Source organism: Prionailurus bengalensis, chromosome C1 (genome assembly GCF_016509475.1).
Source record: "Prionailurus bengalensis isolate Pbe53 chromosome C1, Fcat_Pben_1.1_paternal_pri, whole genome shotgun sequence".
NCBI classification, from domain to species: Eukaryota; Metazoa; Chordata; class Mammalia; order Carnivora; family Felidae; genus Prionailurus; species Prionailurus bengalensis.
The window spans coordinates 7650023-7926808 of record NC_057345.1 but is presented as its reverse complement, the minus strand read 5'-3'; the positions used below and the strand labels follow the sequence as shown (position 1 = coordinate 7926808).

At 56.7% G+C, this 276786-nt stretch overlaps 1 protein-coding gene across 4 annotated transcripts; it reads left to right on the top strand.

Annotated features, from left to right (window-relative positions):
• The first annotated feature begins 121517 nt into the window (after window positions 1–121517).
• On the top strand, window positions 121518–269712 carry CASZ1 (castor zinc finger 1). Of its 4 annotated transcripts, XM_043578558.1 has the most exons (21): window positions 121518–121674; window positions 154454–154607; window positions 204452–204503; window positions 216345–216383; window positions 244015–244491; window positions 247562–248396; window positions 249381–249449; window positions 251102–251192; window positions 251954–252118; window positions 253052–253224; window positions 253464–254314; window positions 256671–256806; window positions 257051–257114; window positions 258396–258550; window positions 258655–258777; window positions 259730–260059; window positions 261582–261780; window positions 262555–262726; window positions 264554–264705; window positions 264796–264937; window positions 267571–269712. In XM_043578558.1, the coding sequence occupies exons 4-21, from the start codon at window positions 216368–216370 to the stop codon at window positions 268695–268697; spliced, it is 5277 nt and encodes a 1758-aa protein (XP_043434493.1). In that variant the 5' UTR covers window positions 121518–121674; window positions 154454–154607; window positions 204452–204503; window positions 216345–216367; the 3' UTR covers window positions 268698–269712. The 4 variants fall into 4 exon arrangements, with proteins under 4 accessions (XP_043434493.1, XP_043434494.1, XP_043434492.1 ...); XM_043578559.1 differs by lacking the exons at window positions 121518–121674; window positions 154454–154607; window positions 204452–204503 and adding an exon at window positions 208192–210865; XM_043578557.1 differs by lacking the exons at window positions 121518–121674; window positions 154454–154607; window positions 204452–204503 and adding an exon at window positions 215743–215904.
• The last annotated feature ends 7074 nt before the right edge of the window (window positions 269713–276786 follow it).

The following is a 276786-nucleotide window of genomic DNA, read 5'->3' as shown; positions in this document are numbered from 1 at the left end:
CTCCAGGACGACTTCTCCCCGCTGCCCGCCCCCCCCTCCTTCCTCCTTCTCCGGGCAGATCCATCCCAGGCAAAAGCTTAATAGCCCCATTTAAGGCTTTTCCTTTTCACCACGGACTTGAGCTGCTCCTGCCATTACGAGGTTTTCAGCTTCTCTCTGAAATCAAATTACTGACTCCATTTAATTTTTTAAAAGCTCGGATGATTTCCCTTCTTGAATCGGAGCCGTGACTCCAAGGCCAACCCCCCACCCCCACCCGCCCTGCCAGGCGGTTCCCCTGTGGGCAGCCGCTGCCCAGGGACGGCAGCCCCCAGGCCAGGGCGAGCCTGACACCTACAGGGGAAGCCAGCGAGAGGAGCCCCAGGCTGTGGCGGCCGCCCCCCCCCCCCACCTGTCTGGGTGGTCTGGCCTGGGGGGGTTGGGGTGGGGGGGGGAGAAAGAAGCCTGAATTCCCCTAGGCTGGGATCACCTCACTGGAGCCCGTGGGGCTTCCGGGCTAGAAGACTTCAGAGGCTGGTGGGAAAGGGGGTTAGAGCCCAGCGCTGATGTTGTGGGCTCCCTGTCACCTGGTTCCCCAGACCCCCACCTGCCTTCTCATGGTGCATATCACGGACCCCATCGCTGGGCAAATGTTGATGGAGTGCATTCTCTGTTCCAGAGCTGGGAAGGGAACGGTGAATTGGACAGAGAAGGTCCCTCGTGTGGGAACGAAAGTTCTAGCGGACTCGCGTGTGTGGGAGAGCGTGGGCTTATGTGTGAAGGGGGGGTGGTGGATGGAGACTGACCGTAAATCCACGCGTGGCCGATTTCAGATGACACCATGTGCTCGGAAGAGACGCAAATACGCCACTTGGATGGAGGGTAGGTTGGGGCGGGGTGGTCAGGACGGCCCCTCTGAGGGGGCATCCAGACAGAGGGACAGCAAATGCAAGGGCTCTGAGGAGGGTTGGAGAGACGGAAAGAAGGCCACAGGAGCTGGCTTTAAAAAAAAAGCTGGAAAGTGAACATCAGAGGGCAGGGGCGGCCGAAAGGAACGGAGGAGGGGGGCCCTGGCTGACAGAGGCCAACCCACCCCGCTGGAAGGAAGGGTGACTCAAAGGGCCCCTCTAGGGGGGGCGTCCAGATGACTCCGTGAAGGTGGCTGCAGGTGATGTCTGAGATGCCCGCAGTCTCTGTTTCCTGGCCCCCCCATCTCCCTCCTCCCCTTCCCCACCTCTGCTGAACCACCCAGCTTCAGGGCCTCAAAGACCAGGGCCCCGCCCCCGCAAGACAGTCCTATAAACCGGGGCTGACCCTTTACCAAGTCCTCCACATGTTTAACCACCCGGCGCCCTTGGAGACGAGACAAAGGGAACGGAGTTAATGAAATCGCCAGCCTTTACCTGGCATAAATGGCTCTCCCCGCAGCGGGCAGCGAGCTGCGAGGCTGAGAGGATCTGGGCACTTGGCCCAGCTCAGCGGGCTGCGCAGCTGGAACCAAGCACTTCGCTTCTCTTCTTTCCCCTCGCTCCGCTCCGCACCGACTCAGAACCCGGACAGTCGTGTTTAGTTAGAAAGCGCTCGCTCAAGCTTCTGGGGAGTCTCCCGTTCTCCCACAATCCGGGACAGCCCCAGAACCACGCCTGCCCAGGGTTCCGGATCCGCCAGGGCCTGGATGGCACCTGTGCCCAATCCCAGTGCCGCGTGTGCATGCGCACGAGGGTTTTCCCAGCCACGGGGGACCTCCAGCTGTCCCGTGGAGACCTTCCAGGTCTACAGCAGTCATCTCTTTACTGCTGATCTCTCTGTGGCCACTGAGATCCTGGCAAGGAGTGGTTCTTCCCCTCCAGCTCAGCCTCCTGCTGGGCAGGATCTCAGATAGTCGGGGATTCGGGGTGGTCAGACACCGTGTGACTCCCTGCCCTCAGTAGCTTGGGTCCCCGTCTTTTTCACCCCACGGCTGTGTGTAAATTTCAGGGGCTGGGACGATTTATTGCCCTTCTGTCCTGTTACACGGGGCGGCCACGATCCAGTTTCCTTTTTGGGGTTTCCTCCCCGAGCACAAAGCCTGTTTTCATGCCCTGTAACATCCAGGCTCGTTGTTGTTTTCCTCGTTGAAGGTCTTGAATTCCCAGATTTTAGGCGCTCCCACGGCAGACTTCTTCAACCGCTGCATGCTTTTCTAGCCTTAGCTACAAGTCTCTGTTGGGTATTTGAATATTACTTAAACTGGAATTAGAGTCATCAACTTAGTAATCCTTCAAATTACTGCATTGCCGGAGAGGCAGTGTGGTGGTAAGGGCTCTTTCTGAGTGTCCTGCCCAAGCCGTGTGACCTTGAGCAAGTCAGTTCATTTCTCTGAGCAACAGGCGGAAATAGGGAACAGGAGTGGGTGGCAGGGAGGTTCAGCCCAGGGGGACGATAAATCAAGAGTCCCCAGTGTGGCTCTGTAGAACCCCTCACCCCTTAGGGTCTATCCTCCTAGGCACAGCCTAGCCCTGGGCCACCGCCCACATCTCTGCTGCTCCCGGGTCTGGTTTCTGGTGGTGGAGGCCACCAGCGACATGAGGCCAAGCCAGTAGGGGGGGGGGGGGGACAGGATGGGACAATATGGACAGACACTCTCTTCCGCGTAGCTGGCCAGACCCCACCCCTACCTTGGTCCACAGGTGTGACCTCCCACCAGCTCCTTACTCCTCTCCCAATGCCCGGGCCGAGCTGTCCTACACCCCAGATCTCAAAGCCCTCAGAACAACGGTTCTCCAAGTGGGGTCGCCAGACCAGCAGCATCAGCGTCACCTAAGGAATAGTTAGGAAAGCCAATTCTTGGTCTCCATTCCGGACCTGCAGATCCTGAAACACAGGGTGGGTGGGGCCCGGCAGTCTGTTTTAACAAGCCCTCCAGGTGAATCTGATGCACACGGAAGCTGAGACCACTCACTGCTTGGCAGAACCTGTGCCAGGGACAGCAACCCTCCATCCAAATAAGAGAATTCCTCTGCTTCCATAATAATAGCAACACTGGACATTTCTACAGCTTCCAGGTATTTTCCATCTTCCTCTGCCCAAAGCATCGAGCTCCAACCCTCTGAGGAAGAGAGGAAGTGCTCTTCCCATTTTAGAGATGAGTAAACTGAGGCTCGGGACCTTGCCCAAGGCCACACAGCTAACAGCTGGTGAACCAGGGCTCGAACCCTGGCCTCCTCCTCCCTCCAAGGCAAGGGCTCTCTCCTGGACGCCTTGGGTTTCCGGGGCTCCTTAGACCAATGAAACAAGCACAAGTCCATCAACCAGAGAGGAAATTCCCCCTTCCAGCCCCCTCTCCCCAATTTCCAGTTGCAAACCCCGGAGAGAGCATCCGGGAAACATAAATTTTGCCTGGCGGCTGAGAGCTCTGAAAGGAGTCACACGTCAGGGAGATGGGACTTTATTTCTCAATGAAATAGACTTTTTATGGTTGGAATAAAAGTGCCAGCGGGAGCCTAATGCCAGGAAGTAGCAAGCACATTTGATAAACTCCTTCAGCCAGGGGTGGGGCGGTCCCGGAGGGGGCGGCCGGAGAACTGTCCCCACGTTTCCAGATGCACGGTTCTTTTCAGGTCGGAGCCTGGAAGATGCGGGGTCCCTCTGGTCAACCCCCCGCGACGGGGAGAAGGGTTGACCCTGGACTGTGCGAGCTCCTTCGCTGCGCCGCCCGGTCCTGGGAGCCGGGCTGCAGTGTGGAGAGCTGGCGGCAGGGGGCAGCATAACCCACCGTTCCAGCTAGGGCGGGAGTGGGGTGGGGGGCGCGGCGGGCGCCTTGGGCAGGGGGTCTCCGAGGCTGGGGGGGGGGTTCAGCTGTAACCCGCAAGCTGGGACCTCTCCCTCCTCCCTTTAGCCCTCCCCACCCCAGCCCCTCTGAAGCAACGACAGTTTGTCGTCCTTCCTCTGGCTGCAGCCTCTGCTGATCCAAATCATAATGGGGGTGGGCGTCATGGGGTGGGGTCTTCTCCATCCCGTTGCCTGCCACCTGGCCGGTTACTCCAAACTTCTCCGGGCTTGACTTTGGGTCTGATTAACCCTTTAGCTTCCTTCTGAGGGGACCCTTGAAGGGGCTCAGAATGTATGTTTGTGGCTAGGGACGCTTTTGTGGGTGGAGGACTCCAGCCTTCATGGTGGGGGCCGGGGGTTGGGGGGGGGGGGGGCGCGGCGCAGGAGAAGACCCTGAAGGACAAAGAGAAAGCGAGGAAACCTCTTCCTTTGAGCATGAGTGTGATTGGCAGGTTTACGGCCTCGGGAAGGTGCGTGGTATTCCGCACAATCAAGTCATTTTTAAAAATAATCTTCCTGCTTAAGTCGTACACGCCGCTAATTGCATTTTAATAAGTCTCTTAAAATCTTGCCATATTTTTTAATATCCTAATATTAGGTAAGTGATTGCGGGGGACACTGGAGGGCACGGGGAGTTTACATAATGGAGGGAGGGTGGCGATGAAGATTGAGGTGGCAGTGGCCACCAAGTGGCCTGTGATGTGTCTGTGTGTGCATCTGGGTGCGCGTGTGTGTGATGTGCGTGTGTGTGATGAGCGGCATGCGAGGGTGTGAGTCCACAGCCCAGGCTTCCCCTCTGACCCAGCCCACCCTATCTTCTTTTCCAAGGACGAGGGCCCCGAGCCCACCCAGGGGATGGGACTTGGCCACCGCCATTGTAGCAAGAGGGAGACCAGTGGGGACACTTCGGCCTCAGCCTTGTGAGAGCAGAGAACCCCTTCGTACCGTCCTGAGCGCAGTGTCCTTGCACACACATTGCTCATTCTATTTGCACGCTGCTTGGTGACAGGGGGAGGGGAAAGATGGGAAGTTCCCAGCAGTGGCTCTTTGGATGTCCCATGGCGACTAAACGGCAGAGCTGAGATTCGAACTCCCAGTCAGCTCCGGTGCCTGGGGGAGGCACTTAGCCAGGAAGGGATGGGAGGCTGCTATGGGGTCCAAGGGTCCAGGGCCGGGGACACCATGTTGGAGGAGCAGGGGAGACTGGCAGAGACGGGGCACCGGGATGGTAGAGAGCTGTGGCCTGTTTGATTCCCAACCCCTCTGTGATGCGGGGTGGAGTCCCAAGGTCAAGGGCAACATGGTACCTTCTCCTCGGAGCCCCTGGAGGTCAGAGGCCTGGGAGGGCCGCGACAAGGTCGTCGGGCCTTGGACCTTGTAAGTCCTGGACTTCTGGAGGCCCCCTAAAGCCCCACTGGCCCTGGCCTTCCTCCTCCTCCTCGTCCTCGTCTTCGTCATCCTCCTCCTCCTCCTCCTCGATACCCGCCACTGGCCGGGTGGGAGGCACATGTTGAGCGAACTTCTGAACAGGAAGTCAGCATCCAGGTCGTCCCAAGTCCCTTTTCATGTGGTTTCTTTAATCCCCCGGGCTGGGTTTCAGAAGCGTTTTCCAGTTTCAGTTTTACAAAGCTACGCTCCCTTTAATGTTGGCGTTTTTCAGGAGGTGGGGGGAGAGCAGCTTCAGTCAAAACATGTGTGTTTTACATCAGCCAGCTGCGGACTGTGCGGCCCGGGAAGGGGAGGCGGCAATGTGGCCTCCAGGAGGCTCGGCGGCACCGGGTGGGTGCAGACGGCCGGCGGGGTGAGCCCTTGAGCCCCCCTTGCCTCTGTCCGTCTGCTCCACCTCCCTAGCTGCCTCCTTCCCTCTCTCTTTCCCAGGACTTCGTGGGATTCACCACACCCATTGGGGCCAGGGCACCCCCCCCCCTTCCAGGCTCCTAACCGCCTGGGGTCCCCCTCTCGGTGACACCGGTCATCACAGCCGCTCGTGCCTCCCAGACGTGGTCACACTGATGAGCGGTGCCCTCCCACCACCTATGTTTTCACGCAGTATTGTCCCCGAAGTCAGCGGTCTGTCCATCACATTACAGAGAGACACTACCTAAGCAAAAGCATCCATGAACTTGTGCGTTCGATGTGCCAGTTATATCTATCTGATCCAACACCCAATAAATGCATCTACAACCACCGAAATAAAGAGAAAAGGCTATGAACCACCACCTAAAATCATCCTGTCCCTTGTGCCTGCTTCAGGAATTCCTGCATTCTCGGGGCCCTTTCCCTGGGAGAGAAGAGGCAGGTCTTGGAGGCAGGGCACCTGCCCCAGGTCACACGGGTTGATGAGAGTCCCAGCAGGTATCTGTCTCTGAGGCGAGTTTTCTTCCCGCTCCATCGCATCTGTCCTTAGGGCAGGCTTCTTGGCTTTAGAGTTTCAGGCTTTGGAGGAGTTGCCTGGGGCCACCCTGAGGTCCCCGTGATGGGGGCTGAGTTTGTGGCCGAATGGAAGGCACACAGCCTTTGGAATCAGTCAGACGTGGATCCGAATCCTGGCTGCCCTCCCTCCCAAGTGTGTGGCTGTGGGCGAGTGACTGCGTCGCTGTCAGCCTCCATTTCCCCATCCTACGGATGGGGACGACCTCACCTGCCCGGAAACACCCGGTGGCCGTGACGTGAGCGCTCCGGCCCTGGCTCTTCCCCACTTTGCTCCTGTCTCCAGCCCTGGCTTCACCACCTCGCCTCCCTGACTCATGAGAGGCAGCGAGACGCCCACGAAGAGAGGCTCAGGAGAGAGGGGCACGCCCTCGAGGGGCTCACCGGCCCTCCGATGTGTGCGCAAGGATGCTGTGACAGGGACGGTGAGGCCAGCGCCCTCGTCAGGAGAAGGAGGAGGACGAGGCGGTTCTTCCTCAGAGGTGGGCTGGCCGGGAGCCGCCCGGTCAGAGGGTAGGGCCTAGGACGCCCGGACCGTGCCGCCTGGTCCCATATGTGGCTTTGCCTCCATTATGGCCACGAGGCCCTCTGAGCATCCCTCCGGTCTGAGCTGCCGTTCTTGGGCCCCAGAGGTCACCGGTCAAGGTCAGTGGTGCTGTCTCCCCTCCGGGCCAGGGGCTGCCCCCAGGGGACCTAGGAGAGAGGAGAAAACAGCGCAGGCCAGAGTTTGAGGGATTAGCCCTGGCGATGGGTACCCTTCTGGCAGCTGGTTCCCTTCCCTCAGTGCCTGGGAGCGGTTAGAAGACCCTGCAGATCGTCGTCGTCGTGGTGATGATGCTGTTGATGATGATGACGATGCGGGTTGACAACTACTGAGCAATTTCTACGTGCCAGACGCCGTGCTAAGCACTTGGCACGCGCCATTTCACTCCATCTGCTCTGTGATATACGCCAGCGGGGCACCTAGAACAGTGCCTGGCGCACAGTAGGCCCTCAGCGAACATTTGTTGAGTTGAAGAGGCTTACGGAGGTGAAGAGGTTCACCCAACTCTCCTTCGCTGTTTCTTCACGAGGACCGACCGCTGATGGTGGACGGTCAGGCGCTGGCTGCAGAGAGATTTGGGGTGGCCGGCTCCCCCAGGTTCTACACATCACACCTGGTCCCGCCTCTCCAGGGAGTCTGTCACTGTCGCTTCCGGGTGGGTCCGTCTATGGCAGAACGGAGCCCCCAGGATGGAGGGTGTTTCCTCCGCTTACCCCACAAGCCACCCAGGGGAGAAAGACCCTTGTCCTGGGGCCTCTTCTGCTCCCCCTGGGGTAGCAAAGAACTGGGCCAGGCCGGGCTGCAGCTGCGAGGGGCCCAGGGAGGAGGGAATCAAAGCAGCCATGTGGGCCCCGCTTTCATCTCTGGCTTCAAAGAGGTGCAAACAAACTCTCGCTGTGCCAGGCTGCAGCAGCTCCCTCCTGGGGGCCCCGGCCTGTGCTCCCGCTCCCTCCCGCTCCTTCCTGGAATGCCAGCAGCGCGTCAGTCCCAGGGGCGCCCCGGAGGGACCCCGACTCGTGGCCATGCCGGAGGAAGGGGACTCCACCAAGGTGACGGAAGAAACGGGTGGGGGTCCTCACGCTTATGGTGGTTCCCACCGCGGGCCAGGCGGGGAGCTGGAGGCTCGCACACCCTTCACCATCTCACCTCTCTAGAACCTTTCTAGAGCCACGCCGTCCAGGATGATGGCCACACGTGGCTACTGAGCACCAGATTACGTGGCTCGTCTGAAAGGAGATGTGTGGGGAGGATAAAATACACCCGGGACGTCTTGGACATGATGTGAATAAAGGCACGTCAGATCTCTCGTTTATCATTTTTCATGGATTACGTGCCAAAGTGATAATATTATGGAGTATTGGGTTGACACGGGATTTAAAAAGAAATGTTTTAATGTTTATTTGTTTTTGAGAGAGACGAAGAGAGTGTGAGTGGCAGAGGGGTGGAGAGAGACAGGGAGACCCAGAATCCGAAGCAGGTTCCAGGCTCTGAGCTGTCAGCGCAGGGCCCGACGCGCGGCTTAAGACTCATGAACGGGAGCACCTGGGTGGCTCAGCCGGTTAAGCGTCCGACTTCGGCTCAGGTCATGATCTCGCGGTCCGTGGGTTAGAACCCCGCGTCGGGCTCTGTGCTGACAGCTCGGAGCCTGGAGCCTGTTTCAGATTCTGTGTCTCCCTCTCTCTCCCCCTCCCCCGTTCATGCTCTGTCTCTGTCTCAAAAAGAAAATAAACATTAAAAAAAAAAATTAAAAAAAAAAAAGACTCATGAATGGAGAGATCATGACCCGAGTCAAAGTCGGACACCCAACCGACGGAGCCACCCAGGCGCTCCTCGCAAGGGATGTTTTTAAAATTAAGTTCACCTGTTACTTTTTACACCTTTAAGTGTGACCACAAGGAGATTTAAAATTACCTACGTGGCCCACTTTATCTTATTGGGGCCTCTCGGCTCCAGACGACATTCTCATCTTACAGATGTAGGGGCTGAAGCTTGTAAGGGTTTTGGCACACGACTCCCCGGTGGTAGTAAAAACCCACAGGATGAATGAAGGAATGAATGAATGGATGTTTGGTGTTGGCTGCAGGGGAGACACAGATGAACCCTGTCCTCATTCCTGCCCTCAAATCCTCGTCCAGAGTCTAGTCCAGTTTGGGGGTGGGTGGGTGGAATTAGAGATCCCACCTCTGCGAGATTGGGTTGGGCGGGGGGCGGGGGGGGGGTGCCCTGGGCCTCTGAACAGCAGGGTGATTAAGAGGCTCCTGGGCCCAGATCCTGGCTTCATTGCTTACCAGTGTGTGACCTCGGGTGAGTTACTTGGCCTCATCAGGCCTTAGCTTTCTCATCTGTTAAATGGGGCTGCTACTGATAATCATAACAGCAGCTCCTTCACGGGGAGGGGGGTTCCTGTGAGGAGTAAAGCTAGCCTACTTCTTGGTGCTTGGCTAATGGCAAGCAATAATGAGCAATTAGCAACAGTGCAGGACCACTCTGGAGAACGGTGTGGAGGTTCCTCAACAAATTGAAAACAGAGCTACCCTATGACCCAGCCATTGCACCACTAGGCATTTATCCACGGGATACAGGGGTGCTGTTTCGAAGGGACACGTGCACCCCCATGTTTCTAGCAACACTATCGACAGTAGCCAAAGTATGGAAGGAGCCCAAATGTCCGTCGACGGATGAATGGATAAAGATGTGGTGTAGATGTACAATGGAGTATCACTCGGCAATCAAAAAGAATGACACCTTGCCATTTGCCACGACGTGGATGGAACTGGCGGCTATTATGCTAAGCGAAATGAGTCAGTCAGAGAAAGACAAATATCATATGATTTCACTCATATGTGGAATTTAAGAGACAAAACAGATGAACGCAGGGGAAGGGAAGCAAAAAGGATATAAAAGCAGGGAGGGGGGCAAGCCGTCAGAGACTCTTAAATACGGAGAACAAAGTGAGGGTTGCTGGAGGGGTGGGGGGGTGGGGGGATGGGCTAAGCGGATAAGGGGCATTACGGAGGACACTTGTTGGGATGGGCATAGGGTGTTGTATGTAGGGGGTGAGTCACCGGATCCCACTCCTGAAACCATTATGGCGCTATATGTTAACTAACTTGGATGTAAATTTAAAAAATTAATTAATTAGTTAATTAATTAAAAAAGATATTGTAGGACGAATGCTATAGATTATCCCCAGGACACAGCCCTGCCCTGGGGATGGCCACACTCCCAGCGGATACTTTCCCTCCAAGTCACTTCTCTGGGTCCACCAGGGTGCCGGGGGGGGGGGGGCGTTCGCTGAGATAAGCAACTCTCCATTCCCCCCACCCCCACCCTGCTTCCTGTCCCCTCATCCCTTTGGTCCCTGTCACCTCCACCACCCCCCTCTCCCAGCTCTGTCCCTGAGGTCCAGTGGCCCCTGGAGGTGGCTGCAGGGCTCTCTTTTTTGGAGAGAACCACCCTCCAGTAAGCACACCTTCTCTTGCTCGCTCTTACCAAGAACCTCCCAGGGAGGGCTGGGCTTGGGGGAGCCCACACAGTGGAGGCGAGGGGGGACCAGGCAGAGGACAGCGGTGTTCCTAGGGGTCTGGCCTGGACCGGAAGGATGTGAATGGGTGGGTGCTATCAGGGCCCAGGACACCCCAGGCGGAGGGGAGAGTCAGAGTAACGGTCCGGGGGCACATCTGGGGGCAGTGAGATGACCCATCTGGTTCCTGGTGGGGGCTCAAGGGGAGCTCCCCAAGGCTATTGGGGATCCCAGTGTGCAGGACTTCCTGAATGCCGAGGGAAGGGGGGCTGTTCCCACAGCCGGGCGTGGGGGCTGGGGGTGCCCAGAGACGGTAGCGGGAAGTGGCACGATTGGAACCAAACAGGGCCAATGTGGACCAGATGTGATTAGGGTTGGGGGCTCTTGGAGGAAAGCGGGGTAGGAGCAGGGGGCGAGGCAATCTGTCCCACCCCCCAAACCGCCTCCAGGCCAGTGTGGTTCTGCAGCTGCCAGTCACTGGAAGGTAATGAGAGCCACACTGGGAGGTGATTTGCATAACTGCTCCCACACTGCCCTGCAGCCAGTCTGGGGGAGGGTGGTGGTGGCTGGACAGAAACCACGTGGGCCCAGCTCAGCCTCCAGCCCAGGGGACGCTTGAGGGTCCAGGCTCTGGCCTCCAGAGGATGCTTCCTCCTAATCTCTTGCAACTGCTGTCTGGTTTCATTACTCCCACTCCGAATTCCTGCTTCAGCCACTTCTCCCAGGAAGCCCTCCCTGATTTTCGGAGGGGGTCAAGCACATTTGCCGGGTTCCCAGAGCGCCCGGTGTTTATTTTGGTGGATTATAACTGCCCCTTCCAGGGAGCTAATTAGCCCCGGGTCTAATAGGGTAACTAACTTCCTTGCCCACATCTACCCGTACCCCTAGGCCTCTCCAGATCCCAACCTCTCCCCCATGCCTACCCTCTATCGCTCTCTGCTCCTAGATCCACTTGAACTTCTATACACACACACACACACACACACACACATATATGACTGGTTTTTAAAAAATCATGTGAGTCATTCAGAATAAGTGCTCACTGCAAGGGTTACAAACACACGGAAGCATGGAGGGTGCAGTATAAAAGAACCCCTTTGCCTGCTCTAGTTTCCAGCCCCCTCCCCTCCCCATGGCAACCATTGTTAGGTTTGGTGTAGGGACTCCTAGGTTTTGTTTGTGGTAAAACATATATAACAAAATTTACCTTTTTTTGCAAGTTTATTTATGTATTTTGATAGAGAGAGAGTGCACAGGAGAGGCAGAGAGAGAGACAGAATCCGCACTGGCAGCACAGAGCCCGACACGGGGGCTCGATCTCATGAACCGTGTGCGATCACGACCTGAGCCGAAACCAAGAGTTGGACGCTAAACCGACTGAGCCACCCAGGCGTCCCTAAAATTTACCATTTTAACCATTTTTTAAAATTTATTTTTGAGAGAGAGAGAGCGCAAGCAGGGGAGGGGCAGAGAGAGAGGGGAACAGAGGATCTGAATGAAGCAGGCTCCACCCTGATAGCAGGGAGTGAGAGCATGACCAGGGCCGAAGTTGGACACTCAACCGACTAAGCCACCCAGACGCCCCCCCCCCCCCCCCCATTTTAACCGTTGTTAAGTGTGCCTTTCAGTGGCATTGATTACATTCACTTTGTGCCATCATCTCCACCGCCGGCCTCTGGAGCTTCTTCGTCTTCCTAAACTGAAACTCTGTCCCCATTAAACACTACTCCCCACTGCCCCCCGACACCCCCAGCCCCTGGCAACCCCTGTTCCGCTCTCTGTCTCCATGAGGGTGACTACTCTAGGTATTTTCGTAGCGGTGGAATCACACACGATTTGTTCTTTCGCGACTGGCTTATTCTACCTAGAGTAAATCTTTAAGCTTCGCACATGTGTTCGAGTTTCCTTCTCAGCCTTTTTGGGGGGGGCGCCTGGGTGGCTCAGTCGGTTAAGCGTCCGATTCTTCATTTCGGCTCAGGTCGTGATCTCACGGTCCTTGAGTTCGAGCCCCGCATCAGGCTCTGCGCTGTCAGCGAGGAGCCTGTTGGGGATTCTGTTACTCTCTCTCTCTCTCTCTCTCTCTCTCTCAAAATAAATAAACTTAAAAAACAATAAAAAATAAGCCTTTTTGAGAGACACCCGCACATGTAAATGCACACACACGTATACGGGTGTGGTTGATCCGAAACTGAGAGCAAAGGGCACGTTTGGCTCTGTGATTTGACTTTGTCTCCCCTCCCCAGCGTCCTGGGGATCTCTCCCCTACAGAGAGTGACCTCATTCTTTGGAAGGTCTGCAGAGCACTCCACATTTAGCTGCTTCCAACTTTCCTAGCGCTGCAGCAAACATCCTTGCTTGTGCTTCTCCGAGCTCCTCCTGCATTCCTTGAAATGCAATTGCTAGGTCAAAAGTTATGTGCATTTTAAATATTGATAAATGGTATATATGGATCATTTCCAATCACCCTGCCGCCCACGACCTCTGGTCTCAAGAGTCTACAGGGCAGAGTCCAAATGTTGCGGTTTGGGTGTTCGAAGCCTTCCAGAGCCCTGCTGCTGCTTCTGTCCCCAGCTCGGTGGCCCTTGCGCCACCAATGCGTCATGAAGTCGATTTCATGAGTGGCGACTAGCGTTTGAAAAACAATAATGACACAGGATAGGTTGGGAGAGAAAACATCAGAGTGCACGGCGTGTGGTAGCGTGGGAAGCGTGTGGGAACCGCTGTGTGAAACTTGTATCTGGTTTATGTACCTATGTGTGCGCTACAATGTAAACTATATTCCCCACTTCGAAGTTGCCCGTCAAGAATTTTGAGAAACGCTGCCTCCGTTTCTGCACCAGCCAAGGCCCCTAGCATGACAAGCTAGTTCTTTTCCCAAGCCTTTGCCCACATGGGTCCTCCGATTTGAGGTTTTGTCCCACCCTCAAAGCTCAGCTCACATGCCCCCTTCTCCAGGAAGCCCTCTGTCTCCCCTCCCCCGCCCCCGCAGTGCACTGACACCTCCCCCTCTGGCTCCTGTAGCGCTCAAGTCCTCGCACAGCAGCTGGGCACAGGCTGCCTGCAGGCGGGTCACCAGCCCTTCCCACCAGACAGCAAACTCCTCTAGGTAGGGGCCCGTCGGACACCTGTCCCCACGTGGGCCCTCGGAGCGCGCCCGCTCACAGAAGGGCCGGGCCAGGCTTTTGACAATAACTGGGATGATACTGTTCCTGGTGTCTGTGATCGTGCGCTGGTGACAGTAACCGGTGGTCACCGTAGGGGACAATTTTTGTGCTCCTGTGCCGGCTCCGCACGCTTCGAACCCTCTTCCTAGATGCGAAGCATCTCTTCCGTTATGAGTCCTGCTCTCCCAAGGCAGAACTCAGAAATTCGTTTTCCTAGCCTCCCTTGCCGCTACAGTGTGGTCATGTGACCTTGCCTCCACCAATCACGTGCAGACCCAGGGTTTAGCTTTGGAAGAGGCGGTGGCAGGCTCAGTGCCGAGGAACGCTCTAGAGCCTGCGGGAGAGACAACCAGCTTGCAGAAGCAGCAGGGGCCTGGCAGGGGCGTCCCAGCCACCCTCCGTGGTGTGAGCACCCACGCTCTAGGCGAACATGGAGCTTGAACTCATGACCCTGAGATCAAGAGTCACGCGCTCCACTGACTGAGCCAGCCAGGTGCCCCCTCCACGCGCCCCCCCCCCCCCCCGCCCCCCGCCCTGAGGGCCACTTCATAGTCCCAGGGCCGTGCTAGAGCTGGCTGGCACCAGTTTGTGAGAGGCAATTGTTGAATTTGCAAGAACTTTGCAAGCTGGTTGTTAAACGTAGCCATTATTAAGTATTAAATTAACAAATAACTTATATCGAACACAAAGGCAATAAACTCATCAAGTCCTAATTAGTTTGCTAAGTTTCACTATTTATGCCCTTGAGATGGTGTTTATTATCCCTGAATGGTAGAAAGACTAGCCCATGACGTGCTGCTGTGAGGGTCCCCCCAGCTGGGTTTGGTGACTTCGCGTGGGTGGCGTGAAATTGGCGGTGGTGGGAGTATTTGCGCCAGAGAAATTGGCAAAGGCTACATATCAGGGTTTGATTTTTTGGATCGTCTGGACGTGAGGGAGTGATGGAGAAATGTGAATAATGCAGATGGAACTTCAAGGTGTGTTGTGGGCGCCCGGGGGGCGCAGTCAGTGAAGCATCCGACTTCGGCTCAGGTCACGATCTCACAGCGCGTGAGTTCGAACCCCGCATCCGGCTCTGTTCTGACAGCTCAGAGGAGCCTGGAGACTGCTTCGGATTCTGTGTCCCTCTCTCGATCTGCCCCTCCCCCGCTCGTGCTCTGTCCCTCTGTCTCTCTCTCTCTCAAGAATAAATAAACGTTAAAAATTAAAAAAATAAAATAAAAAGGTGTTTTGTTAAAAACAAACAGATAAATAAATAGGCCATCCTGGTTTGCCTGGCTGGTTCAGGTGGTGGAGAACGTGACTCTTGATCTCAGGGCGGTGGGATGGAGCCCCACATTGGGTGTAGAGATTATAAATAAATCAACTTTAAAAAAAAGTGTTTTGTGTCTGGGGGCATTACTCTGTGAATTGCATGGCAAAAAAAAAAGGGGGGGGGGATACTCTTGCAGTATTTAACAACTAGCATCTGATTCAGCCATGGAGCCACCTGACCACTGATGAAGGAAGGAAGTTCTGACATGTGTTTCAGTTGGTTTGGTTTTGTCTTGCGATCATCAAATGATGGCTCCCCTAATCCTACTCCAATACAGCCTGTTGGTAAGGCAGAGGTGAGTTTAGGAAGAAGACCACACCAGAGCTTTGTCAGTAGTATCTCAAAGTGGGCAGACACAATTAGCATTTATTGAGAATTGTGAGTTTGGTTTAAGGAGAGTCTTTCAATGCAAGGCTTCGTTTAGGAATAGGTTAGGGCCACTATAAGACAGTCCAGAATTGGCAGAGACAGCAAGCTAAGGATTTTTTTTTTTTAAGTTTATTTATTTATTTTGAGAGAGAGAGACCGTGTGCAGGGGAGGGGCAGAAAGAGGGAGAGAGAGAATCCCAAACAGGCTCTGCACTGTCAGCACAGAGCCGGACGAGGGGCTCCATCTCATGAATCGTGAGATCATGACCTGAGCCGAAACCGAGAGTTAGATGCTTCAAAGACTGAGCCACCCGGGCGCCCCAAGCTAAAGATTTTTGAGTCAAGGGAGCCAAGGAATCTAAGGGTGAAAGTCGTCTTGTTGATGTTTTCCACTGAAGACTCGATGAGTCTTTGGGGAAGTTTATATAATAAATAGTCAAGCCATTTACCTGAACAAGTCTCCTGGAAAAGTGAAGACAACGGAATAGAAAAGTCTTATTAATGTCACTTGTGTCGGGGGAGATAGTGTCAGTCTTCAGAGCTGAAGCTGTGGGACGGTTGGTAGTTTTAGTTCTTGTTCTCTAATGTTAAGGAAGCTATCGGCCAATATTCATGTTGGAACACATTTGTTAATTGCACCCGCATGGGTTTCGTCAAAGTAACTAAAGTGTTCTATGAGCATCAGTTGGCTGTACGAAATTTGTAATTTTATTATTTGTAAAGTAGGAGCTACAAATTCAGCAAAGTTGCAGAGCGAAAGAGCAGCACACGAAAGTCAGTTGTGTTTCTCTACAAGCAATGAACAATCTGCAAAAAAAAAAAAAATAATAAAGAAAACAATTCCATTTACAATAGCATCCAAAGGATTAAAACACCGAGGAAAAACTCAGCTCGGAAAATACCCAAGGAGGTAAAAGACTTGCACTCTGAAAACTACAAAATATTGCTGAAAGAAATTAAAGACTTAAATAAATGGAAAGACGCCCCATGGTCATAGATCGGAGCACTTGATATTGTTAAGATGGCAATATGCCCCCAAGAGATGAACAGCTCCAACAATCCCTATCAAAATTCAAATTGCCTTCTCTGCAACAATGGGAACACCAATCCTCAGAATCATACGGAGTTGAAAGGGGCCCCGAATGGCCAAAAGAATTATTGGCAAAGGAGAGGAGAGTGGAGGGATGTGTCGGTCTGCTGGGGCTGCCGAAGCAAAGGACTGAAGAAAGGGTGGCTTGAGCAGAATCGTATTTTCTCACAATTTCGGAGGCTGGAAGTGTGAGATCAAAGTGTCCGGCAGGTTCTGCTTCCCCTGCAGCGTCTCTCCTTGGCTTGTCAGTGGCCATCTTCACTTCCTGTGCTTTCACATGGTCTTCTCTACGTGAGCGTCTACGTCCAAATTTCCTCTTGATGTTTGAACGCTGGTCGTATTGGATTAGGGTCTACCCTAGTGACTGTATTTTATTTTAATCACCTCTCCAAAGACTCTCTCTCCTCAGGAGGTCACATTCTGAGTTCCGGGAGGTTAGGACTTCCACATAAGAATTTCAGGGGTGGGGAGGACACAGTTCAGCCCATAACAAGGGTCACACTTCCCAATTTCAAAAGTCACCACAAAGTGACAGTAATTAAAACAATGTGGTATTGGCATAAGTATAGACATCGAAACCAATGGAATAGAATTGGGAGTCCAGAAATAAACCCAAACATCTATGAGTAATTGATTTTTCTACAAAGGTGCCCAGACCATCCAATGGGGCAAGACTAGCTCTTCAAGTGGTGCTGGGATACTGGCTATCCAAACATAAAAGGATGAAGTTGGACCCCAACCTCACTACTTGTACAGAAATTAACTCAAAATGGGTCAGTGACCTAAATATAAGAGCAAAAACTATAAAACTATTATTAGGAACATAGGAGTAAATCTTCATGATCTTGGATTTGGCGATGGATTCGTAAACTTGACAGCAAAAGCACAAGCAATAAATGAAAAAAATCAGTAAATGTGGGGGCGTCTGGGTGGCTCAGTCCGTTAAGCGTCCGACTTCAGCTCAGGTCATGATCTCATGGTTCGTGAGGTCGAGCCCTGTGTAGGGTTCTGTGCTGACGGCTCAGAGCCTGGAGCCTGCTTCGGATTCTGTGTCTCCTTCTCTCTCTGCTTCTCCCCCACTTATGCGCTCTCTCTCTCTCTCTCTCTCTCTCTCAAAAGAATGAATAAAAAAAAATTGAAGTATTGGGAAAAAAAATAAACAACCCGTCTCATTAAGGACAAAATTACTTTCTTTTCCCTTAAAAAAATGTATTCTCATTCCTCATACCTTGCTTACCAAAAACATATATCTTTCCTTGCATACGGAATTGTTCCCATTATTATTTTCAGTAGCCTTAATTATATTCTTAATGCTTCGAGTCCTTAATGTCTAGCGGAAACTAAGTGGTAAGCAATTGTGAATTGTTATACCAGAATCTTATTTAGAAAAGACTTAGATACCCATTGAACCGAACCCAATTTACTATTTGACCTAGAAAAACTTCAAAGTTTGAAATAATCAAAGATTTTTGGAAGCTCTTTAAAAGCGTACCTACAGGGGCACCTGGCTGGTTTGGTCAGTAGAGTGAGGGACTCCTGATCTCAGGGTTGTGAGTTTAAGCCCCACGTTGGATGTAGAGATTACTTTAAAAAATAAAATCTTTTTTTTTCTTAATGTTTATTTATTTTTCAGAGACAGAGAGACAGAGCATGAGTGGGAGAGGGACAGACACGGAATCTGAAGCAGGCTCCAGGCTCTGAGGTGTCAGCACGGAGCCCGACACGGGGCTCGAACCCATAGGCCGTACGATCGTGACCTGAGCCGAAGTCGGATGCTTAACTGACTGAGCCACCCAGGTGCCCCTAAAAAAATATTTTTTGATGGTTAATTGTATGTTATGTGAATGTAAAATGTAAAAAATAATGTGCTAGGGGCGCCCGGTGGCTCAGTCGGTTAAGTGTCCGACTTCAGCTCAGGTCATGATCTCACGGTTCGTGGGTTCGAGCCCCGTGTCAGGCTCCGTGTTGACAGCTCGGAGCCTGGATCCTGCTTCGGATTCTGTGTCTCCCTCGCTCTCTTCCCCTCCCCCGCTCACGCTTGGCCTCTGTCTCTCTCTCAAAAAATAAATAAACATGAAAAAAATTTTCTTTTAAATAATGTGCTACCCTCCTTCTATATCGGTAAGATTTATAACAAACTTATGTGTGTATACACATGCTGTGCACATAGCTACATATCTACATATATATACACACATATACATGAATATAAATATTTACATTAATGTGTGTATATATCTTCCATATTGTAAGTTTTTAAGATTTGAACCATTCTTTTTTTTCAACGTGTTTTTTTTTTTTTATTTATTTTTGGGACAGAGAGAGACAGAGCATGAACGGGGGAGGGGCAGAGAGAGAGGGAGACACAGAATCGGAATCAGGCTCCAGGCTCTGAGCCATCAGCCCAGAGCCTGACGCGGGGCTCGAACTCACGGAGCACGAGATTGTGACCTGGCTGAAGTCGGACGCCTAACCGACTGCGCCACCCAGGCGCCCCAAGATTTGAACCATTCTAATAGCTGTATAGTGGTATTCCACTGCAGTTCTAATTTTCATTTTCCTAACGACTAATGATGTTACGTATCTTTTCATGTGTGTATCTTCCATTCGTGTACCTTCTGTGGCGACATATCTATTCAAATCTTCAGCCCATATAGATATATGGGCTAGTTTTTTTCTTTAGCCCATATTTTTACTGAGTTGTCTCTTTTCTCATTTTTGAGTTTTCAGAGTTCTTTGTATATCTGGTCACCAATCTTTTATCACATATGTGTTTTGCAAATATTTTCTCCCACTCTGTGGCTCGTCTTTTTATTTTCTTCACAGTGTTTTCCAAAAGCAGACATTTTTTTTTTCAATGTTTATTTATTTTTGGGACAGAGAGAGACAGAGCATGAACGGGGGAGGGGCAGAGAGAGAGGGAGACACAGAATCAGAAACAGGCTCCAGGCTCCGAGCCATCAGCCCAGAGCCCGACGCGGGGCTCGAGCTCACGGACTGCGAGATCGTGACCTGGCTGAAGTCGGACGCTTAACCGACTGCGCCACCCAGGCGCCCCAAAAGCAGACATTTTTAATTTTGATGAAGCTAAATCTCTCTCTTTTTTTTTCTCTTGTTTATGGTCTGTGCTTTTGTCCTGAGAAATCTTTGCTTTTTTTCTTTTTTTTTTTAAGATTTCGTTTTTAAGTAATCTTTACACCCAATGTGGGGCTTGAACTCCTAACCCTGAGATCAAGATTTGCATGCTCTACTCACTGGGCCAGCCAGGCACCCCTAAGAAATCTTTGCTTAACTCAAGGTCTTGAAGAATTTCTTTTATTTTTTTTCTGGGAATTTTATAGTTTTAAGATTTTACGTTTGAGGGGGGCGCCTGGGTGGCTCAGTCGGTTGAGTGCCTGACCCTTGATTTCGGTTCAGGTCGTCATCTCGTGGTTTGTGAGTTCGAGCCTTGCATTGGGCTCTGTACTGATAGAGCAGAGCCTGCTTGGGATTGTCTCTCTCCCTCTCTCTCTGTCCCTCCACCCCCAAATATATAAATATTTTTAAAAAAAGATTTTACGTTTAGGCATCTGCCTAATACAACTTTATAACGCCTTTCTACTTAAAATGTTTGTTGATTTTTGAGAGAGAGAGAGAGAGGCAAGTGTGGGAGGGACAGAGAGAGGGGAACAGAAGATCTCAAGTGGGATCTATGCTGACTCCAGCCTGACAACAATTTCTCATAAAACGAGAGAGATGGAAAGTTAGGTGAACTTCGATGCCATTCTCAAACACGTGCTGTGGACATGCTCGTAGAAGTATCCAGAAGCACTCACATCATGGCGTCTGCTGCATCGTTGTCTATCGTAGGAAAAAAACAAAAGCAGCCTCAATGTCTGCCAATAGGAGAATGGCGAAATTAACGATGATAGACCCATACTGTGGAATATCACACGGGCTGCAAACAGAATCGGATAGATCCTTATGGGCTCCCATGGAAGGAGACCCATGGCATGTGGCCAAGTCCACAAAACCAAATTGCGGCATATAGGATCCCCGTTTTTAAAATAAGCGTCTACAGACGTATGTTTGTACATGCAAAGAAAATGGCTGGAACCACACTCAAGAAACTATTAACGGTGGTACCTCCAAAAGAGACTTTTCACTTAACACGCTTCTGATCTGTTTGAATACATTGCCTTGAGCAGTTACGACTTTAATCTAAAAATATAACACACACAATCACACATACAAGGTGAGGTGGGGTGAGATTATTCCCTTTATTTTAGAAAATACAAGAATGGAGGCATGGGTGAGGGGTTGTCCCGACTTGCCCAGGTGGGTGGCTCAGGGAGCCAGAGGGAGAGGAACTGGCTAGACAGGAGTCCTCCTGTCTGGTTTTCCAGCCGCTGCCCCACCTCGCTTTCTTCAGAAGCCAGGAGTCCTGCCCCCTTGCCTGTTCCAGGGCAGAGCTGACCTCTAAGGGGTGGGCAGCCACAGAGGTGGGGACAGAAGCCTACAGCCTGGGCCAGCCCCTCGTCAGCTTGGCCTCTGGTCTCCTTCCGTGGCCTTTCTCATTTCCCCATGTCCTGGATCCCCAGGGAATGGGGCCCCATCAGCCCCGTGACTGCTGCCTGCTGGTTGAGGTGGGCGATGCTGTTTAGAGGGGTTAGCTGAGGGGCACCTGGGGGCTCAGTCGGGTGAGAGTCCGACTTCGGCTCAGGTCATGATCTCACGGTTTGTGAGTTCGAGCCCCGCGTCGGGCTCTGTGCTGACAGCTCGGAGCCTGGAGCCTGCTTCGGATTCTGTGTCTCCCTCTCTCACTGACCCTCCCCCGTTCATGCTCTGTCTCTCTCTGTCTTAAAAATAAATAAACGTTGAAAAAAAATAAATAAAACATTAAAAAAATTTTAAAAAATTGTTCTAACGGAGGGGTGCCTGGGTGGCTTAGTTGGTTGGGCGACCGACTTCGGCTCAGGTCATGATCTCACGGTTCATGAGTTCAAGCCCCGCGTCGGGCTCTGTGCTGACAGCTCAGAGCCTGGAGCCTGTTTCAGATTCTGCATCTTCCTTTTTCTCTGACCCTCCCCTGTTCATGCTCTCTCTCTGTCTCAAAAATAAATAAATGTTAAAAAAAAAAATTAAAAAAAAAAAAGAAATACAGAACCCCCAAGCTCCAATCCACTGAGACCTACTGGGTCAGAACTTGCGTTTTACCAGGGCTCGTGTGCATGTTACAGCCAGAGAAGCTTAAGAAGACTTAGCTACAGCACAGCTAGGGCAGTGGGTCCCGACATCAGGATAGCCTGGCAGTTAAAAAAAAAAATCCTTTTGCCCAGGTAGCACCCGGGCCATTTAAAACCTGGGCATCAGGGCGCCTGGGTGGCTCAGTCGGTTGGGCCTCCGACTCTGGATTTCCACTCAGGTCATGATCTCGTGGTTTGTGGGCTCGTGCCCCGTGTCAGGCTCCACGCTGACAGCACGGACCTTGCTTGGGATTCCCTCTCTCTGCTCCTCCCCCGCTCTAGTGTGCTCTCTCTCTCTCTCTCTCAAAATAAACAAAGAAACTTAAAAAATATTTTAAAAATCTGGGCATCCGTGGGTTTAAAGGTCTCCAGATGATTCCGGTGTGCAAGACTGAGAACCTCTCTGCAGGGCTTAGCTGCGCGGATCAGGGCGGTGTTCCAGGCTGTGGTCTCTTCACTGTCAAGGGCTCCTCCGGGGTCGCCCGGATTTCATTCCACCTCCCACGTCGTGTGATCCGGGGCAGGTGAGTTAAGCCCTCTGTGCTGGAACTTCCTCCACGAGATGGAGATACTAATATTGCTTCCCCCCCACACCCCACCCCAACGCCTCCAGGATCATTGGAGCAGAATGGGGTACACCAGGACATCTGGCTCTGGGAAGCGCTTCCTTTCGGCTCTGGCTTTTCTCACTATTCTGCAGAATCTCCAGGTACGTTCAGGGGAGCACGGGGGGTCGAGAGCAGAGCGTTCGAAGGGAAACTCAACCAAGCCAAAGTGCGAAGTGTGAGCCCCTCACTTCACCTGGGCAAGCCTTGCTTTCTCATCAACAACATGTTAGTAATAATAATAATAATGTCCACCTCTGGGTGTGCCCGAGCTCACAGCCTTGCCCGCCTGGAGGCCATGTATCCCCGCAGACACAACTCCATACACATTCCACGAGACTGAGGCTATTCTGTTGCAGGTTCCTCAGGCAATCCAGGAAGAAGGTATTTTCGTCATGTCCCCAACAGCAGAAATGTTTCCAAAGTGCCCACTGGAAATCTGGCTCTCTGCTCCAAGTCCCTCCATCCTGTTGGCCGCCCCTTGTCTCCTCGCCCTGGTCCAGTCTTTGGAAACCCCTTCTAGAGAGAAGTTCTACAAAGCCACACCCCACCCACGTCCCTTAGCAAAACGAGCCACCTGTCAGGTACTGTCCAGACCGCTTTCCGCGGAGGAGCGCCTGGGTGGCTCAGTCAGTTAAGCGTGCGATTCTTGGTTTCACTTCAGGTCAGGATCTCACGGTTTGCGAGTTTGAGCCTCTCATCAGGCTCTGTGCTGTCACTGCAGAGCCTGCTGGGGATTCACGCGCGCGCGCTCTCTCTCTCTCTCTCTGCCCCTCCCTTGCACACCCTCTCTGTCTTTCTGTCTCCAAATAAGTCAACTTAAAAAAAAAATTAGAGTGGAGAATCTCGTTCGGAATTCACAGTCATTCTAGGAGATAGATCTATTATTATGCCTATTTTACAGACGAGGAAACTGAGGCAGAGTTTGAGTAATCGTCCCAAGGTCACAGGGCTCATAAGTGTGGAATCGTGTGATTCTACTCCAGGCTTTGTGCCTGTCCCCTTAACCTCCGAGATGTCTTATGTACTTGCCTCAGGGCCGGCAGGTACACACACAGGGTTAGAGCGAGGAATAATTAAAACTTGTTTCGTTCATTTGACAAATATTTATTGAACACCTACTATGTGCCAGATGCCAGGGACACAGGGGTGAGCAAACAAGATGTGGTCCCTGCCCTCATAAACACAGCCCATTACGCTATTTTAAAAGAAAGAAAAAAAGCCCCACTTAAACCAAGAGGGGCACAGGCATTGTTTCGGGAGCCTTGCTGGGCTGCTTGGCCCGTAGCCAAACCTCCCCGTTTTTCCCCACAATCCACCCACGGAGCCTGGGGGACACGATCCCCTCCTGCCGCTGACCGTGGACTCATCGGGGTTGGTCTCTGGAGACGGGTGAGCCGAGCGGGGTCACCCAGCAGCAGGACCTTGGCCCCCAGGTGAGCCCCAGCCCCAGCCCAAGCCTCGGCAACTTCTCAGCCAGGATCTGGGTGCCCCCCTGCGACTTCCTCTCTGCCTCTCCCCCCAAATGGTGGTAATTGGTAGACAAAGGAGTTTCAGACAGCTGGGGACCTGCGTCCTTTGAGTCTCTGAAAACATGCTATTATTAATTAAAGACTTTGGCTTCGGTGGGGCCCAGGCCTGCCTTTTTCTGGCTGGGCCTCAGACTTATGTCTCTCTCTCCAGTAGTGTCTTCTTGCTAAATTTTTCAGTGTTTTTAACATCAGACTGATGTTACGTATAATTACCAACTTTGCACCCAAATTATATTTGACATGGCTTGTGTGGGAAATTAGACCATTTCAGCGCCTACAAATTCACCTGGGGAAGCCAAGGCAGGCATGAGGGCGTGCTGAGGGGAAGTAATTTAAATATTATATGTGCCCTCGTGAAAATGCCAAAACTTTTAAAACTGTCAGGAAGAATTCCTTCTCCCCCTTGGCTTGCCTCCCCCTCCCCAACTCACTGAGTGCACCGGAGGGTCGGGAAGCCAGGCTCTGTGAGTGGGGGGCTGCGGGGAGCCCTTTCCACGGCGGGGGGGTCTGATGTCCCTTGTAGGGACCGTGTAGGTCATCACGCACGTCTGATGACCACTCACATGATGGCCTGGTTGGCAGGGGAGGGGCCTCCAGAGATGCCCCGGGGGTGGGGGGCCCTGGTGTCCCTTGTAGTGCTGTCAGTCGGTCTGATTGTCTGCCTCTCCCCTGTCTCCCTCCTGCCTCTGACCCATCTGTCCTGGGCTAACGGCCAGGAAGGCTCCCCCTCCTCACCCCTGCCCTGCACAGGGTGGAGGGTGGGGGCAGGAAGATCATGGTCACAGTACCCAGGCCCCAGGCTGGGGCTCCGTGGGCCTCTCTAAACAACAGTCCATCACAGAAGCCCCTTCACACCAGACAGGCCCTCGGGGGCTCTTGCTGTGTTATTTCAATTCAGCAAGTCCAGAATATCTACCACGTGCTGCAAAATAGGGATCGGGAGAAAAATAAACCTCATTCATTCACTCATTCACTCATCCAACAAGTGTCTGATGAGCAGCCACGTGTGCCAGCACAGGGCTACGCGCTGGGAATCCAGGTATCAGAAAGGTTCACGAATTCATTCATTCGTCCATTTAGCAGGTCCCGAGAACCTCCCGGGTGCCAGGTTCTGGGCTGGGCCACAGAGACGGAGCAGGCTGGGTCAACCCTCGGTTGCTCCCTGTGAAGTTGGGGAGACAGACTTCCCGGCAAAGAATGAGTCCCTGAGCTGATCAGGCTGGAAGGCCAAACCCTGCCTCAGTTATCCCCTGGCCGACGGAGGCTGCCCAGTTGAGGGAGGGAGATCCTGGTGACTTGTGAGCCCTGTCACCTGGACCTGTGAGTGTGATGACAGGCTAGGGCTCGGCAGCTGCTAGGTCATCCCTGTGCTGGCCCCGAGGTCCACAGGGCGGGGGTGGGAGCGGGGATGGGGCAGGGAGATGCGAGGCTCAGCCCGGCAGGATCTAGGAAACACGCCTCCTTTTTCTTCCCTTCCCTAAGATGGCGGAGAGGACAACTGGTCTACCACCTGCGGGGCAGCGTCCTGGGCCTACTTCAGAGGCAGTGGTGTGAGAGCAGAGAGCCCCCTTCTGCTGCCCCTCTTACCTGTGTCTGGGAAGGTCGGTCGCCCGAGAGGAGACCACTAGAAGCAAGGGCCCTCCGCCCAGCATAAGGGGCTCCAGGGAGATACCGGGGCTCACAGCCTTCCAAGGTCTTGGAAGGGCCCCGGAACCCCAATGTTGTTTGGGTACAAGGCTCTAGAGTTGGAGCCTGGCGGCATCCTCGGTGGACCATCCGGGAAATCCTAAACCGAGACATCAGCTTCTGTCCCTGACTGGTGACTGGCCCCCCAAAGCTTTCTGTCTTCTTTGCTCTCTATTCCTTGATAGGCTCTTCTTCTCTCTTGTCCCGGGGGTAGTCAGTACTACTAGCCCACCATTCATGATGTTCATGACCTCTGTAGCGATTGCTTTCCAAACACACGACCACCCTGTCTTTCTTTCATCCCACAAGGGCTTAGCGTGGCCTTCACCGTCCTGCCTTCCAGTGGTGGGGTCTGTGTCCCTCCCCTTGAATGGGGACAGGTCTTCGTGAATGCCTTGACCGGTGGACACGATGGCAGTGACACTATATGATTCCCAAAGCTGGATCATTAAAATTCCACACACTTCTGCCTTGTTCTCTGGGGACACTGGCCTTTGGAACCCAGTCACCATGCTGTGAAGAAGCCTTAGGTACCCCACATGGAGAGACTGCATAGGGAGAAGGGATGCATGCAGTTCTGGCCAAGAGCCCAGCTGACGTCCCAGCCAAAGCCAGATGTGTGAACGGCAAGCCTTCCATGATTCCAGCTTTCGGGTCTTCCGGACGTAGAATCACGGAGCAGATTCCTCCCGGGCCCTGTTCAAATTCCTGCCCCACGCAGTCTGTGGTTGTTTCGTGCCACTAAGTTTTGAGGGCGTTGTGTTCTGCAGCCATGGTTTCTAGAACAATCTCACCTGGGTCTCTCCATTTTCCCACACGTATTTCCCTCCCTCGAGGGAACAGCCCTTCCTTCCTCCCTGTGCTGGCGAATATCTGACTCTTCCTCTAAGAAGTAGCCCAAACTCTGGCTGAGAGCCTCGGGAGGCTTCACCTCCTCCTCCAGGAAGACTTCCCTCTTCCCTGACATCCTACAGCAGGTGGGGTGCTCTTCTGTTCCCTGCAAGGCTCATCACACCGATGTCTACTATTTTCGTGGTCAGGTTTCCCCACCGGGCTGTGAGCTTCTAGTGAGCGGGCTTGAGGTCCCGTTCCTCCCAGGCACCCTGGCCCCCTGCCCCAGCCAGCGCCAGCTGCGTCTGGCAAAGGCACCAGCTCGTTGGACTGATTGGAAGGCACAGAGAATGCACGCTGTTCCGGGGAGATTGGTGGTCTTTGCCTCAAGTCTGGACGCCACCCCTGCCTGTATCCCCCGAGATCCCCCCTGCAGGGAACACTTTCGGACACGAGGGCCTGCTTTGGACTCTGAGTGACCCGGGGTTGGGTTTTTTTCCGTTTCCAGGCCTCCGTATCCCCACTGTGAAAGGAAAATGTTGGATGGAGAGGAGTCTGGGGATCATTTGCTCATTTGCTCTGGGATCCTCCGAAAGGGGTGAGGCAGCTTCCCGTGGACAGACCCTGAGTGGATAGTAATGGGACAGGGAACGGGCGGGAATGGGTAATGGGAAGGAAGTTCTGTCTGGCCATCTTGGCTCATTTCCATGGACTTTGTTTGAAGTCTGGCGACACGGAGCGAAATGTAGTCCTGGGGACTGAACTGGGACGCGACGGAGGGTCTGCTAGGAGCAGGTGCCCCTTGAGGGCAGAGCCAGGACCCCTGGCCCGCCAGGGACTCCCTTGTGTCTTGATGTAAATGTTTTGCTAGAGGGAAAAACCACTGTAGCTTGACAATAGCTAGGCCTCCAGAAGCTGCTTCTCTTCCTGACTCAGGCAAACCACTCAGCAAGCCTCAGTGTCCTCATCTGGAGAACAGGGGGAGCGATAAAGCCACCGCTGTGGGGAACTGCTCGGGGGATTTGAAGAGTGAGGCTGTGTATACCAAGGGCTGGCCATCAATGGATTAGAAGCTACCATTGATGAGCACTTGCCAAGTACCGTGGGCTAAATGTTACCCGTTCTCGTGACATCCGTTCCCACCAGAACCCTGCAGGGGTGAGTATCTTTATTGCTGTTTCATACGAGAGGGAATGAGGCTCAGAGAGGTTGCGTGACTTGTCCAAGACCACACAGCCATGGAGAGGTGGGGCTGGAAATTGGAACCCAAGTCCACCTGACCCCAGAGACCTTGTGGCCTCCTGTTCCCTGGGAACTTTGATGCAGGGCAGGGCCCAGAGCTGTGACACCAAGAGCTAACCTCAGCACTGCCCATGACTATAGTGGCAGAAGAGGAAGTACAGCCTCCCTGAGTTCTGCTCCCCACCCCAGGTTAGGGGAGATGCCCCAACCCCAGGGGCTGAACCCTGCAGGTGAGGGGATCCCAGAGTGGGCACCAGGGTGGGGCCGTGACACGCCTGCCCTGGGGGTGGGCTCGAAGGTCTCCTCACCTGCAGCTCTGACAGGCAGAGGCCTGGGGTCACCCCGCCAGGCTGGGGACGGGCTGAGAGGAGTAGCGTGTGACGTCTCTCCCCCAGTGACTGGTAGTCGGAGGTCATTACGGCCCCTGCCAGGGCCCCACTCGCCCATGAGCACGGTCCTGCCTGGCGCAACCCTGACCTCACCCGAGGACAGACTCCCAGGCCTGTAGACACGCAGGTACACACACAGTCGTGTTCACAGGCTCATGCGTGCATGCTTACCACATACTCCCTGGGCTGGGCATCCATAGATGTGCCTGGCCTCGCACGCTCAGGGCCTTGCACACCTGTCCAGGCTTAGCGCTGATTCCCGAGACCGCGTGGGCATGTCTACACGGATATGCAGCAGGTCCATGGCCTCTGGTGTTCCTCTGCCCCGTGTATATGTGTGTGTGTGTGTGTGTGTGTGTGTGTGTAATGAAGAAGGTGGGGCGGGGTCTGGAGAAGCAGAGGGTCCCAGAGTTGAGGCTGCCATAAAAGCCACAGACCATCCTGTGTTCTGAGCCTCAGTCAGTCCTGGTGACAAAACCACCCGTCAGGTAGTGAGATAATGCAGTAGCGATGAAACTCAGAGGGCTCAGAGGAGTTAAGTAGCTCCCCCAAAGTCACACAGCGGGGTTAGAGTCAGGCAGCTTGGCAGCTGCCCCAGGCCTCACTCACTAGGTGATGCTGAGGTCATGGTGTGGCCCTTGGTGTTGTCCCAGGGGGCAGGGGTGGGAGGCAGGGGGCTGTGGCCACTTGCGGGCTGGAGATGACATTCTTAGCTCCTTCCTGCCCCTCTCTGGGCATCTCTGGGTGGGAGCGCAGACATCTGAGCTGTGGCTGGACGGTGACTCCCGAGCTGGGGACTGGGTGCCCCGGAGATGGCCCCTCCCTGTTCTTTCTCTCAGGATGGCCACCAGGCCCGGAGCGGGGAGGCCTCTTGGGTGCACACTGGTCCCAGGCAGTGCCCAGAGAGGTGGTGGACCCCTGCCTCTGGCTGCTTCTCTGGTCTCCATCCTGCCCCACAGCCCCATCTGCCCCGGCCAGGCCCCCGGTGCCCCTGCCCACCACTAGGTGGCACCAAGTGCTCTGACACAGTGGGGAGCTGCCCCCCCCACCCCCGAAAGGGCTCAGGGGTGGGAACGGTGGAGGTTGGTCCCAGAATCATCCATTCCGGCGCTGGCTCGGCGTCCTGCCACCAGGAGCCTTCCGTTGAATGGCAGAGCAGCCCCTAAATGCCGGGCTCTGTGCTGATGGGTTTTCATACATTACCCGGCGTTGCCCCACAAGCCTCACAAAGGCCTGAGGAGGTAGACACCATCCTTGCCCCATTTTACAGATGAGGAAACCGAGGTGCAGGGAGGCTAAAGCGATGGGTCCAAGTCACATAGCTAAAAAGAAGCTGAGCCTGGCTCTATTCCTAACCGTTGCTTCCTTAAAGCTGTCTCACGAGGGTCAGTGTCCCCCTGCGTGAACCATGGGATCACAGAGCGGGCCTGAGCCTCTGAGGAAGCCTTCAGAGCGGGGAGGTTGGCTTGGGGGGCGGGGCTGTGTGTGGAGGGAGAATCGAGGGCCTCACAGCCGGCTGGAGGGGGGGGGGTGCTCCTCCCCGATCCCCCAGCAGCTGTCCCGCCGAAGTGCGAGGAGGGGGTCAGGGCCTGGAAGGGAAATCGAGGTGGGGAGGCTGAACCAGCTCCCCTAGGGTGCCAAGAACAGCTGGGAGGAACTTGAGGGGTGGGCACAGGATGGGGGAGGAGTCGTTCCAGATGTGACAGGCAGTGCTGGGCCCATATGGTGCTGAAACTGGGAGGCCCTGTCACTAACTGTGCGGGCTGCGATGGGTCAGGCCCAGATTGGGGGCCCTGGCTCTGGTGGGGTGATGGAGCCCCCAAACAGGGGAAGCTGGGCCCGCCCGGGGAGTGGGAGGGGGGGGCTTTGGGGGAACAGAGCAGGAGGGGCCACAGGCCAGATGTAACTGGGGCTCCAATGTGCTCCAGCCTTGGCCCACAAAGGCACCCAAGTGGCAGTGTCCATCCATCCATCCTTCCGTCTGCACATGGATTGTTCCAGATGCTGAGGACACTGCAGTGAACAAGACCAATAAGATCCTGGCCTCCTCGGGGCTTATGCTCTAGTTTGAGGCAATAAACAAGTAAATGTAAAACAGAGAGATAAGACAAAAAGTAACGGAGTTTCGATTGGGCGATCCCGGAGGACTTCTTGGAGGAGGCAGTATTTGACGGAAACGGCCAGAAAAGACTTCAGGCAGGGGGAATAGCCAGCACCCAGACTCTAAGGCAGGAGTGAGCTTAGTGGCTGGAGGAAAAGAGCGAAGGCAATGGCTCTGCCCCAGAGTGAGCAAGGGGCAGGGGGTGGGAGAGGCAGGTCCTCCTGGGGCTCCGAATGTTCCTCGGGTGGGATGGAATGTGTTTGGAGAGTGTCAGACGAGATGTGGTTTGCATTTTGGAAGATCACACTGGTTGATGTTGGAGAATGGAGTATGGGGCAAGGATGGGGCAGAGAGACCAGCCCAGGGGCCCAGGGGCCCAGTCTGGAGACTACCCAGCTGGGGACAGTGGAAAGGACACTGAGCTGGAACTCTGGTACTCTGCCCTGGATTCTGATCCTGGCCACGTCTCTCACTAGTTGGGTGACCAGAGTCAGTAACTGTCCCCCTTGAAGCCTCAGTGTCTTGTATCAGCAAGATGTAGACAAGAACTGCCCAACCTTCTTCCCCGGGGGATGCGGTGAGGGTCAGGGCCAGGGTTGGGGCAGGATAAAGGGCCAGAGCTCCATGAACCATAAGGTGCTGAGCGTGAAGCTAGGAGGGAGGAGGTCCCTGAGCCTGGGGCTACTTTGGGAGACAGATGTTTTTCCTGGGAGGAGCCGATGAGAAGATGACAGTGTGGTTGAAATCATCACTGGGGGTCAGCCCCCACCCCAGTTCTCAGAGCCTGGGGTCCCAGCGTGACTGGCTGATCCCCAGAGACTGCCGGCACCCCTCCCCCACCCTATGTCCCTCAATCTTTTTTTCCCCCCTTGCATTTTCTTTTTAAAATAAAAACGCCGGCCGCTCGCAGCTCACTGATGTTTATGCCTCAGTAATACATTATGTATTATTTTGTTTTAAGCACAGCTTTTGCATCCTGACAGTAACAATAAAATGTGACTATGGGATTGCTAATACAGACAGACTAATGTTTCCATCGCCCGCCTCTTTTTTTTGCGTCCTAAGCACTTTTGAAAAGGCTCCTTTTATACTCCTAATAAAATTATAGCAAAATACATCGATTTACTGGAAAAGAGTTTAGGGTCGGGGTTGAGTTTTTTTCTCCCCTCCCCTTGTGTGGGCTTCTTCCCCCCCCCCCAAAGGCTGATGAATATTCTGAATCAAAGCTTCTAAGTGCTTTTTGACCCGGGCCCCAGGTTGTGTCCCCCGCTGTTGGACAGCTGCTCCGCTCACCTGGCCCCCAGCCAGCTTCAGGGCACAGGGTGCTGGGCAGTGGGGTGTCTCTGTGTCGGGGAGGCCGGGTGCTTGGGGGGGGGTCTGTGTGTTACAGTGTTAGGGGTGCCCTGAGGGCGGGATATGGTGAGCGCAGGGTCCTGGGGTGTCTGCAGGTTTAGAGTTGGGGGGCAGGAGCCCATTTGGAGGACACCGGGGTCACCGAGTGTCAGGGTCAGGTATGTGGTGACGGTGCCAGCTGAAGTCAGAGACGGTAACTGTATTTGGTTCTTTCCCTGTGGGGAACGGGCGTTGCCTGTTTCCACCCAGGAGTCATTCTCCATCTGAAAAATGGGGTCTCACCCGAGCTGGCCCCTCATTCCTTCTCACGTAGGGTGTGCGTGTGTGTGCGTGTGTGTGTGTCTAAGGCTCTGTGGGGTCTGGGGGTTTAGGAACGAGGCACAGCCAAGCGGTTCCATGCACACAGGGGCCACCACCGGCTGGCGTGGCCGTGCCAGGCTCGGGGGCTAAGCCAGCAGGTAGACATCAACCCTCTGCAGTTGGGAGGGGCCCCTCCCCTCCCCCCACCCCCCCACCCCCTGCCAGCTGCAGGTGGCCTCTTGGTCGGCAGTGGCATAGGGACAGCAGGAAGGGTCCCAGGCCACTCAAAGGAGAAACTGTGGACGGCGGGGAGGAACGGGGACCCCGGAGGGTGACAACCCATGCACTCAGCATCTTCACCAGCATCACTGCCAAAGCACGGGCAGCAGGTTATCCCGGGCTGAACAAGAGGTGGTGGCCGAAACTGCCCCGGGGATGCATCTGGGGGCAAGACCCAGAACGTTGGGGCAAAGCCCCTCTGGCTCCTTATGTGCTGGTTTCCTACCGGTTTTCCCCCTGCCCCCCCAAATCAAAAGTCTGGGAAATAGACCCTCAGACCCTCCCCACCCCGGGCCCCCTAGGACACCCCACCCCACCCCACCCCCAGCCCGGGGTGCTGCTTCCCACGTGTCAAGCTCAGGGAGGACCTGGCAGAGAACCACGGATCTCTGACACCCCAGCTGAGGCTGAGCCGAGTGCCCGCGCCCTCCCCGCTCGCCCTCCCCCCGGAGTATATGTGGATTTGCACGATTCAGGAACAGGGAAGAAAAAAAAAAAAAAGAATTGGGTTTTGTGTACTAAGCACTTTTGAGGGCAATCTGGGGCCCCCTAATCCTGAGGTTTATAACCTCCCCAGCTAATGCTCTCTGACACTGTGTTTTGATATCATTACTACATTATACTCACAATTTTTGAGTGAAAAAATACAGTACTTAGAAAGTCGAAATTCATAAATAAATTCATGTCAAACCGCACTTAATATTGATTTTGTTAGTGTTCAGATTCAATAATAAGGTACTGCGTGCATGAATATTTAAATATAATCATCATTTCTGCATCTCCTAATGGCCTCTGCTCCTCTACACTCAATTTAAACACAATTTAAAAACTATAATGTATTGAAAAATACGAGGATTTAGCAATAAATCATCATCGGGAGATTCCAGGCCTCTTATAGGGTGGCTCGATATGGGTTTCTCCGGGGACCGTACAATTAGATTCATGTTTTTAAACTTCTCAATTATCCATATACCATAATTTTATGTGAAAGTTTGTTTCGCTTCCCCCCCCCACCCGCCGCCCCCCACCCCTCCCCGGCCCTTCCCCCCCCCCCCCCCCAGCCTCTCTCTGTAGGAAGCGGTGGAATAACTCTTAAGTGTTCTCTTAGCCAGAGTGGAGTGGGGTCAAAGGTGACCGTCCTCAAACTGAATTAGAGGCCAGGCCTGCCAGAGGCAGCCGGCGCTGAGTCACTTAATCACATTATTTGGGAAAAATATAGGGGGGAAAGAGATAAAATGACTTAAAATGAACTTGCCAAGGAGGAAGTGGAGTTTTTTAGATTTATTTAAAAAGCAATCCTTGGCTTGATGAAATAGACTCAGGGCTGCGGCAGGATGTGGTAAGAGCCTGGCGGAGGGGCGGGAGGCGGGGGCTGCGCTGTGGGAGCAGAGGGGCTCCCATCCTGGTCCCTGGGCCCCGGGCCTTCGTGAGGAGCCCCTGGGGGTGTGGAAGGCCCCAGGGTGAGGATAAAGGGGTGCCCTTGGGAGCCGGGGGAGCTGCCGGAGTCCCCTCCTCTGGGGACCCGAAGGCCGGCTGGAGCAGTCAGCTGGGAGGACAGGGTGTGGCAGGGCCCCCGGGGCATCTGGGACCTTGCTTGGTGCCCCGCTGGCGACAGGCGGCAGCTGGTGCTGACAGATGGTGGCACGGCAGCACTGATGGATGACAGGAATGGAGAGGACCCAGAGACCTGGCGGGACGATGCCCACGGGCTCAGAGCACTGCACCGCCCGCCAGGTCTACAGAATGGGCCGCGTCGTTTACCCACTTGTCAAAGCGCCTACTGTGTGCTGCGTGCTTACACACAGCTCCCGTGAGCCCCGCTGTCGCTGTTCGATGTGAGGCACGGTCATGCCCATTTTATAGATGAGACGGCTGGCCTCCATGGTGATAAAGCAATTTATCCAAGGTCACGCAGCTGGGATAATGGCGGGATCGGAACCCCGAGCCAGCTCACCCTAGAACCAACGTTCTTCTTGCAGTGGCCTCATGCTTCTCTTGCAAGGTGCGGCTGGAGGGTGGTATGGCCTTGACGCTGGGCTTCGGCCTCTGGCACGCTCCAGAATTGTGTAGCAGCCCGGGGAGGCAGGACCAACACCTGCCCATATGGGGAAGGCGTGCGGACTTGGCATCTGGCTTCCGGAAACCTACCCGATCCCTGGACTCTGGGGCCAGGGGAGGGTCGCTCGGGTGGACCCAGAGCTGGACCTCTGGCCTTGTTGCCAAGGAAACCCCAAGTATCGGACCGATAGTGAGGGAAGCCCTAGGACAGTGATGTCCCGGAGGCGCCCTCGGACAGGGCAGGCAGCTGGCGGGAGTGGACAAAAATACTAGGACAGGAGGGGGAGGACCTGGGGAGGGGAGGGCACTAGAGCGGGTGATACTTTGCTGTTTCGTGAGCCCAGAAAGGATGGACAGTCAGGAGGGTCCATATCACCACCGGGGGTGTCGTCAGGTACACAGACTCTGGTCCCAACACACCCCTCAGTCTCTGAGTCCTTTTCTACATCTCTGAAATGGGGAGAAAGATAACACCTACCTGGGCAGCTTGTCACAGGAAGTGCCCATTACCAACGTACATGGCTACGTAGCCCCTATTATAATGGCATTATCTGGGGTCAGACTTGGGCTCCAGGGCTCCGCTGGAGAAAGTAAATGTTTTTCTTTTGGTCTGCACTGCCCCGGTCCCTTTGGGGGGGGGTGGCTATGGGGCCTGGGTGCCAAAGAACCAGGCCTCTGATTGGGTGAGAGCCAGCTTCCACCCCATCAGCTGGCTTTTGCCATGGGGGAAACCCCATAAGGCTGTGTCGGCAGGTGGCCCATCCCCAGACCTAGAGCAAAGGGGAGGCGGGAGGGGGGGTTGGGGGGTGGGGGATGCTCAGGAGAGGGGGCATCAGGACCTGACTGCCTGGCCCTGTGGTTCAGCCTGTCTAGCAGCCCACAGCTTCCACACACTCCTGTTGAGGGCATTCATTCATTCATTCACTTTAGGCAAACACCTACAATAATCCAGGCACGATGCCAGGGACAGGGACACACGGGTGAACAAGCAACACTCACAGCCCAAGAAGGAGCCTCTGCCTCTTGCCAGGAACATGCTGCTCCGGTTTTGTCATCTGTGACAGGGGGATTAGTATGGCCTCTTTCAACTACTTCTGGCTAAATTGTGTGAAATCACAGAAGTGAACAGGCACATGGTAAGCGCTGCCCTCGAGTGAGCGACTGTTCTTTTCTTCCAATGAACAGACCTGACAAAACACTCGTGGATGGAATTATTTTTTCTGTCTGTGTCCTTGCCAGGCTGAGGGTGGTGAGGGCAGGAGCAGAGGGGAAACAATTAGATATGGGATGTTGGGAAAGGGGGAGCCATGGTGGGCTCTGGAGCCAGAACAAGTCACCAAGGAGGCCTATCCAGGCTTCTCTGCTCCAGAAGGCCTGGGGAATGCCGGCTCTCTGAGAAGCCAAGGGGCAGAGACATGTGGGAGGGGCCCCGGATGAGACCTCCAGCTAACTCCCGCACCCCAGATCCCTGCTCCCCATAACTTGGCTGAGGATCTGGGATTGGGTCGATGGGAAGGAACGAATTCTCTTTGCCCCCATCAAAGTTAGCATCTAGGAGGAGGCACTGCCCAGAGCCCCCAACCTTGGGACTCCTCCCTTTTGGACAGGAAGGGAGTTGCCAGGGAGAGAGAAGGCAGAACACAGGCAGACGGGGGGGGGGGGGGGGGGGGGCAGGTAGCGGCTCTGGGTCCCAGGGCTGGCCCCTCATCTCTGCCCTAGGATGGGGTAGGGAGGACTGAGTCTACAGGGGATTCGTATCTCCCCCTCCACGGGCTTCCCCCACAAAGCACCCAAACATTCCCCCTCGGGAAGGTCCCTGAGCCTGCAAACCTCTGGCCACTCTCCAACTCACCTCCAGCCAACGCACATTCAGGGACCTTCCCTCTTCCTGAAAACCTCAGTCTGCTCATCTGTCAAATGGAACTGCTCAAGTGGAGTGTCTCTAGCAAGGCTATCAGGAGAACCCTGTGGGGCAGGGAACAGGAAGGGCTTGCTGAACAGGCGAGCCTGTGCGGAGCCCCTGAGAGACCCAAGGAGGAGTCAAGTTCCAAGGCCACTGACAGGCCGCCGACGATGTCAGTGGACGTGGACTCCGGCCATGCCCTGGTGATCAGGCCAGGGAAGGGCCGGGTGCCTCCCTCGGCTCTGTCACTCTGCATCCAGGGTCCGTTTTTTTCTGGAAAACAAGCGACATTCATCACGAGTGACAGCCGGGCCCTAATGCAATCTGGGCTGGAGCCATGAATTGCAAATGCGCCACAGTGAGGAGGCTGCTCCATTAGGCCCCCCCGGAGAGGTCACACGCCCCGCGCCCCAGGGCCCTGGGCAGTGGTGGGGACACCTAGAAGACCCAGCGGGGGTCTGGGGCTCCCTGCAGTCACCCCGGGCCAGGCCGCAGCTGCCACAGGGTCGTCGGGTCCTCAGGTAGGGTGGGGGAGAGGACAGGGCCCCCGGGTGGGTGGAAGTGGGGGCCGGTTCCTGGTGACTCAGAACCTGCTTTTGTCCGTCTGTGAGAGTCACAGGGAAAAAATAAAACACCCCAACAATTAACTGGATCAAGTCAGGTGAGTGGGACAGGGCGGGTGGGGCAGCTGCTTGGCAATCGGGAGGACCTCGCTCAGGCCAGAAGCATTCACTGGGGGAGCCCTGCCCGCTGCCACCCTGGGGGGACCCTGGGCTCTGCCTCTTGCCACAGAGGGACCCTTGCCCTCCCCACCTCCATCTGGCCTCCGTCCAGGCGCCCACACTCGAATGCCCTCATCCTCCACCGGCAAGCTGGGCTCTGCTCCATTCCTGGGCTGCTGTCCCCTCCCTCTGCCCTCCTTCCCCCTCCTCCCCACACGTGTGTGCCCAGGACTTCCGGCTCCGTTCACGCATCTTGCTGGAGCTCTCCACTCACACGCGTGCGCTCGGGCCTCACCTGTGTGCCCAGCTCACTGCCAGTCCGGCACGGAGTCAGGGCGCGCCAGCCTGCCTCTGGCACCCAGGGTAGACGGGTGGGTTTGTTTTTCCCCTGGATGTTTTGGGTTCAGGGGGAAAAAAAAATCCCCAAATGAGCTCTCCCTGGGGCACTTTTCCCTTCATTTTTCTGCCCAGGTGTCTCTAAAGGGAACTTCATTGTCTGTTTCAAATTCATTTGCACTTAACTCATCTAGAAGTTTTGCAAGAGCTGTTTGATGTCCAAGAAGCCTCTGAGCACCCCCCCTACACACACCTCTCCCCACCCCTGTAATGAGCCCTTTAACCCTTGGAGACCCAGAGCTGCCTTAGGGCCTGAGTCCAAGGGGCAGGGAAGGAAGAGCTCAGGAAGGAGTGGGCTGAAGGAGGGGCATGGGGTACAGAAGATCTGCCCAGCGTGCCCCCCACCCCCGCCGCGTACCCCCCACCCCCGCCGCCCACCCATCCGGGCATCTCCCAGCAGCCCCTATCCAGTGAGTGGCTCCAGCCCCTGCTGGGTGCAGGGCCCAGCTGTTGGGGTTTTGAGCTCCCCCCACTAATTAATGGGTGCCTGTGAGGGCTGACCCAATCAGGCACCCAAATTAATCTCAATTACAGCGATTTGGTAACTGTAGCGCTGGCCAGCCCAACTCAGCCAGGATTTCATCACCCGAGAATGGGGAGCCGGGACAGCTCAGCCTCGATGTTATCTGGGAGGGCGGAGGGGGGTGTTGGGTGGGGCTCAGGGGCCCCAGGCAGCCCAGCCTTTATCAGTACCATGAAATTAGTTCACACCAGCTAATATTCGCATTGGCAGCCTGGCCTGAGGAGGGTGGAGGCGGCTCTCGGTGGATCCTGGGCTGCCCTACTCTGTTCCCACCTCAGCCCCCAGGGGCCCTCAGCGCGAGGCCTAGAGAAGAGGCTGGTGGGCCAGGTAAGGGCTCTGGAACTCCAAGCCGGCCAAGTTCCAGGCTCTAGAACCCGGGGTCCAGCTGGGGTGCCTCCCTCTGCCAACACAGAGATGTTGGAAGGCAGACGTGGGCTGATGACGCCTGCACGCTGGCAACTCCCCGAAGTTTCCAAAGCTGTCCCATCCGGTAGCGCTGGTTTGCTCCCTACAACATCCCACAGGGTAAGGCGGGGCAGGGCAGGGCTCATTAAGTCCATTTTACAGAAGGAGAAGTAGAGTCCTGGGGAGGAGACGACAGCTCGCAAGGCGAGCCAGTGCAGGAGCCAGGGTTCTACCCGACGCAGGCTGCAGGACTCCTGGTCTAGTGCTCCTCCCACGTGACCACATCCCCCCGGGGAGGCTGTCCTCCCTCCCTCCGACTTCAGCCCTCCCCACCTCCCACCACACACTGCACACTTAGCCCTTCCTCTCTGGGCCTCGAGCCCCGCCCACCGGCCCTGACCCGTTGCCATTTACCCATTCGTTCAGACACGTGGACTTCTCGGAGCCTCAGTTTCCTCCTCTGCAGAATGGGGGCGAAAATAATAATGCCCACTCCCCGGCCTACCCTCGCAGGGTGCGTTCACCATGAGCCCTGTTGCCTTTATTAGCAGTAACGGTGCAAAGCGGAAGGTGTCATGGAGCTGACGGCTCTTCCTCGGTGCCCCAACCTGGGGCATTTCCCTGTGACAGAAGAGGGGCAGGGGAGGTCATCCTCCCTGGGGTGGGGGGATGGCCGTCTCGTGGTAGAATCCAGACAGCAGCGGCCAGCCCACGCAGCAGGTGCCCGGGGCTCTTCCTCACCATCCCGGCCCACCCACACCCACACCCGAGACTCCTGTATCCTAACACTCAGCTCCTGGAGGCCTGAGGAGGCTCCTCCGTCGCCTGCCCCGCCCATCAGCCCATCAGGGCTCGGGGAAGGCTCCAGAACACATGGAGGAGTGAATCAGGTCCGACTTCCCACTCAGGAGGCACCTAACACTGCGAAGCCAGTTACACTCGCCTGCAACCCCCCACTCCCCAGCTCCAGCCTCTGCGGGGGCTGTTCTGTGTCCAGCCATGTCAGCCACACACTCGGCAGTGCCCCCCCCTCCCCTGCGTGACCCCCACCCACTCCACCCACTCAGCTCAGGGCCTGGCCCGCAGGGAGGTGGCCTAGAACTTGGGACGGGGGTCGGCTGGGAGTTGCCGCAAGCCCTGTCCTCCACCTCCACCCCCCACTGGGCTGCCACCCCCCCCCCCCACCTCGAGGGAGCAGGCGCCCTGAGAGCCCTCCTGCCCGCCCCCACTTCCCGCAAACGAAGTGGCAGGATGATTGATTTTGCAGGAACAGTGGCCACGAGGGGAGGGAGTGGGGCGCCAGGGGTCCTCACTCCATTTGTTTGTGGCTGTGAGTCAAAGCTAGGTCTCTCTGGGCAGGGGGGTAAGGTGTTCCCCAGCTGCTCAGCCTTGTTGTGGGGGGGGTGGATAGAGAGGGCCCTGGGGCCCCCGCCACATGACGCAGGCCCAGAGACCCACGGAGCTCACCAGGGGCCACCGGAAAAGAGGAAACTTGGAACCATTCGAGAGCCATGGCTACACGTGCCCTTCAAAGACACACGTTTCCCGGCATTTACACTCGTTGGCACGGGTGCTTTACAGTCTAGGGTTCGCATAGACACTAGACCCCACCAATATTCACATGCTGCTTATTCCCAGGTACTCGGTCTCCACGCACATCTATTCACAGACACACACACGTGCGCACACACACACAGGGACAGAGCCGGGCACTCCAGGCTTCACGTCCACAAAAATGAGCCCTTGGCACGGTGTGCCTTATCACAGGAATGCCTGGATCCGCGTGCCCCAAGGAAACACGGCGGGAGTGACCAAAACGCTCCAAAGCAGTCCCCCGTGTGTGCACCCGGACAAAAAGCTCTTCAGTGCTTAGAAAGGGGATTCCTCCCCGCCCCCTCCCGCCCTTGTGTCTATCGGAGAGACAGGCAAGCCAAAATCTAGGAGAGAGAAATGATTCAGACTCTGGGTGAATCAGCAGGCAGCAACCCCCAGGAAGCTACCTGGATTCCTGATGCTCCAGAAAAGCAGTCTGGACGCCTCTCCATTGGTCACAGCGGTCTCCATGCCCCTGAGCCTGGCACAGGTGGGCGTGTGGGAAAGCAGCTCTTTCTAGCGATGGCAGAGGGGGGGATGGGTAGGGGGTCTTCAGAAAGGAGGGAAGAAGGAATTGGGAGACGGACGCTGTGAGAGTTTGAGTAAGGTGGGTGTCTTGACTTGGGTGAGAGAAAGGAGGCAGCCTCTGGGGGCCGAGGGCAGCAGAGAGGGGCCGGGGTGGGCTTCCTGATGGGACATTTGCACACACTCAGGCTGTGCTGGGCGCCCCGTGAGACCCAGGGAAGCCCTCACAGGCAGCCTCACCTCCAGGGACCTTGCAGGTCAGCTGGGAGGACAGATCCCTTCCCTCATCCGAATACAGTCATGGAATCGCGGGGGACATTGATAACCCCCAACCCAATCTGGCCACTCCATCGGTGCCACTGGAGCTCAAGGAGTTGGGTAGCCTCCGGCTTCCAGGGGGAAAGTGGCCCAGAGACAGGTTGTGTTGGGGTGAGTGCAGAGGAAAGGCATCCCAGATGGACAAAGGCTTGGAGGGGGGACCCAAAGTGGCCGACTGCAGGTTCCAGGTCCTGTCCAGGGAAGCCTGGAGAGACCAGCACGGCCCTCAGGGGCTCCGTGGCGGGCAAGAGTGGCACTCAAGCACTCCCAGCATCATTTCATATCCAGGGAATTTCCATGAATCCCTTGTGGGGCAAGGAGCTCCCTCTTCCTGACAGCCATCATGGGTGTTACAGTAAAGGCCCTGAGAAGGCCCGCGTAGGTGAGACAGCTCGTGTTCCCTCTACTCTACCATGGTCACACTTCCCTGACCCCACAACCTTTGTTTCAATGATCACCTGTCGAACCAGCGTTTGGAAAACTCTGACTTCAATCTTTAAAATTCCCTTTTCCCTGATTACCAAAGCATTTACTGTTTCCATGTTCATTGTAAGAAATCTGGAAAATATAATAAGGACTCAAAAGATTGCTTAGATCTCTTAATATCTCATCACCCAGTAGGAACCACTGTTAACATTTTGGTCTATTTCTTTCCAGTCTTTTTTTTCCTGTGAACGTGTAGGCCTGTGGGGAAGTGCATAAAAACATGTAAATCTAAATTGGGATCACATAGGGGTGCCTGGCTGGCCCAGCTGGTGGAGCATGTGACTCTTTTTTTATACGTTTTTTTAATGTTCATTTATTTTTGAGAGAGAGAGAGAGAGAGAGTATGAGAGGGGCAGAGAGAGAGAGGGATACACAGAAGGAGAAGCAGGATCCAGGCTCTGAGCCGTCAGCACAGAGCCCGACGCAGGGCTCGAACTCATAAACCGTGAGATCGTGACCTGAGCTGAAGTCGGATGCTTATCCAATTGAGCCACCTGGACGCCCCTGGAGTATGCGACTCTTGGGTCTCGGGGTTACGAGCTTAAGCCCCACGTTGGGTGTGGGGACTAGTTAAATAAATAAAATCTTTAAAAAAAAAAGGAAAAAATTGGATCATATAGTTCTGCGTCCTGCTTTTTTCCTGCATTTTTATGAATTTCTTAAATCATACAAATTAAAGAACCATAATAAAAACAGCCCTCCAGATAGCCACTACTCAACTTAAGAATTATCTACTACTTTTTCACTCCACATTACGCCGTGGACATTTTCCCGTGCCATTAAATATTCTTTGAGAACCCGAGTTTAAGTGGCTGCCTGGTATTCCTTCGAAGGCTGTACCATATTTTATTTAACAAATCCCATCTTCTTAGAAATTCAGATTGTTTCCGACTTTTTACTATTTAAAAGAACACTGTGATGGATGCTACTCGATGTAAATCTTTGCCCATAACCAGAGCAATCTCTATTCCTTTACTTAGGCGGAGAGAAGTGGAAATATAGCATTTGGGGGGCGCCTGGGTGGCTCAGTCCGCTGAGCATCCAACTTCAGCTCAGGTCATGATCTCACGGTTCGTGGGTTCGAGCCCCGCGTCGGGCTCTGTGCTGACGGCTCAGAACCTGGGGCCTGCTGTGGATTCTGTCTCTCTCTCTCTCTCTCTCTCTCTGCCCCTCCCCTGCTCATGCTCTGTCTCTCTCTGTGTCAAAAAGAAATAAAAACATTAAAAAAAAAAAAAAGAAATAGGGGCACCTGGGTGGCTCAGTCGGTTGGGCGTCCGACTTCGGCTCAGGTCATGATCTCACAGTCTGTGAGTTAGAGCCCCGCGTCGGGCTCTGTGCTGACAGCTCTGTTCCAAAGCCTGGGCTCCTAGCCACTATGCCATGCTTTGGGTTCGTTCATTCATTCGACTATATTTACTGAGCACCTAGTATGTGCCAGGCACTATTACAGTAGACGGGTGTCCAACGGTGAACCACAGGGATGAAAACCTGTGCCCTACATACTACTCGGGGAGATAGATGGTAAACACAATAAGTGAAATCTTTAGATTATTGGAGATTATTTGTCTCCTGGCCAAAAAAAAAAAAAGTGATGGAGAGGAAAAGCAGAGGTGCAGAGGTGGGTGTTCAATTTAAAGCATTGGGGCAGGGGTGGGGGTCAGGGAATGGCGGGGTCAGGGAAGGGGTGGGTCAGGGAAGGACTCAATGAGAAAGAGACATTAGAACAAAGTCTTAAAAGAGGTGAGGGAGGGAGCTCTCCTGTGATCTGAGGGGCGAGCACTCCAGACAGGGGGATCTGCAGGTGCAAAGGCCCTGAGGCAACAGCGAGGTGACTGTGGAACCGGCAGCAAAGAGGCCAGTGAGGGTGGAGCAGAGTTAAGAGGTGGAACGTGGGAGGAGGTGAGGTCAGACAGATCACAGAGGGGCAGATCTCAGGGGTCTGGGGGCCACTGTAAAGACTTGGGCTCTTCTCCCAGGGAGGTGGGAGCCATGGAGGGTTTTGGAGCAAAGCAATGATGTGATCCTAGCCTAATAGGATCTGATTTAACAGGATCCCTCTGGCCAGTGGGTGGAGAACCAGCGTAGGGGCAAAAGTGTCAGTCGTGCCACAGTTGAGGCTGGAGATGATGGTGGTTCAGACCAGGCTGGTAACGTGGGGTGGAAGGAAGTGGTTTCCTCCCAGATACATTTTGAAAATGGAGTTGACAGGATTTACAAGTCGCTTGGCTATGGGCTAGTAGGGAATCAAGGACGCCCCCACGGTCTGGAGCTTGAGCCCTGGAGTGGGGGCGACACACAGTGAGAAAACCACGGGAAGAATTTGGTTTGAACCGGTTGAGGCTGGGGTGCTAAGGCAAACATCGCTGCCAGCCTGATAGCCTGATCCCCTCTGCTGGGCATACAGGAGGACGGTACATCCTCCCACCTTGAAGTTACGTGTGACCACAGACGAGCTCTGGTCAAAGAGCTGTGGGTGGGAGTGACATGTGTAACTCCTGGGCTGGAGTTTTTTGTTTTTTTTTTTTATTTTTTTTTCAACGTTTATTTATTTTTGGGACAGAGAGAGACAGAGCATGAACGGGGGAGGGGCAGAGAGAGAGGGAGACACAGAATCGGAAACAGGCTCCAGGCTCTGAGCCATCAGCCCAGAGCCTGACTCGGGGCTCGAACTCATGGACCGCAAGATCGTGACCTGGCTGAAGTCGGACGCTCAACCGACTGCGCCACCCAGGCGCCCCCTGGGCTGGAGTTTTAATCCCTCCAGCTCTGCCGGGCCCTTGCTGAGCGTGCCGTGAGACTCTACCAGCCTGGGCCCCTGAGGGACTCATGGCAGAAAATCCTCTGCCCACCCGTCCCGGACACGTTTCATCAGAAATCAATGTTTGTGGTACTAAGACACTGCGATTTTGACGTTATTTGTTATCACAGCATAATTGGTCCTACCCTGAATAATATAAGAACTTATTAGTAGGGTTGCTATGTAAGGTTGCACAGGCTGTACACTGTACCAGGGCAGCATACCCAAGGGTGTTTCGTTTTGACAGTAGACTTGTCTAACTTCTGGATCCGGCACGCATGTGAAGGACTGTGTCTTGGTGTCCTGTTGCAAACACACTCGGGGCACCCCATTCCCCCCCCCCCCCCCCCCGCCGGCTACACCTCTTGTTTCCTAGGCTCTCTCAGATGCCTGATTTCCACCATACCCCCTACCCAACTCTAAACCTACAACAGGCACCTCGCGGGGTGGCGGCGGTGGGAGCGTTCAGAGCGTGGCTGTCGCCTTAGCGCTTGGGTATAAGTGAGCAAGAGTGTGGATATGAGTGTGTGCCCCGCCAGGACTGCCACTCCCAGGAAGGCTCCTCCCGGGCAGATCTGGGCCGAGCTGAGGGGGTGAGTGAGGGGGCACAGCCACGCTCCAGAAGCTTCACTGCCTCCTAACGGGATACATATGCTCTGGCTACAGATTTAACAAGAAGTCTGATTTATGGAACTGCCATTCATATGAATTTAAGCTGGATGCTACCGATTAAACCCCAGAGCCAGTTCCTTCCACCCCTTCCCCTCCAGCCTCTCTCCCCTCTCCTCCCATCCCCCTCCTTTATAGGAGGGCCAGCCTGGGGTTGCCTAGCACAGCCTGGAGCTGGCATCTCATTCTCCTTTCTCCTGGCCAGCCTGCCTGTGGTTGGACAGAATAGTATGTAGGATGGGGTGGTTTTTTTTTTTTTTTTTTTTTAAGTTGTTTTGTCTTGTTTTGTTAACTTAAGGAAAACACTTTCTCCTAACTGCAAGGGGCTGACGGGCTAGAGGCAGCACTACCTATTTTCCAAGTGATGATGTCGTGTAGACCGGTGTAGAGGCAAGCCCGGAGCTCCAGGGAGAGGTTTGAGCTAGACATGCGGATTTGAGAAATGTCAGCATATATTGGTGTTTAAAGGGCCATGGCGTGGGGCGGGGTCATGGGGGGGGGGGGCGGGAGGGAGGGGGTACCTGGAAAAAGGGCAGAAGACCGAGCCTCTGATACCGCAGAGGAGACTGGAGGGAACAGCTGGGACAAGGGAGAGAGCAAGCCAAGTAAGAAGAGGGTTCCGAGGAGGACAGAGTGACCACCTGGCTGCAGAAAAACCGAGAGCTGAGAACTGGTTCCATTGGGCTTAGCTACGTGGGGTCATTGGTGCCTCGGACTAGAGCAGCTGCGTGGAGCAGGTTCAAGAGAGGATGGCAGGGGAGGAACTGGAGAATAGGGAGCTCGGCAAGGGGTGGGGGGCTCTCGGGAATCTTCCTGGACAAGGTGCACAGAACGGGGTGGTAGCTGGTGGGCAAGGGGGCTTGAGGGCGAAGTGATGTGCGGGAGAAACGAGGCTGATGAGAAAGAGCCTGAAGACAGGGAGAGTCCCTGTGGCCAGAAGGTTCCCCCACCAGCAGCAGCATGTGACGCGCCTGATCCCCGCCACCCCCCTCCCCTGCACACCTCCACTGGAGATCTCCTGCCCGGTTCAAGAGAAACCTTATGGGGTTTCTAGCCCTCTCTGCAGCCTGGGTACCAGTCCCTGGGGGGGATCTCCTGCAGGGGGGCGGGTGCGGGCAGGAATTAGGATACTGACCTGGATGAAGCTGCAAATGGGGAAAGACAGGCCCAGAGAGGTGAAGTAACTCGCCCAAGGTCACACAGCTATTAGGTGGCAGAGCTAGAACTATCTACCCTAATTCCGCCCAACACTGTCCTCCACATTCAAGGGTAAGAAGAGAGGTCAAGAGATCCAAGGCAAAAGTTCCCTGTGGGTTCTGCAGGTTTTGCTTCCCGACTAGCTTTTGTGTTTATTCCTTCAGGACAGCTGTGCCAGGGTCCCCGGGGAAGACGAGAGGCAAGGCATAGCCCCCAAAGGGCTCACAGACCACTTGGGGAGCTCCATCCACGATCCCGATGATGAGACCGGGAGGCAGCTTTCCTGAGGGCTGCTGGGAGGGGGAGGGTCGGTGAGAAGCGTAAAGGTACCCAAGCCGGTCTGGGAGGGGGAGGTGGTCGGAAAGACCTCCCACGGAAGCTGCTTCCAAGCCGAGAGCCAAAGAATGAGCGACGTGAGGCTTGGCGAGGAGCGAGGAGGAGCGGTGGAAGAGCGGGTGTCCCTGCAGAGGGCACAGCACGTGCAAAGGCCCAGCTGTTCAGGCAACCGAGGGGGAAACCAGCTGTTTGGAGCGGGCGTCGGGGCGGACTGGGGGTGGCCCGGGGCCTGCAGCCCGGCCCGTGGGGTCAGGTGCCTGCCTGCCCTCTCGGACCCCACCCCCCCCCCCCCCCCCCCGCCCCAGGGGCCGCCTCGGCGGAGCCAGCTCCCCCCCTCCCCCCGCCCGCGCGGTGGTCGCACGGCCGGCCGGGGGGCGTCTAATGGGCTGCGCGGCCCGGGTTCCGGGGAGTGGTCCCCGGCCGCGCTAATGTGCGGTCGCCCCGCCCGCCGGCAGCTGGTGCCCCCGCGCCGACCCCGGGCGCCGATCGATACGCATCAGGCGGCGGGCGGCCGGGAGCGCCCCCTCCCCCGGGCGCCTCCGCCGGTCGTTCCGGGGCCTCCCGCGCCGGGGGTGGCGACGGGCGACGCGGGGAGGGGCGCCCCGCCGTGGGTCGCCCGGCTCCCTTCCCCCTCTGGGCGCTCGCCTCTGACTTTCCAGGCTCTCTCTCCAGGCCCCTGTCCTGGTCCCTTTCCCCTTCGCGCTCTGAGTGTCTGTCTCTCCCTATCCGGGTCTTGAGGAGGACCCGTCAGTCTCCTGTCACCCCGCGCCCCCCCCCCCCCCCCCCCCCCCCCCCCCCCGGCAGCTCCCCTTTGCAGCCCCTTTCGCCGCTGGGAGCCTGGGAGTCCCAGGTGGCTCCTTTGGGGACAAAGCCAAGGCCAAGGGGGGCCAGGGTGGGGCGGATGGGGCCCTCAGCGGCAAAACTCGAGGCGCGACCTCCCCCCAAACCCTCAGAAATCAAGATAAATAATGCTTTAATGCAATCTCTTTAAAGAGCGACTTTGGTGCAAAAAATCCCGTGGTGAACAAAATAACATTTTAAACGCGAGGTCAGTAACTGCCAAGCGGAGCCATAGAGGGGCCCTGCCGCAAAGGGACATGAGGAATACGATCCTGTTTTATTTAAAATGTTGGTGTTTGGGGGGGGGGGGGGCGCCTGGCTCAGTCGGTGGAATGTGTGGCCCTTGACCTCGGGGGTGTGGGTTCCCGCCCCACCTTTGTTTGGTGTAGAGATTACTTAAAAATAAAACCTTTAAAACTAAAATCAAATGTTGGTATTTGTCCATCTTGGGTTGTTCCTGACTTTGAAGGAGGCTGATGGGGGGCGGTGGGGGGGTGGGGAGGAACTTGGATTGTGGATTGTGGTTGGGATTCCACACCCAGGACTGTGATTAACCAGTGAGAAAGCCTCAAGTTCAAGCATCTTCATTAGCTTTTTGATAATTCGCATAGTACACAATTCACCCATTTAAAGGGTCCAGTTCAATGTTTTTTCGCGTATTCAGAGTTGTGCAACCATCACCACACCCATTCTGGAACATTTTCATCACCCTATAAGAATCCTTGGGGTGCCTGAGTGGCTCAGTCGGATTAAGCGCCTGACCTCCGCTCAGGTAGTGATCTCATGGTTCGTGGGTTCAACCCCCCCTCCCCCCGGGGCGGGGCGTTGGGTTCTGTGCTGACCGCTCAGAGCCTGGAGCCTGCTTCCGATTCTGTGTCTCCCTCTCTCTCTGTCCCTCCCCCCTTCATGCTCTCTCTCTCTCTCTCTCAAAAATAAATAAATAAATAAATAAATAAAAATAAAAACATTGAAGAAAAAAGAATCCCTGTGCCCACTAGTGTGGGCCCTCCATTCCCTTCAATTTCCCCAGCCCTAGGCAACCACCAATCTCCTGGTCTCTACGGAGTTGCCTGTTCTGGATACTCCATATAGATGGAACCACATAACACATGGTCTCTTATGTTTGGCTTTTCCACTTAAGCATAATGTTTTCAAGGCCTATCCCTGTTGTAGCATGGATCAGTGCTTTATTCCTTCCTATCGCCCAGGAATATCCCTTTGTACGTAGGGATGTATCACATTACGCTCGTGCATTCACCAGCGGGTGGACATTTGGGGCGTTTCTCTTTTGGGGACTGTAGTGAATCATGCTGTTACCAGCATTTATGCACCCATTTTTGTGTGGACGTGTGTTTTCATTTCTCTCCGGTGTCTACCTAAAGTCGAATTTCTGGGTCGCAGAGTAAGTCCATGTTTAACTTTTTGAGGAAGCTGCCCGCCTGTTTTCCAGGGTGGCTGCAACTCTGTTGCAGTCCCATCAGCCGCCTGTGAGGGCTCCAATTTCTCCACATCGTCACCAACATTTGCGATTATCTGCCTTTTTGATTTTAGCTTTCTTAGTGCGTGTGAAGTATCTCATTGTGGTTTGGGTTTGCATTTCTCTAATGGCACTGATGTTGAGCATTTTTTCACATACTTTCTGGATGTTTGCATATCTTCTCTGAAGAAACGTCTGTTCAAACCTTTTGTCCGTTTTTCGAACGTCTTAAATATCTTTTAAACAAATGGCATCGCAATACATATATTGTTCTGACTTGTGTCTTTGCACTTGGCCTTGTGCTTTGGGGATCTTTCCGCGATCTTTATAGACAGACCTCACTATTTTGAGGTCAAGGTTTCCTAGTGTGGCTGGGCTATAAGTATTTATCTGATCTCTGATGGATGGTTTTCAAAAATGTTTTCTACTACAAAACAGGTAAACTACCTTACACACATCTTTATGCATGCAAGTGAATTTTTTTTAAAGATCCAGAAGTGGCGGTGGGGGCGGGGGGTGGGGGCGGGCGCCTGAGTGACTCGGTTGGTTGCTTAAGCAACCGATGCTTGGTTTCAGCTCAGGTCATGATCTCACAGTCTGTGGGCTTGAGCCCTACATCAGGCTCCATGCTGACAGTGCGGAACCTGCTTGGGATTCTCTCTCTCTCTCTCTCTCTCTCTCCCTCTCTGCCCCTCCCCTCTTCACTCTCATCTCTGACTCTCTCTCAAAATAAATACATAAACTTAAAAAAAAAAAATAAAGCCCTCGAGGTGGAATTGCTAAGTCAATTTTTGTTTAATTTCAATAGATATTAACAAATTGCTTCCTAAAAATTTAACTCACATGTGCCTTCAGCACCGATGTATGAAAGTGCCCATTTAATTGTATGTTTACCAACACTTGACATTATCAATATCTTTAATTTTTGCCGCTTTGTCCATCAAAAAGAATGTTCCATCGTTTTAATCTTCATTTGCCTGATTACTGAGTGTGAACTTTAAAAATTATGATTATTGGCCATTTTCATTCTGTCCTTCTGAAAAATATCTGTTTATATCCTTTGTCCATTTTTCTAATGGACTATTTTTATATATTCTAGATGTGGGATATTTTTCTTGTAGCCTGCTCTTTATTCACATAGAAATGTTAAATTTGATGTTGTAAAAAGAGCACAACCTTCCTCCTTTTTGGCTCCTGGATTTTGTGTCTTGTTTTTCCTACCCCAAGGTTGTGACAATATTTTCTCCTAATATTTTCATATTAAAAAATAAATGGAGTGGGCGCCTGGGTGGCTCAGTCAGTTGAGCGACCGACTTCGGCTCAGGTCACGATCTCACGGTTTGTGAGTTCGAGCCCCGCGTCGGGCTCTGTGCTGACGGCTCGGAGCCTGGAGCCTGTTTCAGATTCTGTGTCTCCCTCTCTCTCTGCCCTTCCCCCCACTCACGCTCTGTCTCACTCTCTCTCTCAAAAATAAATAAACATTAAAAAAAAATCAAATAAACAGAATTCAGTTAACGGTCGTGGTTCCAACTGCGATCCATTTGGTGGCAAATATTTATGCATTTATCCATCAGCGATTTGTGAGTGCCTAACACAGGCCAGGCACCATGCATGTGGACACTGGGGTAGTACCGTGAACAAAACAGACAACAAGAACAAAAATTCCTGGCCCCATGGAGCTGACATTCTGGTGAGAGAGGCAGCCAATCAATGAAATAAATAGGTAAGTTATATAATCTTTGAGAAATAAAGGAAGGGTAGGGGGATAGGGAGAGAAACAGCAATTTAAAATAGAAAGGGCAGGAAAGACTTCAACGAAAAGGTGATATTTCAGTCAAAACTCAAAGGAGATTAGGGCACTGGCCTTGTAGATGTCTATAAGGGCCACCTGGGCTCAGGTAACAGACAGTACAAAGGTCCTGAGGCAGGAACATGTTCGTGTGTTTTGAGGTCTAAAATATGAACTTGAGCCACCTGGGTGGCTTAGTCGGTTAAGCCTCTGACCCTTTTTTTTTTTTTTTTTTTTTAAGCCTCTGACGCTTGATTTCAGCTCAGGTCATGATCTCACGGTTTGTGAGATTGAGCCCCGTATTGGGCTCCGTGCTGGCAGGGTGGAGCCTGCTTAGGATTCTCCTTCGTTCTCTCTCTCTGCCCCTCTCCCGCTCATGCTCTCTCTCTCTCTCTCTCTCAAAATAAATAAGTAAATATTTTTAAAAATATGGACTTGAACTTTCACCCTGAGGGAGCTGGGAGGCATTAAAGGATTGTGAACAGAAGTATGACAGGAGTCAATTTCTGCTTTAACTGGATCACCCTGGGATCTGGGAGGAGCATGGAGTGTAGGGGCCAGAGCGAGAGTTGTCCTGGGAAGACGAGAGGGGTGGCGACTGCGGTTAACCCGGGTGAGAGGAGCTGTTGGCTTGGGCGCCTTGGAGGAAGAGAGCAGTGGTCAGATTCTGGACGTATTTTGAAGATAGACAGGATTTGCTGATAGACTGGATGGGTGGGGAAACAGAGGAGTCAAGGGTGACTTCGGGGGTTTTGATCCAAGCATTGGGAAAGCTGGAGCTTTAACAGGGTCAGGAAGCTTGTTGGGGGGGGGGGGGGGCGGGAGGCGGATCGCGAGCTCAGCTTTGGATGTTGGGCGTTTGAGATGCCTATTAGATCTCTAAATGGAGACGCTGAGTAGGAGGAAATACTCATGTCCCCAGCTGAGGAGAGAGATCTGGGCTGGACACAGGCACTGGAAACCGAGCGGAGACCTTCGCTGCCAGCACAGCAGCTGTGAACCACATGCGCCCAGCGAGCACTTGAAATGCAGCCAGTCTGACTGAGATGTGCTCTCGCTGTAAAAATGCGCACCAGATTTCAAAGGCTTAGGATGGGGCGGGGGGGGGGAAGTGAAACAGCTCGTTAATGATTCTTTTATATTGATAAGTTGAAACGAGAATATTCTGGATATGTTCCGTTAGATAAAATAGAGTATTTAGGTTCATTTCACTTTTTTTTTTTTTTAATTAAAAAAATGTGGCTACCAAAGAAACGCTCAGTTGTCTACGAGGCTTGCAGGATATTTCTGTCGGACAGCGCTGGCCTAGATGCTGGTTGAAAGGTGTCAGCGGGACGGGGTCACCGTGGGAGTGACCGTGGGAGTGAGTGGCATCGAGCAGAGACCCGAGAACATCGAGCAGGACCCTCCGGGATGAAGACGTTGAGGTGGAATGCAGGAGGGAGGCTGTCCAGGAAACCAGGGCCAGAGAACTTCTGGGAACAGGGCCCCGCGCCCTGCGGCAGATGTTCTGATGAGCTGGGGAAGGTCCGGGGTTAACCATTGAAATTGGCAATGTGGTCCCCAGCTGCCAAGAACATTTCATTCAGACAATATTCCCAAGTTCCTACAACTGCTGTGGGCTGGAGGTCCATCAATGAACAAGGAGAGCTGGCCCCTGCCCCCGCCCCCCACCCGGGGCTCACAATAGAGCAGGGGCAGGGAGGGTCCCCAAATGATGAGCTGCCGGTCACCTGGAGGAAAGGTGAAGGAGAGTGCCAGAGCCAGGAAAGCCCCGAAGGTGAAGGTGCCGGAGGCCCTGCCCTGAGGGCTCAGGAGAAATTCCTGCCCGAGTCCCTGGGCCCAAAGCCTCCCATCCCCCACCTGACCCTTCCCAGCATAGACTCTGGACTAGGCAAGAACAGGAGTGACATGCTAGGGGCTTCTCAGGGGGTAGAGTCCCTCATAGCATTGTAAGAAGTCAGGATTTGAACCCGGGGCACTCTGGCCCCAAAGCCTCTGTCCTCAGCCGCTCCGCTCACTGTCCGGATGTCCGTGGGGACGCGGGCAGTGACAACAGGCTCTTCTCTCTGACAGCTCGAAGCACTTGGGCTGCAGCGTTCTCAGAGCTGGCTCTGCAGCCAGCCCCCAGCACCGCCGTATTTATCTGCCAAGTCGCCTTGGGGGAGTCCCTTTAGCCTTAGTTTGCTCATCTGTCTAACGGGCCAATCAAATGGAGCAATAGCATATTAACACCACACCACACTACCCCTTATGGACAGAGGCAGGCTGGGAGGCTCAAGCCAGACTCTGCAACAGCAAGTATTTTGGAAACTGTCCCCCACCCCCCCACCCCCCTGCAAAGAAGGTGGGCAGAGACATTGGCAGCAATGTTACCAAGGGAGGTTGGGGCAGGCACCGGGGCAGGTGCAGCCTCCGAGTCCCTGCCTGGCCTGTGCCCCAAGAGCTCTGAGCCCCGTTCCCGTGCCCCTGAAGGTCAGGCAGCCCCTCCGGCCCCCACTGCCCCCTCCCGCCTCTGACTGTCCCCTCCACACTGGATAAACAGCACCTCCGCCCGCCTGCTTCCTCAATCCCTCACGCTTCACCAGAATTAAATTCATCATTCATTTTTTATGGTTTATACATGGTGTAATTTATGTTTTCAAATATATTGAGGTCACACTTTAGCAGAAAAAAAGTATTTCACATTGAAATTGAAGGCATGTGTGTTCCATTAAATGGGGATGTTTGGGATAATTTTAAAAGGCTAAAAGTAGTAGAAAGTAACATTAAAATAAAATTTGAGAGATGTAATTACCCCTAATCGCACCATAAAATAATCAATACTGCATTCCATTATTTCTGACTTCCCTAGTTATAGCTTTTTTTGTTAAGCTCTTGAATATTGATGAGGTGAAAGGGTCGTGTCTTCTGGTGGAGGTCTGATGGAGGTGGAATTAAGGTTGTGTCCTCTCCGATTATGCCATGGAGACCTTGAGTGCCGCTTCTTCTCGGCTGTGAATCCCCGGGGGCAGCACCAGGCTCCCTGATCTCTCGTCCAGTGATCTCTGGTCCAGCTCTTCCCACAAAGGGCCCGGTGGGGAGGCCAGGGGGAGGCCACGGAGGGAGGCCACGGAGGGAGGCCACGGAGGGAGGCCATGTTCGTTTGGGCTACATTTTTGGAGCACTCACCGTGTGCCAAGCTCTGAGCAAGCCATGTGGATATAACAACTCCTTTAACTCTTAAACAACTCCTTGCAGTGGGTATCGGCAAGACTCCCCGCTTTACAGATGCGCGCACTGAGGCTCAGTGGGATAGACTCACCAAAGGGATAGGCTGAGGGATGGAGCTGCCAGCAGGAGGCCACAGGGGCGCTGAACCCACTGGGTGGGGACGCCTCAGTCACTGGCCACAGTGGTGTGCAATTAGCCAGAAAAACCTCTGGGTTTTGTCCCTTTGGGACACCTGAGAATTTCCACCTCTTCCCTATAATTGAAAGAATGGGTTCGCTCCTCTGAGCCTTCCTGTTTTCCCCTGTAAAATGCGAATAACATTAGGACGCGCCTCACTAAGTGTGTGGCTTACGGGAGCCCGTGCTGAGTGCGGTGCCAGGCACATGGCAAGGGCCAGTCAACGGTAGGTATGAAGGCACTGGTGACACTAATGACGATGTCACTTTTTCCGCCTGGCCTCAGTTGCCCCATGTCTAAACTGCTCTGGGTGGGGCATTTGAGCTGGAGAGTCGCGAGGCCTGTCTCTCCGACATTCTGTGTTCTATGGTCTATGCACCAAGGTTCTGCCACGTGGGGGAGAGAGTTCTGACTGTATGCCAGCCCACGAAGGACCCTCAGAAGTTTATCTCATCCAGCTCCCACCCTCCCACAGGCTTCTGTGTCTGAGGGATTCTCCCCAGCCCCTCTTCCCTCCACCTCAAGGAAGCTGCACCTTTTTTAAAAAAAAGTAAACTCTATGCCCAACTTGGGGCTCGACCTCAGGACCTCAAGATCAAGAGTCCCATGCTCTACCACTGAGCCAGCCAAGTGCCCCAAACGTGTACCTTTTCAAGCGGCAGATCGTTTCCGTTGGGGCTCAGGACTGGGCCCTATGACAGGCTACCTACTTAGTGAGAGCACAGGGTGGTCCTTCGGGCCCCTGAACTGGGAATTTGAAGTTTGGACAGCCTCACACCCTCATGGCCAGCACCTAGGCACTCTCATATCCCGCATATGTGGATATCCTTTTATCTGCTCTCAGGATATGTGTGCACCAGAATCAAGACATCTCTCTGCTCAGGATGCAGAGACTGTATGCTCAGCATCTGGACAGCTCATAGCTGCCTTACTCACAGTAGTTGAAAGGTAGCAACAGCACAAATGTCCAAGAATGGATGGATGGATGGATGGATGGAGAAATGCAGGGATGGATGGATGGATGGATGGATGGATGGAATGACAGATGGGTGGATGGATGAATGAGTGGATGGATGGGTGGATGGGTGGGTGGATGGATGGATGGATGGATGATGGATGGATGGATGGTTGGATGGAGGGAGGGAGAAATGCAGGGATGGATGGATGGATGATGGATGGGTAGATGGATGAATGAGTGGATGGATGGGTGGATGGGTGGGTGGATGGATGGATGGATGGATGATGGATGGATGGATGGTTGGATGGAGGGAGGGAGAAATGCAGGGATGGATGGATGGATGATGGATGGGTAGATGGATGAATGAGTGGATGGATGGGTGGATGGGTGGGTGGATGGATGGATGGATGGATGGATGATGGATGGATGGATGGTTGGATGGAAGGAGGGAGAAATGCAGGGATGGATGGATGGATGATGGATGGGTAGATGGATGAATGAGTGGATGGATGGGTGGATGGGTGAGTGGTTGGATGATGGATGGATGGGTGGATGGATGGATGAGTGGATGAGTGAGTGGATGGATGGATGGATGGATGGTTGGATGGAGGGAGAAACGCAGGGAGGGAGGGAGGGAGGGGGAGAGGGTGGGTGGAGGGATGGACAAAATGTGGTATATCCATGCGATGGAATATTATTCTGCTATACACTGGATGAAGCACTTGGTACATGCCACAACACGGATGGACCTTGAAAACACGATGCTCGGTGAAAGGAGCCAGACACAAGTGGCCAGATGGTGCATAATTCCATTTATACAAAGTACCAAAGACTAGATACATTCATAGACGCAGCAGTAGAATGTGGGACTAGGGGCAGGGGGAGGGGGAGTTAGCATTTAATGGATCCAGTGTAGGCAAATCCAGAAAAGGGAGATCCATAGGGACAGAAAGCAGATTAGTGGTTGCCTGGGGAACGGAAAGTGGGGAGTGACTGTGTAATGGGTATGCGGTTTCTTTTTGGGGTGATGAAAAAGTCCTGGAACTGGATGGTCATATGGCATTGTGAATGGACTTAATGTCACTGAATCGTGCACTTGAAAATGCTTACGGTGTTACATTTTATGTTCCGTGTATTTTACCACAATAAAAAAAAAATTCTTTTTAATGTCTGGACACCCCGGGGGCCCAGTCCTGTGCCTGAGGCCAGCTGACACTCTGCGCAGAGTTCTTGGTATTGGCTGCTCAACCCCAGCACATTAGAAGCCTGGGACAACAGGGAGCTGACGGGCAGCCTCACTCCCTGTGTCATTACCATTAATAATAAACAACAATAGAGTGTATTTTTAAAACTTTCCCTAATGGAGATTCCCAAGCAGCAACCAAAACACTCAGATTACCCACTGGTCCCCTGAAGATACTGACACATAAAAGCCGTGTGGGCCACGGAGGCCTGGAGCGAGGTGGATGCTTCCTGGCATCTGGGCAGCGCCCCTCACTTATCCCCACCCCCCAGCAGCGCCCGTCCCCAGCTTTACCCTAAGGTACCGAGGACAAAAGGCACGGGAGGGGGGTTCTTGCCAATACCTTGGCCCCTTGACTCAGTTCTCTTTTCTGCCGTGCACTCGGGCACCTTACACCAGCCTGCAGGGACCATTAGTCCTCTCCGATATATTTCCGATGGGACCCGAAGCCCTGCTGGTATCGGGGATCACCCCCAAGGTCTCCAGCACTGACAGCGGGTCGACTGTTAGCTCTTGCATCTCATGCCGCTGCTCAGCACAGAGAGCTCACCAGAGAGACTCAGCCCAGGCCAGATGAGTCACTGACTTCCCAAGCCTCAGTTTCCCCATCTGTAAAGACAGCAATGACAGCACCTACCTCATTGGCGGGGGAGGATTAGAGATGATGCGTGTGACATCCCAGTGCCGAGAAAAGAGTGATCATCATTCCGGACGCGAGGCCAAGCGCCGGGCCTGCATGGCTCACCCTCTCTCAGCTTCCCTGGGGTCACCCGGCACTCCAGCCCAGGGCCAGCCGGCGTCCCTGCCTCACTGGGCTCTGACATGATGAGGCTCATCTTCTTGAGCGCTCACTCACATGCCTTGTCAAATGATCCTCCCAGCAGCCCTGGTTGGGAAAGACTGTTGCCCCATTTTACAGATAGGGAGACTGAGATCCAGAGAGACAGGGAGCTTGCTGATGGGGTTTCAAAAGCAGTGTTTCTGGCCCAAGAACTGTTGTTCCAAACACTATACGATGATGAGCCGGGGTAGCAGTCCCCGTGGTATAGAGCAGGGTCCCTGCAATTATGCAATCTCTGTGTACAGTTTTCTGGAGCAAAGGCACATAGCTCACCAGGTATTCTCAAAGGGATCGGAGACAGACCTCTGGTTAAATCCCAACTCCTCCACCTCTGGCTCTGTGGGCGTTGGGCAAGTCAGTTCCTCCTCCATGCCTCAGTTTCTCCGTTTTTCAAACAAGGGGTTTGACTGGAAACTCTTGGAGGCCCTTCCAGGCACTGTCCTTCACTCCTTCTTGGATCCTCACTTTGGATCCTTTTCCCGTCTCCCCTCCCTGGCCCTCACCCCTCATCCTAGTCCTGGCTCCCCACCCAGCCTTGCAAATAGCCACAGGCCTAAGCCAGCAGGCACACCTGGGTAAGAAGAAAGATGTCTTTGGCGAAGGCATGTCAGGGAAAAGGCAGCTGGCCCCCAAGAGCTTTCTGGCTCCTCGTCCCCAACACTCCCTGCTCAGTTCTCCTCTGGGGTCAAGAAGGGCCCCAGCCACACCCTGTCCAGAGGCCCCAGGCCCCTCAGTGACCCCTGAGCCAGCCACAGCCCACCCATCCGGTGAGATTTAATTGGTTTCAATTGACAACCATAACAAGAAGGCTCTTTAAGGAAGCTTCGGAAATGGAAGGGAGGCCATTAGGAAATTTACATTTGCGAATATGATGTTTAATTAGCAATACCAATAAATTAATAGGAGAATCTTGCTGCGGTTCTGGGTTCATAAAACACCAGCCTCAGTCGGCAGAAGGAGAATGCGGCAGCCCGAGGCTGCCTGAGGGGAGAGGACCCCGCCATCCGCTCATCACCAGCACCCTGTGCCCCCCCCCCCCCGCCCGCCCATCCCTTTGATAGTGCAGGGGATGGGTGGGGCGGGAGGGGGCGCGGAATGAAAGCCAGCATGGACCGTGGAACCAGGAGGTTCTGAGCTCATATCCTGGCCCAGCCCCTGGTTCCTTGGAGAAGTCAGTTCTGAGCCTCCAGGCCCTTGTCCGTCCAGTGGGGAACGTGACAATAACGCCCACCTTCCAGGGGTTGTTGTAAAGATTAAAGGAATTAACGTGGGCAAAAGCACCCGGAATGGAAAGGAACTGGCACAAAGTAAGTGTTAGTTATTCCTGCTGCTGCTGCCATCATCGTTATTAATGGGTAACGAATGGGAAGAACCTGGCATGGAGGAAGGACTTGATAAATACCAGGTATCACTGGCTTTTAATTTTTCTTTCCTGAACCTAACCTGCTCCTCTGGGCTCCTGGGCACTTGGGCAGGTCGCCCTCATGGCATCCCCAGCGGCCCCCTTGGCGTCAATGGCTCTGCACGGGGCGGGGGGGGGGGGGGAGGGGAAGCCGTATCTTGCTTATTGCCCTACTCCCTGCCCACAGCGGGCAAACGTCTTTGTAAACAAACACGGCATACTCAGCTCCGATGGGTATTTCCCCAGCCCGCAGACCATCCATGGCTCCCGACTGCTTTCAGGATTTGGCTTTCAGTGTCCCCACAGCCCCCTGCGATCCAGTTTCCTGTTTTCCCACCCACCTCCAGGCCTAGGGCCCCATCCTCTGCCAAGAGCCAGGCCTCTCCCCGTCCCCAAGGACAGCCAGTTCCCTCCTGTCCCTAGGCCTCTGCAAGTGCAGGGCTTATCTTGGAGGGCCCTACTCTGGGGCTGATACAAGGCTGCTCTTTTGCAAAGGCCCCGCCTTACCGAGCCCTTCGGACTCCGAGTGAGAATCAGAGTCAGTTCAGGGGGCTGGAAACCGGGGAGCCTTACTCTCCAGACCTCCTTCTCCTCTTCTCTGCCACCACCACCGTGCCCAGCACTTGTAACAAGGGACCTGAGAGTCGGTCTCTATTCAAAGAAGCTGGCGCAAGCACCCTGAAGGGCCTGTCCTCTGGAGGCTCAGATTCCTCACCTTTCATGGGTCCTGGAAGACCTCCCCCGCCCCCGTCCCAGGACTCCTCCCCAGGGAAATCTTTTCTGGCTATTTCTCCAGCTTACGTGCTCCCACCTCACTTGGTTCATTCCTACACCGCCATGTTTTCCACTGTCCTGTAATTACTTGGCTCCTGGTTGTCTCTTGCCCTAGGAATTGGCTCAGAACTCAGCCTTCCATCTCTAGCCCTTTCTAGGAACAGAGCCCGCTCTGCCCAGATGGGTGAATAAGCCAATGAATAAATCAGGAAGTGGGTTTAAAAGCTGCCTCCTCCAAGAAGTCCTCCCTGACTATCCTAGCTTGATTTGTATTCATTGCATGTGTTTGCCGTCTATCTCTCCCACCAGATTGTCAGCTCCTCAAAGACAGGAACCTTCTTGTTTTGTTTACTATTTTTTTTCCTGGCACCTTTCCTGGAGCTTGTCACATGGCTATGCTCAAATGTATTCACTGGATACAATGAATGAATGAATGAATGGATGGATGAATGAATGAATGAATGAATGAGTAAATTAATTTCTGAATGAGTGAGGGACTGTGTGAATGAATCAATGACTGACTGGAGAGTGAATGAGTGAATGAACAAAAGAATGAATGGATGCCATCACGGAGGACCGGGTGGAGCTTCCCAGGGCTGGGGGCAGAGCCCAGTTTCTCCTGAGCCCTGGCCCCCACCAAGATCTTGTTTCCCCAACTGTTTATTAAGTTGTGTAAAGTGCATAGAAAACACGACAATAATTAAAGCAGACACAACAACAGGTAATTAATTGCATTTCCAAAATTTGATCCATGCATATGAATGAATGGGAGGTCACAGATTCAGTCACGGAAAGCGCCCCACACTCCCCTAGGCTCTCCAGGGAACAGAGGTGGGGAGCTTTGCCAGGTGGAGCTCCCAGAGGTGGAGAGGACACCCCTGGGGAGGCCGGCTCCTCTTCCTCACCCCCTTTGTTTGGCCTTAGCTTTCCAGCTATAAGGTGGGGGAGGGAAGGCCTTGGCAGGAGGGAAGCTCCTGTGACTCACAGCCCTGGGAAGTCTGGTGGCGACTCCCCGGAGGGGGGTGGTGGGGGTGGGAGATGGGAGATGACCACCAGCTCAGCATGGAGCAGGGGATGGGTCCTCAACCCAAGTCCTCTGGCTTCATGAGGAGACCCTGGGGTGCTTGCTTGAAAAGGCAGAAGCTTACACCGTCGCCTGAATATTCTGAGTCAGGAGGTCTGAATGGGCCTGTCTCCCTACTTAAAACAAGCTCTCCAGGCATTCTGGAAGCTTTGGGAACCTGTCCCTGGATAATCTCAGGTTGTCCTTCAGGTCCTAGGTCCAGAACTGCCCTCTCTTCTTACTACCCACAATGAGTACCGGAGACAGGACAGAGTCTGGACCAGAGGACAGCTGTCCTGGGGTCTAGGATGATGGAGGAGGCCGGGCTGCCGGCCTAGCACAGCAACAGAAGGAGCTTTGGGGCACAGGGGAGGGTGGGAGATGAGGCCTCTCTAGGCTCCAGCACAGAGAACTGAGTCACTAACTCATGGCTCTGCTAAGAAAATGTCCCCTCTTCCAGGAAGTCTTCCGGCCCCAGGCTAAGTTGAGGATCCTGCCTTTGGGCTCCTAACCAACCAACCAACCAACCAACCAACCAACCAACAGAACCCCGCCTCTCTCTCAAGACTCATTCGATGGAAAAGTAGGCTTCCTCCCTACCCTCTGGCAGGGCTAGAGCTGAGTCTGGCCACGTCCAACTCCAAAGCCTCGGTGGGCACAGAAGACGACGCATATAGCTGGAAGGGGCGAGGGAAGAGTGGGCCTTGTGCCTCCGTCATATCCTTCATCTTGCCCCAGAAGTCACCTGCTGCTTTTATCGACAGTCCCCGTCACGCTGACTCAAGCACCCCAAGGACATCTCTTTGGCCACAGGAGCAAGCTGGGCCCACTGTGGCTCTCAACCAATGACAGACGGAAGTTGGTGGATAAATACCCCGGCTGCCCTACCTCCAACACACACACATTCCCTGGGACAGTCTGTGATGGGCTCTAGTCTGTGCAGGATCCCCAGGTGAAGGGAGCCCTGGTCGTCCACGGCAGTCACTGCACATCAACACACCTTCCGCGGCCTCTCTCCCCACTCCCTCACTGTTCTCCTTGGGGAGCCTCCCCCCTCCCAATGTCACACACCCAGATCTTTGGTCCCCTTTGGGGGAAACCCACACTGGAATGGCAACCATCTGAGGACCCCTGCTTACTAACAGGATGCATCCTGGAGGACGCTGGGTTGCCCTACAAAGCCCTGCCCGTCCCTTATCTCTCTTGGCCCCCGCCACCCCCTGTGACCCAGGCGCTGCTTTTACTGCCATCGTTCCGGATGACGAAAGCGAGTCTCAGAGAGGTCAGCTCCCTCAGCTGAGCTAACAGAGCAAAAGGAAGCTGGTGGCTGGAGCCCGGGCCTTGCTTGAAGGAGCAAGATTCCAGGGTGAAGGTTATAACAGGTTGACATCATCGCCCTGAATTGTTGTTGTTGTTGTTTTAAAAGCCAAGACAACTCAGGATGTTACCAGGGAACCACGTATTTCCCGTGTTTGGTGTTACCAGTCTGGCCCCCAGGGCACTTGAGTTCGCTCCCCATTTTCAGTGACCAGACCAAGCACTGCCCCGGTGCAGAGGGCTTGTGGTCCAGCTCAAGGTTCAAGTCTGACCTCTGGGGATGGGGTCTAGGACACAACAGGTGTCTCTGGGTGGGAGAATGAAATTCTCCCCTACCCTGAGCTAGGATAGGGCACCTCTCTGAGCCTCAGTTTCCTCGTCTGTAACATGGGTCTTGCAGTCCTAGTTTGCAGGGTGTTGCTGGGACTAGAGATTCCAACATGCCAGTCTTTCAGAAGGTGCTCACCAGATGGAGATGCTGGGGATGCTACCCAGAGGCCCAAGGTCCCAGCGTCTGAAACGGCTGCCCCTCCCTTCTGGCTTACTAAGGCTGGGCAGTGGGTCAGGTGACAGCAGGAAGGACTGGGGGAGTGGGATTTCAGCAGAATCTGTTGTCAATGTCCTCAGGGGCCTGCACGACTGGGAGCTAAATCGGCTTCTGGAAAGCTCAGCCAAGACCTCTGCTCTTCTCATTACCTGCTTGTCAGGAGAAGACAGTGGGCCTGGAGAACAGGCAGCCATGGCAGCAGACCCCCAAAGATCACAGCCATCCTGAGGGACACTCCAGGCCTGGCAGGGGTCCGCCCCTGATTATCACCCTTGACCTGTGCCCTCTGCCACCCGGCAGGTGGAGGGCAGCCGAGAAGGTCTATTCCTCCCAGAAAGGATCCCCCAGGAAGACACTGCCAGGACCCATATCCTAAATTGTCAGATACCCTCGTGTACACAATGGGCTTCCCTGTGTGTCATTTTGACTTTTTTTTTTTTTTAAGGTGTCTCGATGTTCTAAATGCCCTATAGAAACTTGGAAACACTTGTGAAATTGTTTGCACTATTTTTTAAAATATCATTAACTTAATCAGATAATTATATATTTAGATATTTACCATGAGCTATAGAGACCCAAATGTCACCAAATCAGTTGCGCTAATTTTTATAAATGAATTAAGTCACGTCCTCTGCTCTCTCCTGCCTCGCAGCTGGTCCTTCCCCGAGGCAGCCCTCCTGGCCCGGCCCAAGTCCTCGTGCAGAAGCCCTGGGATGGGTGGGAGTGGGCTTCCCCCTCCTGCCCCCAGCCCCGGGATCACGATGAGACGCCCCGGGCGCTGGGCAGCCGGCCACGCCTCCCCAAACTCGGCTCTCAGTCCTGGGGAGGGTGGAGGCTGCCCCCCAGACAGGGAGCGGGAGGACGACCCGGGGAGGGAGAGAGCTGGGCGGGCCGGGGTCAGGGAGGGAGGCCCCGGGAGGGCAGGGACACCTGCGAGCCCGCCGGGTCCGGGCTCGGTCCCCGGGCGCGGCCGAGGCGCTGTCCCCGCGGAGCCCGCGGCCGCCGGTAGGGGGCGCCTTGGTCATGCATTATTCATCGCCGAGCCGCCCGCCGCCCGCCGCCCGCCGCCCGCCGCCCGCCCGCGCCGCCGCCGCCTCCCTCGCTTTCCCCGCGCGGGCTGCGGGCTGCGCCGAGGAGCGGGAGCGCGGAGCCTTCACAATATTGTGGCAGCTCCGCGAGTGACGGCTCAGGGGAGGCGGGGGTGCGCAGCCTTGGCGGCGGGCGGCGGGCGGCAGCGGGAGCCGGGGCTGGGAGGGGTCGGGGGGTGGGGGCGACGCCGGGTCATCGCGCCTAAAGGGAGCCACGCGAGGGTGGTGTGTAGTTTCGTGTAAGGGCCGAGCTTTTAGCATCCATCCGTCCGTCCGTTCATCTATTCCTTCCTTCCTTCCTTCCCTCCATCAAGGCAACCAGCACCTAAGGGAGCATCTGCTCTGTGCGCCGTGCAGGGGGTGTAATGGTGAACGCGGGATGCGAGGTCCCTAGCCTGACAAAACTTAATCTCCAAGTGGGGGGCCAGGGGGAAGACAGATAAAAAGCATGTAAACGCACAATTAAGATAATCCCAGATAGTGACAAGCGCTTTGAATAAAACAAAACACAAAGGCGTGATAGCGAGTGTGTGTTGGGGGCGGATTAGGTGGTCAGGGAGGGCTTCTGTGAGAAGGTGACGTTTTTGCAGAGGCCTGAAGAATGGCATGGATGAGCCTGACCTTGGCCAGTTCCTGGGCCTCTGGGGCCTGCTTCTCCTTGCCCCACCTCCTGCTTTCTCGGGAAGCTGTAGAGGTCAACCCCGCACAGCACCCCAAGAAACAGGGAGAAGGGTGGAGGCCCTGACGGGGTGGAGGGCTCAGTCAGGAGGGCATCCCCGCCCCGCCTGCCTCTGGGCTGCAGGAGCTGAGGCGCAGGCAGGAGGCCGGGCAGCCAGGCCTGGAACGGGTTGGGGCGGGGCGGGGGGGGGGGGGGGGGGAACATCTGCGTTGAAAGGTGCCCCCTCCTCACCCCTGCACGGGCACCGGGCTGGGAGCCTCCGCCCCGCAGCCCTCCGGGAGGGTCTCGCCAAGCCCCGCCCCCACCTCCCGGCGGCCTCCCAGGTCCCCGGCTTTGCGCCCGCGGGCAGGGGGCATGGAGGGCGTGGGCTGGGGGTCATCACCAGCATCGGATTTCCTTTCACTTGTGCAAAGACTCGTTGACGCCTGAGCACATCAATATCCTTAATGACAGTGAGAGGAGCCGGACTCCAGACGCCCGCGCCCCCCACCCGCGCCCTCCCCCCTCCCCGCTGCCTCTTCCTCCTTTTCACCCTATTCCCTGTGTCCTCTCTCCCTCCTTCCTCACGCATGCCTGTCCCTGTCTTCTCCCCTCTGCTCTCTCTCCATCCTGCTGTCTTTCCTCTCCCCCCACCCCCTCTTTCTTTTCTCTCCATCTCGCCTCCCCGCCACCACCTCCCGTCTCCCTCTCCCCCTCCCAGGACCCCACAGCTCTTATGCATTCACAAACTTTCACCCCGCAGCTCAGGGGGCCCCAGCTGGGCCAGTCCCTCTGTCTGTCTGTCCATCCCCAGCTGGGCCCCGACGCCTTCCCAGGAGGCAGCCAACGGGGAGGCAGGGCCCGTGCAGCTGGGGGCCCAGCGACAGGCCTCGGAATCCGAGCTTCTGCCGGGCTGAGAAATCAAAAAGCCAAGTTTGGGCGTGGGGCGCCGAGGGAGAGGGGAGAGTTTTGGGGAGGATTTTCTGTTTTGTATTTTTTATGACCATATATAATTTCGCATTTCTCCCCTCAGCCCCTGCCTCCTTGGCTCCCAGATGTGTCCCACATTGAAGAATTATCTCTCCTCCCCAGGGTGAAATAAACGCAATCAATATGAGTATTGCTCTCAGGGCCTTGAAATATTACATTAATGTTCCATGTGGTGACATTTTAGCTGGAATTTTCAAATACATTATGATGGTTCAAATTAATATTTATCAGATCAGCTTTTATATTTTGCAAAAGAGAGAGAGAGAGAGGGAGAGAGGGAGAGAGGGAGAGAGAGAAAAGGAAAGACAGAGAGAGCATTATTAAAATACAAAATGCAGATCAAGTCTGAAATCGATGGTCCATTTTCCCAGCACTTTCCAGGGGCTGTCTTTAGCTTTCTGGGTTTGTTTTTAAATTTATTGGTATTTCAGGCAAATCTATTGGGCTCCCTCGGCCCCCTGGTCGGCCTCCCTCCTCACTCCCTCTTGAAGGCTACGGGGGCCCTTCCTTTTCTGTCTTTCTCTCTTTATTATCCTGAAATGTAAATTACGACATTAGCCCGGTCCTTATTTTTTTTAAACTCTCCGATGATTAAATCTGCTACACGACATCCTTGTCCTTTCTATAAATTAAATCATCTCGGCTTTGCACCCTCTAGCTCAGGGCGGCCTCGCCCGGGTGTCGAGGCATCGGGCGGCTGCAGCTGAGGGCTGGGGTCCTTGTCCTCCTCCGGAGCGGACACTGGGGGCCTCTGTGTGTGTGTGGGGGGGGCAGGGAGTCTCCCCGCTTTTCTGTAAATAAGAAATGTGGACTGGAGGGAACACGTGGGAGCAGGCCATACATTCCACTTTATTTCAGTCACTTCCAAACTGATTACTCTGTGAAGTGGAAAATCCGGGCAGATTAATGGTTTAATTCTCTCTCTTTTCTTTTGCATTTTCCCCTCTGTCTCCTGTTTTGTTTGGTTTTGTTTCTGCCCCCCCCCCTTTCCTTTTGCATCTTCCCCCCCCCACCCCTTCTCAGAGTTGTGATCATACAAAGGCAGCCGCTTGGGCGAGGTGGACGCGAAGCCGCGGCGGGGGCGGCCCGGGGAAGGCAGCTGGGAGATAGTCCCAGCCCCACCGGGGGGCTCAGCCTGGAAGCTGCAGGGTGAACTATGCCCACTGGTGCCCTTAACTTCTTCTCTTTGATGATTTTTCCATTTCCTCCCTCGAGTTGTGTGTGAGAGTTTGCACCAGCACGAGCGTTTCCGGGCGTGTGCACAAAGGTCACACGCCTGCACACACACGCCCAGACCTCCCCCCCCCCCCATCACAGACCGCACGCGTGCACGTGCAGGTGCACACAAACACAGCGGCACGGGCACTCGGGGAGGATCTGCATAAAGAGAGCTGCCCTCTCCTGATGCCTCTCCGCTGCTGATCCGGCCAAAAGAACGACAGGAAACTTAAAAAAGAAAAGGAGGAGGGATCGATTATTCGACCTGTACTTGAACCCAACTGAAAGAGATAAAGCGGAATTTTCAATAGGTCCCCTGCCCTTTTCACCAGGAGGGAAAGAGGAGAAGAAAAACAAGAGATATTTATATGACAGCAGCTGCTGAAAATAGCATTTCAGAGCCATAAAAAAGGCAAAAAGAAATTCAATGGTAGAAAAGGCAAGAAACTCCTCGTCTGCTCCCCAAAAGGCGAAGCAGGCGGCGAGCGTCTCCGGCTGGAAATGCATGCGTGCCTCCTATAGATCTGTTTGAAATTATACTTGTCATTGAGGGGGAATTTATGCTTCTATTGATCTGCAAAAGGAAAATATTAAATGGTTTGGTTTTGATCTTTCAGTGACCCCAAGGTCAAGGGTAGTAGCGGATTAGTATTCATAGAATTCATCACAGAATTGCAGCCTGCATCCACTTTATGCAAACACGCTCCAAACACGCCTGGTGAAGCAGGCAGCAAGTGGCCAATGACAAGGAAAAAGCCAACGGCACCCCCCTCCGCGGGCCTCGCCCCCTTCCTACCCTCCGGGGAGAAACAGGAAGGACCGGCAAAGGGGTGAGTGGATGGATGGGTGAATGGAGAGGCTCTGGGACTCCCCTGGGCTTGCAATAAAGGCAGGGTCCCCCCTCCGCCCCCCCCCCCCCCACTGGGTCAAGTACACAGGGAAGTTCGGCAGACCACCCACAATGGGGATTATGGTGTGGGGCCGAAAGACCCAGGAATTCCGGAGCGAGCGTGGGAGGCCAGGCGGGTAGGAAGGGGCACCCATACCTGGGGCACGGTGTTGCCGGGAGGGCAACGACCAGACGCACAGGCACACGCATGGGCACACGCATGTGCACACACCCTCAGCCAGTGGAAGCCTGGGTCTTTCCTGAAGGGAGGAACACGAAGTGCCGGCCAACGGACTGAGAGATACACTCCTCTCCAAGGGTGACATTGTTTCTCTTCCACGCTGAGGCACGTCCTTAGAGTGAGGCCGCCACGTGCCCGGCTGGGGAGGGGAGTAAGGCCAGGCTTACGTGCCTCCCCGACCCACCCAGGCCCTTCTGATCCCCATGCTCTCGGTGGCCCTGGAACCCGTGTCCAAATGTGTGTGTGCAAAAGGGACACTCGTGGAGCCCCTGGGGACAGGCCACAAACACCCCTCCCCACCCTGCATTCAGCACACAAGTGCCCTCTTAACAGAGTCTGTCCCCGGTGGTGGGAACATTTGGTCAGTAACAGTCACTTGCCAATGAACTAAAAATAACCCACCCAGCGTATCCCTGCAATGGCAGGAATTCTGGCTGGCCCTTGTTCTGCTGGCTGGTCAGGGGGCCAGTGGGGGGCACAGATCCTGACTCCCACTGGGGGCTAAAGGAGCAGACTTTGGCGGGGCGGGGGGGGGGGGCGACAGACAAACAATGCTCGATGTCTTTATCGGGGCTTCAGCTCTTTTGTGCTTTACCTGCAATGTTATCTCATTTAACACAACCATTCTACCAGGCGGGGGTCGTTAATATCCCATTGTATAGATGAGAAAACCGAGGCTCGGAGATGCAAAGTCACGTGCTCCAAGTCTCAGCTCTGTCCTGAGGCTAAAGTCCACTCTCCTAACAGCTCTGCTCTGATGGCGTGGCACCATTTGGGTCAATTCCAGGGTTGGCTCACATTTCAGGGTATGGGAGATTTGGGGATGAGGACAGGGGCGCAGAGGCCTTGGGGGGGGGGGTTCAGGAGCCGTGAGGAGGGAGAGGTAGAGTGGCCCCAGCCCTGCCTCCTTGTCCCTGTGAAGGAGGACAGCGTTCTGCCTATTAATCATGTTTCATTTATATTAGCTTGACTCGATCTACTGTATATTTGAAATGGATTTAATTTTAGATCACGCACTATGGAAGGGGGCCAGCTTGGTGTAAGGAGCATTATGAATATTTTCCATAAGCTGGATATACATTATCCAGGGACAGATATACGAGCAGCGGCCCAGGGCTCCTGGTTGGGGGAAGGGGGCTGCTCTCTCCTTCTTCCCCCCACTCTCCTGCGGCCAAAGGGCACAGGGCTTTGGAGGGAGCCCTCTCTGACCCTCACCTGTGGGGAGTTGGTGGGGGGATCTCAGCCCCATCTTTCCTCTGCCGGCGAGCTCATCCCCACTGACCTTGAAGCTGCCAGCCGGCAGGTGTGTTCAAGGAGGGAGGGCCCCAGAGCTGTGGGAGGCAGAGGGCCCAGCCTGAGGTGCAGGAGAGGGGGTGGGACCAGAGGGAGAGGGCCTCTCCACTCCCACCTTCAACTTCAAGCTCTGGTGAAGGAGGAAAAAGCTTGGTTCCAGGCTGCCTGGCTGGTGAGTGGAAGATTCCTGTCCAGCCACGCAGGGATGGGCAGGTCAGGTCCAACCATCTCCAAGCAACCCCCCCACCCCAGCCCTGGGCTGAGGCACCCGTTTCCTGGCGGTAGGCCATGGGCTTTTTCCTTTTCCAAGGGCACTAGAGCTCAGAGGCCCCTCTCGAGGAATCTAAGGCTCATGGCAGGCAGAGAACAAGCCTGTGGCCACACAGCTGGGAAGCATCAGAACCTAGTAACCTCCTGCCTGCAGCTCTGTGTGCACGGGGTGGGGGTGGGGGGCCCCGCCTACCCCCTGCCCACCCCCAGACCCCTCCATTAACCCCACTGGACAAGTGGAGTCCATGTACTTGCACCTTCATGGTGCTTTCTCTAGTGCTCAGACCCTCTACCCCACCCCTAAGACACCCACGCCTGTTAGCTTAGCACTGACCTTTCCATGAGGAAGCCGGGCCTCCGGTCAGTCTGCTTTACAGACTGAGGAAACTGAAGCTCAGGGAAGGTTGTGACATTTGCACCCACATGGGAGCCTGCTCTGTCCCTCCACCCTCAAACCCGGTCCCCATGGCTTGCCCATCTGGCTCCCCCAAGCTGCATGTCCCGAATCAGGCGTGCATCCCCGCCTACCCCCCACCATCACCATGACCAGCCGTCCTCCAACATTCTCTCAAGGCCGTCCCCTTCTCTCCGACACCATTCCTCTCCTGGAACATGGCAGGGTCTCCCGGAGTGTCCCCAAAGTCCCCTGCCAGCTCCAGTCTGCTCTCCGTACCATGGCCACAGAGACCTTGTTTTAAATCACTATTTTTTAAGTGTTTTTTTTTTTAATATTTATTTATTTTTGACAGAGAGAGAGAGAGAGAGAGAGACAGAGAGACAGAGAGACAGAGCACAAGCAGGGGAGGGACAGAGAGCAAGGGAGACACAGCATCCGGGGCAGGCTCCAGGCTCCGAGCTGTCAGCACAGAGCCCGATGAGGGGCTCAAACTCAGGAACTGCAAGATCATGACCTGAGCGGAGGTCGGTCCCTTAACCCACTGAGCCACCCAGGCGCCCCCGGAGAGACCTTGTTAAAATGCAGCGCGGCTAAGTTGTATGCTTCTCCTTCACTCCTGGGGTCAAATCCCAAGTCTGTATGCTGTCCGAGAAGGCTCACCAGGGAGTGGACCCTGCCGACCTCCCCAGGGTCACCCGTTCTTCTCCAGCTCCATGTCCCGACTCCACGGCCTTTCTGGCTATTTACCTGACGTGTGCCGTGGTGTCTCTGCCACAGGACCTTGGCACAAGCGGCTCCCTCTGCCCGGATCGCTGCCCTTCCCACTTCACCTGCCTGGCTACTCTTCAACCCTCAGACTCTACTTCAGCTTCCCTGGGAAGACGCCAGATCACATACCCCACTCCCCCCATCCGGTCTAAATCAAGCCCCACTTCTGCCTTTTGCGAATCCTACCTCCCTAAGGGGATATTTGGGGCCTGGTTCTCCTCCCCACCCCCCCAGCCGGCGAGGCCGGGCGTGTGCGGGGGCCCACGCCGCGGGCAGGTACCAGCCGAACTCCTGCCTTCGCCTCCGTCCTCACATCCATCAGTATAATACACCCGTCACCCACCCCAGCCTGAGCTGGCAGCCTTTCAGAAGTGGCATGCGACGCTTCCCTTATTCATTCTTAATTTAAGGTTTTGTGAGTTGTAATAACCCCCCTTTCCCCCAAATCACTGGGGATGGGACCTCCATGTCAGCCCAGGCCAGGAGAGCTGAAGGGTAATTGCATTGCACATATGTTAATGGTTGTCTGGAGAAGACAATGGCAACTGGGGAACTGAGGCTTCTCTGTGCTCAGAGTGCCTGCAGGGTGGGCCCCCACCCCCAAACCGGGCTGGGGTCCAGGAGGCTGAGGCCATGAGCCAGTGGGGAGATTTGGGGAGTGTGGGGTCCACAGTCCGCACCAGAGGAGAGGCTAAGAAGGACTAGGGTCTGACTGGGGACAGATGCCCTAGAAATGGGGTCAGGACCCTCTTCTTCCTCCATTTCCTTATGCCTCCCCAGGGCACAGGCAACTCCCCTTTCCTGGGACCAGAGATGGCTTCCAAGGGGAGGGAGAATCTGGGAGAATGGCCATGGGGAGGCAGGGGTTACACAAATCCTGCTTCTGCTTCCCACAAGCTGTGTGTCGTTAAACAAGCCACTTAACCTCTCTGAGCCTCAGTTTTCTCTTTGAGAGTCTTATTTGACTCTAAGTTGTATACAGTAAAAGACGTCATATATAGAGGTAAATGGCAGGGTGCTTGGGTTCAGGTAGATCTTCAACAAGTGAACTTATTGCTGAAGGTTTTTATTTTATGTTTTAATGGTTATTTTTGAGAGAGAGAGAGAGACCCATGCAAGCAGGGGAGGGGCAGAGAGAGAGAGCGGGCAGAGGATCTGAAGCAGGTCTGTGCTGACGGCAGAGAGCCCGATGCGGGGCTCGAACTCATGAACTGCGAGATCATGACCTGGGCTGAAGTTGGACGCTCAACCGACTGAGCCGCCCAGGCGGCTCTGCCCACCGTCCGTGGTGAGCTAGAGTGTGGGACTCCTGGCTTCCTTCCTGGAGAAGTGCTTCCGGGATGGAAGGAGGGTCTTGGGGCTCAAATGGCACCTCCTCTCCCGTTAATCTCCATGGGAGCACGCTCTCTGGTCCTTCACTGAGCCTGCAACTAAATATTTGTGTTCTTGCTTATTGTCTGTCTCTCTAGAGACTGTGGGTTGACCTGGAACGGTGCCTGGCACATAGTAGGTGCTCCATGAATATTTGCTGAATGAAGGAGTAATTGAATGAGGCCCACGTAGAAGAGTGGGAGGCACCTGGATGAGGGATTCAGGGGGAGCGGGGAGTGGCCTCCTGGACCCAGCTTGCCTCTGTCTTGGGCCTCAGGAACAAACCCTGCCCTGCCCACGGTCCTGTCCCCGTTCTCTCACTAGAATGGACCTTCCCACCTCCCTGCGGATTCAGGAGCTCGTGTGAGATGCTGGTGGAGGGCATGGGGTGGGACGGAGGGCCCTTTCCAAGCTGGGTGCCCCCAGCATCCCCTCCTAGGCTTTTCCCTCTTGGCCTGCCCGAGGCCGCGCGGGGTGTCTAGGGCCCCTCACCTCCCAGCCCCTGGGGCTGAAGATTCCCCGGGGCAGCTCGGCTGTCCCTCCTCAGGGTCTAAACAGAGGCCTGACATCCCTTCCCCAGGGAGGGTGCAGCCCTTGAACGAAGAGCTAGAGCCCAGTAATTCGAGCAGGGTTTGCAGGGTGCTGGGTGCTCCTGGGGAGCTCATGATAGTGGCCAAGGATGACGAGGAAGAAACCTGGGTGCCCCCTTCTCACAGCCCCAATCCCACTGGTGCCAAGTTACCCACATCTCACACCCTAACCGAGTCTGGTGCCGAGGGGAGGCCAGAGGCCGGCGGCCCGCTCGCAGCCCGTGCCAGGAGGTGTCTGGGCCAGGCCCGCCTGCGCCCCGGGGCGGAGGAGGCATGTGGGCCACGGGGACACTAGTGACTCCGGAGAGCCGCCCGCTCCACCCCACGGGACCCGCAGCAAGGGCCAAGCTGAAGCGTAACTCCTCTCAAAAATTCCTCGTCGTGAGGCTGAGGGAGAAAATAGATCTGAGAGTGTTGGTGCTGGAGGACGGGCCTTCCAGCTTACAGAGGCCGTGTGCTGGGGGAGGGGGGCGGGCTGAGGGGGTGGGGGAGCGGTTCCAGACAGGACAGACGGCCAGGAGGGAGCGGGGAAAGACAGTCTGGCTGAAAAGGGGCGAAAAGCGACAGGTTTATCTAGAAAAAGATGCAGAGGGGGAGAGCGAAAAGAGAAGAACCAGGGAAATAGAAGCGGAGCCAGAGGGACCCCAAGAGACGACAGAGAGAAGGAGGGAGCGACTAGGAGTCACGCAGACACAGAGAGACATACGGGGAGGGACACTGAGGCAAAGGGCCAGAGCGTGAGGCCAACGGGGAGCCTGTGTGCGTGTGCAAGGCGGACGGAGGGACGGAGCGAGCGTCGGGGCTCCGTGAGTCTGTGTGTCGGGTCCAGGGCTGTCTGGGCACCTTCAAATCCGATGGAAAATTAAGATGTGGTCGGGGGGCAGGTGTTTTGCGTCCAAGAGAATGCATGATGCATGTCCGTCCTCCTCACGTTACCGTTCCCGAGAGTCTGCGATCACATGTGTGGTGTGTGCACGCATGTGAGCGTGTGATGGTGTGCAGGGGGGCAGGGCTCAGTTTCCCCCTCAGCTGTCCCCCTGCCCCCTCGGCGAGGACTCTGTGTGCAGATGGCCCCGGGCTGGAGGGCCCGCAGGGCTCTGATGGGGGGGCGGCCTGACACACGCCCTCAACGGGAGGGGGAGGCCAGAGAGCTGCCGGCAGCCAAGGACCAGGCAGGCAGTGAAAGTGAACCGTAAAAGGGCCACTTCTCTGGCCGCTGTTCACTTGACACTCTCTAACCCAGAAGCCACCTGTTCAGCCATCAGTCACCCAAGGAAAACACAGCTTTCCTGAAACTGGGAATTGGACAGACAGTCCTGGGAGGGGGTGAGCATGGGGGAAATGCCTGCCCTCTGCCACTTCCAGGGGGCCCTCCCCTGGGCGAGGCGGGGACAGGCTGGAGGCCCGCGTCTGGCCTGACAGGCCAAAACCAAAAGCCCCACAAAACCCCCAAACCCCAAACCCCAAAACTTCCCAATCTGGCACCGACGCGACACGTTTGGCGGGGAGGGGGCCCGAGAGAGTGGGGGCCCGGAAGCGCCCGCCTTGGGGTGGCATCGCAGGGGCTGTGCCCCGGGGGAGCTGTCGCGTGAGCCGTGTGTCCCTGGGTGGGGACGGAGCAAGGGCAGGCGTGGGGCGGGGGTGTCCCTGGAGCCAGGCCGGGCCTTGGGGGGCAGGCAGGGTGGCCGAGGCAGGGGAGGGACCTGGCTGGGAGGCAGGCCTGGGGCTCTGCCCAGCGGCGGCACCCCGGCCAGCAGAGGCCCCGCCGTGCCCCGCCTCGGGTAGCTTGTTAATTTCATCGTTTCGCCCGTTTATGGTGTTTCCAGTTGCTGTTGCTTTTATAAACAAGCATTTTGGTGACCTTCCCCTCCGGACATCAGCTCCGCAAGAATCCCGAGCCCTGAACATTTATAAATAAGCCTTCTCTCAAGTTCCACAACAGGTGTGACCTCTCCCCCGCCCCCCTCCTCTGTCCTGTCCGAAAACTGAACAGTTTCAACAAGCAAAGGGAAGCCGCCCAGGCTGTCTTAAAGGGGTCGAGTGGAGGCCACTGTGCGCGTGGCTGCAAGGGGTGCTGGCCCGCCTCTTCCTCCACCTCCCCAGACGGAGGGTCCCGAGGGAGAGGGCCAGCCTGGTGGGCAGTTGAACCCCTGACCCCGCTGCCCCAAGCACCCCCGCGCAGAGGCTCGGAGAGGGCTCCTCAGCTGACAGAGTGTATCTGAGTCAGGCCTCTCCACTCCAGAGAAGTTTTATCAAGCTTCACCGCCCCCCCCCCCCCACGCCATTCCCCTCCACGGTCTGCTCCTCGCTTGCTCCCCTCCTTGGCCCCACCCTGAGAAATACAGAACATTTTCCCCTTTTCTTCCCTGCAAAAAGCTCTCTGATTCATGATTTGCAACATTTCGTACATTTACTTAACAAGTGTTCATTTATTCAGCAAATACTTCTTGAGCTCCTACTCTGAGCCAGGCTCTGTGCCAGGGCTATAAAGCTGAAGGAGGCTCAGCCCTGCCCCCAAGGAACTCACCATCTAGTGGGGCAGACAGCATAGCAGTAAGACAAGTGAGCCATGGGTGCCAAAGCTGGGCAGAACAGGTCCTGGGAGCAGAGAAAGGGCTCTCAACCTAGAAGCGAGGCTAAATGTGTCCTGGAGGGGCTGTTTCTCGAGTTATCAGGGGCTGGTTCGTGGAGGTGTCGAGGGGAACAACACCGCAAGCAAAGGAAACAGACAGGGCAGGGGCACGGAGGCAAACAAGAACACCGCCCCGGGGAGACCTGTAACAGTGTGCTCGGCTGAGCTCAGCAGGAGCGGCTGGGAAGGAAGGACTCTGACAACCCACCATCCACATGCCTGTCCCTCGGAGCGGCACAGGTCTTCAGTTTAGAAATCCCAGAAAGCAAGGATCGGGTCTGTGACAATTGGTCTAGACCCGGGCGGCGGGGCGGGGCGGGGTGGGGGGGAGCGGGCTTTAAAAAGTTCCTTTTAAGTAACATGACAGTGCTCGTTGGTGCCTATGGTGAGGCCAGCGATGGTGGGGATGGTAACGGTGGGGATCCCATGAGCAAAGGTGGTGATCCTTTGATGGCTGCCATGCTGACGGCTGAATCAAACTAAATGGAGTATTTGCCTCAGTGTGGCCCAAGGGAAGAAGGTGGTAGATCTTAAGCACGCCCGTAAGAGGTCATCGAAGTCACAATTCGGTTACATGTCAAGTATGACAATCAAGGAAAGGATAGGCAAGAGGGCAAAGAAGCAAAAGGCCTCGAATCAGGAGGACTGAGTGCGAGCCGAAGTTAGGGCCTTAGGACACAAGGCACAGATCCGGGTCTGCTGACAGGGACCTCGGGTGGGAATTGTTTGCCTAGTGCCTGGCTTGGGTCCAAGGTGAGGTTCCCAACCTAGCGGACCCGCAGGACCTAGACTCTCCACAGGGACCAGCCATGGCAATGTGAGTCCTGGGAGCAGCTCAAGGACACAAGGCCTGGGGAGTCTGACCAAGGAATCTGGGGACCTGGGACCCCTGTCTATATTAGGGACCTAAATACTACTTCCTCCCATGTGTCCTATGATTCACAGTTTAAAAAGAACTCTCTCTTCCCTTCTCTCTTGTTAACTCACAACAACGCTTTGAGATGGACGCTGTTACTTGTTTTATGGAGGAGGAAACTACTTTGCCTGGGATGTTCTTTCTCCTCTTCTTACCTTCAGGAACTCCGCTTGTCCTTCTGGCTGGCACAGTGGGTCGCCTCCTCCAGAAGCTTCCCTGACCAGCCTCGGATGGGTTGTGCCTACCTCCTCTGGGATGGCCGTGGCGCGGTGCAGTGGCCCGGCCGCCCGTCTGACCCCACACTCAGACTGAGCGTGAACTTGCTGTAGGCAGTCCCTGCCTCCACCTCCAGCCCCGGGGCCCGGCAGGGGCCGGCTCAAAGAGTGCTCAGGGAATGCCATACTTATTGACCTAGGTCACAGGCTGATTCACAGCCCCTCTGCTGCCCCCTGGGCTCCCCGGTTTGGATATTGCCGCTCAACTGTCTGGTGGGCCTGGGCCTCGGGGCCTCAGGAGAGAGCACAGAATGTGGGCAGGCCTGGCTCAGCTCCCAGTCTAGGGCCAGCGGAGGGAGGATTTGGGGCTGGGACGTAACAGCCGTGCAGCTCCTGCGGGCTGAGCCCCCTTTAATGCTCTGTGTGTCCCGAGGGGCTGGCTAATGGCTGACTGGGCACCGTGAATTTAACAGCATCAGACCCAAATGAGCTCTGTCTGCCCTTGACTTGTCCCTCCCCGCCCCGGGGACTGGGGCCTCCCTGGGGGCCTGCCTTGGAAGAGTCAGCCAAGTTGTGCGGGGAGGGGGGGGCAGTGGGAGGGGGGGCATGGGCTGGATTTTGGCCAGCAGACCCAGGGAGCAGGGGAGGGAGAGCTCCCTGGGCTCTGTGGGTGGCTGGCGTGGGTACAATCAGGCCACTGGCCATGATCCTGAGGACAAGCCACTTCACACCTCTCTAGGTCCTGGATGATCAGGTTAGAGCCCTCCTTTTGCTCTCCTATCTCTCAGGATTTGTCAGTGAGAACAGGTCTATAGCATCCTGCTTATTCCTTTTGGAGGGGAGTCCGTGAAAATACAAGTTTATGATATCGTCGTTGGCAATAACAGCAAAGGAGGGCCCCCTCCCCTTTTGCACTGGGCTGCAGATTCTCAAAGAACAAAGTGCTTTCACACGTTTCAGGACATTTGAGCCTTAGAATATCTCTGAGTGTAGACGGAGGAAGAGGAAGAGTAATAATAGAATAGTAATGGCCCCGCTTCAGCCCTGCTCTGTGCCAGGCACTGTGTTGAGTGCTTTATCCTGGCACCATGGGTCTTCTGAGGCTCAGACGTCCCCCACTTGGCCAGTGTCCTGCTCAGTGGCTCTGAACAGATCATCCCTGCCACCCTGCAGCCTCGGCTTGCTGGAGCCAGTTACGGTGCCCGAGCACTCACTGACAGCCCATCACAACCCGTTGTCCCGATGGGGAAACTGAGGCTCAGAGAGGAGCAGTGTGCAGAGGGGAAATAACCCCAGCTCTGCTTCAAACTCCCTAGGGAGCCTTGGCGAGCCCGGCCCCCACGTGGCCCTTAGCTCCCCCAAACCTGTGTAATGGGGGAAGGCGGGGGCACCGGATTGAATAATCTCTGAGGTCCTTTGGTTTCATCCATTTCGCAAGCATTTATTCTGAGCACCTACAACCCGCCCAACACCGTCCTAGCTGTGCGAGCACAGTGGTGAACGGGCCAACACAAGCCCTGCCCTCATGGCAGTTACAGACAGGAGGCAAGGAGGAAAGGGAAACCAGGTGGCGGCAAGCCTTATGAGGACAACAGGGCGAGGGACAGTGACAGTGACCGGGAGCTTCTGTGGGAGTGGGGCCAGGAGACTCTTTGGGAGGTGACATTAGCCTGCATGACACGAGCAGAGGAAGGGCCCAGCCTACAGGCAGCATGCACCCCCAATTGTCACCATCTGGGGTCACGTGGCCAGGAAACGACGGTGGCAAGACTTGAACGTGAATCTCCTGGCTCCCATCCCTTTCCAGGGGAGCCGCCTGGGCCAAAGCTGGCTGGCCACTGGGAGAACCAGGTGGGCATGCTGGTTAAGCCCGAGGCTTGATTTTGAATCCTGGCTCCACTCTTCACTATTTTATTATTTTATTTATTTATTCTCCAGGCAAGAAGACGGGGCAATCGTGGGGCTCACCTTGTTCGTCTGCCTTCTCTCAGGGATCACTGTCCAGTCAAAGGGTGTGTGAGCTGCCCAAAGTTCCAAGGGAGGCAGTGATGCAGTCAGGACTAGAACTCGGGGCCCTGGAGTCCTGGCCCGCCGTTCCTTCCTCTGCCCACTTTTCTACGATGAGTTGGGTGGGGGATCCCAGTGCTTTGGGCCCAGCTGTGCAGAGGCCAAGACCTCTTGGGACAGAGGTGATGGGCAGGGAACAGGGAGCCCAGGGGTCTGGCTTCACAGATGCAGCCCAGGATTACACCAGGGCAGAACTTCTGTCTCTTTCTGATAAAATGGCAGCCTGAAACCAGGCATCAGGCCAAGCCAGGCACATTCCTTATGCCATCTCGTATATATCCCACAACTATCTGGTGGGATGCCCTCTGTTTGACTGATGGGGAAACCAAGGCTCAGTAAGGTAAAGGAGGCGGAAGGTGACTGAACTAGAATTTGAATCTGCCTGATGCCTAGGGATTCATTTGGTCAGTCAAATAACACACACACACACACACACACACACACACACGTAACTTTTTTTTTTTTTTGAGAGAGAGAGAGAGAGAGAGTGCCCTCGAGCATGAGCAGGGATGAGGAGATAGAGGGAGAGAGAGAATCCCAAGCAGACTCTGTGCTGTCAGCACAGAGCCCAACTCAGCGCCTGATCTCATGAATGGCGAGATCATGACCTGAGCTGCTGACGGAGCCACCCGGGCCCTCCGTGTAATTTTGTAAGTAAGCACCCATTCTGAGCCAGGTGGGGACACGGGCAGTCTCCTCTCTCAGGAGCCCAGTCTGATCAGAGCAGCAGATGCCGGGCCAATAGCAAATTAACCTCTTGCTTACTGTAAATGCCAGGTAGCGTGTTCTCCCACTCTCATTAGGTTTTGACACAAAATCCCCTTCTCAGTGAAACTGGGACATCTCGTCCAAGGTTTCCCCCTGCCTCCTGTTGCTTCGTTGGGTTTTGTTTCTCCTTGGCGCTTATTATCTAAAACACCACGTCCTTAATGTATTTGTCTTGATTAGTTTCCATCTCTCCCACTAGATCAGGGGCTGGCACACTACAGTCCTTCAGATCTGGCTCACTGCCTGCTTACGTATGGCTGGTGAGCTAAGAATGGCTTTTACGTTCTGAAATGGTTAAAGAAAAAATGAAAAGAATAGTATTTTGTGACATGCGAAAATGATATGAAATCCAGATTTCAATATCCATAAATAAAGTTTTATTGGAACGCGGCCACGTTCATTCATTTACGCACTGTCCCTGGCCGCTTTCACACTGCAACGGCCGAGCTGAGCAGTTGTGGCAGAGACCGTATGTGCCCGGCACACTATAAATCACCGTGACGTGGTTACAACTCGATTTTGCCTCTTGGCCCACAAAGCCTAAATATTTACTATCTGGCCTTTCACAGAAGTCTGCTGACCCCCGCATTAGAACACGAGCTTCACAGGGCAGAGGCTTTTTGTCTCTTTGCTTGTTACTGCGCCCCCCCGGCGTCTAGAATGGTGATTGGACTTCTGCTTCTGGACAGATGGACTATCGGGACTGAATTTACCCTTTCACCCAAGGCGTTAAAAAACCGGACAAGATCTATGAAACAATGGTTTTCAGACGATGGGCAACAGAAAACAGATGGCCCAGGACAGTGATCCCTAAGAGAAGGAAAACACGAAGGGAGCCCTACGATCGCCCCCAGCTTACCGCCTAGAGAAAAGTACCGGGCCAGGGAAGGTATGCGTATGGGGAAGGAAAAGAGGAAGCCAAGTGGAGCCTGAGTTGAAGGAATGCAGTTTGGAATCAGGGAGGCCAAGAGGCTGAATTTGTGACTAAGCAGAGTGTGCCTGCAGAGATGTGAGAAGAGGTCCTTTCTCGCACCAGGCAAAGTGGAAAGACTTCACGCTATATGGGGCATCGGGTAGTGTCCTAAGGGCATGGCCTTAGCAGTGGGGCCGAGTGAGCCCCGGACCATGGCTGTGCTGAACTAATGCTCATGAACCTTAAAAGCAAGCCTTCCTTAATGGCCTCAAACTAATTCCATGTAGCCTAACCGCATCTTGGAACAAAGCCAGTAATATTTAAAGGAATACAACTAAATCCAGTCTTCCACAATGTAACATTTTAAATGTTGGTGGAATGGGGCGCCTGGGTGGCTCAGTCAGTTGAGCGTCCGACTTCAGCTGCGGTCATGATCTCATGGTTTGTGAGTTCGAGCCCCGCGTCGGGCTCTGCGCTGCCAGCTCAGAGCCTGGAGCCTGCTTCGGATTCTGTGTCTCCCTCTCTCTCTCTCTGCCCTTCCCCTGCTCAATCTCTGTCCCTATCTCTCTCTCTCTCAAAAATAAATAAGTGTTACAAAAATAAAAATAAAATGTTGGTGGAACAAATTAGTTCACGGATGGTAGATGTGGAAAGTCAGGTTTCTCATGGTTGGAGAGGGAGTTACAGACCCACAAGGAGGGGAAGTTAGAATGAAATCTGTGGATTAGATTAGTTGAAGACATCAGTATGAATTCATGTTTAGCCTAATTTAGATACAGATGGATAGATGCAGAACCAATGATCGATATGTGCATATACATGAGTTATGTCTGCTAGAAGGCCCTAGAAACATTGATATGCTAGTGGCAACAAGCCTACTCAGCCAGATCTTGGTTTTTAATACCATTCTCCAATAAAAGGAGAAATGGAAGGTTTTAGGACCAGGGTAGGGAAAATTCAAGATGAGCCAGGCCATCCTGTATCCCCGGAAAATAAGGAAGCGTTCCAAAACCTAAAGTATTGACATGTCAAACTGAACGAGCTCCCATTAACTAGAGCAGGAGTAATTTGGACAATAAAATAAATAGGGGCACCTGGGTGGCCCAGTTGGTTAAGCATCTGACTCTTGAACTCAGCTCAGGTCATGATCTCATGGTCCGTGAGTTCGAGCCCTGCGTCGGGCTCTGTGCTGACAGCTTGGAGCCTGGAGCCTGCTTCGGATTCTGTGTCTCCCTCTCTCTCTGCCCCTCCCTTGCTCACGCTCTGTCTCTCCCTGTCTCTCAATAATAAGTACACATTAAAAAAAATAAAAAATAATTAAAAAAATACTCTTCATGTTTAACAAGGCAGAGAAAAGCAGGAACATGATGAGAGAAATAAAATTATTCAAGAGGGTCTCTCAAATTCTAGAGATGCAAAAGGCAATATCTGAAATGAAAAATACACTGGATAGGAGCACCTGGGTGGCTCAGTTGGTTGAGTGTCCAACTCTTGATTTCAGCTCAGGTCATGATCCCAGGGTTGTGGGATTGAACCCCGCATCAGGCATTGCACTGAGTGTGGAGCCTGCTTAAGATTCTCTCTCTCTCTCTCTCTCTCTCTCTCTCTCTCTCTCTCAAATAAAATTTTTTAAAATTTGTTTATTAAAATTTTTTTAATGTTTATTTTTCAAAGAGACCAAGAAAGACAGAGTGTGAGCAGAGGAAGGGCAGAGAGAGAGGGAGACACAGAATCAGAAACAGGCTCCAGGCTCCAAGCTGTCAGCACAGAGCCCGACGCGAGGCTCGAACCCACAAACTGTGAGACCATGACCTGACGTGAAGTCAGATGCTCGACCTACTGAGCCACCCAGATGCCCCCCAGTTTTTTTAATTAAAAAAAAGAAAAATATACTAGATGGGATTAGCAACAGGTTAGACACTGCTAAAGTAAATTCAGTGACCTTAGAGTCGCAACAATAGAAGTGACCCAAAATAAAATGCAGAGGGGAAAGAAACAGGGGTAGGGGGATATAACAAAGCCTCAGGGACCAGTGGGACAACATCACGGGTCTAACATACGTGTAATTGAGTTCCAGGAGGAGACGGTGGGGAAAGGTATTTGAAGAAATATTGCCAAAAATTTTCCAAATTTGATGGAAACTTTATACCCCACAAACCCTCAAAGCGTCTTGAACCCCAAGAGAAGAAACCTGAAGAAAACCACACCTAGAAACATCACAGATCAATTGCTGAAAACCAACTTGTGATGGAACAAGGCCTGGCACAAATGTTCAATAAATATTTGTCAACTATTGAAATGGATGGAATTAACAAATATACCGAATTTTTATTTTATTTATTTATTCATTTTTTAATTTTTTTTAACGTTTATTTATTTTTGAGACAGAGAGAGACAGAGCATGAACGGGGGAGGGTCAGAGAGATAGAGGGAGACACAGAATCCGAAACAGGCTCCAGGCTCTGAGCGGTCAGCACAGAGCCCGACGCGGGGCTCGAACTCACGGACCGCGAGATCGTGACCTGAGCCGAAGTCCGCTGCTGAACCGACTGAGCCACCCAGGCGCCCCTATACAGAATTTTTAAATAAAAGCGAGGAAGAATAAGAAAACAAGATAAGGGCGAAAGACAGTACCAGACCCAGAGGAAGGAGGTTTTCCATACGGTGGGTCTGATAAGGTGATACTGGAGCGAAGCCTGAAGGAAACAAGGCAACAAGGGCATGGGTGTCTGGGAAGGAGATTGCAGGCAGAAGGACAGCATGTTCGGGGGCACCTGGGTGGCTCAGTCGATTAGGTGTCTGACTTCGGCTCAGGTCATGATCTCGTGGTTCGTGAGTTCAAGCCTCGCATCGGGCTCTGTGCTCACAGCTCAGAGCCTGGAGCCTGCTTCAGAATCTGTGTCTCCCTCTCTCTCTGCCCCTCTCCCCCTCACTCTCTGTCTGTCTGTCCGTCTCAAAAATAAATAAATATGAAAAAAAATTTTTTAAAAAAAAGGGAGAGCATGTTCAAAGGCCCTGAAAAGGGGTCATCCCTGGTGTATTCAAGAAAGAGCAAGCCAGCCAATGTAACCGCAGTGAGCTAGGGTAAAGGTAGTACATGAAGTCAGTGAGGTTGGGTTTTGTGGGCGACATAAAGACTTTGACTTTTACATTGAGGGAGATGGGAATCTTGGAGCACCTTGAGGAGTGACGGATCCGAACGGGGTTTTAGAAGGTTCACTCTGGACCTTAAGGGGCGAGATTGGCAGGAGGGAGACTGTTTAGGGGGCCGGTGCGATAATCTAAGGGGGAAACGATGATGACCCAGACTGGGCGGCATCCATGCGGACGGTGAGAGGGATCGGCGTCTGAGTATGTATCTTTTGGAAGTAAGGACACCAAGATTTGCCAAGGGGGTTGGACGTGGGGTAGAGAGAAAGGCCTGTAAGGGAAGATTCAAGAGCTTTTGGCTTGGGTGATCGGAGGAGCTGAGTTACCATGTGCAGGAAGGGGAGACTTCGGGCGATTAGGTTTGGGGTGGGGTGGGGACCGGGGATAGCAAAATCTCCTCCTGTCTCCGTGGCACACATCACTGATGGACCACTCCGCGCTTCCTCGCTGACCTCGGGTACAGCCTCCGGATGCTTCTCAACACAGTCCACGCAGTAGGCCCCCGGTAGCTCTCTTGGGAGGCAACAGGTATAGCAGTTGACAGTTTGTGCGTGGGGTCCTGATTCCCCGGGATCAAATCTTGGCTGCACCACTAAGTAGCTTATGACCTTGGCCAAGGGCCTTCATGACTCTGAGCCTCAGTTTCCTGACTTGTTAAACGTTTCCGACTTCCCTAGTTTCTTAATACAGTAAGTGGGTAATACCCAACACTTATCTCATTGGGTTTTTGTGACGATTCGATGACAGAATGTACGGACAACCCCACGCACAGGGCCGGGGACACAGTGAGGGCCCCCATTAACAGTGGCTGGCACAGGCCACCGTGATTATCTACGGGCTCATCAGTACTTGGCTTGAGGAGGGGCCCCGAGGAAGAAGGGAGCAGGCGACAGAGGCCGCAGGGATAAACTCAGAGGTTTGATCTCGGCCCTGTGAATCCTTAACGGGAGTACTGGAGAACCCCCACATGGGCCCAGATGAAAACTCTCCCATTTTTGGACAGAGTGGGCAGTCGCTGAAATATAAGAAGTCCCTGTTGAAAAATGTCCCCGCTGTGAGCACTGCTGGGTGGATTAACTGGCATTCCTTCTCCTCCATTGAGCGGAGTCGCAAGCTAATAAATATTTCAGAATTGGCTATATTCAATCCAGCCCTTGTCCCGTTTGACGTCTGTTCTCTCGGCTTTCAGAAGCAGACAGGTGCAGAAGGATGAAAAGGGATTTAATTACTAAACATCCCCAACCCCCGATATGCAAACGTAGGCTGTGCTATGCACACGCCGACTGCCCACGGTCACGCACACCCCGTGTACCCGCACACACGTGCAGGCGCAGCCAGGGGCCCTCAGCACACCCACGCCGGTGCGGCGCTGCGTCCACACGTGCTGCACACAACTCACACGGGAGCCGCGTATAAGTACACGGGCAAATAGCCCGTGTGGACAAGCATGTGCCCAAACGCGGAGCACGCGGTACCCTTGGGCGTTAACACGAGCGTGTTTGCAGTCAATATGTGTGGACGTGCGTGCACACATACATCCCTGATGTGCTTACACATTTGTGCACGCACCAGTGATAGAGCTACCCAGGTGCGCGTGCTCACACGCGCGTGTGTGACGTTTCCGAGAAAAAGATTTTATTTTAATGTTTATTACTTATTTTTGAGAGACAGAGAGAGACAGAGCACAAGGAGGGGGAGGGGCAGAGAGAGAGAGAGACACAGAATCCGAAGCAGGCTCCAGGCTCCGAGCTGTCGGCACAGAGCCCCACGCGGGGCTCGAACTCGCGAACCCCAAAATCACGACCTGAGCCGAAGTCGGAGGCTCAAGCGGCTGAGCCACCCACGCGCCCCTGAGAAAAGAAAAATTTTTAAGTTTTATCACTGTCCAACGGAATTGTTCACTGTAGGCGGAAATCTGACAATTTCGGTGAAAAGACAAACGGAAAGGGGCACGCAGGCCTTGCGTGTTGAAAACGACTTTCCTTGACACGTTACTGAGCGCGGGCGGTAATACACAAATGGGCGCCCACGCACACAGACCCGCGGGTCCCCGCACGCGCCGTGCCCGAGATGCACGTCTCCTCCCCTCTGCAGAGATGGGGGGGGCACACCCACAACACGCGTGCCTTCGGCCACATTCTCGTGCTCACGGGCATATGCACGCGCATGGACGCGCCACCCCCCACACACTCACCTCTCTGCTGGGAGTCTCAAGTTTTTTCTTCCCCTCTGAGAATTTGCCCACTCTTACTGCCAGCCCGCTGGGCGGCTGGGAAACTCAGAGGCCTGGGGAAACAGAAAGGGTTTCCAGAAATGCATGGCCAGGCATCTGGCTCCATATCTCGATCTGATACGGAGAGAGGAAGTCATGCCTCTGGATCCCATCTTAGTGGTGAGGACTGATGGGGGGGGGGGGGGAGGGAGGTCGAAGGGGGAGGGACGGTTGGGAGGCAGAAGGCAAAGCCGGAGGCTGGATCCTGGCGAGCAGCCTTCAGATCCCCTGGCATCCACCCTCAGGCCACACTGGCCCTGGGGGGACCAGGCCCCAGCTGGTTGTAGGGAACCCATCACCTAAGATCCCACCTGAAGATTTAAGAAGCCCGGGGAGGTGACACCTGCTTTGCCCCCATTCATGACTTTGCTCATTCATAGATGGAATGGCCAGGGAGCACTTTCTTGGTGTCAGGCAAGACCTGAGGACTGTTATCTGCTCCCTGCTACTGAGCAATCCCTAAGGGCGCGTTTCTCAGGGACACCCCCCTCCCCCCCCAATCCCACCCGGACCAGGCTCGCAGGTGAGCCTCAGCCCTGGGTCAAGCAGAACCCAACCCTGCTTTCTTCCCCCCAGGCAGGTCCCTTGCAAGCAGACAGGGGTTGGGGAGGGGGCTTTCAAACAACCAATCAGTGGGTCTTATGGAAATGTATGCAAATGAAAGATGCAAATCAGCACTGAGTCGTTTTGCATTTGCAACCAGCCCGACCTGCCCTAGGTGAGCACTTCCTTCCCTTTGACAGGAAGGATGGGAGCGGGCCTCTGGCTGCAGTTAGTTCCGAGGTCCCTGCCTCCTAGCCTGGGGACCATTCCCCTCCCTCTCCCCGCACCACTGCCAAGCCCTGCTGGCTCCCCCGCTTGGGACCCAGGTCCGCCTCCTCCTGCCCGAGCCCCAGCTGACCCGGTCCACACCCAGTCACACACTCTCACACTCACCTGCACGCTTATTTATGCAGTATTTGTGTGAGCCACGTACGTGCTCATGGACTCATTATACACCCTCATCCTTGCACGCTTTCACTTTGTCATATATACCTACACACATTCACACCTTCGTATTTGCACGCCCGCCGTAGCACACTTGCTCACACACATGCATGTCACCTACACCTGCTAGCATGCACCCACTTGCACCCCGGCACCTACCAATCCTTGAACTCGAGGGAGCCTTTGGACCTGTGTCCCAGCCAGGCCAAGAGTCCAGGGTGCTGGGAGAGGCAGGTTGGGTGGGTAAGGCCATGGGGCGGGCTGGGTGCTCCCACCCGAGGGCCCGCTTCCTGGAGGCTGCCCAAGAGTCAGCTGTCAGGGCCCAGCGTGGTGCCTGAATGGATGGGGCCCCTACTACAAACACCCCCCAACAGCCTCTGGGACAGAAGAGAAGGTGGGTGCTGCCTGGGTAATGCCTCCCTCAGGAAGCAGTAATTGCGGGGTAGAGAATTAGATAATCAGCACCGCCAGGAAGTGGGGATGTGCCCGTGTTGCCTTTGTTCCTAGAATGAATAAGTGGGGGATGGGAGAGAAGGAACCCAGCCAAGCTCAAGGAGGCTGGGGCGGGGAGCAGGGTGCCCTCATCCCTCATCGGCCGCCTGGTGGGTGCCACGGCATGAGGCAGGCCCCAGGCCCACGCGTGGGGGTGTCCTTGGGGGGACTTGGAGGGGCCTGAGGGCAGCCTCATTGCATTTGCCTTCTCCTGGGCCTCCTCCTCCACACCATGCACCGGAGAGGCTGACAAGAGCCCAGGGACAGCACGGACCTGAGTTCAAATCCTGGCTCTTTCACTTTGGGCTCTGTAACCTCGGGTGAAGCCTCGAACTTTCAAGCCCCGTGACCCGTCCTGCTGGCATGGCACTCCTCGGCTCATGGAGCGCGAACGACAGCATCCACACCGAGCGCTGACCCTGGGCCCAGGCTGTGCGAGGGCTGTGCGTGCTCTTTCTTCGAGTCCTCCCCCAAAACCCATGAGGCCAGGAAACGGAGGCGTGGGAGGCCACATGAGTACCCGAGGTCGCACCCGCACAAGCGGCAGAGTTTGGGGTTGAAGCCAGGTCTCTGTGACACCAGAGTTCCGCCTCCACCAGGCTGCTACTCCTTGTCTGCCTGTGGCCCTCTCCTGGTCCAGGGAAGGGCCCCGTAGCCTCTATGACACCTCTCCAAAGAGATTTTGCTTGTCACCCAAAGACATGAGGCGGTCGCAACAAATGCAGGGGTAAGCAGGTCCTCAGCGTGGTCCCCACCTACATCCCTGCCAGGTGCACCGCTGTTTGCCTCCGCGCGCACCGCAAGTATCCTCACGCCCTTGTGAATGCTTCCTCTTCCCAAGGACCCTCCAGTGCACGCCAGGCCCTCTGCAGGGGTCCCTTCGAGGCACTCTTCCCACTTGATCTCTGAGGGTTCCTGAGCCGTGGATGAAGGGAATACCTGTAGCCCTACAGCGGCTGGCGCTTTATACAGGTTACAGCCCCAGTCCCACTGCACAGATGTGATCACCGAGGCCAAGGATGGGCCGCGGCTTTTCCAAAGGCGTTCTCTGGGCTGTGGTTTCCCCTCTTGTAACATGAGAAGGTTGGACTCCTTCTCAGATCCTTCCTTCTCAGATCCTCCTGTCCCCACCCTGACAGGTGTCTGACGCTTCAAAGCCAAGCTCGGAGTGGCAAGGAAGGGCTTCCAAAGCGCAGGGGCACTAAATTCACCCCTGCAAAGATGGGCCGAACATGCACCAGCTATGGGGCGCTTTTTTTCCCCGACTTCACCATCAATTCTCTGCCTTCTGGTACCAAATGGACAGAGCACTAGAGTGCGAGTTCCAGCCTGGACGGTGTCACCTGCACCACCTTCTCACCTCCGACCTGGGACAGCAGAGCTCTGCACCCAGCACATGGGGCATGACTTCTTATCCTCTCCTCCTCAAGCCTCAGTGTTCTCCTCTGTAAAGCGGGGGTGATAAGTCTACCCCCAGAGCAAGAGTGAGGGGGAATGAGGGGCAGAGGAAGAGACAGAGAAAATCTTAAACAGGTTCCACACTCAGCGTGGAGCCTGACACAGGGCTCGAGCCTATGACCCTGGGACGATGACCTGAGCGGAAATCAAGAGTCAGACGCTCAGCCGACTAAGCCACCCAGGTGCCCTGATAAGTCTGTCCTTCTGGAGCTCCGAGGCTGAGGCCCAGAGTATGGCCTTCTCGGGATTCCCTAACACTATGAGAAGCCCACCAGCCCCACCAGTCAGCCCAGTCCCGGCCTGGGGCCTGTGTTCCCCCCCCCCCCCCGCCCTGCCCTGCTCTAGGTGGCAATGATGATGGGCAGAGAGGCTCCCCCCTCCCCCCCCAGACCTTCCCAACCGCATCCATCCCACCCTCTTTCAGGGATCAGAGATTGGGAGGGGCCACTGGAGGATGGGGAGGAGCCAACCCCTCCCCCCCCCACCCTGGGTTGCCCACCACACCCCCTCCGTCCCCAGGCTGGAAATCTGACACCCGAGGCCCATCTGCTGCCCTCCTGTCCTCCCGCCCCTGGAGGCTGCCGGCCGGCCCGGCGGCTGCAGAGCTGTGATTGTTCCGGGCTGAATGGGCAGGCCTGGCGCCCATGCCAGGTGCACCATTGTGAAGGCCCTGACACCTGCCCGGTGGGGTGCGGGCCCGGCCGAGAGGAGCCGCCCACCAAAGCCGGCAGGGGTAGAGCTGGGGGCTAGGCTCCTGCGCCCCCAGGGTGGGCACCCCGACAGCACCCTGAGTCTCTGCCCTGCTCGGGTCTGTCTCCTCAGCCCCTTCCACCGCCACCACCTCCCTGCTCCTCTGTCTGCCTCTGAGCCCTGGGGAGAGCCTGTGCTGGAGTCCGTGACGCCACCACTTGCTGGCTATAATGGGCAAGAGACGCAAGGTCTCTGAGCCTTGGTTTCTCATCTGTAGAATGGGGCTAATCGTTGGACACACCACATAGGAGCGTTAGGAAGATCAAAGGCCACAGTCCGTGCCACTCTTATTACCTAGTGGTGACAGAGAAGAGCCATTATTATTATGAAGACCTAGTCGTGTGCAGACAGGAACCCAGGGGAGCCAGCCTCAGCCCCCAGCAGGCCCAGCCAAGGGAGCCCCCCAGCCCGCCCTGCTGCCTGCCTCCCCTCGCCCGGCCTCCCGCCCGCTCTATGAAAATTTAATGCCGGGTAATGACAGTCTGGGCTAATGAAAGAGGCTTCTCTTCTGGCAAAAAGAGAAAAACAAACAAAAATCAACAACCTGCAAGGGGGCATTAACTTTTCATGAGATGCTCTCCCCACTGACACCCGCCACCCCCCTGCCCTGGCTCACCCGGGCAGCACCAAGCCTGCTCCTTCCTTCCTTGTCTCTGAGCTGGGCTGGGTAGCCCGTGGTGGGGGTGGGGTAAGCCCAAGGGAGCCTGGCTCTTTGGGGGGCATCTTCCCAGGGCTCCTCCCCAAGGCACCTGCCAACACTGGGGAGGGAGGGGAGCCCCTGAGGGCCTTTGAGATAGGGCTCCAGGGCGCAGAATCTTCTCTGGGCAGCAGGCAGCCGTGGGGGTGAATGAAACACCGAGTGGGTGAGAGAGAAGAGGAAGGGCTCAGGGACCCCCCTGCCCCCCGCCATCCGCCATCAGCCGCCTGGACAGCGCGGACAGAGGCCTCCACAGCTCGGCTGTCTGTTGCCAGCCCGGCTGGAAGTGGTCAGAGGAAAGGCCACGGAGCATCTCTCGCTGCCTTTCCCTCTCTTTGTGGTATCCTGGAGAGCCATTGGCTGCCGCCTGTGATACCCTGAGAGATGCGACAATTAATTTTCTTTTAATCAAGGTCGGATGAAGTAAATTGGCGCAGTTCTGCAGCCCTTCATTTTCTGTTTTTGCAGTGATGCAAAACAAATATGATCAAATTATGCTCCTTCTCACCTTATTGAATTAGGAAGCATGACTGATCAGAGGCGGTAGAAATGGTCTATACCGTGTACCCACCCCCTTGTGCTCTCCCCGCCCTCGCCTCAGTCTCCCTGGGTTCGTGGGCACTCGGAGCAGATGTGTCTCCCACAGAGAGCCCAGGGTGCTGGAGGACGGGCCCCGGCGGCACGGTCCATGCTCGGTGAACACGTGATTCAATGACTCAATGCACGAACGAACGAATGAATGAGCGGCAGGTGCAGCCAATCATCAGAGCCAAGTCGGGCGAAGAGGAAGACTGGCTCTGACGTCTGCTTACGCTCTTTCTAGAACATCGCCATGCTTGCTTATCACGATCTGAAATGATCTTGTTCGTGGGTCTGTGGACACATATACTGTCTGTCGCTCCCTCGCGGGTTTGTGCTCCCTGAGCTTGAGGCCTTGTCTGTCTTGTTCGCCTCGAGTCCTCACGCAGAGCAGGAGGTAGGTATTCACTAAACATCGACTGAGTAGGCGACTGATTCTGACACATCCCGATCGAGCGGCTGGGCTCCTGGTTCGGCAAGGGTGACGGACGTCGACAGCCCTCAGGCCACATCGTCGGTGCCACACAGAGCTCTGAACTCAGGGCCACCACGGTGGTCCTGCTTCTGTGCGGCAGAGCTGAGGGGGTGACATTGGAGCCGGGTCTGAAAAGGGAAGTGGGAGGTGGACCCAAGGACGAGCAGGGGGAGGCAACTTCCAGGCAAGGGACGTGTGCATACAGAGGTTTGTGGCCACAGTGACAGGGCTGGCTGGCTGGCCTGGGGGGGCGGAGAGCCTGCCACAAGTTCGGGGCGAGGCCCTGTGGTTCTGGACGTGCCCTGAGGCACCTGGCCAACCCGGGCTCAAGTCCCGGCTCCTTTCTGGACCTTTGGGATTTTCTGCTGCCTTCTCGACGGTGAGGATGAAAATGGGTGGTTCACCTGAGAGTCACCTGAAGAATGAATGAATGCCAAGTACGTCAGCTGTCCTCACGCGGTAGGCACTCGGCGAACGTCAACCACCTTCATCACCATCATTTTTATCTCTATCAGGACAGGCAGGTTGGGGCTGGATTGGGAAAGGCCTTGAATGCCACACCGAAGAGGTGGACACAGCCGATAGGCGTGTGGGCTTCTCGGGGTGCTGGTGAACCCAGCCCGAGATGCTCAGAGCGGGGCAGGCAAGTTGGATCTCTGTAAACAAATCCATTTTGCAGGTACTAAGGCAGCCTGCTGTTTGAGGGACTCTGCCAGCATCTTTAAACTGAAGATTTTCTTAAAAGTGAATGATCTTCTTCCTTCTTGGGCATTGGATTAGCCTGTTAAAAGTTACTTTTAGGGGTGCTGGGTGGCTCAGTCGGTTAAGCATCGGACTTCGGCTCAGGTCATGATCTCGCGGTTTCCCGGTTTGAGCCCCACGTTGGGCTCGGTGCTGACAGCTCGGAGCCTGGTGCCTGCTTCAGATTCTGGGTCTCCCTCTGTCTCTGCCCTCCCCCACTCACGCTCTGTCTCTCTGTCTCTCTCTCAAAAATAAATAAACGTGAAAAACAATTAAAAAAAAAATAAGAGTTACTTTTGCCTACAGCAAGGTTGGCCTGATTTGTCAGTCTTAGGAGTACGCTGGAAGTCTCCTGTTGCAGACAAGGGCCCTTTGGGGGGATTGGGGACAGAGGGCATCGGTGATATGGTTGTCACTCTCTGGGAGCTTAGAGCCTAGCTGGGGGACAAGACGTGCACACACAGTGATAAATGCCACGGAGAAACAAACAAGGTGATACACACACATACACAGGAAAAGAAAAGACAGACCGGAGGAGTTACCCAACAACCCCCAGAGTCAGGATCATTGGGTCCAGGACATTGAGCCTATGGTCCAGATGGCTCAGGGAGGCACAGTGGGGCAGGGAGGAGGCCAGACGGCTTTAAATAGGGGTGCATTGGGAATACAGAGGCAAGAAGGAGGTGCCCCCAGTGGAAGAAGAGGCATTTAGGGAGCTCATGGATGAGGAAGGTCCCCGAGAGCCCATGAATAAGTGGGACTGTCCCTCTCTCACTCCCGGGGGGAAGGTCTGCTGTGAAAACACCCATGAATCTCGTCCTTGGGAGCCTTGGAGAAGCACCTTCTGAGTGCCCGGGGCCCACAGGGCGGCTTTTCCTGAGCATCCCATGGTTCTTGGGTTTGGGGAGCAAAAAAGGCTTAAGACTCAGACCAGCAGCATCTCCAGCCAGATTCTGGGCAGCAGGCTATCATGGGCAAGACTTGGGTTTCTTGGCTCTATCATGCCTGACCGTAACCTTGGGCAAGTGACTTGACCTCTCCGGTTTTTTTTTTTTTTTTAATTTTTTTTTTTCAACGTTTATTTATTTTTGGGACAGAGAGAGACAGAGCATGAACGGGGGAGGGGCAGAGAGAGAGGGAGACACAGAATCGGAAACAGGCTCCAGGCTCTGAGCCATCAGCCCAGAGCCTGACACGGGGCTCGAACTCGCAGACCGCGAGATCGTGACCTGGCTGAAGTCGGACGCTTAACCGACTGCGCCACCCAGGCGCCCCTCTCCGGTTTTGAACAGGAGGAAGCTCATGGGACTTGCTATGTAGTCCAGCAAATTCTTTGATGTCTTTGGGTCTGCCCTGCCTCAGGGAAGTCACTTAGCTTGCTCTGGGTCCTCGGTCTGGACTGGGGTGTAAAGCGATAGGGGATGCCCGGGCCACCGAGCAGAGAGATGACCCCGGGCATTGCTCGACGGGCCTCCCCAGTGTGTGTCTCTTGCACCTGTGGGACTACTGGGCCACAGCCTGTGGGACCAGTCTTTGGATGAGGACATCTCGCTAGCTGAGTCATCACCCCTGGGGTGCAGCTATTGACCCAGATGGGGCAAGATTGGGACATATCTTTATCTCTGTCGTCTCCCCAGTGACTCCCCTTCCCCTTCCTCTTCCTGTTGTCCTCCCCTCCTCCAGTCATTGGGTGGGCCAGGCTGACACAGTGACTACTCAGCCCCAAACGTCTCCTACGCTCGACAAGGTCTGTGGTCCTCCTAGGTCTTCTGTCTCTTCTTCTCTAAGTTTGAGGACAGTAGTCATAGCTGCCATTTGTGGAGCGCTTGCCAATTATGCGCTGCTTTGCATAAGATGAATCTAATCACTCTACAGGCTGGGCGAGGTTGTTACTATTATTATCCCCATTTTATAGATGATGAAGAGGGAAGCTCAGAGAAGGTGAGTGGCTCGCCCAAGGTTGCAGAGCGAGGCATGGTCAGGCTGGGATCTCGGCTGTGTTGCTCTGATGCCAGAGCGTGTGATTTTTCCACAATGCCCTTGCACACTTTGTCTGCGTTGTGGCCCTCCAAGCTGTCTAGTGGTCTTCCCTCCTCCCAGAGTCACCTGGCCAGGGAACCCCCCCCCCCGCCCCATCCCCCCGAGTCTCTGTTTCAGGTCCAAGCTCATCAGGGCTCTGTTCTCTTAGCAACCAATCTGAACACTTCATCTGGCTAAATGAATGAACTTGCTCACCGTCAGAGGAGTCCAGAGGGCTGTGCCAGTATAAGGGGCGTCTCTCAGTCTACTCGCACACTGGACGGGGTGGGGGACTCCCGGGGCCACGTCCCCAAAAGGGGAGAGGTGACAAGAGGGAAGGGGCGGTTCCCGGGGTGGGGGGCGCCCAGCTGGTGAGCGGTGAGCCCTCCTTATCAGCAGCACGCTGCTTTTCCAGGTTCGAGTTTCATGTCTCGTTTTCACTTTGGCCTTTGCTCGCACCCAGAGTGGGTGGTGGGTGGGCCAGGGAGGACAGGGTGCGGGGGGGAGAGGATTCCAAGGAGAAACCCCCCCCCCCCCCCCCCCCCCCCCCGCCAGGTACGAGCATCTGCTGTCAGAAGTGATGCTCCGGGGCCGGGTGACAAGGATGGCTGGGAGCTGGGGCTCGGACACAAGGCCCCCATCTGGACCTCGCCTCTGGTCTGCTCTTGGGGCTACTTTTTTTTTTTTTTTTTTTTTGCGTGTTTCAGATAAAAGTAGCTTTGCTGGGCTCCCCAACCCCGATTATTAAGGCCACGTGTGTTTGTCGTATGAGGCTCAGGCCTTACAGAAGAGAACTCCCCAAATCATCCCTCCCCGTCGCTGACCCTGGGGGAAGACGAGGCCGGTTTCTACGCATACAAGGTCTTTCTCCACAGGATGCTGTGCCTCAGACAGTTTTCAAACCTGCCTTCTTCACTTCCCATGTGCTCTGAACATTTCTCTGTGGCCGTTGAAAAGCCACATTCGACGATCATACGGGAGACCTCACTGTGTTGTATTTAACCAATCCTTTCGGGCTGGAAATCGCTTCTGCTCCTGGCCCCGCCGCCAGGGCATCTCAGCATCTGCCTCCCCACCAACAACCTTGCTCTTCCAGCTCCATCCACCGAGGCGGGGGGTTGGGGGCAGCGGGGGGGGGGGGTCTCAGCTCACAGGCCACGAGCCGGTCCAGGCGGTGGAAAGTGTTTGGTGCGGCGGCAGGAACTCGGGTGTGAATTCAAGAGCCCTGGGTGTAAGCGGCGCCCGGCCATGTATGAACCGTGAGGACTTGAATAAGCTCTTTACGAACCTCAGTGTTCCCATCTGAAAAATGGGAGAAATAGTGAACTCATTTTTCAGGGCCGGTGTGAGGAATCGGTGAGCTTGTGGGCGTGAGGCGGTCCTGGGCTGGGGCACATGGCGGGGGCTCAGCACGGTTGGGCGGGAAGGAGGGTTTGTCCAGGCGAGGCAGGGGCAGCCTGAGCAAGAATGCGGAGGGACTCCGATGGCCTCCGTTCCTTTCTCCTCGCACCCACGGCTCTTCTCACTTTTATTCTGTGCTTTAAAAACAAACAAAAACTACGCACACACAGGCTCATTGAGGAGAAATCAGAAAACACTAAGGATTCTAAGACGCAAATTTAATTCCCTGGTGAGTTGACCCCTGTGAATTAACTCCTGTGAACATTTTCTGGTCATGGATTTGAAAGGCAGGGCCTTGCCGATCCCCGAGGGCCCTCCGCTACGGAACCAGGAGGTCAGGATGTGGCCAGCGGTGGGTAGGACTTGAGGTAGATATGGGAGGACCGGCCTGGCTGAGAGGGTCAGCCTCCCCGGGTCAGGTGATGGAGGAAAAGAGAGAAGGAACAGGTGCTTCAGGACCAGACGCTGGGGGAGAGCCCCGGCTAGGGCTCTCTGGAGGAGGCAGCCTCCGCAGCACCGAGGGCGGCGGGGGCATTTCGGAGAGGATGGCTCTTACACAAGGGAGGACTGGGCGGCGGGGGAGGGACGAAAGGGGGCAGGGGCGACCGTTTGCAGCCAGAACCCTGCGTCTGCGAGGGGGCTGGAGGGATGAAAGATGTTAGTGGGCTCTGAAAATGTGTGTGTCAGCAGTGGGCAGACCCCGCCAACATTTCGAGCCGCCAGGCGGGGAGGCACTCTCAGGGCAAGTGGAGAAAGCACCAAAGGGCCGGGTCGGGCGATCAATCTCTGGCAGGGGCCGCTCGCACCCCGAGAGCCCCGACTCCTCCCGCCACCCCTCCCCCTCGGGGGGCCGGCTCTCTGGGGGGAGGGGGTGCCTCCATCATCCTTCATCATCCTCTTCCCATCGCTGTCTCCCCAGGAACGTCCTTCATCCGGCCCGCAGGGTTCATGTCACCCCATGGAGCGTGGGCTCCGTGCCACTCTACACTTTGGAGAATCATTAGCAGAAATCATTAGCTAGAATACAGCCTCCCCCATAAATCTCCCCCTGCACCTGGATCGTTTGTCCGTGCCTAATTTCCATCTCCCGAACTTTATGATTTGTCCCTCATTTGATGAGCACTTCTCTCATCAATTGTGCCGTAAGTGCTTGCAGAGAAGGACCCCCCGCACTGACCCCATCTCAGACGGACGGGTTTGGGCTCCTTGCCCTGCGTGCCGGGTGGAGGCCCCCTCCCCGGCCCCCTCCTCAGCTCGTCCCTCAAAGGGCAGCTTAAAGACGCCGCGTCCGCAGCCTCCCTGGGCGATGGGAGACAGAGCCGGACCGGGCGTGCAGCTGGGACAGGAAGAAGAGGAGGAGGGAGGTGGGCAGGGCTGGCGGGGCGCCCTGGTGCGGGAAGGGTCTTGATTTTCATCTCTGCCTCAACTCTCCGTGTGACCTCCAGCACGTGGCTTTCCCTCTCTGAGCCTCAGTGTCCTCACCTGACGCAGGAGGATAGACGCTGTCCGTCCCTCGCGGTTATGGTGAGAGGTGAGGTTGTTTCCTTCATTCGTTTGCGGATTCGTTCACTCAGTTGTGCTTTCACGCATTTAAAAACCACTCAGTGAGTCCATCCGCGCCGTCGGCATGCGTTGGACGCCTGCTGTATACCCAGTCGCTCTGCACGCAGACAGAATCGGCAAGAGACTTGCAAGCTGGTGGAGCTGGAAACAAGCTTGGTGGTTAAAAGCCAGGGCCTTTGTGCCTGGAAGATGTGGCTGGTGGGGGGGTGGGCATGACCTTAGGCAAGTCATTTGCTCTCTGGAGGCCTCCACTCCCTCGCCTTTAAAATGGGCTTACGACGAGTGGCTGTCTTAATGTTAGGAGACATGTTAGGAGAGCACCCAGCATGTAGCGCATGCTCGACACAGGACCCCGGCCGCCATGGTTGTTTTGTCACCACGAGGCGGCAGAGAGAGAGACAGTGGCTTTCCTCAGCCACACAGTGAGTTGGAAAACATGAATGAGGCATTTAGAGAAATGTAAAGGGAATAGAAGCGTGGGTCCAAGAGCTTCCGCCCAGAGAAGGGACATTTAACGCCTTGCCTCACTGCCCAACTGCAACGTTCAGAAATGTCCCATAACCCCCAGGAAAGGGGCCGAGAGTCGGTTAGCAGCAGGCCTGGGATTTCCACACGCCACCAAGGAAGGGTGTGCCCAGGGTCTGTCCTCAGATGGCCCCGGGGACGCAAGGAGGCACTCCCTCCCCAGGCTGGGGTAAGGATGTGGAGTCTAGGAAATTGGGAAACCTGGCCGGCGGGCCCTTCCCAAGGCAGATCTGCAGATCTGGAAGGCTCCCTGGTCATGACGCATGTACCTGTGGGTCTTGGGACACGGAGTTAAGCCCTGTCCGCCCATGGGAGGGAGCCGGGAGGAAGCCGGGGCCTCTCTGAGTTGGGGCAGAGCTGGAGAGGCTCTGGAGGATGCTGCGAGTTCCCGAAGACAGTGGCAGGGGCGGGTCACGTGGTGAGGAAGCTGGGGAGGGGAACACCTCGTTTAATTCGGGGACTGGCCTCCACCTGGAGGGCAGGGGAGGGGCTCAGCCAGCACCGTGATCACTGCGCCTGGCATTTGCAAGGATGTCCTTCATTCCCACTGTGGGTGGCCGGGGAGCCTGGTAGCTGGGTGTATGTGGTGTGGCCCCAGAGGAGTTTCTTAACCTATCTGAGCCTCAGTTTCCTCCTTTAAAAGAAGGGATGATAATCTCACAGGCCTCCTCAGGTTGCTGGGGGAATGGACTTTAGACCTCTTCGTTCGGTGCCTGGCACATAGTGGGCACTCAATAAATGACGGCTACTGTCACCAGCCCGGGAGTTAGCTCCGACATATCTGCCTGACTACCTTCTTGCAAAATCACCAAGGACAAGATATTCAGGCCTGTTTAAAGGCAGAGAGACCGAGACCTAAGTCAGCTCGGAACTGACACGGTTTCGAGCCAGCCGGTCGGTGGCAACACTGGGACCAGAGCCCCAGCCTCCTGCCTCCCACTCCTCTGGGCCACCCGAACGGCCCCGGGGCTGTCTGCGTGCGCGCGTGAATTCCCAGGAGCTGCAGACAAAGAGCCCAGGCCTGGATTCATCAACACACTCCCACAGGGGTGACTCACCGAGAGTGAGAGCAGAGAGACACCAGCCCCAGCACATTCCTGCCCCCTGGCCCGGCAGTAGCAGCCCTGCTGACCCAAGGGCCCCGGGGAAGAGGGGGTGCAGAGGCGGACGCCGAAGAAGGGGCCCCCACCTGGGCACACCACTGTGGTTTGGGGCTGCTGTCTCCCCCGGCCCGAGGGTCCCCAGTGCCCCAAAGGCCTGAACCCTGGGGGACGCCAGGGTAGTGCCCTCGGCTCGAGGGCAAGAGAGTGGACCTGGGTGGGGGGGGGTGGCAGCAGGGTGTGGGGCCCGGATGCCACAGGCTGGGAAGCAGCTTGCAGATTTTACAGGTCACATTATCTTTTATGGGCATCCTAAAAAGAATGTCAGGCACTGGAGGGTTTTTTTCCCCTTTTCTTTTCTCTCTCTCTCTCTCTCTCTCTCTCTCGACTCGGATCACTGCAGTCGACACTGCAGGATTTTTATCACAGGGCTGGCCAGAGGCTCTGGGCAGCCCCACTGGCACCGGCCAGGCGCTGGGTCCCGAGAGCTGGGTATTTCTTCCCGGGGGCAGGTAGGTTTTGGTGCTGAGGCTAGTGGTAGTTACATACTCCCACCTTCTTCAGACCGGAAGGGCCCCTGTCCCCCCATGTAGCTAGGACACCAACTAGAGCCCCAAACACACTCTTCCCTGCCCCATTTCACATGCCTCTGCCCACAGGAGCCCGATTTACTTCCCGCATCAGCTCTCTGCCTTGTTCATCCCAGCCTGGGGTGGGGGCCTCTAGACAGCCTCACCTCCTGCACCTTTAAAATGGGTTGGGTCCTCCGGAGTGCCCACCCCAAAGGCATTGTGTTTGGGGCTTTGGCCCTTACCCTTAACATCATTCTGGAGCAGACAGGGGGCGAGCCAGAAGACAAGGGTGTAGGGGTGGGGGGTAAGGGTGCACTTAGCCAGCAGAGGGACAGTCAAAGGCTCTTTTTGTCCCTATGGCTTGGTAGTTAGTGGCATTGATTTTGGATCCCAGCTCCACTGCTTACCACCGCTGAGCCTCAGTTTCCCCATCTATAAAATGGGAGTGATAATAATAGTCCTTACTTCATCAGGTTGCTGGAGGAGGTCACTGAGTTCACAGGGCCTGGCCCATAGTAAGTGCTCAATAAATGTTAATGATCATAATTAGTGTTATTACGAATCAAGTCTGGGTACTTCTGAGCTGCTTTTCTCTGTGCCCAGGGACTCCAGGTAAAGGGGACGTGGCTGACGTGGCAACAAGAGAAACCGAGGTGACACAGCAGGAAGACTCCAGGCCATGATACCAGCGGAGGCAAGGGGGACGGGGGTGTGACAGCTCTTTCCTCCGAAATGGTTAAGAAAGAGAGAGGACCAGCCAAGAAAGCAAGTGCCGCCCAGGAAAATTAGGCAGTGGGCCTAATGAAAACCAGGCAGCGGGCCAAGTAAGAAATGTGACCTTCCTCCCGCCTCTCCTTTTTCTCCTCGCTGAGCCTGGGATAGGGTGGGGCAGGGTCTCTCCTCCAGCTGGGTCTCAGGCAGGAAGTGCCTGCAGGTCGGATGTCAGGGTGGGGATGGGGAAGGACGGGGAGAGAAGACCATGGGGAAGGGTCTGGGGAGATGTCACGGGACCAGGATGAGCTGGTCACCCAACTCTGGCTTTAAAATCAGACAGGTTTTTCAGGCCTGCTAGACTCCTGGAGAATCTCTAGGACCAGCTCGTCGTCTTACCTCTAAGAAAACAGAGACCCAAAGAGGCAGGGCGGCTTGAACAGCAGACGGGCGGAGAGCCCCAACTTGAACCTGGGCTCTCAGCTTCAGCACCCGCTGACCTTCCTGCTCTGGGCTCAGCCAGAGGAATTCAGAGTCTTTTGGATGCCTGGCTTTCTCAGGCTGGGACAGCTCAACACCTGGGACAATGAGGTCTCAAAGAGCCACTAAGAGGGTCCTAGCTGGGGCGTGCTGACAGTGAGATCCCAGGGACCTCCTTCAGGCTTGTGTTCCTCTTAAAAAGTTGACATAGTTTGATGGGGCACCTGGGTGGGTCGGTCGGTTAAGCATCCAACTCCGGCTCAGGTCATGATCTCACGGTTCGTGGGTTCGAGCCCCATGTCGGGCTCTGTGCTGACAGCTCGGAGCCTGGAGCCTGCTTCCGATGCCGTGTCTCCCTCTCTCTCTCTGCCCCTCCCCTGCTCACACTCTGTCTCTCTCTCAGAAATAAATAAACATCAAAAAAATTTTTTAAAAAGTTTACGTAAGTGTGAGATGTTATCCCATAATGGATCTGTGCTACTTAAATAAAAGCTAATGCTTTTTCTCCCTGCCCCCCCCCACCCCCCGCCACAGGCCAATTTAAGACAGAAAGTGACGTATTGGGATGATATGCCAGGTTTTTCTCGTGGATTCTTCTCCCCCAAGCATCGGGCAGTAGCTCAGCGGAGGGATAGCTCCCCGCAGCTAGACAAGCTCGGCATTTAATGGGCCACTCTGGACACCAGCCCCTCAAGGACAGAGGACTCCGTCAGCTCTGTTCATTGCCGTGTCATCAGCGCCCAGAACAGGGCTTGTCACACAGTAGGTGCTCAATAAATGTGTTGAATGAATGAGCAAATGAGGTGGCCTGGGGAGGCCTGCCTACGGAAGAGATATTCTAGCTGCAGTTCGAAGGATAAGGAGGTGGCGAGAGAAGGGACAAGCCCTCAAGTCGGAGGGAACAGCACGCACGGAGGCCTTTAGCTCAAGTGAGTAAATGTTAGAAGAGCTCGAATACGGCAGATGTGGCTGCCATGGGCTGAGGGGGACGTGGTGTGACCTTGGACAAGTTACTCGTCCTCTCTGAGCCTCAGTCCCCTGGTCTGTCAAATGAGATAATAAAAGGATCCACCTCTTCAGGAGTTGGGAGGATCCAGGCTTCAATGCACAGGCCCAGCCCGCGGCCAGTCCTGAGTATGCAGTGGCAATAATAATAATAATTATTAATTATTTAACTAATAATTAATAGTAGTGGTAGTAATTATTGTCCCAACTACCACCAAGAAGCTCTGTTTTTCATTTTCGACCATGGCCCCGTGCCCCATCCCAAATCCAGGCCGAGCTACAGCCCAGGGGTGCCCCCTTCCTGCCCCCACTCCTCTTGAAGGTCGGGCCTCCCCAAGGTTATCTCTGTTTTTCTCTGGATTCTGTGAAGTCGCACGGGTCACACTCTGGGGCTGAAAAGTGTTGCTTTTTATAGCCTTCCCTGATGGCAAGGGCCTGTGGGGCCCGTCCTGGGAAGTCCTGTCCTGGGGCTGAGATACCTCCAGGGGCTGGGGGCCCCACAGTCACGCCAGCCTGACACCCCAGGAGTCCGGGGCCCTTCCAGGCCAGGGATCCCCGCTCCTGCCAGGTGTCAAAGGGGCAGGGAGGCTGGCCAAGAAGGCGACGTGCCCTGGACAGAGGGTCGGAGTCAGGAGTCCCCAGTTCCAACTGCGGTCTTGGGGCGAGCCACGATCCTCTCCAGGTTCAGTTTTCCCCGTCTGTAAAATGGGACTGCTGGGCCTCCCCTGCCTCCAGGGGGCAGCGGTGAGGGGTCAGGGGCCTCTGGAATGAACGGGGCCAGTGTCCCACGGACAGAACCCTGGGATGGCAGGAGGGAGAGGGAAAGGGACCAGGGAAAACGTAGGCGGGTCTGTGTCCATGTTGAAGCCTCAGTCGGTCGCTGTGATAAAGGACTTGGTTGGCGGGAGGAGGGAGGAAGTGTTTCTGGGTGGCAGGCACCCCGCCTGCTTTACCTCGCTTAATCCTCCCCTGAGCCTTGGGGTAGGAGCAGTTATCAACGTGGTTGACAGATGGGGACACCAAGGCTGGCAGAGGCGAAGGGGTCCACCCACGGTCACCCGGCTAATAGGGGCGGACCTGGGATTCGGACCTGGGGCCTGTCCCTCATTTGGGTTCTTTTGGCAGGCAGACCCCACCCCCACCCCCACCCCACCCCCCATGATGGCTGGCACCAGAGAGGACCAGGCAGGGGGCTGTGTCCCTGTATCAGGGCCTCAGCTTGCAAAGTCCCTGCCCACCCTCCTCGTTCCACGAGGCAGGTGCCAGAAACTCCCCTGCTGTCGCTGCGGCCGCTGCCTCTCCCGGTGTCCCCAGGAAGGGCTTGGCTCAGGGGGTCCCGGCCGGGCCCTGACCAGAGGGCTTGCTCAGCAAGACCAGCACTGCACTTTGCTTCTCCCCCACCCCTCACCCCGCCTCTGCCTCCCCCTCCCTCCTTTTAATCTAGTTCTTATCAGGCATGATAACATTCAGCAATAATAAACCCGACTCCACTTTCTAACAGCTGATTGCCCCACGCCCTGATGCAGCGATACCGAAGCCGAAGCCGGTGTCCCGGGTGGAGACCTCCGTGCAGCCACCCCATGGTGTCTGCGGCCACTTTTATCACTCCCCACACCGGCTGGCCCCCTGGAAGCCTCGGGGGACAGGATGAAGCCTCCCATCCCTAGAAGTATCTCAAAGCTGCCCCCTTTCCTCCAAGACGTATATAGAACACACCTAAGACTCACCCGTGGTATCTATCCACCCATCCCTCTCTCCAAATAACAACAAGCAGCAACTACTGTTTATTGAGCAACTGTCTTGTGGTAGGCTCTGTGTTCCAGGCATTGTCACCATAAATCTTAAGTAACAGGTATTGTTCTTAAACCCACTTTACTCAGAAATGAGCCAACTAAGGCTCAGAGAGTTCAAGGGGCTTGCCTAAGATCACACAGCCGGGTAGGGAAAGAGTCAGGATTTGAACTCAAGATGTTAGGTTCCAGGGTCCAGGCGTTGGAGCACTCTGCCTCCTGCCTCCTGCCTGTGCTCTGCCCGGGGGAGCTCACCTGCCAGGCAGCATCCTGTCCTCATGGAACCTGGGTGGCTCTAACTTGGGAGGCGGCCCCAGGACCCTGCTCCTTCTCTCTCTGCCCTGAGGTCTGGAATGGCAGGGCTGTGAGTGGGGGTTCCTGCTGCAGCCCAAGCCTGGGCCAGCTGCCAGGGCTGACTGGGGTGCCTGCACGCTGTGAGGACCTTTGTCCCTTTAATAGGTCCTCCTTGGTACAGGACGTCCCAGGGCAGAGGGCACAGCCTGAGTGCCAGGCCTGCACAAGCCTTGCCCAGGGCACTCCCCATGCCCTGGGGCTTGGGGGAGGGCACCCACTTCTTTGACTGCAGGCATCTGTTTTCCTGCACACGAGGACTGGGGCCCCCAGTCATCTCCAGGCAGAGCAGGACTTAGGGGCTCCCAGCCAGAAGGGCTGCCTGGATCTTTCCTAGATATAATTCACAGATAAGACCCTCACCCTCAAGGTTTGTACTGATGCCCCCCCCGCACCCCTCCCTGTTTTCAACTCCACAGCCCCTACTCCCCTACCTTAAGCCTCGCCTCGACCATGCCTAGAGATACCCACCCCCTTCCCTGCCCTGTCTTCAAGGCCCCGATCCTAGAGCCTCCCCCAGAAAGGCCTCTCTGACCCTTGCAGCCCACGACAGTCCCCTTTTCCCCCCAGAGCCCACAAAGCTGTAATGGAGACCTCGGTGCCATGTTTTAGTTCTCTTCAGCCATGCAGACGATCCCTGTGCTGTGCTCTCTAGGTGGAGGGGAGAGAAAACGTTATTTTTTTTTTTAGTGTTTTTTTAATCTGTATTTATTTTTGAGAGAGAGAGACAGAGACAGAGTATGAGCCGGGGAGGAGCAGAGAGGGAGGGAGACACAGAACACGAAGCAGGCTCCAGGTCCCGAGCTGTCAGCACAGAGCCCGAGGTGAGGCTCGAACTCACGGACCGCAAGATCACGACCCGAGCCGAAGTCGGACGCTCAACCGACTGGGCCTCCCAGGCGCCCCTGGAGAGAAAACATTATTAAGACACAGCTCAGCCATGTCCAGGGGAGGGCACCTCATACATTCCCTGGCACTTTTCTAAATAGCATGAGCCCCCCGCCCCTCCCCCCCCGGCTCCCCAGGACCTCAGGTCTCTCGTGCCCAGGGGTGCGGGCGCCCCAGGTTCGGCCCTGGGAGTCAGCTCGTAGTAGGTGCTCAGACCGTGCAGGAAGAAGAATGACGTGGGTGGAGAAGCCGGCGCCTGTGGCTTTGCTTCACTTCCTCCCGAGGACTCTAAGCTTCTTGAGGGCAGGGACCAGGTGGTCTTCCGCTCAGGAAAAGCAGGGGTCTCAGGGAGCCTAGAGGAAGGACGAGCAACCAAGACTAAGGCGGAGAGCCAGGGAAGGGCTGTCTCACTGGAGAGCTGACGGTGGAGGGGTAGGGGCTGGGAGCCGCGGGGAAGACCGTTCCTGGGAATGCCGTGCCATGAGCGAGGGCCAGGACCAAGACAGGCCTGAACCTCAGCTTTGCCACTAAGTGACCGTTGGCAGGTATTCTGCCCCTCTGAGCCCGGGTTTTCTCCCCTCCGTTCCCAGTTCCCAAGTGGTGGCGATGAGAAGGAGTTGACCTCAAGGAGCTGCTATAAAGACACAGGAGGTGATATGTTGGAAGTGTCTAGAGAAGGAAGGGGCTCCAGGAGCACCAGCCCCGCAGCCAGACTGGCCCTGCCTGGCCTCTGTCGGTTGCCCGACCCCGTCCCCGGGCACATTCAGTCTCTGCCCCACACTTATCTCCCCGCCGAAGCCAGCCTGGCGGGGTGAGCCAGGCCCGCCCCGCGCCCTCCCTCCTGTGTGCGGCGGGGAGAAGGGCTGGGCCGTGGGGCGTCCCACCTGGGTGTGGGGCAGGGCGCGGGGTCCTGTGGGGGCTCCTGGCTGGGGCTGGGGCGGAGTGGGCGCTGGGCTCAGAGGGCAGCCGTGCTCTCTGGGGGTCAGAGAGTTCTGGAGAAAGGGCAAAACCCCCTCCTCTCCTTCCTGCAGCCCGCTTTCTCAGCCCTCCGGAAAAGGGGTTTAATGAGCAAACACAGGTTTAAAGAGAAGGCCCACTGTGGCTCCTCTGAGATGCTACGGACCCATTCCTTCCCCTGCCTCCCCTGATTGGCTTTGGTTTAGAGGTTGGCTCTGGTGAGCGCCCCCAGCCTCAACTTCCTCCTCTGTATAATGGGATGAGACTTCCTTCCTGGATGGTTACGAGGCTTTAGTAAAAGCTGTTTCAGCTTAACCAAATTTTCTCGTGCCTCACCTCCCGGTCTGAAGATCCTCCTTTGGAGTACCCGGGGAGACCGAGGACCTGTTCGCTAGCTCGTGGGGGGGAGGGGGCGGAGATCTGTGGGGAACAGACCCTGGGAGAGCCGGCTCCTACCTCTGCCTGTCCTCAGGGTGCAAGTGCCAAGACACGGGCTCCCCTCCCAAGGGCCCAGAGGAATTTGGACAGCAAAGAAAAAACAAGCCCCAGCCCAGTGTTTTTCATTTTTGTCCTGAACAATGCACGTTTCTGGGCTGATCGCTGAGCAAATATTGCAGAAGGCGGGCCCCACTGCTGACGCAGGCCAAGGCATCATCAGACCTATAGCCCCCGTCCTGGGCCCTGCCACCCGCAGGTTCTGCTGGGGGGACTCCAGGTCCCCCTGTCCGCCCCTCCCATCCAGCCACCTCTGGGGAGAGGCCTTCAGGGACCGGGGTCCGAGGGAGAAGACGTTATGGAAAGCAGGCCTGGCCCAGCACACCAGGCCTCCCTCCATCTCCATTCTCTTTGGGGCAGTGGGGAGTTTGACCAACGGTCCCAGTTTGCTCTGGACTGTGGGGTTTCTTGTGATAGGACTTTCAGGGCCAGAACAGGGATGGTCTTGAGCAAACCAGAATGATTGGCCACCCTACAGGTCTCCAAAAATTGAGAGATTCCTTGGAGATGATGATAATGATGCTAACAGCATCCACCACCATCACCACCGCTGTTTACTGAATGATTTGCCACCATGAGGCCCATGTTACAGCTGAGAAAACGGAGGCTCCGAAACTGACTTGCGTGAGGTCACGCAGCGGGGAAGAGGAAGTGTGGGATAGTAAACCCCAGTGGGATTCCAAAACCCTAGGTTCAGTTATTATCTGACCCATCTAGGAGACTGACCTTGGCCAACCACAGATAGTAAGACCAAGGTCAAGAGAGGTGGAGAGAGCCCAGCCCTAAACGAGTGCTCCCTTGGTGTGGTTGGCTCTATGGGACCCCTGCCTATCAGTATTGGGAGACCTGGATGCCCGGTGGTCCCATCCCTGGTTAGGTCCAGCTGGTTTCGGGGGAATTAGATGCTTCCTTCTTATCTAAAGGGCCCCAGAAATTGCCCCAGATATGGAGGGGGGTCAGTGTGGCCCCTGGAATCTTGCCTTCCTTTGAGAGCCTGTCGCATCAGACAAACTCAGGCTTGCTCATCATGGGAGGGTCACATCCAGGGCTCCGGCCGTGACAGGGTCCCAGAACTCCAGCTCTCACAGGGTTCTGAGGACTGAAAGGCAAGGTTCAGAGCTGGTCTGGACCCCCTTCTCTGCAGAGGTTGGGCCTGGGGCTGCCCGTGTGGCCCCTCTCCTGTCTGTCCCCTGTGCTTGGCCGGCGCGTCGGCCTCCATGGCAGGGAGGGCGCTGGCGCTCGCTCTGGGGGTCTGTTTGAGGTTTCCTCCAGCGGCTGGTGGCGGCGGGTACAGCTCACTAATTAATTAGCGCTTAAGTACTTAGCATCCTCCTGCATCGTGTCAAACGAGGATTTGAGTCTTAATTCCCTGTGTAGGTAACGGTGGGAATGTGCCTGGGAGAGCGGTCAGGACTTAGAGGAAATGCTTCCCCCGGCTTGGATGCCAGCTGGGAACACCAGTGCTGCAGAGGCAGAGAGAAACCCAGGCGGCAGAGCTCCCAGAGCCCCAAGCCCTCATCCACCACCACCCCCATTCGCTCAGACACCGAGAGAACAGCAGAGAACAGTAATAACGTGGGCTCTGCAGACAGACTGTCTGAGTCTGACTCCCGGCCCCACTGCCTGCTACCTCGTGCCCGAGGGAGTCACTTAATCTCCCTGGGTCTTGTTTTGCGTGTTCAGAGGGGATGATCATGGTACCCACCCACAGGATTGCTACGGAGATTAAGCAAGCTAACTCGTGGAAATTCTGTAGACCGTGGTTTGTCCCCCAGTAAAAAGGAGCTGGTCTCATTCATTTATTCACTCTCGTGGTCATGTTTTTATTTGTCCCACAGGCATTGATCTGGTGTCTGCTATGCACCTGCCTGGGTGCAGGGGGCAGGGTTGAACAAGTCTTTCCCCCCCTCTTCTAAGCCTTAGTCTGACCACCAGTGGAATGGAGGGGGGGTGGTGGTGATGACAGACTCTCTCAGAGGGACAGAGTGAGGCTTCAGTGAGATGCTATAAGTCAAAGCCCTCAGCCCAGGGCCTACCGCGGGCTCAGTCCTATTGGCTGCTGGGTGTTGGTGGCAGAAAAAGGAACAGAGGCCCCAGGAGAAGTGGGGGAGAACTGGACAGGTGGCTAAACCCCTGGGCTGCTGGGGTGGGGCCGGGCCGTGGGCAGGGCTGCTGGGGCTGCACGGGAGGGCTCCCCCACTCAGTGCCAGGACTTGGGGACATGGCTAAGCGTCTCGATGGGTCCCCATCAGGGGAGCCACAGGGCAGGTAGATCCAAATGTGGTCCTTCTTTTCTGAACACTCTTGGCTTGTTCATCCCCACCCACCCCCCCAGCATCATCTGCAAATGCTGGGCCCCAAGGATGGTTTTCACTGTTTGCTCTCACGGAAGTGCATGGGTGGGGCCTCTAGCATAAACCCCCTGCAATGGCGGGTCTCTGGCGGGAGGGCATCTCAGCGGTTGCCCATCCAAAGGTGCCGGAGAAGGTCCCAGGCTACACCCGTGTAAGTGACAGGTAAGATCAGAGGGTGGAGGTTGGGGGAGGGGGCGTAAGGCAGAGGCGGGGAGTGGTAGAGGAAGCTCTGCTCCGTGACCTCAAGGAGGCCACGCAACCTCTCTGAGTTTTGATTTTCTTCACGTGGACTAAGCAGTTCTGTAGGAGACGGCGTCTCCAGTCGAGTGCTCTGTAAATTGATAGCACGTCATAAACCTTCAGGCGTCGTGTTGTTTAGGAGCCCAAACTGGCCGATGGTCCTACAGAAACCTTTAACCACGACAGAAGTCTTTCCAGAGACTCAAGTTCCGCTGCACCCACTGTGGTCGTAACACGGAGTTTTACCCTTAAGAGAAACGTGCGCCATTTTGGCAGGGCCTACTATGTGCCGGGCACTGGGCTGAGAGTCCCGGGCATTCCTTCTGTGTCAACTCCTCCCAGGGGACCCACTCTGTGGTGAGGTGGGCACGCTTCTCCCCTCTCACAGATGAGGAACCCCAAGAACCAGGTGCTTGCCTAAGCTCTTGCAGCTGATAAGTGGGAGAGCCACGATTCAAACCCAGGTCAGCTGCACCCGGCCCTCAGGAAACGTTTCTTGAGTGAATAAAGGAACAAATGACTGAACGGTTGCAGGGAAGTTGTTGGTTAAAGGATACTGAGTGGGCTCTGCCTTTTCAGTGAAGCTATAAAGGCAGGGGGAGTGAGGGAAGAGTCCCCCAGAGCTTTTGCCGGCCTTAAGCTATTACCTGTTATTGCACAGGGCTCCAGAAGTTTAAGAGAGGTGAGGGGGAAAGAAAGAAAGAAAGAAAGAAAGAAAGAAAGAAAGAAGAAAGGAAGGAGGGAAGGAAGGAAGGAAGGAAAGAAGGAAGAAAGAAAGGAAGAAAGAAAAAGAAAGAAAGAAAGAAAGAAGAAAGAAAGAAGAAAGAAAGGAAGAAAGAAAAAGAAAGAAAGGAAGGAAGAAAGAAGAAAGAAAGAAAGAAAGGAAGAAAGGAAAGAAGGAAGAAAGGAAGGAAGGAAGGAAGGAAGAAAGAAAGGAAGGAAGAAGGAAGGAAGGAAGAAAGGAAGAAAGAAAGAAAGGAAGGAAGGAAGAAAGAAAGAGAAAGAAAGAAAGAAAAAAGGAAGGAGGGAAGGGAGGAAGGAAAGAAGGAAGAAAGAAAGGAAGAAAGAAAGGAAGAAAGAAAGGAAGGAAGGAAGGAAGGAAGAAAGGAAGAAAGAAAGGAAGAAAGGAAGGAAGGAAGGAAGAAAGGAAGGAAGGAAGGAAGGAAGAAGGAAGGAAGGAAGAAAGAAAGAGAAAGAAAGAAAGAAAGAAAGAAAGAAAAAAGAAGAAAGAAAGGAAAAAAGAAAGAAAGGAAGGAAGGAAGAAAGAAAGAAGAAAGAAAGGAAGGAAGGAAGGAAGGAAGAAAGGAAAGAAGAAAGGAAGAAAGCAAAAGAAAGAAAGGAAGGAAGGAAGGAAGAAAGGAAGAAAGGAAGGAAGGAAGGAAGAAAGGAAGAAAGGAAAGAAGAAAGGAAGAAAGCAAAAGAAAGAAAGAAAGGAAGGAAGGAAGGAAGGAAGAAAGAAAGAAAGGAAGGAAGGAAGGAAGAAAGGAAGAAAGGAAGGAAGAAGGAAGGAAGGAAGAAAGAAAGGAAGGAAGGAAGGAAGGAAGAAAGAAAGAGAAAGAAAGAAAGAAAGAAAGAAAGAAGAAGAAAGAAAGAAGAAAGGAAGGAAGGAAGGAAGGAAGAAAGGAAAGAAGAAAGGAAGAAAGCAAAAGAAAGAAAGAAAGGAAGGAAGGAAGGAAGAAAGGAAGAAAGGAAGGAAGGAAGGAAGAAAGGAAGAAAGGAAAGAAGAAAGGAAGAAAGCAAAAGAAAGAAAGAAAGAAAGGAAGGAAGGAAGAAAGAAAGAAAGGAAGGAAGGAAGGAAGAAAGAAAGAGAAAGAAAGAAAGAAAGAAAGAAAGAAAAAAGAAGAAAGAAAGAAGAAAGAAAGAAAGGAAGGAAGGAAGAAAGAAAGAAGAAAGAAAGGAAGGAAGGAAGGAAGGAAGAAAGGAAAGAAGAAAGGAAGAAAGCAAAAGAAAGAAAGAAAGGAAGGAAGGAAGAAAGAAAGAAAGAAAGAAAGAAAAAAGAAGAAAGAAAGAAGAAAGAAAGAAAAAAGGAAGGAGGGAAGGGAGGAAGGAAGAAAGAAAGAGAAAGAAAGAAAGAAAGAAAGAAAGAAGAAGAAAGAAAGGAAAAAAGAAAGAAAGAAAGAAAGGAAAGAAAGAAAGAAAGAAAGAAAGAAAAAAGAAAGAAAGAAAGAAGAAAGGAAAGAAAAGAAAATCCCAACCCGGAAGGAGGAGTGCAGTTCCGTGGACAATTCGGGCGTTCACGGCATCTACGGAGCGGCTGTGATATGCCAGGCGCTGGGGTAGGAGCTGGAGACTCAACACTGGCGGGACCAGACATTGTCCTGCCCTCGTGGTGCTTCTGGCACCAGCAGTGGAGCTGGACTGGAGCAGGAGGCCCTCGTGGAAGGGAACACACGTGGGGCAGCGGGGCAGGGGCTTGGGGCCCACCACATCTCACCGGCTTTATATGCCCCCTCTGCCCTGTATTTTGAAGAGCTTGAGGACCAGGGCGGGGGCTAATCACATCACCTTGCTTACGTATTCAGACCAGAGCCTGAAGGAAAGCGGAGACGAGATGAAAGGCAGGGGGTTGGAAGAATGAAAAGTCCTCGTAAAGCCTCCAACCTACTCCTTGACCGAAGGGACAGCTCACGTCCACGGAGCGCTCACGTCCACGGAGCACTCACCGCGGGCCAGCGCTGTGTCGAGACCCTCACGTGCTTTCCTCGGCCCTCGAAACAACTCGGCTTGATGGCAGAAACGCGGAGGCTTAGGGAGGTCACCTTGCCCAAGGTCAAACTGCTAGTAAGTGGCAGATCTGGGATTCGGACCCCGGGGGGTCTGATCGCAGAGACCAGGCGGTCAGTGTGCGCTCAGCTGCCCTGAAGAATCCATTCCTTGGGCGGCGATCTGATTTCGCGCAGCGTGCGAGCGCGGGGAAAGTGGGGGGCGGGCAGGGGAAGGTTCCCAGGCTGGTAGCTAGGCCCCACCAGCAAGGCTGCCTGAGCGAGCGAGTGAGCGAGCGAGTGAGCGAGCGTGGCCCCAGCCTCGAGGCAGCAAGAAGGAAGGGGAGCTCCGGAAACAGACGTGCTTGGAAACTCACCGGGGCTCCGAGGTAACGAGAAGCTTGAACAACCTCTCTGAAGATTCCTGGCAGTGTCCCTGGGGGAGCGAGTTCATGTATTTTAAGGAAAAAAAAAAAATCATTAAAGAACTTAGGACGACGGAGAGGCCATAAACGTAAAATATCGGTGGTTCGACAGCGTATCCCTAGCAGCCCAGGAAGAGTTCATCTTGACAAGGCAGAACGCGGTCCAAGAAATAAATCATTTTGTTTTCCCCAGATGGCTCCCCCCCGATTCTTCCCGGGATGTCTGCACCAGATCTTAATTTGCCCACCTCTCTGGGACCCGTGAAGACCGTGGCTACATCTGGACAAGGAAAGGACAAAGCGTTGGCAGAATTAGAGAAGGCTGGGCCCCCGGTGGTAGCCACGGCCTCTTCTGGAAGGGGTGCCCAAGAGAACCACACCTCCACACACCCCCAAGCCCCCCTACTGTGGTTGTCAGCAACCATAACCACGATGCCGGAGGCACTTCACTTACTGGCCATAGAGAGACTCGGGAGTGAGCAGACTTTAAGGTGTTGAGGACCCCCTTGGCCCTGCCAGCTCAGATCGGATTAAAGTCCGTTGCAGCCCAAGCCCGGACCCGGCCAGCTGAGACAGAGTGTCTGAGGCTGGAGGGAGAATTTCCAAGGTCCCACCCTGGCCCCCAGCCCCCACAGTCCAGGGTGACTTCCAACAAACCACCTGACCCCCACCCCCCTCTTCTCAGCTGGGAGACAGGGAGGGTGACATTGAGCGCCGGCTCTGGGGCGTCCTAAGGGTTAACTAATTAATGGTTGGAAAGTGCTTTGAAAAAATAAAGTGCTGGATAATGGGAAGGGCAATTATGTTGGGAGAAACTCCTAATTTGGCTGGAATTGATGTTAATGATAAAGTATCTGAAACATGTAGCAAGCAAGCGTGATTGTATTTTATATGACAGAGAGAGACACTCACACGCAGGGGACATGGAGAGCAGTTAATTTGGTTAAATAAAGTGAAAGATAAAAGGAACGCGGACGCCACGGAACTCGCTGTTTATCTGGACTTGGTGTAACACTTTGGAATTGGAGCGGGCCCTTTGGCTCTTACTTATTTGTTTGTGATTGACACGAAGGGGGAAGTGCCAGGTTTATGGCTCAAAAGGAGGCCTTGGAGAGCAGGCTCTGATCAGGAGGCCTCTGAACAGGTGCCCGCTGCGTTCCCAGGAAGGAGCCAAGGTCTCCGAGAGAGAGTCAGGGTGGGTGAGGATGTCCCCGCTGCACCCCAGCCCGGAGGCAGAAGCTTTGCCCACCTGAACTGGGGGGACTGGGAGGACCACCAGTACAGCTCTCTCACCTTCCAGAGAGAGAGAATCTGAGCCCCCCAAAGGAACCAACGTTTAGGAGCACTTGTCTGCCAGGCCCTGTGCTAAGATGCTATGGTTCCATCTAATCCTCAAAGCAATCCTGGGGTGGGTACCACTTTCCTCCCCAGCTTACTAACAGAGGACGAAACGAAAGCTCAGAGAGGTAAAGCAATGTGTTCAAGGTCACACAGCCAGGAAGGGGTAGAGCAGGGAGTAGGGCTCAGGCAGCCTGACTCTGGGAGTAAAGCCCCATGATGGTGACTTTTGGACCATCAATATCGAGCGCTCTTGACATTCACAGCTCTGCTCTCCTTGACTAGTTCTGCTTAAGCAGGGAACCAGGACAGGGAAGTGGGGAGAGTTTTACACCTGTCCAGTGAGGACTGAGTGCCGGGCCTGCCGGCCTGGGATCCTCTTGGGAGGGTTTAAGCCATAGCTTTGTGCCTGAGAGGAGAGCATGAGATTGCCCCGGGGAAGAGCGGGAGCCTCGGTTTCTGGAAGGTCTGTGAGGTCCCCGCAGGTCCAGATTAGTATTCAGTATTTATAATATTTCCATAATGGTAAAACAAAAGAAAACAAGCAGAGAGAATGCATTTTTAATCACCAATCATTTCTCTTTGTTTGTTGTGAATGAACAGCGAGGTGAAATAGTATTTCATAATCACCCCATTCGAATTTTCCTCCCCTCAAAGCACCGAGAAATCTCTAAATAAAATAAATAAACAGCCAAGACCTTAAAATAAATTCCAGAGGGCAGAGTGCTACGTGTGGGTTATCACAGCTGTGAGGAGGCAGGGGCTGGGAGGTGGGGAAGGGAGGACAAAGGGACGGGGGCCTTGTCAGTTACCTGGAATCAGACACCCAGCTCTAGGGGACCCACAGCAGGGTAAGGGAAACAGAGCAATGGTTTGAAGACCCCGGGTGGAGCTGAAGCAGACTCTCCACCCTTCATTTCCTCTTCTTTATTCTTCCGGAATTTTCTGCTCTTCATCCTTTTACTGTACACCGAGGGAACTCCTGTCCCTTGCCCCCTTGGAGCTTCACAAGCTCCCTCTCAAAAAGCTACCCATCCAGAGAATCTTCTCGGTAGAGCACCTGCCTGTCCTCTGGACTAGTCTAACCCTCTCAAGTGATAGAGGAAGAAACCATAGCAAAAAGAGAATGGAAGGTACATATTCAAGGCCCCGACCCCCCAGCAAGCTAGTGACAGAGTTGGACCTGGAACTCTGGGGGCTTGACTCTGCCAGGTCACCCCTCATCTATCTGCACTTATCTCCAGGTATCTTTGAGGAACCTCCTACGCCACTGAGTTTTCTCCATGGGCTGTTCCTGGTATTTCGCTTTGTACATCTCAGCTTCCCCAGACACTCAGGTTCTAGCAAGAGTCTTGGTACATGGGGCACTCACCAGATGTTTGTTAGTTATATGGATGGATGGTGAGTGGATGGATGGATGGATGGATGGATGGAAGGATGGATGGATGGAAGGTTGGCTGGCTGGCTGGCTGGCTGGATAGACGGATGATGGAATGGATGAATGGATAGCTGGATGGATGGATACATTATAAGATGGATGGATGAATGGATGGGTGGATGGATGGATGGATGGATGAATAGAGGCTAAAGCTGATTTGATTCCTTCATTGGTCATTAGCTATCACCAGATAGATAAATAAGCCATCCAGCGAAGGACCTAATGCCTTGAAATTATGCCTTGAAATTATGTCTCCAACAATTTCCTGAAGGACCCCAGAAAAAAAAATCACCTTATAGCAAATCAAACCCCTTCCAGGTAGAAATTTGAGGCAGAGCTCTGGGGCCAAGTGTGCCCTATTTTCAAGTGAGTCATGTGGTGGTAAACAGCACTGGCCTGGGGTCAGGGGACCTGAGCTCTGCTCCCACTCTGCCACTAACTAGTGCATGGTCATAGGTGATAAAGTGGCTTCCTCTCTCTGGGCCTCAGTTGCCTACTCTGAAATGTTCTCTATTAAATATTCTAGGCTCAGAGTCAGGCCCCTTCACTGCAGAGAATTCAGCCAGAACACGGAAGAACTCTACCTCCGGAGCTCCTATTTTGAGGTCTGGGCAGCCCCTCTCCCTCTGTTTTTGGCCCCCCACATGTTTAGGAACACCATTTAGCCCTCCCCAGCCTTTTCCCTGTTTGGGCAGTTGGAATGGGGATAGCTCAAAGCCTCATGATATTCTCAAAGCCAGGCTGTTCTGGCCACAGCCAAGGCCCACACTCCCTCTGAATCCTATTGAAAAAATAATAAAAAGGTAATTACTTTGTCATTACTGAACACTGGTTTGTCTTTTTTTTTTTCTTAAGCCATGACCATAAATAACCAGCCCATTACCCTTCAGAGTGGACACACATATCCATACAGGACCTGCCTCCTTCTAAATGCTGGTTCTCCCCTCCAGGCCACCACACCCTGGTACATACCACACATTCACACACACGTGTGCATCAGACACGGGGACGCTGCTCCTTCGGCTGACATTTTCTAAGCATTTTGCCAGATTCTGGGAATAATAATAATCATTATTATGTGTGGATCCAGGCTAAGTGTTTTGTATGAATTATCTTGATGAATCCTTCTGACAGTGCTGTGGGGCAGATACTGACTTTGTTGTCATTTTACAGATGGGTAGTGTAAGCTGAGGGAGGTCGGGAAACCTGCCCAAGGTCAAACTGCTAGTATGTAGTAAGCTGGTAAGTAGCAGAGGTAGGATGGGAACCCATGTTACCCGGTTGGGAAATCCACGCTCCAATACACCCATTATTTACACATAGACTTAAAAATCGCACACACACATACACACACACACGCAGTCTGCTGGGAGAAGATAATTGTAATACAGGGTGATAAATACGGTGACAGAGGAAACAGGGAGGCTGTGGGATGCCCAGCTAGAGGCATCCAAGCCAATTTGGGGCAGGGGGACATCAAGGAAGGCTCCTCGGAAGAGGTGATACCTGCTTTGGTCTTTTTTTTTTTTTTAATGGTTATTTATTTTTGAGACCGAGAGACACAGAGCATGAGCAGGGGAAGGGCAGAGAGAGAGGGAGACACAGCATCCGAAGCAGGCTCCAGGCTCCGAGCTGTCAGCCCAGAGCCCCATGGCGGGCTTGAACTCAAAAACTGCGAGATCATGACCTGAGCTGACGACAGACACTCAACCGACTGAGCCACCCGGGCCCCCCCTGCTTCGGTCTTAATGGGCGAGTGGGAGGAGGACAAGTGAAGAAAGGGAAGAGAGGCCTGGGCAAAGGCCTGGCGGATCTCTAGGCAGCTCCGTGCGGCTGGAGGAGAGGGTGTGCAGGCGCACGACAGAGAGAATGTTGACAGGTGAGGCTGGAGAGGCGGGCGGGCCATCGCTCACATCCGGGCCAGGCTGGCACAGCGGGGCAGCCCTCCCCCACCCACATTCAGCTACCTGGCACTCCTGTCCGTGTGACACAAGTGCACCTCATCAGCAAAACAGCTCTTTCCTGCCTCCCCGGCCAGCCCCACCCTCTGTGAGACACCGTGCCATGGGCGGCGGCTGGCAGGTGCCAGTCGGGAGAAGGCATGGCTACTTCCGGAGTCTTAGGACAGGTTCCTTTTGCGGTGGCCCGGCCGCGCCAACCTCAGGCAGGACTGCATCCCGGGGCCGAGGCAGCCCTACCATGACCGGTCCATTTCGTGTCTACCCTCAGAGGTCTGTGCTGACTTGAGATCTGGACCAGGTGGGCAGAACGGGGGGGGGGGGGGGAGGGGGGGAGTTGGGCACACTGTGATAAGGTTGTACTCGCTGTGTGGCAGGAGCCACAAGGCCTCGGGAACGTGGCTTTTGCTCTGAGGACAGGTGGTCCCTTCCAGTTCTCCATCACTCGGTTTCCCTTGCTCACCAGAGCCCCAGTGCCAGGCCTGCCCCTCCCTGGCAGGCAGGGGAGGGGTCAGGTGTTGCCCGTGGATCTTTGGGTAAGAGGTGACGTCAGCAGTCAGCCCTGCCCTTCACCTGGCTTTACTTTTCTGCATTCAGGTGTCTGTTGAGCACAGCCTTCCCGTGTGCAAACAGAGCACAGCCGTACCTCCGTGACCAAACCCTCCTTTAAAGGGACGTGTAGCCCCACACAGGTGGGCACACTCAGGTGCACACTCTCCCGTCGCAGATAAAATCAACCATACCCCTCAGTGCCAGGCACGAAAGACACTCCTATCCGCACACACATCCTCAACTCGCCCAGGCAGCCCGCTGGGGCGGGCCCCCAAAGAGGTACCCAGTAGGTTTCCTTTCAATTCATTCTTCTAATCGTTTAATCCGATGCGCACCCAAATACACGACTCTCTGCTCGTGGGTGTTTTTTAAAAAAATCTTCTGCATTATATTTATATTTGTATTTCTCTGGGTTTCCTGAACTGTTAACATGGAGTGTGAATTACCCTTTTTTTTTTTCCCCCAGAAATTTAAAGCTATTTTTTTTTTTAAGTCAGATGGTTCAGAGGATTTTAAAACTGGAAGGGGTCATAGAGATGAGAGCCCCTGGAACCGGAGAATATTTCCTAAAAGGGAAAAAATTAGTCACCTGCAACTCTTCTCGTTACCAGGCAGGGGTAAACATAAATCCTCAAAAAAAAGTGAGTTAATTAGAACACGCTAGAAAGGAGAAGCCTGAACGGGAGCTGCGTGAGAGAGCCCGGGCGGGGAAAGAAAAGCAGGTACGATGTGTGGATCTCGAGCTCGGAAAACAGATCGTATTTATGGCACAGAAATCCCTAAGGCTCCTCTGTCAAGAGAGGTTTCTGGAAGGTGTGGGCGCAGAGAGGTAGGAGGAAGACAGAGCTCATCTCTGTGGAGGCTGCAAGACTGAGACAGACCCCACCCCTCCACCCCCAACAGTTGAGCAGATGCCCGAGAAGCCTGGGCTCAGGTAGACGGTCTGCAAAAGAACTACGCTTCAGGAAGCTGCCCTCTGCTCATCTCTGCCCGAGGCTATGGGTCTGAACAAGGCCGCTCAAACCTTGAAACAGCCCCTGCTTGTGGCCAGCGTGGTTCTAATAAGGATTCATTACTAGAATCACAGACTCTTTCACCCATTAAATGAACAGGGGTTAAAAAAAAGAGAGAGAGACAGAGAATACCAGAGGTTGGACATCTCAGGCAGAGAACGCTGTCAGTGGGAGAGCAAACCCACCCAGCCTCCCCCGGGGCCGAGGGGCATTTGGCAACAGGAACAAGAAGCTTTGAAATGTGCGTACTTTGTTTATTCAACAATGCCACTTTAAGGACGGCGCGCGATTATTTCTGCACCAGGATATTCATTGGAGTTATTTATACTAATGGAAAAGTGTTGGAAATGAGTCTGATGTCCAAAATTTCCAAGAGTCAGGGAATGGGTAAGCAGATGGTGAGTAGCTCTACAATACAGCCATCAAAAATCCTGTTGGGGAAGAATAGTCAGTGACATTAGAAAATGTTTGTGCTGCGTGTATGTGGCGGGCTAAAAAACCAACCACCACCGGTGTGTGTTCAGTGTGATTCTGATGGTCTAAAAGAAGACAGAGTGAAAAAAAGCATAACAGACAAAGCAACAAGAAAACCTACACTGGCAGGAAGTACACAGGAACATCAAGGGCGATCATTCATGGACGGTGGGGTTACCCATGATGCACATTTTCTTCTTCCTGTTTGTCGGTATTTTCTGAATTTTCTACGATAAACATGTATTGTGTGCAAAGTCGGAAACAAATAATCGGGTACTTTACAAAACGAACGAGGAAAATGGGGCGTGGAAGGATTTGTCAAGTTCATCAAGCTCGGATGGGATTCAGGAACCAAGCTTAGCTTTGGGGAAAAAGCCCCTCTCCCACTCTCCCTTCCCGGGATTCCCAGGAGAGACACTCGTAAATAAAAGAAATGCACTCAGCTTTTTTTTTTTTTATTTTTAATTACAACTTGCCCAGTAATCACCATAATCACTTATCTCGGGCATTTGTTTAATTATTCAGTCACTAAGCATCTATTGAGCACCCACTGTGCTGGTAGCACCAGGCTAGGCCCAGTGACCCCGAGAAACAGACCTCGCCCAAGGAAAATCTCAAAACCAGGAGCAGCTTAGGAAAACGGGAGACAAAGCACCTAGTCTGTAATTCTTTCATTTAGAAATAGTCCTTCTTTGTCAACATTTATTGAGTGTCTACCGTGTACAAAGTCTGGTGCTCGGCCCTGCAACCTCTTTGGTCCCTTTTTTGTCTTTTCCTGGATTGGGGTAAGACTTCCAGTTGAAGGACGCATCTGTTCTACTTCCTCTCTCCTCTCCCAGCGCACTCGCGTTCGAGTTTCATCTCGTTATGAGCTCAGAGTAAAGGTAAAATACGCTTGCTGTTCTGGACTAAGTCGGGGACTGAGGCTCTTGTCACCTCCCGGCCCAAGCAGCTCGTCCTGACGGAGAAAAGCATTGGCTCTGGAGTCAGACAGCCCAGTTCAGCTTTGGGAAAGTTATTCTCTGTGCATTGCTGTCCTCATCTGTATAATGGGTATGTTAGGTATACCCCCCTCGTTACCGTTGCGGTGAGGATCTAATAAGACGATACGAGTGCTCAGCACGGTGCCTGGCGCATAACAGCCACTCAGCAAATAATAGCGATTGACGTATGATTAGGTGTCGCTTTCCGTCACCGCGGAGGACCCGAAACCAAAAAACTGTGACCGGGAAGCTGAGCTGTGATTCCTTTCAAGTCTTTCCCAATTACACAAACTGAGACAGACGCATTTATTTGTTCAACAATCAGTCATCGGGAGCCTCCTGGGTGCCAGGCCCCGTGTTTGGCACCTCGGCCTTCTGCAACCAAGATGCAGGGCCCCCACTCAGGAAGCTCACGGTCCAGTGGGGAAGGTGGTGAGGACAGGGGGAGGGGGCTCATCTCTGGAGATTCAGAAGTAGAAGAGGCTCTCAGTGGAGGCAGGGGGCCAGACGGACGACCTCAACAGGGGCCTTAGCCGACCGTCCTTCCCCTCCTGCCTACGAAGGGCCATAGTTGGGGCATAGTTTGCCAGAACTATCTATTTCCCCACTGCCGACCCCTGGCCTAATGCCAGGGAGTGGGAAATTCTGCGAAGCCCCTGTGTCAAGCAGGCAACTCCTGGCAGCTCCTGGGTTGTACCAGCCCCTCCTCTTTCCCCCATACTTTGTCCTGGGAACTTTGTCGTTATCTTCCTAAAGCACAGGCCCCTCAAGGACAGGGACCACGTAGGCTTCTCTTGATTCAGTGCCTGCCTCACAGAGAGTGAAGGCCTGCTATGTGCCAGGCACTGTTCGAGGGACGCAGAACAAAGTCCCTGTCTCCAAAGAGCTCCCATTCTAGCAGGGGCAACTGGACAGGAAATACGAAAACAAATGAATAAGCAAAATCGGTGTAAACACTCCAACAGGGTAAAAGTGAGAGAGAAAGCTGGAGAACTACTTTAGGGAGAAAGCCTCCCTGAGGAGGTGACATATGAGCAGAGATCTGAGTGATGCCAAGGAAGCAAGCGCAACAAAGGGCCGTCCAGGCAGAGGGAACCAGTGCAAAGGCCCTGAGGTAGGGACAAGCTTAGCATTTTCCAGAAGCTGGTGTGTCAGGGTAATGTGACTGACAGGGGTCGGGGTATTTTATTTTAGGGGAAGCTCAGAAAATGCTCAAAGAGGCAGATGAGGAAAAAAGCATGCGATCTGTCTCTGCAAAGGGCTTGAGGGGTGGGGAATGAAGCACCCAGAGACAGCTTGAGAGATCAGGGGCTACTTTTCGGGTGTGGCGTTCTCTCTCTGCCCCTCGCTTTGTTTGAAAAAAGAAAAATCGCTTTTTCTGAGTTGGAGGAGGGGTCCTCCTCCCTCCCTTGCCAGTTTCCAGCTCCTCCCTCCCCAGATGAGGTTCCTTCAGAGGAGGTAGAAAGACTCCCTGGAGGATGGGAGAATTGCAAAGTATCTGAGAAAAAAAAAAAAAACACGGAGGGAAGAATAAATGTCTTAATAAATGTTTGTGGCTTGAGAGGTGGCTGTTGGGAGGGGTGAACCTTCTAGTGAGAAAGCGAGAAGGAGAAGACCAGTGAGTTTCTCGGCAGCTCCTCAGAGGCAGGGCCTGGCTGGTTCACCTGTCTTCCCTGGGAAGGACCTGCTTACTTTTCGCCGGGGCTCCACAGAAGCCTGCCGAATGAACGCGAGCAAGCGAGCAGGACTCCTCCAGCGCATTCTGGAGGAAGAAAGGACCGAGGCAAAGAAGGGAGAGAGGGCAGGAAGAAATGGGAAGTTGAAGGAGCGCTGGATGTCCCAAGGAGCAATGACAATTACTGGCATTTATCGATCACTAGCTTGGCTCAGGCACTTTTCCTGCATTAACTCATTTTCGCCTCCCAACAAGCCCAGGCAGTAGTACGTTTTTATTATCCTCATTTTACTGTTGAGGAAACTGAGGCGCAGAGGGGTCAAAATGCCTTACCAAGATCACCTTGCTGGGGAGTGACTGGCGTCTGACCACCAAACACAAGCCGTCACCCACGTCTTTATACGGCCCCAGGAGTGGAATTAGCCTCGAATCAGTAGCGAGAAAACCTGCCTCGCCGCTTCTCAGGTCAGTACCCTCACTGTGCCTCAGTTTCTCCTTCTGCACAGTGGCAGGATAGGGCTTGAGCCCTTTGGGGCTGCGTGCTCTGCTGAGTCACCAGGCACAGGGTCTTAGGCGAGGCAGGCCAGCAGCCAGTTCCTGGAACTGAGGACTGATTTGATGGTGTGGGGTGGCATCGGGTCAGTGGTCCACGGGAACTGTCAAGGTGTTGCTGCTTCCTATTAATTACGGGGGTAAAGAGGGGAGAAGACGAAATGAACCTGAGAAGTGTGTCTCACTCCTAAGTCTGGCCTTCTGGTGTGGACTAATCCCAAACATGGGATTCTCAGACCCATTCCAGGTGGTAAGGAGACAAGGTCTATTTTTGAGGGTTTTTTTTTGTTTGTTTTGTTTTTTCTCAGCCAATTTAAAAGAAGTAGAGATCACTCAGCAACTAAGGGATATGGGGATGGTTGGGCCTCCTCTCCCAAATCTGGAGGTTTTATTAGGGGACAGGGCCAATCCTGGCCACTCAGGGCCAGAGGACCATGGAGTCCCTAGTCTCTATCCATTAACCAATTAATTTCAAGCTTAAAGCAGGGCATGGAACGCATCCCAGCAGATATCTGTCTTGGGTAATTACCATCCAGGGCTTCTGGTTACTTCCAGTCCTGAGAAGCTTTGCCGAAACCTTGCAGATTAGGCCCCAAAGTCTACCTACCAGCCTGCAATAACATTTACCAGCCTGCGGTATTTCCTCTTAGTTTAATGCATTCTGTTGAGCGCGTCTCCAAACTGTGGGTCATACTTTGAATTTGTATTCATTTATTCGACAAATCATTTAGCTATTTCGTTTACTATTGTGGTCAATTTTTCACTTCTCTCTCAGTCTGAGTGTTTATCCATTTCTTTCACGTCTGACGTTATTTCCATCATGCTGTTGTTAAGAAGAAAAAACAGGTACAATGACTCACTGCCTCATCGGACAGGGGTGGCCTGATGGAGAAAGGCAGGACCATGGGGCCAGGACTGTAGCTGACCTCCAAGCTCAGCCCAGTATGGCCACCTCAGACCAACTGGGAGGTGGGCAGCAGGGGCAAAGGGAGAAAAGGGGGTGGCTTCTCTGGTGGAATAGGAAGGTCTCCTCCCCTCAAAGAGGCCCTCCTGTCACCTGAGAGAGGTGAATTAGCTCTCCCCAAACACGTTATCCTATTTCCTTGCTTTATTTTCTTCATGGGTCCTTTCACTCTCTGAAATATTATTCATTTGTTTTAATGTTCATTACCTTCACCGCACCCCCCCCCCCCCCACTCCCAGCCAAGTTCATTCTTCATGGTCTATCTTGCTCACTTAAGGATTTATTTCCTGCACAATGGGCTGAATGAAGAACTCCCTTGCAAAGAATAAGTGCAAAGCAGATATCAAACAGTGAGAACATCACGTTCCTTTGGGTTCGGCAATTCTAACATTCCAACTCGTAGAAAAGAGCTAGTTCTTCAGTGGGAAAGTGAGAAGCAAGACTGGCTCTCGGGGGATCGGAACAGGTGAAAGCAACCCACTCCTGTCCCTCCTCTCTTGTCCCCCAGCCTCAGCTCCACTCAACTGGGTTGGGGGTGGGGGGGGGGCGGTGCGGGTAGAAAGCTTCTCCAGCCGCAAAAGAGAGCCGTGCGCTCAGATGCTCCTCCGCAGGCCGCGTCTAGCTGCGCTCACAAGCCGAGCTCAGCCCGGGCGGTGGGTGGGAAGAAACAGGGAGGGGAAGGTCTGGGGGTGTGAGGGTGGAGCGGAGCCCGGCCCTGCGATCCGGCCCGGGTTTTGCATGCCACCCACTCGCCCGCCCGGCCGCGGAGAATTCCATAATCACAGCGGGCGAGAGCGGAGACTGGGAGCGAAAAATCCGGGATCCGGCAACTTTGGGCAGCGCATGCGCGCCCGCGGCGCTCCATCCCAAACACACACACATTTTTCCCCCGGACTTGGAAAGTCACCCAAAGCCGCCCCAAGTGCAGGTAAGAGACTCGGCGCTCCCTCCGCCGCGGCTCCCCCACGCCCCTCAGCTCCGGGGGCCTCCCGGGGTGCTTCCCCGCCTCGCCCCCTGTCCCGGTGCAGCCCCCCACCCCCGAGGCTGCCGCTTGCAGCAGGGAGCGGGCGAGCGAGCGAGCCAGCCAGCCAGCCAGCCAGCCTGCCTGCGCGCGGCGGCTGCCACCCAACTCCGGCAGTGCGGGAGGCAGGGGGCACGGAGGGCTGGCATCCGGGCGCGGGGCGGCGCGTCGCCCGCCGCGGCCAGGGGAATGCCCAGCGCGCGGCTCCGGGGGAGGGGAGGGCTGCTGCTCCTGGGGGTCACTTACTCCAGCTGAGGGGGCGGCGGGGTAGGGGAGAAGAGGGGGAGGTGCCAGGCGTGAGTGCAGGACTTTACAAATAGGGTGGGGGCGTCCCCCGCGCTGCAGGCTCGGGGCGGGGGGGCAGGTGCTCGCCAGTACCGGGTAATCACTCCTTCCCCCTGCGTTCCCCCCCACCCCCCCCCCCCACCCCGGCTGCAGGGGTTCGTGCGCTCGCCAGGGCAGAGAAGGAGGCAGGGGTGAGGGGTGCCTGGGGTGACTTTGCAAGACTTTGCCCAGGGGAAGGGGTGGGTGGGGAACCCCTCCAGCCGACTCTTGTGCCCCAATACCAGGGTGTAGGTGTTACCGGCAGAGGTAGGCAGTGTTCACTTAGGCGCGGGGTGCCAAGGGGTGCCTCCGGGTGGGAAAAGGAAGGCAATGGGTTGCTTGACTGGGGGAGCGGCGCCCCCTTTTTCATTTGTGCCTGGGAAGTTTGTCTCAAGTGCGCTGCTTCGGGCGCGGCAAGTGGCGCTCCTCACTCCCCCCACCCCCACCCCAGCGTCCCCGGGCGCAGGACTGGCAGCGCTGGGCACAGGGAGCCGGGGCACCGGCTTAGGGCCATGCGGCTGTCCGCCGGCGGCCGCCTGGGTCCGGGGAAAAGTTCCGGGGACTTGCCGCGGTTGTTGTGTGCGCCGGGAGAGAAGTTGCGCCCGGGGATGTGGGACGTTGGGCTGGCGGGCCGGCAGGCGGGTGGAGCGGTGCGCTCCCAGGGGGCTTGGCCGCGGTGGGCGAGGGTCTGGCGGGGTCTGTGCCCCCAGGGTGGGCTGAGGGTGACCTCGGGGCTTAGCAGTTGGGGAAAAGAAAACCCTAAATCGAGGGACGCACGGCTGAAAGAGGCACGAGTTGGAGGACAGAGAAGAGTAGCTCGTTAGGGGAGCAGGAGGGCACCAAAGGGGAGAGGGCCGGACCACCCGGTCACTTGGGGTCGACCTTCAGGGCAAAGGAGCGCGTGGTGGCTGGCAGAGAAGTGTCGCGAAGCGGGGCTCCAGGGGGCGCGCGGGAATGGGGTATATCGGGTCGGACAGACTGTCAGGGAGCTCCCGGGGCAGGGGGCCGAGTCGTGCGCCCGGGGTGAGCCGGCCGGGCGGAGCGGCGGCCGGTTTATTTTTACTCGGTGGCATTTGCAGAATGTGCAGCTGATGGCCGTCGGCCGCCAGGAAGTTTTGCTTTCTGTTCTTTCTCTCTTTCCGAAGCCAGCGCGGCCGGGAGCGGGCGGGCCGGGGAGCCGGGCCTGGGAGGGGAGGGGGCGGCCGCTCGGGTGGCAAGGTGCGGGCAAGGGGCGCGCTGGGGCGGCGGGCGGGGGCTGGCGGGCAAGGGTGGCGAGCGGCGCTGGGTCTCTGCGGAGCATTTGGGCGAATGTCTGTCCCCAGCGTTGGGAGCTTCTCGGCGAGGGGAACAGGTGTATGCGCCGTCAATCACAGCGGGAGGGACACTTTGGGGGCGTAGATTAAGATAATAATAATAGATTTTTCTCTAGGGGGTGGGCGCAGATTCTTCTTCCAAGTCGTTCCCGACCCAGGTCCGAAGTTGGGGGCGGAGAAGAGTGCCGAGGGAGGCAGGGGGCTGCTTCTCCCTCTCCACAAGTTCTTCCGGACCCAGCCTCAGCTTGAGAAGCGGGCCCTGGGTGCGGCGAGGACCTCCTTCCAGTCACGCTGGGGAGGGTGCGGGTGCGTGTGCGGGTGCGTATGATTTGTCCACCAGGGAAGCAGCGAAAACACCCCTCCAACAAGCCTGGAGCTCCCCCAAACCCAGCTGGATCGAGGGGGGTTGTTCGTCGCTGCCCCGGCGGAGTCTGGGGGCACGACCTCCAGACTGAGTGGTTGTCCCGCCAACACCCGGTAGACTCAAAGAGATGGGGGCGGCGAGGGGAGAAAGGCCAGGGTAGTCGCGGAGCAAAGTTGGGAAATTTAGGACGTCTCTAAGCTGGTACAAGCGCGCGGTAAGAGCGCGCGAGGGTACTGGAAAACAGATCGCCGGGTAAATTGGTGTCCCCCCCCTCCCCGCGGCGCGCGCACGCACGCACACACACACACACACACACACACACACACGAACACCACACACACGTCGCCGTCCTAAAGGGAGCTGTCCGGGCTGAGCAGGAGCAGCTGCGCCGGGCGTGGTGAGGGGGGTAGTTGGTCCCCGGGGGCTGCGCCCGGGCTGCGCTCCACGTGCCCAGAGGGGGCGCTGGGCCGTTCGGCGCCCGAGCGCAAAGCGCCGGGTTTGCGCCTCGGAGGCGGCCAGGAGGTGCGTCCCGGGCCATCTCCGGCGACTCGCGCTGCCTCCCCCGACGCCAGTGGCTTTCCCACTTCCTAAACTTCGGCTTTGTGGTTTGCTCCTCACTGGAGCTCTCAGACCCTCTGCAGGGCAGGGTGGGGAACTTTTCCCTTCCCGGCGGCCGTCACCGTCTCTCTCTCCGGAATCCCGCGAGCTGGAGAGATTGCCCCCCGCCCCCATCTTGTTAGCCACCTTAGAGGCGGTTAACGAGAGTTTATGGGGAATATTGTTGAACTTCAGTAATCAGGTTTCCAGCGATCTTATGCCTCCTGTTTAATTTATTAGACTAGTTATTTATTCTGTTGATGATAATCTGTTGCTGGTTTCTATGGAGATGTTAAACTGATCTCTTTCAGAAATCAAACTCCATATGCACTAAAACGTTTAAAGGGGCAGTGCCTCCCTCTCTCTCTCTCTCTCTCTCTCTCTCTCTCTCTCTCTCTTTCCCCCTCTCTTTTTGATCTTTGTTTTTAGACTTTGCACCTTGCAGACACTTCGAGTCTTTCCCTGAGTCTCAGTGCTTTTTATTTCCTTCTTACGAAGGAGAGGAGCCGGGAGACTCGCGCTTTGTGGCAAGTACAGCTTATTATGGCTAGAAGAGAGCGAAGGCTTTGATGCCTAAGTTGCATCATCATTTAAAACAGATCATTTCACCGCCCCCCCTTCCCCATCTTATAAGAGCAAAATTCTTTCAAGATCAAAGAGTCCAATCTAAAAAAAACACACACACACAAAAACAACTATTGTTAAAAAAATAGAAAGTCAAATGTAAACCTCTCCTTTATATCTGTTCCCTTGTGTTTAAAGAATTTTTTTAGTGAGAAAAACAAAACTTGTAGCTCAGCTAATTTTTCATACTTATTAATAGTTTATCTGCCCCCCCCCTTTTAATTTAAAAAGAAGTTCAAAGTTAGATTTCTCTGCCTGTGGGGGTTGAGGTATATTTGCTTCTCTTTTAGATCCTCACCATCTGTTTTTGGAAAATTAGCCTCTGGGAAGAGGGGGAAAGTTTTTACTCAAACTTAATGGAGTACTTAAAAAAATTTTTTTTAAATACCCAAATATTTTGCAGTCCTAATTTCTCCACTTTTGGGGGGAATATCAGTAACCTCTGTCTTGTGTATGAGAGCGTATCAACTTTTTCTCTTTTTCTCCTCCTCTCCTCAGGTATTTTTCTGTAGACTTTGGGGGGTGGGGAGGAGGGTACAGTGAATTAAGAAAGTAAGGCAGAAAAAAATTATCTTGGTTTGTGACACTCTGAAAAATTGCAAACCTACTCTGAACTCAGATATTTATCACGCTGACAGATATGATACAAAGCGATTGCATTTCCTAATGATCCTCTGGGACTAAGTTGTAGGTAAAACCATTTAATGCATTTTTAATTTTAAAGTAAGGCCTGGGTTCCATTTTCTTGGAGGTGGGGGGAGTGGATGTCCCTCTCTAGAGCTGATGCTTTCTGAGTATACTGTTTGGCTTTTGCAAGTAGAATCCCCCACCTCCACCCCTTCCCATTTCCATTTACTTTGGGGAGGGGTGAGCCACACACAGGGCATTTGGCTTTCATAAATAAATTTATATCTGGCCAGAAGGTCCAAAACTAAATAAGAGCACACTTTAAAAAAAGAGAGAGAGAGAGAGAGAGAGAAGAAAAAACAAACCTCAGACTCCACCCCTGCTATAGGAAATAAAACAGAGGCTATACTTGACTTTTTCCCCCCTCTCATGCCATCCTGGTTCTCTTTTACATTATTTTCTTTTGGAAGGGGGTGGAGTGGTTGTTGCTTCTCAGCTCAGAGGAGAGAGGAGCCATTCTTGCTATTTCCCCCTTTGCTATATTTTAAAAATTTGTTTGATTTGGATTGCAAACAGAACAGGCTTACGGGAGAAAAGAGCACACTGTGGCTTTAAACTCAGGAGTTTGCATATTCTCCTTGTATCTTTCCCCTTTGCTAATTATTGTGTTGTTTTCAGAGCAAATATGTCATATCCATGGCGACCGGGCAGGTTTATTGTCTTTCTGAAGCAATAGCTCACATAAGTAATTAATGACTTTCTTTTTTTTCCTCTGGCTTAGGTTAAACAGATCATTCAAGGAAAGTCATATCTCTCTCTTCTCTCTTCTCTCTCTCTCTCTCTCTCTCTCTTTTTTTTTTAGCCCAGTGACATAAGAACATGAGTTAGAACAAGAAAATACTTTAACCAAGAAGTCAACAGCTTATTTTCCCCCATTTCTTTTAAAAGCTGAAGTGTCAGCTTTCAGACATAGGAGGCTGTCATTCTGGCAGCCGTGAGCAGTGCAGTTGGAAATCCATTTGAAGGTTGTGCGGAAGGCGAAGTGTTGGCATGGGGGGGAGTAACCTGAAGGAATTTGCTTTGGAGGTAGGGGGGAAGCACTCCAAAATGAGTATTTCTCCTGTATTTAGCAGAATTTAATTAAATTGTTTACAGGAAAGAATTAATGAGTTGGTAGTAATGTGTGTCCCCCCCCCCCCCTTCTTTTTCCCAGTCTAGTTAATTGGAAAGACAAAGTTTTTCTTTTTTGATTCACCTTGAGCTTCAGCTTTCTCCAGCCTTTGTCTCAAGTGTTTTTTCCTGGAAAAGTACCTTTTGGAATCCCCTCTGGTTTAATATTTCCAGAATTATAGCAAAGGGGTTGTTTTTTCCCTTAGCCGTACAACCTAAAGCTGATTTCTGCTTCTCAGGAATCCACTGTGATGATTGACGATGACCTGGATTTTTTTTTTTCACTTATTTTTGAAGGGGATGGCTCTGTGAGGATGTAAAATTATACAGCCAGCGTATCTCCCTTCTGTATTAAGTGACAGTGTTGGGGAAGGTGTAAGAAATGTTTTCCTTTTTTTTTTTTTAAATCACCATTTATGTTCCTCCCTTTTCAAGTGGACTTTTTGCTAATAAGAAGTCTTAGGATGTCATTCCTTAACTTTAGAAAGATACTAGATGTCCAACTGATACTCTCTTTTGCCCCCCCCCCCACCAACAGGCAGGCATTAATTAAGCACACTTATACTCTGTTCTCCATCTTTTTGAAATTCCACGTATTCCTAAGGTTTTGTGCGTGTCCTTAAAAAAGGGGAATGAGATAAAGAGAAAAGCATTTCTATTATATTTATACTCGGACACAATGAAGAAGGATATTCTCCCCCCCCCCCCCACCCCTCCATTTGAAGTAAGTTAAAAAAGGCTGTGAGTCAACTGAATGAATCTTTAAGCTTTTGGCATTAAAAATAAAAATATAAAGCAGAAGAGAGATTTCTTTGGTATCTGATTTCTGAAGAGGAGAAGAGAAGGCCAGGCGAGTCTGGTGCTGAGACTCCAGCGGAGTGGTAATTGAGCCCGTAACCTCTTGATGTCTATATCAGAAAAACAGACATGAGCAGAGCGAACCGAGGAGAGGCAAACAAGCCTTGTAAAGGAGGGAGCTCAAGGGGAGATTCAGAGAGAGAGAGAGAGATTTAATTTATAGACATTTTAAAAACTGTAATTTCATTAGGATCTGTTCTTCCCCTTCTCTGAAGGGCAGCCCGGCAGACCGATCAGGCGGTCCCTCTGCTGGGATGCACGGAGGGGTTTGGTGGGCGCGAACTTGGGCATTCGTGGAGGCTGGCGGGCTCGTTTGCTTGTTGCCTATTTTCCAATGGCTTCCTTATTTGGGAATTAAAAAGTCCCGAATAGCGAAAAGTTAACCATGGCTTCTGGCCGCCTGGTGATCTCCCCTGTGGGTGTCGACGCCGTGCCTCAAGCGGGTCTGTCTCCCGCCTGGCCTTTGGCACCTGTGTGTCTTCAATCTGTCGCTGGGCTGCCCGTGGTTCCAGATGCAGGAAGCCACTGGGGATGGAGGGGGGGTGGGGTGCCCCATCTCTGCCCCCCGACTCAAGTTCACCAAGTTAAGTTGCTGTGGTGCTGAGGCCACCGTGTGGGTTGGGGGTGGGGGGGGGGAGCTAACGCCTGTCATAAATTCTGCAAAAATTAATCAACCGTTTAAGAGCCTGCACGTTAACGAGGTTGTGTGGGCAAGCCGGGCCCCTTCTACTGTTCTCCCTGCTCAAAGTCCAGCAGAGTGAGGGGTGGTCTGGAGGGTGGGGAAGAGAAGGGGGAGTTTTTTTTTTAATCTGAATAATTGAGAACAACTAGGGAGAGGGAAGAAGAGAGAGGGGTTTATTGAATATAAATCCTCAAATGCCCTTGTTCCATATTGTTGGAATTTTTTTTTTTTTCCTTTTGGTCTGGATTTGTCCTGTGTGTCTTTGGTGGAAAAGACACGTAGAGAAAGAGAGCCAAGGAGGGGGGTGGGGAGAGAGAGGGAAGGATAGAGAAGAGAGAGAGAGAGAGAGAGAGAGAGAGAGACGTGTGGCTCCTTCGGAACTCATTATCATTCTTAATAAGCCTTAAGGAATAAAGAAGAGAGAGCATTGAGTGTAAATGCTGGGTAATCCTAACACTTCTCAAGGTGAGAGGAGTCTTGAGGACACAGAGAAAAGAGAGAGCAGAGAAGGGGGGGCATGCAGTCCGGGGGGAGTGGCAGGCCCAGGGTTTGGGAGGCTCTGCAGGAGACCTGGAGGCTGGGGTGGCAGGGGTGGGGGGGTGCCCATAGAAGCCCAGACCAGACGGTTGTCTGAGATGACACTGGGATCTCCAGGAGAGGGTGACTAGCTGGGATAAGGGAAGCATCTGCCTTGGGTCGGCCCTGCCTTGGGTTGCAACGGGGAGCAGGTGCCACAGGGCCTTTGCTCCCTCCTGGGCACCGTCTCCCCGGCAGGCTCAGCTCCTGCCTGCCCCCCAACCCCCCTCCACCCTGGCCTCAGGTTCCTGGAGAAGGTCTGGGGGGTGGATGGCTTGTCCCGTTCCCTTGGGCTCCCCCGCATTGTCCGCTCTGGTAAGCCGGAGGGACAGAGCGGCGGCCAGAGCTCAGCTCCGGACACTAGGTGGCTTAGAGGATCTTCGAGGTTTTTCAAGACGAGCAGCCGCTGGCTTCCTCTCTCCTCCCCGCTGGTGGCCTCTGCCGGGCCTGTCCTCTGCCGGGCCTGCGGGCAGCCCTGGCAGGCCGGCAGGAGGGTGAGTGGGCCTTGGCACAGGAGCGTGGCACAGCTCCCGGGGCCAGCGCTCCCAGTGACCAGCTTCCAGGCCAGGCAAAGGGGAGGCCCAGGAGGGGGGGGCCAGGGAGGCAGCTGGGCAGGGCCACTTGAGAGGGACAGTTGGGCAGGAGATACTGCTGAGCCCATGGTGGGGGGGGGGTCTCTGCTCCTTCCTCCTTTGAGTTCGTGTGCCCCCTTTGAGAATCCTCTTAATAAAAAAAGGTCTCATAAGCATAAATGCTACTTATTCTTTGAGGGGTTTCAGCAGATCTTATAAACCCAGCTAAGGACCCTCTAGGGTCCCTTGCTCTGGTGGGCTTCTTTCCAATTCTCCAGGACCGTTGTGGGGGGAAGGCAAGTGAGGAGGCAAAATCTGTTCTGTCCGTTCCCATCCCTGCCTACCTCAGAACTGGGGGAGCAGAGCCAGGTCAGACTGTGACACAGCTCCCCGCCCCGTGCAGGTGGACTGGGGCCCACACTCAGATTCCCCTCTAAAGAGCCATACCTGCTCAGGTAGATGTCCCTCTACAGGACAAAGGCAGCCTTCTCCTCATCCGGAGGGGCATTCTGGAGGATTCCTAGGGTATTTGAGGAACGGTCTTAGCCAAGGTCGTGTCCAAACCATGGGTGATTTTCTCTGGAGACAGAGGAGGGGCAGGAGATACAATTCAGGTTTGACTTACCATAGTCAGGTGTGTGTGTGTGTGTGTGTGTGTGTGTGTGTGTGTGTTTTAACTCGATGTTTCTTTTGGAAAGCAACTTCTGGGGAGCATGCAAAAAGGGGTGCGTGGGAGTTGGAGATGAAGGCTGGTGACTGAGCCGGTGTGAAACCCGGAGGGAGAGCAGGACGGGTTAATGGCGTGTGGATGCTGCTTTTCTGTTGTTTAAAAGCAGTAATGACCAGATCGCCTGCCCTGTGTGCCTTGCTGATGAGATTTACCGAAAGGAAGCCGCGCTGCCTCTCTGCTGGTCTTGGGGTGGGTAAGCGTGTGTGCGTGTGTGCGTGTGCGTGTGTGTGTGTGTGTGTGTGTGTGATGAGAAGAAGGGGTGGGGGAATCGGCTCTGCCAGGCTGGCACTCTTCCCCAGCACTAATTGCTGGCAGAGTACCCACGGGGGCTGTGCCAGCGTCTCCCGCTCCGCCCGCCCCCCTCGCCCCTGGGGAGCTCAGCTGTGCAGCTCGCTATGTGAGGGCCATTTCCGGGCCCACTAGGCCCGGGGGCTCCTTTGGGAATTTCAGGGAAATCTGATTCCGGGGGGGGGGGGGCGACCATGGGCCAAGCCCAGCATCTTTGGTCTGGCAGGAGGGGACAGGGTGAGACCTGGGTGGTCCAGAGCTCCGCTGAGGTCTGGTTATAGGGGTCAGGAGACGGCGTTCCCGTTCCGGCTCTGCACTAAACCGCTGTGTGGTCTTGGACAAGTCATTGGACCTCTCTGGGCCTCAGTTTCCTCTCTTATCAAATGGCCTCTGACCCTACTTCCCTCACGGGGTCGCCCTGCTGGTCGGCTGGCCTAGCAGCTCTGAAAGTTCTTTGAAATCATGAAATGTCATGGAGAATTGATCTTGGTCACAGAGTCACGTACTCTGCTGCCCTCTGTGTCAGATGAGCCAGTTTCATATAATATGGTATCAGTCATTCCCGAGAGCCGTGGGCCTGAACATCGCGTGTGTGTAAGTGTGGCGCTGGGGTTGCGTTTTTACATCACGTTGTGCTTTGGTTCTCATTATTGGGAGCTGGGGACTGAGTTAGTTGGGGGGCAGTTGCTTTTCAGACGGTATGGGGGACCCCTTTCAGGGTGTGGGATGTACTTAACTGTTTTGAGCCATGGATTCACTGAGGAGCTGCATAGATTGTAGATTATGCATTCTGGAATTAGTTAGCTGGGGATCAAAGTCACGTCCTTACGTTAGTTACTTAACTAGCCTGTGCCTCGGTTTTCTTATCTGTGAAATGGGGATATAACATTGGCTGCCTCGTGCGGTTGATGTGAGGATTAGACGAGCTGAGGCTTGTGCTTAGAACCAGCCTGGCACCTGTGTGTGTTTCAGACTCACACGGGAGTGAGTGTGGACACACCTGCTGCCCACCAGGGCGTGCTGTGGACGAGACAGAAGGGAGAACCCGCTCTCTGTATCTGGGGGCTGGGACTCCCGAAGGTGTGGGGTGCTGTGGTGTCAGAAACTCTGATTTTGTGTTTTATCTTTCTGGGCCACCTTGAGGTCTCCTGGTATTTAAGTCAGAAGGCCCACATTTGGAGTCAGACCCCAGAGGGGACACTGATGAGGGGTTGGTGGGGGCAGCCCCTGGGAACTGCCCCAAGGTGCTGGTGGACCCTGCCTGTGTTCACACAGCCTGTGGGCTTAATGCGGAGTGTCGGCGGGCCCCAGAGGCCCAGGGATCAGTTTCACTACCCCTCTGTTTGCACATCTGTAAAATGGGATTGGAAGCCCACCTGTGAGCCCCGAGTAAGAGCACAGTGGTCTTTTTTTTTTTTACTGAGTTTTTACTTTGAACGTTATTTCTGGCATTCACTTAGCCAGGTGAACAAACAGCACACAGTAGGGACCGCGGGGTGAAAATCCGAGGAACAACAGGCCAGCCTTGGGCCGAGGCTGAGCTGAGCCCTGGACGACCCAGCGCTAAGCGCTAAGCTCGGTGCTCAGCAAGAGAGTCGAGCTGGGGAAAGCGGGGCATGGTGGGGATGCAGCCCAGGCTTCCCCCTGCCCTTGGGTGATCCTGCCCTGGGGCGGGGGGCATGCCTCCAGGCCTGGGTGGAGGTGGGGAGGGAAGGGCCAGGAGAAGAAGCAGAGGTGGTTTGGAGGCAGTGACCTAAGGAGGCAAGGACATGGGGGCTTTGCAAAGCAGGGGGCACTTGAGGGGCGAGGGGCACTTATGGAAGATGAGGTGTATGAATCGCCACCGGCCTCTCCCATTTCACTGTGCTATGCCAAAACACCCCGGTTCTTGTTTCACTATCTGAGATCTGGGAGCAGGTTAATTTCCATGACGAACTCCAGGCCACGTGCTCAGAGGATTTATCTAATTAAACTGATGCTTTTTTTTTTTTTTTTTCGAAGAAAGAAAGGAAGGGAGGGAGGGAGAAAAAGAAAGGTAGGAAGGGAGGAAAGATGGAAGGAAGAAAAGAAGGAAGATGAAATGGAGGGAGAAGGAAGGATGGAGTGAGAAGGAGGGAGGGAAGGGAGGAGAGGGGAAGAAGGAAGGAAAGGGAAGGAAGGAGAGAAGGAAGGAATGGAAAGAAGGAAGGAAGAAAAAGAGAAAGAAGAGAAAAGAAAAGAAGAGAAAAGAAAAAAGAAAAAGATGGGAGGGAGGGAGGGAGGGAGACAGATAAACTGGAGGCAGACCAGTGATTTTTAAATCCATGCCGGAATGGAGGAGAGGCTTGGTGGCAGAGATGGGGGTCTTCTGAGTGGGTCTCTGTCTTATGATGCTCTTAAGTTTCTTTCCAACCTGACTCTTGGGCTGGGAGGGAAAGGGGCAGCTGGAAGGATTCTGGATCCGGACTCTCCAGTACAGTAACCCTCCCGTGTGGCAGTTGAAATGAACTGAAACGAAAAATTCAGGGGTGCCTGGGTGGCTCAGTCGGTCAAGCGTCCGACTCTTGGTTTTGGCTCAGGTCATGATCTCACAGTTCGTGGGTTTGAGCCCCGCGTTGGGCTCCGTGCTGGTGGTGCAGAGCCAGCTTGGGATTCTCTCGCTCCCCCTCTCTCTCTGCCCCTCCCTCACTCGTGTGCTCTCCTTCTCTCAAAATAAATAATAATAAAATTAAAACTTAAAAAAAAAAAGAAAAGGAAAATTCAGTTCTCCAATGAACTAGCCACATCTCAAGTACTCCATAGCCGCTAGTGGCTACTGTGTTGGACAGCACAGATAAAGAGCCTTTCCATCATGACATCAGGTTCTATTGGACAAGAAGGGTCTAAGAGGGAAGGGCGTTTCGCTCGGAGCCTGGGCTAAAGGGATGAGTCCCCAGGGGACAGTGATGGAGGCAGGAGATGGGCTCTCTGCCCGGTGCCAAGGCCCGCGTGGTGCTGGGCCCTTCTTCCCTTTAGAATTGAGCGCACCTTTCCTCCCTTCTGGGCCAGGGCAAGCTGGCGTGTCTACACTAAGCAGAACAGGGTTTATGTATTTATTTTTTAAAACGTTTTTTTTAATCTTTATTTATTTTAAAAAAAAAATTTTTTTTTCAACGTTTATTTATTTTTGGGACAGAGAGAGACAGAGCATGAACGGGGGAGGGGCAGAGAGAGAGGGAGACACAGAATCGGAAACAGGCTCCAGGCTCCGAGCCATCAGCCCAGAGCCCGACGCGGGGCTCGAACTCACGGACCGCGAGATCGTGACCTGGCTGAAGTCGGACGCTTAACCGACTGCGCCACCCAGGCGCCCCTAATCTTTATTTTTGAGACAGAGACAGAGTGAGAGCAGGGGAAGAACAGAGAGAGAGGGAGACGCAGAATCCGAAGCAGGCTCCAGGCTCCAAGCTGTCAGCACAGAGCCCGACGCGGGGCTCAAACCCACAAACCGTGAGATCACGACCTGAGCTGAAGTCGGATGCTTATCCGACTGAGCCACCCAGGGGCCCCCCAGAACGGGGTTTAAATAAAGCCTTTTCTCACTTTCTGCCTTTTTGACTTTGGGCAGGGTCGTAACTGAGCATGTGGACGTGCTGATTTGTAGGCAGTACCTGCCCCACCGGGTCTTTGCGGTCCTCACCTGAGCGACGCGTGTAAGCACTTAGTACAGTGCTGGGCACAGAGTGACCATTTGAAAAATGGGGACCACGGTTATTATAATAACTATATTATCGTTGTTGATATTATTTTTATGTGATTATCAAAGAGGTTTTGTGGTTGCCACATGCTTAGGGACACTCCTGGACCAAATGGTAATTTCCCTATAATCAACACTTTGCAGAATTAGTTTAAATGAGCTCCCCCAACCCCCCCCCCCCCCCAATCCCTGCCTTCTGGAAACCTATTTTGGATCCCTTTCCACCTCTCCCCATCCCTTTTTTCTTTGGGCCAGAAGAAGCGTTGGAACCACCCTAGAATTAACTCTTGCAGGCCCCTTCCACTTGTGGGAGCCCCGCCTCCCAGCACACGTAAAATTGTGCCCATGTGTGCACGCACGCACGCACGCACGCACACGGCTGGCCAAACTACGTTAAAAAAAAAAAAAACCAAAAAAAAAAAAAAAAAAAAACCAACAAAACACCAAAGTATTAAAATAGGGGAGAGCAGATGTGGCCCAGGCGGGGCTGGCTGGATTGTTTGGGGCTGGGGGTGGGGGTGGTGGCCTCTGGGAGGGACGTGTGTGTGTGTTTATTCCTGGACATTGCCCAGTGCCCTGTGTCCTAATGTGGAGCTGAAAAGTCCCCTGTATTGTGCCGGCTCCTTTCCCCGTGAAAAGGCAATTGAGTCAGTGAGTTCCGAATGGATTGGAGCTGACAGTAAATGAGAATTTGGCAGTGGGTAGAAAACAAGTTCCCCCACCCCTGCCCCCCACCTCACACACACTCACTTATCCTTCCCTAAACTCCCAACGCTCGCTCGTTGGGGTTTTAGAGGGGTTTTGAAAAAAAAAAAAATCCCGGTTTCTTTTTGTATGTATCAACATTATCAGTGGGGGTTCTGCCCCAGCCTGCCCCCTCCCCCAGGGACGGCCGAACCCGCTCCCCATCGCCTCCATGGCTCCGCCAGTGATCCCGAATGAGTTAAAGGCTGAATCAACTCTAGACCCAGCTGTACATTTTTACTCTGGGTTCCTGAATGGAGCGATGTGCTATGCTCAGCACGATTGGAGACTGTCTGCCCCGGGTGGCCCACCCGGCCCCCACCCTTGCTGGGCTCCACCAGCTTCCATGGGACCTGCTCCTGGCAACTGGGGAGGTGGTGGCCCAGGCTGTGGGGACCTCGTCTGGTGGTCCCCACTTCCAGCCTCCCGTTAGAGACCTGTTTTATCTTGAATGGAAAGCGTGCATCGTCTTGAGCTGGTATCATGCCTGGTCTGCAAAGGAGGCTTACAATTTTGAGGTTTGTATATGCCGTGGGCCCTGCCCCTGCCTCCCCAGCCCCCAGTATTTCCGCCACCCATGGTGCCCACACCAGTAAATTGGTCAGCAGCCAACTACTTGCGCCTGGCCCTTGTAATGGCCACTGTGGCACTGTGACTTTAGACACATCCCTAACCATCGGGAGCCTCAGTTTCCTCGTTTGCAAAAGAAGAACGGTCACAGTGCCTCTAGCATGGGGCTGCTGTAAGGATTAAATGGAATAATGCTGGGAAGGTACTTGACATGGGGCCTGGCACATGGTAACAACGTAGCTGTTATTGCTACCTATTATTCCTTGCTCGCCAGCTGTTATCAGGAAGGCAGGAAGGCGGAGGGACTCAGGCCTGTTGCCGTGTTCAGGCCCCAGGATGCCCCAGCCCAGGCTGGAGCCTTAGCACCCCAGCCCAGAGGCTGCGGTCACCAGAATTCTGCCGAAGCATACTTGCCAAACCAGCAGGGTGAAAGTCAAGACCAAGCCAGAGGAGTACAGAGCACTGGAGGGAGCAGGGAGAAGGCTTCCCACACCCAGGGCCGGGTTCACGGACCCCCAAGGTGGCAGCCGCTGGGCTGGGCTGGCCTCCCTGAGCCAGGGGAGCGTTGGCTCCCAGGCGCTGGCGCCATCTTGGTTCTCCTTGGCTTCCCCTCAGCGGTCGGGAGCGTGGCCCTTGCCCTCCCACAGGAGCAGGTGGCCTTTGCAGCCTGGCACCTGTTCCTGGAGGGCGGCTGCCAGGAAGGCGCAAACCTGGGGATCGCCCAGTGTGTCTGCCGAGTCCTTGCACGAGGCCCGTTTACTCCCTGGAGGGGCTCGCCTGGGCCTGACCTGGTGTTAGAGGTCAGAGCAGGGCTTGTGCTGTCGTCCAGAGCCCCCCCCTCCAAGCCCTGCAGGTGAGTCACAGAAGAGTCACAGGAGAGCGGGGACCCGGCAGCCTGAGGTCTGTGTGCTGGGAGCTTGCTCAGGGAGCGAGGGGAGCCAGGAAAAGGGACGAAAGATGTAGAGGAAATTGGCGAGGATACAGGTGAAGCGTCTTGCTTTTGTCCCCAAGGGGCAGCAAGCAAGCCGTGGTGATTTTACATTTGCAGCTTATTAAAAGAGGAAGGAAATAGACATTTTTACTGAGCACCAACTATGTGTCAGACGCTGTGCTGTGACTTTCCGTGGGATTGAGGGACACAAGGCAGGTCGTGGTTTGACTCCTGTTGTACCACCGGTCAGGAAATAAGGCTCAGAGAGGTTAAGAAATTTACCCGAGTTTACCCAGCTGGCTAAAGGAGAGCCGGAGTTGCAATGCAGGCTGGCGTGACTCTGAAACATGTGCCTGGAAAATATAACCGCATTTTAAATAGGTTTTGAAAATAAATAAAGGAAAAAATTCACGCGTAGTTTAACTATCACCTACTTCTAGTATTTAGTGTATTTCCTTCTGGTGTTTTGTTTTTTTTTTTCCTTTGGTGACCGTATATATTTGTATAATCTGCAATTTATGTAATTATAACCATAAGAGAGTATGGGCTTTAGCTGAGAAGTAAGAGGGAGAGAAGGTCCCCTGAGCTGGGGCCACAGATTGATTCTCAGCAAAATGGAAACCTGGCTTTGGCCCTGAGCCATCTTTTCCGTAATGCGGTTCCCGAAGTGGCGTTGGAAAAAGCCAACTGGGGGGAATGGACGGGCAGAGAAGACCCTTGCGTTCCCTCCTGGGTTGGTTTTGCACAGTTAAGTGGTAGAATTTTCCTTTGAACTCACTTCCTTCTTGCTTTTGACAAATGGGAATATTTGTACCATTTTCCCGAATGACCTCCTCTCCTCGGGGTAATGAGAAAATGAAAGTCTTTGCTAAGTGCTTTGAGATATTCAGATATAAAAATGGAGAGCAGAGTGTTGTCATGGGCCTTTTGCTGCCAGGGCGCTTCATAAAGAGGAAGTACAGCTTGTGGGGGTGAAGGTCAGCGTGGGGATGAAGGCCATGGCTGGAACCAACGTCTCTCTGGGCACGAGGGCAGGGGCGTGCGTGGCCGGGTGTCGGCGGAGCCTCTGCTTATCCTCCAGGTTCACCCTCCAAGGCCAGGGCGACCCAGCTCTTTCAGGCAAAGCCCCCACCTCGCCTAGAAGCGTGTGTGTACATGATTCGATTCACGGAAAGGTCTCCCCCGGCCCCCTTCTCCCCCTCTGGCTTCATCGCGTCAGCCCAAGAATAACAGGGCGGAAGAAATACTGTGTCACCTGTACAAGTAATAATGTTGAAGATGATTTCGAAACACGGAAAAATGTTTATTACGCGAGTGAAAAAAAACAAACAAAACACCGAAGGCCAAGTGAACGCCATGATAGAAACTGTATAAAAAGTCACAAATGCGGATGGACAAAGCTTGGAAGCTAATCCTCCAAAATGAAAATTATAGCATGGGCGGTGAGACCACGGTGATTTGTTTTTTATTTCACAACATTTTCTTTAAATTCCCCCTGTGATTAAAAACCAACAAAGCCAACGTGGCGGCCCAGTAGGGAGCCTGGGGAGGGGGAGGGGGCGGGGCAGCGCCAGGCGTGAGGGCGCCTGCACCCACGGCCCCCGCAGGGTGCTGAGCTCACCGGCTGTGCCAGCCACAGAAACCTATGAGATCTCCAGAAGCCGAGGCGTATCGGTGACTCAGACCTTCGTGTTATGCTGTTCAACAATAGCTTTTGTCCTTTGCCCAAAACCCTAGGCCAGTGTGTTAAAAAAAATTATAAAATTATGAGATAGTTTGTACTTAGCTTACCAGCCTGTGCCAGCTTCGGGTGCTTTATTTATTCAAGGTGGGGAGTCAGGGAAGGCGGGGTGGGGGCGGGGGGCAGACAGAAAGGAAAAGAAAAACAAGGTAGAACTCGGACAGGGCCCAAGAAACGTTTGAGCCTCACCAACAAACTTTCTTTTGTTTCCCCGGTGGGGAGAAAAAAAGAAGGAGGAAAAAAATGAAGTGGGCCAGGTTGAACCAAATAAAACTCCTCACGTTTTGTACATGGGGTTGCTTCCTGCAGTGGGTTTTGCCTTTCGTTTGTTGCATAAGAAAGCTACTTTGGGAAGCCCATCTCTGGGCCAGAGCCTGATGAAGGTAGGACTGGAGGGGCCTGGGTGGAAAGGGCTGGAGCAAGGACAGCCAGGTTGGGCTCTGGTGACCGTGGGTGTTGCGCTTGGCTGTTGTGGCCGATAATGCCCAACTGCCAACAGCCATTGCCCCCACTTCTAGTTGGGTTTAAATACAATTCCTACATCCTGGTGTCCCGGAAGCAGCTCTTTGCCCGTGGGACTTGGAATTCCTTGTGAATCAGGAGCAAGGTGCAGTGCCAGGTTGGACTAGAATGGCCACTGGAAGACATTTTGAGGATGAGATTCAGGAAGAAAGACCTTGGGCGGGTAGAGTGGGGAATGGGGGCGTGTGGGTGATGGTGTATGTGTGATTGTGCGTGGTTGTGTGGTCGTGTATGACCGTGAGTGTGACCGTGTGTGTCCCCTTAATCACTTTTTTCCCCAGTTGTAATAGCTGGGCTGAACAAAACTTATGGCGGCCTTGTATATATATTTTTTCCCGTATCACCTTGTCTCGTCTCCCTGGCCCAAACGACGCCTCCTAGTGAATGAACCTGTCAGGTAGCCTGGACCCTGGGCGGATTGGTGAGTCTTTCTTCAAGATTAGTTGAAAGGATTTTGTGGGAATAATCCAGGGTCTTTGGCCGCTGTTTGACCAGTAAGAGAAGGCAGTCATCTATCTATCTATCTATCTATCTATCTGTCTTTAAGTTTATTTACTTATTTTGGGAGAGACAGACAGAGCACAAGTGGGAGAGGGGCAGAGAGAGAAGGGAGAGAGAGAATCCCAAGCAGCCTCCATGCTGGCAGCTTGAACCCACCAAGCCGTGAGATCATGATCGGAGCCGAAATGAAGAGTCGGACGCTTGTCCGACTGAGCCACCCCAGGTGCCCCAAAGAGCAGTCTCTTAGGTTAGAGGCAAAGACACAGGTGGCCTGTGGTGGCCTGGCCTGGAACTCAGCTGTCCGCGTCTGAGGCCCTGACGAGGCTTCCAGCCCTGCCTCCCCGTCTCACCTTGTCCAGGCCATGTTGGGAACAGATTTGCGGTGGAGCTTCTGAGGCTCTGTGGGCTTTCCCGTGCCTTCTTGATCTTTCCGTCCTCGTGATCGTTACTGCGAGGAAGGCAGTACAGGAGTTCTTGTGCCAGATGAAGAAACTGAGTCCCAGAGAGGAGAGGCACCTTGTCCACGATCGCACAGCTAGTCCGTGACAGATGTGGAACCGGGACAGAGTTTGGGGCCATTTGGAAACATGGTCGTCTCCGCCAGTGGCTTGGGGCAAGGCTGACGGGTCCCAGACGAGGACTTCTGCTTTCCTCCTCTTCCGGGAAACAGAGGGACCCTTCTGGAGCATCGGACGCTTTGTGGCTGTGGTTGGAGTGACTGGTCTGGTTTTAGGGACTCTGTTGAGAGGAAAGAGCCCTGGATGGTGAGCCAGGACAAGGGGCCTTCTAGCCCCACCTCTGTCGCCCGGGAGCAGCCACAAGACCTCAGCTTTGCCGTCCGTGTACAGAATGAGAGGCTGGCCCCAGTGGTTCCTCGTCTCGTCCCCCGTCAGGACAGCTGAACTTCCTGCCCCGGTCCAGCGTCCCCAGCTGTGCCGTGCAGCAAACCCTCTCCGACAACCTGTCAAACCAGAGGCGCCAGTTTCCTCAGGGCTCCCACGAGCTCCCTGCCCCTTTCTTATGCCAGGGAGAGCCTTTGCAGGCTTGTGGAGCAGTGCCCCCGGCCCATGCCCCATGCACCTGCTCATTGATAGCTGCGTGTCTGAATGTACCTTGTGTCGGAGCCCTTTGGTTTGAACTTGCTGAGTCCTGAGAGGCCGAGACGTGAGGAAATTACGAGCAGGGGAGAGACGTGGTACCCTCTGACAAGAGGCAGCTGTGGTGACAGGGGTAGGCGCCATGCCCAGGGTGAGCGCCATCTGGGCAGGAGGCCTGGCTTCCAGCTGTGGGGGCTCCGGAAGGGCAGAGACCGGGAGGAATGATTTTGAAGGCACTACTATGGAGATTAAGGGGATGAGAATGTAAATCTCAAGTAAAAAGGTAATTGAATGTAATAGCAAACACTGCTCGCTCTATGTTAATTTTAGCTCTTCCCCTGGATACAAGGCGCTGTATTAGTGTTTTATTACCATTTTGTTTGCACTAATAAAATAGTAAAATTTATTTCAAGGAAGTTGAAGGATGGTTTTACAATGCAAATTTGAAGAAATTGGACTTTTCATTTATGCCTCTGCTATTTTAAACCCTGACGGGTGTAAATTAGCTACAGGGACCGAGCAGACCCCACTGATGGGGACTTGGGAGGCGGGAGCCCTGGCAGAGGTTCCGGACTAGCTCAGAGCAGAAAGTAGACAGTGTTCTGCAGAGAGGCTGGAGGGGCACAGGGGTCTGATTGGGTAGGACGGGGAGGTGGGCGAGAGAGTGCCAGGCCCAGAGGACTCTGGGTAGTAGACGAGCATGTACGCACTGAGCCTGCGGGGAGACCCACGTGGCCACAGACCTCAGGGCTGTGTCTTTATCCTCTCTGCCCTTTGGCCTCCTTCCTGTCTTGACATTGAGCCTCGATTAACCAGGTGACTCCTCAAGGGGAACTCAGCAACCTCTTCCCTCTGAGCCTAGAAAGGAGGGGCAGAGCAGATGTCACACACACACACACACACACACACACACACACACACCCTTTCTAAAGGGGCTGAAAATTGAGGGGAGCAGTAGGAGTGTGGAGGAAAAGACCCTGAGCCTAAAAGGAGCCAAGAAAAAGCATCCCCAGGCAGGAAACCAGCCCAGCAGAGGTTCCGACATGTGTTCCCCTTGTCTCTTCTTCCTTCTGACCTGTGCATTCTTTTTTTTTTAATTTTTTTTGATCTTTATTTTTGAGAGAGGGAGAGAGAGAGACAGAGTGTGAATGGGGGAGGAACAGAGAGAGAAGGAGACACAGAATTCGAAGCAGGCTCCAGGCTCTGAGCTGTCAACACAGAGCCCGATGCGGGGCTCAAACCCATGAACCGCGAGATCATGACCTGAGCCGAAGTCGGATGCTTAGCCGACTGAGCCACCCAGGCGCCCCTGACCTGTGCATTCTTAAGAAACAGGAAGCAAAACGTTTTTTCGGGAAGCCAGCATCCCTTCAGAAGGGTTGGCCCCAGTGGTCCCAGGTGCGGTAGTAATGAAAAGGCTGGAGAACCAAGCCAAAAAAAATAAAAATCCAGTTTGTCCGAGTTTTAGGGAAGCAAATGAGGGCACAGGAAGGTGGAGACGGGAAGGAAATAGGTGATCGGAGAGTTTCATTTTGAGTTTTGGGTGAAGAATTCAGGTTGACGCTTGTTTCATCCAAACCGGTTTGTTTATCTCTGAGAAATTATCAGCAGCAGTGGCCCGAAGCGATGCACTGGGGGACCAGCTTCCAAAGGGTAGGGACCCGAACAAGTGTACTGATGTCTGGCGAGGCCTGCAGCGTGTATTGCCCAGGGTTCTCTGGCCGCCTGCCTGATGTGGGGGAAACGGTGAGCTGGTGACACGGGTTTCCAGCCCCAACCCTCGGTTTTGTGGGTTTTTTGTCAGTGTGTTCTCTCTGCCTTGGTTGGGAGTGGCGTGTGTGTGTGTGTGTGTGTGTGTGCGCGTGTGTGTGTTTGATGCAAAGATTCAAAGTGTGGATACTGGCAAGACTGAGCTGAGAAACTGAAGCAGATCAGAGATGGCAGAGGCAACTGAAGATTTCCTTGACTGCAGACGGCGTGAGCTCTGGGTGTTAGCACGCTGTGGGTCACAGGGAACTTGGCACTGGAGCAGAGGGGGGTGGGCACTCTGCTGGTGGCTTTTCTAGTGCCTGTGGGGTGACGTTTGGAGCAGACTTGGGTGCTGGGAACATCTCCAAGGCTCAGGCCTCCGGCCGCAGAGCTGGCACCCCACGTGCTTCCTGCCAGGGCTGGAAAGTTCTGCGTCTGGGCCTCATGGCTTCCTTTTGGATGAGGGGTCTGCAGGTGGCGTTTCTGGGGATCTGGGGCTCATGCAGGAGACAAGGGACTCTAGGCCCAGCCCCATAACAGGCCAGGAACCTCTTGTCCCACTGCGGGGTAAACGGGAGGGCCTGGTGGCTGAGGGGACAGAGCGGGAGGACCTAAGCTGGCCGAGGTGGCCCCGGCGAGGACAGCTTCGAGAGGGCTGCTGAAACAAACCAGAGATGGGGACATTGAAAAGTGGTGCGACTTTTAGCGTCTGAAATGGTTTCCGATTCTCTGAGAGCGGGGAGATGCATGGCTGTGTACCCAAGGATTTAGAGAGTGCATCAGGCAGAGGGGGGTTACGCTCCGGGGGGATTTCAATCCAAAACTGTAATTACATCAAGGAGCAGACGGAAATGGGAAAAGAGGATTAGTGGTGTGGCCTAGTGATGGAGGTGGCTCCAGGGGCACCTTACTTAGGCCCCGCCTCTGTGCCAGCATCACAGCCAAGGTGGCTCCCCCCGGACCACCCCGGGGCACAGCCGGGACCCTGGGCACCTCTTCTCTACTTGTCTACTTGTCTACTTGTCTTCTCTACTTGTCTACTCTTAACTGTCCCCAGGCCACCGCTGGAGAGCGGAGGCTCTTCTGTGAAACTTCAGGACTGCCGCCCGCCCTCTCTGCTTCCTCCCGGGGCTGGCTTTCACACATCAGCTCCAGCCTGGATAGAAGGAAGCTCTATGTGGATTGATTTGGCTTTCTTTTCGGCATATGCCTGTGTGTTCGGAAGAGGGTGACCCTAGAGGACACCGTGGATTGCTCTCCTAGGTGGCCGTGGTAGTTCCCTATCTGCGGTCTTGTCCCATTTGGTTTGGCTGGGCCAGTGCCTGCGGCCTGGTCCGTAGCCCCTCTCCAGTCCAGTGGCCCTTTTAACCGGAAGAAGAGGCGGCCAGAACTTCTAGGTCTTTGGCCCACAAGCCTGTGACCCTTCCTGTCATCCCACTCAGCCCCCCGGGGTGTGACGGTGGCATCCCCAAGTATTCCAAACCCCCGGCTCACCTTTCTCTTCTCCCTGCCCCCCTTCCCTGCACCTGTCAGCTGTTTCATTGACTGTCTGGCTTGGCTGCCACCCATCCTACCTCCCAGGCCAGCTCCTCCCCCGCCCCCCTCCCCCCAGGCCCACACTCCCTCCCTTCCTGTCTCTGCCCACGTCTGTCTCTACCTGCCCGTCGCCGGCACACCTGAGGATCCGAGGCTGCCTAACGGAGCGCGGGGATGGTTCAGGGTGTTTACCAGACAGCAGGGATAAGGTATTAAATCCTGTTGCTGTCTTCCCAGGGCCAGGTTCCTCAGATGGTTTTCCAAATTCCTAATCTCGGTGCCCACATCCCTGCCCAGCCCATGTTTGATGGGAGCTTTCCTTTCCGATTGAAGCTGAACCGAGCAGGATCTGTCGTGAGGCTAGGTCTGGCTTCCCACCGGTGCAATGATAACATGGAGGTCCAGCCCCTTCCTCTCTGGTTCTTCCTTCCTCCCCTCTTTCCTTTCTTTGGGCATCTTAGAGAGCGGGGGGCCAGGATTCTGCCGCCAGGTGTTCTAGAGCCTTCTCGAGTGCCCCTCTCCCCGCCAGTTTTGTCTGGAGGCCACCTGTTGTAATGAAGGGGAGGGGATCCCAGAGCGGGCCTGGTGTCCGAGGCAAGGGGGATCCCAGCTTGAGGATGGTCCGAGATGGGAATGAGCAGGTGGAAGACAGCCCTTCCGAAGGACGTCGTTAGGGTTCTTCCCACTCAACGTAAAAATGGCCAGTGTGGAGTTTCGCCCACGATGCTGAATGCCCTGGCTTGCCCCAGGAGAGGGTCGGTAAGGCAGACCTGTTCCTCCACGGTGTCTCTGCCTTGGTTTTGGAGATGCAGCGCTAGGGAGGAGGTGTGCTCCTGTCTGGTGCTTGGGGCGGACACGTGCCCTTGGTAAGCTGGCCTAGCCTCCGGGGTGACAGGAGGGCTCAGACACTTTCCGGTGAACAGGGACATCTAAGCGGCCGGTTGATATTTCTGATGTGGGGCAGAGGCGGCTTCCAGGGGATCTGCCCTTCTCTAGGACATCTGGGGCTTGTCTACCTTTCCTGGGAACCCTGTCCCCATCTTCAGCCTTCTCTTTCAGAAACTAGGCTAAAAGAGGCAGATGAGTTTACCCTCTCCCTCTGCCCCCACTCCCACCACCAAGGCTGGGAACTTTCTATGAGAGGAGGAGCGAGATTCTACGCCAGTCGTCTGATGTTTCACCAAGGGTGGCAGCCTGGGTCTACCCTTCCAGGGGTTGGGGGTACCTGGGGCTGATGGATGTGTCCTTTCTCTGAGCTGCCATGTGGCCTAGACAGACTTTTAATTTCAGCTTCTCTTTCCCTGACCACAGATTCCCTCCTGTGCCCCTTCTCCTTCATTCCCAGTAGTGGGCTTTTGGATTTCACAGAAGCAGGGGCTTCCTTCTCTCTCCAGGTTGCCTCACCTCATTCCTGCCACAGGTGCTCCATGCCTACCCACCCCCCCCAACAAGTTGCCTGGGCAGTCACCACTGTGCTGGGCTTTCCTCCTCTCTCCCTTCCCGAGCTCAGGGCACGGGCAGGAGCAGAGGGATCTCTGGGACCCAGTAGAGAGGAGTTTGCAGGGCTGGGGACACAGCAAGGGGTGTGGTGACAGATGGCCCGCTGGGTCCTCAGCCATGATGCTCACCATCAAGGCTTCTGCGATCATACAGGCCAGGGCTCCTATTTTTATTTGGGGGGTTCCTTTCCTACAATGTATCGGGCAAGGATTAAGGAGTGAAATAGACAGAAAGAAGGCCAAGAAGTTCGGAAGATGACAGTTGGGCTGGTGGGGAGGAGGAGGGGGAGGAGAAGGAGGAGGAGGGGGAGGAGGAGGAGGAGGAAAGAGGTGAAATTAATTCATTAGAAGAACTTGTTTACTGGCTTTGCTTAGGCGCCTCCATTTTAAAAGTCTACGTTTACAATAAGTCGCTAATTAAAATACAAAATGAAGCAACAGCTATGTTTTTTTTTCCCTTACGCTTTAATTGCATGATTTTTTGTGATGTAATTTCTGGAAACACCCAGTGTACCTCACAAGGCTGATTGTTTGATAAACTAGAAGCACCTGAAACCAACCCAAAAAATAAATATATAAATCCAAGGGAACTTAAGGTAGATTGGCAATGACAGAGAATTGCAGACAGCAGGGAACCAAAAATCCATAATAATAATAAGAAAAAAAAAAAAAAAACCTTTCTAAGGTAAGGACGTTTATCCTCCTTGCCCCGAAAGGAGAACCGTCTATGCCTCTCAGGAGGGGGGAAAAAGCTGAAATGGAAACCCGACCACGGAGGGTAATCGCTCCCTATTCCCCACCCCCTGGTTGGTGCTATGGGAAAAAAAGCAAAAACGACTCGGAATCTTCCCTGGTTCCATTTCTACCCAGGCTCAGTACTTGCTGGGGCTTCTTCTTTCATCATAGACCTTTCAAGGGGATTCTGTGTGTCCCCTTGTTCTGAGCCTCGATGCAGTCCCAAGAGGGAGGCAATGACTGTCCGCCCCCCTGGGAAAAACAAGCCTCTCCATGCCCACAGAGGGAAGACAGCATGTCCCAGGCTTGGGCTGCTAGCCCAGAGTTCCTGGCTCTTCTAGAAGGTAGAGGGAAAGGGTGGTCCACGGTAAGAATGGTGTGCGTTGTCTTTTGCAGACAGCCCCATGGCCTGCCGCCTTCTTTAAGATGCAGACCCGGGTGGTGATTGCAAAACTGCTGAGAAACCTGTCAGGAACTGACTCCAGGGTGGGGCTGGGAGGAAACTGGATCCCGCTGCTGGCAGACTGGCTGCTGGAGAATCCGAGGCCCAGCATCGTCTGTGGGCCCCGGGCCTCCGAAGCGTGGGCATCTGGGCAGTGGGAGCGTGAGACAGAGGGGGCCCGTAACCACACTGCCTTCTCTTTCTCCATCCAAAAGCTAGAAGCCCACTTGGCCAGGCGTCCCAGAGATCTCTCTTTACACTCCCCACCGAGGGAGGAGGATTTGTCTCTTTTTAGGTCTTTTTAAAAAACACATTTTCTCCCTGATTATCACTCATGCTCATGGCTCATTGGAAAAGACCAAAAAAAAAAAAAAAAAAAAAGTGTGAAGAAAACAATTTAAAAATATGTAGCGTGGTCATCAAAAGCAGGGGTTAGGAGAACAGAGGGACCTGGGTTCGAAACCCAGTTTTGCCCCCCAGCAGTGTGACTTTGGGTAAGTTCCTTAAGCTTGCTGAATCTCAGTTTCCCCATCTGTAAAGTGGGGATGATGATCGTGTGCGTCTTGGATTCACTGTGAGGATCCATATAAAATATCGAGCACCGAGCCTGGCACACAGCACGCGTAAACGTTAACTATTTTCATTATTATAGTTAATAATGATTATTCCACTGCTTTGAGATATAATAGGCTTTTAAATTTTTTATTAAGAATTTTTTGTTTTTTTACATCGATGAAATTCTCTGTCTAACCCTGCCCCATCCAATACCGTAGCCTCTAGCCACATGTGGCTTTTTAAACTTAAATTAACTGAAATCAAGTCAAATAAAAAATTCAGTGCCACAGTCAACAGCCGCTGTGCACTTCAAGGACTCCGGAGCCACATGTGGCCAGCGGCTGCCATACTGGACAGCATTCTAAACAATAGAGTCATCTGGGGTTTCCTGCTTTGGGCCAATGTGTGTTAACGGCTGCATAATAGTTCATGATGGGGCTGAATCACCCTTCTTATTGGTGTGAGGCTTTGTCCCTGGGTGTTTGGAACATCTTCTGGGCTCTGATTGGGCCTGCTGGGGTCGCCTGGTCCCACACTGATGCTGTGGCGCTATCTGATTGGTGCCAGGCAGCAAGGGGTTCTGGGAGGAACAGAACCTTGCCCGCTGATTGGCTCCCAGTGGTGGTGCCAGAGTAAGGGGCGGGGCTCTGCTTGCCCCCAGTTGGCCCTGGCAGAGCAGGAGGAGGCTGCCTCCCCGGAGCCCCCAGTGTGTCCCCTCAAGCTGGCCCTTGCACACGGTCACCTCACAGGGCACAGACCAGGGAGAGGAGGGACGTGTTGGAGGTAGTAAAAATGAGCACTAATGACCCACCCTCCAGTGACCTGAGAGTCCCAGGTGTCCCTGAGAGCCCCCAAGGACCAACCCCTAGCAGGAGCCCCCCCAGGGAGCAGCGGGCAGCCTTCCTTGGTGGGGACCGAATGCCTTGGTTGGGGGGCCAGCCTGCTCAGGCCTCCAGATCCTAGTGAGGGTCTTCAGGCTTCTGGAAGGGCCCAAGTAAAGATGGCTGCGAGGTTGCAGGGCAGGGGGGCTGGGGATCCCAGGTCCAGGGGCAGCTCCAGGAGGACCTCGCGACGGCAGGTGACCATCCTGTCACGGGTTGGTGGAGTGAGTGCATTGGGGTGCTGGGGTGATGCCGAGGTTGTGGCTCGAGCCTCTTCTCCAGAGGGGCCGTCCGCGCCTTCCTCACGTGGCTGAGGGCAGGGCTCTGGGTGGGGGGCTGTGGGCAGGACCGCCTGGGGAAGTGATCCCCGGAGCAGTGGGCAAGACAGAGAGGGAGAGCCAAAACCGGACCTGCTGATGTGGCCCTTTCTGCTTGCAGCGGATCATAAAATATGGCTCAGATTTTCATTACGGGCTCTATCGATTATCTTCTGGGACGGATGAATTATAGAGAACATTAAATTTTTTTTAAAAAGCAAGTGAGAGAGGAAATATCTGAATGAGTTTGGGTGGTCGATGGCAGAAAGGGCTGAGCCACCAAGCTTGCTGTGGCCTCCGTCTCCGAGCAGGGTGAGGACCAGACCACTCAGGGCAGGCAGCCTCTGACTCCAGCTTTCGGCCTCCCTGGAGCTCCGCCGGCCTGGCCTTGGCCACAGGGGAGACCTGTGCTCCCCTTCGCGCCCCTCGCCTGTTCCCCGTCCCCTCCAGGGATCTGGCTAGCTTCTGGGAAGGCAGACAGTTGGGCTGTTCGCAGGGTTCTGACCCAGAAGTAGGGTCTTTCCCAGGCCTTTGGGCCTCTCTTGCTGGGAGGTGCTGCTGTTGGCTGGAGATGGCCGCCCGGGCGGGAGGGAAGGCTCACAAGGCCTTCTCTAGTCAGGGCTGGGATGGGGACTCCTGAAGAATGTGACCACCTGGGCCTGTGGGCCACCTCCACTTTTCCCTGCTCCTTGTTCCTCCCATCTGCAGTCACTGGCTTTGGAGGATTTCTGTTTTCCCTTTGGAAGCTTGAGAAAAACATGTCTGGGTCCCACTGCTGTGCATTTCGGTCCAGTCTGGAAAGAGAGCCTCCTGAGAGCCCATCTCTGCCTTCTTCCCTCCCCAACCCCTCCCCTTCCCCTTCCCTTGCCACGTGGTATCGTTTGAAAGTGCCACCCAGGCCTGGGTTCAAACCGCTTCTGAGTGGGTGACCTTGGGTGGGTTATACCCCTCTCTGAATCTTACGTCCTCGTCTATCCGGTTGAGACGATAGCCCCCCTCGTTGGGTTCTTGCGATGATTATACATATTGATGTATTAAAATCCTTAGCACCTACTGCTTAACAAACATCGGCTGTTATTTTCCTGGACTGTGGCGGAGCCTGGAAACCCTACCCCCGCCTTCCTTCAGCCTTTTTGATTTAGTATTCCATTTTATAGACAGGGAAACTGAGGCACGGGGAGGTTAAAGTCGCTGGCCCAAGATTACCTAAATTGTAAACGGCAGAGCCTGGATTCCTACCGGGCAGTCCGGCTCCAAAGCTTGTACGCTAAACACCGTGTGGCACTGCCCCCGTGATCTGGCAGGGTGACGTACGTGTGTGTGCCTGCACGAGTGCTCTCGCACGAGTCCCAGCAGCCCTGCCCTCCTGGTGGTCTCCGGCCAATCCCTCCTCCCGACCCTCCCACTTGATGTGGTTCCCTCAGGTCACTGGCGACCCCGGCATTTTCTGGGGCCCTGTTCTGAGTGGAGTCTATCTCCCTACCCCCACGCTGTCCTCCCCGTCCCGGCTTCACCTAGGCTGCCGTGAAAAGGTGGTGGTTTCCATGGATATCCGTCTCCCTCTGGCGACACGCCCTTTTTTGTATAACTCTGTTCCCTAGAGTTGATTGTTTTTGGCACACAGCTCTGTAAACTCATCCAACAATTAAAAGGGGGGGAGGGGCGGAACAAAAAGGAGACAGTGACTGGGGTGAGCGATACGCAGGAGGGGCTCCTGGGGCGTGGGTCCCCTCTCTGTCCCCGGTCGGCAGCGGGACGGCACCTGAAGCGCAGAACGGCCGCATAACCCGCTGGCCGGGAGTTCTGCTTGCTGAGTTCTGAGAATTCACAGAACTCCACGTTTCCTTCCATTTGAGCTGTGTTCTTCCCCCTTTTATTTCTCCCTCAGCGGTCAGGGGGGCCCTTGCGCAGAGCCAACAGCAGCCATCTCCGGAGGCCACCTGAAGCCCTGAGATGCCAGCTCGGACCAATTTGAATATCTGCTGCCCTTGTTTTGGTTAATTGTGTATGTGTTTGCTCTGTTTGTGTACCATCAAATACCTACTGCGTTGGGCGGACCCGTCGTAGGCCGTGTGAGATCACAGATGAAAAATGCAGTGAAAAACATTTTCGTGCCACAACACATCATGTAGGATTTTTGTATTAAGATGTGGATTTTTTTATTGTTTTTTTTTTTTTTCTTTCCCCTTTTCCATACAGCCCGAAGTTGGGCAACGTACCCGTCTGTGTTTTTGTTTTCACTCCGGGTGGTTTCTGAAATCTGCTCATTAGGGCTTTGTCCTCTCCGCGTCCTAGCCTGACCTTCTATCTACCCCTTTATCGTCTCTGGTGTAGATCTTTCTACAGTGGAGGTCACCTCCTGTTGTCTTCTCTCCCCCGGGGACGATGGGTGCCCTGGCCACACCCATTCACCCAGGTGCAAACTGGGCTCCCGAGTCCCTGTTTCTGAGTCCCACATCGCCGAGGCAGACGTGCATTGCGAGTGGTCTCAGTGAGGGGGAGCCAGCAGAAATCCATCCTCATGGTAAAGCCCTTTAGCTTGCCCCTTGTCTGGAGAGAAGAAATGGAAGCTGTCCCATTCCCACAGAACCTCATGACTCAGAGCGGCCCTCTTCTGGTGGCCTTCTTGTCCCTGTCTCGCCAGATGACAGCAACGGGCTGCTCAGACCCCTTCCCCCTCCCGGAGGCCATGCCCGCAACTGGGACCCCATTTACTAAGTAGGTTCAGGGGTTTCTCCTGCCGACCAGGCACCTCACCATAGGCCTCACCTGCCCCCGTTCACAGCCCAGCCAGAAGGAAACACCTAAGCATTAGCTTCGTCCTTCCTCCTTTGAGATCTCTGAGTGCTTTCTGCCGGCTCTCGGGGGGTTGATGGAGACCTGTGGGGGGGCAGGAGGACTGAGATACTGGAGGGGAAAGAGACCAGGGGTGGGGACAGAGAAGAACTGTGAAGTGGTTTGGGCCCTGAGTCCGGGCCTGAGCTGTGTGACCTTTGGCGAGTCACTTCATATCTCTCTGTGCCTCCCCTCCCTAATCTAAACACGGGCCCTAACGCTTCCTACCTCACGTTGTAAAGATTTGGCGAGATCACACGCGTACGATACTTAGCGTGGTGCTTGACGAATAGAAGGCATCACGTAGGCCTGCCGGCAGATGAGGGTGAAAACCTCTCAGCTGCTGTGCCCTCCACTCCCGACGTGCCCTCTGTCACATAGTAGGAGCTCCGTCGATACTTACCGGCATCCGTTGGAGGAGGATCGGGTAACCGAGCGGTCCCCGTGAACCTGAAAGTTGCTCATTCATGGCGCTAATGTTGGAGCGCGAAAACCAAGGTGCAGGCTGTGCTTAGGGGAACCAGAAGGAAGGGAGCCTGAAAACAGCCGGTGAAGTATTCTGTCGCTGGAGAGGGATGATGCTGTGCCGGGCCCGTCTGATCCTGACACGGGATCAGGGACTAGTTCAGTTCCACAAACACTTACGCTGCCCACTGTGGGCCAGCTGTTGTGCTAAATGCTGAGGACGCAGAGATAATTAGGACCTGGTCTCTGCCCTTGAGGAGTTAAAAACCCAACGGCGGAGACAGACTCGTGAACAAATTACTTTAGTCCAGTATGGATTTAAATGCCACAATGAAAGATGTGTGAGGAGCAGAGCAGAGAGGCATATGGCCTGTTTGGAGTGGATTCTGGAAGGTTACCTTGAAGAGGTGTGGAAGAAGAAGGTGGTGGTAGTCGAGGACATTGCTGGAGCACCGGTAACACCTTGCTCATCTCTTGGGGATGACCCTCCAGCCCTGCTGGGTAGGAGGGAGAAAGGTGTCCTCTCCATCTGTGAGGAAAGGGGGGCCCTAGGGAGATCGTGTGGCCTGTCCCATGGTCCACGGCAAGTTAGGTGGCCGGACTGGGGCTCAGACTCACATCTTCTGATTCTCGGCCCAGTATTATTTCTGTACCTACACATGGCTTCTCACCCCTTCACCCTGGAGCTGCTGGCCAGAGAGCTGTGTCTTCTGGGCTCTCCACCTACTGACCGAGATTCCTGCTGTTGCCATGGCCCCCGGGGCCTGTGCCGTGGGAGGGCCCCGACCATGGCAGGCCCCAGGGCCTGTGCCCTGGATTGGTAAATAGGTCAGGCTGCTTGCTTGGGGACAGTCCCTGAGCAAGGCCACACCTTGGCAGGGCTGGAGGATGGCAGGAATGGGGAAGACTGAGGAGGAGGGGGAGGAGGAGGCTAGGCCACACCCTTTATTCAGCTGCTCTTGCTTTGCCAAGGTGAGAAGCTCCCTCTGCCCAGGGCAGGCCCCTCCCTCAGCTGGAGGAGGCTGGACAAGGGCCCCACCAGGGCCTGGGACACCCTGGTCCCCTGTGACTGGAATCCCCTTCTGAGCCAGGGCAGAAGAACCTGGTATGGTTCACATGCCCATTTGCGTGTGGTCAGACCCTGGTCTTTCTCGCTCTTTGCCAGAAGTCAGGGAGGTGGGAATGTTCCCCTTGACCTTTCCCCTGGGAAAGGTGTGTGGCTGGAAGGGGAGAGTGTGAGCCACCCGTAGAAGATGCTGGCTTTTCAGGTGGGGCAGGGGTCGGTCGTTCTGATGGGATATTGGAATAGAATTGTCCCTTCCCACCCACCCCCCCCCCCCCCGCCCCACACACAGCAGAAGAATGTTCTGGGGGCGGGGAGCTGTAGGTGGTCTGAGGCACCCCTTCCTCTGGCTTGGAGATACTTGGCTGGCGGGTGGGTTGCCCAGGGCTTTGGGGGATCCTGGACCAACAGGCAGGGGAATGGCAGAGCCCAGAGAGTAAGTCTCCCTGTGGCCCTGAAGTTCCCATTAAAGTGTTTTTTCCTCTTTTTTAAAGAAAAAAATATTCCCAAACTGGAAAACAAAGGAAATCCACTTCCCCCAAATCACACGAAACTCACATTAGGGGCCTGGCGGGAATCCATGGAAACCAGGAAACCCGCTGTTAACCCTGTATGGTGCTGACGGGTGGGGTGGGAGCGGGGCGATCCAAGCCCAGGGCCACTATCACTGGCCCATCCCCGTGGCCCGTGGCCGTGGCCCAGAGCAGAGGTGGGGGCAGCGGCTGCTGGAATCTGTCACCTTCACTGCCCAACAGCCCCTTCCACTGGCCCGACCTTGGGAGGCAGGAGAGGAGGGGTTCGTGCCCTCGAGGGAGGCTCGGGATCAGAGGGCTGGGCCATGTTGGAGAACCTGCCGGGTAACTGCCCACACCATGCCACGCTGTCGAGTCAGGCCGAGCCCACTCACACGCTTTGGGAGCGAGCACACAGGTGGTGTGGATGGCCCGGTCGGTCGAGGGAGAAGGAAAGGACTGGAATTTCAGCCACCCCACTCCCTGATGCCAGCCCCGTAGGCACGGTGGGTGTGGGAGCAGATGGAGAGCCCCCTTGGAGTTTCCGTACCCCACTCTCACGCCCATCGGGCTGGACCTCCAGGCCTGGGAGCGTGTGCACGGAGGTCCGGTGCCGGGTTTGTGCTTGCACGCGCACAGGCTAATTTTTCTAAAAAGGCCAAAAATATTTACAGATTTGAAGTTGAAACGCAAACAGGAAAAGCCCTTTAAAAAGTGAGTGTAGTGGATATTCAAAACAGGAATCACCATGGAAACACCACAATATTTGCCTAAATTGACACAAAGGTTGCTGGTCGCAGGGCACCAACTTTCTTTGGCCACATTTTTTTTTTTTTTTGGCCCAACACCTATCACGAAGGAATCTCAGCGGCCCCCTTCTGGGCGCGTGCACTCAAGCTCTTTTCTTTTTTACGGGGTGCGACGGCGCAGTAGCAACGTGGACGGTGGCGGGGGGTGGGCAAGAGGAAAAGAGAAGAAACCAAACTGACCCATCCTGGGTAGCTGCAGAGACACCTGTTGATTCTGTTTTTAGAGACTCCCACAGGGCCACTGGGGGGTCATGGGAGCAGCTGGGAGCCGGCCCAGGGAAAGTCTAGAGGGAGTGGAGGTTGGGGAGCCCGAAGCTTGGTTCGGTTGCGTGGGTCTGATCTGGCTTCCAGCGTCAGCTTGATCCACCGTCAGGCTGACCTCTCACCCGGGGTGCCGAGCCTTGGGTGTGATCACTCTGTTATTACCTGGGGGTGGCATCTGATTGGCCTCTTATTGTTTCTACCTGTCTGCTTCTTTTGTTAGCTGTGACAACTGCTTTGCAGTTGGCTAATAATGGTGCAAAGGGTGCACTGGTTGTAGGGTCAGACCTGGCCCTCACCGCAGCCATGCCGTCCGCCGATTGGCAGGCAGGGTCCGAGAATCTCTTAGCAGCGACTGCCGGATGGTTCCCTACCACGCCGAGTGTCGGAACCGTGCCGTCTTGTCGTCCGTCCTGTCTTGAGGGGCCACGTGCATCTCAACGGGAGTCTAATAATCTGTTTTCCCTTCTCGTTCCGGTAGCAAACAGACCTCGCTGACTGAAGGCCAAGACCCCTTCCATCCCATCTGCCCTTCTGGCCACCACGGTTGTCAGCCCTCCCGTAGAAGGGGACCCTGCAGCTCCAGTGGTGCACAGTGGAATGGACTTTGGACCCCGGTCTCTTGGGACACAAAGGTAGCTGCTCCTGATTCCCAGATGTGTCTGGGAGATGTGGGTCGGGGCTGTAGTTGGCCGGTGTGGGGGTTCCTTGTTGGGAGAGAGCCCCAGTAGGCCTTTCTCAGGAGGGTTCTGACCTGGATGGGGTTAGCTCAGGCACCCTAGGTGAAAGTAAGAAGACACAGGATTGAGGACGGAGCCCGGGCCTAGGAACAGGACACTGTATATTGGCCCTGGCTTTGACATTGACTCACTGCTTTCTCGGTGTCCCCACCTGTGATATAAACAGATTGGAATAATGGCCTCTAAGAATCCTGCCACTGAATGGTGCCAGCAGCACGCGGGTACTCCAGGGGAGGCCTAGAGTCCTTTCCGAACGTCACCTCTGGGAGCGGTGGGTCCGGTCCCTCTGGACTGCCACGCTGTCCGCAGGCTGCCACGCTGCTCTGAGTTCACATGTGACTTGCTGGGGGCTCTCTCCAGCCCAGGCAGGACCCTCCTTAGAGGAGAAGCCACAGGTGTCTTTTGATCCAGGCTCAAAAATGACCCCTCGCTTAAGGAAGGTCACTCATGCCAGGGATGGGCAGTCTATGAGGCTGTACTGTCAGATATTTGCCTGCAGGTATATCAGACGTGGTGGTTTTTGCTGGGGGGGGGGAGGGTGGCAGGTGGGGTTGACACACAGCAGGTGCCTCACTACCTATTGGTCATTATTCAGTGTTCTCTTAGGATCCCAAGGGAACCAGCCCAGAGAGGTTGGTAGGACAGGGGCAGAGGTTGAGGGTCTGGAGAATGGTTGGGAGGGTAGAGGCCTCGAGCCACGCCTCCCGTGTGAGCCACACAGGATTCAGCGGCCCCGGCTTACCACCCTGCGCCGTCCCTCCCCAAGGGCGCCACAATCAGGCGTGTCTTGCCCCTCCCTCCATGGCCAGGCTCTGCAACTCTGGACTTTGAACTTGCAGGGAGGAAGCGCTTGGCAGTGATGGGTGCCTTGGTGCCCACTGGGGTCTGAGAGGTCCCCAGAGCTGTAGGCCTGCTTCGCGCCAGACCGCGTCACCTCAGGGACTAGCAGAAGCCTTGGATGCAGCCAGGGATTTGCAAATCAGATGTAAATGTGGCCCTGGGTTACTGTGGAGGAACAACTGTGTGGCCGAGACTCTTCTTCCCGGTGTCCAGAATGTGATCACGCTCTAGGAGTTGGTGTGGCCACGTTGGAGGCGTGCCGCTGTTGTCCGCCGATGGCCGTGTCGAGACTGTCGGCAGGACCATCTTGCTGGGGTGTTGGTGCCAGCGCCTGCGTGTCTCCACTTCTGAGCTCTTCTTGCCTGACTCTGCTTCTCTGATGATCACGGGTCCTGGGAAGGCAGGCCCACGTGTCTTCGAGCCTCTGGCTGCTGGCCTCCCTAGCCACGCCTGGGCCCAGTGCACGAGCAGGTTGCCAAAGCGCCCGTGGAGCCCCCTTTGAAGGGGGAATGTTGCCCGTTCTGTTCTCAGTGGCAGGCTTTTTGTTTTCTTTGTTCCCTCGGCAAAACATGCCCATTAGTTTTTCCCTTTCCGAAGTTTCCACTCACTGTTGACTCCCAGGGGCCATGCCGGCATAGGGTACGGGCTCCACGCGTCCCGTGGGGCTCCCGCATCCTGGCATCGGCCGTCTGGGGCTTGATAGTGAAGCTTGGGGACTCTGAGGGCTCCGAAAGGGAACGGCGCGGCCAAGCCCCGCTGCACTCACTCACTCCTTTCCAGGTACTGGGTTTGGCCGTGGGCCCATGTCGTCTGTGGCAGGGCTGATCTGTGGTCTCAGAGGTGCCCTACCTCAACTCGCCAGAGTGTGGGAGAGGGGCGAGTCCACGCTGGCACCTGGTCCGCAGCCCCGTTCCCGTCTAGCTCAGATTCTACCTGTTTCTGGCTGCGCCACGTAAGATCTGGTAATGTTTATTCAACAGATCCTGAGGGCCTGGTGTCTGCCAATCGTTGGGGGTAGAGTTGGACAAGACAGCCCTGGCTCTCCTGGAATTCTGGTTGGGCAGGCAGACAAGAAACCCACAAAAAAGAACAAGGCCACCATTAGTGCAGAATGGACACGGGACGGAGTAGTGGGAGGTGTGTGGGCAGTCAGAGGAGGCCACTTTGAGGAGGTGAGAGTTAGCTGAGATGGGAGGATAGGAAGTCGACAACCATCTGAACCAGCTGAAGGCAGAAGAATATTCCACAAAGAGAGCACTAGTCTTAAGGTCTTGAGGTGGGATGAGCTCAGTACCTCTGGTAACAGAAAGAAGGTCCTGGTGGCCGGGAAGTGGATGGGGTATGTAGGGGTTAGTGAGCTGGGAGACGGTGGGATTTTATTTTTTGGGTGACAGGAAGCCACAGGAGGGTTTCAAGCAGGGAGGTAAAGTGGTCTTGTTTTCGTTTTAAAAAGACGGAAGTGTGGGCACCCGGGCAGCTCAGTCGGTTAAGTGACCAGCTTCGGCTCAGGTCACCATCTCCCGTTTCGTGAGTTTGAGCCCCGCGTCGGGCTCCGTGCTGACAGCCCGGAGCCTGGAGCCTGCTCCGGATTCTGTGTCTCCCTCTCTCTCTGCCCCTCCCCTGCTCGTGCGCGCGTGCTCTCTCTCTCTCTCAAAAAGAAATAAACGTTTAAAACAAAATGAAAACGATGGCTGGGGCTGCGGCGGGGAGAGTGGGTGGCACGGTGGCAAGAGCAGAGACCAAGAGGCCAGAGGGGAGGCAGCTGTGGCCGCTGAGACGAGAAAGGTGGAAATGGACAGAAGGGTACGGAGTCCGTGTGTCGAGAGGGCAGGTCCATAGGGTTTGCTGATGGAGTGAGCGGCGAAGGAAGGAGCCAGTGTCCTGGCTCCAGCTTTACAGATGCCCCCTGTGGCCCTGCATCTTCTCCCCTCTCACGCACCCACCCTGATGGTGCCAAGAACCACCCGTGGCTTTCAGGGGCACTGTGTCTCGTCTTGTGGATTAGGGAGAAGCACCATCCAGGGCACTATGCTGGTTGCTGAGAAAGCCTGGCAGAGAGGATTAGGCATCTCTTGGTCGGCCGCGTGTGGAGGGAGGGCCAGAGGCCTGCTTGTCTCTGGCACCGTTTTCGGTAGGGATTTCCAAGCTGGCTATCCTTCTGGCCCTGAGACTGCACCGAAGCCTGTTTTGTGCCTCTGCTCCACGAGTTCAGTGCCGGGTCGGAGGTTGGACCCAGTCCGTACAGTTCCTCTCACTGTGGCTTTAAATGCGATCCGTGTTCTCGAGGGCTGAGCGTCTCTGGACCCTCTCGCCCGTGCATCCGGTCACGTAGAACCCAAAAAAAGGGTTTGTCTAAGGCCTCCTCCTCATTTCCATTCGGGCCAGCTTAACCTCCAGCCCAGTTTATGGGCAGGGATCCTAGCAATCTTTCCACGTGGAAAGTCTTTTCACAATTTACAGTGTGAGTTCCCATAGGCGGCCTGTCAGATTTGACGTGGGCCACTGTCCCTTTTTCCTGGGCCTTTAATACAAGGCTCTACTTTCCCGGGTCCTGGTGTCACCTGCTCGGGTCAGGACGAGCCAGGCCACCCCAAACAGTGATGCTGTAACAGTGAAGCAATCCTCGACACTCCGGGGTGAGTGCTACACAGCCCTAACCCTGGAGCGAGCACGGGGCCGTCACAGCTGGCTGCGGGGGCCCCAGTGAGTTCTTGCCCATGTTGGCAACATATTCCCAGCCATATGGGCCAGCTCAGCCCTCCAGGAAAGCTCTGGAGGCTTGACCTCCAGGGGGAGTGACAGGAGAGAGCAGAAGGGCAGGCTGGGGACGTCTTGCAGGGGTGACAGGGATGTCCCAGGCGTGCAGCTGGTGCCTCTGCCTGGCTCTGAGGGGGTGTCAGCCAGCATCAAAATGCCAGGCTAAGGCGGGGGGGGGGGCCATGTCTGGGTGGGCAGGCGTGTGTGTCTGTGCATGCGTGGGAGGCTCTTCTGCTTTCTGCCTCCACGGCCTGCACTAGATCCGTGGCCTTCCCTCCTAACTAGACTGGACACTTCCAACTCCATCCTCCCGGGCTTTGATCTGATGTGGGGCTGGCCACTCAGGCAAGCAGGGCTGGGGTCAGGAGAGGTGCTGGCGGAGGGGCCTGGGGGCCCAAGCCCTTTGCCACCCCTGGGTAGCTTCATGCTCAGGAGGATGGCTGAACCGAAAGGCTTGGGAAGATCCTTCTGGTTTCTATTCTGTGTGAGAATTGGGCCTGATCTTGCCAGCACCCCAGCCCCGGCCTCGTTCCTCGGTTCTCCCTTGTTCCCCGGCAGAGTCAGGAAGCCTCCGGGCCCCAGCAGGTGCAGACCCAAGAGGAGAGGGTTGGGGCCGGGCTGGGAGTTCCCGCCTGGCCAGAGCTACCCAGGGGCCCCTCTTCATTCGATGATGCGGTCGCTCCAAAGGAACAGCGGCCCATGGCTTTGGGAGGGTTAACGTCTTGTGGATGTGGACGAGGGCAGAAGCACTTCTGCCCTGCCTCTGTCCTCGTGACCTTGGAGCCTCCACACAGAGGCCTGAGGCAGCGGGTGTAGGGACCCTTGCGTGGCTGCCGGCACCATTAGCTGCTGGTTTTCCATCGAATCCTCTCTGGGCAGGTTCCTCACCTTCCGCTCCCCACCCAAGTTTTCTCTCTGGTTTGGTTTCTTGGCCCCCCCCCCCCCCCCAGAACAGGCACCTTTTCTGCCCCTGAGCCTCCATGTGGTAGCCTGGGGTTGGGACCCCCGTGGCCAGGGTGAGTGGAAGTGGGAAGGTGTAATTAATCACTAGTTTCTTCTCCAGAAATGCTAATCGGGAGAAGCAATTAAAAGCAACTTTTTTCCCTTAGTAATCTGCGTTAAAAGCTGGTAATGAAGTTTAGGGCCGTCGTGACTCAATATTTCAGCTTCACCGACTCAAGTCAAAACAATCCAAGCCCAGGAGTTTGCCGGCAGCTGAGTTGGGCCCGGGCAGCAGCTGGGAGTCCCCGTTCCCTCTCCTCACCCCTCATCGCTACCCCCTGCCCTAACCCCGGCTGCTTCTGGGTAGCAGGCCCAGCCAGGAGAGGAGGGTCTGGGTGGCAGGGGGATGGATCCCCCAGGCCATCCCTCAGGAGACCCAGAACCGGAAATACATCTTTAGGGCAAATGATAGGACCTGTAAGAGGACCACTGTGTGGGGGCAGAGCTGGGGAAGCAGGGGATGGGCCTGGGAGGAGCCGGGTACCTGGGAAGCCCCCAGGGCGGCCCAGGGCCCAGCCACAATGGGCTCTGAGTCTGAAGAGGTGGTGGTCCAAATCTTGACCTTTAACCTCTGGTCTTTCATATGTCTTTTTCATTCATTCATCAAGCCGTACTGAGAGAGGCCGCGAACCAGACCGCAGCAGTGAACAAACGGGCCAAACTTTCCTGTGCTGCAGAATTTGCATTTTAGTGGAGAAAGGCAAATGACAAACGAGATAAAGAAATAAAGTATTTGTTGGATGGCCACGTGTGTCCAGGAGAAAGCCAGCAGGTTTCTAGAATAGAATGGGGAGAGTGCATGGCAGGGGAGGGGTGGGGGAGGAATGGTTTATAATTCCGGGTGTGGCATCCGGGGAAGGCAGCGCTGAGATGGTGACTTTCGGTAGGGACGGAGAAGGTGAGGGAAAGAGCCCTCCTACTCAGTACTTGGGACAAGAGTGTTCCCACCGGGGTGAACGGCAAGCGTGAGCTCCCAGACACAAGAACAGCCTGGCTTGCTGGAGGACAGCTCGCTGGGGAGAGATGCGGTGGGAGGTCACGGGGGTCGCGCTGGGGGGCCCCAGATCCTGCAGGCCTGGTAGCCGTTACCCCAAGTGAAATAAGCTTTTGGAAGAGTTCTGGGTGACTTGATCTGATTAGGCACAAGCTCTGTTTATTAAAAAGCAAGACCCAACTGTCACCAACTCATCCTTTCATGGGGACCCTCGGTGCCCCATCTAGGTGCATCTGTACTCACTGCCTCCCCGGGGTGGGGGGGTGCTCTCTTGAGCAGGTGAGGGGAGTGCTGAGGGCGCCGTTGGACACCCCCCGCCCTAGCCTCCGCCTGCCTGTCCCCCAGTCCTCCTTAGGGAGCGGTTCAGAAACAGGCTCTTGTCACTTTAAGCAGCCCCCCGCCCAGCTTCCCTGGCCTGCTTTATCTGAAGTCCAAGCGCATGTTGTTCCAGGACCGATCCGCTTTAGCTAATTAATAATCTGACAGGAGCCACCCAGGGGATTAGCCGCTGAGCTGAGCTCCACCAAGCCCCAGCAAATGAGCCCTGTACTCCTTGGGGACGTGGAGGTGACTTTGAGGGGTGCAGGGAGAGGGGACCCCGGCAGGCGAGCCGTGGCACTGGGCTGTGAGGTAGTGACCACGGAGGGGAGAGGGCAGGCAGGGGGGCAGTGACGAACGAACGGAGCCTCTGGTAAGGAGGCTGCTGTCCTGAGACGGGCGGGAATGTCCATTTTCCCTCGCTGCCCCGTACAGTCCTGCTCACCTACCTGCCAGGTATTAACCTGCTGGGAAACGGACTAGAGTTGCCAGAGTTAGCAAATGAAAATACAGGATGCCTGTCATACACCTGAAACCAACAGAACACTGTATTTTATGGCAACTAACTGGAATTAAAATAAAAACTTAAAAAAAAAAAATACAGGATGCTCCGTGACCTTTGAATTTCAGATAAACCACACATAAAGTTTTAGTGTAAGTGCATTCCGGGTGATATCAGGGGCATACACTAAAAAAGTATGGAAGATTTCTCTGAAATTCAGATTTCACCAGTCATCGTGCATTTTCTCAGACAATCCTGAGCGGGGAGGGCCGCAGGCTGCTGGGCTCCCTCCCAAGAACAGCCCAGAGCTCCCTCTGGAAGAGGTAGCACCCTTGGGGAGCAAGGCGGGGCCAGTGCCGAGTGACCTCCGGTGCCAAGTGCCCCAGGTGGAGGAGGCTGGAGCAAAGGTCGGCTGCTTGCCCGGGTCTCTCACTTCTATTTGGGCCCAGGTGGCCCTTGGGTGAGTAGAGTCCAAGTCTCCTTCGAAGGAGCTGTGGCTCCAGGCCGGGAAGCAAGTCCCAGGGCCATCTTCCCCAGGCCAGACTGGTGTCTGGGAATAGCCTGGGGTCTCTCCAGAGGGAAAGGCCCGAAGTTCCTGGGGTAATCTGGGCTAGGTGGTCATCTGCCGAGGGCATCGATCTGCTCTGAGCCTCCGGAGAGGTCAGCAGGGATGGCCCACCGTGTGGGAAGGGCCAGGCCAGGTCAGGCAGGAGGTAAGGGACCTAGCCTGCCATGCAGGGTCGCCTCCAGGTTCCAAGGCCTCTGGGCACCGAACAGAAATGCCCATCTGCTGACCTCTCCGCCCGCACCCCCAAGGCGGCCGACTAGCCTGAATAGCCCGGGCCAGGTTTTCCGGGACGTGGTGCCACCCAGTGGGGCCTGGGATGCCATTCTCGGCGCAGGGAGGGGTGGTCTTTGTTGGAAGCCTTACTTACTATGGGATCCTTACTGCTCCCTCTCGTGACCCTTCTCACCCCGGCTCCGTTCCCAGTGGTCAGGGTGCTCAGGGCGGTGAGAGGGGCCTGCTGCCAGCTGGTGGTTGTCCAGCCTCCTGCAGCCAAGGGGCCCCATGCCAGGCAGGCGGTGCCCCCGAGGTGGGAGCTCGCTCACTCCTGCTGTGTCCTCTAGGAGTTAACAGCATCCTGTGCCCTCGGGGCCTCCTCTCCCCCAACCCCTGGGCCACCCTCCTCCTGGCCTTTCCCGGCACAACCAGCAGTGCAGCCTCGTGGTGGGAGCAGAGGGGGCTGGGGGTGCCAGGCCGGTGGGAACCTCTTCCGCTTCCCGAGCTCTCAGCCTCTTCCCCAGCGTGCCCGGCGGTTTGGCCCTGTTTCGCGAGCCGTCTGCTGCCCGTGCTGCCTCTGACCGACATCGTTAGCGTGGGTATTTATATTTCATTAACGACATTAAGCCCAAATGGCATTAAAAGCAAAGCTGGTGATAAATAGCTTATTAATAAACAGGGAGTGCTCCGTGCTGCCTGGCCTCTCCCAGCCCCGGCGTTAACCCTTGCTGCCCTAGATAATCATGTTTCATCCCCAAGATCATCCCCCTAAGGTGGGCCGGGAAGCGCCAGTCACATGTCCGAGTTCTGGCTCCTCAGAGGTCAGTGCCTTGTAGATCCCATGTGGGCCAGTTTGGGATCACTCGGGCCTGTGAAACGTGGCCAGACCCCTCACGGCCTCTACTCGAATCTCCATTACCCTCTCTCTCCTTCACTAGTTTTGATTCTGGGCTGAAAATTTCAGGAAATGTGGCTTTTCTAGACTGTAAGCTCAGACTTTCCCCATTACCCTGTTGCTCTGACTGAAAGGAGGCTCACGGAACATTTGGAATCAAAAACGAGGCAGGGTGCCTGGGTGGCTCAGTTGGTTAAATGTCCAGCTTCGGGTCAGGTCATGATCTCACGGCTTGTGAGTTCGAGCCCCGCATAGGGCTTTCTGCTATCAGCGCAGAGCCCAGCCCACCTCGGATCCTCTGTCCCCATGTCTCTCTGCCCCTCCCCCAGGAGCGCTCTCTTTCTCTTTCAAAAGCAAATAAAACATTAAAAAATGAAAACAAATAAAAAGTAAAGAGCAGTGCTCATGAAAATGATAGTAATAATAATATTGACAGCAATAATCTCAGCTGGCGTCTCAAGCGCCGTGAGCAGGCCTTCTACTGGTCGCTCCCATGCAGCAGCTCTGGAATGTTCCCTGAGACCCCACGGGTCATCCGGCTCAGGTTCATTTTTATAAGTGGGAAGCCAGTGCCCAGCAAAGGGAATGTGGTTTACCAGCCGGAGCCCACATCTCACAGGTGCTGCCACCGGGGCATCGGGTGGCTTCCCCAAACAGGGCCTGATGCCCTCGCCACTCCTAGGCCTCCCGGACCCACCACGGCTTCTCAGCTGTGGCCCCAGCCTTGCTTGACCCTGGCTCCTTGCCCTTGGGATTGTGCTATTCCATTCCTCGATGCCTGGGGGAGCGTGCCTACACAGGCTGACCACCTGGAGGGCACAGTCATGCACCTTGCAGGCCACTCCCCCCGCCCCCAGGACCCAGAGGTGTCAATGGAGAGCCAACCCACAGGGCGGGGTGGGGGGCGGTCTGTGGTACTACAGAGGCCCCAGCGAGCTGGAGCAGCTTCTATGTGGTGCCCTCCTGGGGCAGGGTAGGGGGGACCAGCCAGCCTTGACTGTTTGGGGTTCTAAGTTAGTGTTTTTTAGATACAGAGTCATCTCTTCACACTTGCAGGAAATAGGGGCAGACTCAGCCCTGGGTCCCCCACCCCGTCTGCCCTAGCTGAATTGCTTGAAGGCCAAAAGAGAAAGTGGAGTCTTGTCTAAACGTTGGCTCCATTTAGAACTCTCCCCGCTGCCAACCTGAACCTGGGTTCTCATTGTCGCCCCTGTCCCTCTGGGGCTCTCTGGGCCCGGGCCTGGCTGAGGGGGAGAAGGGGCTCTCGGGGTTTTGCAGTATAGAAAGGAAAGGTGGAGGTGGGATGTAAGGTGAAGACGTCGTGTCGTTTTAAGGGAGGACAGGAGTGGACGGCGTGTCGCCGGAACCATCTGGTTGTGTCTGGTGAGCACTTGGGGAAGACAGAGAATCAATTAATCAGCAGGACTCCTGCTGCCTCTGCCAGGAGCTTGGACTGCTTCTCCCATCCCGTTCCCAAGCTAGGAAGGAAGTTTGGAAGCAGTGGCCATAGGGCTCATCCAGGAGGGATTCTACTCCTCATCCTGATGGATGGAAGCCTGTCCACCCCCACAGAGCAAAGCAAGCAGGAAGGGGCCAGCAGGGAGGCCAACCTGACCGGTGTGATGATGCTGGGACTGCCTTGACAGGTCAGATTCACACCCACTTCTACTGGAAAGACCTTCCAGCTGGCTCTGGCCATACAGGCCTTGACCTTCACCACAGGCCACGGTGGGTAGCTCGGCATGGAGTCCTACTTGTCGCCCGCTTTATGCTCTGAGCGCACAAGGCACGTGCGTTAAGCCAGTAATCAGAGGGGGCGCCTGGGTGGCTCAGTTGGTTAAGTGTCCGACTTCGGCTTGTGTCATGATCTCACGGTTCGTGGGTTTGAGCCCCGTGCGGGCTCTGGGCTGACAGCTCAGAACCTGGAGCCTGCTTCGGATTCTGTGTCTCCCTCTCTGTCCCTCCCCTGCCCGTGCTCTCTGTCTCTCTGTCTCTCTGTCTCTCTCTCTCTCTCTCTCTCTCTCTCTCTCAAAAACGGATAGAATAAACATTTTTAAAAAATTAAAAAAACAAACAGTAATCAGAGAATCCCGCAGCTGGCGGGGAGGGGTCAGCCAGGCCTAGAACTAGTGGTCAGATGAGAGAACTGGGTGGGGGAAGGAGAGGGTGATGAGGGACAGGCTTTGGAACCCGGCCCAGCTGGGTTACAGTCAGGCCCACCCTTTGCAGGTGTGTGGCCGTCTCTTCACCATGCGTAGCCTCGGTGTCCTCCTCTGTAACATGGGCACACTAGCACCTTCTCTGCAGGGATGTGGTCTCTACAGTGCTCACGACAGGGTCGGGGCCCCTTAGGTGCTGAATGAAGGGCAGCTACCGCCCTTTTGGCCGTTTGGCCTGCTGCTAATCTGTGGCCACTGATGTTCTGTTTGACAACCGGGAAAGGAAATGGGTAAAGAATACAGCCTATCTGGCAGGGCATGGCCCAGCATTCCTGCAGGGGGATAGTGGCAGCGGCAGGTAAGGGCGGGCCCATCCATTTGGTGGGGTTTTTGGAGCACGTCCTCCTCGGCTAAGCTTAGAAGGGGCAGGGGCAGGGACGCCTGGGTGGCTCGGTCGGTTAAGCATCCGACTTCGGCTCAGGTCACGATCTCACGGTCCGTGAGTTCGAGCCCCGTGTCGGGCTCTGGGCTGACAGCTCGGAGCCTGGAGCCTGCTTCGGATCCTGTGCTCGTGCTCTGTCTCTCTCTGTCTCTCAAAAATAAATAAACGTGGGGCGCCTGGGTGGCGCAGTCGGTTAGGCGTCCGACTTCAGCCAGGTCACGATCTCGCGGTCCGGGAGTTCAAGCCCCGCGTCAGGCTCTGGGCTGATGGCTCAGAGCCTGGAGCCTGTTTCCGATTCTGTGTCTCCCTCTCTCTCTGCCCCTCCCCCCGTTCATGCTCTGTCTCTCTCTGTCCCAAAAATAAATAAACGTTGAAAAAAAAATTTTTTTTAAAAATAAAAAATAAAAAATAAATAAACGTTTACAAAATTAAAAAAAAAAGGGGGGGGGCAGGGGGCAGAGGAAAGCCTTTCGAGAGGAGCACCGTGCACCCCACTCACAGCAGGTGCCCGAACCGGTGGGGGCGCCGGGTGTGGGTGTGATGGCCACTGGTTGCAGGCAGCTGTGGTGACATGTGAGGAAGCAGAAGGACAGGGGTCTTCAATATGGTTGTGCCGCTGCCTGTGACGGCACTCCCTTGGTTGCGCCCGCTTTGGTTGTAAAGCCGCCGCAGCACCCTGCCGCACTGCACGGGTGGGGGACCAGGCCGCCCTCTTCGGCTCTCTTGATTGATGCAGGCTGGGACGCGTTCGTCTCCTGGCTTCTTCCCTGGGTGTCTGGGTGGACCTTCTGTCTTCTGCCACCGGGACCAGCTGTTACAACGTCAGCGGAGGCCATAGCTTCTGCCGCCGTGTGGCATGGTGGTGCTGATCTGGGCGCTTTGCAGGATCCCCTGCACCGTGGGATTTGGTTAGTCTACTGGGTTGCATCTGTGTGTATGAAAGGTGAGAGTCTGGACGCTCTTCTGCACACCCCCGCCTTCCCTTTCCTTTCCAGCCCCACCCTCTGTCCAGGGTCTGCTGCGTTCTCCAAGGGCCAGGGCTGAGCAGGGGCTCAGGAACGGGTGACCGGGTGGCCAGTTCCGCCTGGAGCACAGGGGCTGTGCCTCTTCCCTTGCCTGGGTGGGACGGCACGTTGTCACCCCGAGGGTTCTGGAGAACACGCCTCCTCGCACGTGGAAGGACTATGTGAGGAGAGGCCTTGGGGGCATCTGCTGTACCTCCTTGACCTCAGGGCCATCCGACCCCCCACGGGCCCAGGACGAGGGTCTGGGGTCACAGCCTAGAGGAGAGCTCCACATAGTGGGAGCGGTGTCATGTGGGTAGAGTGGTCAGTGGCCAAGGCGCCGGGCCTCGTGGCTTGATGGGCAGATCTTTCAGTGAGTCAAAGGCTGCTCCAGACCCAAAGCTTTCTCCTTTCCTTGCTCCCTCACCTCCAGAACTGGTAGAAATTGCTCATCTTCCCCTCGGCCCCATGGCACCCCAACCCTGGGCCAGCCTCCTCAGAAGGGGTGTAGGAAGGTCCCGGGAGAAGGACCCAGGACCAAGGCTAGCCCTCTCTTGGCTTCATGCCTGCCCTCACCATGGGCAGTGCCCGCTCTGATGCCCACCGTGGGAAGGCTGGCCTTCATCCGAAGCCCCTGGACTTGGGTAGGGGGAGGGTCCACATGCGTCCTCCCTCCTCAGGGAGCCTTGTCCTGTGTTCGTTTTCTTTTTGCCACTATTTTTTCTTGGGGTCTAATTAAAGACTTGGAGCCATTTACAGCCTGTGGTTGGCTTTTTATTTGGGTCTTTGGCAATTACCTCCTGCCCTAAAATAAGTTTCGATGGAACAGGGGTAGGATTTTTCTTTTTGGCCAGGTTCTCGGCTTTAATTTTGCTGTGTGTATGCGCACACACGCAAGCACAAGTTGCACGTGCGTGCGCGCGCGCGCGTGTGTGTGTGTGTGTGTGATGGAGTGTAATGAAGGCTTTCTGTCCTCTCTGTTCCAAATCCTGCCTTCTTCTTCTTCTCACTGTCCCTGTCTCAAGTGGCCTGTGGCCAAGGCAGAGCCTGGACAGCAGGAACAGTATGCCCTCAGCCTTGCCCTGCCTGGAGGCGGCTCTGTGACAACAGGCAGGTTATCTGTTGACTCTGTCCCAGTTTCTTCAACTGAGAATGGGGCCAGTGGGCTGGGCATGCCAGAGGCTTCCCTACGACACTGCTTTGAAAGCAGCCCTCTCGCCACAACCTAGTAGGTCATCCTTGGGGCGGGAGGAAGTCACCACCGACACAAACCAGCCTCACTTTCCCCTCTTGGTCAGCACACCCTGTATTTGGATAGGAGCGTGCGGTCGTGTGGCGAAAGCCCTTCCCCGCTTTGCCTGCCTCGGTTCCCCCGGCCACCTCGAGAGCAGGCATGATCACCCCACTTGACAGGCGAGGCTCTCCCTGCAGCCAGAGATAATAAGTGACCTTTGTGATGTCGCTCAGCTTACAGGGGGCAGAGCCTTGGGATTCAAACCCAGATCCTCTGATCTCCCAAAACCCACACCCCGGACCGGCTACAAAATTTGCAGGGCCCAGCGCAAAATGAAAACACGGGGACTCTTGTTGTAAATTATGAAGAATTTCACGACAGTGGTAGCGTGTGCCCTTTTGAGTGTGGGGCCCTGGGTAGCTGTGTGGGTCGCCCACCCAGGCAGCACCCCCCTGTCTCCACCCCCTTGAATTCCCTTCTCCTGTTTGCCGACATTCCCACCTGTGTGCTGAAGGGCAGGGAAGTTCAGTAGGGGGTCACCTGTGCTCCAGGTCCTTGGCTCCTGTGGCTTTTTCCCGCAGGTAGAGAGGACTCTGGGTTCTCCCGATTCTCAGCCTGTCCCGCCAGACCCCTAACCTATGAAGAAACACTGCCTTAGCATGGTGCAGGCTTTCTGGGGTTCCCCGAGTCTCTTAGCATCCTCCAGGCCTACCTAAGGCCTCCTGAGACTTTAAGTAAGTGAGAGGGGGGGACATATAAAAAAAAGGATAAAGAGGATTTGGTACGAACCCCCGTTTCAAGGGTGGAGGGTGAAGGTTTGGGGGATTGATTCCCCGCCCCAGGCCCATCCCGTTCTGCGGATCTCTCTCATCAAGATGAAGGAGGCGGTGACCTGCCGAAATGTCCAGGTCACCGTGCTTGTGGCAGAAGGTCAGGTGGCCATTCCTGGGGCCGATCTGGAAACTTCCTGGCTGGTGTCGGGGGCTTGCAGTAGCCACAGCATGTTGTGGGGTCACAGAAGTTTCCCAATAACGGATGGGTCAACAAGAGCACCCGGTGGGGCATATGTCCACGCGTACGGTGGGGTGGGTGCATGTGCATACGCGCGTTCTGGTGAGGACACCACTCTCTGTGTGCCAGGCAGCTATTTAAATAAGAGCTGTCGGGATGAATGGCTTTCACTGGCTTCCCCGGACCCAGCAGCCTTTGCCTGCCCGTCTGGGACCACGTTCCTGCCCCTTACATTCTTTCTCTCTCCTCCTAATGCGCACACGCCCCCCCCCCCCCCCCGCCCCACCACCAAGAAGTCTGGGAACCAAAGTCCCGGTCCCAGGACCCCACCCCTGGTTCTGTCTGTGGCACCACTGCTTCCTAGAAAACCTTCTAGTTTCTGGACCTTGGACGAACTTCAGGATAAAACGTGTGGGAAGTCAGAGCAGCTAGTTTTATGGAGGGGGGACAACTTTGTCTAAAACCGGGGGGACAGGGTAGGGGTGGGAACCCCATCGGCGTAAGGTCTAAGGCAGTTTGACTATAGGAGAGAGAGAGTGCCCGAGTTTCCAAGGACTGATTAGATGGCATGCCAAGTGTATTAAATTTTGCAGACATTTTAACAGCAATATGCTAGATAGTTGGGTGTCCCCTGAGGCGGCTGGATTTTTTATATCCTTCACAGAAGGTCGGAACCCTCTTCTGCCTGCCTCCCCCCTCCACCCCATGCTCCATGCTCCTCTCTCTCCCTCCCTCCCTCCCTCCCTTCCTTCAACCATTTTCCTTGCCTCTTGCTCTCTGCTCACAGGGAACCTGAATGACACCTCTGATCTCCGCCCGGCAGGGCATTCTGCCCCTCCTGCCCACCTCTCCAGGGCAGGGGATGGGCACAGATGAGGGGCTTGATTTCTCTGTTCTCTCCCCTTCCCCTTCCTCCCCACATTTTGGAGACTGTTGTGAGACCTACTCCCCCCCCCCCTCCTTATTTTTATAGAAAAAAAAAAAAGGCAGGAAAAGAATCCATCTGGCATATGAATAATTGAAATGGCTCAACTCTGTTCCTGTTGCTGCTGTTTGTTCTTGGCTCCCCGGCCCCCAGCCCAGCCCCCTGAGTACAGGTCTCTAGGCGGAGGGTGTGCGGGCATTCTCAGAAGGTTCTCGGTAGAGGCCTAAGCTCTCCTGAATCTTGAGCCCTTTCTCCCCGTGAATCCGTCTGAGATGCAGGCATTTGGAGATGGGGTTGGTTTCCTCCTCGCCACCCATGCGGCCAGCCAGCTTCTGGCTAGAGTCTCCCCAGGTATCACTCAATCTGGAATGGTTCCTTCGGCCCTTGGGCCTCAAGGGACAGTGTCCTGTGACCATGACTTCCCCCAGGGGCCCCCTGGAATCCTGTGGTCCATGCCCAGACTTCTCCTTGCCCCAGCCCCTGCTCCTCTGTCCTCAGCTTCAGGGGCCGGGGGACTCCTGTCCCAGGGAAGAGTCCTCACGCCACGCTCTCTTGGCACAGCCGCCCCCAGGCGCTGACCCAGGCACCTTGCTCACGGCCCCCTTGTCAGCTGCACTCCCGTCCCCTGCCCTCAGCTTGTCCAGCTGCGGACTCACATGCTTCTCCACTTCTGTGGGACACAGCCTGTTTGCCGGGAGCCGGGAAAGCCAGAGATGTTTAACTTTCTCTCTGCAAGTTGGGAGAGAACACAGAGGCAGGAGGGTGGGGCAGGGATAGAAAGATAATGGACTCAGGCCTGGCTGGAATCGGCCGCCTGTTCGAGCCTGGACCAGCTGCACACCAAGCCCCCGAGTCCGGATGGAGAATTCACTGTCTCTTTAAAACCATTTAGAGGAAAAACAAAAGAACTTTAGTGCATTAATTCTGGTTGAAGATGGGTCTCCAGATGACAGGCTGATCCACATTATTCCCCACAAGACAACTCCCCCGCTCTCCCCCTCCCTCGCCCCCCTTCCGGCCCCTCTGCCCCGTTCTTTGTTGCCCTCCGCGGTTTGTGCAGAGCTGACCCGGGGCTCTCCGTGCGTGAGGCGCGATCGTGCGCTCTGGGTTTGAAAAGTCGGTACTTTTGTTGGTCTGTCTGGGACATCACGGTTGTGTCATGTGTGAGGTATTGACTTGCAGCCGTGGGTCCTGTGGTTGTAAGCAAGTGTGCGTTTCAGAGATGCCAAGTGGCCGTGGGAGGGGCGGGCACGTGTGTCACCACAGAGGGGTGCGGTGTCCCTTTCCCCTGAGCTTTCTGGCTCAGGCCCATTAGGCGTCAGAAAATGCCCCCATAGAAAGAGGGTCTGAACAGCCCCCAAATGCTCTAGCTCTTTTCCGGGTCCGTAACAAAACTGCTCAGTAAGCAAAAAATTCAGGTGAAATTCAAATCAGGTTCGTTAACGTACAACCACGTATATATGTAACTATACATAACCACACATACAACGATATATTCGTGGGTAGTTATATATGTGTCGTTTGTAAAGACTCCCACACATGTTATAAAAGCTGCAAAATGTCTGGCATTCCAGGGCCTGGTACAAATAATTAGATATTTATATCCAATAAAACTGGTTTGATGGGGAAATCGTTTCTCTCTGTGTGGAATCTCGGTGAAGGACGAGTTTCGGTGGTTGGGTTTGTTTTCTCCCGGACAATAAAACCAGGGCTTTGGCACCAACCGACGTACTTCCGGTAAATATCTAAATCTTTTCCCACCGTGGCTTCTGCTAGATGGCCCGTCACGCCAGCCCAACGCTGCTGTTCCCTCCCGCCTTTCCACGCGCGCTCCTGAAATGCCTGTGTGTGAAGCCCCCTCCCTGCACCCCATGCCCTAGCTCCCGACCCTGGGCTCGAGTGTGCCTCATGTCCCCATCCTCGGTCCTCGCCCAGCCCAGGGCCACCACCCATGGGTCTCTGTACTTTGCTCTTTTTTTTTTTTTTTCCTTTGAACAGTTCTCCGGAATGGGGCTTCTGCCTCAGTATCCCTTAAAGCTCAGTCTAAGTATTTCTCTGATTTCATGAAGCACCTCTTTTCCCCAGTTTTCAGTTTCTCTTCCTCTGTCTCCTGCTTCTAGACCTTTCTCTCCCCACTTTTCCCGAACTCTGCTTGACCTCCCGGCCCGTTGCCCTCAAGGCCTCTGCCGCAGTATGGAGCGGCCCTGGGGAGCCCGTCTGCCTCACTGCCCCAGCTCGGGGAGCCCACCCGCCCCCCATTCTCTTCCATCTGTTATACAGTTGTGAACAGACAGAGCCAAAAGAGCCATAGATGAGGGCAACCTCCCTCTCCCATTATACAGATGGAGAGCTGAAGCCCCGCGTGGGGCAGGCGGGGTTCCTAACTGGGACCGTGCAGAGCCGGGGCAGAGAGTGTGACCCTCTTGCCTTCCAGCTGGTTCTGGGAGTGTGAGAGACCCCCAGACCTCACTGCCAGGTGGCAGTAGTGTCTGTGAGACTTTGGGCAAGTGGCCTCACTCACCTCTCTGGGCCTTGCTTTTCTGGACTTGTAACTCGGAATTGGTAGTTCTTATGCCGTAGGGTCTCAGAGAAGAGTAAAGGCACCCACGCCTGACAGGGCCCTCGCTTGGTGCTCGGCCTGCGGGGCGCCCTTCCATGGAAGGTGCTGGTAGTCAGTGTTCGCCCTGGCTGTAAAACAAGGGCCCGTTGTGACATGGGGCTGAGATCTTGCCCACCAAGGGTGCTACCCACGCAGCAGGATGGCCTTGGCCCCTTTCTCTCTCCCTGAACGGCTGAGTATCACCCCTTCAGAAGGACCCCGGCTGGGATCACAGCACCGTGTGGCTTCCCAGAGGTCAGGCCCTGACTAACCTCAGCCAGGAAAGAAAAGCCAGGAACAATGGAGGCGTTGGCCGACTGCGCGTGCCAGAGTCATGGCGGTCTAGCCAGGAGCCAGAACCCCAGAGAGAGGGCCCAGGGACACGGGAGAGGTGACCCACAGCGGCTGCTCTGGGGCAGGGGTCCCGTGGTTTTGACAAAGGCCTTTCAGATCAAGGATTTGAAGTCTCCTGAAGGGTGTATGGGAAGACGAAGGGGCCAGCAAGGCTGGAGAAGGGGGGAATGGGCCCGGGGTAGGGGGGTGGGGGTGCTCTGGAAAAGGTCTGTTAGCCCAAGTGGGAGCAGCCAAGTTTAATTACAGAGCAGCGAGTGGAGGGGAAATAGGCAGCCCTTGATGTACAGCTGGGGCTGCAGAGCGCCCGGCACGTGCCCCACCCCCCACGCCCTCCCCGGCCCCCCCTGCCCTGGTGCCCTCCTCTGTCCTCTGCAAGGGCACTGGCCTCCCAAGGTGTTTGTGGCAGGTGGTTCCGGGCCCCGGGGAGCACGTTCCCGCCACGGGCACACACAGCGGCACCCGAGAGCTTCGTCTGCACCGGTACCCGAGAACGGGAGTGACCGAAGCACATGCAGCCAGATTGCCCGTGCGCAGCCTGGGTGGCTGTGGTTTAATAACACATTTCGTGCAGAGGGGATTGGACCCTGGCCTGGAAATAGAAATTGCCCTTCAGAAGACCCCTGGGTGTCTTGTTTTCTGTTGTCCCTTTCTTTCTTTTTTTTCCTGCCACCTCCCCCCACCCAAATTAAGAAAAAAGAGAAACTCAACAAGAAGCAGAACCCAAGCTTCCTATGACTGGCTCTCGGAGAAGCCAGTCAAATCTCCCCTCGTTGAGAACATTTTGACAGCATAAAATTGCTGCCGGAATGTGACTTTAGCGAAAAGTAAAAAAAAAAAAAGAAAAAAAAAAAAAAGAAAAAAAAAAGAAAAAGAAAAAAAAAATCCTTCCTTCATGCATATGGAGTTTTTTGGAAAAAAAAAATGGTATTTTAATGCTTTCTATTAAATTGGGACTAAAAGTGGTGTCTTAATTTGCATGCATTAGCATATTTGCATATAGATCACTGAAATGGTGGAAGAGAGAAGAGCCTTTAAATGAAAATTCTTTTAAAGGCACAGGCCTGCCTCCCTCTCCAGCTCCGTCTGGAATTTATGTGTAGTCTTTGCCTCTCACCTCCCACCCCACCCTTTGTGTCCTCCTTGCAAGGGGATGGAGGGTCAAGGCCGTCTGTCTGGAGCTGGCCCAGCGGGGAGTTAAGGGGCAGGAGCCAACCCTGGCCCTTGGTCACCCCGTGGCCTTGCAGCCTTCCAGTGCGGGCAGGACCCCACATGGGCCATGCTGCCTGGGCTCCCTTCTGTCCTGGCAGCGGCTCTGGAGGATGGGCCTGTGTTCACAGCTACCAAGCAAGTGGCCTCATGCACCTGGTCCTCTGCCAGCGGTTGTCCTTCCCCCCCTCTCCATCCTACCCCTCCTGCCCTTCCCTAGGCCACGTTGATGCTCTACAAGCTTGCCTCAGGGTGCCTGTCCTGCCAGCCGTGGCCTTGAGCCTTTAGGCACCTGGCACCAAAGGAGGGATGGGTGGGGTGCTCCTACCGGCATTTTCTGCTGGATCAGCTCCTTGGGACTGAGACCTCTCCCACCTTCCTCCACCAGAAGGCCCAGGCTGCCATGTTCCCTTTTATCTTTCTGGTCTCTGGTTGAAATGTCACCTCCTCAAAGGTAGCTAAATAGCCCCACTTCTCTCCTCCATCACTATCACAGCCCTTGTTTTATCGTCTTCTAGAACCCCGTAGTTTTTTGTTTACTCGATGGTTTGTTCCCACACCCCCCCCCAAGGTGAAGCCCCATGAAGGCAAGAGTTTGGGTCTGTCCTGTTCACAGCTGTACCCCCCAGGACCATGTCTGGCACATCATGGTGTTGGGGAACTATCTGTTGAATGAAGGAGTGGGTGCGGGGACCCCGGTCGGGGCTGAGCCTGCCCCCTGGAGTCACTTCCCAGTGGAACACAGTGTCCCCCCGCTGCCAGGTGCTGAGCCTCAGTCTGATATGAGGCCCTCGGAAAGAGCGTGGTAATCCACTCTGACTCTTTCGGACAGTAGGTTGGAGCCGGGGCTGACTCTGAAGGCCAGGAGGCCAGGGTGGCCCACGGGCAACTTCCAGCTCAGGAGAATAGTAGAGGCTGAGGGAGCCGGGGGTCCCCTTGTGGCAGTCCAACCCTACGGCCACCAGATTCGCTCTCAGGCGCCCTCGCTCCAGATGCGGAAGAGGGAAGACCCCCCCCAAAATTTCAGGGCCAGCCAACAAGAATCTCAGCTTTGCGTAACTGGACTGCACTTGCTGGCTGGCCCTGCCGTGGGTGGCGGAGTCCCAGGGAAACCCCCCCCCACCCTCTGTGTTGCACAGGGGCCGGCCAGGGAAGTGAGGTCTGGCCACTGAGCTCTGCACCCCCCTGCTTCACCACTCTGGTGGGTGGGCTCTCTGAAAGGCCCCTCCAGGCTGACGGCAGGCTGACGGCAGGCAGCCTCGGGCTCCATGCCCAGCCTGAGGGGGGAGGGCCCAGAGGGGTGAGGGGGACGCCCAGGCTTGGAGCGGGGCTGTGCCTCCACCGCTAATGAAAATCGGAAACCAATTGAGCAGGACAAGGTGCCCAGCCAGCAGGTTGTGGGAACGAGGGGCCTAATGGATGTGGCCAGGGGGGAGCGGATGCCTCATTGATCGCCCAGTGGCTATATTTATCCACCTTGGGTCTGTGGCCCCAGCAGCTGGATGGTGCAGGGATAAATAAATGGCCACTGAAATATTCATGAGCTGCACATGCACATCCGTGGTCAGGGGGACCGCCAAGGGCCTTCTCTTCCTTCCTCCGCCCCATCTCTCTGCAGAGGGCTTTCAGGAAATTCCTCCCACCTGGGCCAGGTGAAGTGTGGGCCCACCGTGTGCTCAGCCCAGCCCGGTACCCCAGGGGAGCGCCTCCAGCCCTGGGCTGGCCGAATCCCTGCATGTCTGTCCCTGCCTTCCCTTTGTCCCCACCATCGCCCCCGTGCTCCCATGTCCCCGTCCCTTAGTGATGGATTGGACACGTTGGGCCATGTCTGTCCGCTTGACCCTCTGTGTCCCCACTAGACGGTGTACTCCTCAAGGACAGGCTTGCGGTTCCATTGGTCCGTGTGTTTCCCACGTGGCCTGGCATGGTGCCTGACGCAGCCTTGAGAGAGAGAGGGGCATTGCGTGTGATGGGTGACAGCTCAGAGGTGGCTTTGAATCTCAGCTCTGCCTCGGCTTCAAAAGTGACTTAACCCGGCGGGGCCTCCATTTCCTCCTCTGCAAACCGAGCGTACAAAACCGTGTTGCCCGTGCTTCTGAAGTGTGGGCCTGGGACCGCCTGCATCAGACTCTCTGGTGGAACAGGTTAAAAATAACGATTCTGGTCCCTCCACATCCAGAATCAGAAACTCTGAAGCTGGGGCCTGATGACTCTTCAGCTTCAAGGAGGTTCCCCGGCAATTCGCCGCTCACGAAAGTTTGGAACTCCTGGTTTATTGCCTCAGGATACCTTTGTCCAGGTGGCAAATGGGGCCTTCCTCTGTGAGCCTTCCTCCGGAAGCCAAGAAACAAGGCCAGGAGCAGGAGGCGGGAGGCACGATCGTAAAGCATCTATCAACCGGGCGTTCTGATGAACACCTGGCCTGGGGGTTCCCAGAGACGGAGCTGAACTTGGTCCAGTAGTGCTTAGTGGCAGGGCTGGCCCTCAGCGACAGGTGGGTGGCACTGGGGCATGGGCATCTGGGCTGCCTATTGCTGGCAGAGCCCCCGGAGGGCACGGGCCCCGTCCTCTTCTGCTTTTTGCTCTCTGCAGTTCTTTCCCCATTCAAGGAAGGCAGGGTCGAACCGCCCTGCCCGAGGGTGGGAGAGAGCATCATCAGTAGTGTGGCTGGCTGACCGGAGCTGGCTGGAAAAGCACATTCTTCAGCCAGATGTCTTTGCTGCCACCCGCGGTCTGTCTCTGGACACCTTGGACATCTACGGTGAACGCTGCCCGCTTGGTGCAGCGCTGGCCGTGCACTGTTTGCCTGTCGGGTGGCACGGGGCCCGTCCCCTGGTAGGCAGATGCCTGTGACTCAGAAACCATTTGACCCCATTTAACTGAAGAGGGCAAGGTTAAGCCGGCCATCTGTGGAGGGTTCTCTGAAGGCTCAGGGCACAGAAAGCGGGAAAGTCACTTGGGATGGTTGAAGGTATAACTTCTGTGTCTGGCACTCAGCTAAGTGGCACCTGCCGTCCCTCCTTCTTGCCCGCCCACCCCCTCCCCGAGCCAAAGTTTGATCCAAACAGAAGCAAACTTTGGGGACAGCCCTGGCGCCGTGTGGAGCCCGCTGAGCCTGCGAGCGGCAGCGGGAGCAGAGGGAGGCAGCCCCGGCAGCCCTGGCGCCTGACTCCGCCGGTCCCCTGTCCCCTCCAAGAGCTCCCCATCCGCGCCCGCATTTGCAGGCGCCTCTCTCGGCAGCTCAGAATGCAGCTTGGGGCCCGTGGCGGCTCAACCTTTCCCTCTCCCAGAGCCCCGGTCTAATCAACCCCTATAATTTATGCAGAAAATATGATTTATATTTAATTTCACCACACTTGCATTGTTAATTTGAGATGTAATTAACCCGTCGCCATGACAACTAATTTTGTGATGCCGTAAATTACCGCCGTCTTTTCATCAAAATTCAGTTACTTTGGCTCCTGTGTGCAATGTACTGATGCAATTAGGTTGCTAAGGGCAACTCAAAAGTGTTCAATTTCTTTTGTGCAACTGCAATGGGGTAGAAGCTCCCTTGCGTCCTCCCAGGGTCCCGTTGGCCATGGGGCGGGGAGTTGGGGGTATGTGGCCCGCCCTAGAGGAATGTCGTTGGAAAGCCGGACTTGGGTGGGCGCCTGCTGCCCCCACTTCTCTCCCTCCCACCCTCCTTTCTTCAGTAATTATTTTTAAACAGTGACCCCTGGACACATGCTCCCCGTGCCCCTCACAGGACCCCAGAGCAGGGCAGAGGGACTCCTGTCCAGGCCCTTACACTTCCCTGTCCCAAGCATCCTGGTGCTCTAGTTAGAAAAAGAGGGAAGAAAACCACCTCGTCTTTCTTTTCTCCTGGTGTCTAACTTGTTTATATAGATCTTCCCTTCTCCCTCTCTCTCTCTCTCTCTCTCTCTCTCTTTTTTCTTTATTTAAAACAAAAACCCTCTGTGTTGCTTTTGTCACGTTAATTCCCATTTTGCCAACACCAGGGGCCCAGGCAGACGAGTTACCAAGGAACACAAAATTTTAATTAGTGTATTTTAATCATTCAGGCTTTCCGAGCTAATCCACATGCCCTAGAGAATTCCCGAGATGCAGCTCTGCCCTGCTTTACCATTTATTGTTGAGTCTATTATAATTACTGTTAGCAGGTGGGGACTGGGAGATGTTTATTATGAGTTTTTCATCTTTAGTATAATTACCGAAAAAAACAAAATAAAAAGATGTCGTTGTATTTTGTTTCCTAGAATTTTTTTTTTTTTTTTCCAAGGGAGGGCATGGCCGTGGGATTTTTTTCCCCTGCTTCTTCCCAGGCAGGTGACTTGGAGTTTCCATGCTGGAAGAGAACACTCATCAAGATCAGCGCTGAGTCGTGCTCAACGCTCCGCAGACCCGGGAGAGGTGGGCAACGGCCACCTCTGCTCGTCATCTGCTGGGCCGAGCCCTGGGGTTGTCCCCTCCCAACCCATGTGTGCCTGGCATGTGGAGAGGGTCAGGGCTCGGGCTGATAGGGCCAGGGGGTGGGGGTGGGGAGTCTATCAGGGCTCCTACTCTGTGCTGGCAGGCTCTGCCTGGTGTGGGTCAGTCTGGGGGTCTGATCCAGGCGGACCTGTCAGGGGTGAGAATAGGACCTGGCAAGGTTATGAATATAATACTTAACATTTATGTGCCAATCCCCATCTCGTGCTCTCCACCTGTATTATTTCACTTAATTCCTCAGTAACCCTATGATGCGGACACTCGTGTCACCTCTGATTTATAGAGGAGGCACCAAGGCCTGGGGTCACAGAGCTAAGAAGTAGGATTCAAACCCAAGGCTCCTACCACCTACACTGTACTGTCTCTTCTGAGCAGGCCCTCGGATACCACCTCCTCCAAAAAGCGTTCCCGGATTGCCCAAGGCCGAGTTGGAGTGCTCTGCCTGTGTTCCCAACAGCTTTGCAGTCAAGGCGCCCGTCCCGGTTGCCTGGTTACTTCTCTGAGAGCAAGACTTGTGAGGGTGGGGAGCTTTCTCCCACTGTCCCTGATGGGCTCGTGGCATGTGATACGGTTCCTGGTAGGAAGCCAGCTCTCGGTGCTGTCTGTGGGATGGGTGGGCCTGCAGGTGTGTCTGGTAGAGTGCTGCACCTTAGCCTCCACTTGGGGGTATCCGGTGGCGTGAGGGACTCTGGACCTAGATGTTTGGCTGGTTGAACACCTAGGGACTCCCTCTACGATGCTGCTCTGAACAGGAGCCGTAGGGCCTGTGGGTCCCTGAGCTTCAACTTCCAGGAGGAGGTGACAATGACCTGGGGCCCCAGGTCAAGTTTGGGCGCTGTCCTGGGGACTTTGTGCGTGAGATGACAACATGCCCGGCACTCTGTGTTCTAGGCATACCTGGGGAACCTGGCCTGCCTTTTCGTTCTCCTCTTCAAGATCAGTTTTCAAATGTCTTCCCCTCTCCGTGATGATTTTGAAGTTTTCTTGGAAAATTCCACATCCCTGCACCAGAGCCAAGCTTGGGGCTGAGGACCGTTGGTTTTCCCAGGCAGAACAGAGCAAAGTAAGCTGGAGCCTGCCTTTGCTCATTTCCAGCCTGGTTACCCATGGGGACCAGTGGGGGAAGGTAATTAACACGTCCCTGGGAAGGGGCCCGGGGCATCCTGTGAATTGCACACCAGTGGCAGGAATCCCTGCTCAGCTCTAAATTCTTGGGCACCCCCTCCTCTTGCTCCTCTTTACTTTCCGACGGGGCAGTGGGGCCCAGGGTGTGTTTGTTACCTCTCCTGCAGCTTGCATTTTCAGTTGCCACCAACCCCCCACCCCCTGCCCCAGCCCTCACCATTCCAGGGGTCAACTCGGAAGTGGCCGCCTCCTCTCCCTCTCCCTCTGCTCACTCAGGGTCTCTGGGTGGTTCTTCTAATACTTGTACTATCTCACCCGGCTCACCATCCTGCCCAAGGTTGTATCTCTCGCCACAGGATGTGTTGTGTAATTCCCTTCAAAGGCCCTTACTGAGAATTATCCCTGCCAGAGCCCTGTTCCACGAAGCCCGACAGCATTTGTCCTCTGCTCCCTTCCTGCCTGTTCCCTGCTCCCTGAGCCAGTGGTTCTAGAACTGTCAGTCTCAGCACCCCTTTATGCTCTCAAAAAGTACTGAGGACCCCAAAGAGCTTTGGCTTAATGTGGGTTATAGCTATGGATGGGCTTCTGGGTGGCTCAGCTGGTTAAGTGCCTGACTTCGGCTCAGGTCATAATCTCACGGTTCGTGAGTTCGAGCCCCGCGTTGGGCTGTGTGCTGACAGCTCAGAGACTGGAGCCTGCTTCCGATGCTGTGTCTCCCTCTCTCTGCTCCTCCCATGTTCATGCTCTGTCTCTCAATAATAAATAAAGGTTAAAAAAATTTTTTTAATGGAGGGAAAATATTTAAAACTTGCTTATTAATTTCTGTAAAGATAACAGTGGTAAATCCATAGCCTGTTAACCATGAGAACATATTTTCAGGAGAATTACTATTTTCCAGAGCAAAATTTTAGCGAGAAGAGTGGCATTGCCTTACATTTTCACAAGTTTTTTTTTTAACGTCCGATGTAAGAGAGAACAGCTGGACTCTCTTATGTGCTTCTGTCTTCAATCCTGGCTGATCTATTGTTTTGGTTAGTCTGTGAAGAGAATCCAGCTTCCCACGGTTTGTGTATTTGGAAAAGGGAGGAATATTTAAGTAGACTTTACAGATAATGGCGGGCATTCTTCTTTGCTATTACACTAAAACTCGGCGAGTGATGTTTTCTCAAAGGTCAGTGGCAGTGTGGAATCTGAAGCCACGGCTATGAACTTTGCACACTCTTACATTACGACCCACGGGTCCGCCTTGCGCTCTGAATGAATCATTTCCCGGCACGCGGTTTTGTAACCCGACGCGTGGGTCATTCAGAAAATATTGGTTCACCGAGGAATGCAGATCTTCCAAATGTCGACATATTTCGTGACCTGACACTTTAGAAAGTGACGCTCGTTGGTATCATCGCCAATCTCGTCAGAAAAGCCGTGAAGTTTGGGGACGCCGTCCAAGTCGCGATGGCAGAGATTTTTTCCAGAAGTCTTATTTTCACTCGAAAGCTCAGATTTTATCATTGGCAACAAACACGGTCAGTTTTGTTTCCCCCGGTTGGAGCGACAGCCTCACTTTGTTCACTTTTGAGAAAACGCCGAATACCCGAGTCTGAAAAATCATGGGTTGTCTGTCAGTCGCTCTTTCAAGTTAAAATGGCGTTCGGTGACACAAATGGCTTCCAGCTCGGTCACACGAGTACCCGTCCTCGAGGATGCACAGCAGAAGAGTTTTCTGCCTACTTCCCTTTCTGCCCCTCAGAATATTAAGAAGACGCGTGCTCAAGGATTAAGATTTCATAAAAAGTAACAATTTTTGTAGCTTCGTCAAGGACATTCTTAGGCGAATATGACTCTTTCGCTGAAAATGCGTGGTGTGGCAATGAACAGGGCGCCTGCCAGTGCGCTGTTTCGTGCGAGGGTCACCTGCCGTTGCTTTTCACCATCCGTGCCCGTGTCGCCACAGTGAAAAAGGCAGTTGTGTCTTAGCATTATTATGAACGGGTCTTGGGAACCCCCAGAGGCCCACAGGCCACACTTTGAGAACCGCCGCCCTAAGCCACCCCAGTCTCTCTTGCTCTCCGTGTCTTGTCTCACTCTCTCTGTCTCTCTCTCTCTGGTCAGGACTGAAGAAAAGTGTTTCGGTCTGACACTTGGTTTCTGCCCTCAGAAAAGGCTAAGGTCTTGGCCTGATTCGGCCCCTCCCGCTGCTCCCGCCCCGCCTCTGTCTGGGGACAGGGCCCCTCGAGAGCTGCGCTGCCGTGGGGGAAGACAGTTGGGGAAAGACAGTGAGGAGGTCCTCACAGGCGGCCTGGGGAGAAAGACAGGAACCACCCTGCAGTCTGTGCCTGTGTCTGTGGCGTCCTCCCCCCGAAAACCCCCCTGCGGCCCTCTGGCTTCACATTAGGGCACAGCCTGTGTTGATCTTGGGCTCCCCCTGCCCCCCGCCCCACAGCGGCCCCGTTTCCCATCGGCCACCTGCCTTCACGCGGGGGAGGGCTGGGGGACACACAGGAGCCAGAGGCAGGCCTGCCCCCCCCCCCTGCCCCCGTCTCCTCCCTCTGCTTCCCCACTCGGCTTCCCCCAGCTGCCTCCCAGCCACCTCCCCCAGCACGGCAGCCTGTCCAAGACACTGGGTTTTGCCCCCTCCATCCCGGCACCCTGACAGTGAGAGAAAAGAGCTGTCCTGTGAGCGGTGGGGGAAGGCCTCTTGTTTTCACCTCTTGGCGGCTGGTTTTCCCAACTTTCCCATCCCAGCTCCCGAGGAACAAAGGGCCTCCGGCTCCCGTGTGCTGGGCCCGGCCCGGTGAGGGGACTCACCAGCAACTCTTTATTGAGTCTTCAAGCGCTGGCCAGGCACTCCATTAAAAAGCCATTCCCCTTTGTGCCTCCCGGCCCCCAGCTGTCCCCCCTCTCATGTGACGGTCGGTCACAGTTGTAAAACAACAACACACAGAGTTGGCAACTAACGAGGCTTTTTTTCAAGCCAGGGTCTCCATGGCAACCCCCGTCAATCACCCCTCAGGAGCGCTTTAACCTGACCAAGAGGGGGAAATAAAAAATAAAAAAAAAAAAAAAAAAAAAAAAAAAAAACCAAGAAAGAAAGACTTGGAAAGAGGGCGAGAGGCCAGTAGACAACTCGGGGCGGGGGGACAATTCAGAAAGTTTCTGGGGTTTGCTCCCTCAATCGGAACACAAATGAAAATTTAATCGGTTAGACAGGATTGTCCCGGTGACTGGAGGGGAGGACGTTCATTTTAATTTGTACATATAGCGCATATGTTGCAACTGATTTCACAAAGGCTCCTGGCATCTTTCCGCGGTCCATAAAATGACCAAACGTGGTCGTGTCTGGACGGAGTGGGAGGTAGGGTGGTCCTGTGGGCCCTCGTCGCAAATAGATGGTACCATGGGCCCAAACCCAGAGATGCCCAGTTTATGGCCTCAAGCCAGCAGGGAGAACCATTCGGAGCCTGGCTGGGGTCCAGCGGACTGTCTCAGCTCTTCCATGTGAGGCCGGGTGCCAATGGGGATGGCCCATGGTATGTGGTGGGCATGACGCCAGAAGGACATTTGGGGGCCCCGGACTCAGCGCCATGCGGGGAGGGAGCAGACCTACCCCTGTGACGTGTCAGGGGAAGCCCCGAGTGACAGGAGGCGGTAGGACCCCTAGTTCTTCCTACGATGCCATGCCAGCAGATGCCCACTCCTTGGGCACGTGGCATCCCGCCAGGGGTGAGTTCAACCTTCCACGTGTTGGCATGGTGCCGGGGGCACGGAGAGCCTGAATTCTCCCCCACCCCCCACCTCACCCCCTGATACTCATACATGCCGTCTGGCCGCTGGCCAGGGGCTCCACAGGTTCCAAGGTCTGCACAGTCTGGGCACGGGCACGGTCTGGGCACGGGCAGCAGGCAGCCTGGCAGCTGCTGCCTGGCCTTTCGGAAAACTCTGATCGGGAAGTCGGCAAAAGCCAGCTTCTTGGCCCAGCCCGTATCTCTCGGGGCTACCGGCCACCCTGAAATTGGGGGCCCGGGCCGCCTTTCTCCCTGCAAGTGGTGAAAGGTCAGAAGTTCATGCTTCCCAGTACCTCAGGGGGAGTCTTCCTCATTCATGGACTCCAGGCATTGAACTTGGGGTGTGAGGGGAGCAAGGAGGGGACCCTAGAGGGCAGAGCCCGTCAGAGAGTCGGCATCAGGTCTGCATTCGCTTGGCACCGTTAGGCCATGCTGGGTCCCCAGGTCCCTGAGGATAAAAGGGCTGAGGTTCTTGAGTCTGCTTCTGGGAGTCTAGTTTTTTTCTGGACTTACAAGGCCTTGTGCAAACCTGGCACCCAGAATGGCAAATAGCAGATGGTTGTGCATGGAGGGAGGGAGGGAGGGATGGCCTGGCCCGAGCAGGAGTTCTAGGGCCACTTCCTGTACTGAGGGCTGTGGGCCGCGCTTCAAAGGCATAGGTATGCCTCGTGGCTCTCTAGCCACTGCTCTGCATGACACCCTGGTCGCCCAGCTTCCCCTGGAAGACATGGAACTGCCGTGGGCAGAACCTACTCTGCCAGGTTCTGCCATGGCCCTCTCGCTCCGCCTCTGCCTTCACTTGAGGCTGGCTCCCACTGCCCCCCTCTGTGCCTTCACTTCCGTCCCGGGTCCTTCTCACTGGTGCGCTCTGGGGGCTCTGTTCACTCGCAGAGCCAGTAAAGTGAAAACCTTTCCATCCCACCCCCCTCCCCGTTGTCAGCTCTGTCCTTTCTCCCAGCTTTGATGATGGGGAAGCTCCCAGAGGCAGCGCTATCTACATGACATCTCAGTGGGCTTGGCAGGGACTGAGCCCCCCTCCCCCCAGCCATCTTCCCTCAAGATGAGGGGAAGGCCAAGAAAGACACCCTGGTCTCAGGGCAGCCCCTGTTCTTTGGCCTCCCTTCAGAGCTCTGGATCACTGCTGGAGTGAGGACCCTCCAGGGACTGGAACAGCCTTGGCCGGGGCTCTGTCTCTGCATCTCTTTTCCTGGGTGCCCTGGGAAGCTCCTGCAGGGAAGGAATGCTAACAATCTGCTGGTGTAGTAAGCTGGCACCGTACCCAGGCAGGGGCCGCTCAGTGCCAGAGCCTAGTAAAGACGTTGGCGAGGGCTCCGCTCCCCATGCCCGGAGTTTCCTCTGTCCGGATTGGCGTGCGGCCTTCAGCCAAGCCCGAGGCAGCACGGGGAAGAGGTGGCACCCGGCAGGCCCTAGCCTGGCCTGCCCGGAGGACCACACGTCCTCGCCAGCTCCCTCTGGCCCCAGACAGAAGGACCACGATGAGTGCTGTTCTGTAGCATTTCGGGGAAAGGACAAACAAAGTGTGGAGCTGGCCCGAGAAAGATGGGGTCCCAGAGCTCGACTGTTGGTCAGTGGCGGGCAAACAGTGAAGACCTGACTTCACCTCTCAGAGCCTCATTTCCTCCGCAGTAAAAAGTGGATATGAATAGTCTGTCTCCCTTCTCAGGTTTCTGTTACCCTTTAATGAGGTAGTGGGTGTAAAGGCCTTTGCCCTGCCTGGGATATAGGAAGCCCTCCAGAAACATTCACAATTCACATTAGCATTCGTAGCCGTGGTGGAAGTGACAGTAGCTACCCCATAGGTGGTCTCGAGGAGTCCATGAGATCGTGCCTGTGAAGCACTTAATAGACTGCCTGACGTACAGTGAGCTCAGCAAATGTTAGCTGTCACCATTATTATTACTATTATCCTTATTATTTCCTGGTGCACTGAGGTGGAGTCTCTCTCATACCACATACCGGGAGCCCTGCTCTTCCTGCTGAAGGATTCTGGGGATGCTGCCCCCTGCTGAGTCTAGCGGGTCCTTCTAGAATGTTCAGTAGGTCCCCTCGCCCCCACATTTACTCTCCAGCACCTGCCCTGCTGTCTTATAGGCCCCCTGCCATCCCCTCTGTGCCCGTTGTCACTCTCGCCCACTGGTCTAGGATTCCCCAGGCACCACGCCTGGGGTTTCCTGGCGGAAAGGGCTCCCCAGAACCCTGCTTCTGCCTCCTACCCCAGCCTGGCCTCCCCCAGGCCTGGAATCTGACTGGGTATTGTAACATAGTAGCTGAATGAACTCCAGTTTCAAAGGTTAATATCAAAATCTGGAGCGGATTACCTAAAAATTACTTACAACACCATTAAAATTCTGAACTCTTTTTGTTGTGGCTGTAAATTAATTTAAAATGTCAGGTTTTTTGAGAAATCCAATAAGAAATTGAGCCAACAGAGCAATCTGCAAACTGTCTGGCAAAGAGGAAAGTGTGTCTCTTCAATCGACAAGGAAAAATATGGAGCTTAACTGGAACCATATGGCTTAGTACTTGAGAGAAATCTGCTGTAGGGGGAGGGCGGGAGGGGGAGGGCGGTGGGAGCTCAGCTGACAGCCACACACAGGCAGCGGGAGGCCAGAGGGGAGCGGGGCCAGCGCAGCGGCTTTGGCGAAGCCGAGGGGCCTGGCGGGCACCTGGCACACGGCCTACTTGGCTGCCCCCCATCCACGGTCACCAGGCTGCCCCGGGCGGCGACTCGGTCAGTCCGCGGTCTTAACACGTTCTCTCTGTGTCCATCCCGAGCTCCCTGGCCACTTGGGAATGCCACCCCGCCCCTAGGGGAGCCCAAGCCCCCTCCTCCCAGGGGGCCACGGGCATCCAGCGTCCCTGCCTGGGACAGCCACCTGTGTATCTGCGGGGCCGCCAGCCCTTGGCCCTCCGTGGGCTTCCTCCTGGCTGACATGTGGTCCCCATTACCCCTGAATTCCCCCAGATTTACAACACATTAAGTAATTTGTAGGTTATTTCAACTTCAATCTGCCCAAGTTGAGAAAATCAAAATTAAATTCAAACCACAAGGGAACTTCAAAGAAGGAGGAAGAGGAGGAAGACAAGAGCACTTGAGTGCATTCTCTTCCTCAGGTTCCCTTGTGTCCCCCCTTATGTCATCCTCTGGGCGCCCCACTGCCTCCCTTCCTCGGCTTCCCCTCTCCTTACCTGGGTAACCCCTCGAGATAGGGCAGTGACCCCTGTTGCCCCTCAGAGTACAGGTACACAAGTCCAGAAGCAAATCAGGGGCTTGTGCTAGCTGGTGTTTTGAGCCAAGGAGAAGCCCCCTGCCAAACATATAACCCCACCCCACCCCACCCCACCCTCCCGTGCTGGTTGGGTTATTCCAGAACTCTCAAGCCTGTCTGTTTGCTTTTCTGGCCCATTTTGGGGGAATCTGCACCCGTGCCGTCCCAGCTCCCGGTGTGCCCGGGACAGCTGACAGCTGGTAGGTACCACCTGGCCCCTCCATTTAATAGCTCAGGTTACCTTATTTTGCTTTCTACCCTTTAAAACAGCCTTGTAAATAAGCAAACACTCGGTGCCAAGCACCTTCGGCGCTTCGCCAGGCTGGTAAATATTTTAGTAGTGACTTGGTAACAGTTGTGTTCACTTTGATTTCCTCAGAAAGGTTCTTGGTGCTGGGGAGGGGGCCGTGGCTCTGGGAAATGATTTGCTGGTTATTTATAGTCCGGCTCTGACCATGTGGCCTTTGCTCTAACCCTGCGGATTGTGTGCCGGGGTATTTTTAAAGCCGGTATGGCATTAACCTTATACCCCTTTCGGCAAGGTTGGGGGGATGCTTCTACGAAGTCTCTGAAAGTGACGCATGGTGAAACAGCTCCGAGGTCTCGGGGTTGGGAAACGGATTCTAGACTCATCCCCACCAAGAGCCCGAATGATCTGGAAGGACCCTGGGAGACCCTAGGGTTGGGTGTCAGTTTGGGGTTGACTCATCCTGATGTGGTTTGGACTTGGTGAGAACCCTGAGGTCCTAGGGAAGGAGGGCTTTGGGGAAGGAGGTGTGTGACGCCATGGCCGTGCTGAGCTGGGCGGCCACCTGAGACGGCCGACGTAAAGCAGACAGTGGAAATAGCCAGGCTGCGGGAGGAATTTGGGGGAAACGCAACGGTTAGACATGTTTTCTAGGCGTCTGTTTCTAGACTCATTCCACAGGAGGATCACGCTGGACACGGGGTCAAGGAAGGAGGGTCAAGGAGGTCAAGGAGGGAGAGAGATTCCAGTTTGGTGCCCTAGGGTCTTGACCCTCCCAGACAAGGGCACCTTCCAAGGGCAGAGCCTCTCTGCCCGGTGCCAGGAAGCTGGTCTGGCTCGACCCAGACTCGGTCATCACGCCTTCCATAGCCCGGTGCTGCTCCTGAGCTGGGCACGAGAGGAGGGGTGAGGCGGTGGGATAGGGGGGCAGGCGTCTGGCTTTAACAGACTGCTCAAAGCCACGGCCACCTCCTGTGTTTTATGGGAAGGTTTACTGTACAGACGGGTTGGTTTTAAAGGGGCCCTATCTAACCGATGGCACCGTGAGACCACATCGATGTTCCCAGAGCCCCGCAGGCTGTGCCCGTGAGCACCCGCGGGGCAGACCCAGGCCGAACAGGAAAGGGGCCTGTCCCCCGTCACTCAGCCCGTGGAGGAGACCAGGCCGGGGGCAAAGTGGGCACTTCCGGCCAGGGGAGAGCCAGGCTCGGTGTTCTGGGAGGACCCTTCGTCCCCTTCGGCCCTGGCAGGTGGGGCCTTCACACCTGGGGCTTACAGTTGGAGCGCGGTTCCTGTTCAGCTGACCGGCCCACCTGCTGCCGCTCCCCCGCCGCCCGCCCTTCCCCCTTTGGCTCCTGGCGCCGTGATGTGCGCCTCCCGTCTGCACCCACGCACACCCCATTGGTGCTCAGCCGCCGTGGGCGCGAGTCAGGTGAGCGGCAGACAGAGTGGCAGACCCAGCTCACCTCCTTCCCCGCGGGACTGGTGCCAGGGCCGCGCTCTTCCCGGAAGGCTTCCAAGCTCCCCCGCACGGCATCCTGTTGAGCCTGTTCCTGGGGCGCGGGGGCAGGCCTTTTGGGGGGAGAGTGTCTGCCCCGCGCTGCCCTGGCGCCAGCTCTTCCTGGAGGCCCGTGTTCGAGTTGCCAGAGGGAGGCAGCTGGGCCCGGGGCAGGAGAGGGGGACGTCTGAGATGGGCGTCGACCGGGATGGAGCCACCTCCCCGCCAACACCGCAGCCCCGCTGGGGACGGCCTCGGAGCCCTGGGCGGATCTGTGCTGGTGCCCAGAGGTGGCTGTTGGCGGGACGGGCCCTGCAGGATGCAGAGCCCCTCACTGTGCCGCCAGCTGTGCCCAGCACCCACGGAGGTGCTCGGGGACCCTCGTGGCTCTTTGACCTTAACCACACTGGCTCCCCAAGCCCCGTTTTCAGCGTCCTTGGAAACTCGAGGGAGTTCTAGGGAGGAGGCGGGAGGGGTCTAGCAGAGGCCTTCTGAGTGTTCAGAACATTTGAGTTCAGCTGGTAAGAGACCAGCCTTCCAAGCTCCCGGGCCCCAAGTCTGTGGCCTCCGGTCTCCTCTGGTCTGCCGGCCCCTGTGAGGGAAAGAAGGGTGCTCTAGTGAATCTTCTCCCTCTTGGCCTTGAATTTGGAACTGCGTGACACCTGGAACCCTCTGGTCCTTCACCTGGTATCTTGAGCGAAACATTGTTTCCCAGTTTTCCCCTTGGCCTTTGGGAGTGAGGATGCCCGTCAATATTCCTTTCCCCGCTCCTCCTAAAGGAAAAGGTAGCCCCCTGGTCCTGCTGAGGGGTGTAAGCGGCTCAAGGCAGCTGACCCACCCACTTCAGTGTGCAGTCGTGGGGTGGGGGCCAACTGCCTAGCTGCGGTGCGTGCCCAGCCATCTTCAGACGTTTCCATAGACTCCCTGTGTCATCTGAGCGGAGGACGCCATGCCGTGCCTCAGTTTCCCCAGGTGGCTTCCCTCGACAAGCGCTGTGTGAAAGATACTTCTGGAGGAGCCAGGGAAGAGAGCGGGAGGTGGGCACCGGGAGGACCCAGAGAGGTCCCCTCTCCTTCCTCTGAACACTTCCTGGCAGGTAGGAACAGACGGCAAAAAAGCACCTGGCCTGGAGTTGGGCAGGAAGGTGTGCTGCCTGGGCCTCCCCCGGCCTGTTAGACCCAGTAGACACTGAGCCTCCCTCTCCCTGGTTTGCAGGCCAGCTCCTGGGTGAAGTGCAACATAGCCAGCTCCTGGGTGAAGTGTAACATAGGAAGGGAGAGCGACCGGCAAAGTCCCGTAGAAGGTCCCCGACAGACCCGTGGGACCGGAACCAGGCGGAACATCCACCCTCGTGGGCCCGCGACGTAGGTCTGTTGGGGAGGGGCCACACCGACAGGTAGCCAGCCAGCCGTTCTGCCCTGTTTCTCCTTGATGCCTCCGTGGACGAGTCCTGGTTTCGAGCTCCCTGAGAGCTAGGAATGGAGGAGACCCTATGAAAATGATGATATGTGACAATCAGTCACAGCAATTAGTGTTTTGGTTAACAGGCCTTTTTTGTTTTCTCTCACCCAGACAGAATGTCACAAATAAATCCTCTCCTGCATTTGCATATTAATTGGATCGGAGACGTCAAGCATCTTTCATTAAAGAAAATGATCTGCATATTTGGAGACATAAAATAGTTATTTTGATGGGTTTTTTTTTCCTAAGATCAGGGGGTGGGGAGGTAGGTGATGGGTGCAGTAGAAATTGAGGTAGAAAGAAGGCAAAGGCGGCCCCCTGTCTGAGTTAACCCTGTGCGGTCTGGAGTTGATGGGCCAAGGTTGGCCAGATCATTGATACGTAAATAAATCCAGGAGCCGAGGGGCCCCAAGGCATCGAGGGGCTGCCCGGGAGCCCAGCTTGGCCCCTGTGCAAAAGGGATCCCTACCGGAGCTGTGGGCGAGGAGGCAGGGTGCAGGCCTGACTGCTGCCCTGGGCGCGTTTCCCCAGGGCAGGGAGTAGTGGGCAAGGGGAGTGGTTCCGGGCCCACCTGTGTCCTGGGGCTCTGGGCTTGCTTTGCCCGGCTCTCTGTCCGTGTCCCTCATCTTGACCTCTGGGACCGTGGACTCCTCTAGCCTCCTGCTCTCCCCTTCCCCTTGGCTTACCCATCTGTGCCCCCTTTCTGCACGCTCTCTGACCTCGGCCTTCCGTGCGCCCGCCGCCCTCCCTGTCCCCACGCGGAAAGTTTCCTGGGGGCAGCAGAAGCAAAGCCTGGAGTCATTATCACAAGCACTGGAAATAACCCAGAAAGCTGCGGGGCCCATATTAGGGCATGAGTTCCCAGGAGCGCTGAGTGAATGCAGAGTTTTTGATAGGCAAATGTGATTGCAGAAAGTCACCCTGGTTTCCCCCTCCTGCCTTAAACTCTAGGACTTTGTCAGCTGGCAGGAGCCAGTCTGCTGGGCAGGTACCAGGGACCGGCTCCTCGAGACATTTCAGAGCCCTCCCCCCCTCCTCCCCCCCAGGAGCACAGCAGTGAGGCCGCTCACAACACCTAACTTACTACTCTGCGGCCTCTCTGCCCTCGCTGGGCCTAGAGCCACAGTCCCTTGTGCCTGATCCTGGTTAGGTGCTTAGGTGACGACGACGGTGTGGTGATGGTGACAACAAGGGTGACTGCCACCACTTTTGCAAGTAGGAAATGCGTAGACACCTTGCTAAGCTTGGCACTCACCGTCTCCCTGAACCCTCACCACCGCCCTCGGAGACAGGTGCTATCAGTGCGCGCATCTGATAGATAAGGAAACTTGACCTCAGAGAGGCCAGATAAGGGGCCCGGCGGTGCCCAGCGGGGTTCAGAAGTTACAGCCACAGCCGCGCTCTCCACCCCAGGCCGCGGGGCCTCTGGGCAGTGGGGACCAGCGGGGGTCTGGCCCCTGGTGTGATGGTAGCCGACTATAATTTCCGAGTATGAAATCAGAGGCCATGCGTTGAGACTCCTTCTCTGCACTGCTGCCTCCTCTCACCCCACTGAAAAGCTCTGCCCGTGTCCGCAAGATTTGCCTTCCCTGAGGGGCAGAGAGCGGTCTCCAGCGGGTTCTGTGGGCCCTTGAGCCAGAGGGGCCCGTTCCAGACCCACCCATGCTCTCCGCGTGCGGTTTTGCTTAGAATCGGGAAGTGTCCCCTTCCTCTGGTCTCGCACCCTGCTGGTCTTTGCACACAGTGCCGTGGGCTCCTGGACTCCTAGTGCCTGGGCGTCCCGTGGGAACCTGTTTGGTTAGTGTTGCTGCCCCACAGTGCTGCTTCTTGCGGACCCCTTCTCTCAAGCACCCAGATCCTGTATGTTCGGTGTGTGCAGCCTGAGGCCATTACCTTGAACTTCAGGGTTCTTTCACTTCTGCCCCCTTCATCCACTGGCCGCGTGCTTGGGCAGGAACACTGCTCCTGGGTCTAAAGGGAAGGCGGGAAGGTATGGTAGAAAGAACCAAGGCTTTTCATTCAAAATGTATCACTTTGGACTCTGGCCTGGCTGGGGTTTTTGTTTTATTTTATTTTATTTTATTTTATTTTATTTTATTTTATTATATTTTATTTTATTATTTTTGAAGTTTATTTATTTTGAGAGAGAGAGTGCATGTGAGCAAGCAGAGGAGGGGCAGAGAGAGAGAGAGGGAAAGAATCCCAAGCAGGCTGTGTACTATCAGTGGAAAGCCCCGTATGGGGCTCGAACTCATGAACTGTGAAATTACAACCTGAGTAGAAACCAAAGATCGGACGCTCAACTGACTGAGCCACCCAGGTGCCCCTGTTTTGTTTTTGTTTTTGTTTTTGTTTTTAGAGACAGAGAGTAAGTATGCAAATAGGGGAGAGGGGCGGGGGGTGGGCAGGGAATCCCAAGCAGGCTCCATGCTCAGCACGGAGCCCAACAGGGGTCTCAATCCCACAAGACGCAGGATCATGACCTGAGCTGAAATCAAGAGTCAGATGCTCTGGGGCGCCTGGGTGGCTCAGTCGGTTAAACATCCGACTTCGGCTCAGGTCATGATCGCACGGTGTGTGAGTTTGAGCCCCACGTCGGGCTCTGTGCTGACAGCTTGGAGCCTGGAGCCTGCTTCGGATTCTGTGTCTCCCGCTCTCTCTGTCCGTGCCCTGTGCTTGCCCTGTCTCTCTCTGTCTCTCAATAATAAATAAACGTTAAAAATTTAAGAAAAAAAAAAAAAAGAAGAGTCAGATGCTCAACCGACTCGGCCACCCAGGCGCCCCTGGCCTGGCTGTTTTTAAGCATCTAGGGCATGGTTTCTTCCTTGCAAAAAGGGAGCAGTAATCCCATGCATGGGCAGGATCTGAGGGGTAATTCGGCTCACCTGTGTTGAGTGCCCAGTGACAGGCCTGGGATAGGGTAGGCCCCCACAAGTGCTCAGTCCGCAGTGGGTCGGGACTCTGGGAGGGCCTCCCCGGGCGAGGGGATGGAGGTAATCATTTCCCAAAGGACCTCACAGCCTTGCCCAGCCGTTCCTTTCCCTCTCTGGCCCTCAGCACCTTTGACAGCATGTGCTTCCGGCAGGGCACAGGGCGTTCTTGGAGAAGGGGCCTTGGGGGCCCTCCTTGGGGAGCCTGTGGACAGGCTGGGTGTTTTATGGAGTCCGGGGGAGTCCTGCATTAGCTGTATCTGTTAAATGCCAAGAAGCCAAGTTGGTTTAATATGATTGTAGCTGCTGCTTTGATAAATCAAAATAATTAAAAATAATAAATTTGATTCCTCAACCAACAGGCCGTGTGTGGGCACAGGCCCGGGCTGCCGAGCTAGGGCCGGGGAGGTGGGAGGGGGCCCTGGGACACGGGAAGGCCTGTCTTTGTAGGATCATAAATGAGGAGGTGGACAGCAGCTCAGCAGATTGACTGGGGGAAGAGGGTCTTTCACTCTGCAGAGCTGTTGGCCAGCCCGGGTGGGAGCCCCAGCTGGGCCTGCCGTGGGCTCTGAGGCCTGGGGCTGCCCTCGGTTTCCTCATCCGTCCACCTGCCTCACAGGGCCGTGTGAGGAGTCCGGCCTGCCCGTGAATGCCGGTCAGCCCCGTGTTGCATAGGCCCCGGTGGCCCCTCTCGGTCATCCTTGCGCCCCGCTTTGGCACTGCCGTGGCCGAGGTGACCCCACACGGTCACAGCAACCGAGTAGCTCGCCAGGAGCTCTTCCTCCAGCTGCCGGCTGTTGTCCTAACACAGGATTGTTCTGTTTATGAGGACATCCCCGGTCGTAGACGTTTCTATTGATAGCTTCCTTCTGCTTCCAGAGTTGTGGCAGGAAGTATATGCCACTCCCCGTGGACCCTGGTCCCTGGTCTGGGCGCGGGCAGCTCTGACATGGGTGGGTGGGTGGGTGGGTGGGACGGGGTAGGGCGGCTGGCCCCTTGGTTTCCACTCCGTCCCCTTCCCCCCGCCCCGCCCCCCCTCCACAGCCTCAGGAGCCGTATTTGGTGTCTGATCCAGAAGAGCCTGAGCAGCTGGAAATCTGAACTGAGTGGAGGGGGCAGGGGCTGGTGGGGAGGGAGGGACAGGGTGTCTGTCTCTTTAAATGCACTTTGTGTCAGTGTGATAAGGAATTTGATGGCTTTATCAGAAATACCAAAGCTTTATTTAGCAGGGCGAGGCTCACACCACTCAGCTCCACACAATCTGCTGATAAATTGCAAAAAAGAAAAAACCCAACATCTCACCAACACCCAGCACAGCAAGGGAGAATAGGCAAGGCGGACGGAAGGGCAGGGGAAGCAAACTTGGAAGTTTGGGGGGCTATGGAGGTGCAGGGGGTGGGAGCGGCCATGGGTGCAGGGCTTTCTGGAAAAGTGCTCACAGGCAGGCACTCCTCCATTCTCCACTGGTAGCCTTTGTTGATTTTTCTGTCATTCGGCCAGAAATACAATAATTATCTTCATTCTTCCAGGGAGAGGGCCGGTGAAAGAGACCTTTCGTCTTCCTTGGCTGCTTTTATCTCCCGCTCCTGTCCCCCCGCCAGCCCAGCCCACCCCAGTCTCTAAGTGAATCCTCCTGGCCACCCGACTGGCAGAGCTGGTGAAGGCAGGGCCAGCCTCGCGAGGGGGATATGTTTGGCAGAACGCGGGAGATGCTGTCAGGGGTGGGGAGTTGCAACTCCAAAAAAGGGGGTCCCTGCTCCCTACGGCATGGCCAAGGCAACTGGGGAGGGACAAAGTCTCTGCCCAGCTCCCAGGAGGAAGCTGGAGGCGCAGTGGCAGGCCCCCCCCCCCCCTTCGCCTACTCTGACATTCCAGGGCTTTTCAATGCTATCTGCCGGTTGGGTGGCTCTTGGGGAGCCCCCTATCCTGGCCACTCTAGATTTCTGCACCTTCTGGAGGGTCAGCAAAAGGGCAGAATGACATTTCCATCTCTGTCTCTTCCTCCTCAAGCCTTCTCTCCACATCCCGTGTGTTTCTTCTTGGCCCTTTCTCTTGGGGAGCCCCTCCCCTGACCTGGCTCTCTGGGCCTGTGCCCCACAGGTGCAATCAAGGCAGCACCCGGTCTTCCTCCTGACTGTCCGTGCCCCTGCCTCTCCCCTCTGCACCCCATGAGCCTTTTGATACGAGCAAACCGAATTGAAGCCCCCACGGTCCCCACGACACCTCTTTGGGTGTGCTTTGAAGGTTTTCTGCCTTCCGGAAACTGAGGCAGGTACCCCCTCTCGGGGCCCATAGGAGAGCCACACGGAACGGGAGTGTGTCGGGTGCTGTGTGTAGGTGGCAGCGGAGGCACCTGTTTCTCCAGCTTTCTGGGGGCTGTCCTCTGCCCGGCTGCACAGGGACACTTCCTATAGCCCAGCTGCCTGGTTCCCAGGCCCCTCACGCCCTTCTAATGGTAATGGCGCCACAGTCTGTCCGGGCCAAGGGCTTGGTGTGGTCACCACGGGCCCTGCCTATCCCAGGTCCAGGGCTGCGGCTGCTACTTTCCCCTACCCGGTGTTCCTCTTGGTGCCTCATGGTGTTGGTTGAGGAGGGGACATCTCTGCCCACATGGCCATCCCGAAACATGGCGAAAGGGCCAAGGCTGGGCTCAGGGCTCGGGGCTCAGGGCTCAGGGCTCAGGGCCCATGAGCTGACCCCTCAAACAGGATAGAGGCTGGGTGAGGCCAGAGGATGCTTCCGGGGCAGGTATGGGGAGCCCCAAGTCAGGCGGCCCCGAGGCAAGGGTGAGCAGAGTCTATGAATAACTCTGCACTAAGCACCCTCTCTGGAGCCGACGAGGAGCCGCGCGCAGGAGCTGAGCCCGTGTGCTCTCTAGAGGCAGGGAACCGGAGGGAGCTCTGGCCAAGGTGAGGCTGGCGGTCCCGGTGCCCTGGCAAATCAGCCTCATAGGAATTCCTGCGCTTTAGAGAGTGGCGCAGCGGGATTAGCCCAACTGTCTGGAAAGGGGAAATGCTGGGCGGAGAAACAGGGGAGCTTGGAGGAGAGGGCGGGGGCCGGGCCGGCCAGGGAAGGGCAGAGGGTGGAGGAAACTGTGGCAAGGCCGCGGCCGGGAGACAGACAGGAGGAGTAAGTGGAAGTGACAGGGTCAGGCCAGACCTTTGTCCTCCAGCCTGATTAGAGAGTCTGCCCTGGATTTCTGAAACTTTGGGATGTTGTCGGACAAACTGGAGCTTAATTCTGTCAGAGCGCCGGGGAGATTAGAATTGACATCCTGGGAGCACATTCCTGGCTGGGCAGAAATCCAGCCCCCGCTGGGAAAAACCTGTGAAAGCATGGTCAGCCCAGGGGTGGCGGCGGGGGATGCCCGTCGGGCCCAGGGGCCACTTCAGCGTTGTGGGTTGGAGCCAGGAGCCTTCAGAAGGCTGGGCCGTGTTGCGGGAAGGCCCCGGCCCAGCGGAAAGAATGGAGGCAGAGCCGCTTCCGAGTCTAACTGCTGGTTCTGCGCCTTTGCGTAGCGGTGCTGCCCTGGGAAGTGAGCTTAAATCGGTGGAGTCTCAGTTTTCGCACCTGTAGGAAGGGACAAGTCTGCCTTCTGGACCCACTGAACGTTCCTTTGAGGTTGAAGGTGTAACCTTAGAAAGCTGGGAGGAAGGGGTCAGACTCTTCTTCGTGCTCAGCCGCAGCAGAGACAGGGCCCGCTGGAGGCCTATGAGGGCTTTGTGCCATCCCTGTGGGATGCTACAGCTGAGGCATGAGACGGTGCCTGTCCCTGCACCAACGAGGGCCTTTCCAGCAGCCAGCCCCGTCAGCTGTGAGAAGCCTGCGGTAAACCTGTGCCCTGTGTGTCTAAGAGCTCCGGGGATCCCCTGCTGAAACCAAGCGAGCCCCAGGAAGGGACGTGGGCCCTCCGGGAGCATCCAGTCCAGAATGGCTCCTCGCAGACCAAGAGGTGGGGTCAGAGGACTGGAGTGAGGACCGAGCACCTTAGCCCCAAACCAGGCCGTTTCTAGAAAAACAGAGTACCCCTCCCCGCTTCCCTCCTGATTCTAATGACTTCTAAATATTGGTAAATATTTTGGCTAATGCAGGCTCTCATGGCAGAGAGCAAAGCTGTCTGCAGTTCAGGACCTACAAATTATTTATTAAAGATCTGAGATGCGGTGCAATTATGTGGAAAGAACCCCCCAAAATTAAATAAATAACTAACAAAATAAATAAATAACAGCCACACTGGCCTCCTGAAGGCTTGGGGAGCTGCATACATGATTGCCGTCTTGATGAAATCCCCCCGGATGTAATGAGCTGATTTTCTGCTGTTAGATGAAGGGTTCGTTAGGATAATGGAACGAAGCTAAAATATAAATGACTCCCTGTCAAGAAGCAGCTTTTGTTTGTTGATCTCCTGACAGTTCCCGGGCCAAGGCAGGGGTTTATGTGTGCACACGCATTCAGGAGCGGGCAGGAGGGCGGGAGAGGGCTTAGGGAGCTGCCCCGGGGGCCTGGCTCTCCGGTTATCCTAGGCTTTCCCTGCAAGGTGGCCCTTCTTACTTTGGGGAGCCCCAGAGCCCTGGCGGGGTGTGTGTGTGGGGGGGAAAGTCCTTGATTCAGACCCTCCTTCCCCACCCAGAGGACAGACAGCTTGTTGCATGAAGCGGCTGGGGAGCGGCAAAAGTTATCTGGGGAGCCTGGCAGAGACGGATGGGCTGGGCTGTGCATGTGGGGAACCACACACAAGACGAGATGTGCCGAGCGTGCTTGCGCAGGGGAATGGTAGCATCGAGGATACGGAATCCTAGGCTCTTGAGTGACGTATGCTGAGGGGAGGCCCAGCCCTGGAGCCACCCTAGCCTCTCCATATTATCTTTTCCCTCAGCGGTCCCAAGGCGCAGCCTACAGAGAACCTAGGAATACTGGGCAGTTAGTGCATGCCAGTCTCCAGGAAGAAGGGGCCCCTCTGAAATTGTGATGATTCACCCTCCCGCCCCCTTGCTTGGCTTTTCTAAGACCTATGCAGAGCTGCCGCATGGGGAATAGCTTCCTCCTTTCTCAAGTTGCTGCTGCTGCTGCTGCTTCGGCTGTATTATTTTACTTTATTGTGGTAAGATGCAACTTCACGTAAAATTTGCCACCGTGACCATTTATTTTTTTTTTAATTTTTGTCAACGTCTGTTTATTTTTATTTTTTTATTTTTTTGAGAGAGAGAGAGAGAGAGAGAGAGACAGAACTCAAGTGGGGGGGGCGGGGTGCAGAGAGAGAGAGGGAGACACAGAATCCGAAGCAGGCTCCGGGCTCTAGGCCGTCAGCACAGAGCCCGATGCGGGGCTCGAACTCGTGAACCGCGAGATCCTGACCTGAGCTGAAGTCGGACGCTCAGCCGACAGAGCCACCCGGGCGCCCCTATCGTTACCGTTTTAAGCTGCACACTTCAGTGGCACTAAGTACATTCGCAGGGTTGTACACCCGTCACCAACATCCAGTTCCAGAAATCTTTCATCACCCCAGGCAGACACTCTATCCCTACGAGTAGCCACTCCCCAGTCCCCCTTCCCCCTGCCCCTGACAACCACAGTCTGCTTTCTCTCCCTATGGATTTGCCTGTTCTGGACCTTCCATGTGAATGGAATCCTACGACACGCGACCTCTGTGTCTGCCTCCTCTTGCTTCGCATGTTTTCAGGGTGCACCCGTGTTGTGCTGTGTGAGACTTTCGTTCCTTTTCAGGGCTGAGTCATATTCCACTGCGCGGTGTTTATCCAGCCATCCTGCCGCTGGGCATTCGGGCTGGGTTCGTTCACCTTTCGGCTGTTGTGAATAGAGCATCTATGAACGTTCTTGTCCAAGTTTTTATTTGGGTCCGTTTTCCATTCTTTTGGGTGTATACTAGGAGCGGAGTTGCTCCAGCCTTTTCAAGTTAGTAACAAACTATATATTGAGCGCTTACTGTGTGTCGGACCATAGTGCTATGCATTATCTCAGTGAACCTTCACAACAGCCGGGAGAACCTGAAGCTCCGGGAGGACTCTCTTTGGTTTTCGGCGGTTCTCCAGGCCTAGGACAGCATCCAGCACATAGGAGGTCTTCAAGATATATTTGATTTACTGAACCAACCGCCTTTGAGGTGGGGACTTGCACCCCTGCTTTTCCGACGAAGAGGCTGAGGCCTGGAAAGGCTAAGCGGCCTGCCCCACCAGATCCCGCGGTGGTAAGTGACAGAGGCGAGATTCAAGCCCCGTCTCCCTGACTCTGCTTTTTTTTTTTTTTTTTTACATTTTTTAATTTATTTATTTTTTGAGAGACAGAGAGAGACAGAGTGTGAGCTGGGGAGGAGTAGAGAGAGAGGGAGTCACAGAATCTGAAGCAGGCTCCAGGCTCCCAGCTGTCAGCACAGAGCCCGACGTGGGGCTTGATCTCATGAACTGCAAGATCATGACCTGAGCCCAAGTCGGACCCTTCACCGACCGACTGAGCCACCCAGGCACCCCTCCCTGACTCTGCTCTTGATCCCTATGTTGTAGGTTTTATCTTCCTCATGCCTATGCCATGCCATGCCATGCACACAGTATGTGCTCCGTGAATACCTAAGACCACTGCAGAGCAGGGGACAGAGAGAGATCTAGGGTCGATTTACCTGGTAGAGGGGCTGGGTGAAGCCTGGAGCCGGTGGTGTCTTTCTGTGCATCTGTGTGGCAGAACGTGCCCATCTGTCCAAGGAGGCACTGCCACCCCCTCATTGAGCCCTAAGCCGGCAAAGACTGCACTGGGCACTGCGGAAACCTTGTGGGCAATCTGGCTAGAATTACTCCTCACCTTGACCTTTGAGGCTCCCCGATGGGGGACAGCAAACCCGGCCACCGACCCGGATCCCTCTTATTAGGGAGAGGATGGGTCCCACCAGGAAGGTCTCAGGCACCTCTGCCTTGAGTGGTCAGGCAGGGCCCCTGGGAAATTGGAAGAGTTTCTTCCCCCCATGGGGTCTCAGGAGGGGTGGGGAGGCCGGCTCCTCTCCTGGAACTCCGAGAGAGTAAGGCAGGAATGGGGACCCTGCAGGACAGCATCCAAGGCCAAGGCCTGGGCAGGGAAAGACTGAGACACAGAGGGTGAGCCAGAGGGCCTGGGGCTGGTGGGGGTCAGCTGCGTACTTCCCTGCTTTTTAATTTATGTTATTTATTAAAAACATTTCCTGGGGCACCTGGTGGCTCAGCCGGTTGAGCGTCCGGCTTTGGCTCAGGTCATGATCTCATGCCTCGTGAGTTCGAGCCCCACGTCGGGCTCTGTGCTGACAGCTCGGAGCCCGGAGCCTGCTTCGGATTCTGTGTCTCCCTCTCTCTCTGCCCCTCCCCGGCTCGCACTCTGTCTCTCTTTCTCTCAAAAATAAATAAACATTAAAAACAAAACAAAACATTTCCTGAGCCAGGACTTTGACAGAACAGGGTGGGAAAACCCCTTTCCTGCCCCCAAACAACTAAACTCTCTCTCCCTGTTGACCTGTACAGATTTTTCAGGATTCTGGCCAAATTCCAACCCAGCTTGTATTTGGAACCACCCCCACCCCCACCCCTACCCCAATCGAGAGTCCTGATCTGATTGCTGGTGCTGGGCCTGGGCGGCCAGCCCCACCTGCCCCCTGCCTGCCTTGGGGTGTCGGGTTCCTTTCCCTAGGAGGGGACAGGCACCTGCTGGATTGTGCAGAGCCCTTGGCCCCCTCTTTGTCCCGCTAACCACTGTGTAAAAGTTTCGGGCTTCCTTTGACCTTTCTGTTTTGCCTGGTTATGCTGAGGCTGTCCCACTGACACGCATCTCCTGGCGTGTTTGCTGGGGTAGCTGCTCAGCCCCTGCCTGCGGCCTCTGTCCCTGGCCCTTCTCCCCTGGCAGAACTTTCTATTCTTTCTTTTTTCCCCCTGGTATTCTTCTCTCTCTCTCTCTCTCTCTCTCTCTCTCTCTCTCTCTCCTTCTCTCTCTCCCTCTCCATCTCTCTCTCTCTTACTCTTTCACTCTTTTAACATGGTTTTCCTAAAAAGTTTTTTAATCAATCAAATTTGAGGCAGAAAATAGGTTTTGTCACGCCTGGTCCCGGGGTGGTGTGGCTCTCACTCAGGCTCCTGACAGCTCCTCAATGCAGGAAGGAGGCCAAACAGAATATTTCTCGGGGAAAGTGCCCGTTTCCATGACACTGTCCCTTGTTGTCTGTGCTGCCCCCCTCCTCAAGCTGCCGGCTGACATGGCCTCAGCTCCTGTGAAAGGGCCGTGGAGAGGGTGTGTGTGAGGGTGGGGGAGGGGGCAGGGGACAGCACTGGGGGGTAGATGGGCGGCCGACAGCTGCCCCGAGCCTCCACGGCCTGAGAGGGCTGGGGAGCAGGTAGGGGCGGCAGGGACGAGGAGCCTGGCCTGGTGCTGCATAATCAGCTGAGCCTCATAAATATGGGGCCGGGGAGCCGTGGGTGAGACGCTCGGAAGCCAAGTCCGGGATAGTCGGTGGCTACAGCCAGAGGGGACTACAGCTGGATGAGACCTCTTCAGGTCCCGGTATGCTGGACACAGCAGCTTCCTCTCCCTTCCCGCTGCCCTCTCCCCCCTCTCCGGGGCTCTGGCCCCACCCAGCCCTCCTTCCACCCCAGCACTCCTTGTGCCCGGAGGAGCCGCCAGCGTCCCAGCTCCCCGGCCCACGGTGCCCCCACCCAGAGCCCCCCGCGGGCCCCCCGGGTCTCCCCTCTCCTTCCCACTTCCCTCTGTCTCCTTCCCGTTTGGGTCTTTTTCTCCTTCCCCTCTCTCTTCTACTCTTCTCACCCTCTTTTATAATTAATGATTAGTTTTAATTGGTTTGCTTAGGCAGCCTGACAGCAAATTAACAGAAGCCAGCCCAGGGCTGCCAGGCTCGGGGAGAGCCCACTGCGCTCCGGCACTGGCCGGGCGAAGGCAGGCCAGGCTGAGCCCGGGCCCGTGGGCGGGCTGGGCGCGCTCCAGAAGGAGAGCTGTCACAGCAAGGGTCGGGCCACACCTGGCGGGTGCAGTGGCCAATGGGAAGAAGGCAAGAGGATCTTGGCACACAAGGCACGCAATCGGCAACTTTCTCTGTGCACTTCTGTTCTTATCCTCCTCCTCACCGCCCTCCCCCCCCCCCCCCCCCCCCCGCTCCCCGCCCGTTCTCATTCATATAAGACATTGTCCATGTCTTTGGAGATGAGGGCCAGGTATGAAAGGAGGGCGGGGGCCCTGCCTGCAGACTGGGGCAGGGCTCGCTTGCAACCCCACCCGTCCGCAATCATGCCGTGGGCCAGTGGGGCTAGCAGCTTGACGCCTCTGGGGCCAAGCTCTTGTTCTTTCACACGGACAGGAGGGACAGCAGGTGACCAGGCTGTCGGCCTGGTTAGCTCAGCTGCCTGCCTACCGTCCCGAAGCTCGAGGACCTGGTTCTGTTTGTGACTTGCCGTGCCCTTCTGCACAGAACTCAACCTTTTGGCCCTCGGTTTTCTGTTCAGGGTACTTAGGATAAGTACCCGGAGGGTGGATGGGCCGGGGGGAGGGGGGGGCGGTGCATAGACAGCTGGCAGAGAATAGACGTGTTGGCCACGATCCCTGAGCACGTCACGTCTCGTTCTTAGCCAAACATAGGGTCTCCTGCTCTGCTCTGTGTTCTCCCGCTCTGGACCTGTCCCCACCCCCGAATCCTTTCTTAACTGCAGCATCTTCTCTGGTCCTCTGCTGGGTCCTGGGTATGCCCGGCCACTGGCTCACACAGGTCAGACCAGACATCAGGGACAGTGAGAGGCAGAGAGAGAGAGAGAGAGAGAGAGAGAGAGAGAGAGAGAGAGAAGATGCCCAGGGAAGAAGAAAGAGGTGAGGCTGAACTTCTGAGGCTCCCGCTGAGGTTCCAGAATGCACCCAACCGACCTCCCTGCTCCTGTCTGCCAGGCCACCCGCCCCAGGGGCCGCTGAGGGACACCACCCCGGTCCTGTTCCCCGCGGTCAGCAATCCTGCCCCCCGCCCCCCCCCCCCGCCCCGACCAACTCCCGCAAAGTTTCCTCCGAGTGTTGTGTGCGATCAGATCTGCAAGTTGCTCTCTAAGCTTCTTGTCACATTTTGACTTAATGAAGTGCAAGTGCTGAGGGATTTGGGTTCAGCGCTCGGCCTCCCTCGCTCCCTTGTTGTCAGAAAACAGGGGCGGTTGGGGACGGCAACACCGCGCTGCAAGTCGTTATCATTCCGGTCAGTCTGTTTAACACAAAATTAAACAAAGAACTAATTAGTGCCTCATGAATTAATAAATGCACAGTTGCAGGGGAGGATGGGAGGGGAGAAAAAGGTGGTGGAAGGGAGATACTGGAGTTACGGGGTTGGGGGGCTTTTGGGGGTTCGAGGGAGGCTGGCCAGGGTGCCTGGAGAGGTCTCAGGCAGAGCGTGTGGGACGGACGTACAGCCAGGCCCCGGGCCGGCTGGCTGGGATGCGAGTCTGACAGCCAGGCCTGCCCAGCGCAGTGCCTCTCAGCGGAGGGGAGAGGCCGGGCTCTCCAGCCCCTGCCCTGCGGCCCTGCCCTGGGCTCGGCCTCCACGTACCCAGCTCCCCTCTCTGGCCTCCTCCTCTTTCCACTCTCCCACCTCACCAGCCTCCCCCTTCCTCTCTACTGCCCCCTATCTCAGTCCCCCCAGTTGCCTGCGGACCCCCGGCCTCTCACCATCTGGGCCAAGTGGGCATAGGAGGCCCGTGGGGCAAGCCTCCCCCACTGCCAGATGCCCACAGAGCCCTGTGTCTGGCAGGGTGAGCTCTGCCCGGGTGGGCACCTCTGCCCAGGCAGCCCGGCAAAGGCAGCAAAAGCTGGCAGGAGACCCAGCCCTCCTTAGGAAGACCTGTCAAGTACAATTAGCATTATCTGTCCAAATATGTCCTGGGAAAGAGAGGGAGGGCTGCAGGACTGGGTGGCATTCCGGGAGCCCTGTGCAAGGTCACCTCACCTCTTGCAATCCCCCCAATCTGATTTGGGGATTACACAGCCTAAGGAAATTGGTGTTATTCCTCTTGCATCATTGATAAGCCACAAATGAGGGAGTGGGGAGGAATAAACATAATAAACAGGAAACTCTTCCCAAGTATGGGTAGGGTTCTGAGGCCCCAGGGCTGGGGGAAAGGGCGAGGGGGGAGAGGGGGGGGGAGGGGACAGAGGGCTCCTTAGGTTTTCTATCCACATCAGGAGTTCGTCTCATTGGAACCTGGCTCCCCAAACTCCAGTACCAGGCAGGAGAGTCTGAGCCTGGCAAGCTGGGCTGTTATATGTTGGCTAAAGACCCTCTACGTTGTTGGACCGTGTCCCTTGCCCTGCGTGGGCCCCCAGCGTGGGTTGTTGCGTCTCATCGGTAGGACCTCAGGCTAGAAGGTGCTACCGTAGCACCCTCCTGGGTGGTGACACCTGTTGGTGCCATGGCCCCTGGTCCACCTCTCTGTCACCCACTTGCTGTAGCAAACAGCTTGGCATATAGCATTTGTCTTTTCAGGGGCTGGGGAGGAGAGTGAAGGAACGGGTGCTGCTGTATTCTGTGGTCCCCGGGCTCCTAGGCTTAGCCACTGCATCCCCCACCCACAGACTTCTATCTCTGCCTCCACAAGAGATGCGTGCAATACGTTCTGACTGTTCCCTCTTTGGTTAAGGGTGTCCCAAGGACTGCATTTCTGCTCTCAGCTCTTACTGCTTTCTGAACTTTTTCAAATTTTGGTTGGCATATACTTGAATGAGCCCAAATCCATTTTTAACCCCCTTCGCCGGTCCTGGAGCATCAGCCCCTTGGCGCATAGGTGGCAAGGACCCCTTGGGCACACAGCAGGATGGAGGGCGAGCACTGGGGAGTTGTGGGCATCCTGCCTTGAAAGGCTAACGGGCCTCTTCTCTCTCCCTCCCCAGGATGAAGTGACGCCCCTACTTTGAGAGAGGAGCCTCTAGGACCCGCTGCAAGGTAAGGCGTGAACCCCCTCCATGATCCTTGTGTCTTCTCCCCTACTGGTGACCACTTACCTAGTACTGGCGTCCCTCGGGGTTAGGAGGATTGGGAAGATGGAGACAGGGAATTGGAGCCACGCTGCCCACTTGAACCTGGCAAGAAAAGATGGCCCCGGTAGGAAAATCTCCGATTGGCTCTTGGGCCGGAAATGGGCAGGGGACATGTGGATTGCAGACTTTGGGCATAGAATGCGTTCGAGGTGGTGTGGGGCAAGGAGGCATTTCTGGAGCCAGGGTCTGGCCGCCCTTCGGTACCATCCCCAGGTCTCCGCTGTGGCAGCCGCTGCTGGCTGTCCCCAGAAGCTCTGCTTGTAGCTCTTGGGGAGCCCTGCGGACTTGAAAGCCTCGGAACTCCAGCCCTGCCTCTCTCTTTGGAGCTGCCGGTCCCTGGTGGCCTCCTCCTCCCTCCACGAGAGGCTGGCAGGGAGGAGGCCTCAGGCCCTGAGCCCAGATCAGGCTGCTGACCCGCCCTTCCCAGGCCCAGGGCTTCCCGGGTCTGGCTGGGCCTTCACAGCCTGTCTCAGTCCCCGGGTGTCTCCAGGAACCTCGGGGGCCACCGGGCCTCGGCCCCAGGCAGCGCGGTGTCAGAGGTGACCGGTGGAACGCCAGTGTTATGTAAATAGCGGGACCTGCCCGGCGGGCGAGCTGGCTGGCTGCAGCCATCCATCATCCCCGCTCGGCGGGGCGGGGGACAGACACGGCACCGTGCGCCTGGCTCCAAACCTGTTTGTTTTCCCTTTGTCTCACGCGTTTCGGGCCTGGCTGTGACCGGCTCCGGGTTTTGTCCCGCTGGCCCCCTCCCCCGGGAGGACGGGGGGAAGGGAGGAGATTCGTGCTGCTCCCACCGCGGCATCCCTTTCGGACTTCAAAGGCTCCCCCAGCATTGTCTGTGCCTGCGGGCAGTGGCCCTGAAAACGTGATCAGAGGCGGCCGGTGTAGGGCAGGCCCGGCCCGCGCCCTGCGCTCTCACTGGGGCCCGTAGATTCCTCCCTTTGCAGCCAGCTCCACCCTGGTTACAGCCCTCCCCGGGCCTCTCTCCTCGCCTTCCTCTCCCCTGGCGTCCCTTCTGGCCAGCCCGGCCCACTGCTGCCCACTCCCGTCCCCTCTTGGCCGCAGGGTAACACCTCTCTTGGGGCATCGAGACTCCTAGAATGTCGAGAACTCCCAAGTCACTCCCTGCCCCTTCATATCATCCACGAGGATCTGAAGCAAAGTGAAGGGCCTCTTGGCATGCTGGGCGCTGGAGCCAGTTCCTGGACATCTGTTTCCCAGACCACCGCTTGTTCCTTCCCCTTCTTTTTATCTACCCTCTGCTGGTAATGAGGGCCTGACGTCCACCTGAGGCCTCTGCCCAGCCCTTCCCTTCACTTCTTGGCACGGTCCAGATTGGATACTTCTGTCCCCAGGTGGTGGGACCCCATCTTGGGTCTTGAAAGTCCAGCCCTAGGTGCTTTCCATTCTCTGGAGCAAGGCGTGGCCCACTGCCCTTTTTTGTAAATAAAGTTTTATTGGAACATAGCCACACCCGTTCATTTGCATATCGGTTCTGGCTGCTTTGACTCCAGCTGCAACAGAGAATGTTTGGCGCAACAAGCCGAACGTATTTACTCTCTAACCCTTTACAGGACAGGTTTGCTGTCTCCTGACCTCTGCTCTTTTCTTTAAGTGGCAAAATATACATAACATGAAAATTACCGTTGTAACCATTTTTTTTTTAATTTTTTTTTCAACGTTTTTAATTTATTTTTGGGACAGAGAGAGACAGAGCATGAACGGGGGAGGGGCAGAGAGAGAGGGAGACACAGAATCAGAAACAGGCTCCAGGCTCCGAGCCATCAGCCCAGAGCCTGATGCGGGGCTCGAACTCACAGACCGCGAGATCGTGACCTGGCTGAAGTCGGACGCTTAACCGACTGCGCCACCCAGGCGCCCCCCGTTGTAACCATTTTAAGTGTATAATTTCCTGGTGTTCAGTATGTCCACCGTGTTGACTGTCACGCTGCCCTGTGCCCTTGTCTTCTGTGGGGTTGCCCTGAGGGCCGCGGGCAGTTGTCCGGGAGCCTGTCCCAGGACTGTGGGCTGCCTGCGGCCTAGTCTGTTTGGGGCCACCCCCTCTCTGTCTCTCTGTCCTCCTCAGGGCCTCATTCTCTGCTCAGTCCCACCCATCTAGAAGTCCTGGCTTGTCTTCCCTCTGACAGCCACCGTTTCCTCAGGGCCCGGCATCCCTTCCCATGAGCCCTGCGTAGCCTTTAACCTTCACCGAGCTCTCAGATCAGTTCCCTCTTCCGTAAGGTGAGCAGAATAGCTACTTTGCAGACCAAGTTATTGGGACAAATGAGTTAATGTGGTCAAAGGTGTCTGGCCTGGGGCCTGACAGGTAGGAAGAACTCACATTCCCTCCTCCCTCCTACCTTTTCACCTCCCAGAGCACCAGCCGTCCCTGGGCAGGTTCCAAGGGGTTCCCCACCCCTGCCCAGGGACTTCTGAGTCTGACTTCTTGGGGGACGTGAGTCTCCTCACTCCAGTGGGCGCAACGGGAGGACACGTCCCCCACCCCGGGTCGTGGGCTGAGGGGGGTTGGGGTTCTCGTGTCTGTGCCCTGTCCTCCCCATCTGCTGCAGGGCCCTGGGAAATCGCATACCTTCTCTGGGCCCCAGTCTCTCTGTCTGTAAAAGGGCGTCCTGACCACCCTGCTCTCTGCCTCAGAGGCTGTTGCAAGTAGGAGCCAGGTGCTTGGGGGAGAGCTGGGAAGGCTGTGTTCGTGGGTGCCGCTGGGGGCGAAGGAGGACAAAGGTAGAGTCTGGGTTTGAACCTGGGCCCGTTCTGGGGGAGGTGGGAACTAGGCCATAGTTCCTACTGAGAAGTCCCTGGAGGTTACGTGGTGGGCACTTGCTCTGTACGGGCACAGGGACCAAGCTGCCGTGACACGTTGCCGGTGCCGTGAGCTAACCGGCGGGGAGGGAGGCCAGGGGAAGGGGAGGGAAGGTGGAGCTGGGCAGCAGTCGGAGGTCTGAGGCCAGAGCCGTGTCCACTGGCCGCCCACTCCTGCTGCTGCTGCTGCCGGCTGTCTTACTGCGTCTTTTCACGGGCTCCTGGCCTTGCGCGTGTGTGTTTTCCCTCCCAGCATCCCACCGGTCTCTCTTCCTGCTTGCCTTCCCGCCACCCATACTGCCACCCCCAGCTCCACGGCTCGCTCTCTCTCTCCCTCTCTCCCTCTCTCTCCTTTTCATCTACTCCGAAGGCTTTACTTTACTTCCTTGTCACCCTAATTGATTGCATTAACCTTTCAGCGTATTGGATTTCCTCGGCATCGTGCAGAGAGCCCTGCGCAATATGCTTATAATCTGAGCCATAATGGACAGTTTGCAGTCAACAAGCCCCTTCTCCCTTCTCTGCCATTGGCCCCGTGACATCTCTCTTGCCCAGGCCACCATGGCCATTCCACCCCCCCCCCCCCTGCCGCCGCCGGCAGGGGTGGGGCAGTGGGTGAGGCTGGGTGGAAGCAGACACAGCTTGGACCCACTGATGGATCTCCCTGCATCTCCCCTCCTCCCGGCTCTGCCCCCCCCCACCCCCCCCCCACCCCCGCTCTGCCTCTGCTTCTCCAGGCCTCCCGGCCCAGGTCCTTTGCCAGGCCTCTGGTCTTCGAGAATCCTCTCGGCTCCGCTGTCTGCTTCTGGGACTCTGACTAATGAAGGGCTCACGGGGCCAGCTTAGATTTGGGGAATAAGACAGTCCCCTGGTTCCACCGGATGGTTCTCAGAGCAAACCATCACTCCTTTGCTTGCCTAGGAGGCTTTGGGGAAAGATGATGGTGAGCACTTCAGGAGATGGAGAGACGTGATACAGGCCGCGGGGCAGTAAGCCGGAAAGAAGCCTCCGTGAGGCAAGATGGCTTAGCCTCACAGGAGACTCGCATGGGGGAGGCAGGAGAAAATGCGAGCTGGCTGCTCAGGTTAGTAGGAAAGGGCTCCCTCGGGTGCGTTCCAGATGGGTACCTCCTCATCCAGCATCAGGCAAAGGAGCCAGTCCGTGCCAGCTGCCCCGTCCCGGGCGCTCGGCGAGTCCCGGCCCCTAGGTCCTGGCTGGGGCTGCCAGCCTGCAGACCCAAAGCCCGGTCAGCTGAATCTTTATTCACAACAGGATGGATGTCGGGTTGAATACATTAGTGTCAGGCCGGAGGAGCGGGACGGAAGCTCCCCTTAGCGCTGGTGGTACTTCCTCTCTCCCGTGCTGTTCCCCCCTCCCCGCCCCCACTCTCTGTCCATCATCTTCTCCTTCTGAGCATCCCCTCCTGCCATCCCTCCATCACTCCGAAGGGCAGGCTTTGGCAACAGGGGGGCCGGACTAGGTCCTTCCCACCCTCTCCCAGGGATTTTGGGGGTGGGCAGAGGGCACAGCAGGGAGAAGCCACGCAGCGAATTAAAGTTTGGTGATTGTCAGTGTCAGGAGAAGCTAAATAACCCTGTAACTAGTATGAAGGTGAAGTCACGGCCTGCTGCACATGGAAAATATGAGTGCTCTGGGAGACAGGGAGAGTGAGCGGCAGAGTCTGCCCGCCGTGGTGGGCAGCCTCCTCTCCAGGGACCCAGCCAGAGAGGTGGGAGGAGGGCCATGCCCTCTCCCATCGCTGCCAGGGAACAGCCGCCCAGGACCCCCTCCACGTATGAGGGGCAGCTCAGCTGCTTAACAACCTGCTGGCCCAGCACTGGGGACCCGGGCAGATGTCCATAGGCACCCAGCCATATACACTCGTGGACGCCAACCCATCCACCTGGGGCCATGTCAGTCCTTCCTCGCTCGTCCCTACTAGTGCTTACTCTGTGCCAGGCTGCGTGCTCTGCCCTGTACGACAACTCTGTGCAGTAAGTGCTATTGTTCTCCCCCCCCCCTTTTTGTCCCCACTTTTTTATAACCCACGTTACTGAGCTATAGTTTACACGCAGTGTACAATTCATTGGCTTTTTAGTATATTCCCAACATCGTATGGTCGTCACCACTATCTAATTTTGGAATGTTTTCATCACCCCAGAAAGAAACCCCGTACTCATTAGCAGTCACTCCAACTTCCATCCCCAGCCCTGGGCGATCACAAATTATTCTCTTTGATGCTGAGAAAATGGAGGCTCAGAGAGGGTCAGCAACCTGATCAAGGCGGCACAGCCAGTGAGTGATAGAGCCGGGGTTCAAACCCAGGTAGCGGGACTCCAGAGTCAGTGCTCCTCGAAGGACCGCCCGATGTCTTGGCTGCGCCCCCCTCCCCCCAACATGCCCTGCTACACGTTGCTAACAGCCCGGGCTCAGGCGTGTGTGAGCACCATCCAGACACGTAGGCCCAGGCGGCAACACGCGTCTCTCTCCCGAGGTAGACTTGCGAGTCCATACAGAAAAATCTCACACCCCTCGGAAGGACAGCCAACGTCCCCTCCTCTTGAACCTTCTCTTCCAAAGCCCAGCTCCTGGAAGGGAGGGTTGGCTGGCACAGGAACCAGCAGCAACAGGGGAGCTAAAGTGGCCAGCGAGACCTAGGTGGTTTGAGAGTTTTAAAAGGAGAAATCCCCGTATCGCCTGTAGCTGATCACTGTAACTAAAACCCAATGCCAACACAACATTCCAGAACAGGTCCCGCCCGGGTTGGGGCCACCGGTTGGGGCCACCGGCTAGGCCTTGCCGTGCCCACAGGAGGACTCAAGGAACTCAGCTCCCACATCACACTTACTCTCTTTCCTTCTGACGCTCACTCTGTCCTTGGCTTCTTCTGTCCCCCCCCCCCCCCCCCCGGCCGCCTCTTTCTTCCTTACACTCCTGCTTTCACTCCCCAAAACTTCAAACAAACAGACAGACAGACGAACGTTTGTGGCCACCCTCTTGACTCGCAAAATTGGGGAATTAACGTGAAACTCTTGCTGCCTCTGATAAGGGATGAGTACAGGAGAGACAAAGGGAAAGGTAGGCCAGAGAAGGAGTCTGTTGGATTTGGTTTGGGGTTTTTTTCCTCCTTCTTCTTGCTCCCTCCAAAGCGGAGGATCCGGCCGGGCCAGTTTGGATATTTATTAAGAAAAAGCCAAAGATAATTAACTTTTTTGTTTTTGTTTTGTTTGCGGGTGCCTCCCCTGCTGGCACTGCTGACTGCCTGGCAAATTAAACCTGCTCCCTGCCCCGGCGGCGGCTCTGCTGTCGGCTGTCCCGACACCGCCGGGGCCCATCAGCTGCCCACCCGGCCACCCACCTTGGGTTTCAGACCTAGGGTCGCTTTATGCCACCACCGGTGCCACGTCCCCAGGCTCTTGTGACTTCTAGAGCAGCCTTTAGAGCTGGGTAAGTGGCCTGCGGGGAGACAGAGAGGAGGGCTACTGTTGGGGTTGTGGCCAGCATTTCCCTCGGAGAAGGGGTGAAAGAGTCAGGGCTGCCAGGGGGGCCAAGGCACACCCTCCGGCCAGTTCACGGTTGTCAGCTTTCCAGAAGAGGGTGAGGAGAACAGAGAATGAGCTGCGAGGGCAGGAGAGGCCAGATTTGGGCCGTGCCCACCACCAGCCTTCTCCTGGGAGGCCGCTACACTGTGAGGACCCGCGGCCCCTGGGAACGCTCTGGAGGAGACTTGGGGCCACAGCACCATCCCCTGGTATCTGTCCGCCCTCAACACTGCCCCCCCGTCCCCCTCCCACCTCTGGTGCAGCCTAGGCCCCGCGGGGGCCCCCGCGGAGTGGTCAGGGAGCCGGCACTGCCTCGGGTCTGCTGCCTTAGAGTCACGCAGAGCCCTGAGGCCGAGCTCCGACCTGAGCCCGAGCCCTGTCCTGTCCGTGGGCCAAGTGACAGACCTCTCGACGGGCAGACAGAGTTGGGAGCCAGGACGGCCAGTGAGGAAGGCAGGTCCTCTTGAGGGGCCGGCCAACCCCAAGCTTGGAGTTGGAGGTGTGGTTTGCCCCTCTGCTAAATTAATATGCCTCAGCCCCTCCCCTGGCAGAGACCTCTCCTCTGTCCCCCCGGCTTCATCCGCAGCTGGGCAAGGAGGTAGCGATGTGAGGTCCTTCCAGGAGGGGAACCTGCTTGGGAGCTAGGCACAGAAAGGAGGGCATTTTTTTCAAGGATTTTGCTGGCCCTTTTTTTTTTTTTTTTTCTCTGAAATATAAGGATGTGCAATTTTTTTGGTTTCAATTTAGCATTGGAGAATTTTATAATTTAGTAATTAAAATCTCTGATAGGCTTTAGAAATTGCGGCTAATTGAATTTAATGGGAAGATGATTTTCAATTTTATTTGATTACCGGGACCCCTGGCATCGGTATTTATGGAAAAAAATGGGAAATGTGCTGTGTGGGCTAAGATGGCATAATTGAATTAGGGATAATCGGATTTCTCCGTCATGAATTTCACTATAATTTTTCCTATAATTTTCCATTAGATATCTAGTTTACAAATATTCACAAAGAAATGAAGCTCTTTCGGAATGGAGATTGCTGGCTAACAGGATTACGGGGCCGGGCGTGTGGTTGTGCCAGCCTCTATACCGCCATAATGCGCTCCCTGTATCTGCCTTCCACTTAGCTTAAGCCTGGCCTCAGCCGTGCGCTCCCCCACCCACCCCACTGCTCCTCTCTGTCCCTGTCTGCCCCCTGCCCCGACACCCGCCCGTCCACGGCCCGCGACTCCTCATGCCTGGCAGACGGTCCCGTCCCCATGCCCCGGCGCTTCCTGTCCGCACTGTGCGCGCACTCGACGTTCACCCGGACAGCCCTCCCTCCGTCAGCCTGAGGAGCACACTCACACGCAAACACACGGACTCCCTCGCAGGTGCGAACATGCTTATTCACATGCACACACACTCCTTGGCCAAGGCTTCTGTGCCCTGGCCCAGTCGCCTCAGAGGGAACCAGTTTATTGGGATCCTGGGGTGGGGTGCAGGAACAAAAGGAGCTTTGTTCAAGTTTATGTGAAAGTTACAAATTCAGAATGAGAGCAGATAAAGCCTGAGATATCTGGTGTGTAAACAGGCTGGTGAGTGAGAAGGCCCCGGGCTCGGGAGGGGGAGAGAATGAGTGGGCCCTCTGGGGGTGTGAGCAGACCGGGAGCCAACCATGGAAGCCGGCCTGGGAGCGCCGCCGGTTTCCCCTGGACTCCTGTGAGGGGCCTGGTGGGTGGGCTCGCTGTGCACAGCTCCCCATTTGCTCTGGGGGTGGGGCGTACAAGGACAAGCCAGCGTCTCTGGGCCCAGGGCCTCAAGACTGGGAGGGATGGTGGCATTGGGCTTTCCGTCCCCCGAATCCCAGGCACAAACGTCCTCCCTGTGGCCTGGCCTCAGGGTCTAAGAGGTGTCACCACATCGGGGTCCTCGAGGCAAAAATGGGCCACAGCCTCAGAGATGCCAGAGATGTGGGCCTCTCCCCTTCGTACGAGCACACACCCAAAGAGAAAGAAAGAGAACTCTGGGGACCCCTCCATTGTGCAGCCTCTGACCCACACCTCATGCATGATCTTGATGCCTCAGCCTTCTTTCTCCTCAGACCTTCTCGAATCGTAACATGCCAAGATGGCCTCATTCTCTGTGCCTCCCTGGCCTCTTCTCCACTCTTGGACAAGGCCTCTTAAGCCTGCAATGGCTGGTCGCGGCCATCGCCTTGGCAGCCCACGCATCCCTCCACCACTTTGCTTGATGGGTCCCTCTAGCTGGCCCTGTGTGTTCTGTGTCCTTCCAGCTCTCCAGCCTTTGTCAGAGGCCCCAAAGTCACCGTGCAGCCAGTCCAGTTGGCCTTGTCTGGGGAACTGAAAGGCATGCCCTCCCATGCCCTGACCACCATCGGCAGAAGCCACAAGGACATTCAGAGACAGCCAGTGGGCCGTGTGGGTCACATACGCAGGGGACTCCTGATAACGCACATCATCCAATAAACCCTGAACTCGTACTCTTCCGTCTTCAGGCTTCCTCCCACACCCTGGTTGCCCAGGTGGAGAAGCAGGCACTCAGGATTGGGGCTTGGGATTAACTGCCTGTTGTGACAACCCAAAGCTGTAGGCCTCACTTTGGAGGGCCACAGGTGAGGGCACCCAGAGGCATGTGGAGACTCCAGAGTAGTTCTGGACGCAGAGGTACCCTCTCCAAGATCCCACGTGGGGAACAGAGCCCAGGGTCTTCTGTGCATGATTGCCCTGTACCAGCACATGTCCTAGCCTCCAGGTAGCACGTGGCTTGGCCTCTGCTCCTGTATTCAGGGCGTTGGGGTCACGGGATGCTCAGTAAAGCTTCTGGGCCTCTCCAGCTACTCTTCCTCCAAAGGGACAGGGCAGGCCTGAAGGGTGGAGGGTTGCGTGTGACAACCAGCAAAGGGGGTTGCCAAGAGTCAGCAGGGGAGGGTGGTCAAATAGGGGAGAGATGCAAACCTCCTCCTTGTGAGGCCATTTGGAGCTAAAAGAAGACGAAGAAGAACAATAAGGGGAAAGTGGGAGAAAGAGTAGGTGGGTTTTTTTTCTCTGACTTCTTTGCCCCAAGGTTTCCCTGGGCACCTCCCTTGGCAAAGTAGAAATACTGCAGAAATAGGCCAGTGCCATTTTGCTGAATGCTGCCCAAAGACCAGAGAAAACCCAGGGTCTATTCCGTTCCCCTCACTGAAGGCAGTGTGGCCTTCCCTGAAGCAGGAGGAGAGGAAGGCAGCAGAATGGTTACACAAGGAGCAGAGGGAGAGCTAGAGACAGTAAGATCCAGGTACTGTACCAGCTAAGCTGCCCACGTTCCTGTTCCAGCTCGCCTGGCTGTCTCCTTCCTTGAACACCCCCCCCCCCAAATCCAACGGGTAACTTGGATCACTAAAATTTAAGGAATTCCACATACCTGTCTGCAGCAGGGACGTCTGGGGGACAGGAGACCCACCAAAGTGCTTTCTGGGGGGAGGGGGGAGTGCCTTCCAGGGACAAGGAGAGCACAAGGAGTCCTGGTCCAGAGAGGAACGGGCAGGCAGGAAATGCCGTGGCTGTGGGGCAGGTGGCTTGACCCTGGCTCCTTGGTTCAGGAATACCTCTGACCTCTGTGCCCGGATCCTTACTGGGGCATGGCAGAGGAAACAGGGTGGGAGGGAAGCCCACGTGATGGCATGGATCTGTGTTGGGGTGCTCCGAGTAAAGGCTGCCCAGGGGGGTGAGGGAAAAAAGAGGTGCTGGACTCCCCTCACGGCCCAACTGAGGGGCTGGGGGCTGAACTTTGGAGGAGGTGGAGGAGGAGGAGGAGGAGGAGAAAGGCCGGGAGAGCAGAGATGTGTAGGCGGCCAGGGTTGGCCTGGGTCGGGAGGGCACCAGGGCCCACCCAGTCAGGGCAAAACCAAGAGGAAGTGGCTGAAGCCTAGGGTCCTGGCTCTCCTGGAGCCTGCAGCGGTGGCTGGCTTGCAGAGCAGCGCGAGCGGACTCACGTGTCCCGGGCCACCACCGTCCCCCCCCTCCCCCCCCCCCCCCAGGCCGACCGCTCGGCAGTCTTTCCTCCTTGGAACTAAAAAGCTCCGCCACTACCCCCCCCCCCCCAACCATGAGAGTCGGGTTTGAGGGGACGTGGACGCTTTGCTCCTCCGGCACCCGCAGCACTCTGGGCGCCCGCCGGCCGCGCGAGGGGGAGCATGAAGGCGCGGCCAGGCGGGCGCGACCCCGTGGCGCTCACACCTGCGCCCGCCCGGGCGGAAAAGTTTGCGCGGCCGCGCGCGCCGTGAGCCTTCGGCCGGCGGACGCCGTCGAGCGGCGCCCGCGGGGCTCCGGGCGCAGAAGGGAGCGTGCGAGCGCGCGCCCGCCGGCGTCCGGCCAGAGTTGCTCGGGGACGCGAGCGTCGCCAGCCTCGCCCCTCCCGCCCCAGTCCGCGCGCCGAGTCCCCGCCTCCCTCTTCCCGAAGTCTAAGGTTTGGGGACTCGCAGAGCCAATGAGGCCGGCCGCCAGAGCGGGTGCGCTGGGGCCGCGCGCGCGCGTGCGCGCGCGTGGGGAGAGGCGGGGGCGCGCGTGCGGGATTGGGGCGGGCGCGTGCGTGCGGCGCGGCGCGGAGGGCGAGCGCGCGCCCATTCACTCCGGCACCGCGGCGGGCGGGCGGGCGGGCGCGCGCGGACGGGCAGAGCTCTGCTCTTTCACCTGCCGGGGCGGCGCGGCCCGGCCCGGAGGAGGCGGCGCCGCGGCCGCCCTGCCAATCACCTCGGCGCCTGGCAGCGCCCCCGGCCGCTCCCGCCCGCCCGCTCCCTCCTGCCAAACTGTTACCCTGAGTGTTACCGTCAGGAGCAATGACATCAGGGCTTTAAAACAACTTGTTATTCGGGGAGTAATCAGTTGCAATTAGGCATTAATTAAGTATTATGAAAGTTGATTATTTAAGTGAATTCGGCTTTCGACTCTCCGACTATGGTGAGTACGGGAGTGGGGCGGGGGAGGGCAGGGGGCGCCGCCGCGGGGCTCGACCCCGGCGCGGGCGGGGGGCGCGGGCGCGGGCGCGGGCGGGGCCGAGCGCGGGCGGGATCGCCCCTCGGCCTCGAGGGCCGCCCGGGCCCCCCGACCCGGGCCGCGTCTATAAATAGTTTCTCTTTTAGTTTAATAAACTCGAGAGCAGAGCGGAGCCGCTCCGAGTGTGCAATGCCGGAGCGTGAGAGCGAGCGGGGAGGGAGGGAGAAACTTTCGCTCTCCCTCCCGGGCCCCCCTGTCAGTGCTCGCCCGGTCCCCGGGACTGGTCCGGCCCTCGCTGGGGGGTGCGGCGAGCGGAGGGGGGCGGGAGGGGGGCGGCGGGGGGCACCGCGAGAGACTAAACAGATGTTTTTTCTTTCCTCTTGTGTTTTTGGCGTTCCTCGAAGAGTTTGGGACCAAGGAGAGGAGAATGGATCTCGGTACAGGTACCGGCGGTGGGAACCAGGGGAGGCTCTTTCGCTTTTCTTTCGGTTCTTTTACGGAAGTTATTATTTTTAGCCCAATGAGGTAGCAGCTGAGCAGGGGGTGGGGGCTGGCCTGGAGAGGGTCCGGCGCCCGCTGCGCTTCTCGCCCTGGTTTCTGGATTGCGAGGCTTCTGATGATATTATTGTTATTATTTGTTACTTGCTTAGTGACTGTGACTAATTTGATGCTTGTCATTATGAAAGAACCGAGGGAGAGGGAGCTGGGGGGCACCCAGAGAGAGGATTTAGGGGTTTTCTGTGGGGGTTTTTTGTTCTCCGTGTTTTTTGAGTGGCTCCGTGGTGTGTGTGTGTGTGTGTGTGTGTGTGTGTGTGTGTGTGATGGTGGGTGTTTCTTTTTCACTGCAAAGATCTCTGTGTCAGGCTGTGGGGTGTGTGTTTTTATTTTTTTAGTGGGGGGGGGGTGGTTTAGTTTTTGAAAGCAGCGTCCTGTTGGGAAAGGTGGTTAGTCTGGTTTCGGGGCGACTGTCTCAAGGTAAAGGAATTTAATTTATTTGGGACAAGGCTGTGTCGGATGATCAAGCTGCTTATTATGGCTAATGAGTATTTTTCACCTGAGAATCCGTGGGATGCGGCGGCTCTTATCAGTTCAAAGTGAGGGGCCCAGGACGCTCTCTCATCCCCCCTTTTCGCTCCCCTCCCCCAGGGGGACACCAGACAAACTACTAAATTTGGATCCTGGGTTTTAGAGGGCCTAGTATGCCGCCTTAGGCTCGGGTTCCAGATGGCATGATGCTGGCCTGGGGCAGTTTATCCTGATATTTTGGAGCTTTTATCGGTTTTAATCTAAGTTTTTCAGTATTTTGCTTCTCTTTTCATCTGGGGTTCCAGCCCGAGCCCAGGGTGAGGTTTACCATAAGCTCCTCAGGCTTTCAGTTAGCCAGGTCTGTTGCAACCACATTTTGACCAGGACCCTCAGATCCCAGCCTGACAAAAGCCACTGTCTTCTTTCTAAATGTTTTTGGAAGAACTCAGTAGTAAACAGGTTGAAAATTCATTGAGGCCGATCTCTGAGCCCTTGTGTTTGACTTATAGAAGAATAGGGGGCTGTTGGGCTTGTTATTTGTAATGGGCCCAAGTTCATGGCATTGCCCCTTGGGACCCATGAGCTGACATTTGACCTCCTGAGGTCAAAGGGGAGTGGGCAGAGAGGGCAGGAGGCAGCAGGGGGGTGGGCAGGGCCGGTGACATGGTGACCGACTTCGGGAAGTGGGTGTGTGTTTGTGGGGAGAGGGTGGCTCAGAGCTTGTGATTGCATCCAGCCAGGTGTGATCTCTGGTAATCAGATGTGGAGGTCCTTGGGACCTCCGGTGCCCAGGAAGGGGGTGACACCCCCTGCTGGGCAAAGTGGTGAAGGTGTCTAAGGCCACTTCTGTCACCCTGCCCCTCCCTGGCCTCCACCCCCACCTTAATCAGTGCCTCCTCCTCCCAGGCCCCACCCCCTTTCTTCAGAAAGAGGGCCCCCACCCAACCCAGCCCAGAAGCAGACCTTACAGATGGGCCTCGGTTGGCACCACCCCCTACCTGGGGCATAGGAGCCTCTGCTTGTGGGCGGGCACAGTGGACCCAGGCATTACTCAGCTGGAAGGCGGGCCTTCCTCGTCTTCCTCCTCCTAACCGGGGTGCCAGCTGGAGCTGGCATCCATCCTCCTGCCCTACACCGACCAGTCCCTTCCAGTCTGCTAGGGGCACAGGGCTCCAAAGTGCCTCTGGAGGGTGTCCCCGACTGGGAGAGAGAGCCTCCTGGGCCTGTGGGTGGCAGAACCTCTTGTAGCACCTCTCCTGGGCTTTAGGGAGACTCACTTCTCCCCGCATTCCAGGGACAGCCTCTGGAAACTTGTCCTAGAAGCTAGAAGAGCCACTTAGGTGGACTGGTCCCTCCTGCAGCTGGAGCGAGGCTCTTCGAGCAGGACCCGGCCTGCCCTCTAGCCACTCAGTGAGGGGAGGTCAGGGTGTCAGAGTTCTGACTGTTTCCTGGAGGAGCAATCTGGTGATACCCCTCTGCCTTTTCTTTGAACTTGGAAGTTTCACTTAATTTCAGAACTTCAGAAGAAAAGCGCTTTTTTCCCTGTTCACAAAAAAAGGGAAGCAGGTGGGAACTCTGAGATCCCCTCTGAGACCATCTCTGGGCTGGCTCCATGCTGGTCTTCCACCGACATCTGGAATGTTCTCCTGGACACAGCCGTAGCCAGAGGCCTCGTCGCTGGCCAGGGCTCATTGCTGGTGCTGTGAGGGGCTCCTTCTTGGGGAGAGTGGAGGGCGGACCACGGACAGCTTCCACCAAGGGCTTCTCTGGCACAGTACAAGGCACAGGCCCCAAAGAGTCGCTGGCACCAGGGATCCTATAAGCATTGGGTCATGGGTTAGCATCATCTCCAGCCTGGGACAGGTCCAGGTCCTGAAGCACTCTGGCCATAAGTCATTCAGTGATGGGAGAGCCAAGGCTTCTCAGGAGGGGACAGCAGGACCTCAAGATCCTCGGGGACCATGTGGACCCCCATTCCCCCACCATAGTTCAGCCAAGGGCTGGATCAATCTGGACGTCTTTAGCAATAAAAAATGCCGATGTCGTCCTAATTCACCAGGCCCCGAGATGACAGCAAATTTACATTTTTTAATTAAACTAGCAGCCAGTTTTTATGAGAGGGGGTTGGGTTATGCAAATCAAATGGTTGTGTACGGAAGATTAGGAGAGTTTGGGAATAAATTCCACAAATGCTAATAAAAAAAAAAAGGAAAGGGAAAGAGAGGAGGGAGGGAGGAGAGAGAGGAAGAGAGGAGGACATAGTTCCATTAGGCCCTTTTAGAGTGATTTCCCTGGGGGAGGGAGCCGGGCAGGGGAGGGGCGGGGGAGGGAGCTTTCAGACACAGGTAAATCCATCCTGCAGTTGGGAAACTCCCCAGGATTAGGCCCCACTAGGCCGATTGCTAGGCCCCAACAAGACCGGAGGCAGAGGCGAAATGGCTGTGAAGCAGCAGCCGAGCTTTGAGAAGGACCTTGCCCTTGGTCCCCCCCGGATCTGGTTGTCACTGCCCCGCTTTCCTCAGGGGGAGCATGAGAAGAAGAGGAGGGCCGTCCAGGGCTAGAGCTGTCCGTCAAGATCCAGGCTGGGCTCTCCCAGGTGGAGGGCCAGATAGGCAAGAGAGTGAGTTCAAGGGATGGCCACGGGCTGCACAGAGGGCCGGAGAGGGCTGGCACTGTCCACTTGGCACCGTGGCTGCAGCCAGGTTGTCGACGGGGGTCAGTGGGAGGAATCGGGGTTGCTCGCTGAGCCAGACCTGCTTCTTTTTCCCTGGGATAAGGTCTGCCGGAACTCCAGGCCAGGGCGCCCTGGTATTGTGTACCGACCCCCCCCACACACACACACACACGTGCGACCCACCCACCACCGTTGCATCCTGGCCCTGGCCTCAGCTGTGGAGGAAGCCCAAGCAGGTTGCCCTCGATTTTCCTTCCTCAAGCCTTTACTTGGCCAGATACACCCACTCGACCAGTCTAAGCTGGGGCCAGTCCCTGCAGTCAGGTTGGGCACCGGTTTTGCCAGTCTGCTGCAGGGGGTGGGTACTCCGGTGCCATCTTGGCAGGAAGGAGCCGTCAGAGCCAAGGACAGAATGGGCTGTCTGGGAAGTAGCGAGTTTCCTGGTACCATTCAAACAGAGGCTGGCTGTGACGTTTGCAGGGACTTGAGCATCAGATGACCTTTAAGTCTCTGGCTTTCCAACTCCCAACTTGATTTTACCGGGGAGGTTCGGTCTTGGGGGGCAGGGTTGAATGGACGAGGCGAGAAGCACATCATTTGGGCCTCGTCTTTGGAGGCAGGCGTTTGAGACGGGCGCCTCTGGACCGTGAAGTGGCCCTTGGCCCAGCCCTGGTCCGAGCTATCAGACATCAGAGCAGATCTGAGGATGAAAGTCCTGGCGTAGCCGTTCTCCTGTAACAGGAGGCAGAGGCAGCAAGGGCCAATCTGGAAGGATCCCTGGAGGGGACTCACCCCAGGCCCTTTTTTCCTGTAGGGACCGGCCAGGAGAACCCATTAACTCTTCTCCCCAAGAAGGGCACCGGGGTCAGTTAGTCAGACCTCCGTGCGGCCTCCCCATTGCCCTGACGTTCCCCCATCCCCCACAGCCAGGGAATCTGGCTGAGTCGCAGCTTGGGTTTTTATGATGGAAAAATAAAATAAACGGAGGCACCTTTGGAGGGCTGAGCCACGCAGCAGCATCCCCTCATTAAAGCTGCTGCCCCTGGCTCAAGTCCCTGGGCTGGGGATTGGGTGCGGCCCGGGAGCCTCTGGGCACCCACTCCTCTGCCTGGACCCCGCCGGGTCAGTGGTGCGCCTGCCTGGCCCGCTGCCATCAGCCTCCTCTGGCCGGCCCACCGTTCTCAGAGGGACCAGGTCGTTTCTCCACCCCCGGGCCCCAAGGCGTGTCCTTTACCACTGCCCTTTCTGAGCTGGTTTTTAAACCGTGACCACCCTGGCTGCTGCCACATCTCCTTGTCTCTCTCCTCCTCCTTTTCCTTCTCTTCCTCTTCATCTTTGGGGGCTGGGGAGCGGAAGTTGCTCTGTAGTCATTCCAGCCTGTGGGTCCCCGAGGCAAGCAGTACCTGTTCCAGGGTAGCTGGGCCAGGATAAGGCAGGGGAAGAAGGAGCAGGGGAGCAGAAGAAGGGCTGGTGGTCCTGCCTCCTTCACTTGGACTCATGGTGACAGGTGGCAGCTTGGTGGGCCAGCACTCACCCCTCTGGCTGCCTGACCGTAGCATAGCATCCTCACACCCCACATTCATCAGGACGTAGTGTTCCCTGTCTGGAAGGAGACCCCACGTGGGTGGTGAGGCCTGGTGGAGGGGACAGGTGTGTTCATCTGTCACACGGGGCAGAGGAGCACAGAGTGGAGAGCGCAGGGAGCTCTGTGAAAGGGTGGCCTTCGAACTTGATAAAGGATGGGAGGTATTGGGACAGATGCAGACGGATGTTCCCTGCACCCCCCACACCTTCTAGGCTTCCACACGGCCTTTCTCTGTCTTGCCTTGTACTCCTCACCACCGCCCCCAACAGAACTCCTGCTTCCATTGTGCAGCCACAGCCTTCTGCCCTTTCCGTCCAGGCCACCCAGCTCCCTAAAGCAGGCCCTCCTGCCTCCCTTGCCCCCTCCTCCTTGCAGGCCTCATACCCACTTGGTCCTGGAAAGAGATAAGAACCAAGAGGCTGGCGGGAGGCCTGCGTGTCCGTGGATCTGGTCACGCGATTGGCAGTAGTGTGTCCAGGTGGCGCTCAGACTTCCGTACCCTGGTCCCCGGGAGGTCAAGGCCAGGAACCCACTTTCTTCTGCTACTTCTGCTCCTAATGGCAACCATTAGAGTTAGCTCTGTGTTGACGTCTCCCAGCGCTTGGTACAGGGCTGGTCTCGCGCCTTCCCCCTTTTAGGGCTGCTGGAATTGATTGATTGATGTGCCTCTTCGCCAAGTGCCTCCCGGCTTAGTGGGGGCAGCAGGAGGCAGGCAGGAAACGTTGGCCGATTCCCTTGGGAACCTGCGTTTTAGTTCCTTGAGAGCTTTCTACAGCCTGGTTTACAGAAGGAGTAGGGCTGGGATTAGGAGGTGACATAAAGGGGGCACAGGATAAAGATGGGCATTGCGTGGCTAGATGGGGGCCTGCGTTAGCTACTAGCTGACCTTGGCTTGGGCCCGGGAGGATCTCGGCACACGCAGCCTGCTACCCTGTGGGAGATAAGAGGGCAGTAGCCAGTGGGTGGTCTGGGACTCTCCTGTGCTTCCTCCCCTGCCCGTCTCCATCTGCCCCCAAGCAGACATCATGGCAGCATGTCTGTCCTCTCTGAGTCCTGTTCCCAGTTCCAGGACCCCTGCAACGAGGTGGACCCAGTGCCAGAAAGAGACCTGGGACTTCTGCCCCCCCCCCCGTCATGGCATTTGGGCTCCTCCTGAGCCGGCTGTGGTTCTTAGAGCTTCCCACAGACTGCCTCTGGGTTCCCCCTGGCTTCTGGCCTCACAGTCTCTGCCGGTGCTGGTGCCGTAGGCTCTGGGCCACTGAGACTCTTCTGAAAGCCAAGAGGACCCTCCCTGTCGCCTTCTGGCCTAAGGCCGGGGCACTGCCTGCAGGAGCAGGGTGGAGGAGGGGGATGGACACATTTTTTGTCTCCAAGACCAGGGGTTCCCAAAGGAAACCTTCTGGACATGAGCTTTGGCCTGCATTGGCCTTTTCTTCTAGGGCTTTCTCCATGAACTCGGGACCCCTGGGAGGGAACATGCTGAGGAGATGCAGTATGTGGGGCTCCACCACGTCACCGTCAACCAGAAGTACATCTTCTCCCTGGCTCAGATCGTCCCCTCGCTGTAGACCAGGGCCTGCCTCCCTGCCACCCCCTTAGGCCAGGAGCCCCAGGCCGCAGCAAGCCAGGTGGGCTGCCTTGGGGAGGGACTGGCCAGGTGCCACACCACCCAGCAGGGGGCGCCCGGCGTATCTGCCCCAGTTCTAGGGATAGAGCTTCCCCATCCTCGTCCAAGGGTCTGGTCCAAGCCTTCTGGCCGGGGAGGGGCGGGGGGAGGGCTTCCCCTCCCCCACCCCCAGAGGTTCCTCGGCGGAGTTTGTTTTGCCAGGGTGACCTGTTTAATCATCTCATTTTCTGGTGGCCGTTTATTCCTCGTTTCCACGGTTACGGCCCCATTAAGGGGAGAAGCAATAAGGCAGCGAGTCAAACAGGTAATAAAAACATTAAAGCCCATGTGCACTGAGGGAGGGCGGGTGGGTGGGAAGGGGGCTCAGTGAGGTGAGACGGCCGGGGAGAAGCAGAGGTAAGAGGCCGCCGGCCTTGTCCTCCAGAGGCCACCAAGCGGGCTCCTGGCCGGAGGGAGCAGAGCACCGCTCCGCGTGCCCCTGCTCCTGGGCCGCACCCTTTGGGGGCCAAGACCCAGTACTAGCTTCGAACCATCCCCAGCCCTCGGTGCCCTGGCAACAGGCTGTATGTTGGGAAGTAAAACAGGAAGGAGAGCCGTGAGAGTTGACAAAAGCCTCCCCCAGGACTCTTCCCGGCTGGTCGTGCCGTCTGGTCCGGTCGCAGGCCTCACCTCACTCACCCTCATGTGGTGGGGGCGGGGGATGATTTCTGACATTGTTTTGAGCTCTAGAACTTTTTTTCTGCCAACTTTATCAGAAAGCATATTTGTGGTGAGTGCCGCTAACAGGGCCGGTCTGGTGAGTAAATACTCCTGGCGTGGACAGCCCTGTGACCTTGAGAAGGAAGCGCACAGCAGGGGGGCCAAGGGCCCGAAGGGAAAGGAGACCAGGTAGCCCCTGGGCTGTTGGGGGGACCTCCTAGGAAGGGCCGAGGGGGCCGGAGGGTTTGGGTCTGTGCCTGGCGGGCTCTTCCCGGCAGCGTGGTCTGTCTCAGGCGAGAGTGACACTTGGCTCGGGCTGGGGCGTGCGGCTTTCCTGCTGGGGTCTGGGCCACGAGCCCTCGGTGTTGCACTCACAGAGGAGTTTCTGCCAGGTTCTCCCGTGGGCTCCGTAGAGACGCTGCCCTCCCTTCCCTTGGGAGATGGAAGCTGAAAGGAAAGTCAGCCTCTTGCCAACCCCGTCTGAGCCCAGGGGCACGTGCCTCCTTCCCTAGGGGCCTCCTGAGTGTCCGCAGCCCCTCGGCGTGGCCCTCAAGATGGGCAAGCGAGTGACGGTCAGTGGGGCTGACCTAAAGGGGAGAGGGAGAGAGGGAGTCCTCCTCGGCCAGGCAGAGCAGGGCTCTGGCAGGAGTTGGCGGTACTAAGCAAGCGTGAGCCAGCCTCTGCTGCCCAGGAGCCTCGGGTCAGTGGCTCAGAGAGAAGAGCAGAGGTCCGTTTTGGGGAACCTCTGGGTGAGGAGCCCCTACTCCCCCCCCCCCCCCCCCCCCCCCGCTGCCAGTGCTCTGATCCTTTGCAAACCCACCAAGGTCTGTGTCTCCAATTATTAAATTTCAAAGTTGATTTCTGACTAGAGAGGGAGAGAGAGGGGAAGGTCTGGGAAATGGGGGAAACCCTCTGGCTGGGAAGCGTGTCTTGGGAACGGACCTAGATGAGTTAATATTCCGATCAAACAATTAAAAATAGAAATGCTCCCGCGGCACCAGCTGCTGGGGCTTTTCAGCAACTGTCACCAGTAGGTTCACGGGGCAGGTGGTGCTGGAAAGGCGTTTTTCCACCAACGGCAAATATCCGAGATTACAGCGTGCCCCCCGCTTCCCTCCCAGGACCCAGGACAGGTGTCTAGGGGCTCCCGGCTCCCCCTGAACTCCCCGCGGGGGCCTGGAGCCAGGGGTCTGTGCAGCTTCAGGGCGGCCCTTCTCCGCTCCAGGGCCCGGCCACAGCGGTGAAGTCATCGCCAGATGCCTTGTTAATTGCTTTAAGAATCTAACTTAAAATAAGATGAAAACTTATATTCCTGGGTGAGGAGTAATTTCCCATCGAATAGTAAATTAATGCAAGGGTTATACCAGGGGGCCTGGCCGGGAGGCCATGCTCATCTGATAAATCCAGGTGGCTTGGGCAAAACAGGTCTAGACCAGTGGCTCCCCTAAGCCTCAGGCCAGGCCCCGCTCCCTGGCTCCTCGGGGGCTCCACTGTGGCCTGCTGAGTTGAGAGGAACGTGTTCCATGTGTGCTCAAGGTCCCTGTCAGAGACGGGGACCAGCTTTTCAAGACCCCCAGGTAGGAGAGGCTCAAGCATGAGATGCCCCCAGGCATGAGAAGGTCCTGGGTGGCCTGGCCGCCCAGGAGGTAGAGCGCGTCTCTTGACGCCCAAGGAAACAGTTTCAGAAGCACTTTCCATCGGTCACACCGTGTAGTCACCAGCATGGTGACCAGCTGCCCCAGTCCACCCAGGACTGGAGAGATCCACGTCCCGTGAACGCCTCAGTTCTGGAGGCAGGTGGATGGACTGATTGACGTGGCCCCTCCCTTGGGGTCCGGGAGAGCCCACACACCTCGTGAACTAGAATAGTCTCTGTCCAGGATGGGTGACTGACAGCTGGCTTCACCTCAAACGCCCAGCTCCGTGGGCTGCTGCTTTCAGCTGGGTGCGCGGAACCCGGCTGGGCGTGAGGCACCCCTCCCCAGGCACGGCGGGGAAACCACTGCTGGACAGAGGAAAGGACTTGAACCTGTGCACCCCCCTCCACGCCCCACCCCTTCAGCACTGAGCCCTTGCTCCCATGGTGAGGATGCGGCTCAACGGGCAGCATGATCAGAGCACCCGTGAGTTTATCGAGCACCTTCCTTCTGAGACATTCAGAGCACGCCACATTTAGGGTCCCATTTCTCCTGTCGGTTCCCTGGGAGGAACACAGGGAGTTGCCCTGTTTAACAGGTGGGGAGGCAGGAGGCCCAGAGACGCTGACGGGTGTGTGCCCATACGCAAGGAGCAGGACTGCCTCCCACGGAGAAGAGGGACTCTCTGGAGAACCATTCCAGTGGCAGCCCAGTCCTGGATGTTTACTGTGCTGCCTGACCCACAGCCCCAGAGGTCTCTGGGCCCCACCTGTATCCCACCTGTAACACGTGGACACATCCCGGGGCCTTCCCTGCGAAATAAAATGTGCTCATTATTACAGTTGTATTTTGAGCTTTTTGGAGGAAGCCTCCCCAGGAGGCATTCATTCTTGCCCATCTCCTCAGAAAGGGGTCTTCCCATCTGTTTGCAGGGATGGGTTGAAGGGCACTTGGAAAACATTCTGACTTGTCTCTTTGGTGAAATGGAAATGAGCAGACTGGACACAGGGCCCTTCAGGAAGAGAGTCGAAATGAATGGGCATTCTCCTAGGAGACAGGTTGGCAGATGTGCGACTGTCGGACGTGTTTCTGTGTAAGCATAGACTTTGCTGGAGGGGAAGATCGGGTCGTGGCCCCTGGTTCACCGGGAGACCCTTGCAGCTCGGCCTGGGGATGTGTGTCGCCACTGGCCCTCATTGCTTCGAGAAGTAATGGGGCCTCCTTGGAAACTATACAGGATAAACTTGCTGCTTTACAGACAGCTGTGCCTGCGTGGGGTTTGAGCCTGGGGACCGTACTGAGTGCGGCAGGTGTAGTCCTAGAGAGGACCCAGCCAGCTCCTTTCTTGGCGTTGACCACGCTGCTTTGAGAGGTAGGGAGCCGTCAGGTGTTCTTGGGAGGACTGGGGCCCCTCGAGTGGCCTCCTTCCACCCTCCCACCACACACCTACCCCCACCCCAGAGGAAGGCATTATGGGGCAGCAGGACTGAGAATTCCTAGTCTAAACAACTCAGGAAAGCATGCTCCAAGAGTGAGCCAAGCCGGAACCGCGGATGGTGTGATCCTGGGTTGTAACTACAAGGACAGTGGCTGTGAATGTTCCATGTTATGTGGCAGTTGCTGTTCAAGCAGACAGACTGGTAAACTCTAGACTGCAGGGATCTGAGCAGGCTCGCCTCTGTTCATCTTCTCTCACCCCCAGGGTAGGGGAGCGAGGGTGGTTTAGAGCAGACAGACAGACAGACAGACGGCCCTAGAAAGGCAGGTGGAAGGGGCAGGAGATAAGTAGGCAGCTGGGAGCGCCCTGCCCTGGCCCCGGCCGGAGGGCGTGGCCCCTTGCTTGGAGCCCATGAGCCCCTTTCCCTGGCCTGCCTGACAGGAAGGGTCATTTGGGGGCTCCTGGGAGGCGAATGGTGCTCTTCCCTGGAGACCCCAAGGCAGGGCCAAGAGCCCGGAGAAGGAGACGGGGATGTTTTCTGTTTCTGGGTCCCTTGGGGGCCCAGGGGCAGATTGAGACAGGCTCCTTGCAGGGAAGGTGTTAACAAACAGCAGGTGATTAAACATGACAAGCGGTGACATTTCTGTGCAGGGTTCTCAGAGTCCCGGCAATGCCAAGAATGAAGCTATAAACCCTGACATTTTGTGTTATGCACTGAGAGGTTTTTAATAGACCTCTCTCCCTCTTCCCCAGTCAACTTCTCCTTCCCTCTTCCCACCACCCCCCCCCCCCCCCCCCCCCCCCCCCGTTGCAGCCACTGCCCCCACGGACACCTCCTGCCTGCCCGGTGCAGCCTGGCCCTGGGAGCCTTGCTGGGCCCTCGGGTTCCTGCATCTCTGCAGGCCTCTGACCTCTCCCTCCCTCGAGGACCTTAGCAGGGCCAGGTCTCCCAGATCCCCCGCTCCCCTCCACAGCCTCTCCCTTCGCTTTGATCTCTCCCCCTCTCAGCCTTCACTCCCTTCTCCTTTTTTTGGGCCCTGATCTCACAGCCTCACCCTCTGCTGCGGCTGTCCCAGTTGTTTGCAATGGCAGGTGGCTGTCCCTGTGCCCTCTTTGTGTTAATAACGTTTTCAGACAGACTTGATAGGGGGTGTAGGGAGGTGGTAGGGCTTGGGATGGGATTTTTTCCCCCCCATCTTTTTTCAATTTCCTTTTCTCCTTTTTGGGACAGAGACAGGAGGTGGAGGGAGAGAAGTGCACCACAATACAAACAGTTGCTGGGTTTATTCTGAAAGGGCCTGGCCAGCAACAGTTGTTCCTCTCCCAGAGAAATGTTGGGACAACTGGGGCCTCTTTTGTTCTCGAGGCAGAGCCCTGCGAAGGGCATTTGGAGGTGAGCCTGAGGCCCAAGAGGGTCAGGGACCCAAGAGCTCCTGCCTCAGTCCCACCCAAGGGAGGAGAGGTTCCTAGAGCTCCACAGGGCTGGCTTGGTACAAAAGTCAGGCCACCCCCCCCTCCCCCCCGCCCCTTGCCCCGATCCCAGCTCTTCCCCTGATGAACTTGAGAAGCACTTAGTTTTCTGTATCCATTCAGTAAATATTTATTTGGGTCAGGCGCTCTGCTAAAACAGTAGTCCCATCCTACGGGTCCTGCAGTCTAGGGAGACAGAAGGGTAATTAAACAAGTTATTACAGAAGTGCTACCGCATGGAGCAGGGCGTCATGAGAGGACGAGGAAGGGACCCTACAGAGCGTGGTGATCTCGGAGGGCTTCCAGGAGGAATGAAATTTCTCCTGGGACCTCCGAAGGATGCGTGGGGTCAGGGTGGGGCAGCCGGGCCCTGGGTCGAAGGAGGTGGGTGCTTCCCTGTCGCACAGGCGCTGGCTGGCAGGTTGGTGGGGAGCTGTGCCGGCCCCAGGGCTGTGCTCCTTCGAGCCCTGGGTAACTGGCCCAGAACTCACTCTTCCAGCCTCCCTTCTACCAGTTCCAGCCGTCTGTGCCAGGCCTGGTGCTTGGGGGCAGAGCAGGAACCCAGCTCAGCCCTGTCCCTGTGGGAGGGAGAGCAGCCAGGAAGTCAGCAGGTGCCACTGAGGACAGACCTCTCTGATCATTCCTGCCTCCTAGGCACCTCTGCTGATGACTCACTGACGAGGGGGCAGGAGGGAAGAGGCAGACCTGTGTGGCAGGCAGCCCTGCAGTCGGAGTCGGAGCCCCGGGGAGCCCAGCTGGGACGGTGGCATGTCTGTGTGTCTGCTTACTACCCCTCTTTACCTCCTGCACCTGCTGGCCTCCTAGGCACAGCCGGGGCCCGGGCTCCAGGAAGCCCTCCTGGAGCTCACAGCTGGCCTCCCTCCTGTGCCTCCAGGGGTGTGTGGAAGGCCCCAGTGCTGCTGTGCCTTCCCCATCAGACTCGGGGCCCTCTGACACCCGAAACCATCCTCCCTGAGTCGCTGACCCTGGGAAATACACGCCTATAGGTGCCTGGGATATATTTGAGAAACTCACCTGGACCCCGGAAGAAGAGGACGTGGGCTGACCCCTAGCGCAAGACCAGTGAGGAGCCTGTAGACAGACCAGTGGGCCCCTGGCGTCCCAGAGGCCAGGCTCTGGAGGTCCAGGTTCGGCTGCCCCACCTGACCACAGTGGCCTGACACCCTGGAGTCGTGCAGCCACAGCAGCGGGACAGCCCTAAGGCCTGTTGCCTACGAGAGCCTCAGCAAGCCTTTAGAGCTCTTCCTTCCCCATCTGGCTCTGCCTTTGCCCAGAAGTCAGACCCGGGACATCCCGCCTCCATACCCGTTCCCTGAGGAAGACCAGCTTAGCTTCCTGCCCCATTAAAGGGTCCAGGGCAGATTTCAGCCATAACTCCCCTTCCCCACCCGTCCTCATCCTGCCTTTCTGCCAGATTCGCCCTGGGTCCCTTAATGGTACCCTATATCATCCACTCGTCAGAGTCCAGCCAAGACCCCAGGAAGGACCCGGAGGCTCAGCCATCCTGGGCCCTTGGCAGCTGAGAGGGAGGAAGCAGGCAGAAATAAATGGGAGGGGAGGGGAGTCCCAGAGTCAGGACTTGGCCCCCTGCCCCTGTAGATCCGGAGCCAGGTTTTACCGTAATCCCTACATCCTGTTGCAGATCCTTAATCAGCTGGAGCCCAGGTCGGGCTGGACCCCGTGGTGACACTCAGGGCTGTAGCTCGGAAAACCTGAAGTGGAGCTTCCGGAGTTGGGGCTGGGGGCCGTGAGGAGGAGGCAGGTGGAAGGGAGGAGGAGAGCGCCGGTACAGGCACAGGATGTGGACAGAGCCCAGACCCGCCACCCACCCTCGCCCTGCTGGGGGTGGAGGAGCAGCTGTTGCGGGCTGGGGACCGGGGACGAGAGAGGGCCAGGCAGGAGGGGCCCGTGCGGAGGCCCCCTGGAGAACACCAGAGTCTGTGGGGGCTGCTGCACTGCCTTTTAGCACCACTGAGACAGCTGGCCCTCGAGTGGCCCAGACAGGGAGCAAGGACCCCGGCCCGGAAACGGCGGACAGGGGACGCTGGGTGATGTCGGTTCCAGGGGTCTACACTGACCAGGGCCTGCGTGCGAGCCTGGAAGGGCACCTGCCCTGCCAGGAGCTCTGCTTTCTGAGGAGGCCTGAGGCCGAGGACCCAGAACCGGCTGCTCTGGGCTTGGGCAGCCAGGAGACTAGGCTCCCCAGGGGAGCAGCGGGGGCCCCTTAGCGGGAAAGCAGGGTCCCAGGATCTGCCATTCCTTCAGCCGGGAGCCAGCCCGCCCCGGTTGTCCAGCCCAGCTCCACAGGCCCTGGCCGAGTTGGGGGGAAAAGTTGGAAGGTGGGGGGGAGTGTACCCTCCTGGACCTCAACTCCATCCCCCCTCCAGGAGCAGCGGTGGAACAGAGTGGGGGCGGGGAGGCACAGGCCAGAGACAGCCACGGAGCGCAGGCCAGGAGTGGGCTGGCTGGCAGCGGGCGGGCAGACGGGCGTCTGTCCTGCCAGGGGCCCAGGCTGGCTACGCAGACAGCCTCTTTTCTGTATGGAAATGAAGAATTTAGGCTAATGGAGCTCAACCATCTCTAATTTTGCGATGGCAGGAGGATTTTGATTGAAAGTAATTAAGCAAGCTAGCTGTAAAATTAATTAAAGCAAAAGGGGGGGATTTTTTATTGGATTGGATAGCGATATAGCGTCTGTCAGGCGGGGGACGGATGGGGGTGACCTGAATCCTCTGCCCTCCCCCCTCCCACTCGGGACGTTTATGTCACTTTAATCTCCTTACAGCGGCTGCTGTGCATTTGTTTGAAATAATCAAGGAAATATGGTCAGAAATTGTCAGCTTTCAGATCTAATTTACCTGACGGCCCCTGCGCGAGCCGGCGCGGCCCAGGGAGCGAGCGTGCGTGAGCGGGCGGGGGAGCCTGAGTGGGCACAGAGGACACCAGGCTCTCCAGCCCCCTCTCCAGCCCCCAACCCCCTCCCGGGGCAAGGGGAGGCGCTTCCCAGGCCTGTGGGCACCTCCCAGGGACAGGCCCCCACCCCACCCACCTGCTGCCTCCCCCTCGAGCTGTAACCAGCTTTGGGTTTAGGGCTATAGGATCAGGGAGGTGACGGTAATTCCTTACTCCAGATGGCTGACAACTGCTAAACCCCTCCACCAGGGCCACAGTTTTAAAAATACTCCTAAATTAGTCCCCTCGTGTCGTTGGCGGCCTTAGCAAGGGGATTGTGGAGATGGGCCGGCTATGGGGTGGGGGTAGGGGTGGCAGTGTCAGCCGTGGCACCTCTCTGCCACCTGCTGCCGTCCCCACCCTCTCTCCTGGAGGTTCCTCTCTCCCAGGCCCGTCCTCTAATCCCTCTGCTTCCCCTTCACAGCACAACTCCTAAGTTCTCTGCGAGAGGAAGGCCCCCTCCCTCCAGTACACCTGCTCTCTCCCCCCCCCACCCCCATGCACCCAGGCATGCTCTCCCTCACCTGGTCACCCACCCACATGTTCTGCCCCTTTCCAGTGGGTGAGCCAGGCCACAGAGAGCCAGACTCTACTTTTGCTTCCCTTAGAGAGCGGAGAGCCTGGATTCCAGGCCCTGCACCCTGGAGGTGCTGGTTCAGAGCCACTTGGGGTCCTTGCCCAGGTGGGCCGGTGTGGGGTTGAAGCTTTTCCAGCAGGGAACCCTTGTGGTGTTTGGGGCCATTGGGCCCTGGAGCATCCCCCTGGCATGTAGAAAGTTCCCCCCTTTAAAGCACAGATGTGTAGCAGTTTGATCTGCTGGCCATGAGAGGGCCGGGATGGGGAGTTGGGGCTCTGGATTTGTCTGGTCCTGACAAGTTAGTGACCGGGGCTTCTGACCAGCCTCTCAACCTCTTGGGCCCCACTTCCCTTCCAGTTCTAAAGTTCTGTGCAAATCCAGGACAGCCTGTGCTCTGATAGCTCCCACCCTCCCGAGCTCCTTATGCAGCCAGAGCTCCTCACCATGCCCCTGGGACAGGGGGGAAGGTGGAGGGTTCTAGAAACAGGGCAGATTAGGATGAACAGACTGCTCCTGCTTTGCCCATGCTAGAATGCACCTGTTAAAAGCCCTCTACCTGCCCTCCTTCCGCCAGTCCCTATCCTAACCCAGAGCGTGTCTCCCTTCTCCCGCCCCAGCTTTGGCGCTGGGTGCCTCAGGGGGCCTCCTCCAGCAGCAAGGGGGGGTTAAGCCCCTGGCTTCCTTCCAGGCTGGCTCCCGAGCAGAGCAGCTGGGGGGGGTGGGTGGGAAGCATCACCTGCCCCCCCCTTCTTGAGCTCCCTCTGCCTGACCCTCCACTCTCCTGTAGCCATGAGTCACTCATCTTGGGGCAAGGAGGTGGAGCCCCAAAGAACTCTGCCCAGGAAAGAGGGGGAGGAGAGCTGCTGGCTCTTCTCCACGTCTTCAGGGCAAAGTTCTCCGCGCCCAGAGCCCAGGCGGCACTGAGGTCACTTGGGCCCAGCACTCTCCTGGCTGTGCCTGCAGGAACTTGGTGAGAGGCAGGGGCATGGCTAGGCACCACGGGGGCCAGCCAGAGCCAGACTCCCTGCCCTTCATGCCTGCCAGCTGCCCAGGAACCAGATCCCAGGAGACACAGGGCTAGAGGGAGTGTCTGGCCCCGGCCCAGCACCTCACCTCCACGTGTGGCTCGCAGCTGCTCACGTCAGCCCCTACAGCTGTGATGTGGAGGAACCAGCCTGGGAGCCCGTGCCAGGGACCCAGCGGGGCTGCTCTCCCTGGGCGGGGGGCTGCTTTCTGGGCTTGATGCTGGTCCAGGCTGCGGGGGCAGGCACCCAGGTGGATCCCCAGGCAGGCCTGGGCAGGTTGGTGCACCGCGCGAGGCACAGGGAGGTGGAGAAGGCCGAGAGCAGGCTGAAGGGTGCTCTTACGGTCCTCGTGGTGTCCCCACGTCGGCCCTTTGCTCTGACCTAGTGGGAAGAACATGCACCGGGGATGCTGTACCCAAAACCACTTTTGGGGGTGAATCGTATGTAGTGGCTTCTCCTTGAGGGACAGGCACAGGCAATGGGCAGGCGGGGGCAGCAAGACTGGCCAAGGGCTTGAGATTGTAAGGTCAGAGAGAGAGAGGGAGCCTCTCTGGAGGGAGCCTGGGACAGCCCAGCCAGGGCCCAGGACAGCCCAGCCAGGGAGTCTGGGAGAGGGAAGAAGCAAGGGCATTTGGGGGCTGGTAAATCCAAGGCCAGCCCAGCAGTACCTGGTGACCATCACCTGGCTGGTATGCGATAACACACGTGCATTGTGGCTTCCAAGGGTTCCCACCAGCGCTTCCTCGTCTGGCCCCCAAGGCTTTAGGAGAAAGCAGGGCATGCTGGCCGCATCCGGGTGGAGCCTCCCCTCTTCCCGGGGCTTCTCCCCTGCTGTCTGCCATCCCCTACAGCTGGGTGTCTGAGCCTCTAGGCGGAGCTTGTACGAAGAGAACCAGAGAGGGTGAAAGATACCTGGCCTGGCCTTGGACCAGCCCTCCAGGCCCAGATGCCTGAGGCCCTTTGTGAGGGAGGACTCCAACCAGTGGGGGCCCATGCTGACCTAGGTAGCCCCATGCTTCCTCCCTTCAGGTGGGGCCCAGCATGAGTTGGGCCAGCTCATCTCCCCTTCCCAGAGGGCAGAGAGGAAGTTCTTTTCCCAGAGGCCTTACTCCTGCTTAGTAGTGGCCAGTAGCTTCAGGAGAGTTCTCAGGGGTGTGTGGTTCCCCCGGCCACGGGAGCAGGGAGAGGTACCTGCCCAACTGGGAGAGAAGCCCGAGTGGCTGGGGTCCAGCCCCAGGAATCATTAACGGCAGGGTCTGGTGATGCCCACGCCCCTCCCCCAGCCAGGTCCATGCTGGAGTTGGCTGAATGTGACCGAGGCACCGGGCTCCCGGAAGTGCCTGGGGCAAGCTGGGCTCTGGCCTGGCGAAGCCTCAACAGCCCGGCTGGGCGGTTTCCTGCCAGCATCAGGCCTTCTCTCCTGCTCATAGGGAACCCCCCCCCCCGCCCCGCCTCTCCAGATCCTGGTGGGGCTGGTGGCCCCACACAGACCCGAATAAGCCCCCTGGGCCCCTCTTCCCCTCTCTCCGGTCTGCCTTCGTTTCCTTACCCGTTAGGCCCGAAGCCTCCCTGGCCCCGTCCCGGCCCCGTCCTCCGTCCCCCCTGGCTCCACAGTCACATTTTGCTGCCAGCACAGGGCACTGAAAATCTGCTGGCACTGCCGAAAACCCTGTGTGCGCTATGACTCCCCAAACATCCCTTTATTTTTATTGTTCTGTTAATTACTGTTTAAACTTTAATAAGTCACTTCGTCAGGAGGGGGGACCTGCCGTGAGCTTTTCTGTGCAAACACGGGCCCGGGAGTGACTCGGGTGTAATATAACCCTTTATGCGATGTGGGAATGTTTAGATTGTAACAGAAACTTGTTATTTTAATGACAGTTCGGGGGGGGGGGATCTGAACACAGAAGAGGAAGAGGGTGGGCTCCCCTTGGGTCCCCACTGAAGGCTGGGGCGGCCTGGCCATGGCGGGCGTGCTCCCTGGCTGCTGCCACTAAGGATGCGGAGGAGCCCTTCCTGGGCCCCCCGGGGGGTCAGGCTCACCCAGAGGGAGGGAAGTCTCCCAAGAGATGCTCTGAGACTTGAGGGCAGGAGGGTATTGGACCCTCAGCAGCCTAGACGGCCAAGGGCCCAAGGAGAGAGCTGGGCTCTTTGGGCGGGGGGGGGGGGGGGGGGGGGGGGGGAGGGAAGCAGGACGACCCAGAGTTCCCAGGTCTCGGGGAGGCTGGGCTTTCTGCCCTGCCCACGCCAGCCCCGGGCCAGGGAGGAAGCAGCCTTTCCACCTCCTAAGGCAGGACCCTGCCGCGGTCACCGTCCAGTAGAAGGGCAGTCTCCGCATGCCAGACATGTCACTCGATGCCATCCTGGAAGCCCTGTTTCAGATGAGGACACTGAGGCCCAGGGCAGAGACCTAACTTTCTTAAAATTGGGGGGCCAAGTTTCTGATGTCGACTTGTCTGATTTGGAAGCTGCCAAAGTCCTGGTTGCCCGAGCATGGTATGGAGGGCCAGGCGCGGCCCCGCAGGGTGTCCCTTGGGCAGGGCTCACCCCTCGGTCCCTCCCCTCCCCCCCCCCCCCCCCGCATCAGGATGAGAGGGGCTGCAGGGTGAAGAGAACTTAGAAGTACAGTTGTCCCCAAGTCTGGGCATAGGCCACTTGGCCTCTTCTTCACAAGGCCTGGCTCCATCTTGGGGAGTTGGGGCTTGGGCCCAGGGTAGGGGTGATGGTAGCCAGGCCACCCCCTCTCACTCCAGTGCCCCCCATCCCCTATACCCAGAGGCACTCCTGCCCCAGACAGGCTTCCGGAGCAGGTGACACCTGGACAGGGGGCCTTTCTCCAGCACCTGGGCCTGAGGGTATCTGGGCCAGGTTTCCTACACTGTCTTCACTCCATCCCTCCATCTGTCCATCAGAGCTGAGCTTCTGCTCTGTGCCCGCACTGGGTGGCAGAAAGGCACGAGCCCTGTGCTCGCCCTCCGGGACCCGTGCCTAGTGGGGCTAGAGAAGCAGTGTGGGGAGAGAGCACGACAAGGGAGACTGTCCCCTGGCCTGCCCGGGTGCTCCCAGCTAGCCAAGGCGGAGACCCTTGGCTCCCTCCGCTCTCTCCCCCCCCTCGGAGGGCTGCCCGCCCCCCACAAGGGCCCCTCCCCCTGACCTCCTGCGGGCAGGGCCAGAGGTTCAGGGCCCGGGCTCCCCTGAGCGCTGGAGGCGAGAGCCCCCCAGATGGCGGCGGCGTGGGTCACGAATCGCTGAGGTTTTCCTTTTCCGAGCAGCGCGTTTCCCTAAATTGTCTTTGACTGCGTGCATGGGTAATGAAAGTTTATGCCCTTGTTAGAAGGACAGGCGGCCAGTTCCAGTTAGAACTGGGGCTGTCTCCCTGCCAGCCCCCCGCAGCCCCCCTCCCCAGCAGGAGAGGGAGAAGCAGGAGCACAAGTGTGTGTGTGCGTGCGCGCGCGTGCCCGCACACCCTTCCCTGGTGGATGAGAAGGCTGTTAGGGGAAGGGAGAGGGGACAGGGGAAAAAAGAAAAAAAAAATTTCCATATTTGTGTAAGTTGCTTTAAAAGCATTTTATCATGTCATAAAAAAGGGAAAGTACTCTCAGAAATTGATCCTCTCCGCCAGCCCATTGGACAGAAGGACGTTGGGATGTTAATGGCCATCCTGCTCCAGGGTGGCTTATTAAAAAATTTATACATAAATGCTTAAAATTGCATAAATTATTTAAAAAAAACCAACAAAGTAAGCAATTTGAATTCCCTCTTTTCCTCCTCTTCGCTTGGTCCCCCTTCTGCGACCCCCCTTTTCCAGCCCCTCATCGCGGCCCTCCTGGTCCCAGGGTCCCCCCCTCCCGGGCCCCCATCCTCGGGGCTCTCTTCCCCCCCCCCCCGCACCTGCTTCTTCCACTTCCCACCGCACCCCTAGCACCCTCCGCCCTGCCCTCCTCTGGGGTTTCCCAGCCTCACCCACAAATTAACGGAACAGCCGGCCCACCACCAAACACTCACATGCACACGCACTAATAAAAACACCACTAATAATGCCCCAAATCGCGAAATTAAATATTAAGGCCAGAGGAGGCAGACGTGGAGCGGTGCCGCTGCCTCCGTAGCCGAACTTGGAGCTGATGAGTGTGTTTCTCACAGGCGTGGAATGTCACCCACACATCCCGGAGACTGGAGTGGGGAGTTTTATGATGGTTTTTCATTGATTTGTTTCCCCAGCGCAGCTGCCGACCTCTATTGAGGGACAAACATAATCAGCACTGACGCAAATTAGATGGTTATTCGTTTTGAAAATTGACAGAAAAACAATAAAAAAGATGAAATGCTCCCAAATCAATAGATATAATGAAATTCAAATAATCCGAGAGATGAGGTCTCCATGGCAACTGATAATGTGGAAAAGAAAACAATTTAATAAAGGACAGACACACTTTGAAAACAGATTGGGCCCAGGGAGGGGGGCGGGCTGGCGGGCGGAGGGCTGGAGCGGGCTGGCGAGTGAAGGATCACTGTCCGTCCCAAGGACACCCGCCATAATTAAGCGAGGCTTTCGGCCCCAGAAAGTGCAGATTCAGGTTTTAATACACAAAATTATTTCAGGAGCAGTGAATCGGAAAGTCGTTTGTAATGACCTTCCTGAGAGGCCCGGGCGCGGGGCATGTTGGAGGCTGGGCGGCCGGGCCGGCTGAGTTATGGCATATTTGTGTTTTTATAGTGCGGAGGGGAGGGGGTGGGGGGGAGGGGGGGAGAAGGTTAAACAGTATTTACAGCTCAGTTGTTTTCAGAGAGGAAAGAGAAATAGAGTTCACGGGAGATGCGGCGGGCAGGCGGGCGGGTGAGCCAGGAGGCCTCCGGGGCGAGGTGGGAGAGGTGGGCCCCGGGCAGGCCTTCCACCCTGGGGCTGCCTTGCCTTGTCTTGGGGACCCACAGAGGGTGCCAGGAGAGGCCTGTCCCACTCGGGTGCCTGGTGTGGCCCAGCTGGTGGGTCCTTCCAGGCCTGGGGCCCTCTCCGGGGATGGGGTGGGAGCCTGTGTCCGAGCTCTGTGCGCCCGGCCGCACGTACTCCGGTCAAAAGGTGGGGTGTTCCTGCAGAAGAGCGGCTCTGGACGCCCAGCTAGCCTCAGCACCCTCCGAGGCAGCCGGCCGCTCCTTTGGACGGGGCTACCCTTCTTGAGCCGCGTGTTGCGTCTGGGGTGTGCCCGGCCTCGGGCACGGCTGGTGAATACCTAGGGACCGCAGCATGCCCCACTGTGGGGGCCTGCAGCCCACAGCCTCCCTGCCTCTTTCCTCTGGCTCCACCTCCCTGCCGAGGGCTCACCTTGGGCACACAAAAGGGGAAAGCTCGGCCCTTTGGGTTTGCAGTGGCAGGGGCCACAGAGAGGGGAGGGGACCAAGCAGAGACGCTCCACAGCCCTCGAGAGCCACTTGGCTGGCCAGGGCAGCTCAGGCACGAGAGCCCGGCCCTGGGGGCCCTTTGGAGGCTCCCCTCCCTCAAGCTCCGACTCCCTTTCGGCCGCGGGAACCCTGCTGGTGCTGTGTTACCGTGACCACGCTCGGCGTTGCCAGTTTCCGGGCCGTTCTGCATGTGCACGTGTGAATTATAATATGATTGTACAAACACGGAGACGCCCGAGTGTGCGCGCGCGTGCACGGTCTGTGTGTGTGCCGTATGTGTGTGTTTTAAATCTCCCCTGGGTGGTAACTCTTTTTTTCTCCCCTTCCTGTTTGGCTGTGACCTGGGGGAGATTGATAGCCAGCCTGTGCGGTGGATGTTAACAGTTCCCCTGATTTATAGAGTTACTTACGCTAAGTGAGGCCACTTAGACGCGTCTGGATAGTAAACCTTTTAACTGGACTAAAAAATCATAATAAATAAATAAACAAAGGGGGGCAAGTAGGGCCCAGCAGCCTGGCCCCCCCACTTCCCGTCTTAGGGCTGTTGGGGACCAGGGGGCCTGGCTGAGAGTCCCGGGGAGCAGTGACCGCTCTCCTACCTGCACGAGCTGGGCGGCCCTTCTGTTCTGAGCTGGGAGGGGAGGGCTCAGGCCCAAGAGAGGAGGACACCTTTTCCTATGGGACAGGTCTTGGCTGGGGTAGGGGGTCACAGCTGGAGGAGATAGGGGAGTTAACACAGAAATTGGCTGGTGGGGGAGGTGAGGAGAGAGGTGGGAAGGATGGTCGGGGAGCTTGGGGGGGGAGCACGTGTCTCTAGGGACCCTTCCTTGCTTCCCAGACTCGCTGTTCCTGTGGCACCTGGACTTTTCACCGCAGTGATTGCGCTTATGGCGGCTCGAACATCTGTCCCCTTGTCTCAATTGAGCTGCCCGTGGTGGCAGGAACCAGGACAGTCTGTCTTGCTCTCATGCTGTCCTCAGGATTGAGCCCGGGGCCTGTCCTGTTAGAAGGAGCTCAGAGGGTGTCTTGAATGAACATAGACGCATCACTTGAAAACTGGGGCCTGTCAAGTTCAAGTTCTTAGGGATGGCAGCGTGGAAGCTCCGACATTGCCACCCCCCCCAATTGGGAGGCTGGGGAGCGGGGAGGGGGGCGTGTGGGGTGTTAGACCGTGGCCTTGGGCGTCCGAGCCCCATGGGAGTCCGATTCCAGCACTGACACTGAGTGACCGTGGGCAGTTAGCAATCTCACCAGGCTCTCTCTGCTTCCTCATCTGGAAATGGGGACAGGTCAACAGCCTCATGGAGATGTTGGGGGGGGGGCGGTCACTGAAGTTGACGTCAGGAAGTGTTCAGCACGGTCTCTGGTACAGGGGAGGTGTTCAGAGGGTGCCAGCCGCCCTGTCACTCTGGGCCGTGCCACAGGGCGGCCACCAGTGGCCTGGCAGTGTCTGTGGCCCCTGAGCTGCCCGGCAGCAGGCAGGGGGGCCCCGGAGCATCCCTACCCCAGGGGACCGGTGCCTAGCCCCTGCCTCCCCACCTCCTGATATACAGCGGGCATTAGGCTGCCCAAAGGGGACACTGCATCCTTAGGAAGAAATATGTCCTCATTTTTCTTAAACACCGTTTCCACTGAGTGAAATGTTTAGAAGGGACGCACAGGGAGAACTTTATTTCCTACCAGGGAGTTCAGAGCCACCAGGCAGAGCCCATAAAGCACCCGGAGCCTGGTAGCTGACAGGCCGCCCGGCCCCGAAACACATTACTCACAAGTGGGGGGGGGGGGCTGCTGCCAGGCCTGCCCAGCCCCCAGGGACTGCCCCCCCCACCCAGGGCAGAACAAGCAACTTCGAGCCCCAGGCAGTGGGCACTGGGCACTGGAGCCTCTCGACCCCTTGACACAGGCTGCCCGGGGCAGGGGAGGGTCTGGCCTCAACCTGGCAAGGAGGTGGAGCCATTCCAGCCACCCCCAACCCCTTCATCCCCAGAGATCAGGGACAGGGGGCCCAGGTGCAGTGGTAGGAGCCCCCCTGTCTCCCCCGTAACTGGCAGGAGCCCTGGCCTTCCCCAGCCTTTGGAGGGAGTGATGAGGTTCCTGCCATAACGGGCCCTTCTCCCGAGGCCCTCCCTTCATTTGATTTCTGAAGCTGGCTGATTTGAATATTTATAAATATCAGTAAATTATTTATTGTAGCAATCTGCTGCACCATTTTACCCATCGCAGTTAACACTTTAGGGGGCTCCGTGTTATGGGAACCAGGAGAGGGAGTGAGGAGGAGATGGGAAGAGAGGCCTGGGACTTCCTAGGGCCCACCCAGAAGCCTCAACTGGGGACACGGTGGCTGCCCAGCTCCTGGCAGAGCCCGGGCCCCTTGTGAGCCTGGGCTCTGGGTGTCTTCACGGCTCCAGGATCAGCTGCCTCTTCTATCAAATGGGATGATGACAGTGCCTGCTTCACGGGGTCATCACGAGGCATCAGGAGACCGTACCTGGAGATGTGCATGGTCTGGTTTTTGCCCCTCCTTTCCTCCACCCTGAGCAGGATCTGTTCAGCTTACACAGGAGAACTGCTTGCAGGGGGCTGGTTGAGTTTGGAGCCCTGGGAGAGGAGGTCGGAAGACCTGGGAAGGGGTCGTTTGTTGCTGAGTGGACAGCCTGCCCCCAGCCCAGCCCAGCCCCCCAGCCTCTCTGGCGTCCCCTCTTTCTTCTGGCCCCGGTGAAGTTTCCTGGTCTTGGGATCTTGTGCCTAGAGGTGCGCCACACCTGCTTGCTTGTCCCTCTCAGGGCTCAGCTGCCTTCTTCCAGGTCCTTGCTTGCCAGAACCCTCTCACCTTACAGTCCTGTGGCCCTTTCCCAGGGCGGGAGCCTGCCTGGGGCCCTTTCACCAACAAGCGGGAGAGCCAGGCTATGCCCTCGTGCTGTGCCACCTCCTGGGGCTCGCCCCACTGATGCGGAGGCGCCGGGGCCAGAGACTAGAAGCTAGGAGAGCCCTTGGGCCGGCTGCGCACGTGCGGGCACCCGTCGCTCCTTTCCTCAGTTTCCCCTGTTTCCCCCAGCCTGACTGGGGCTCCCCTCCGCTGCCCCGCCCCTTGCCTCCTTTCTGGAGCCCGGCCCTGGGTAAGCAGTGCAGGACTCCCCTCGCCTTCCCACCCCCTGGCCCAAGCCTGCCTCCTGGGCAGTATTGTTCCCAGAGGAAGTGTCCAGTGTAAATAGAGCAGCGGGCAGGCTGGTGGCGGGAAGGAGATGAAAGGGGCAGTGACAGGGCCGGGGACGGATGGCTTCCTCCCATTGAGGCCCGGCCACGGCGTTTATATTTTAGGGAAGAAAGTCGGGGGAATGTTTACATGGACAGGAGCCTGGGGTCAGACCACGAGGGGGGTAGTCTGTATGTCCCAGCGCCCTGATGGAGGGGGAGGGGAGGAGGACCCCACGGAGTGGGCCGGAAGGCGGATGGGCGAGCAGCTCGGACCTTGGCTCCTTCATACTCCCCACCCGCTGCCCTAGCCTCTGCCTCCTGCCCTGCACCCCAGGTCCACACGCCTTCTCCACCTCTACCCCTGGGATCGGCAGTAGAGTCAGAGGGAGGGCAACATCTGGAAGGCAGGTGGGCTGGGGCAGAGCGGCAGCTGGAGGGCAGGTGTGGGGGGTGTAGGCGGAGCAGAGGGGCCTGTGGGCGGGGGGTGGGCCCTGGGTGCACAGCTGCATCACAGCTGGTGGGGGCCCAGGAGGGACCGAGCCGGGCACACGCCGGAGAGCAGGAGGGGGTGGGCTGGCCTGGGTGGGCCCAAGTGCCTCGAGGCTCCAGGATGGGTGGGAGCCCAGGGAGGGGGTGTCACCAGCAGCAAGTGCAGCCCTGGGAGTTTCTGCTTCCCTCTTCCTTGGGATAAATATTTATAGATCCATTTGCTGTCTCCCTTACACACTTGGCTGCTTACCTCCTGGTAAAAATAGAGCAGGCTCCCCCACTCTCCCCTTCCCGTCCCCACCAGGGCAGGGGACCAAGGGGGCCAGGTGAGGCCTGCTCCCTGTAGGTCTGCTGGAGCAAGCCTGGTGTCGTGCAGCCTGGCAGCTGGCCCAGAGGTTGGGTGGGATGCTGTGACTAGGGGAACCATCATTGAACTTTGGAGAACCCACGTCAGCACTTGGAGACCTGGGTGTGGGCGGCACAGACTTGGAGATACGGATGAACTTGGGCAGAGTAGGCCCATGGCCTGGGCAGGGGTGGGGCCCGGCAGAGCCAGGGCCCCAAGACTGGGCCGACTGGTGTGAGCCAAGCAGACCCTTCTGGGGCAGTCGGCTGGCTGGACTGGGCTGGGGCCGGTGGGTCCCTGGGCCAGGTGAGGCCATACACACTGGCAGCTGGTTTCGAGGCAGGTCTGGGGCCGCTGGGCATTGTACAACCACCCGTCTGTACGAGCCAAGTCTCCTTGCGGGACAGGGTCCCCAGGCAGGCAGGGGTGGCCGTCCTGTGTGAGCATGCCTGTTGGTGGGCTTTCGTGTGTGGGGGCCCGCAGGGTGTTGATCTATTCTAGGGAAGCCCCTTCTGCCCACGGCCCTGGAAGCCGAGCCCCTGCCCTCACTTGGCTTTTTGACCAATGTGGGTGGAGACTCAGACACACCCATTCCTCTGCTGGGGGACACACGAGGGAGTCCTGCCACTGAGAGGCTCCAGCGGGGCCCCCTGTGCTCAAATCGGCTGAGGCCGTCTGCCATCCCCACCGCAGGGTCTGGCACACGATAGGAGCCAACTAAACGGACAGATGGAAAGGTGGAGGACAGGCAGACATAGACACAAAATGTGTATGTGTGTCCACCCTTGGCCTTGGTGGCAGGTCCCAGGCTGTGTGGTGAGCGGACCCGCCGTGTGCTCCCGAGCCTGGACCCCTGGGCGCCCCCGCTCAGCAGCCGTGAGGGAGGTGGCGAGACCCCGGCAGCCGCATTAAAGAGTTTCTGTCGGGTGCCGTGTCGTTCAGGAGCAGCAGCTGCAGCTTCTGGGCCTTCCGTTGGGGGTCTGAGAAAGCCCAGCCTGTTCCAGCTGTGGCTTCTCGGGGCTGGGAAGTGGGCTTTCTGGAGTCAGCCAGGCCTCCGAGGGAAGGAGCTGTGGCTGTGGCAGAGAGGGCAGAGTGGGATCCTCGGACAAGGATGAGCGGTTCTTGGAAACACTGTGAGCATTTCTGCCCTTGAGTGGCCCTGATTGAGGCTTGAGGAAAGGAAATGGCCAGAGAAGACAAAAGAGGGTCTGTGAAAGCAAGGAGAGCGAGGAAAAGCGGAGGCCTTCAGAGGGCCCTCGGCGGCCGGGAGAACAGGAAGAGATGCCACAGCTCTCCAGTGAGCAGAAGTAGGAGTCTGGTGGGGTCCAGGGACCAAGTCTGGCAGGGGGGCTGCCAGGGACGAGACACTCAGAGGGGGAAGGGTCCCAGCCTCCAGTGGCCGGGACAGTAGGGCAAGAGGTTGGCTCGGGCCGGTCCCTGGCTCTGGGTGGTCTCCTCCCCATGGGGCAGACCACGGCGGGCCTCAGTGTGTGCCCGCCTTGAGCGCCCGCCTTGAGCGCCCGCCTTGAGTGCCCGCCTCTCAGAAGAGGAATTTAGGGCCAAGCAAGTGTAGGGAACGCTTCCGGGAACCAGGTGCTGAGAAGCCTGCCCCTCGTGTTCGAGGAGTCGTTCGTTCATTCGTTCGTTCATCTGTTCATTTCCAAACCGTCCCGAACCACCCAGTGCACGCCGGCCTCGGTGCCAGGCTCTAGGGATGGGGCGCTGGGCGAGCTGGGCCGCTGGAGCTCACAGTCTGGTGAGGGGCGCAGACATCCTCCCCCCTCCCCCACCGCTGCCCCCAGCCAGGGGCAGCGGTGAGGAAGGTGGGATCCGGAAAACGTAGGGCCTAGTGGGGGCGGCGGGGGGGCCGCCAAGGTGGTGGCTGCACCCTCTGACCTCTCCCTCCACCCCTGCAGCTGAAGGCACCCGGTGCACCGACCCGCCCGCAGGCAAGCCCGCGATGGCGGCCAAGCGCAAAGGCGGCCTGAAGCTCAACGCCATCTGCGCCAAGCTGAGCCGCCAGGTGGTGGTGGAGAAGGGGGCAGAGGCGGGCCCCCAGCCCGAGGGCAGCCCGCTGCGGCCGCCGTGCCGAGAGGCCGGCGTGGCCCGGGGCGTCCGCAGCGAGGAAGACAAGAGGCGGGCGGTGATCGAGAAGTGGGTCAACGGCGAGTACAGCGAGGAGCCCGCGCCCGCGCCCAGCCTGGGGCGGATCGGCCGCGAGGGCCTGGAACTGCCGCCCGAGGGCGTCTACATGGTGCAGCCCCAGGGCTGCAGCGACGAGGAGGACCACGGCGAAGAGCCCCCCAGGGATGGCGGCGGCGTCGCGGAGGAGAAGGAGTCTGACGGGGCGGCCTCCAAGGACGACAGCGGCCCCAGTACCAAGCAGGCTTCGGGTAGGTGCCTGAAGCCCCGGACAGACAGCCGCACGGACAGATGGCATAGCCCGTGGGGGGGCGGGCAGCAGGGAAGGAGTAGGGGGTCCGCAGAGCCTGCCCGCTTCCCCCACTCGTGCTCCGTGTCCCGGCACCTCATCCAGCCCCGCGAGGCCTGGGGCCGAGGTACTGGCGCGAACAGGGAAGACTTGCCCAGGGCGGGAGGGAAGCGCTCCAGGTGTGAGCCGGGCTGGGGGCGGCTGCGAGCATGGGGGGCCTGAGGAGGTGAGGGATGGCTGTGCGGACGGGGGCCCCACGACAGACCGTGGGACTGTGTCTCCACCCCTGCATCACAGGAGCCTGCAGGGTCAGCCCTAGAGCCATAGGAGCAGAGCTCCGGGATAGACCTGTTCTGGCAGCCTCCTCCCCTGCCCCTTCCCGGAATCCTCCTTCCCAGGGACACCGGCTCTGCTAGGCAGGACCTCTCAGGGGCGAGGCACGGGGCCTCAGGATGGCTCAGCCCGGCCCGCAGATCCCGTTACAGCCACCTGCCCCGGACGCGCTCCTCTGGCTGACCTCTTTCCCACGAGGTGGCTGAGGCCTGGCTTTTCTGCTGTCTCCTTGTCCTTATGACTCACAGCAGCCCCGAGCTTCTCACACTCCAGGGAGGGAGGGCCTGCGGTTTTGGGTGGAAGGGGGTCACCGTGGCTAGGATGGAACCCTGGGTGCGGGGCCTTTTCCCCAGCTCCTAGCCTCCTTCTCAGGCCTGTGCCCGGTGCCCCGAGCCTCCCCTGCCTGCTCCCCTATCCCCTTCCCCCTGCAGCGAGGGGCGCATCTCCTCCCTGCGCGGGGAGCCCTGCGCAGCCACATAATTATGCATATAAGATATAAACAGAGCTGTTTAATTATCCTTCGCCACATCAGTGACAGAGTAATTAACAAACATTGCAAGATCAATGAGGAAAAGTGTGACCTTCAGTTTCCTCTGATAGGAAAAGCCCTTGCCGTTCCCAGACACAAGGTGATTGTGCTGAGCCAGAGGAGAGGGAGGGACGGGGACAAGGGCCGCTGTCCCATCAGGGACCCGCCCCACCCCCCAGGCCCAGCCCTGCCCTGACCCCTGCCTTCTCTCACCCCAAATGGAGAGCTGGGACAGTAGGAGGCAGGACCGGGACTGCCAGTGGCCTCGTGACCTGGGCATCGCCCCGTCTGACACCTGGGGCAGCCTGCTCAGCCCTGGGCACCAGAGGAAACCAGCTGGAGCCCTAGCCACCGCCAGGCTCAGACCACCTTCTCTGGGCCTGGGGGCTCAGGAATGCAGGCCTCTGGGCTGCCTCAGACCCCCACCCAGCCCCCTCCCTCCTCTAAGCTGCCTGCCCTTCAAAGCCTTCTGTCTCTCTGCCATATATAGTGAGGGCTCAGCTGCCTCCTGCTATTTTTAGCCCCTTTCCCTGGTCCCTGAGCCACTGAATCTAGCAGCCAGAGCCCCCTCCTCCCAGGCTGGGCCCCCAACCCCATGTAGCTTGAGGTCAGGACAGTGGCCCACCGGCCACCCCGTCCCAGGGAACAGCCATCTGTTGGCTCCCGGGGTCACTCTGCCCACCTGGGGTTCCAGGTGCCACCTGTGACTGTCCTCTTCCTACACAGACCCGATAGGTTGCAATGAGGGTTGGGAGGCGACCCTCATCTGCCACCCTGCTGGGGTCCTGGGCCTCCCACCCCTTCTTCAGCCATGCCTTCCCCCTGGCTGTGCTGTTAGGACTCCCAGCCTGGGGCCCTGCTGCTCTGAGTGAACGTGCCCGACTTTGCTGGCTCAGACAGGAATGGAGAAAACACATGTGTCCCTGGGGCCCATGTGGGTCTCACCCTCCTATGTGCGCCCACCCCTGATCCAGGCCGGAGCCCATAGTAGGTGTTTCGTGAGCGTTCTGCACGAGAATGAGTAAGCCTGTGTGTGCTGGGGGGGTCACACATCTGCTGTGGCGAAGGTCATGTGTGCAAGGACGTGGGGCTCCAGAGAAGAACCCCAGGCAGGATGGGATCATCTTGCCTCCGCCATCCTGAGGCTCATCCTGGGGAGATGGGTGTAGGGTTTGGGTGGTTCATGTCCACGTGTGTGTGTTTGTGGGGCTGGGAAGGTAGCTAGGGGATGTGCGTGTATGCGTGTGTGTATGTGTTTGCTCACGTCCCTGTGGGGAGGCCGCTCCGGGATCTCTGTGTGCCCCAGAGTGGACACAGGTAGAGCCTGTACACAGGCTGTCCTCGGTCCCCTGCCTGGGGCCAGTAGGGCCAGCCTCCTAGGCAGACTCTCCTCAGGGTGGCCACCTTTATGAGTGGGCACGAGGATGAGGGGGAGGTTCGTAGGACTCCTCACGTCATAATTCTTGGCTGGGGCAAGGGGCCTCGAGTGAGTCCGAACAAATGCTTTGGCAAGGCCCCTGCCCCCTCAGCCTTGTGGTCTGGGGCCCTCAGTATGTGGGGGGCCGGTGGAGCCGGGGGGGCCAGCTCCTGGTGAGGCCTGGGGTAAGCCCTCTACCTCCCAGGGATGAGGGCCTGTGTGTCTGCTTGTGGGGGTCAGGGAGAGTCCTCCAGACAGGCTCAGCCAGGCCCACCCCCAACCCTCAGCCCCTGGGGTCCCTCCTGACTGCCCAGTTGCCGGCCCACATCCTTACCTGTCCCCAGCCCCCGTGTCACCCCACCCTTGGGAGGCAGGTTGGGATCTGGCCTTACTTCCAGTAAAGTGACTTCTCTTTCATATTAGGCCAAGGCGAGAGAGAGGAGACATTTATGAAACTTTGTTTAATGTACTGAAAAGCCATCGGCCAGAACATTTAGGAAATTGATTTTCCTGGCATTGATGAACTCGTTTTATTTTACCCCGGTATTAATTACTTTTTTTTTAAACAAATTAATTTAAGAGTCGTAAAACCTAACAAGTGAGCCAAATGTCCATAGATCATGTCGTGCTCCGCCCCCTCCCCATGCCAGCCTCCTCCCTCTGTGGGTGGGGGCTCACGGGGAGGGGGTGCCCCCTGTCCCTTGGCTACCCTGCTCCCTCCCAGAGGTGACCGGCCTCTCCCCACTGCTGCAGGAGAGGCCTCCTCACTCCGGGACTACGCGGCTTCCACTATGACCGAGTTCCTCGGCATGTTTGGCTACGATGACCAGAACACGAGGGACGAGCTGGCCAGGAAGATCAGCTTCGAGAAGCTGCACGCAGGCTCCACCCCCGAGGTGGCCACCTCCTCCATGCTGCCCGCCTCCGAGGATGCCCTCAGCAAGCGGGCGCGCTTCTCCAAGTACGAGGAGTACATCCGCAAGCTCAAGGCCGGCGAGCAGCTCTCCTGGCCGGCCCACAGCACCAAAGCCGAGGAGCGGGCGGGCAAGGACGTGGTGGGGCCCCTGCCCGGCCTGCGGCTGCCCAGCAGCACGGCGCACCTGGAGACCAAGGCCACCATCCTGCCCCTGCCTTCACACAGCAGCGTTCCCATGCAGGGCCTGGTGGCCCGCACCTCCAAGTATGACTTCTTCATCCAGAAACTGAAGACGGGCGAGAACCTGCGGCCCCAGAACGGGAGCACCTACAAGAAGCCATCCAAGTACGACCTGGAGAACGTCAAGTACCTGCACCTCTTCAAACCCGGGGAGGGCAGCCCCGACATGGGCGGGGCCATTGCCTTCAAGACGGGCAAGGTGGGGCGCCCCTCCAAGTACGACGTCCGGGCCATCCAGAAGCCGGGCCCCGCCAAGGTTCCGCCCACCCCCAGCCTGGCTCCCGCACCCCTCCCCAGCGTGCCCAGTGCTCCCAGCGCCCCTGGGCCAGGGCCCGAGCCATCTGCCTCCCTGCCCTTCAACACTCCCGAGTACCTGAAGTCGACCTTCTCCAAAACAGACTCCATCACCACGGGGACCGTCTCCACTGTCAAGTAAGGACGCCCATCCTGAACTCGGGACTAGAGTAGCCACTTCTCTGCCCCTGAAGCCCACGCTCGTGGACGCGTCCACTTGTACTTGTACACGTCCACCATGCGGCCAGCTTAATACACGCACTGGCTTTCACATGCTTCTGCACATGCGCATGCCTGCGTGTGCACACACGTACACACACACACACACACACACACACACACGGCCTGCGTAACCACCCACGCCCAGCACGCGACACATCTTGCAGTGCGCATACGCGCGTCACACGTCAGGTATTCCCGTGCATGTACTCATCTGCTAACACGCGTACCAGGGACTGCTGTAACCCCCATTTGCCAGTGACAGGCTTTCTGTGCCTCAAATGCAGCCTTGGGGTTGGCTGGGAAAGCCCTAGTCTGGGGTTAGGGCTCTGGGCTCCAAGCTGGTCACCGTGGCTCCCAGGTTCAGGGCCTGGGCCGTGGGGAAGGCAGCAAGAGAAGGCAGGAGTCTGGGGGCACACTCATCGCTAACCCCCAGGCAACGGTCAAATTATCTGTGGATCAATTATGTGGGGTTCCCACACTCCCTTCACCCTTGAGGCAGAGCCAAAAACCTGGAGCAGATCTAGGGAGCTGCCCACTGGCCTGGGAGGGGGGCTTTTCTGATCAAATGACCCCACCTTCTCTTGCCCCTTCCCCAGTGGTCTTCCCAGCATCCTGCTGACTCCCGGTATGCAACGGGAGCCAGGCCCCAGCTTCCAAGGCTTCCTAGCTAGGCCCGTGCCAGCTTGGCATGGCCCGGCCCTTGCCGGAGTTGGGCTAATTGAACCTGTGCCAAGGTTCCGCCAAAGGGCTTTCCAGTCCCACCTTGAGGGCCTCAGAGCACAACAGAGCAAGAGAGGGAAGGGCCAGGGCCCCAGGACAGGGAGCTGCCCCCTAGACACTTCTGGGGTGTGAAGTTACCCCTGTCGGCTAATCGGCTGTGCCCTGTGTGTCTCTCGCCAGGAACGGATTGCCCACAGATAAACCAGCTGTCACCGAAGATGTAAACATTTACCAGAAATATATTGCCAGGTAGGCCCCTGGGGAGGAGACTGCCCTGGAGAGGTGGTGGGATGGGGCCAGGAATGCCTGGGGACCCTGGGACCACAGGCCCATCTGACCGCTAGTGCCCAAGTGCCTACTGCTTCCCTACCTCTATGCGCCCATGCCCTCAAATTCCCCGGAGGGACTGCGTCCCATCTCAGCCCCTGCCCCTTGATGTGACCTGGGCCACACGCCCTGAAGCAGCTTGTACCCTAGGCAGGGCCAGGGTGCCCAAAGGGGCCTGATGGCGGGGCCTGGCCACAGGTGAGCACCGAGCTCCTGCCACGGCTCACACAGAGTCTGGGGTGGGATTCAGGCCAATGTGGAGCCGCTGGGGATGAGAGGAGGTGTGCGCAATTATCCTCCCTGACATGGCCTCAGTGTGCTCCCTGGGCCGGGTCTTGACCCTTACCTCCTGACCGCAGACCTGGCCTCTTACACTTTTAAGGCCACACGATGGGTGGGTAAAGAACCTTCGCCTCGATGGAGGCCCCCAAATCCGGCCCCTTGCTGCCAACACCCGATGGGGCAGCCCAAGGAGGGAGCTGTGCCCTAGCCTGTGTCTTTCTGCTGATCTTCTAGGTTCTTCCTGTCCCTCTCTGTCTTTTCAGCTTTGTTCCAATCTCTTTATTATTATTATTATTATCATTATTATTAGTGCCTCAGCAGATGGCCTTTTTGGCAGCTTCAGCTTAAATATTTATTTGCAAGTGGTTCTCCCTTTACAAAGGGGTCTCTCCCTCTGTCTCTGTCTCTGTCTCTGTCTCTCTGTGTGTGTGTGTGTGTGTGTGTGTGTGTGTGTGTGTATGCGCGCATGTCCCACAGTCTGAGGCCAGCCTCCTCCCCAGTTGTCCTGGCAGGCTCTCCCCAGAGCCGCCTCCCCAGGGTGGCCATCGCCGAGCCTGAGAACCACAGCCCAGTGGCACTGGGGCCTGGAGAAGGTCGGGGTTTCTGGGAGGCGGGCAGTGGCCGGGCAGCATGGGGCTCCCGACTGCGGACTTGGCTGGAGAGCTCACTCCCTGCCGCAGGAAGCCGAACAGATGCTGTGCTTTAAAAATTCATAACCCTGGGCTGTTTCAAGTGTCAGGAAAGCCCAGGACAGAGAGAGGCTTTAACACCTCTCAGCAGCGGGGCCCTGGGCTGGCCCAGCCAGTGTCTCCAGCACCTGGCTTCACTCTGGGTGCGGGGCCGGCGGGCGGCACCTGCAGGAAAGGCAGTCACCCTGGGGGCTCCTGCCCTCACCGCCTCATCCCATCCCATCCCAGGCCTCCTCCCTGTCTCTGCTCTGCCGTCTGTCCCGCCCCAGCTTCTTCCTCCCCACCTTGGTGCCAGGCCTGTGTGCCTCACTGCGTCCTCATTCCCGAGGCAGGCAGGACAGGTCTGCAGTTCAGTGGTCCTAGGATTCCCAACAGGCCTGATCACTCACCCTGGCCTCTGCCACTTCACCCCCACAGGCCACCTCTGCCCCCCATACCCCTACAAAGGGCTCAGGGCCCCTGAACCCCAGCAGCGCTTCCCCAGGGTATGGGCACATATTTTCTCTGCTGCTCTGGCAGCAGAGTCCTCCCTGGGAAGGGAGGGAAGAGTCGTCCCTGGGGCTGCTGCCCAGAGAGGGCTGAGCCCACCCTTGCTCTCTGCAGGTTCTCCGGCAGTCAGCACTGTGGCCATATCCACTGCGCCTACCAGTACCGTGAGCACTACCACTGCCTTGACCCGGAGTGCAACTACCAGGTAGGGCCTTATGGGCACCAGCCCCGCCCCTGCAGGCTGGCCCATCGGTGGGGGAGCCTCTCGGAAGTGGGACGGGGGTGTTCAGTTCTGCCGAGGCCGCCTGAGCTTAACTCACGCAGACAGAGAACCCAGAAAACTATTAGCCTAACAGGCATTTGATAGGGTCTGGAGCCACCTGCTTCCCTGGGATGATCATTCAAGCTCCCTGCCCTGGGAGCCCCACCCCCCACCCCCCACCCCCGCCCCAGGGCCTCGGCACCTTGTCTGACTCTTCTCGGCGTCCTCCTGCCCCGGCTAGTAGATGATAACGCTGAGGGGCAGAGAGATCGTCACTTATGGTCAAAGCCACCTGTGATAAATGCAGAGCAGGTGAACAAGAGGGAAACGCAGCCAGTGTGCCCAGGGCTGTCCCCTCTTGCTCATCAGGGAGCCCAAGCTGGCGGCACAGCCCATAGGTGACACCGGGCAAAATGAGCTGTCCCCTGTCAGAGCCGCTGCCTTAAGGGCCTGGCCAGATTCATCTCCTCTGCTCCTGGGCGTGAGCGCTGGGAGCCCGGCGGGAGGTCACAGAAGGCCCTGTGGCTCTGGGACTTAGAATTGCTCTGTCTGTGGTCCCCTGTGCTGGCCTGGGCGCCACCCGGCTGCCTCAACCCCAGGCAGGATTATGTCCAGGGAGAGCCAAGTGGGCGGGGGGGGGGGGGGGGCAGTGCTCTGGGCGAGGGGCTGGCCCAGGCCCCCCGCCAACTCGTGCTCTCCTGCAGAGGTTCACGAGCAAGCAGGATGTGATCCGGCACTACAACATGCACAAGAAACGCGACAACTCTCTGCAGCATGGCTTCATGCGCTTCAGCCCGCTGGACGACTGCAGCGTCTATTACCACGGCTGCCACCTCAACGGGAAGAGCACCCACTACCACTGCATGCAGGTGCCAGGGGCAGGGCCACCCAGGGGCCGGGGCCTGGCTCGGGGGCAGCGGGGGGGCTGCGGGGGGCAGCGGGCGAGTGCAGGGAGTCCTGGGGGCGCGGGCCCGGGCGGTGTCTGGCAGGGCCAGGGCGGGGCCGTCCCCATGGCCATACTTGGTGCGGGTGAAATTCAGGGAGCTGTTTATACAGACCAGCATTTCTCAGGCTTTAACACCAAGGGGAGCGTTGCAAATGGTTCCTGAGGAGGTTTTTGTTTAATTCTCTGCTTTAATGCCACGCCGAGTCTGGGCTTTTTCAAGGTGTCAGGTCCAGGGGGAGCGACTCGGGGTTGCAAATAGCAGCCGCTGCGCCTCCCCCGGCATTTGTCAGGGGTTGTTATGGGCTCCGTGGAACAACCTGGGCCAGGAGGAGAGGGGGGCTCTCTCTCCGGGCCCTGAGATGGTGCAGACACTGGCACGGCCCAGCCTTCAAGAGTGCTCAGATTCCACGGGTTTTTACTCAATATGGCAACGCTGCCTGCCTTGGCCCAGCTAGGGTGGGGTGGGGAGGGCCCTGTGCCAGGAAGTGTCCACTGAACGAGTCCCTGGGCCGAAGGTGACTGCCGGGCCCCCAGGCCCAGCCCTGCCCACTGCCAGGGGCTTTTGAGACAGAGCCACGGATTAGGACCCCAAACGCCCCTCGGCGGAACGGGACTCCCACACCTGGCTGTGCCGGGAGGTGCCCGGAGTCCGTGCAGACAGCCCAGCCCTCAGCACAGCCCAGGCCTGCAGGGGGGCCCGGGGGGATCTTCACAGGCTCTCCACAGCCCAGCTGGATGTTTACAGGGGCCGAAGCTCCCCTGAGCAGGGGGGTCTGTGGCCAGCAGAACCGCGGCTCTGACCTTGGCCCGGGGGTGCCTGGCCTCGGTCCCCCTGACGGCCATTCTGCCCCTGCAGGTGGGCTGTAACAAGGTGTATACGAGCACGTCAGATGTGATGACCCACGAGAACTTCCACAAGAAGAACACCCAGCTCATCAACGATGGCTTCCAGCGCTTCCGAGCCACCGAGGACTGCGGCACGGCCGACTGCCAGTTCTACGGGCAGAAGACCACGCATTTCCACTGCAGGTGAACGGGGAGCCCACCAGGGCGGCTGCTTGGCCTGGGGGAGGGAGGGGAGGCGGGGAAGGGGGCCCGCGCGGGGCTCGGGGTCCCGCCTCCCGGAGGCCACAGGCACAGGGGTAGGGGGGCTGCCCGGGGGTTCTCCGGGTCTCCCCCCGGGGCCGAGGCGGGAGCCGGGCAGGACCACCTCCGGGCGCCCCCTCCTCCCCGAGGCCCCGCGACAGCCCCTGCCGTGTCCCGTCCAGGCGCCCCGGCTGCACGTTCACCTTCAAGAACAAGTGTGACATCGAGAAGCACAAGAGCTACCACATCAAGGACGACGCGTATGCCAAGGACGGCTTCAAGAAGTTCTACAAGTACGAGGAGTGCAGGTACGAGGGCTGCGTGTACAGCAAGGCCACCAACCACTTCCACTGCATCCGCGCCGGCTGCGGCTTCACCTTCACGTCCACCAGCCAGATGACCTCGCACAAGCGCAAGCACGAGCGCAGGCACGTCCGCTCCTCGGGCGCGCTGGGGCTGCCGTCCTCGCTGCTGGGCGCCAAGGACACGGAGCACGAGGAGTCGAGCAACGACGACCTGGTCGACTTCTCGGCCTTGAGCAGCAAGAACTCCAGCCTGAGCGCCTCCCCGACCAGCCAGCAGTCCTCCGCCTCCCTGGCCGCCGCCGCCGCCGCCGCCGCCGCCGCCGAGGCCACGCCCGGCGCCGCCAAGCCGCCCAACAGCAAGATCTCCGGGCTGCTGTCCCAGGGCCTGCCCGCTTCCATCCCGCTGGCGCTGGCCCTCTCCAACTCGGGCCTGCCCACCGCCGCCCCCTACTTCCCTATCCTTCCGAGCCGGGGCAGCGCCTCCTTGCCCGCGGGGGCCCCCGGCCTCCTGGGTGCCATGTCGTCCGGGGCAGTGGCCTCGGCGGCAGCCGACACACCCGCCCTGGCCGCCTCGGGAGCCGGTGACTCTGCCCCGGCCGCCGCCACCTCTGTCCCGGTGCCCCCCGCCTCCATCATGGAGAGGATCTCGGCGAGCAAGGGCCTCATCTCACCCATGATGGCCAGGCTGGCCGCGGCTGCCCTCAAGCCCTCTGCCACCTTTGACCCAGGTGAGCAGGCCGGGCACTGCCCAGGAAACGAGTGGCTTACGGACCCCGGGAGCCCGCCGCCTCAGATCGCAGAGCAGAGTCGGGGGGTGTTGGAGAGGCGTCTTCCTACTCCTGCACCCACGTCCCCCACGCCCCCGGCCCCCATCTTTGCCTGGTCTCTGCCTCCGTCCTGTTTGTTTGCTATTGGGGCCCCCTTGTTCCGGCCTGCCCACCCCACCCGAGGCAGCTCTGTTCTCTCATCTGTGAAGTGGGGGCCGTAGGCCTGGCCTCACTGGGAGCCTGCGTGTCCCCGGGGCAGCTGGTCCTTACCACTCCGCACCCCCCAGTTGTCACCCTCCCTCATCGCAAGTCCAGCCGCTGATGAGAGGAGTCCCAGATCCCTGCGCCTCCCTAGGGCCCCCCGTGTCACCTGGAGGGGCATGGGTCCAGCCAAGCAGCAGGTGGCCGCACTTCAGGGATGCTTGGGATTTACACCCGGCTGGCCCCTCGAGGCCGAGGATAACCTTCCAGTGTCTCCCTCTCCGTCAGTGCCGTCTGGTAGAACTTTCTGCCAGAACGGAAATGTTCTGTCCTGTGCTGTCTGGTATGGCAGCCACTAGTCACCTGTGACTGTTGAGTGCCTGAACTTGGCTCTGTGACCAAGGAACCGGATTTTGGTTGGAATCCCTTTAACTTAGTCACACCTGGCCAGCGGCTGCCATGTTGGACAAGGCAGCCAGACCTCCCGAGTCCCACCTCTGGCCTCCCTCTGGCTTACCACGGGGAGCCGTTCTCCTTCTCAAGTTTTCTACTCTTTTTAAATGTTTTCTCTGATCTCTGGAATTCTTTGGCTTTCTGTTTACCTGGCTCCTCTCCCTGTTCTCCCCCTTCTCGGTACTTAGCTGAGAACAGTCAGCTGTCACTTCAGCCACTCATTCAGCAACCGCTGTGCTTACTGAGGGCTACGTGCCTTACCGGTGCTGGAGACACGGCAGGGAAGCAGAGTCCTGCCTGGTGGTACTGATGGGGCAGTGGGGGTAGCCTGATCCCGGGCACGCAGCCAGGAGGCGGCGAAGTCCAGACTTGGACCTCAGCGGTCCGGCTCCTGAACCCGCGTGCCCTACTCTGCTGTGAAACCGTCTCAAGACCAGACAGGACGGAAGGTCCCTGCGGCCTAGCCCAGGGGTCTGCCCAGGTCTCCTAGAGGGCCTGCCAGTGCTTGGCAAGGGGGCCGGGCCATTTCCCAGGGGACCTTGGGCAAGTGACTTCGGGGAGCTACTATCCTGTGCCGAGTGGGACGTTCCCATCAGCTGGAAGCGTGGAGTGACCCACCTTCCGTTCCCAGGTGTGAGAGGGACGGCAGGATGCCCAGGGGCCTTGTGCCTCTGGCCAGACGCCTGTGGGCCGAGGTGGGCCCCACTTTAGGACCACACTGAGCTCAGGGGCCAGACTGTCAAATTCTTTCTTTTTCATTAGAAAAATCTCCTTCCCCCAAAAGAAAGGTCAAGGGAAGGGGGGGGGGGGCGTTTTCCTTTATTTTTTAATCAAATGCCACTTGCTGTCTGTGAAGCAGCTTTCTGTCAGCTGCAGCGCCTTGGGGCAGATTAATATTTCAGCCACTTGGGGATTGTGGAGAAGGGCTCGGTGGACATGTTCCTGTCAGCAACTTCTTTTGCCCCTGCTCTGCTTGGCCTCCCAAATCATCTGCCTACCGAGCTCCAGACTTTCCCCCAATGGCTACACCCCGCCAGCTCCCACCCAGACCCTGGTCCAGCCCAGCCCGGCCACAGTGGGCCTCACATCCCTGCCCTGGACAGCTTGACGGGCGAGGTCACATAGTTTGAACTGCTCTGATTGGCTGTCAGCTCCCATCGCCCTGACACAGCAGATGCCCCTCCTAGGCATGCTCAGTGGAAGGCAGGGCCGTCGCCCCGGCAACAGCGGGCCGGGGACCTGCGGAGGGGCGCAGCTCCCAGTCTAGATCTGCCACTTTCCCTCAGCATTAACAGAGTCTTTAATAAAAGCCTAAGCGGCAGCCCCACAAATTGACTGTGACAGTCGGTGGAGAAAATGAAGGGCCCCCACCCCCGTGCCAGCCCCCTCCCCAGCCTCCCGCCCTTCTCCTCCAGGAGGCCCTGAGCTGGGACAACTTTGACATAATTTTGCAATAATTATCACTTGAAGAATTGCCACACAGGGGTAAGCGTCACAAGCGATCATGTCAGTGGGGAGAATCGCTGACCAGCAGCCAGGGTTCCCCTGGGGCCCCCGGCCCACCCAGCCCACTGCCCTCCCTTCCGGCGGTGGGGGGTTCCGGTCTGTGTCCATAGGAAGCCCTCAGCCCCTCTAACACCATCTTCCCTCCCCTCCCCTGTAGGAAACGGGCAGCAGGCCACCCCTGCCAGGTTCCCCCCGGCCCCGGTGAAGCAGGAGCCCGGTGAGAGCGCTGGCACCCCGGTTCCCCACGAGGTCTCCCAGGACCGCAGTTTAGACCTGACTGTGAAGGAGCCCAGGTGAGGCGAGGCCAGGCCCCCACCCCACCAGCTCTGCCCCACTGCAGGAGGCTCTTGGGGACAGCGCCCTTGGAGCCAGACCCCACCGAGGCCAGGGGCCAAGCCCTCCCGGCGGGGGTCCTCCTCCAGCCCAGGCAGATGTAGCAGGCGGGGCCGGGGCCTTCGGGATGGGCAGGGAAGGGTGAGTGTCTGGGCTCAGTCCCACGTACGTCTGAGCTAAGGCCCCTTGGTTTGTGTGTTCCAGTAATGAATCAAATGGCCATGCAGTCCCGGCAAACTCGTCTCTTTTATCCTCGCTTATGAATAAGGTAAGGACCATCCATCACACGCCTCCCGCTCCCCCACCCAGAGAAATTAAAGCTATGCTGGGGGGTGGGGGGGAGGTGTTTGTTTTTTAATGTTTTGCCTCTAATAAGATGAGTTTGTACCATTTAAATTTTGAGGCCATTTTTCATCGGATATAATTTCAGAGCCACTGCTTACAAATTAATTTAATGAACTGGCTGAAGAAATATATTCCAGCCTCTGACACCCTTTTCTTCCCTTCAGATGGAGGGCTCCAAAAGCTTTTCCAGAGCCCTCTAACTTCTTTCCCTCTCAGTTATTAATTTTATTTATTTATTTTATATATTTTTTTGTTTGTTTAAAAGGGGGTGGGGGAGGGGCACTAAAGTGGGAGCAAAGCATCAATTTCCACTTTTCGGGTTGAGTAATGGTCTCGGACGCCTTCCACAGAGGTCGCTCCAGAATATTTATTTTAAATAATGCAGGGTCTTTGTAAATTATACATCATCTCAAATATATTTCCCCCCTTCACATGATAAATTTGACTACAGCAAGATTAATTTGGTTACCATACACAAGTGACTGCTGGGGGAGCTGGGCCTGGGCCGGACCTCACGGGTGGGGGTCCCGCAGGGCCCTTGGCAGGGAAGGAGGCTCCCGCCACCCTGTGCCGAGGGCCCCGCGCCCTCTACTTTTCCTCTCTCCTTCCTTGCTCTCCTGCTCTACTTTTCCCTTCTTGGCGGTGGGGGAGGGTGTCACTGGCCCCTGTACCCCCTCGTTCCTTCGTGTTGGGGCCCCACACCCCATGTGGGTCAAGCTTTCACACAGGCTCCCCCTCGCCACTCCCCCTCCTGGCCCAGTAGCCCTGAGCCATCTTGATCTCACCCCCTGAGCCTCCCTCCCTCCCTCTCTGCTCCTCTTTTGTGTGCCTTCTCTTGTTCTCAAGGAATTCATAGGGGTTACCGCCCCCCCCTCCTGCACTTCTTTTGAAAACCTGGCAGGAAAAGAACCAGGGAGCCACAAAGTCTGGGGAAAGCTGGTCTGGTGTGTGCCCAGAGTCCCGGCCTTAGCTTGAGTGATGGATCTTAGCACCACGGGGTTTGTGTGGAGGAGCCGTGGCATCTCCACGTTGCCTTGGGCAGCACCATTCAGAGCGGACTCGGCTGTGGCCAGAGCTGTGCAGGGCCAGGCGCCCTCTCCTCTCCACTGCTCTAGTGCGTTGCAAGAGGCCCAGGCGGCCCAGAGCCGCTGCTGCTCCCACGGCGGCCAGCCAGTCCCAAGCACCGGCCCTGTTCTCTTTGCAGATGTCTCAGGGCAACCCCAACCTTGGCAGCCTGTTGAACATCAAGACAGAAGCGGAGGGCAGCCCCGCCGTGGAGTCCTCGCCCTTCCTGGGCAAGGCCGTGAAGGCGTTGGTTCAGGAGAAGCTGTCCGAGCCCTGGAAGGTGTACCTTCGAAGGTGAGGGGCTCCCTGGCAGAGCAAAGGAGCAGGAAGGGCCACGCCCACCGGTCGTGGTGGCCAGTGCCCCAGGGTCTCCTCTGACCGCTGCTTCCTCTGGCCAGGTTTGGCACCAAGGACTTCTGTGACGCCCAGTGTGACTTCCTTCACAAGGCACACTTCCACTGCGTGGTGGAGGAGTGCGGCGCGCTTTTCAGCACCCTGGACGGGGCCATCAAGCATGCCAAGTGAGTGGGGGTCCCCAGGGCGCGTGGAAACCCAGCCCCTTTCATTCCAGCCTGGCTCCAGGCTGCGTGGGGTTGGGGGCTGCCTGGGTCTCTAGCTGCCTTCCAGGCAGGCGCCGTGTGCTGCTCGCACCGAAACTCAGAAGCTGAGCTAGTTTCTTAGAAGGTACTGCCTGAAAAAGGCAGGCTTCCCCATCCTTCCACCTGCTCAGCCGCCTGGCGGGGTCCTCTGAGCCTGTCCAGGCTCCACCTAGAGACCCTGAGCAGCTGTTTCTGCCCACCCCCCACGCCCCTCCCCCACCAGTGTGGCCAGCAGCTCTACCACAGATGTTCCCTACAGAGCCAGCTGGAAAGACCCCACTCTGACCCAGGCAGAGACCTTAGATGAAGGCCTTTTCCAAGCCACAGTATTGCATTTGTAGATTTTCTTTGACCTAAAAATAATGAAATTAATTTGTAAACCCACTGAGCTGAAAAGCAGCAGGCCAGCCGCCTCTTGTAATTGAACCCAGAACTTGCAGACATTTAACACAGACCTTGGCTACTGCCGGGCCCCAGCTCAGGCTCCGCTCACTGCTCAGGCAGCCGTTAGTCTGCAGAAGAGCCATCTTTGAGGGCCGAGCGAGACCCACCTTTAATTCTCAGAGCAGATTCTGGAAGCACAGATTCATGCCCCCTGCTGTCCCTGTCCCCTGCTCTGTGTAGGAAGGAGCTAGAGACAGACACAGCAGGAAGGTCACAGGAAGACATAGCTAGGGCTGAGCCAGGAGCCCAAGTTCAGAACCAGAGGACACAGCAGTTCTCAGTCCTTCCCTCCTGGTGGCACCACACCTGCTGCTGGGGACTATGTAGGGACACGGGGCCCCTAGGCTCGTGATGGGGTAACATCCAGGGAAAGGCTACCTGCGCAGGGCCCTCTTCCTCCCCACTGAGCCACTGTTTCTGCCTGTTGCAGCTTCCACTTCCGGACGGAGGGAGGAGCAGTGAAGGGAAACGCGGAGGCTCCCTTCCCCACCTCGGCTGCGGAGACCAAACCTGCCTTGGCCCCCTCGTCCCCTCCAGCGCCTCCTGTCACCACAGCCTCTCTGGAGGGTCCCACTCCCAGCCCGGCTGCCGTGCCCTCCACCCCCACGCTGCTCGCCTGGAAGCAGCTGGCTTCCACCATACCCCAGATGCCTCAGATTCCAGCGTCAGTGCCTCACCTGCCCACTTCGCCCTTGGCAACGACTTCTCTAGAAAACGCCAAGCCCCAGGTCAAACCCGGATTCCTCCAGTTCCAGGAGAAGTGAGTCCCTCGATGAGCCGGGAGTCCCGTGTCCCCCGCGTGTCTCGGGAGTAGGTGCTAGCAAGGGCAGCCGAGGAGGTGCTGCTCCTAACCCTGCAGTGAGCCCGGGCTGTCCCCAGCCTCTCTGGGACACGGTCATCGGACGCTGTCCTTCTAGCCAAAGAAGCTGCTGCTCTGGCCTCACTGCCTGCTCCCCAAGCAGGCAGCCGGGGTGGGAGAAGGTGGTGGTGGTAGGGGCCGCTGTTCCAGAGGGGCAGTGTTGGCGCTGTGAGGACCAGCTTAGGTGGGCCGGGAGTGCTGGGCCTCGCCCGGCAAGGCAGGCTGCATCTCACTCTGGGCCTTGCACCCATGGCTAAGTCTCTGCAGAGCAGGCGAAGTCATGGGTGGGGGGCGAGGGGGCTAGGCCCCCACTCCAGGCCCACACCCGTCCGCACAGTGGTCTGAGCTCTCAGGGGTGGAAGGGACCTTCCTCACTGGATGGTGGTGGCGCCTTGCGGCGAGAACGGTGACTCTGTATCGTTATGTGTGCGGCTTCCTGTTCTCAATAAAAGTAATAAATTGGATGTGAACGTGTACCGCCTGAGTGGCAGCTGTCCCCCCTCTCTGGGCACCTGGGGCTGGGCCTCTGGCATGGAAGGGGACCTGCGTTCCTCTCCGTCCCTCCCCGAGCTTCCCTTGTTCGTTCCGCCTCCCCACAGCGGCAGCGCTCTTAGTCTCCCCAGCGCGGTCGGATTCCCACCCCGGGGCCACCGTGGCGGCAGCTGTGGCACCAGCCAGGGCAGAAGGCCGGGGCGTGGCGTCCTCCACACCTGTCTGCAGCCCAGGAGGCAGGCCGTGGGGCAGGGCTGCCGCTCACGGGGCAGGCTGGCATGGGGGCTCAGCCCAGCACCCCCCACCCCCCCACCCCCGAGCCCCACCACTCAGCCGGCTGGTGAGGTTCTCTGAGTGGGCGGGAGCCCTGAGCCCCGAGCTGACCCTGGGGACCCCCGGCAGCTGTGCGCCTCAGCGGGACCTGACACCAGGCGCACACTCCCCCTGGCCAGGGCCCCGAGGAGGCAGAGCTTCCGGGTAGGGCTGCCCACCCATCTGCACCCTGTCAGTCAGCCACACCCAGGGCAGTGCCCGTGCCACGCCAGCCAGGCCCTCACTGGCGCCCTGCCAGGGCTGGCAACGCCATCTCTCGTTTTCACATCCAAGAGGTTGTTGCAGCCGCCTTATCTATAATCCTGAGGTGTGGCCGTGGAAACTACGTGTCCCAGCATGCAATGCTCTGGGCAGGCTGCACACCGCAACCCTTTCTGCACCAGCCGAGCTCCAAAAAGAAGGCAGGAAAGCATGCTGGGATCTGTAGTCTCCTCTGGCCGAGGCCACTTGTTGAGCAGGAAGGCAGCCCCGGGGGCCATTCCTCTGGGCCGCACCGCGGGGGATTAGGGGGCAGAACCCCAACTCGACCAATGTCGGGATGCCGGCGGGGAGGGCTCCGGGAACGCCAGTGACCTTCCGGGCTGTGGTTTCCTTCCAGCGATCCTTGCCTCGCCACGGACTGCAAGTACGCCAGCAAGTTCCACTTCCACTGTCTCTTCGGGAACTGCAAGTACGTCTGCAAAACCTCCGGCAAGGCCGAGTCCCACTGCCTGGACCACATCAACCCCAACAACAACCTGGTGAACGTGCGAGACCAGTTTGCGTACTACTCACTTCAGTGTCTCTGTCCCAACCAGGTCAGCTCCGGGGACAGGTGCGGGCGGGGGCCTGGGGCCCAGGGTGGGGGGCAGGGAGGCCCGGGGCCCGGGGGTGGCTCCCCCTCCCGGCAGGGATTCGTTACGCCTCTCACGCCCGTTTTGAATTGGCCTCGTCCAGACTCTGGAAAGGGCACTGTCTTGCCCCTGGGCCCCTGGAGGCCCCTGGGCAGGGGTCCAGATTGGTGCTCAGTTGGTGACGTCTGTCATTTCATCCCAACTCTCCGTGCACTTGGCATCATTCTGCCCATCCTGGAACTATGCTCCCTTTCCCCAGAGGCCTAGAATTTTAAAATAGGCCCATTGGACAGCTAGAGATTGAACTGTCCGTGCCCCAGATAGGAAGGGCAGATCAAGTTCACCATAAAGGCCTACCCCAAGACTGGTAGGGGCTGTTTGGCAGAGTGCCTTGAGAAGGAGTCTGATCCTAGAGCTGGGCATTCCAGAGAAGAGTGCTAGGCCAGATTAGTGACGTCTGCCTAAGGCCAAGCCTCCAGAGAGGAGTGCTAGGATAGATTAGTGATGTCTGCTCTGGGTGTGGAATTAGAAATGGGTGGCACGATTACCAGGTAGGATGTTTGGGTCAGATTCCAACAGGGACATACCGCTTTTTAACACGTGAAAGGCCTACACCCAGTTGTGTTTTCTGATTTGAGCACGGAAGAACAAAGGGCCTGCCACGCCCAGAGCCGTGGGCCCGGTGGGAGCTCAGAGAGGTGGTCAGCCTGGCCCTGACCCTCCCGTCCCTCCCTGCAGCACTGCGAGTTCCGGATGCGTGGACACTACCACTGCCTCCGGACCGGCTGCTACTTTGTGACCAACATCACCACCAAGTTGCCGTGGCACATAAAGAAGCACGAGAAAGCCGAGCGGCGGGCAGCCAACGGATTCAAGTACTTTACCAAGCGCGAGGAGTGTGGCAGGCTAGGTACTGAGGGCCGCGGCTGGGGGGAGAGACTTGCAGCAGGTGGCAAGGTTGTGGCTCTGGTGGCCCCGGCCACCTCTCCCGGTACCCACCTCTTGTCCCTGCACGTCAGACTCTGTGTTGTGTTAAAAATGCCACTGATGTCACAGGCCAGGCATCATCAAACAGGGGAAACTGTCAAAACACGGAGAGCCCAGGAATAGGGGTGTGGGTGACTCAGAGCACTCCGCCTACATCCGGGGAAAATGCCTGGGGCCTCGTCATCAGAGTCGGGCCTTGGACTCGGTGCCCTTTCCCGTTCTCTCAAGAGGGAGTGCGGATAACATAGGAGCCCCTGATGTTCCTCACTCTGGGATCTCTTTCCATGGCTCTAACTGCAAGGGCTTTTCCAGAACGGCCCCTGGTTTGTTTGCTCATTCAGCAGATACCTATCGAGGAAGAGCGGTGTGCAGGGCTCCGTGCTGTTGCGGGAGGTGGTGGGGGTGGTGGGAGCTCAGGGTTTTGAGTGTCTTCTCTGGCCAGCACCGTGCTTGGCGGTGGGGGTCTGGTAGGACAAGCATGTACACTGTGGATCGGCCCAGAGCATCTGTGACCTGGGGTGACCCAGAAGGAGGTGGCCATGGGGCTGGGAAGGAGGCCACAGATGGCCCTGAACTTCGAAGCAGATGCCAGGGAGCTGAGTCTGCTGTTGAGAGCTGGGCCCTCGTCAGGGAAGCCGCCCGGAGCCCTGGACCCGACCGGGGCCTCCCGAGTAGCTCCCTGGCCCCAGCTTGCCCTGAGGATGCCTTTGGGCGGGGGGCAGACCCTACCCACCTGCCCCAGGATGGAGCCACACGTTCACAGGCCTGCAGATGTGGGGTAGGAATCTGCCAGGAAAAAACTGGAAACTGGAAGGCAGGTGGCAGCTAGGCAGGCCGGGCACAGACAGCTGGGCCGCAGGCCAGGCCTGTTGTGACTCAGGTGGTCATAGCAGCAGGGCCTTGGGGGAGCAGAGGTGGGGCCGTTGGCTGCCGCAGACTGGCCCTTCCACAGGCGCAGGGTGAGATACTCAGCGACTGCCAGAAAAGACAGGAAACAAACCTTTCTTTCAAGTATTAATTCAAAAAGAATTCGTGGCCTGGGAGAGGGTTGGGAACCATGGCAACAGATGTCAACATTTGGTGGCCTGTGCCGTCCTTGGGCTCAGTTTACGGGGGTCAGGGTATTCCGTAGTTGTCGGTATTTACTCAGCTTCGGGTGTTTTTGGTGGGAGTTGGGGCCAAACAAAGCTGGGGGCTGATATAAGACACCTGGCCAGCCCCGGCGCCATGGCAACGGGCAGGCCTTCACCTGCCCTTTGCTGACACTGTTGCAGTCTTGCCCGCTGTTTGTTCTCAGCCCAGAGCGAAGCCGAGGTGGGTGGGGGCGGGGCAGAGGTCCACACAGGTCTGGGGGCAGGCACCCGGGCTCCCCAGAGATGCGGAGACAGGTGGCTTGCCGGGAGGGGGCCGACCTGTGGACGGGTCATTAGGGTCTCTCGCCCAGAAACCCCGGGACCTCTCAGCGAGAGGGGGCAGGGGATGGGGCCCAGCCTCGCCACTGTCACCTGCCCCCACGCCAGGCCAGAGGAGAGGGTGGGCCCAGGCCCTGGCCAGCCGGAGAGCCTAGGACCTCCTCCCCCGGGGGTGGGGTGGATACAAGCCCTCCTCAGAGGAATGCCACCACGGGGCACGTGTCCCCTCCCCAGACACCATCTGCCCGTTGGCCACACTCCCCTGAGCCCAGGAGGCACGGTGGGTGCTGTGCGCGCCGGCCGGGGGAAGCTCACGGCCGGCGGGGCTGTGTCCGCAGGCTGCAAGTACAACCAGGTGAACAGCCACTTCCACTGCATCCGGGAGGGCTGCCAGTTCTCCTTCCTCCTCAAGCACCAGATGACCTCCCACGCCCGGAAGCACATGCGGAGGATGCTGGGCAAGAACTTCGATCGCGTGCCCCCCTCCCAGGTGAGCGCCCGGGGTGCCCAGCCTGCCTGCCCCCCCTGTGGGCGGCGTGGCCCCCGCCCAGCTTCCTCAGGGTGCCCCTTCTTCTTTCAGGGCCCCCCGAGCCTGATGGACACGGAGACAGAGGAGTACATGGATTACACGGGCTGCAGCCCGGGCGCCGTGTCCTCTGAGTCGCCCACCATGGACCGGAGCTGCTCCAGCACCCCCGTGGGCAACGAGAGCACGGCGGCAGGTGAGCACACGGCCGGGCAGCGCGGCGACAGCGCGAGCAGCGGGCCAGGAGGAGACATCGGGGGCCGGGAGCTTCCGGCCCGAGGCACCGCAGGGTCCATCTTAGGGTTCGTGGTCACGTGGCCTCAAAGGAGGACAGAGCCAGCCTTAGTGTGCGGTAGGGCCGGCTGGTCTGGGGGACACAGGTCACTGAGGCCCCCTCCTGCCCGCACTCAGCCCTTGGCTTCGGCTTCCAGGAGAGGAGCTGGGCTCGTCCTCAAGGGCAGAGGGGCCGGGGACCTGCCAGGGCCCAGGTCCCGGGCCCGCGGCCTTCCTTCTGGCCCTTCTGCCATCGTCCCGAAGCTCAGTCCCTGGACCCCAAACTGGGGTCGCACCAGGCCCGGGCTCTGCCGCAGGCCCTCTCTGAGCCCACCACGGCCTCTCCCTGCGCAGCCTCCCCTCCCGTCCTCTCCTCCTCCTGCCGCCTCCTTCCCCACTCTTCTCTCGTGCCGCTTCTCTGCTCGTCATCTGTCCACGTGTTTTCATATCATACTTGCTTCTGCCATTGGGTTTCTCATTTTGGTTCTTTTTTGTTTGTTTTTTCTTTGTTTTGGTTTTCTTTTTTTTTTTTTTTTTTTTTTTTCTGCTTTTCTCCACCCTCTCCAGGCTGCCCGGCTCCTCCTCCTCCTCCTCTTCCTCCTCCTGCTGCCGCTGGCGACGAGGCTGCCCGTGTGGCTCCGCAGCCGCCACTGACCCCATCCTTCTCAGCGGCCGTGCTCCGGGCGCCCCTCCCCTCCCTCCCATGCCTCTTTTCTCCGCCCTGTCTCTCATACTCTCTGCTCAGTGCCACTCTCGGAGCCACCCGGGGCCTGGGCCACCCGGTCGGCAGCCCGCCCCGCCTCCCGCCCGCCACAGCCACCGCAACTCCAGTAAAAAGTGACGTCCCCCTAGTTCAGGATGCTGCAGGTAACTCGCACATGCCTTCTTGCCAGTGTGTGTCACCTCCGCTGACCCTCAAGGCCATGGTCCGGGACCTGACCTTTTCCTGTGACCTGCTGGGGCGAGGACAGGGCCAGCCTGCATCCCTCACAGCCCAGCACCCCCCAAAACCAGAGAGCCCTGTCTCTGTCCCGAGGACAGCTCCTCTGGACTCCTGCTCAGCATTGGGTCCAGGCAGGGCCCTGACACCAGCCTGACCCCCTCCCAGCCCTGGAGCCAAGCAGGAAGAGGGAGTCCCTGGGGCTCAGGCCCCAGGCAGTGCTCAATGGCAGGGGTGCCTCCAGTTCCCACCCCACCTCCCACCCCTGCATATCCGATGCCCCGCAGGGCTGGGACCCGCCAGCCCCTCGCCTCTGCTGTGGCCATCACCGCAGCCCTGCACCTTCCTTCACTCATTTTTGCCTCACGTTCTGCTGAGTGCCAGGCCAGTGCTGTGCCAGAGAGGCAGAAGGTCTCCCTTCTGGAATTCTACCTGTGGAAGGCTGTCCCTGCCATAACCACACTGAGCCCTGTGCCCTCAGACCCAAAGCAGCCACTTCTCACTCACCTGGATCTCCAGGCCCCACACCCTCCCTTGTCCTGCGCCACGCGCCCCCACACCGTCGCCGCCCTTGGTTTCTCTTCGCCTGCCAAGGTGGGGGGTGACTGGGTCCGTTCCCTAAATGGACGACGCGGCACAGTGGTGCCGTGGAGGCCGGATATTCTAGGCAGGTTCGGGGCAGGCTGAGCAGGTCAGCCACATGGGAGAAGCCTGGAGAATACCCACCCTTGGCCCTGGGTAGGGCCAGCCCCTGAAGGTTTCTCTCTCATTCCTAGGGTGTGAGGCCGGGAAGGCCAGGGTTGTTGTCCCTCCCCCAGCCGCCTGCGCAGTGCCAGGGGCTGCTGTCCCCTCACGCCACAGCAGCAGGGCCACTCTCAACCAGGCAGCCCTGGCCATGAGCCATCCGAAGTCCAGGGCGCTGTTGGGTCCAGTTGGGAGGGCACAGATGGGAACCCGTCTGCTGGCTGAGCCCCTGCTCCGGCCCCGGCCCCTCAGAAGAGCTGCCCTCTTCTGGCTTACTGGGGGCAGAAGACCCCCCACGAGACTTGAAAGAATCTCTGGCACCAAAGGGAAGGTGTCCCTCAGGGCAGGGCGTTACGGCTCCAAACGGCCCCAGGGCGCTGGGCATCCCTGCGGGAAGTAGGTAGGTCCCCTGTGCAGACAGGTGGGCAGCCGGGGAGACTGGTTAGCCGGCCGGGAGAAGGAGCCCGCCTGTCCCTCATTAGAGGCGGGTTCGCGATGGCATCCTGGCGTCCGTCCAACCTGGGTAATTACACTCTGCCGACCTAGATTCCCCCTTCAGCTTCAATTAGCGCCAGGATGCGTCCTCGCTTCCCACCCAAACTGGCCAGGAAGCGGCCACCACATCCCCCGGGTTGCTTGCTCTGCCGCACGAGGGGCGGATGCCTGTGTGGTCGTCCTGCAGACAGGGGATGACGCAAGGGGAAGCCTGGGGGCTCCCTGGTTCTTCGGGGGAGGGGGAGGGGGAGAGGCCCCCAAAGTCTGGGGAAGCCGACCCCCCAGCGCTGCCCTCCGGCCACCATGCGGAACCGGGGACCCTGCGTGGGTGTGAAAGGCTCCCCGGCACGCGCTGACCTCCCCCGGCCCCTCCGCAGGGAACACCATCTCCATGCCCACAGCCTCCGGGGCCAAAAAGCGCTTCTGGATCATCGAGGACATGTCGCCGTTCGGCAAGCGGCGCAAGACGGCCTCCTCGCGGAAAATGCTGGACGAGGGCATGATGCTGGAGGGCTTCCGGCGCTTCGACCTCTACGAGGACTGCAGGGACCCGACCTGCCAGTTCTCGCTCAAGGTCACGCACTACCACTGCACGCGGGAGAACTGTGGCTACAAGTTCTGCGGACGCACGCACATGTACAAGCACGCGCAGCACCATGACCGCGTGGACAACCTCGTGCTGGACGACTTCAAGCGCTTCAAGGCCTCGCTCAGCTGCCACTTCGCCGACTGCCCCTTCTCGGGCTCCAGCACGCACTTCCACTGCCTGCGCTGCCGCTTCCGCTGCACCGACAGCACCAAGGTGACGGCGCACCGCAAGCACCACGGCAAGCAGGACGTGATCAGCGCGGCGGGCTTCTGCCAGTTCAGCTCGAGCGCCGACTGCGCCGTGCCCGACTGCAAGTACAAGCTCAAGTGCTCGCACTTCCACTGCACCTACCCGGGCTGCCGCCACACGGTCGTGGGCATGTCGCAGATGGACTCGCACAAGCGCAAGCACGACAAGCAGGAGCGCGGCGAGCCACCCGCCGCGTCCCCGGGCCCCGCCGTCGGCCTGGACGGCGCGCTGTCGCTGGGCACCGAGCCCGGGGCCCCCCTGCTCTTCCTCCCGCCCGCCGCCGCCGCCGCCGCCGCCGCCGCTTCCGCGGGCCTGGGGCTGGGGCCGGGCGATGCGGGCGACCCCGGGGACCCCGGCCCGCCCGACGGCCCCGGGCCCCGCGACGGCCCCGCTGCACCCGCGCCCGGCCCGGTGGCGGCTGGGGAGTCGTCGCAGGAGGACGAGGAGGAGGAGCTGGAGCTGCCCGAGGAGGAGGCGGACGACGACGAGGACGACGACGAAGACGACGACGACGACGAGGAGGACGACGACGACGACGAGGACGACGACGAGGACCTGCGCACCGACTCGGAGGAGTCGCTGCCCGAGGCGGCGGCGGCGGCGGCGGGGCCGGGGGCGCGGAGCCCAGAGCTGGCGGCCCCGGCGCCCGCCACAGCGTCGCCCTAGCCCGCCCGTCGGGGACGCCTCGCCCGCCCCCCTCCCGTGGTGGCCATTGTGATTCCTTTTGTAAGAGATGCTATTTATCTGTAACGCTGCCCCCCCCCCCCGCCCCCGCCAGAGCTACGCGATCGCACCCCGGTGCCGGCGTGGGGAGGCGCTCCGGGCTCGGGGCGGCCCCGCCGGTGCTTCCGGACCCCGAGTCCGTCTCAGGACAGAGGCGGGGGCCTCCCTCTGGTGCTCCGGGGCCGCCCCCGCCCCGCCCGCGGCGCGCGGCCAGCGGCTGGAAGGACAGGCTGCGAGCGACCCTCCTCTGGCTGCACTTCGGGGATCTTCTTCAGGGAAACAGAAGGTGCTCTTGTCCGGGGTGGGACCGAGGAGCGGGGGCCCTGAGGGCGAGGCGGGCGCGCAGACACCCGGGCAACCGCCCCGCGCGCCCCTCCCCGCGGCCGGACCCCGGGCCCCGCGACCACGCCGGTGGGATTCCTCATTGCTCAGGACTGGGAAGGGCGCCGGGGGTCACCGCGACCCCCAGCCCTCACCCCCAGAGGCGGGCCCCACTAGCATCTGGCAGGGCCTCCCATTCACGCAGCTAAGACCCTCCCTCCTGGCCCCGGGGGGGCGGGGGAGGGAGGGGCAGAGGCGCCAGCGCCGGCGACACTGCAGGGACCGCGGAGGAAACCTCACGGAATTGGCAGAGGTGGGGCGCTGGGCCCCGCCGCTGGGCCCTGCCCCGGTGTCTGCTCCCGAGGGCTGGGGCCTGGAAGAGGCGCGTCTCGGCCGCCCGGGGACTCCCAGGCCCCAGCCTCTGCCCACGGAGGGCTGAGGCTGTGTCCGCTTCCATACCTAAGAGCGGCAGGTGCTGGCGTGCTGGGCCCGGCAGGGGTCTCAGCCACCCACGTGGTGGGAACAGGAAGGATACCACTGTTTGGGGCTTTAATATTCAAAATGGGGAAAAAAAATGCGAGAAAGTTGTACAGTATTTTTCCTGTAAAGGTTATTATTCTACATAGAACAAAAAGAAGAAAAAAGGCAGGTGGGCCGCGAGAGCACAGGCCCGCCTCGGACCAGCCCTGAGGTTGGAGACCGAGTGCAATCGCTCACGTGGGATTTCGTTTCGCATTTATTTTAGAGGCCTTACCAGTTTGAGGCTGTCTGTCTTTACACTAGCACTGACGGGAGCTGCGTGATTCCAACTTTTAACTTGAATTTTGTAGAAACAAGAAAAAGGACTATTACTGTTGATACAAGTTTGTAGTTAACATTTGAGTTTTTCTCTATTGGTTATGCGTGTGGCTTTATAGGGCTTTTTTTTTTTTCCCTCAGTTTTTATTATTTTGTTTGGGATGCTTCTTTGCCAGTGCAACCCACCAGACTTGGGTCCCTTTTCAAAACACCCCCACTTCCTGGAGAGGATGAGGCCACCAAGCCCAGTTTGGGGGGGTGGGCGCCTGGCTGGTGCACACCAGGCCACGGGCTCTGAGGGCGACAGGGACCCAGCACAGGCGACCCAAGCTTCCCATGTCTCCAGTCCCGGCCACCAGCCTGGCTCAGGTTGGACCCTGAGACTCTGTCGCAGGGAGAGAGCCAAGCCCAGCCTAGAGGAGGCCTGTCTCCCAGAACCTCCTCCCCACAGATCTCCAAGGGGAGCCCCACCTGATGGTGGGGAGGTGGGCACTGGTTTTCTTTTTTTTTCTTTTTGTCCTTGTGTGTGTGTGTGTGTGTGTGTGTGAGTGTGTGTGTGTGTGTGTGTCCTCTTGGCTGCCCACAGCCAGAGAGCCGGGATCATCTGCACTGGACAGAGGGAGCAGGGAGGGAGGAGTGGTCAGACGGAGCGTACCTGATTCAACAGGGAGCAAATCGTTTCCTAAAACGTGTCCCCTACCAGAGCCTCCTGAATTCTGTGGGCGCCTCGCGCTGCTGCTGACATTCGCCCAGGCTCTGTGCCCTACCACAGAGCTGCTGGGTGTGTGGAGGGAATTTTGTAAAGGAAAAAAAAAAAAAAACAAAAGCAAAAAACAAAACACAAAAACATTTTTCAATGTAGCAAAATTAAACAAAACAAGACAAAAAAAAAAGACAAAAAAAAAGAAAAAAGAAAAAAGAAGATGCCGACAGTGGGAAGTCTAGCCTTTTGTAAACTCCATATTGCACACTAGGACTATAAGCCATTGCTAGCTCATTTTGAATTTTAATGTGTAATTTTTGTTTTATTTTCTTTCTGTGGGGAAAACAATGCTTGATCCACCAATGCTCTTTTTAATGTTTTATAACTATGTATGTGTATATATATAAATATAAAATAATATGTATGCACATATGTGTGTGTATATATCTATATGTATATACATATATAGATATATAGAGATATATAGAGAGGTTTTGAGATGAAAAATGCAGAACGTGAAAACCGAACTGAACAGCGTGTGCTCTGATTACTTGAATCTGGTCTCCTCGGCACCTGGTTATTAAGAACTGAATATTTTTCCACTTGAATTTAGTGCTATTAGAAATTTAATATATGTGTTTTATTTATTTGATTTTTTTTTTTTTTTGCATGACTGATGCAAGGTTTGACATTTTCACTCAATAAAAACTGGAAAAAAAAATCTATCAAGGTATCTTTTATTTTTAAAATCAGCCTCAAGTGGCTGGCAGTGATCGGGCCACGCAGGACGGCACAACCGTGGCCCGGCTTCACGTGCCAGGGCAGGGACGAGGGGAGGGAGTCGGTCACTCCCCAACCCTGGCAGGAAAGGGGCAGACCAGTTTGGCCCTGGGATCGGGCCGAGTTCCCCCAGGTTGCCGGGGACAGGCGGTGGGGAGCTCGGGTCCTGAGCTCCGGAAGGGTGGCTTCCTTCCCCGGCGCTGCCTGAAGCCCCCCGAGTGAGGCCCAGGGGCTGCCGGAGGGCAGAACTGACTGGCCTGGTAGCCCCAGGCCTCGGGCAAAGGCTCCCCACCCCCTGGCCCCAGACCCCGGCCAGCCCCAGCCTCCTGCAGCCGGGGCTACCAGGCAGGCGCTTGGCAGGGTCATCCTTTGCCGCCTCCTTCGGCTCCTTCCTTCTTCCTGCAGGGACCTGCCTGGGCTGGGAACGGCGCGTACCCGGATCCGATCCGGATGCTGGCTCGGCTCCTGCCTGGAGCACGTGGGGGCAGAGCCAGAGGAGGCCGATTCCTAGGTCTGCAGCCACCAGCCCCAGGCCTGAGCTGCCGGCCCTGTGGCCCATCAGTGGGGGGGGGGGGGGGGCTCCCCCGGGGGGGGGGCTCCCCCAGGGTGGGGGGGCCTCCCCCAGAAGCCTGGATGGTGCAAATACAGCCACCGGGCCTCGCCCAGAGCACAGGCCTCATGCCTCGTTCACCCTGACATTTCTAAATGGTGACCTGCTTTCCCATCAAACCTCATCACCTACACCACCTTGCCGGTCTTGCCCTGAGCTGACCTCCTCCCAGGTGGCCGAAGCATCCCAGGGCCCCGGGGCGGGGATGTGTGTGGGATCCAAGTTCTTCCACTTTGAGCAGCTCGCCGGCCGGGTGTCAGGCTGCTGTAATGAGCACACCCACCTCCCAGAGGAGGGAACCAGCGGGGTGGGAAGGTGAAGCCCTAAAGAGCCCCTCTCCCCTGGCTGGGCACCAGTGGGAGGAGGGGTGTGGGGGCGGGGGGGGGGGTTGCCCCCCCCCACCTGGGTCCACACCCTCCCAGCACCCTGCTCACTGTCGTTTCCACCACAAAAGCCTCATTCCCAACCCAGCCCCAGCGCAGAAGGCCCTTTTCTTCTTTCTTCCTGGAACGCAGCCCACAGGCTATTTACATAAATATGTTTGTAACAGACGCGAAAATATATACTTTTTTCTGTCTTATTAAAATGTTCAAGTTGGAACTCGCCTATTGTTTGTGGCTATCTCGATTCTGTTAAATAAAACAGTGACTAATTTATGGGATAAAACACAAGTTCAACAAATTAAAACCATTATTGGAGCTTCACAGGCCCTGGTGGGCCAAGCGGCCCTCCCGTGGGGCCGGGGTGGGGGAGGCGCAGAGCCAAGCCCAGACCTCAGCTGGGTGAGTGGATGGCGTGACCCCAGGGCCGCCTTTGGGTGCTGGGGCAGGGGCAGGGGCCCACCGAGGCTCTCAGGGACTCCCATCTTCAGCTGCCTCTCAGGGGCCTCCTGGGGCCCAGGGGAGGGAGGAGAGACCCTAGGCAGACCCCCTAAAAGGCCCCCTCCCTGGCTACCCCCAGGCCTTCGGGGCCCAGATGGATCTCAGCAGAGTCACACACGATGGACAGGAGGGAGGCCCAGCCTGGCCGAGGGCAGGGCCAGCTTCCAAACTGGACTCATGGACAAGGCAGGCCCCAGTGCCTCGAGAGACGAATCAGGAGGGCCTTGCGCCTGGCCCAGGGACGGGGGACCCCTCCAAAGAGCCTCAGGGGGACAAGGACCTGTGACCCATCGGGACGCTGCACCAGGCCAGCTCACTGCCCTGAGTCCCGGGCACTGCCCCACAGGAGGGCAGAGAGGAGTGGCCACATCGCCGGGATGAGACCGTGTCCCCGCCCCCAAGTGGGCGGTGAGGCTTGCAGCTGCAGGGGCACGCACCCCAGGGGCGCCGAGTGGGCCTGGGCCCCACCGCACTCCCTGTGGCTTGTTGGACTCGGTAGGAAATGCAGTAAAACGTGTTTTCCTTCTTGGATTTAATTGGCTGTGGTGCTGTGATGCTCCTACACCCAAACTGGGGCAAATTCAAGAGTTTTGTAACCTCTTGGAAAGAGCCAGAACCAGCTGCACAGGCTCACGCTGAGCTCAGTGGCCTGCCCACCTCCCACAGACCTGGCCCGGCTTGGGTGCTACCAGCCGCTGAGTCATACATGGGAGTCGGGCCTCGGCACTCATGAGAGGCCGTGCCCCCTCCCGCCTGGACCCATGGCGACAGGCCAGCCCCCTCCCTAGGCCACGTGGCCAGCCCGCCCTGTCAACTTGGGCGATGGCAGCTCGCGCACCAGCCTTTGTGAGGCGGCCCCGGCCCCACAGGCTGGCTTGGCCCACGGCCAGGGCACAGCAGGTGGCAGGCGAAGAGGCGTCCGGGGACCAAGGTGGACAGTCGGGCCCTTCAGACGAGGCCGGAACCCTGGGGACCTCGTGGGACCCGGCCTGTGCCACCCTCGCAGGGAGGAGCCGCCCCACCCTCTCCGGCAGGCCAGACAGGAAGCAGCTCCCAGGAGGCCCGCAGCCAGCACGGGAGGCAGATGGTGATGAGCAGCCTGACCCAGCTGCTCCTGCGAGCCCCGTACCCTGTGCCCCTCAGAGGGTGACATATGGCTTCAGAAAGACCAAAGCTTTTTCCCCACCAAAGGATCCCCTCGGCCCTGGCCAGAGCCCTCCTCAGACCTGGGTGCTGCACCCTGGACCTAGAAGGCATCCGGGAAACTGCTAGTGCCTGGAAACGATTCTCCCAGGACTGCCGGGCTGGGGGTGCAGAGGGCTGGGCACCAGAGTTTCCAGGGTATATTTAAAAACGTGGCCCTGTCACCATAAAGCAGATCCTTCCAAGACTTGTCAGGAACAAGGAAAGGCTTCAGGCATTCTCCTTACGAAATAGTAAAATCTTATCTCTTCTTCTAGAAGAGCATGAACTTGAATGTGCTCAGTAACTACTAAGGCTTGTTCGTCATTCAGGGGAAAGGCCCCTACAATGCTGGGGTGGGGAGTGGGGGATGGAAGCTGGGGGGGCACAAGGGGGCCGCAGAGAGCACCTCCCAGCTAGGCCTTGCATGTCAACCTATGCCGGCTCTCCCCAGGAGGGGGCGGCTGTCCCAGGTCGGCACCACACCCTGAAGGGGTCTACACTGTGGCTGCTCCCCCTACCCGCCCCAGTGGGAGTGGCTGATCCCAGAGTGCGAAACACCTGTGCAGGGCAAAGGAGCAGGGGCAAGACTGGGGTCTACTCCCCGGTGGGCATCTCCCCTAAGGCTGGAGCCACACCTGCAGGGTCTCACATGCACTTTCACACCTGCTGCCTGGACCCTCTTTTCTGGGTGGCTTGGCAGAAACCATCTTAAACAAACAGGCGAAGAAGCACTAAGAGTTAAGTAAACTCCTGAGGTTCAGATCGTCAGTAAATGTCTCCTGCCTGCCCTTCCTCCTCTTTGGGTTCCAGGGCAGGGGTAGGGGCAGGGCTGGGGCAGGGCCAGGGCCAGGGCCAGGCAGTCACCAGAGGAGAGGGAGGTTCCAGACCCAGACCCAAGAACCAACCTCAGTGCTCCTGGCCAGGCAAAGGGCAAGGGTGGGAGGAGAGCCTTCTAAGGAACCCTCTGCTCCCATTTGGTGTGAGCTCCCAAAGACACAGGATTCACTTGCAGTGAGACAAGCAAGTCACGGGACAGGGTGAAAGGAACTTCCCATCTTTATTAAAATAGAGGCGGGGTTGGGGGGGCTGTAAGTGCACCCACAAAACCAGACAGTAGAGGGGAGATCGTGTGCTCTCTGCTCCTCTCTATACTGACCGGAGTTTTAAAACATCTGAGATGTGCTTCCGCAATATGAAAAAGAAAAGAACGCTTAAAACTCAGCAGCCCCTTCCCTCCCCCAGGAAGCTCCCCTTCCCAGACCGGGGAGCGAGGTGGGGGTGGGGGGGGCATGTCAGGGACATGGAGTGCAGGAGGCTGGGCGGGCAGGTCGGGGAGCAGCCTCCCCAGCCTCTGCTCTGGGCTCTGCTTGGAGGACAGTACTGACACCAGGCCCCGCAGAGCCAGGGAGTCACAGGGGGCGGCGGGGGGGACCCCGGGGCCAGGAGGGCCGTCCTGCAGCCTCCCAGCACTGGGGCCTGTTCTTTCCTAAATGACGCTTTACAAAACTACATTGTAATTGAGTTTAATAATCTTCCCCCTTCCAGAAAGGCCTGACGGGCGCTGCCTGCTGCTCACTTCTGCCCCATTCCAAATATTTTTACCTTATTTGGATGAAATGCATTATTTTTCTAATGAAAGGCTTTTTTTTTCAAAGGGCTGTTTTCCCTCCGTCCAGCAGCTGCCTTTATTAGGCAGCACTCACGCCGTTTTGGGGAGGGGTTTTTTCCTCCCTGAAATCTCGCCAGACTCTCTGTCCTCAAAAGCCGACACTGGAGCTCAGGACCCGCAGGGCAAAAGGCCTCCAGGCCTGGGTCTCCTTCCCCATCTCCTGCCCATGGGCCCCAGGGACCCGCCACGGACACCCCTCTACCTCTGGCTGGGGATGGTGAAGCCTCAGGTAGTCCCCCACCTGGGGAGGTGGGGGGGCACTGCCCGGACTCCCCTCCAGGGCACCCACCCTGATGGCTCCGGCCAGTGTCACCCCAAGCCACCTGCCCTCTGCTCCTCCCGTCCGGTGCCATTGCAGGAGGGACCAAGTTAGAGATGATGCCAAATGGTCACCAAGCTGAATGGGGAGAACCCCGAAGCACCCACTGAGGCCCTGGGGTTCCCATCCACTGTCAGAGGGCACGGAGCCCGGTCTCCGGCCACATCCCACGGATCCCACATCTGAGCCAAAGGCTCAGACCAGGCCCCCAACCCTCTGCTCATCTGTCTCTGGCCCATCGGCCTGGCTCCCTGACACCGGGAGCCCTGGCCCAGGGCGGGCTCGTCGCCCCCCAGCACGGAGTCCCTGAGGGTTCCGCTTGGCCCTAGGGAGCATGTAGTGGGAAAAGGGACCACAGGGACGTCCTGGAAGGTTATGAACATCAAAGGTGACGCCCGAGTGGGCCGGAGGCCTGGGCGCTCAGGAAGTCGAGTCACTGTCACCTGACACCCGCACGGCGCCCTGGGCCACAGGGCCGGCCGGGTCTGCGGCAGCGGGAAGGGGATTGGGCTCCCGGCCCCAAAGAGAGGCCTAGGCAGGAGAAGAACTGTTTCCTGAGACAAAACAGCACCTCGTTCCTTGGGGTGCCGGGCAGTGGCGCATGGCGGCCCACGGGGAGCGAGGCGCTCGCCCACAGGGCACACGCCAGGCTGCAGGGCTCCGCCTCCGCGACCACTGTCCCTGCACTTGGTCCCTGCCGTGGATTTACTCAAGGCCCCCGGATGTGGCAGTGCCCTCTGTCCGCACGCAGCACCGGTGGCTTGGG

Bases quoted from the DNA above. Each gene is read 5' to 3' on its own strand.
- CASZ1 (XM_043578557.1), top strand. From the start codon at position 215,856: ATGAAAGTTGATTATTTAAGTGAATTCGGCTTTCGACTCTCCGACTAT. The intron at 216,384-244,014 runs GTACCGGCGGTG...CCACCCCTGCAG, and splicing joins GAGAATGGATCTCGGTACAG to CTGAAGGCACCCGGTGCACC. The intron at 244,492-247,561 runs GTAGGTGCCTGA...CCACTGCTGCAG, and splicing joins CAGTACCAAGCAGGCTTCGG to GAGAGGCCTCCTCACTCCGG.